Genomic DNA, 234001 nt, shown 5'->3' on the forward strand with positions numbered 1-234001 from the left:
TCTGCTGACAAGAGGACAGTGCAACCAGGATCACAAAAGATTCCTCCAAGAATAAGTGTGAATCCTGCAGGAAGTGTCTTGTTCTGAGCTGCCCATGCTTCCCCCATGTAGTTCAACACATTAGCTTTATTCAGTGGATTGTGAATGAAGCCTTTCCATTCAGGTATAGGGAGGGTATTATGTGGCTTGTACGCCTTCATTTTGCTGGGGCAGGTCTTCATCCTCTTCTTTCGTTCCTCACCTTTCAGACTTTCTGCAGGGGAGACATCATATCTATCACAAACAAAGTGGATGCAGTCACACTTGTCTGGGAGGATTCCAAGGAGCTGCCTCAGGTTCTTTTCTTGCAGTTCATGGAAGGTGCTGCTCCCAAGATGTTGGTAACGTTGAATGGCATCTACTACCATTTCAGCAGGCTTGTCAGATGGCGGTAGTTTGTCCACTCCCGCCCATGAGCTGCCAAGGGCAGTCTTGATTGCAGCCAGGTAGTCTGCCTTGTTTCCTTTATGCATTGCAGAACTTTGGTCAAGGGATGGATCTGGCTCAAACAGGGAGGCTGGGCTACTTGCCCATTCATGGCCAAACACTTCCACTTTCCTGTCTTCCTCTTAGTCTTAAACAAAGTACAGGTTCCGCACAACTGCACTCTACTCCTCATAGACCTTTTTGACTTTGAATGCCTTGGACATTGACTTCTTTGGCTTTGCTGCAAAGTTTGAAACTTTAATTTGGGCCACTTTCTCACTGTCTATTCTTCTTGCTGCAGCCAGTGCCTCCAGTCCTTTTCACAAGCACAGATCAAGTCAGCAGATGTGGGTTTGTGGCCTGTTGAAATGTTGATGTCCGCTCCTGTTCTTCACATTTGAAAGGATTGATCATCTGGTTGTTGATGACATCTGTTATTTTCCTTACACCTACTGCCTCCTTTGCACCTTGGCTGTCCTTGTCCTTGTGGTGTTTGGTGTCATCTACATCCAGGTGTGCCATAGACTTTGTCTGCTCTAACACAGCTGTCAGAACTGTAATAGCTTTCAAGTATTTCTCCATGGCAGCTGGCTGCTGACTGATGCCAGTGAAGAGTTTTGTCTTGGCATCACGGTTGTAGGTTTTCTCAAGTGCCATGTCTGTCCAGACACCTTTGAACTGTCCTTCTGTTTGATGTACAGTGAACTTCCCATCCTTGAATTCATTATAGATGTTTGTAGCCCTTGTAGGCAAGCTTCTCATAGCTTCTAGGTAGTGGGGCAGGCAGGATACATACTTGTAGTGGCCAGCAGCTACAAGGTATGGTAACATCTTTTCCACTTCAGGCAGGTGTTCCTCCCACAGACCTGCACGCTCGGCATGGATGAACTGTCTAAGAAGCATCACCATATCCATGTACATTAGCCATAACTTTGTGGTAGGTTAGGTACGTGCTTCATCAAACTCAGCCTTCAAACATGTCAGCTTTTTAAGTGGATCAGTTACATCAGCACACGCAGAAGTTGCCTTCACTACATCCTCTTCTCACAGGGCATCTAGGAGTACCTGGACATTGTTGCTAAGCACACACATGTACTCCAGGTCCTTCTTTTCATCGACCAACGATCTGGCAAATGCTTCGCAGTGTAGGGCAAACATGGCTGCATACACCATAGTGTGGGTTTGCAGCATTGCATAGTAGTCTTTCCCACTGATGATTTTGTTTGCTGTTCGATTCCAGTGGACTGCGTCAAATGCCCAATGGCTCCAAGGAAATTCTGAGCAATATGGAAGCCACCCATGTGCAAGATAAGTTTGGCAAACTTCTCTTTGTTCTTCTTTTGCATACTCAGAACCACCTCATAGATTGCTTGATCTCCTGTGATGATGGCATACTCTTGACCATGTTTTCTCGACACATCCATGCAGTACTGAACAGACTGTTCAACCACATCTGGGTTTGTTGGTGACTTGAGGAATAAGGGACCATAGCTGATCACAGTTGCAGGGATGGTATCTGGGATGAGAAATGCTTGGAATGAACTCCATGTTGGAGCAGCACAACTTGGTTTCAGGTCCTACAATAGGGCAGCTATGCACTAAATGCCAGAGGATGCTCAGGTGGTCAAGAGATTCTGCAAGACACACAGGAAGCTTAGGCTCTGTTTCAACTCCAACCAGGGTGTGACTGCCATTGCCGTTGTTGTAATATATCTCTGTGCTTCTTTGAAGCTGATGCTGTTCCCAAATCTATTTAAGAGTGACACAGTCAACTTGCTTCTGGTTTCCCTAAGGATGTGCAAAGCTGTCCCAAAGTGTTTCGGTGTTGGGATCTTGGCAACTGCTTGGCAGACATCCTGGGCAAGGTTGAGAACTTGTTCTTGCTGTTTAGGACTGATTTTCACTCGGCCGTCCTCACTTAACTCTGGAGATGCATTTTTTATCGTCCATGCCAGTTGGTTATACAGGTTAGAGCTCACTCTTCAGGATGCCTCCAGGTATGATATCTCTAGCTGCAGTGACAGGTCTTCAGGCATACTTCTAGGCATCTGGTGACTTCCACTGGCTTGAGCTGTTCTGGCTTCTCTTGCTTCCTTCTACAACATTCTTTTCCATATACTAGAACACTTTGTTGGCATTAATGGAAGTGCATTAGCATGGTTTAAATCATACTTATATGACCACCATCAATTCGTAGCAGTGAATGAAGAGGTATCATATCGATCACAAGTGCAGTATAGAGTACCTCAAAGCTCAGTAATAGGACCGTTACTCTTCACGCTTTACATGTTACCCTTGGGAGATATCATCAGGAAACATGGTGTTAGCTTTCACTGTTATGCTGATGATACTCAGCTCTATATATCTTCGCGGTTCGGTGAAACACACCAATTTGAAAAACTAATAGAATGCATAGTCGATCTAAAAAACTGGATGACGAGTAATTTCTTACTGCTAAATTCTGAAAAAAACAGAGGTGTTAATTATAGTGAATTTATAGTAAAGCATCTATAAAGACAGTCTTCATACTTTTAATGTGAAACTAGCCACAGCTAGACAGAATTTCTTCTCAGACCTTATAAACAGTAACTTCAACAACACTCGTACTCTTTTTGCCACTGTTGAGAGACTGACAAACCCCCCAAGTCAGATTCCCAGTGAAATGCTATCAGACTGCAAATGCAATGATTTTGCTTCCTTCTTTTCTGAGAAGATCATCAATATCAGGAAGGTGATTGGCACATCTTCAAGCAATGCAGAGGTCAGACGGATTTGGCCACAATATCAAAAAGATAATATGTCTACTTTTGAAGCAATTGATAGCAAAATTTTGGAATTTTGGAATCACCTAAAATCATCAACCTGCTATCTTGACAGACTTCCCACATCTTTTTTTCAAAACGGTGCTTAATTGCTTAGAAGCTGATATCTTAGAAGTGGTGAACGTCTCACTTTTTTCTGGGACATTTCCAAACTCCCTGAAAACTGCAGTTGTTAAGCCCCTCCTGAAAAAGAGCAATCTTGATAACACCATTTTGAGCAATTATAGACCAATATCTAATCTTCCTTTTATAGGCTAAATTATAGAAAAGGTAGTTTTTAGTCAGCTGAACAAATACTTAAACTCAAATGGATACCTGGACAATTTTCAATCTGGTTTCCGACAGCATCACAGCACAGAGACGGCACTCATTAAGATAATAAATTATATTCGCTTAAATTCTGACTCTGGCAAAATATCAGTGCTGGTAATGCTAGATCTCAGTGATGCGTTTGACACTGTCGATCATAACATACTACTAGAGAGACTGCAAAACTGGGTCAGGCTTTCTGGGATGGTACTCGGAAATGGTTCAGGCCATACTTAGAAGGGAGAGGATATTATGTGAGTCTAGGAGAGCATAAGTCTAAGTGGACGTCGATGACATGCAGAGTCCCACAAGGGTCAATTCTTGCACTGCTCTTGTTTAGCCTGTATATGCTCCCACTAAGTCAAATAATGAGAAAGAACCAAATTGCCTATCACAGCTATGCTGATGATACCCAGATTTACCTAGCCTTATCTCCAAATGACTACAGTCCCATTGACTCCCTCTGTCAATGTATTGGTGAAATTAATAGTTGGATGTGCCAGAACTTTCTTCAGTTAAGCAAGCAAAAAACTGAAGTTATTGCATTTGGAAACAAAGATGAAGTTTTCAAGGTGAATGCATACCTTGACTCTAGGGGTCAAACAACTAAAAATCAAGTCAGGAAACTTGATGTGATTCTGGAGACAGACCTTAGTTTCAGTAGTCATGTCAAAGCAGTAACTAAATCAGCATACTATCATCTAAAAAACATTGCAAGAATTAGATCTTTTGTTTCCAGTCAAGACTTGGAGAAACTTATTCATGCCTTTATCACCAGCAGGGTGGACTATTGTAATGGGCTCCCCACCGGCCTTCCCAAAAAGACAATTAGTTAGGCTGCAGCTCATCCAGAACACTGCTGCCAGGATTCTGACAAGAACCAGATAATCTGAGCATATCAAACCAGTCCTCAGGTCCTTAAACTGGCTTCCAGTTATATTTAGGATTGATTTTAAAGTACTTTTACTCGTCTATAAATCACTCAATGACCTAGGACCGAAATACATTGCAGATATGTTCACTGAATATAAACCTAACAGAGCAATCAGATCATTAGGATCAAAAAACAATACGTTTTTAGTCGACTAAATGTAAAATCGAATAGGTTTGGTTAAATTGTAATGCATTATTTTAGAATTTCTCAAAAATTTCCAAACCCATTATATACTCCCGGAGAAAACATCTATTCATTAACCTGTTAATATGAATCATTTTAAAGTGAACATGCAATACAGACACAGATTTAACTGCAGTGACATAAAAAAAAATTCACAGACAAAAACCAGACGATAACAAAATAAAAACCAGCTTTAAATGATGACAACTATGAGGGAAATGTATTGACACTTTCGTCAATGTCAATGACAAAAAAATGTTGTTGATGTAAATAATGACAAATTAAATTGAAATTAAAATTGTCAATGAAATTAACACTGTTCTGAGCATTTTTTTTAAAAAAAGTAAGTCTCTACCACATTCCTTTGAGGAGTTATGACCGTTTAAAGGAACCACAGAAAGGAGCTAAAACGGTTAAAGCTAACTTACCTAATTAAACTAGTAGAAAATGAATGCTGCTGCTACAGGGATACATTTGGGATGAGGAATCATCAGAAATATACTTGTTTGAAAACTGGTGTGGTCCTTTAACTAACAGTTAATTATCATTACAATTATCCATATTACCATTTTTTTCCCAAAACTCCAGAGCAGATTCACTAAAGTCACTAGGTGTTTCTCAATGTCAAGGATACTTCCTTGGAAGGACTGGTCCTTCCAAGTCACATCCTTCAGGGGCTAGGTGAGGCTCCTTTTTAGCATTCAGAGAACACGTAAATGGAACAGGCTAGCAAGTGCAGGTCATTGCGTCATTATGTCAGTGAAAAGGTCAGTTTGATTAATGCTGTGAATGGTATAATGGTATAATATTAACGTTAAATTACTTTGGACAACTTAACTAGTTATTTATAAAAGAAATGCTGGTGACGCAACCAAGCTAACAATTGTTAAATGACAGGTCCAGTTCAGTTAGCCATCAATAACGTAATTTGTATTTGTATAATTTACAATATCAATGTGGTAGTAATTTGTACTGGCATTAAAACGTTAAACTTTACTCATATTTACTACAGTTATAACAAATGTTTGGTAACGTAAATAAAAACCATTAATGCTCTGACTCCGCTAACATTCGACATTTTAGAATTTTTGAACAAGATAGCAAAGCTGCGCTTAGGATTGTGGGTGATTGGAGAGCACGAAGAGCGTGAAGGCTACACATATGCATCCTTTCCTGTGTATGGGATATTTTTCGAATGAAGGACTCAGTCCTTGATTGAAATTCTGAGGATCCTCGACATTGGAACAGTCCTTCGGCGGATGTCGATGACGTAGCATCCTCGAAATTCTGGTTTCCGAGGATCCTTCCTTGACATTGAGAAACGCCTACAGTCACTTGCCACAGACAATGATGAGCAGCTTCGAAGTCAGTTGGTAACCGTTGGTTACCGTTGGTTGGTTGTTCCAAACAAACTCATTCAAATTACTAAAATCATGTGTGTGTGTGCGTAAGTGTGCCATGGTGTTAAATATCAAGCATGTCTTTCGGAATTTTGAGAGTAGCCTTCAATTCTATTGAGGTCCTGAGCCTGCTGATCAACTATTAGTGAAATCATCACAGATCCATTGATTTTATGATTTGTTCTGTGGATTAAGTAGACTATACTGTTTGGTGAAAAGAATTACATATTGACTGATGTCATAACTTGGGGGAATAGTTGATTGCCAATGAAGTAAAAATTAAAATACTGGAAAAAAGTGAGAAAACGCCCAAATAAATTTGCATTAAATTAATGCAAAATCATGTAGAAATGTGTTTTAACAGTTATTTTTTCAGTGGATGTTGTCAGCACATGTGTTCTGTGTATCTGGAATGCATTTATTGACAGCCTACCAAACCCACTGAGGATTTTTCTGATAAAAAATAAAGGGTGCATACTGGCCACATTTTTTCATGATTTTTCAGAGCAGACCCTCCAATTATTGGTTCTTAGGGTCAAAGTTAACAGAAAAAAACACAAATAAAAAAGTATGGCTGACCATGTCAGGTTCATCCCATTTTATTGAGCTTTTGAGACTTTGGCTCCCCGATTATAAGGGGTCCCTGCATGTGTCACACTCTCAGCATGTCGTTTTGCAACAACATAGCCAGAAATTTGGTCTTTTAAGGACACCAGATGGCTGCAAGGATGGCTTTTTCTTCTGCTGCTGCAAGCTGATCTTTTTCTTTGGCTTCTTGCTTGCAGAGTTAGCAAGGAAATTATCTTCATCATTAAAGGGGAAAAATTCGTATTAAATGGCGCTTAGAGCCGACTTATATATTCGTCTGCTCCTTCTCTTTTGGCTGGTTGAAGCCATTGGTTTGTGCAGTTACATGAACATGAACAAATCAGGCTTCAGTATCAGAGTAAGCATGAGTTTAATAGGGAGATACCATTCGAAAGAGAATAGATCCATATCTGATGGAAACAAAATTATTATTGTAGGATGTCTGACCTGATTTCTGGTTATGTAAATGTGTAGGTTTAAGGTTTTTTATTTATTTTATTTTTTTAATTTATTTATTGATTTTTTTTTTTTACTTTACTTTACTTTAATAAACTTAAATTAGATGAGAGAGCAGAGGAAGAACAATGAGTGTTTATTGATTTCTGTTTCTCGGTGAAGCTGTGCAGACATAGGCTACTGCACGCTTTCTATGGCAAATGCTTCTGGCACTTTATAGGAATAACTACTTATCGCATCAATTAAGGCATCACTATTTATTAATAGTTGTAACAGTATATTATAAGTGGTGAAATAGTAAATATAAACAGCGAGCTGTTTGTGTTTGATTCTCTAAAAAAAACAAAAACGAGTCATTCGCTTGGGCCACATGAGTTGCGCTAGTGTTATTCATTAAAAAGAACCGGCTCATTATAAGAGTCATTCGTTCATTCGGGGACCAGACTACACTGGACAGAGTGCGGTGTGTGTGTGGTGCCTGCCGTTGAACAAGTATTGTGTACTGCTGGAGATTCGGTGTATTTTAGTAGCCTGTATTCCGTATCCTACGACTCGGGGAGAAATGTACATTAGATAACCTTTAACGGAGCCAAATGCCGGACCAAGAATAAGAATAGGTTCTCTTAAGCCTATTAAAAAAAAGTTCACGTCAGAGTGTGATGTGACTTCTTGTAGTTAGACGGGGGATTTGCAGTGTGTGCGATACTACATTGGATCAGGACTGAGAACCGATCCGTGCTACTCAGAAGAAGAGTTATTCACATGGAGCAACAGATTCATTACTGACAGATTCATTTCATTGCGTGATGGGGAATGGGCTCTGCAGCGAGAAAGAAGGTTCTCCCAGGTAAAACTATCTTTTTTTGTCATTTTATCGGCTTTATACTATTTCTGATAATCTAACGGTAAGAACAATTTAACTCCTCTATTCAGACATTAATAAAATATGAATATGAACTTCATTTCAACTATATGAAGTTTTGTCATACAGTCTGTCGTTGTGTGGATTAATGGTTCTGAGTGGGATTATTTTTTTCTGACGTAAACGTTCCTGTAATCCGGAGAGTGCATTTATTCATTGTTTTTAGAGAAAAGCTAAACAAATATATGAAACAGCTCACAGAGGAAGTAAAAATGTCCTGTCCGTTTTCATTGCAGTTTATTTGTTTTACATTATGGTAAAATAATGTAAATTATAATGTAAAATATTGCCCCCACATAATGTCACATATATTCTTTATATTATTTATTATTATTTTATTATTTATTATAATTTATCTAATTTATAATTATTATATAATGTCACTGCCACTGTTATTCACATGCTTTTGGTTTTTCATTTCCAAAGTAGAATCTCTTGGCACTGATTCGTCATCATCTTCATCATCACCAACTTCATCGTCTAATAATTCTGCTGTACCGCTGATCATCGTCACAGCCCCATCTCGAGAAAACCTCTTAGAGAAGTCCGTGGGTCTGAGAATAGTGGATGCTCTTAAAGAGCCGCGGCCCATGGGACGTCCAGTGTTTGTTGGGCGAGGTCGTTTTGTCACGGGCACAGCCTGATTTACACAGGTACGAAATAAAAATGTTAATGGTCAGTCATCTGAGAAACTTTTCACGGGAATTTATTTATTTATGTATTTATTGTTTAAAAAAACTGGTGACATAAAAAGTAACAACTAACCACGTGACAGCGTTGTTTGAGTGTTTGTTTGCAGTCTCTGAGACTAGGGTTGGTAATAAAAATAGATAAAAATAAAAATTAATATATCACTTTAAATCACAAATAAAGCCTGGTTTGCTTTATTAGCGTCAATTAGCGGTCTTACATTTGTAAAAACCATAGACAGTAAAAAAACATTCTAACTGTTGTTAATATGCAAGAACAGAAACTCATTGAACGCTGCCAGTTGTCCATTTGAATGTTCAAATGAGCGAGTGTAAGCTTTCACGGAGTTTCTCTTCCTCTTTTCTCTAGATGTGTTGCTATTTACATGAAACGTACAGTCATGCAATATTAAATTGCTATATGTGTTATATTAATCATCCATCCAGACGAATGTGGAGTGATTGGAGATGGAAAGCACATCAGAAACTGATCTAGAGCCGTTAAAGCTGAAATCTTTAAAAACCGACAGGACGTTTGTAATCCCGCACACAGAACGGGTGAGACACACTGTCTAATAAACTGTATTTTTGATTCTGAAAAACAAGATATCCATAAGCATTAATTGCGGTGTTTCTCCATGATGTGTGTAGTTAGGGAAATGCAGGAATGTGAAGGAGTTTGAGAAGATGAATCGGATTGGAGAGGGAACATATGGGATCGTGTGTGAGTCTTGTGCAATTATGGCACAAATTAAATAAAATGTCATGTATAATCATATCCGTAGTGTGTCATCCATAAATAGCGTTATTATCAAACAGTTGTGCTGTCTGACAAGATATAACTCTCTTGATTAATAAATGCTTGGTTTTACAGACCGAGCACGTGACACAAGGACAAATGAGATTGTTGCCCTGAAGAAAGTGCGAATGGATAAAGAGAAAGATGGTCAGTTGCATCTTCACATGAAAATCAGTCATGTTTGCTGCTTTTTTCCACAAGTGGGAGTTGCTATTCAATGAACAGTTTGCTTTTTGTTTGTTAAAGTTGTATTCATTTGAAAATATTTTTTTCCAAAATAGGGAAAAGAAGAAACTGAGGTTACCTGAGCATTTTTTCTAGCTGGCCTCCATTACACAAATGTACTCAAGTCATTCAGGTTTATTTTTATAGCATCTTTTGACAATACACAGCTTCATAGCAGCTTTACAGCGTGGATTACTACTTTATATCTCTCATTACTATAGTAGAAAATAACCAATTTCTTGGTATAAGATTAGAGGTTGAAGTATTTTTAACAGGGAGCTGCGGTAGTATTTCAGGCTTTTAATCCCTCATTGAGCAAACCAGAGGTGACTGAAAAACTCTGGCTGGACTCCATTGCTCAGACTATGAAAATTAAACTTACTTTGAGTTTTGAGATTTACAGATAAGGCATACGTAGGGACATTTTGGGTCCTTCATGAGGTTAAGAGGGGTACGTAAAATTCATCATTGAGTCACAGCAGTCATGTGGCTCAGGTTGTGATTGTAGACATAGACATTTAGTGTAGAAAGTGAAACTGACCAAGGCATAACCTAGCGTACTATCAACAAGCCAGAATTTTGCACCTGTAGTGATTACAATGGATTATATCATGCAAAGGATTATATCATGATAGAAGATTGTGTAAAGTACTGCGAAACTAGGCCATTGAAGGCTTTGTAAGTGATTTTCTTAAAGTTGATGCTCAATTTGAGAGGGAGATCCAGTGTAGAGAAAATAAAATGACAAATTATATTCTAGCATCTCATATTTACTGGTGATTCAACATTTCCTGATAATCTCCCTCAGGAGAAGCGCATACATTGAAAAAAGCAGAGGACCTAATACCAATCCTTGTGGTACTCTAAACTTTACCTATGCTTGGTCTGACATTTCTTTGTTTGCACAAACAAACTGGTATTGGTCAGATAGGTTGGATCTGTGCCAACATAATCCTCAAGACAAAATTTTGTGGTTTAAGGTGTTAAAAGCAGTGCTAAGATCTAACAGTACTAGAAGGGAGATGCAGCTTTGGTCAGATAATAAGTGCAGGTCATTTGCACAGTCACTGTGATAAGTACTATGATAAGGCCTGAATCCTGACTTAAATGCTTCAATGAAACAAATGAGTTTCTCTGCAAAAGTTAAAATTGAATTCTGTTTATTTTGTCTATATGTGTTCAGGGATTCCCATTAGCAGTTTGAGGGAAATTAACTTGCTGCTCAGATTGAGACACCCAAACATTGTGGAGCTGAAAGAAGTGGTGGTGGGAAGCCATTTGGAGAGGTGATTGAAGAAAATATTCTGTATGCTATACACTTACAGATATAACGACAGGCTTCTGTTTACTGCATTTGTGTATAAGTCTGGTTGTACCGTGTCTTATTTCATAATGACCTATTATTTTTCACGGCAGCCTCTTTCTGGTGATGAGTTACTGTGAGCAGGATCTGGCCAGTCTGCTGGAGAACATGCAGTCCCCCTTCTCTGAAGCTCAGGTGTGTTTGATCCGTGCCCTCATCTTCAGTCTGAAATGCTATGTCATAAATCAGAATAGATTTCAACTAGGTTTCAACCATAGGTTTAATATTCAACTTTTGATGTACCAGAATTTCTAGCATTTTGAAGTTTGCAAAAACACGCTGTTTGTTTTTTTTCACTCCTCAAATGGATGAATCTTCTTAACAAATTTGTCAAAGAAAACAAACGTGAAGCAAGGCTTTTTTAATGCTTTGATATATATGACATCACCACCGTGCCCTGAGCAGCTACAGCAGTTCAGGTCATTAAATCTGAAAATTTAATTGGGCCACATTGTGAATACTCTATGTACCTGATTCTATACTGATCTCCATATTACCTTTGGCCTGTTTTAGTTTTGTAGTCAAATCTGTATTTTTCCAAAACGTTGGTATGTGTCATCAGCACCATAAAAAGTTGGCTATTTGGAGGAAGTGTAAATTGTTTTTTTATTATTTTTATGTATTTATTTATTTTTAGAAAGGTTGATAGTAAGTATATGGTTACGAGATCTATAGGAACCTTAAAAATAATAGTAAGATAATGCAAAAGAGGTACTTAATAAAACAAAATCAATGTCTATTCATTCTGATCCTTAATTGTTATATGCATCCAGAACTCATTGAGCCTCCTCTCTTTAGATTCCTTGTGTAGTGTATTTAAAGTGATAGCAGTAGTACTGCGGCCCGCCTCATTTCCTGTCCGTCATTTCATTGAAAACCTACTTGAACTCCTCCTACAGCATTTTCGGACCATGCTTGTAAAATATGAATATTAATACTTTTTTTCCTTTGTTCTGCACAGGTGAAGTGTATAGTTCTTCAGCTGCTTAAAGGACTGGCATATTTACATCACAACTTCATTCTTCACAGGTCAGAGTGTGTTCATTCATGCTTGTTCTGTTCACTAAACATTTCTATGTTTTCAGCTGCCCAGTAAAGTTGCAATAATAATAATGCAACTAATGTTGAACTTCTAATAATGAGTCTTCTTAATTCTCATATTAATACTGGCGATTTTTATCAAAGGGATCTGAAGGTTTCCAATCTACTGATGACAGACAAGGGCTGTGTAAAGATAGGTGAGAGATAAAAAATAAACAATTATCATTTCTTAAATTAAAATGAATGTGATCATTATGAAATCATGAGTGAGGGAAACATTTTACACACAAAATAGCATTGTTTATGCATAGTACATTTGTATAATTAGTTGTTTCTTTCTGATTTTGTGGTAAAATAAGACATGTTCCTGACTGTTTTTCGAGGTTCACCCACATATAACTGATCTGCTGTATGTAGACGTCTGTGTCCTGTCAGTGAACGATGTCTGGTGGTTTTTCCACAGCTGACTTCGGTCTGGCGCGTGTTTACGGTATCCCCTTACAGCCCATGACTCCTCGAGTAGTCACACTGTGGTAAGCAGATGAACTTCATGCTGATTAGTCTCAGTCACCCTGCTAATCTTTCAAATCCCTCTTTCCATCACTGAGAATGTTTTCTTCACAGGTATCGAGCCCCAGAGCTCCTCCTAGGGACCAAGACGCAGACCACTGCCCTGGACATGTGGTGAGAGCTGGACGAACAGTGCTAGAGTAAACTGTTATTGAACCAGATTAACTCTTCGGATATTATTCAAGACAGACAGAGCATTTAAACCAAAATGGCCAAAATCAAGTGGCATAGAAACAATCTTAATCAAAATTAGACTTAAAACTACATTTTTTGCTCCATAGGCAAACTGATTTTTTAACAAAAACTTGTACACTTTTGCAGATGGACATCTTGTGAGCCCCGAGGTTGTTAATTGACGGTACATGCTCTTGTTGAAGCCATCTGTTGTCAACCTGTTTCTGAAACAATTGTGTTTAACAGCAGAAATTGTGCTGAAAAATTACCCTTGAGGATGTGCACTACAAAAATAGCTGATGCTTTGAAGTCTAAGTTGCAGAACCTCTGTCATGTCATCTGTGTGTTGTTACGCATTAGTGTAGTGTGTCACTGATATCACAGTAACATCTGTAGGAGCTCTTTTAGTCTTGCCCAGCGGTGTGTTGCTTGTTCTTCATGAGCAGGTGTCCATGTTCTCCTGCTGCAGGGCCGTTGGCTGTATCTTTGCTGAGCTTCTTGCCCACAAGCCTCTTCTGCCTGGAGCGTCAGAGATCCAGCAGCTGGATTTGATCGTGCAGCTGTTGGGAACCCCGAATGAGAGCATCTGGCCGGTACTGAGTTCAGCTTCAGTACGAGACGCTTAAGTGAAATGTGTTTTCTTGTATCCTGTGTTCAGATGTAAGGATGAATGGTGAAACACTCAAGGGGTTTGTTGTGAATTGTAGGGCTTCTTGCGCCTGCCGTTGGTTGGGCAGTACAGTCTGAGGAAGCAGCCCTACAACAACCTAAAGAACAAGTTCACCTGGTTATCAGAAGCTGGTTTGAGACTGCTCAACCTGCTGTTCATGTACAACCCACAGCGCCGGTAAAACAAAGTGCATGTAGAAAACTATTTTAGCTCTCCTTATGTTTTTTTTTTCATTTGAAATGTTTCATTAAATAGCTTGAATCTAATTAAAGCATAGTTTAAATACCCTTTTATGGCACGGATTCATAAATATAAATATCTTTGTAAAATATATCATGCACTGGTGCAGTGTAATAATGCTATTTAATGATTACATGCTTTGTGTCTTACAGAGCCTCAGCTAAAGATTGTTTAGAAAGTTCCTACTTCAAGGAAAAGCCCTTGCGTAAGCACAGGCTTATTTGGTTTCTTAGTTTCTCAGATTGAGATCGCAATATTTTAGGCAGATTTGCTGACTTTTTCTCGTGTTTCATTCTGCAGCATGTGAACCAGAGCTGATGCCCACGTTTCCTCATCACAGAAACAAACGAGGAGCTTCTGGGACGGAAAACCAGTCCAAAAGAAGCAAAGTCTGACGTTCTGCTGCCTGATGAGTGACGTTCGTCACCGATGACATCACAGATGTGTTTACTTTCCAAATGGATATTTTTGTGCTTTTTCTGGAAGATATTGCACAAATTACATTACAGTTCAGACTTACAGAGATGAGATACATTGTAAATAATGTTGTTATACTTGAATGATTCTGCTGTTTTTGTATAAAGATTAAAAAAAAAGCTTTCTGTTCTGAATACAATAGCACGTGATTCATGTATATTAAAAATGTCACCTTTGCTGCATGTCAATTGTGTCCTTGATCTGCTTATTATGTTTTGTTCCTTTGTAAGACTGTATCTGTCTCGACAGCTTTATTCTCAAATTAATTGGGTATTTTAAATGTAGTCATCTTTTTTTAATTAATGAGTTTTCCTCATTTTACTCAGCAGAAAGTGAGGGAACAACTGATTGCTTTCAAATCCCTCATTGATTTTTGAATCTCAAAACGATGCTTTCTATACAAAAATTTTTAAAAAGCCCTCCGCAAAGAAAAGATATAAGCAAGTTATGGAGCTGATTTTCGGATAGTTGAGTTGGTTGGCACATAAGCTTGTGTAATTGTCTTCACAACAGTCTCCATTGTAAAACACTGTATGTTCCCCTTTACAAAGAAAAAAAGACAGCTTTTTTTTCTGGAACCGTACACTGCATATTCAGAGAAAATGAGATGATGATTTGTTAATGTTACAGAACTACTGTCAGAAGGCAGGTTTATCCATTTTAAAACAGACTGGATAGGCTGAAAAAACAATGCACAAATTCTTTTAAAAGTTTTTTTTTTTTTTTTTTATCAGATTAGGTCAACATGTTATTCTTCAGAATGAATGACAGCGAATGGTCTGTAACACTTCATTATTACAACACATCTGCTTGATCAGTTTTTAAATGGGTGAAATGTTGATGGCTGAGCGTGTCAAACACATAACCAGGTCATATTTCAGCCCACAGGCAAAGGAAAATACACTGAAAACATTCTACCTCTACGAAAAAATCTGAACAGTCATAAAACAGACTTGATTTCTTTTACCAAAAATATGATTAAAGAACATCAAGCCTATTTTTTGCATTGTGACACTGTATCATGAAGCAAATCTCAAATACTACTATATGTAGCGATCAAAATCATCAGTATGAATAATTATGTCCAAACAGGCTTCAATTTCTTTCCAAATACAACTGATTTTTTTCCAGTTTAATTCTTGGGTGAAATGTGACCCAGACGTGTCAGACCACGTTTATACAGTAGAGTGCTGCAATACTAAGCTGGACACAAAAGATACTCTTGAAGCTTAAAGTGATCTGCGCTCAAAACAAACCAAACAACTCTTAAATTAAATAAATTAACATAAATCTTTGCTGAGAGCTTTAAGGGAACACAGACAAAAAAAACTTCATAAAATGAATACTTCAACAAATATGATTATGTAAACATAAAACAATTTACAGCAAGCTTCATGCTCTCTTGCGCTTTCCTCTTTTTTCAAAATGCTGAATGTGATGTAGTGTAGAATTGGGCGATTAGAAATGTTAGATTAGATCGCATGCTCCTTCGGGTCAGGCTGCGGGTTAGTTTAGAGTAGATCGTCCTGGTTGAGTTGGGACAGCTACATACGAATGGATGTTTGGATTGAATGGAGTGTCGTGGCTCAGCCCTCCTGTCCAAAATCCTCTGTGAACTTCCTCACCTTCAGCAGGTCTTCAGTGTTGACGGTGGGACGTGTGGTCGCCAGAGAGCGCAGCATGTCAGACTAACAAACACAAGTATAAATGTCATTTACTCCTGTGATGCAAAGCTAGATTTTCAGTATTATTAATCCAGATCCTTTAGAAATCATTCTAATAGATAATAATTATCATTGATGATCAGTTATTAATAATGGCTCTTAAAGGATTAGTTCACCCAATAATCATAATTATGTCATTAATAATTCATGTCGTTCCAAACCTGTAAGACCTCCATTTATCTTTGTAACACAGTTTAAGATATTTTAGATTTAGTCCGAGAGCTCTCAGTCCCTCAGTTGAAGCTGTGTGTACGGACTACAGGTCCTTCTCAAAAAATTAGTATATTGTGATAAAGTTCATTATTTTCCATAATGTAATGATAAAAATTAAATTTTCATATATTTTAGATTCATTGCACACCAACTGAAATATTTCAGGTCTTTTATTGTTTTAATACTGATGATTTTGGCATACAGCTCATGAAAACCCAAAATGCCTGTCTCAAAAAATTAGCATATTTCATCCGACCAATTAAAGAAAAGTGTTTTTAATACAAAAAAAAAAGTCAACCTTCAAATAATTATGTTCAGTTATGCACTCAATACTTGGTCGGGAATCCTTTTGCAGAAATGACTGCTTCAATGCGGCGTGGCATGGAGGCAATCAGCCTGTGGCACTGCTGAGGTGTTATGGAGGCCCAGGATGCTTCGATAGCGGCCTTAAGCTCATCCAGAGTGTTGGGTCTTGTGTCTCTCAACTTTCTCTTCACAATATCCCACAGATTCTCTATGGGGTTCAGGTCAGGAGAGTTGGCAGGCCAATTGAGCACAGTAATACCATGGTCAGTAAACCATTTACCAGTGGTTTTGGCACTGTGAGCAGGTGCCAGGTCGTGCTGAAGAACGAAATCTTCATCTCCATAAAGCTTTTCAGCATATGGAAGCATGAAGTGCTCCAAAATCTCCTGATAGCTAGCTGCATTGACCCTGCCCTTGATAAAACACAGTGGACCAACGCCAGCAGCTGACATGGCACCCCAGACCATCACTGACTGTGGGTACTTGACACTGGACTCCAGGCATTTCTTTCTCCCCAGTCTTCCTCCAGACTCTGGCACCTTGATTTCCGAATGACATGCAAAATTTGCTTTCATCCGAAAAAAGTACTTTGGACCACAGAGCAACAGTCCAGTGCTGCTTCTCTGTAGCCCAGGTCAGGTGCTTCTGCCGCTGTTTCTGGTTCAAAAGTGGCTTGACCTGGGGAATGCGGCACCTGTAGCCCATTTCCTGCACACGCCTGTGCACGGTGGCTCTGGATGTTTCTACTCCAGACTCAGTCCACTGCTTCCGCAGGTCCCCCAAGGTCTGGAATCGGTCCTTCTCCACAATCTTCCTCAGGGTCCGGTCACCTCTTCTCGTTGTGCAGCGTTTTTTGCCACACTTTTTCCTTCCCACAGACTTCCCACTGAGGTGCCTTGATACAGCACTCTGGGAACAGCCTGTTCGTTCAGAAATTTCTTTCTGTGTCTTACCCTCTCGCTTGAGGGTGTCAATGATGGCCTTCTGGTCAGCAGTCTTACCCATGATTGCGGTTTTGAGTAATGAACCAGGCTGGGAGTTTTTTAAAGCCTCAGGAATCTTTTGCAGGTGTTTAGAGTTAATTAGTTGATTCAGATGATTAGGTTAATGGCTTGTTTAGAGAACATTTTCATGATATGCTAATTTTTTGAGACAGGCATTTTGGGTTTTCATGAGCTGTATGCCAAAATCATCAGTATTAAAACAATAAAAGACCTGACATATTTCATTTGGTGTGCAATGAATCTAAAATATATGAAAGTTTAATTTTTATCATTACATTATGGAAAATAATGAACTATCACAATATGCTAATTTTTTTAGGACCTGTATATATGTATATTTTTTTTTTTATATAGATTTTATCTATTCTAAGTCGCTTTGAATGAAAGCATCCATCTGCCAAATGATTATGTAAATATTAGGGTGGAACAGTTAAACTTTTTCACAGTTTCGATTTGTTTCACGGTTTTAGAGTCAAGGTTTCGGTACCGTTGTATGTGCTATGTTTATGGAAAAACCCTACTTTCAAAAAATATATATATTATCACATTATTAACAATATTCTAACTACAAGCAACAGCACAAATAAATACAATAGAGTAAAGATACAAATAAAATAAACTGACTTTCAGGTTTTTTTTAGGTAGCTCTTGCATTAGTTTTTAGGTACAGAAATTAAGTAATCAAATGTAAAACAGCATTGCATTTTGGACTATAAATTAAAGATTATTCTTTATTACAGTTAAAAAAGCTTTTTAATCAAGAGCATTTCTTTGTTGTTGCTGTTCGATTAATATAAAGACTGTCACTTTAAGAGAATGCACGGATACAGTGTTCGTATTAATATTGAACAAGAGTGAATGATTTGTCCAGGTTTTGGTGTCATATTCACTCCGCGATCGCCTGAGTCATACATTCATAAAACCGTCATTTAATTCGCAGGCCATCGGGAGCACCGGGACATTTCCCGGTGGCCTGACGGTCATTCTGGCCTGCGGGCTGCCGCTGTGCAGTCGATCAGGCTGACGTGCAATAGGCTGGTAATGTATGCAACTGCGAATTAAATGACGGTTTTATGAATCTACGAATCAGGCGATCGCGGAGTGAAAATGACAGTCTGCCCCTGTGGACAGTATACCGTACACACAGTTTCAATGGATGGACTGAAAGCTCTTGGACTAAATCTAAAATATCTTAAACTGTGTTTCGAAGATAAATGGAGGTCTTACGGGTTTGGAACGACATGAGAGTGAGTTATTAATGACATAATTTAGATTATTGGGTGAACTAACCCTTTAATTATTATCAATGTTAAAAACTGTTTTGTTGCTTCAAATTGTTGTGGAAATCATGATACATTTTATTTCAGGATTCTTTGATCAATAGAATGTTCAAATGAACAACAGCATTTATTTGAAATAGAATCTTTTGCAACATTATAAATGTCTTTACTGTCACTCAATTTAATGCATGACAAGTATAAAAAATATTCAAAAAAAGTTTCTTTTTTTTATGTTGAATGGTAGTGTATTATGTGTTTGTGTGTCTCCAAGACACTGTGAAAATTTGAGGAACTTATGTAAAAATGCTGTAAATTGAGTATGTTTTCAAAAATAATGTCATAAATCGATTCTGTCCACCCTTTGCATTTAAAAGTTTTTCAGGTAGCTTTGCAGGAGGTTTCTTGAAGCACCTTGGAGACACACAAACACACAATACACTACCATTCAACATTCTTCAATATTTTTTTCATTGCCACAGTTCTTCTGGATTTAGTCTCAGTTTTTTCTGATTCTTCACGTCACTCCAGACGGACTGGATGATGGTGAGATCAGATCTCTGTGTGGAGCAATGGCAGCTGTCGGACAAAAATCTCGCTGGATTATTACAATTAATCAAGTATAGTTCTCTTCAGGACAGTAATGGGAGTTGCCAGATCAGGGCGTTTTCAACCATGTTACCTGATTGGCTCACATCACACTAGTTACTGTGGGTTTAGGGGTGGGGATAGTTAAAGGGGGATCATTTTCATTGCATCATTTAGAAACATCCATCAGTTTGAAAACACCCACAACATCAGAAACGCCCACTTTAGCTCCGAGAGACCTCAATCTCCAATTAATGGCAAAAGGAATATTTGGAAATGTGAACTGTAATGTAAATATTTCCTACTGACACACTACAACAAAAGATAAAAATAACTTTTTGTTTTTTTGTTTGTTTTTGTCCAAATGAATTCTTAGCAACACATATTAGTAATCAAATATCAGATAGTCAATGTGCTGCTTGTATAGCAGTATAGATTTACTGTCCTCTGAAATGAACTTAACATATAGCCATTATTGTCAACATAGCTGGCAACAAAAGTGTATGAGTACACCCTAAGTGACAACAAAGCCGCATGACCTATTCATCATGTTCATGTTTTTGACTGCTTGACAGGACCATACAAATGTGTGTATCTAGTATTAGAGCAGTTAAGATTTGGTGCTTTGAGGGCAATTCTCTCATACGGGCCACTGGAGGCTCAACATGGCTCCACCAGAAGTCCTCGTGCTGTGCATCAGGCACAGAAACTGGCTTCAAAAAACAGATGCATGAACAGAAAGCCTGCAATCAGTTTGCTGACGAGAACCTGTCCAGGAGCAAGAATTACTCTGGTGGTCTGATGAGACTAAGATAAACTTGTTTGGCTCAGATGGTGTCCAGCATGTGTGGCGACACCCTGGTGAGGAGTACTAAGACAATTGTGTCTTGCCTACACTCAAAGATGGTGGAGGTAGCATCATGAGCTGAAGGTGGAGAAGCACCATGTGTCTGACATCCAGCAGCTCCGTGATGTCACTATGGAGGAGTGGAAGAGGATCCCAGCAACATCCAGCTGCTCTGGTGATCTCCATGCCCAGGAGGATATTATATGTTCACTTAGGGTGTACTCACTTTTGTTGCCAGCTATACTGACAATAATGGCTATATGTTAAGTTATTTCCAGAGGACAGTAAATTTTCAGCTTTTTTCCTAGCAAGGTTTCTTGAAACGCCTCGGAGACACACAAACACACAATACACTACCATTCAAAATTATTTTTAAATACTTTTTTTGAATATTTTTTCTATACTGCTATACAAGCAGCACATTGACTACTCTAAAATATATCGAAGTTTCATTTCCATAGAATTGTTCCTTCAGAAGATATGTTAATATGGTTGCTGAAATGTAAGGGGTGTACTCACTTTTGTGACATACTGTATATATAAATTATGCAAAATTCAGCTGTGCCATCAAAGAAATAAACTACATTTTAAAATATATCAAAAGTAGAAAACAGTTATTTTATTATAATTTATATATGGATGATGCCTTCTTGGCATCTTGCAGTTCACAAGCAGTCCATTCACTGACTCTCTGATGCCTGTCGTCAGGCTGCTTTTATCAATAGGCCGAGAAACCTAAAAAAAAAACCTTACCTATTTTGATAGTTTTATATGTGAAATATAGAGTACTTACCGACTAGAAGACTAGACTTCAGTGTGATAATCAAACTGATACTGATACATGAAGTCAGAGACATGCTAAGTGTGAAAGGAAGTAACTGATCTCAGGATCTCACCATGCACACTATGGGCTCCAGCAGTTTGTCACCAGGGACATCCATCCAGGTCATCTCTATGGCATCAGGGTCACCGGGGGAGCACGGCATCAGGAGGTCATCCACCACCACTGAGCTGTTACTGCGAGACGGCCCTCGCACCTGACGAGCAGAGAAAGCAAAGTGCAAATCAAACATTCAGTGTCCAGAACTAGAAAGATTTTAAGAAAACTTACAACTTTGTTTCGGTCTATGCAATCGGACAGTTCACTGCTCCTGTCTAAATTTGCAAAAAAGTGTATTAAAACCACAGATAGCTGACATTACCTTTTTGAAGTGTGTGGCGGACTGCACTTTCCTGACAGGCTGCATGAGAGCGTCTCGCACGATGATGCTGATATCAGCTCCAGAGTATCCGTCTGTCTTGCGGGCCAGCTGACGCAGGTCTGCTTCAGTCAGATTGTGAGGTGTGTTCCCCAGATGTAAGCGGAACATGGTCGCTCTCGCCGGCTCCTCTGGGAGCGGGATGTAGATGCGCTTCTCAAACCTACACCGACCACCGGGAGTGTTTAACGATTCACAGATTAAAGACTTCAGTCAATAACATTAGCACGGTTCTACTTTTAAAGCATTTTTCACACTGACCTTCTGCGGATGGCAGCATCAAGGACCCAGGGAATGTTAGTAGCACCGAGCACTAATATCCCATCACTGTTATTACCAACACCTGGCAAAGAGAGATGCCCACAAACCATTAGACAATCCCAAGATTTAGAGGAGTTTGTGAGGAAATCCTGCATCATTCTGTATGTGGGTCCATTCATTTTTGCTTTAACTTTATTTTAATGTGTACTTGTTACAGTGTAATCATACAGTTTAGTACTGAGTAATATAAATAAGCAACATGCATTTATTATTAGGGCTAGGAACAGGGTTAAGTTTAGCGTTAGCTGCATAAAAGTATGCATAATCTACTGTTATTACAGACATTAATAAGGCTCATGTATGAAATGACAACAGCTAAGCCACACAGCGTCAACAGAGATGCTGACCACGTCGCCTAAACTAAATGAAGCATCATTTACTCTACAGGATTAATTTTTTCACAGCTCACAAGCTGCCCGAGAGTTTTTCTCACCCTGCATCTGCACCAGGAACTCTGTCTTGATCCTGCGAGCGGCTTCGCTCTCGTTCTCGTTTCTGGATCCACAGAGAGAATCCACCTCGTCTATGAAGATGATGGAGGGCTTGTGCTGGCGAGCCAGGTCGAACAGATTCTTCACCAGTCTGTAACATAAATCAACATAAATCATTCGGTGAGTCCTGCACCTCATGCAGGCAGTCAGCAAAGACTGAAACTCACTTCTCACTCTCGCCCAGCCACTTCGACACGAGGTCCGAGGAAGACACAGAGAAGAAGGTGGAGTTATTGGCCTCGGTGGCCACAGCTTTGGCCAGATAAGACTTTCCTGTGCCGGGGGGCCCGAAGAGAAGGATGCCCCTCCACGGAGTGCGCTTGCCTGCATCACAGTGCATTCAGACTCTAGTCTTCAGAAAATTACATATAGGATCTTGATTCATTAAATAAAGGAGCTTAAAAATGTGGCAATATTTTTACATATTCCGTTATAACTCATAGATTATTAAAAACCTTTCTGCCATCGTTGGATATAAGACACATACTTCCATTCAAAGGTTTGGGGGTGGTAACATTTTTTCATGTTTCTGAACTGAAAGAAATGTCTTGTGCACACCAAGGCTACATTTATTTAACAAAAAACACAGTAAAAAATGCCATTTCATGTAATTTAATATATATATATACACACACAGTACAGACCAAAAGTTTGGACACACCTTCTCATTCAAAGAGTTTTCTTTATTTTCATGACTATGAAAATTGTAGATTCACACTGAAGGCATCAAAACTATGAATTAACACATGTGGAATTATATATGGAATTATATACATAACAAAAAAGTGTGTAACAACTGAAAATATGTCATATTCTAGGTTCTTCAAAGTAGCCACCTTTTGCTTTGATTACTGCTTTGCACACTCTTGGCCTTCTCTTGATGAACTTCAAGAGGTAGTCACCTGAAATGGTCTTCCAACAGTCTTGAAGGAGTTCCCCGAGAGATACTTAGCACTTGTTGGCCCTTTTGCCTTCTGTCTGCGGTCCAGCTCACCCCTAAACCATCTCGATTGGGTTCAGGTCCGGTGACTGTGGAGGCCAGGTCATCTGGCGCAGCACCCCGTCACTCTCCTTCTTGGTCAAATAGCCCTTACACAGCCTGGAGGTGTGTTTGGGGTCATTGTCCTGTTGAAAAATAAATGATGGTCCAACTAAACGCAAACCGGATGGAATAGCATGCCGCTGCAAGATGCTGTGGTAGCCATGCTGGTTCAATATGCCTTCAATTTTGAATAAATCCCCAACAGTGTCACCAGCAAAGCACCCCCACACCATCACACCTCCTCCTCCATGCTTCACGGTGGGAACCAGGCATGTAGAGTCCATCCGTTCACCTTTTCTGTGTCGCACAAAGACACGGTGGTTGGAACCAAAGATCTCAAATTTGGACTCATCAGACCAAAGCACAGATTTCCACTGGTCTAATGTCCATTCCTTGTGTTCTTTAGCACAAACAAGTCTCTTCTGCTTGTTGCCTTTCACTAGGAAGTCGTGGCCTAGTGGTTAGATAATCGGATTCACAATCGAAAGGTTGTGAGTTCGAGTCCCGGGCTGGCAGGAATTGTGGGTGGGGGGAGTGCATGTACAGTTCTCTCTCCACCTTCAATACCACGACTGAGGTGCCCTTGAGCAAGGCATCGAACCCCCAACTGCTCCCCGGGCACTGCAGCATAAATGGCTGCCCACTGTACCAGGTGTGTGCTCACAGTGTGTGTGTGTGCACTTTGGATGGGTTAAATGCAGAGCACGAATTCTGAGTATGGGTCACCATACTTGGCTGAATGTCACTTTCACTTTCTCACTTTTAGCAGTGGTTTCCTAGTCAAAGTCACCTTTATTTATATAGCGCTCTAAACAAAATACATTGCGTCAAAGAAACTGAACAACATTCATTAGGAAAACAGTGTCAATAATGCAAAAATGATAGTTAAAGGCAGTTCATCATTGAATTCAGTGATGTCATCTCTGTTCAGTTAAATAGTGTCTGTGTGTCCTAGCAGATATTCTACCATGAAGGCCTGATTCACACGGTCTCCTCTTAACAGTTGTTCTAGAGATGTGTCTGCTGCTAGAACTCATTGACCTGGTCTCTAATCTGAGCTGCTGTTAACCAGTGATTTCTGAGGCTGGCGACTCGGATGAACTTATCCTCCGCAGCAGAGGTGACTCTTGGTCTTCCTTTCCTGGGGCGGTCCGCATGGGAGCCAGTTTCTTTGTAGCGCTTGATGGTTTTTGTGACTGCACTTGGGGACACTTTAAAAGTTTTGAAGGTTAAAAGACTGACTGACCTTCATTTCTTAAAGTAATGATGGCCACTCGTTTTCCTGTACTTAGCTGCTTTTTTCTTGCCATAATACAAATTCTAACAGTCTATTCAGTCGGACTATCAGCTGTGTATCCACCTGACTTCTGCACAACACAACTGATGGTCCCAACCCCATTTATAAGGCAAGAAACACACTTATTAAACCTGACAGGGCACACCTGTGAAGTGAAAACCATTTCAGGTGACTACCTCTTGAAGCTCATCAAGAGAATGCCAAGAGTGTGCAAAGCAGTAATCAAAGCAAAAGGTGGCTACTTTGAAGAACCTAGAATATGACATATTTTCAGTTGTTACACACTTTTTTGTTATGTAGATAATTCCACATATAATTCCACATGTGTTAATTCATAGTTTTGATGCCTTCAGTGTGAATCTACAATTTTCATAGTCATGAAAATAAAGAAAACTCTTTGAATGAGAAGGTGTGTCCAAACTTTTGGTCTGTATTGTGTGTATATATATATATATTGCATGTCAATTTAATTTAATATTCAATTTCTTTAAATGTAATTTCTTTCGGTGATGTGCAGCTGTATTTTCAGCATCATTCCTCCAGTCTTCAGTGTCACATGATCTTCAGAAATCATACTGATATGCTGATTTATAATCAAGAAACATATTTTCAATGTTGAAAAACAGTTGAGTTGCAGAATATTTGTGATATCCATTTTTTTCAAGATTTGTTGATGAATTGATGAAACAAAAACATTATTTATTTATTTAGTTAGTCAGTTATTAATTTTTATCTTTTGTCCATAATAAAGTATTTACTGTCACTTTGGATTCATTTCTATCAAGAGAGAAAATAAAACCTTATTGACCCCAAACTTTTGAACAGTAATGGATTCATTTAAAATATATATATATATATCTGTCAGACTCTGTTTGCTGGGTAACACATGAGCTCGAGGATAACACAATATTATACATTAATCTCTCAAATTACTGGCACACAGACTGACCTGTGAACAGGTGAGGGAATTTGATGGGCAGAATGACCGCCTCTTTCAGGGCTTCTTTTGCCCCCTCGAGTCCGGCCACATCGCTCCACCTCACATTGGGCTTCTCCATCACAATCGCACCTGAAAACATCAACCAACACCTCATCATCATGATAATACACAAGACTGCAGGTGTGTTTCCTTTGCATTAACACAAAGAGACATTTAAGACACAGACTCACCCATCAGATGATCCTGGAGTTTCTTTTTTTCAGGATTTTCTCCCTCACTGTCACTGTCACTTCTGCACACACACACACACACACACACACACAGTTTATCTCTGTGAGCAATGGACATGATTCTCCAACACCACACAGCAGAACAGATAACAAATGAAAGCGTACTTGTCATTGCTCTGTGCTTCCTTCACTGGTTTCTTGCCCTGTTTGTCCTTGTTCTTCAAGTAGTCCTTGAGTTTCTCGGCTCTGTCCAGATACTGCATACACTTCCCACGAATGCTTTCCTTCGCCTTGTCACTGTGCGCTTCATCTGAGAAACAAAAGGATCAATGGTGCGTCTTTAAATATTTCATAAGAATTGTTACATTTACACATTACATGTAAATTTTAAAAACATCTTGATCCAACTTTCAGTAACCCCCACATGAAAGACTGAAAGGGAAGTAGTTTATGATTTTCAACCTTTTGGACGTGAGTTTGCAGTGGACAGTGGATTTGCAGGACTCTCAGTACAAGGCTGTACAAATCCATTCCCAATGCTATCACTTCTTTTTTGTATCTCTTGTTATTAGCTTTTCAACATTAACCAATAGCCTGCCAGACTTTGGTGACATCAGCCAAACAAGAGAGTTGTTTCAGAGGCAGAACATCTACATTTTTATGAAAAACCAAGATTGACTTTATTTCCAATTGACTCTGTACAATAAGATTTTCAGAAAGTAAATGGGGTTCATTTGGATGTCAGTTCACTCACATTTGATGGCGTGCAGGAAGTACTCCACAGCATGCTGGTAGAGCCTCAGCGCCTCCTCATAGTTCTTGGCCTTGTCCTCCTCTGTGGCTTTAGTGACCAGCTCAATCGCTTTCTGAACATGACAGATGACAGAGCTACTGACGGCTCCACGAACTGACAGACTAATCTATGATTTACAAGCGCTCATTTCACATCAACTCAACCTGAGGTCAAAACACAGCAGGCTACAGTACTAATTCTGCTGGAATTAGAAACGTACATAAAACAAAAATGTGAAAATATTGAATTTTGAGAGTTGAAAAAGATGTTAAAGCCCATGTATTCATTTTAAAAATAAAACAGTGAGTTTGACTGAGGGAAACAAGATCAAGTAAATTTGTTTATCAGACATTTCTTTTGACACTTAACAAATTTAGTTTTGGACAATAAAATCATACAATTTAAAAGTTACAACAACAATTAAACAGTCCCATATGCCATTAGGGTACATGCATCCCGGAGGCAATAAATGAAATACTTATTTAAGTATTTCCTTCAGAATATGTCCCCTAACAGAATACAAGTATCCTGATAACAGTTTATCTGTTATATCTGACCTGAAAAATAAAGGATGTTCATTTGGAGTAATATCCACCCAACTTTTTGTGGTATGCTAATTTTTTTTATTAAATTCATTGGTATATAATGGGTGCTGAAGGTCTTTATTTTTTTTATTTTTATTTTTTTCTCCATAAAATAGGTAAAATGATTATTTTTAACCCCTGTAAAGAAAATAATGTATTGCTTAATGGCATCACCATTTAAGCAAATCTTTCTTCCAAATTTGATTAATTAAAATAATAATAAAATCAAAAAACGATCCCCTGGTAAAGCTTCAGAAATGTAGTTGATCTGATAAAGAAAAATTCATAAGTATAAATAGATTATAGCAGCTATTCCAAAATGCGCCAAGTATATACAGCCGAGCAAAAAGTGCTCGATTTCTATTTTCTAATATATTTTTCTTAAATACCAAGTAAATTATAAGTTCATCTTAAATTCAGCAATTCTGAGTACATCTAACTTAAATTCTATTACGTTTATAGTATACAGTTTCAATTTAGTATTATAACTGTGGGCAATAACTATTAGACTCCTGCCAGCAGTTTTTCTATATATTTTGCAGTTTATTGTTCTATTTCCAAGTATGGATTTAATTCCAAGTAAATATCATGTAACTACTTGTTTAATTTCAGAAGTGTGTGTATATTTGATTAACTGGCATTGAATCGTTGACCCACAGACTGCAGATAAACAAACAGGTTTATTATAGGTGACGTTAATAAATAAATCTACAGCAGCCGATCAAAAATGACTTCATGAAAGCAGGACAAGCTTAAACATATAATTCAAATGACATCTCTACAAAATTTTAGCTGTGTCCTATATCGAATAACATCTTATAAATTAATATGCACTGAAGTGAGTTTTGTTTACATGGATGCTAATGTTAAATACAGTTAGCCTAACGTACTCTCCGATGATTTCCGGTATGTTTCGACGTTTAACGCTCCTGACGTGTGTGAATTATGAACGACCAGTGATTACAGTTAATTTGTTCAGTTTATGATTTGATTAAATGTGGATGATGATGAACTACATCTAAAGCTAATGTAAACTAACCTGCAGTGTTGACGTTGTCATTTCATCTCACGGTTTATAGGTTTCACTGCTGTGTCCTATTATTGGTATTTATGGTATATTCAAATTGTTCGTTAAACAACAAAACGATTAATTTAATGAAGGTTAATATAACGTAATAAGTGAACATAGAAGCGGAAGATGCTTCCCTCCAGTGTTCACTCGTGTCCCGTCCTCCGGAAACAAAGCTCCACGCATTAGTTCCATATCAAAACAGTTCTTAACAACACCCATTTAATTTTCATGTTTTTATTTGTATATGACATGTACATAAAGACATAATGCATAGCTTCAGGTTACAGGCATTTGGAAGTTATAATAGATATACGAACAAATAAGCATTTTTGCATTTGTGTGTTGCAAGCTGCCACAAGTGAACTTTGGTTCAACCTTTTCTCCTCAAAATAAAGACAAATCAAGTTATTACCTAAAAATGCTGAACAAATAATGAAACCGAGGCATGTATCTGTGGGAAGTACATTCACAGTCTGAAGCATTGGTCATTGGTCAAAAATCGGCTTCAAACATCTCACTTACACATTTGTAAATCTGGCAAGTGTTTAACAGTTTCATAGTTAAGACAAAGCAAAGGGTCTTCAGTTAGTGGTCTGATGTCATAACATGAATGAATTATGTGACCGCACATAATGTCACACAAAACTGATCAGACTGATCAACAACCTCAGAGAGTCAAAGAAAAATCAGCCAAAAGCATCACACATTTCTTTTAATAGACACTTCAGAAGAAATAAGCAAGTTTCCCACATCAGTGAAAATTCTTCTGAGCCTCTGATTTCAAAATATTGATGATAGTAGTATGAAAAACAGACTATAAAAGTTTAAGGGCACTTAAAGCATAAAATAGGTTGCATATGTGGTCCTTGTGCAGCTACATTTGTGTTTTACACTTTTTTTAAATGAACCTAACCATCTCATTTGTGGTATGACCCTTATGCTAAAATAAGAAATATTAAAATATAGATATTGCTTCTGTTAAGCTTGCTTGAGCTATGGTTATAAATAAATGCTGTTCACACAATCTAACTTTCAAAATGTCATTTCCTCCATATATTGTCACATTGTTCTTAATTCTTTTCCTACAAGAGCTTACTGCCTCCATTGTGCACGTTGCCTAATGCAGTATACTTATGAGGGAATGTCCCTTAAAACTCTTAAACTACGGCGTCTGAGATTGAAGTGATGGGTTAATATAAATCAGGTGCAGTTTGCATTACATGCCTTACATAAAATATCAAATGTTAATAAAGAATATATACTGATGCTATAGTGATATTATACTGATAGACATACAACATACACGCCACGAAAAAACAGATCTCAGTGCTAATAACATGATGGTCCCCAAACATTTTGACCGATACATTTCCATGACTTTTACAGTCTTGCCTGATAACTGGATGAGTATTATTTTAAGACATTTTATAAAGACTGAACTCATAAAAAGCAAAGCTAAATTTATATATATATAACTAGAAAATGTATACTGACTATACAAATAGGGCTTTTTCCTCGTGATTTATTTAATAATAATACGTTTTCATTAATTTCCTTCACATTTCCAAGCCTGGACCCCAGAATGTTAAATTCCCTGATATTTCCCATTTTTTATGACAGTGGGAAGCCTGCAATAAGAACTAAACACTCATCAAATACTGATTAAGAAGCATTAATGTAATTAATGTATAGAGATTTTTTTATATTATTTAAACTGAACCAATCCTATTCAACACCTTGTAGTGTTAACTTTAAGGAGGTTATTTTTGGTCAGTCATGAGGGAATGTATTTAAAGCTTCATTTTCTCCATATTAGCATGGATGGCTGTCTTCCACATTCAGTGACACATATTCATTAAGATTATAGCACACAGATGTAACAGTCTTTGCCATGCAAAACATAAAAATATAAATACAGGTCAGATACATGAAAAACAACAGATAATACAAGAATAATGTTCATTTTGGTTATTCTGCAAAGCCTGAAAATTTTCTGTAAAAGCTTGTTGGCTCTAGATGAAAAGGCACGATTGGTGTTCCTGATCAGAGGAAAATGGGATTGTTTTCTGCCTTAGAACGCCGCACCCCCCCCCCACACACACACACAACCACTGAACTAATGTGTTAGCTAGAAGAGAAGTAGAGCTATGAAAACACTGCTTGAGTAAAATACTAGATGTCAATAAATCAATGAAATAAATGACCTCTATCATTTCCTGTTGATTCTATGTGAGCAGTCCTAAACGAGCCAGTTTGGCTGAGAGAAACGAGTGAAGCACAAAGACCACAGGCTTCGGGCCCGAGTGGAGCTCAAACACCTGCAAGACAGAAAGAGAGAAACTCAGATTATTATGAAAACTATACAGGCATCCTGCACCTTTTGACTAATCGTCTCCGGTTACTGTCGTAACCTCGGTTCCCTGAGAGACGGGAACGAGACATGGCGTTAACGCCTTGGGGACTCCCTTCCTTCCTAACCTACCTGAAATCCTATTGCACAACGCCAGTGAAGTTGCAACTCTCACTGGCCAATTCCAGCCAAGACGGCAAATGAGGACGGGGCCTTGCCACTATATAATGTGCCGTGTTGGTGGCATAACCTCAGACTTCCGACTGAGTTGACAGTACACTAGATCTGAGCAGTTAACACGGCGGGTCTACGCCATGTCTCGTTCCCGTCTCTCAGGGAACCGAGGTTACGACAGTAACCGGAGACGTTCCCTACCGAGAACGATCTCTCTCGACATGGCGTTAACGCCTTGGGGACTGTATAGAACAATGCCGTGGGAACAGCAAAATAAAAAGGCTCAGCCTCGGCGGAGCTACCATGAATAATTCTTGTATACACTAAAATTAATCCCCAGCCAATCAGATACGACCCTGCAACATCTCCGAAGTGATTGGATATAGATTCCCGTGTGGGGATCCAATCAGGTTATTTAAAATCCATGTCTGACAACAGATGTCTGAGAGAGATGCAGCCCCATCTCTATACAAATATGATACAGTCCTGTGAACACATACAAGCGTATAGCAAAACAATGCAACAAGCATTAGAAAGGGGTCGAACGCCAATAGGACATTCCATACCACGGCTAGAACATGCCAAGGCAATAGCGTCGACCACCCAATGTGACAGCCATTGTTTAGAGACAGGCTGTCCTCTGGCGCTGCCTCCGAAGCATACAAACAGCTGCCCGGATTGCCGAAACGCAGCTGTGCGGTTGATATAGAGTCGTAAAGCCCTCACCGGACACAACACCCGACTCGGGGCGACGTCCTTTGAAGTCTCCGATTCTGGAGAGAAGGCAGAAAGAGCCACCACTTGCGCTCTAAATGGTGTCGAGAGCGATTTAGGCAGGCATACTGACGCCGTCCATTCGTTGTTGCAGAAAATCCAGAATGTCAGACACGGGGCAGCTTTCCGGGTCCCAACCATTCGATTCACACCATCTCTCAAACACTGTCCATTTACAAGGAGGGGCTCGCACCTCCGTAATCGTATACATCACGCGGTGAGACAACGAACCCGGGTTTACCGGTTCCCGCACATCATCCACACCTGAAGTTTCCACCATTCTGGGTTGGGGTGCTATATCGAGCCGTCTGCCTGAGACAAATCATCTCGTCTCAGTGGGATCGGCCACGGGAGAGCCGTTAGTATTTCTAGAAGATCGGGAAACTAAGGCCTGTTCGGCCAGTACTGAGCGACTAATAACACTGACGCCTTCTCCTCTCTGATTTTGTGCAGCACTTGTGACAAAATCTTTAGCGGGGAGAGCGTGACAGCGAGAAGAACAGAGGAGTGCTGTTTTGCTCGCGCAGTGGATTTCTGCTCGCTCGAGTCTACATGACTTTTGACAATTTGGGGGCGGAAACCAAGGAGGGCACTGACCCTCTTATGATTGGTCACTTTCACACAGGGACATCCTTGTACCTTGATTGACAGCTCTCATTACAGGAAGCACGGAGTTGGGTTAAGTTACCACCGAAGAAGCTGAATCATAACATAATTGTTTTCACATATACTGTTACATGTGAAAACAATTATGTTATGATTCAGTTAGCCTAACGTTAGTTGTCTAAGATGCAGTTTTTAAAGATTAAAAGTTTTAAAATGAGTGTCGGGCGATCAGAATCACAAGTGTTGGCTAAGGCGTTAGCTACAGAACAAATAGGTTAGCTAGTTACGTTACTTGTTGCTCAAAAATATGTAACGTTAATGTTAACTTACTTAACAAAACGTAGGCCTCATCGTTCGCAAATATATACACATCGATGGTAATTGATTTAACTATGATCTGCGCAGAATTTTATACGTGCAGAGACATTTTATGTATATTAGAAAACTCATTCTAATTCATTCCCACCCTTCTTCGGTGGTAACTTAACCCAACTCCGTGCTTCCTGTAATGAGATGGTGCAGATGGTGATCGGCCCACAGCAAAAGGCATGCTGCTTGACTGTAAAGGGCTTTCGAGTGTACTCCGCCCTGGCGGTTTATGTACGATACCACCGTCATGTTGTCTGTGCGAATCAAGACGTGGTGCACCCTGATTTGCATCATAAAACTCTGAAGGGCCAAAAAAAACGTTCTCAGCTCGAGGCGATTTATGTGCCACATTCTCTCCGACTCTGTCCAGTGGCCCCAGTAAGCCATTGCAGTGAGCTCCCCAGCCCGGCGTCGACGCGTCCGTCGTGACCACTTTCTGCCGCTTGACCAGACCCATCTGGACGCCGCGCTGGTACAAGTCGGGGTTCTGCCATGGTTTCAGCGCACTTAAGCACCTGTGAGTGACCACAATGCCGGCACAGCCCAATTTCCACACCCTTCTCGGTAATTGAGTTTTCAGCCATAACTGGAGTGGGCGCATATAGAGTATACCGAGGTGACAGACTGTCGCGACCGCCGCCATCCGCCCCAAGAGCCTCTGATATTACTTCAGTGCTACGGGACGGCCCAGTCTGAATGCATTCAGAGCGGACATTAAATCTTGTATGCGCTCCTGGCTCAGACACGCCCTCATTGTTATCGAGTCCAACTGCACCCCTAGATACATGATTGTTTGGCTGGGGTCGTAACAAGCTTTTTTGTACATTCACACAGAGACGCAAACACTCCAGGTGACGTAACAGAGCGCGTTTGTGGCTGTTGAGCACATCCTCTGAATGTGCCAAGATCAGCCAATCGTCCATATAGTTCAGTATCATTCCGCTCGCTCTCAGAGGGGAAAGTGCTGCATCCACACATTTCGTAAACGTACGAGGCGCCTTCAAACGCAAATCTCAGAAAGCGCCTGTGAAGAGGGGCGATCTGGATATGAAAATATGCGTCTTACAGGTCCACCGAAACATTGATGGTTGATGGGTCTCAGGTCTAATATTGGATGGAGACCACCACCTTTCTAGGGAACGACAAAGTACCGGCTGTAAAACCCGCTCTTTTCTCTCGCTCAGCGGGACCACTTCTATCCCACGTTTCGCGAGGAGATAGAGAATTTCCTGCCTCAGAATTTCCTGCGCCGAAACTGAAACGTGTAGCCGTTCTCTATGACTTTCCGCAACCAAACCGAAATGCCCGGAATGGAACGCCATGCGCTCGCAAAAAGACACAGAGGGCGATGCGCCTCGCCCGACACACAGCACGACGCTGCTGTGTACCGGGGTCGTATTCAGAAAACTCACGCGACGAGTGAGAGCGCTGTGTGTTAGGGAGGGTCATGCTTTGCCGATCAGCGGGGTGTGCGAGCCTCCTGTTGAATGATTGAATAACACACACGTGCGTGTGTGCGAGATGTCGAGAGCAAGCCGCAGCTGTGGAGGTCCGACACTTGACACCGTGGCATGAGCCTTGCCAGATACACGGGGAAGCTGCGAGCTCGATTCTATTGACGGTTTCACGGCTGTTTGTAAGACCGTTATCACTGGAGGAGGATGAGGAGAAAAATGCTCTTTTTGTGAGGGTTGTCACAGACTTTATTGCATTTTGAACATACACAACACAGACATTCTCGCAGTCTCCTGCAACCGCTAAGGGGACTTTCGCTGCTCAGCGCTCTCCTCCATTGCGCCCTCTCGCCTGGAACGAGGTTTTTGATCCGACGGAGGAGCTCCCCCGGGACGATTCCCGCCTTTCTTGAAGCCGTGACGCCTTTCCTTCGTTGTCCTCTGCCACGCAGTTTTGGCGCGAACAGGCGACTCCAGATCTGGTGCTGATGCAGTGGAAGCAGCGGGGGGTCGCTTCGACGGCCGGTTGGAAGCAGATGAGGATCTACTGCGCACAGAAGAGAAGGCGCGGCAGGAAGTGACTCATGACCCTAGAGCGTTTCTGTGCCTCTGAGAAACGCTCTGCGATAGCCTCGACTGCATCTCCAAATAGGCCAGATGGAGATACAGGAGCGTTGAGCAGCACCCTCCTGTCCGCATCCTTCAGCTCTGTGAGAGTCAGCCACAGGTGCCGGTGGAGCAAGACCATGTAGCCCATGCTCTGCCCGATAGCCTTGGCCTTGGTCTTCTTCGTGGATTTGAGCGCGAAATCCGTTGCTGCGCGTAGATCTTTAAACGCTTTTCTCTGGATCTGCCCCGCCCTCGTCCAGGGATTTCAGAAGCTTTGCCTGAAAAACTTGGAGCACTGCCATCGTGTGCAGAGCGGAAATTGCTTCTCCCGAGGCCGCGTATGCTTTGTCCGTGACATGTGCGGTCAAACGGCAGGGCCTTGACGGCAGCATAGCACCTGTCTTCAGAGAGGTCAGAGGAGGGGCAGAGGTGGGCAGAGGTGTGCAGCGATGGATTCCTCCACGAGCGGAACGCGCGTATATCCACGGGCTTCCGCTCCGTCGACTTTCGTGAAAATTTCCAACCCACCAGCGCGAGCCGTTTGGGGTGCAGCCCACGCCTTAGCGACCTCGTTGTGCAGGTCTGGGAGGAATGGGGCTCATTTCCTCGGAGCAGCAGCTCGGCGGCTAAGGAATCAATAATCCAGCGAGTAAAGGAATCAATAATCCAGCTTGCTCTTAGCTGGTTCGTCGGGGGTTTCCCACTCTAAGCCTAGATCGCTCACGGCTTTAGTGAGAATCCGGACGAGTTCATCCTGGAACGCAGTGTGTCCTCCACTTCAGAGCGGAGAGTGTGCCCAGTCCTTCTCGGACGTCGTTAGGGACAGCTCCTCGTCAAAATTGTTGTCCCCAGCCGCACAGAACGATATAATCTCCGATGCTCCAGCGACAGGTTGAAGATTCTCATCTAAGCACATTGGAGAGCGGGGGGATGGGGGGGGGGGTGAATTGCGCCATTCCGCGTTGTCGCCCACACGCGGCTGTCGTCCCACCAGCAGCTCGCTGGCGGCGGTGGGACATTGCCGAGAGAAATCACCGAGGGCGATATTCCTCCGGGCCCTAAGCACCCGAACTGAGAATTCCTCGCAGTATGGACAGCCTGACCTGGTGAGTGCTGCCTCTGCATGGGCGAGACCCAGGTAACCAACAAGGCACATTATATAGTGGCGAGGCCCCGCCCTCATTTGCCGTCTTGGCTGGCATTGGCCAGTGAGAGTTGCAACTTCACTGGCGTTGTGCAATAGTATTTCAGGTAGGTTAGGAAGGAAGGGAGTCCCCAAGGCGTTAACGTCATGTCGAGAGACCGTTCTCGAGAGGGAACTCTTCTCACTCTTAATTACATATTAGAGACTACCCACACAAAATAAACAAACGAATGAATGAGGTCTTAAAGGGATGGTTCACTTTCAAATTAAATTTTGATAAGTTTTAGCTTACCTCAAGGGCATCCAAGATGTAGGTTTATTTGTTTCCGCAGTATTTCCCATTTTGATAGTTTTAGGTCAAACCGTTGTGTGTGACTCATATAATGGAGGTCTATGGTCACCACCTCAAAGAGCATGCACAGAGGAGTCCAAATTAAACAATTCCCCATGTAAGTACACAATGATGACCCAAGACACGAAACGAGCGGTTTGTGTAAGAAAACGAACAGTATTTATATAGATTTTACCTCTTGTACACAACCACGTTCAACTGATCTGAGGGCGCGAGTGCTTCCTGATGTGACGTGTGCGCGCTCTGGCTTAGTCTGCACAAGCGCAGAAAGTGCCGGAAGTGATCTCTCACGCGTGTACATCACTCATTGTTTACACTTACTGTCTGTGGTTTACACAGAGATTTTGGAAGTGATACCTTTCACTGTGAAGATCTAAACATATTTAGACGTACAGGAAATTGCAATGGAAGACGATTTCAATATATCAACAGACAACGTTTAATTTTTTTCACAACCATATTTATTTGAACCAGAATACACAGATCACGTACTCAGGAGCAATCCGATGCAGCAGCACGTCTTCAAGCCTCAGAGAGACAGAGATCTCTTCAAAATTGGTGGTGTTTTAGTAGCAAGTGTTGTGAGATGCCAACAGAAGTGGAGAGCATATGTTGTCACGAATGGAACATAGCAATGCCACATCTACAAGATGACGACGAGGACATTGACAGTATCGCATCACACACCTGCCTGACTGAAGATCCTGAGTTTTCTCCGCCGTTGAGACGCAGCGTTTTGCATGTTGTGTTTAGTTTGCCACGTATAAACTGGAGGCGACGTCCAATGCCAGAGGGACCCAATGGCACGGTGTCAATAGAGTGAGTAATGTGTTGTATTTTTATTATAATCGCAACGATTATAGGGTGAATTATAAACAAATTAATTAATTACAATAACTGCATTATATTTCAGACAGTGCAGATTGGTGGCATATCGTGTGGTAAACAGTAAACAATGAGTGATGTTCATGCACAAGAGATCACTTCCGGCACTTTCCGCGCTTGTGCAGACTAAGCCAGAGCGCGCGCGCACGTCACATCAGGAAGCACGCGCGATCAGTTGGACGTGGTTGTGTACAAGAGGTAAAAACTATATAAATACTGTTCGTTTTCTTACACAAACCGCTCGTTTTGTGTCTTAGGTCATCAATGTGTACTTACAATGTCCTCTGTGCATGCTCTTTGAGGTGGTGACCATAGACCTCCATTATATGAGTCACAGACAAGAACGGTTTGACCTAAAAATATCAAAATGGGAAATACTTGCGGAAACAAAGAAACCTACATCTTGGATGTCCTTGAGGTAAGCTAAAACATACCAAAATTTAATTTGAAAGTGAACTATCGCTTTAATGAGTGGAAGTCTGTTGATCTATTGTTTTGAAATGTCAGGACCAACAGACTTCCATTACTCAGGTAAATATCATACTCTATGTGTGATTGGTCATACCATCTCTCCCTCTGGAGCACCGAAGTCCAGGTAGAGATTCCTGACTCCATCGTCTGCAGACATCTTGAGGCGCTCGTAGGGGAAGTGGAAGAGCACGGATTCGCTAGATTCCCGCTTCACAGTGAACCCTCTGTCATAATGCAGGATCAGACGCACGTCCTGTCTGTTCAACACACAGCCTGAGGAGCGCAGACACACAGATGAACATAAGGATATGAACCACGAGAAAGTGAATTCATGGGATCAATCCAGCATTTTTCCACAAAGTTGTCCCTTTACTAAATAAGCCCCTTGGTTACTCAGACAATTCTTGCAGAACATCCAACAAGAATGAATTTGGACATTTCAGTGAATAACACAATTCCTGGTAAATTGTGCTTATAATGTTGCACAAATTAAATGGATATTAATCTTACAAGAACTGGAATAAGGTGTGACATTGCAAAGCATTCTAGCTGGTGTTTATCTTCAAAGAAACTGGTTAATTACACAGCAGCAAGATTAAAAATCATTTCATTGCAATTAGAATGATATGATACTTTTAAGTATTTAGTCAACATCACTAAACCATAAAGAAATATTATTGAACATTACATGACATTACTATGATTGACCCATGTAGGTGCACTACTGGTTTTATACAACGTTGAAAATGTTGATTACCACAAAAATTAACTATCACTTATGCCTCCTTTTAAAAATAAATAAATAAAATAAAACTTAAAACTGAGAATGCATAACCTATACGAATCTAGAATTTTCCTTTAAACTTATTTAAAGTTTATAAGGGAGATTAAAAGCCGCAAGCAGTCTAATAATAATTATAGGCATGATCACGTTTACTAAGGTAGGATTGATAAGTAATGTTTTAAAGATGGGAATGTGTTTCTTAGCGAAGGGAAGATTTTCTTCTTTGTATATTCACACACACACACATACACACACACACACCTATGGAAACCTCTTTGATGAGCTCAGCAGCCAAATGTCCGCCCTGAACCAGCGCACGTGTCCATTTGGACAGATCCCAGTGTGTCTCCACGCGAAACACATGAGACTCGATTCCTCGACCGGTGCCTGTACGTGTGGCGAACATCAGATCTCCACCCAGAGCCGGAGGACTGCGGACGCTGCCCGAGTGAACCAGCCTGCAGACAGAACCAAATACTCTCCATCAGACACCAAAGACAGAACTCTGTCAGTTTATTCAGAAAACAAACGTGTATGTCCATTTTTAAAATAGGCTGATTTTCCAGTAAATTCTGCCTGCTTAAAGCTTTACTGAAGTAAGAGTTTGACCGTGTAGCGAGCAGTGGATGGGTCAGGAGAGGTGAGGACCAGCTCTCATGTGTCCACGGCACTGACTGGAACAGCAGGAGGTCTTTCTCTGTGAGCGCCATGACCACTCGTCTGTACTGATGCCGCCCACCGTCCAGCTACACAAACACAAACACAAGATTCTACAGGAAACTATATTATCAAACCGCTCTCAACATAAAACTGGATATATCTGTAGTCTGCTAAATGCGACTTTAAGGTATGAAGATATTAAAATGTTTTATACATTCACTTCATGGTTCTCTGTAAAGCTGCTTTGAAATCATGTGTTCTATACAAATAAAACTGAACTGGTAGTATAAAAGGTTGACATTAACAACAGAGCCCAAACTATTTAATTCAGTAGCTATTTCGAGATACAATAACCAACACTCAAATAAAAATGGAGCTGTATAAAACATTTTAATTGCACATAAGGCGTCAAATGTAAAATTATAATTCAGTTTATAATTAAATTGTAATTAAGACAAAAAAATTAAAATACATCTTATTATAAAAATGACAAAATCTGAAAGCTAAGACTTTGTTTACATAAAATGCCAAGCTTACTGGGATTATGGTTGGTGGGTTCATGTTTCAAATAACGCTTGGTGACATTTTAGTCACCCATCTACAGAACACAGGCACAGACTCAAAGAGTTCATATGAGTTCATTAAAATTAAGATTAATTAAAAGTGGGAAACCAATATTTTCAACCTTTGAGTTAAGTGAGAATACTGCATTGTCCTAATTTATATTTTATTCCACAGCACCGATGTATATATTTATATACAGTATATGGTTTGTATACTTCTTTTCTCAATTTATGGATTATTTTAATAAAACTACATAAGAATATATAAAGAGATTGGAATGCTGGTATGATTTAAATTCAATAAGCATAAAATATACTTTTGATTTAACAGTTTAAGAGAGTTTGCATCAGATATTGAGCATATGTTAAGACACCCGTTTTGTAAAATGACCCTTTTACATCGAATGTTTTGAGAACTGCATGTACTGCATGTTTGAGCTCAGAGTGCAGGAGTCATTGTGTGTGTGTGTGTGTGTGTGTGTGTGTGTGTGTGTGTGTGTGTGTGTGTGTGTGTGTGTGTGTGTGTGTGTGTGTGTGTGTGTGTGTGTGTGTGTGAGAGATACCTGCTCTGCCAGCCAGCCGATGTGTTTGACTGTGCAGTGTGTGTTGGAGCTGGGGTTGCATAAGAAAGAGTTGATGTGGTCCATCATCTGTGGCAATAGGGCAGCAACATTTGTGTGAATGGCTGTGAACCAGGAGTGAGCGGAGGCCCCATCTTTACACCGCAGCACCACAGTGTGCTGTCCGTCCGGAGAGTGAAGCTCCAGCAGCCTGAAACAAACATCAGACATCCCTGAAAACATTCAACATCCCAGTAACACGCTACATAATCAATATATCTTGAAAGTAATGAGTGAAGTGTTTTTATGTTTACAAATAAGTCAAACATTTTAGATTGTAATCAGATTGTAAATCAGATAATGTCATTATTGTAATATCATGATCATCAACTTTATTCTTTATGGTTTGTCAACTTAACACTTTAAACCTGAGGTGTACGAATAAAAGGTAATTTTCACGTGGCGTTTTCATTCATAACTTTATTAATTATGCATAGTTTATGGATAATGGCGCAACATTCAATCTCTTGATTAAAAAGAGCTCAAACTTAGCATAATCTGTCATTTAGACCTCATCAAGCTATTACACACAAAACCCCAAAGGCGCATATGTTTTAACTTTCAAAGGGTTTTTAATGCTTGTTATTTCATTAAACATGCTCTGATTGTGGAAAATATCACATCATTACTTACAGAAGATTACCTTTAGTTAGGCAAAAATGCCTTCAGGGCTTAAAGGGTTAATTTGTCTCTGCTCAAAATCGTTAGTTAATATTTTGTTAATTTAATTAGTCACAGTAAGTACTGATTTTGGGGACCTGGACATGTTTTCATGAGATTCAAATCTAAATGTAGTTGCTGTCTTCACAGCAGAATGACAGTCAATGTCAGTAGCAAAATGCTGCTTCTGGTTTCTACTGAAATCACACACACACACGCACACACACCTGTTTTCCAGGTCAGGCATGGTGAGGTTTCGGCTGATGAAGGTCATTTTGAGCGGGATGACCTTTCTGTCACGGGTTACACTGCTCTTGGGCGACTCGTCGCTGCTGCTGAGGTTTGGAGACTGAAGACGCCCATCCCAAGGCAGATCTGTGCTCATAGAGGACTTCTTAAAGAGCGGAGACACCTCCCTGATGTACTTCACTGCACACAACACATACAGCCTGAACTGAGAATTCAATAGCAGAAACATAAAATAAAAATGCATTAACTGTGTGTGCGTGTGTGTGTGTGTGTGTGTGTGTTATTGAATGATGAGAGGATTTTTCATTTTGGAGTGGTCTTTGCCTTTAAGGTATTCACACAGACAGTGATTTGCAGCAATAGAAAACATATGTTTTCAGTAATACTTGTTAATAGTAGTGTTCGTGTAATAATATTATATTCCCATGAAAAGTTTTATTTTTTAAGCAGTGAGAAAACTACTCCACATATGTAAGCAAGTATGTAAATAAGTAAACAACTAAATAAGAAAAAACTTTTGAACGCTTCGGTCATATTAAAAGCCTTTCAATTAAATCAAATCAAGCAGCAGTAAGGTCTAGTGGCGATCAACCTCAAGCATCATAAAATCACTGTCAGCACAATTAGTGTCATACCCAGCAACACTTTATTATGAGTAAATCACTCGCATGTGCGGCTAAGTCTTCACTCTGGGCGACTAAATGAGGTCTAATATTAGCCAATGGCTAATAAATTCTCAGATTTTACTTTACGTTTGAGTTGGAGGCTAAGTATAAGTTTAGCACAGATATATTTTCACTCACAGTACACTCTGCCTGAGCGCTTGAGAGTTCATCTCAATGGCTGCGGGTGGGAGTGGGCATTCAAAAAATATAGCATGGGCTACATAACCCCTATTTGGCCCATAACAAAAATGATGCAGTTACATTAACACTAGGCTTACTGTGGTAGTCAGTGTTACACAGTGTTTGGTCATACACCAATTATATTACTTGACCACAGCGGCACCAGCCCAATCTGTTTTTTTTTTGCATTTTATAGAAATAAAAATAATTTAGTGCAGTTGGAAAACATACCCTACAATTCGTATAGGTATAAACTGAAAGCATCTGCTCTACACCAGGGTTGCCAGGTCTGCATGACAAAACTACGCCAATGGCCAATCAAAAAACAGCCCAAAGTAGCGCAATGACCATATCACACATATTGAAACTCGTATCTCATTTCCCTAAAATTTTACAGTTACTGTTATGCACAATGATCATAAACACAGCTCAAACGCTTCCTATCAGTTTTATCATAGGTAGAAAGCAAAATACTGTATTTAAATCAAAGCATTTCAATGAAATTGAATTTATCCAATATTTCAAAGCACAATTCCATTGGGGGGGGGGGACTTGACAACCCTGCATCGAACATGAACTACAGGAGTCAGATTTGACTGATCACGGGTCTAGAGTAAGGAGAGAGGATTTGCTGCTCAACAGATCCTGAGCTCAATGACAATTATCTTATCCTCGTAACATCTGCTCACTTTACAAGGAGTACACCACGTGATCACGAAATCGAAAGTGAACAGTAAACGCTCATTCAAAAGCGATTTCAATGATCTTACACATATTGATGGCGGCTCCCTGATGCACGAAAATTATATTTATATTATTAACACATGTGCGTGTGCACACACATTGTGGGAGTGGAAGGTAAGAGAGCAAAAAAGAATTTATGGAGCTCAATTTAATATCATCTGGATCTTTTCAGCTTTTTTAGGCAGAACTACTGCGCAAACAGCAATCTCATTGGCTGGCGCTCACCTATTATCAGCCCTGTTTTGATTTTAGCGAATCAGTTCCAGCGAACGCACACATGATTAAAGGGATATTTCACCCAAAAATGAAAATTTTATGTTTATTTGCTTACCCCCAGGGCATCCAAGATGTAGGTGACTTTGTTTCTTCAGCAGAACAAAAATTATGATTTTTAGCTCCAGTCGTTGCAGTCTCTCAGCTGTACAATGCATGGCAAATGATAACAAAAACTATGAGGGTAAAAAAACATGCACAGACAAATCCAAATTAAATCCTACGGCTCATGATGATACATTGACGTGTAAAGACACAAAACGATCGGCCTGTGCAAGAAACTGAACAGTATTCATATAATTAATATAATTTTTGATCATTTAATATGGATTTTGTCTGTGCATGTTTTCTTTTTGCTCTCATAGATTCCGTTACCATTTGCCATGCAAAAAAAATTCCCCCTTTTTACAGAAACACTGAATGACCAAAAAAAACACCACCACCAGTCCTAAATTCAGTTAAAATGTCTGTGCAATCATACATGTTACCAAGTTTTAATTCTAATTACTTAAGTCCTATCATTATATAATACTTGATTATCATTCATAATAACATATTATAATGCTTGACTGACTGATTTTAAAAGTGTACTTTCAGATAATTAAAATGATGGATGGATGGAATATCAGTCTGGCAAGTAAACAAAACAAAAAAAATACTAGCCAAATTAAATTACTAAAGTGTCCGCACAGGGTTACCTAATGCATTAAAGGTTGAGATCTATGCCAATAAGCCAAAGCTTATTTAAACTCTAAAAGGGGGATTCTCAAACAACCAATATTTCACCCCGAAAAGCAAACCATGGCACCGTACACCAGGTTACTCCACTGGGACTGAACATGTTATGTCCAGGCTAGCTGCTAATTATGGCTGGATGAATAGCTCTTCATTTCACTCTCAGAAGAATTGTGTTCTTTAGCATCCTGTTCTTATCAGCTGTACTGTTATTGTGCCAACATCATGGGATCATTTCTGAGCCATTTAAAGATCTCATTAGATCCACCAGGACCATCAAACAGCTTCAGTTCTCATTTTAATTAGGCCGGTGCCACAGAGGATAATGTCAGTGTCAGCAGAGCCCATCTCATGAGACGTTGCTCCACATATCTGAACGTCAGTCTCCAGGACCTCTGATTATGGTGCAAGGATTCAGCACACAACACACACGTTACACTGAGATGGTACATGCGAGACATGATACGTGTGCTGCATAATTTCCAGCACCTCTCTTCCAATAATTGCAATAGGTTTTGTGCTTTGTTACCTTTCAGCTTTCAAATTCTGGTAGTTTGCGTTGCGTTTTGCGCTCAAGAGTTTGACCAAACTGTGATGCCATGTCCTGGCGTGACGAGACAAAACAATAAAACCCATAACAAACGAGGCATTTGTTGCATCCGGTTGGTACATAATTACAGATTAAATGACATAGGCTATATTGTCTTTTTACGGCTTCCGTTGCATATTCCGCCTCGTAAAACAGAGTTTTAGGTTTTGGGTTTGAGACTTTAGTCTTTGCAACTTTAGGGATCTTATCTATGCACTTTTATCTATGTAACAGCTTGTAACACTCCAGAGGAAAGGAAAACTTTAAATCACATCATATGACGCCTTTAATGTGGCGTGACCGATAGGCGCCTCAGTTCAAGCAGCACATGAAACGATCATCTTCTTCTTTATTACTACAGCACAAAATAAACATGAATGAACAGCAGAAAAATTATAAAATAAACAGGTGCAATAAAACTTAGCGAAGTATATCATGTCATCGCTCAAACAGTGTTTCAATCTCGGGAAAAGCATAATGAAATGTTACAGCCAAGAAAGTAGTTAAGTATCATAGTTGCCAAGTCTGGTTTTTTTCTTTGTAAAGTTGTGTTGAAAAACTTCTGGGTCGTGGGTTGCGTATTTTTTTGATGGGCGGGGGGGCTTATTTAAGAAAAATATGGCTGCTTGTTAGGAAAACCAGGCAAGTAACTTTGTTTTTGTTTTTTATTTATGTTCACTGTATTAACTGATTGACACTCTGTCTGCTCACAGTTAATAGCAAATAAGTGCAAAGATATAAGCGCTGTAGCGTAATTTGCCAAATATTCGGCCCCCTCCTCAGGTGACTTATTTTTTAAGTGATTATTCTTCAATGAGAGATTGGAGAAAACAACATTCTAAAAGAAGGCTGTAATCCAAGCATTGATAGTACTAGATGTAGATGAGTGGGATGGCTTTTTTCCTTTATAATGTAGCCTATTTTTTTTATTTTTTTTACAATTTTTTTGTAATGTATTATTTATCACTGTAATAAAAAAAAACAAGTAGGCTTATAGTATATAGTAGGCATAGCCTACTAATAGCAAGAGTATATTTGGTTCGAATAGACAATATTTAAGTAGGCTATAAATATGTGGCTATGTTACAGCTCCCCTTTGAATATCTTGTATTTTTCTCATTTTCCATCTCTTCAATCCTATTCTGCTCACAGAGAATTGGAGAGAGGTTTTATTGCAGTTTGCTGATTTTTATAAAATAACTTTTTTTTTTTTTTTTGCTTTTCAGATAAAAATGTAGTTTCAGTTTAATATGTTGTAGGCTCAGTTATTGTTAATAAATAATTGATGATAGCAAATTATCAAAAAATACGGGGTTTGTTTTGGGCTTGTTTTCGAAGCTGCAGTTTCTTATTTTATCTTGCGAGAGTAGGCAACTATGTTAATTATCTGTCTCTCCATCATCTCCCTGTATCCCATCCCACACATTCACATCTGACGTCTGGAGATACATTACTGAACATCTGCTATTAAAGCAAAAAAAAAAATTAACCTTCTTATTATCAGAAAGTACCTTGATACATGCAGCAAACTGCTATCCAAACTTAAGTTAGTTGTATAACTTGTACAAGTGATTTTCATATGTTAATGTAACTCACACCCCATATCAACCCACATTACTTGTAAAAAGTGCAAATGTCAAATTAACTTCAATTTAACTACAGGAAAACTCTTATGTATTAACTAAACAAAAACAATAACTAAATACATTTTAAAACATATTCAGTCTCACTTTATAGTGTTGGACATGCAAGTTTAGAACTTTGTGTCATTATCAGTGAAATATACACTTGTTTATTTTAAGTGTTCAGAACTCCGTGCGGGCCTGTTAAATCCCCGCGGCTCGAGTGATCGGCTTACCCTCCAGCGTCACCTCCTTCCCGGCCTTCTTCAGCGCCTGCACCGCCGCGTCGTGCGTGGCATCGCGAAGGTCGCTGCCGTTGACGGACAGGATTGCGTCGCCGACCCGCAGGGTTCGACTCTGATCCGCAGCTAAACCGGGGAAGATCTTTGATATGAGGATTGGCATACGGTTCTCTCGTCCCCCTTTAATACTGATCCCCAGTCCGCCGGACTCCTGCTTGACTATCCGAACCCTTCGAACCCCCTCCGGCCCCGCCGGGTCACAATAACCGCTGGACTCCGAGTCGGACCCGTTGACCCGACCCGGACTGTCGTGTTGCCCGCAGCTCTGAAAAACATCTCGGTTCAGTTCGTTGTCATTAGAAACTCCATTTCTTAAATGATTGTTGTGCTCCGAGTAGCCCGCTGGCCCGCTCGGCTCGCCCTCCGCCGTCAGGGTGAGAGTGTCCCGCGTGAGCTCCGCGGTGACCCGGACCCAGCGGTCGCTCAGCAGCAGGTCCAGATGACCCTGTTTCTCCGCGCGGGTCCACACGGCCATGATCAAACTTTAACTCATCATAAAGTTTAAACTCTCTCGACACACCCACTTACACGCACATTTCCCCAGAGGAAGGAAGAGGAAAATATTTTATGTCTGTTAAATAAGTTAAAACATCGGTTTATTTCCGCGGCCTCTTGAATTTGTGATCACTGCACGAAGAAACTATATAATATAAAACATCCTGAAGATAGGACTGCTGAGATAACCATGAGATTTGTATGTACTTAATTATTCATGAGAGGGGCGGGGCTTTAAATATTTTTTCTTCCTGAAAGAAAAAGCTCACAGACACCACACAAGGTCGTGCTGTGCAGTGATTTCATCAAGGTTAACGAAGGCGAACAACATGCCTCTTAAACCTGGTAAAATGATAAATCATTGTAACGGACTTAGTGCTTTGTTTACAAATGCTTTTTACTTTTGCTGTTTAGAGGGATTTTTCCGCCTCGCCTCTCTCATTGATAATTAATTAGATGCAAATCTAATATATATTTTATAAAACGATAGAGACAGCTATTTGATAAAATAAACTAGCGTACAACTGAATGAATGAATTAATGGATGATATACCTAAATAAACAATGACTCTCCCAAGAAATATAATTAATTAGCCTAAAATATGTATTACAATTGCAAAACAACTTATTGCTTTTTAAGCATTAGTAGGTCTGTCACAGACTGACTAAATTATATTGACAAGTTTACAGCGTCTTTAATGGCAGCTCGTAAAGAATGACTCGTTAATCGACTTCTAGTGCCAGAACGGTCCCTTAAAAAAATAAAAAATAATAACTTAAATGAAATAAAAAAATATATATCTGGATGTACATAAACATTTGTATCTCATTCACTGATCAATATACTATAATGTTCTCTCTTATAGATTAGTGATCTAATTACATATTTAAGTAGCAGAAAATTTAAAAACTAAAAGTCAACTAAAGCCAAGCTCTTTACTGTGTTAAAGTCAAATGTTTGGTAAATCAGTTTAACACATTTGTGTCAGCTCTTAATAATATTGACTCACAGTAAACAATGTTGACTGTTCTCATTTGCTTTAAAGTGTTATTCATACTCTAAATGGGTCACCTCAGCTTTTAAATAAAGCACATTTTTAACATATAACCGTAACAGTTGACATAAGGCAAAAGCTTTATGACCTGTGTGTTCAGGGAAGCTGACAAATCTTAATATCTTAATAGTCTTTCTTTTTTTTTGTGCAAAATATTCCAATAAATTCCTCTAGTTTGGGGGTAAAATATGGTTTGAAGATGCCATGGCAGTTTTTGATCTATTCATCCATATAGTATTTTTAATAACATAATAATATATAATAATCACACTATACAGTATGGCACCCACACACTTGATATGTCTGTGGAAACATCACATGCTGGAGAGAGCAGTTGTTTTGTGGCATTGGTTTTATTGCAGACTTGCAGACCTTACAAAATAAGTGTTAAACATGTGGCTCAGAAGGCCACTTCATACTGAGAATAAGATACTATTATCAGCTTCATTCTGACCTTTACTATCACAAACCAACCTGACTCAGTCCCAAGGTATTTACATCACTTTCTGGTGCTAAATAGAGCAATGCATTTGCTATTTAATATGTGAAAGATGCATTTACAGATGTACTTTATAAGGATGTACAGTATCCTAAGCATGGACAGTCCTGGCTTAGTTGTATAGCATTATGTTCAAGCTAAAATCAAGAAAAGATGCAAAAGGATTGTCTTTCTTCATTAGCCTTCAAGCATTGCATCCCTTAATCTAACCACACATTGTGGTTATACGTAGTGCAGGAAAGGGTGATAAGGCAGGTATGATTCACGTGTGATTCACATCTCTATCATCTAACACTGGCAAATATTCTGCTGCCTGCCAGTTGGATGCTTGTAACGGTTGTGTAGAGGATGTGTGAGATGGAGTTGATACATTTATTTACTATTCCTACTGAAAGCGTGTGGTTGTGATGTGGCATGTGAATGTGTCGAAGTTGTCCTTTTATTCCGTTTTGGTGTGTTGTTGATGATGTCCAAACTTCTGCGACTGGAGTAAATTACATCAGCCACAAACTTTGTGCAGTCAGAGCACACATCTCTCAGGTTGCAGCCTGCGGCGTACAGGTGGGGAAACTCTTCCTCCACAGAGTGTCTGGAGAGAGAGCACAAAGACCTGCAGACAAACAGAGAGATTTTAGCTATTCCAACCACTTTTTTTTCTCCGATGTTATAAAACAAGATATCTTTATTATTTTCAAAATATGGTTCACTTTTGTATAATGACAGCAAATTCCCGTTTCAGTACAGGCCCTGCGTCAATTCTGGGTGAGGGGGGGGTTATGATGTTCTGAAGCCTCCCCACAATGATCTGAAGGGCCCACCCCTCCAACCCCAGAGATGATTTTAAACGTGGAAAGCAGAGGTGGATAGTAACGAGTTACATTTACTTCGTTACATTTACTTGAGTAATTTTTTGGGGTAACTAATACTTTTTGGAGTATATTTAAAGATGGGTACTCTTACTTGAGTAAATTTTGGGGGAAAAATCTGTACTTTTACTTCGTTACTGTGGGCGACGCTCCTCTCGTTACTTTATCTTAATGCGATAAATGTTATAAATGCTTCAGTTTATTCCAAACGCGCCGTCTACTTTTCTCTGGGCAATGAGCGATGCCCATTCGCGAATGATTCATTCTTTTGAGTCAACTCTGTTCAAAGGCTTGATAAAACCAATTGGCAAACGAGTGAATTGGTTCATGAATCAGTTTGAATGATTCGTTCAGCTCCCTGCCGCACGCGCTGAGCGTCTGAAGCGGTTCACTCAGAGTTGTAATGTTTAAGAACAGAAAGAGCGTTGAAAACGTGGCTATGGAACTGCACTGAATTGAAAGCAAATCTGCAAAGGCTATTATTTGCTAGCGATGGAGATCCTTATTAGATGAACACCGCGTGTGCTGTCTACTGTTTAACAGGTAATATAATAACTTGGGCTACATTTGATTACAGCACACGATACCACTGTGACATTAGTTTGTTGTACGTGTGTGGCTTATAACAGAGGGGAGTCAAGTTGAATGCAGCTTCCAAAAGACAAAAAATAGCCGATTAAGATTTCATTAATTTTAATACAATCACACTGGTGCGAGTACGTTCAGCAAGTCATATCATCAGCTGCTAAATTCAGATCTGTGATCGCTTGCTGGCGCTGAGCCAGAGATAGATGCGTTTTTACAGCACTGCGTATTATAACCAATCACACAAGATTCTGTTGAGCTTTTGAATGAAATGGCCAATCAGAGGCAGCTCGCTGACTGAATACCTCTTTCTGGCGAATTCTCTCATCAGAAACAACAAAGTGCAGATGTGTGTACGAATCTATAATTATTAATATATTGATTTCACAGTGTTAACAGTTTCAGTGATTTTAATGGGAGTTTCTGAGAGTGATTGAATCCTAGACTGTCACTGAAAATGAAAATGCTCTCTTTCTGAACAATGAAAGATTATTAGCAATTTTTATATCACATTAACTTTCAATGTAAAATTCATATTTAATATAAAGTCAGTCGTATTAAAAATATGTTATGGCATGACACCTATATCTGTTACTTAAGTAAACAGACAGGGTTTTATAATAAATTACATAAATTGGAGTAAAGTCTGATGAAATATATACATTTATACACACACACATACATTACATACATTTTATCTATATATCTAAATAAAAATAGGCTCAGTATATATGACCCAAAGTAATTAGTAACTAACTACTTGAGTAGATTTTTTATCCGATTACTCTTACTCAAGTAACTATTCAGACTAGTACTTTTACTTTTACTTGAGTAAATATTTCTAGAAGTACTTTTATTTTTACTTGAGTACAGTTTTTGGGTACTGTACCCACCTCTGGTGAAAAGCAATCAAATACTGAATGCAATCACTGATGTATTTAGAACATTCACTGCTAAATTCAAAGCCTTTGTCTGACACTATTCACTGTTTTCAAACACATAAAATGTATTTTAGGTTTCAGACATTTAAATTAGTTACTAGCAAAAAAGACGTTTGTTAGATACATACTGATGCTTGTGAGTTTGTTAAATACACTGATGTCTAAGGACAAGCTGCAATAATAATCCTTTCAATTAAAATCTCATGACATGTTTTATTCATATAGGTACACATTGTGTAGGTAACTACAAAGTTCACATTATTCTTCTCCTAGTTAAACGATGATTTAATTTTATGTATTTCATGAGAAATGGGAAATTTAAGTGATGTTTATCCAAAGATCTCCCCTTTGTATATCACACCTTATACAGTACAGATTGTTTTAAATGCGCCTTCACGTTATTAAACAGCAAAATAACTGTGCTGCAAAATTCCTCAACTATGAAATTAATTCAATTTCAGCTGTGCAGCTCTACAATCAACAGTGGCAATATTCAGCTCTATTTAGTTCAGTGTTGATTTAATTTAGATCAATAACAGTTTGAATGTTCATGAATTATGAAACAAACTCTGTTCAACTGTAAAGCATCTCTATAAAGACTATAGTGTTATTATAGAGCTCAGGTCAGTTGCTTCAGTTCAGCTTAATAACAGTTGAAAGTTTATCAAAACAATAAACAAGATCAATTTGACTACAATTTACATTATGCAATTATCTTTTAAATTCAAATATCACCTTTAAGCAACATTAAAGGTTGTGTAAATAACCTTTTTTTTTGACGTTGTTTAAAATGTTACTGGTGTAACTTAAATTTAGGTATTGGATATAAACAACAACACAGATACATTTAGTAAAGTAATTATAAAAAAACAACAACAGCAACTGGAAATCAGAATAATTTCAAAGTTAATTTCTAGCCAGCACCGACGGTATAGAATGTGACTAGTCATTTAACTTAGACACACAGCATATATTTACTCACTTATAGACTTCACTCTTGTGACTCTTCACACTGCTGTGAAATCCCACAGCGTACACTGGAATGTGTGCCATCTTTTTGTAAGGAATTTTCATCTGTTAAAGGGGCAAAATAAAGCAAAATCACTTATGAAGTTTGTTACATTGTTTCTACTGTTGAAACAGCAGTGTGTAATTAAATAAGCCTAAAGCATTGGTAGAACAGGAGGAACATAGGAAAACAGATGGATAATAATGGACAGAATGCAGTCAACCTTATAATCATGCATAGTTAGCAAAATAAATAAACGTATCAATTTTTGGAGGAGAAAGGGCTTTCCGTATCATTTGTAACTGATGTCTAAGGCTGTAAATCCAATCCAACTCTATTGTACCTTGGATTAAATATCATTGACTATTACTATCGACTACTAAATTGCTGCATGAGATTTAAATAAAATAAATATGTAATACCTTTGCACTACAAGAGCTACAAACAGACCTGAAAGAAAAAGAATCACATTAACTGTGATGATAAACATGAATCTTCAGAACAGTGAATCAGATATTGTTAATATTACATGTTGCAGAAATTATTAATGAAAATGAAGACCTTTTACACAGGAGGCACGTGGACGGCCATGAAAACAGTGGAAACTTCACCCGACAACAGCAGCATATCTAAAAACAAAGATGAACAAAACAGAAATGAACACTGTTTTCTTTGGCTTGTTGGACTGATGCTGATCATATGATCCATTCAGATATTCACACCTTGCCTTTCTTCAGATTATTATAAAGCTCTTTGTTCTGCATGTATTTCTCCATCTCAGCCTTTATAAGTATCCGGCGCACGTTGATGACTTCATCCACTGTTAAGGCCAGACTGTCCACTGGATGACTGAATTCCTCCTGTGTGTGAGGGAAATAAAGAAGATGACATATCCTGTACAAACAACAACAACAAAAAAACGGGTTAAAATCATTTAGGACACTTATGGGGAAAGTTTTGTTAAACACTTCCTGTTCATTTTAAGAAATAAAGGGAAATTATTGTCTATGGTAATCGACAGCATGTCACAGATGCTTCCCATTATATTCCCTTTATTTGGTATAAATACCAACACCACTGACCATCCACTGATTTCTGCAGAGTCCGTCATATGCTGCAGCCCCATCACTGCGTTTGTCATCGGAGCTCAGGCAATGACAGGTGGACGGGCACATCCTGTCAAACACAGGAAACGAGGCTGGACACAAAGAAAATAGTGGAGAAGAGAGAAACACCGTCAGGCATCTCTATTAAATATTTGTTAACTTCGAACAAATTGAGTTCCAATTAGTGTTGACACAGGAAAACTGAATTCTCTTCATTTTAATATAGTGCCAGATTTACTAAACAGGTCGAAAGGGGGACCACAGTTCAGTACCTTTAAATATCACAGGATGTTGTTGTGGAGCAGTAATTTTCCTTTGCTATTGTGTGGCATCTGTTATTAAGCAGTAATGAGACGAGTCAGTAATAAGGAACCTCTCTTCTTATTTTAATACCAGTTTCCTCCTCTAGCATTAACTTCAAAAGTACAACTTCCAGTTCGAATAGCAGTCCATAACACAACATTACTCCATAGGCGCAGGAAGTGGGGGTGCTGAGGCTGCTGAAATATTTGAAAAAAATCGGAGTGTCTATTTACACTAAGACACATCTAAACTAACTCTGACTTGTTGGCAGAGGCTATTTCCACTAACTCCACTGTCCAACGTGTGATTGGGATAGTCAACATTACAAAAGTCGTGCATAGAGACAACAGATAAAAGGCCCTTCGAGGCCACCATAATTATGGTGGAGTGGGCCCTGACCCCCACAGGTGACATGAGGCGAGGGAAATAGCCTCAAATATCCACCTGCATAACGCCTGTTTGGACGCGAGAAGACCTCTTTTGGGCAGACCAAAGCAAGTCAAGTCAAATCACCTTTATTTGTATAGCGCTATATACAAAACTGATTGTGTCAAAGCAGCTTTACAGTGTCAAACAGGAAAATAGTTTGTCAATAATGCAAGAAGACAATAAAAAATGAGTAATTTTTAGCTAAAGTCAGCTCATTGATGATTCAGTGATGTCATAATCCAGCTCTCATCAAACAGTGTCTGTGCAATTTGTCAGCATCCCCAATGAAACAAGCCAAAGGTGACAATGGCAAGCAATCAAAACTCCATCGGTGAAAGAAATGGAGAAAAAACCTAGGGAGAAACCGGGCTAAGTCAGCGCCAGTCCTCTGTCCAGACAAAACCACCATGGCAAGCTTGCAAACAAAGTTGCTTTCTCCAGCAGCCCTGTGGATGCACTAAATTACTCTTCTCCTGGTCTGGACAGACAGAATGCCTGAAGCACTACCAGCCCTGAAATCTGAGTATGCACATTTGGCACATATCCAGTCCTTAAGTTTTCATAACTCCAGATGGGGATAAATGATTTTGTCGCCCATTTGAGTTAAAAGACCCTCCTGATGGGAATCTATCAAGGGGGGCCATGGAAAAGCGATACAAGGTCCAAGAACCCATCCCGGTGAATTCTCTCCAGTACTCCTGGATGCAGAGCATTCACAGGAAATGCTTACAGGTGAAGCCTCGGCCACGTCTGTACTGTAGCATCCAGTCCTAATGGAGCTGTATGTGAGGGAGAACCACAGATGACACCGCAATGTTTCCCGAGATGCAGACGGGTCTACCTGAGCCTGACCCAAAATGTAATGAATTAGTCCACTGAAGGCGAGCGTAGTGAGAACCCAAGAAAAGTTTATTTACAAAGTGCTTCAAATATCCAAACATAATCAAAATAAGAATCAAAGAATTGACTTGACTTGACTTGACTGGGCATGAACAGACTTGACGAAGCAAGAACAAACTTGACTAGGCATGAACAGACTTGACATGAAAAGACTTGACGTGACATGAACAGACTAGACTCACCGACAGCAGCTTACAACATTCAAGATTCAAGATTTTTATTCATCACAATTACACTTACCTAAAGGATTATTAGGAACACCATACTAATATTGTTTTTGACCCCCTTTCGCCTTCAGAACTGCCTTAATTCTATGTGGCATTGATTCAACAAGGTGCTAAAGGCATTCTTTAGAAATGTTGGCCCATATTGATAGGATAGCATCTTGCAGTTGATGGAGATTTGTGGGATGCACATCCAGGGCACGAAGCTCCCGTTCCACCACATCCCAAAGATGCTCTATTGGGTTAAGATCTGGTGACTTTGGGGGCCATTTTAGTACAGTGAACTTATTGTCATGTTCAAGAAACCAATTTGAAATGATTCGAGCTTTGTGACATGGTGCATTATCCTGCTGGAATTAGCCATCAGAGGATGGGTACATGGTGGTCATAAAGGGATGGACATGGTCAGAAACAATGCTCAGGTAGGCTGTGGCATTTAAACGATGCCCAATTGGCACTAAGGGGCCTAAAGTGTGCCAAGAAAACATCCCCCACACCATTACACCACCACCACCAGCCTGCACAGTGGTAACAAGGCATGATGGATCCATGTTCTCATTCTGTTTACACCAAATTCTGACTCTACCATCTGAATGTCTCAACAGAAATCGAGACTTATCAGGCCAGGCAACATTTTTCCAGTCTTCAACTGTCCAATTTTGGTGAGCTTGTGCAAATTGTAGCCTCTTTTTCCTATTTGTAGTGGAGATGAGTGGTACCCGGTGGGGTCTTCTGCTGTTGTAGCCCATCCTCCTCAAGGTTGTGCGTGTTGTGGCTTCACAAATGCTTTGCTGCATACCTCGGTTGTAACGAGTGGTTATTTCAGTCAAAGTTGCTCTTCTATCAGCTTGAATTAGCTGCCATTCTCCTCTGACCTCTAGCATCAACAAGGCATTTTTCGCCCACAGGACTGCCGCATACTGGATGTTTTTCCCTTTTCACACCATTCTTTGTAAACCCTAGAAATGGTTGTGTGTGAAAATCCCAGTAACTGAGCAAATTGTGAAATACTCAGACCAGCCCGTCTGGCACCAACAATCATGCCACGCTCAAAATTACTTAAATCAGCTTTCTTTCCCATTCTGACATTCAGTTTGGAGTTCAGGAGATTGTCTTGACCAGGATCACACCCCTAAATCCATTGAAGAAACTGGCATGTGATTGGTTGATTAGATAATTACATTAATGAGAAATTGAACAGGTGTTCCTAATAATCCTTTAGGTGAGTGTTTATAGAGCATATATAACCAGCAGTGAAATGTGAGTCAGGTCCTGGACAGTGCAATTATTAAAGAATACATCAAAGATGAAAATATACATAAATGTATTTATGAAAGAATGAAATAAAAGTAAACAATAAATATAAGAATAAAATATAATGATGTATACTGTGGAATTAAATATAGAATAGAAAATAATGTGCATAAAAGTATACTGTTGTCTTAAATATTAAGATACACAGGAATGTACAAGGGGCAAATGTGCATATGTGCATTATAATGTAGTCTTAAATATTAAGATACACAGGAATGTACAAGAGGCGAATGTGCCAACAGGTTGACACTGCCAGTATGTCAATGTGAGGCAGAGAGGTATCTTACTGATTAAGTGAATATTAAATGGAGATATGTAGATGTTAAGAGGCTGATTTTGAGTTTAGGAGCCTGATGGCTGATGTCTGATGAAGACTCTCGATTTTTGCCATCAGGCTACGGAAGTGCTTACCAGATGGCAGCAAAGGGGAAAGATGGTTACTGGGGTGGATGGAGTCCTTGATGATTTTAACAGCTCTGCTTTTGCAGCGTTCGAGGTAGATGGCCTTGCAGAGAGGGGAGAGCAGACCCTGAGATGTGCTCTGAGCTCTCTGCAAGGCTTTGCAGTCTTGACTGGAGCTGTTCCCATACCACACTGAGATACACTGAGTCAATACACTTTCTATGGCCCCTGAATAGAAAGTTTTTAGGATTGCTGGTGAAACGCTGAATTTCCTCAGCTGTTGCAGATGGTACAGTCTTTGCCTGACTTTATTAACCTGTGTTTGAATGTGCTGCTCACCCTCTTCACAGTGATCCCCCTGATCATTACAGGAGTATAGGGGTACTGCTGTCTCTTCCTGAAGTCAACAATCAGTTCTTTAGTTTTGCTTACATTCACAGAGAGACAATTGTCCTGGCACCATGATGTTAGTTTCTCTACCTTATCCAAGTAAGCAGTCTCATTATTGTTGTGAATGAGGCCCAGAACCACAGTATCATCAGCAAATTTGATAATAGATGTGGAGCTGTGGGAAGACACGCAGTCATGTGTGTAGAGAGAGTAGAACAGGGGACTCAGGACAAAGCCCTGTGGAGCTCCCACGTTCAGGGTGATGGAGTTGGAGGTGAACTGGCCTACTTTCACCACTTGAGGTCTGCAGGTGAGGAAGTCCTGAATCCAGTTGTAGAGTGAATAATTCAGGCCGAGGTCTATGAGTTTAGAAGCTAGCTTTATGGGGACTATAGTATTGAAAGCTGAGCTATAGTCGATAAATAGCAGCCTTACATAGTTCCCGTTATTGCGTTATTGCAACCCACACTCTTGCAGTTTAAATCTAGATTAAAGACCCATCTCTTTAACCTGGCTTACACATAACATACTAAGATACTTTTAATATCCAAATCCGTTAAAGGATTTTTAGGCTGCATTAATTAGGTAAGCCAGAACCAGGAACACTTCCCATAACACCCGATGTACTTGCTTCATCATTAGAAGAATGGCATCTACGCTAATATTAGTCTGTTTCTCTCTTATTCCGAGGTCACCGTAGCCACCAGATCCAGTCTGTATCCAGATCAGAGGGTCACTGCAGTCACCCGGATCCAGTACGTATCCAGACCAGATGGTGGATCAGCACCTAGAAAGGACCTCCACATCCCTGAAAGACAGCGGAGACCAGGACAACTAGAGCCCCAGATACAGATCCCCTGTAAAGATCTTGTCTCAGATGACCATCAGGACAAGACCACAGGAAACAGATGATTCTTCTGCACAATCTGACTTTGCTGCAGCCTGGAATTGAACTACTGGTTTCGTCTGGTCAGAGGAGAACTGGCCCCCCAACTGAGCCTGGTTTCTCCCAAGGTTTTTTTCTCCATTCTGTCACCGATGGAGTTTCGGTTCCTTGCCGCTGTCGCTTCTGGCTTGCTTAGTTGGGGTCAATTCATCTACAGCGATATCGTTGACTTGATTGCAAATAAATGCACAGACACTATTTAAACTGAACAGAGATGACATCACTGAATTCAATGATGAACTGCCTTTAACTATCATTTGCATTATTGACACACTGTTTTCCTAATGAATGTTGTTCAGTTGCTTTGACGCAATGTATTTTGTTTAAAGCGCTATATAAATAAAGGTGACTTGACTTGACTTGCTGTCAATGTGCATGAGAGAAGAGTGCAGGATGTAAGAGATAGCACCATCAGTGGATCTGTTGGGGTGATAAGCAAACTAAAGAGGGTCCAAATTATCTGGGATGGAAGAGAAAATGTCGTTTTTAACCAGTCCCTCAAAGACCTTCATGTGAGGGCAACTGGATGAGTCATTCAGACTAAAGGGTTTTTTGTTCTTAGGCACAGGGATGATGACAGATTTTTTAAAGGAGGTGGGAACCACCGAGGTAGCAAGAGACTAATTAAAGATGGATGTAAACAAACCAGTGAGCTGATCAGCGCAGGACCTCAGAACATTGCCTGAAATCCAAAAAGGTCTGGCTGTTTTTCTGACGGTCACTCACTTTAGAGCCCTCCGAACCTCGTCCTCCGACACAGTGATCACATGATTATCGCTGTTCTGACTGCTGCTTCCTGACGCGCTAATCGGCAGACTCGTGCTGATTAGATTGTTTTCAAAGTGGCTGTAGAAAGAGTTTAGCTCGTCAGCCCGCGACGGATCTGCTTTCACCTCTGCAGAGGTGAAAGCAGTTGGGGGGTCAGTTGAGGGGCCAGTTCTCCTCTGACCAGACGAAACCAGTAGTTCAATTCCAGGCTGCAGCAAAGTCAGATTGTGCAGAAGAATCATCAGATCTTACTATCACTCTCTGTTTTTTAAAGTGGTAAAATATAACTTAATTCACACCATATTTCTGATATTATCGATCAATCTTATCAGATTAACTTTGATCGTTCACTTTTATTTTATTTCCGTGAGTGCAGTACACCTGCAAAGCGTTAGCACTCGTTAGCTTGTCATTAGCGTCTTCATTCGAACCTATCGCTGTTTTCTTTTCTCCTCTCCCTCGCTCCAGTTTTTCACAAGTTCATCAAACAACCGCAGTAAGAATTTTCATCAAGCACGGTGAGTAATGGCTTCTCCTATCATTGTTTCTTGCACCTCTTGCCACATGTACAGTTTATCTATCTCTGTCGCTGATGAAGGATTCACATGTGATAAATGCAGGGAAATAGTTAGGCTGACAGAGAAGATTTCAGAATTAGAGACACGCATCCAAACTTTAATTGAGGACAGTAAAAATGTTAGGGCTCTAGATACGGCTTTGGATGCGTCTAGCTCAGGGATTCCTGTACATTGTTCGGTTCCGGAAACAGAGCCCCAGCAGCAGGGCAACTGGGTGACGGTGAGGCAGCGTAGTCGTGGGTCAAAACACCGCTCTTCTGTTCCGATCAAAACATTAAACAGGTTCTCCCCACTCAGTGATGCACCCACTGAGAAACCTGATGAAAGTGCTCTAGTTATTGGTGATTCTATTGTACGGAACGTGAATATAGAGACACCTGCCACCATAGTCAAATGTTTACCGGGAGCCAGAGCGCCTGACATCTTGGCAAATTTAAAAGTGCTGGCTAATGCTAAACGTAAATACAGTAAGATTGTTATTCATGCCGGCGCTAATGATGTTCGACTTCGCCAGTCGGAGATCACTAAAAATAACATTAAAGAGGTGTGTGAACTTGCAAGCACGATGTCAGACACTGTAATATGCTCTGGTCCCCTCCCTGCTTACCGTGGTGATGAGATGCATAGCAGATTGTCATCTCTCAATGGCTGGATGTCTAAGTGGTGCCCACAGAATAACATAGGTTTCATAGACAATTGGACGAGCTTTTGGGGCAGACCTGACCTGTTTAAAAGAGATGGTCTTCATCCCTCCTGGGGTGGCGCCACTCTTCTCTCTAGAAATATGGCAAATAGTCTTAGTGTTTATACTTGACTAACTGGGGCCCAGGTCAGGAAGCAGACAGACTGGCTAAACCGACCGTCTGCTAGCTGCCTCCCGTCACAGAGGTCAGTTAATTCTCAGCACATAGAGACTTTTTCACCTAGATATCACACTATAGAGACTGTGTCTGTTCCCTGAACTAGAAAAAACAAAAAACGTCCAAACCAAGTTAAGATTAACAATTTAATTGAGGTTCAACAAATAAAAAACAGAAGCAATATGGATAAACAAATGATAAAGCTTGGCTTATTGAATATCAGATCCCTTTCTACGAAAACACTTTTTGTAAATAATATGATCACTGATCATAATATAGATGTACTCTGTTTGACAGAAACCTGGCTAAAACCTGATGATTACATTATTTTAAATGAGTCCACCCCCCAAGATTACTGTTATAAACATGAGCCACGTCTAAAAGGCAAAGGTGGAGGTGTTGCTTCAATTTATAACAACGTTTTCAGGATTTCTCAGAGGGCAGGCTACAAGTATAACTCATTTGAAGTAATGGTACTTCATATAACATTATCCAAAGAAACAAATGTTAATGATAAATCCCCTGTTATGTTTGTACTGGCTACTGTATACAGCCCACCAGGGCACCATACAGACTTTATTAAAGAGTTTGGTGATTTTACATCTGAGTTAGTTCTGGCTGCAGATAAAGTTTTAATAGTTGGTGATTTTAATATCCATGTTGATAATGAAAACGATGCATTGGGATCCGCATTTATAGACATTCTGAACTCTATTGGTGTTAGACAACACGTTTCAGGACCTACTCATTGTCGAAATCTTACTCTAGATTTAATACTGTCACATAGAATTGATGTTGATGGTGTTGAAATTATTCAGCCAAGTGATGATATCTCAGATCATTATTTAGTTCTTTGCAAAATTCATATAGCCAAAATTGTAAATTCTACTTCTTGTTACAAGTATGGAAGAACCATCACTTCTAACACAAAAGACTGCTTTTTAAGTTATCTTCCTGATGTATCCAAATTCCTTAGCATATCCAAAACCTCAGAACAACTTGATGATGTAACAGAAACTATGGACTCTCTCTTTTCTAGCACTTTAAATAAAGTTGCTCCTTTACGCTTAAGGAAGGTTAAGGAAAACAGTTTGACACCATGGTATAATGAGCATACTCGCACCCTAAAGAGAGCAGCCCGAAAAATGGAGCGCAGCTGGAGGAAAACAAAACTAGAGGTATTTCGTATTGCTTGGCGGGAAAGTAACATATCCTACAGAAAAGCATTAAAAACTGCTAGATCCGATTACTTTTCTTCTCTTTTAGAAGAAAACAAACATAACCCCAGGTATTTATTCAATACAGTGGCTAAATTAACGAAAAATAAAGCCTCAACAAGTGTTGACATTTCCCAACACCACAGCAGTAATGAGTTTATGAACTACTTTACTTCTAAAATCGATACTATTAGAGATAAAATTGCAACCATTCAGCCGTCAGCTACAGTATCACATCAGACAGTGCACTATAGACCCCCTGAGGAACAGTTCCACTCATTCTCTACCATAGGAGAGGAAGAATTGTATAAACTTGTTAAATCATCTAAACCAACAACATGTATGTTAGACCCTATACCATCTAAGCTCCTGAAAGAGGTGCTTCCAAAAGTCATAGATCCTCTTCTGACTATTATTAATTCCTCATTGTCATTAGGACATGTCCCCAAAACCTTCAAACTGGCTGTTATTAAGCCTCTCATCAAAAAACCACAACTTGACCCCAAAGAACTAGTTAATTATAGACCAATCTTGAATCTCCCTTTTCTGTCCAAGATACTAGAAAAGGTGGTATCCACACAATTATATTCCTTCTTAGAGAAAAATGGTATATGTGAGGATTTCCAGTCAGGATTTAGACCGTATCATAGTACTGAGACTGCTCTTCTTAGAGTTACAAATGATCTGCTCTTATCATCTGATCGTGGGTGTATCTCTCTATTAGTTTTATTGGATCTTAGTGCTGCGTTTGACACAATTGACCACAACATTCTTTTGCATAGACTTGAATACTTTGTTGGCATCAGTGGAAGTGCATTAGCATGGTTTAAATCGTACTTATATGACCGCCATCAGTTCGTAGCAGTGAATGAAGATGTATCCTATCGATCACAAGTAGTGATGCGCGGGTCGGGGTTTTTTCCAACCCGCGGGTCACGTTTATCTGAAATTATTTGGCCCGCCCCAGCCCGCCCCGCAAATAAAGTAAAATGTCTTGACCCGCCCCGACCCGCCCCGCGCATCGGGGACATCACGGAAGTTACGTTGCTACTTAGACCTTCGTATCATAAACTTATCAATATAGGCTATAGGTAATTGCACTATGATGGTTCGTTCGTGAACAAATCTTGTAGGTGAATGAATCATTCTCGTTTACTTAATCCACTGACCATAGACAGTAAAAGACTCATTTCTCGTTCAATGAAGTTCCTCCCACAGCAGCGCGCGAGCACGGCGCTATTAGCAGTGCGTGCGCAGCTTGTGAACAGCTCTGTGAACTGTTTCATCCTGTCAAAGAGTTACTCAAGATGTGACGGAGCATGTGACTTGTTGAATGTAGTGAACGAATACGATCTTCTCGTAGGTGAAAGAGTTGATTGAACTGATACATCTCGTTCGTGAATTAAATGAATGGGAGTATACAGGGTCAGTCGGCCAAGCATGTAAATCTCGATCAGCAATCAGCAGATACAAAGCGCAGTTATTGGTGCACATACGCTTGTTTTCATATTTGGAATACAGAACATAACTCCATGTTTGATCCCCGATAAAACCTTGTGCTTTGTTAATCTGAACAATTTACTATTTATTTAATACGATCATGCACACACTTTAATAAAGCCAAATTAGTTTTTGTCACAAGTAAATACGTTCGTTGATTTAAGACATAACACATAAGACACTCTTTTTCGCCAACTGCTGGCGTATTTGTGTAATATGAAGAAATGGTCACTGAACGAATCAGTGAATGAATCATTTTGGTGAACGAACTGAAAGTCAACGAATCTCTTGAAATAATCAAAATTTCAACCACTAAATTACATGCAACATAAATGTTTTTTTTTTTATTTAGTTTTTAGTGACCCGCCCCAACCCGCCCTGCAATAAAGTGCCAATTTCTTAACCCGCCCTAACCCGACCCGCGCGTTACTTTTGGGCCCGCGGGTTATGAGATGACCCGCGCATCACTAATCACAAGTGCAGTATGGAGTACCTCAAGGCTCAGTACTAGGGCCGCTACTCTTCACGCTTTATATGTTACCCTTGGGAGATATCATCAGGAAACATGGTGTTAGCTTTCACTGTTATGCTGATGATACTCAGCTCTATATTTCTTCGCAGCCCGGTGAAACACACCAATTTGAAAAACTAATGGATTGCATAGTCGATATAAAAAACTGGATGACGAGTAATTTCTTACTGCTAAATTCTGAAAAAACAGAGGTGTTAATTATAGGACCTAAAAACTCTTCTTGTAATAACCTAGAACACTCTCTAAGACTTGATGGTTGCTCTGTCAATTCTTCGTCATCAGTTAGGAACCTAGGTGTGCTACTTGATCGCAATCTTTCCTTAGAAAGCCACGTTTCAAGCATTTGTAAAACTGCATTTTTCCATCTCAAAAATATATCTAAATTACGGCCTATGCTCTCAATGTCAAATGCAGAAATGTTAATCCATGCATTTATGACCTCAAGGTTAGATTATTGTAATGCTTTATTGGGTGGTTGTTCTGCACGCTTAGTAAACAAACTACAGCTAGTCCAAAATGCAGCAGCAAGAGTTCTTACTAGAACCAGGAAGTATGACCATATTAGCCCGGTCCTGTCAACACTGCACTGGCTCCCTATCAAACATCGCATAGATTTTAAAATATTGCTTATTACTTATAAAGCCCTGAATGGTTTAGCACCTCAGTATTTGAATGAGCTCCTTTTACATTATAATCCTCTACGTCCGCTACGTTCTCAAAACTCAGGCAATTTGAAAATACCTAGAATATCAAAATCAACTGCAGGCGGCAGATCCTTTTCCTATTTGGCGCCCAAACTCTGGAATAACCTACCTAACATTGTTCGGGAGGCAGACACACTCTTGCAGTTTAAATCTAGATTAAAGACCCATCTCTTTAACCTGGCATACACATAACATACTAATATGCTTTTATTATCCAAATCCGTTAAAGGATTTTTAGGCTGCATTAATTAGGTAAACCGGAACCGGAAACACTTCCCATAACAACCTATGTACTTGCTACATCATTAGAAGAATGGCATCTACGCTAATATTTGTCTGTTTCTCTCTTGTTCCGAGGTCACCGTGGCCACCAGATCCAGTCTGTGTCCAGATCATAGGGTCACTGCAGTCACCCGGATCCAGTACGTATCCAGACCAGATGCTGGATCAGCACCTAGAAAGGACCTCTACATCCCTGAAAGACAGCGGAGACCAGGACAACTAGAGCCCCAGATACAGATCCCCTGTAAAGACCTTGTCTCAGAGGAGCACCAGGACAAGACCACAGGAAACAGATGATTCTTCTGCACAATCTGACTTTGCTGCAGCCTGGAATTGAACTACTGGTTTCGTCTGGTCAGAGGAGAACTGGCCCCCCAACTGAGCCTGGTTTCTCCCAAGGTTTTTTTCTCCATTCTGTCACCGATGGAGTTTCGGTTCCTTGCCGCTGTCGCCTCTGGCTTGCTTAGTTGGGGACACTTCATCTACAGCGATATCGTTGACTTGATTGCAAATAAATGCACAGACACTATTTAACTGAACAGAGATGACATAACTGAATCCAATGATGAACTGCCTTTAACTATCATTTTTGCATTATTGACACTGTTTTCCTAATGAATGTTGTTCAGTTGCTTTGACGCAATGTATTTTGTTTAAAGCGCTATATAAATAAAGGTGACATTGACAGAGGATTTGTTTCCAAAGGCACAGATGGTCCTTAGTTCCTAAACTGCAGTAACAATGATCGATGAAAACTCCCGGGGCAGATAAAATGAGTGGCAAATAATGGATAAATGTTCCAAATGAGGCGAGCAGGAGCGCGACAGAGTGGAGATATTCCTAAGGTCACACCATTTCTTGTTAATCAAGGAACACCTTCCTCCACCTTTGGATTTACCAGCATCGGCTGTTCTGTCCATCCGTAAAACGGAGAACTACTGGCTCTAAGATCGTCCATCTTATTCTCCAGAAACTGGACACTGGCGAGCAGAATGGAGGACTGTGAGCTCTTTTCCCCAGTCTGTTGCGAAATCACAGCGCGGTTCCCGCTGTGTTTCTTGATCCGTCTACTCAGGTGGTTATTCAGGTGGCCATTGTTCATCTCTGCATTCCGGAGAATCTCAGATGGCCATGATGGATTGGAGGATAAAGTGTCCTGAAACAGGTCAGTGAAGCAGTGTCCAATCTCCAAAAGTGTTTTGTAGCGGATCTGACCCGAATCAGACAAATTAAAGAGTCGATCAGGACTGTGGTTGAAACACGAGCCAAATTCCTCAAAAAGGCAACAGGAAGTCATAAACCATTCTGTGCCACAAGTCCCAAGCAAGATAACCAACCAACCAACTCTTTCACAGAACAGCTTTCAACATTAACACCACTAGAACAATTATTGACAATTTCAATTCGGAGAAGAGATTGTCAAATTTGGGGCAAGTAATTGAGATGCAATGCCGGACATGATGTGTAAACCTATGAGAGTACTACAAAAGATCCTTTGACTTCCCCCACCTACCAGAACCAGACTGAAATTCCTAAAGGGGGCCTTTTAACCTCTGGTCTTTTCTACATATATATGGACCAAAAGGAACTCAAAAAGACTTATAAATGAATATCAGTCCATCGCTTCACTCCATATTCATTTATATGTAACCCACACATTTGACTATCATGTTATAATCACTTATTGTGTATGTCTTTTAATAACTATTGGATAGCTTAAGGATTCATAATCATGTTTGGTATGTTTGTGATTGAATCTGCTTGCTTGAAACAGTCCTGACCATCAGTTATTTGTCAAATGTATCATATTCTTGTTGTAGGAATCATGTCCAAAATTATACCCTGCAAGAGCGGGAAAATTCTGACCACGTGCTTGATAAGATAACATATGATTTATGATACCATAAAATTTTGCTAAAAGCTATGCTTCTGCTATTAGTCATGCCTGCTTTTAGCTTTTAGCTTTGGTACTAGCCATACTTTTAGTCATCACTTTAAGTGTTCTTTGAGCGCGGTTCCAGCGTGCCTCGGCCTGCACGCCTGCTGCTACTTAGCCACGATGAGAAGAAACACCACCTAGTCTCATCAAACTTTACTTCTTTTCTTTTCCGTTTGAGAGTTTTGTGTTCTGAGTTAAGTTTTGTAATGCTGTGTCTCCGAGTCTGACCTCGACTGCCCGTTCAACTTCAACCAGCCCACACAACTCTGCCTCAGCCCAACCACGGGCTTCCCAAGACGTCACTTCAGCAACTTCTTAACTTCCAGCCAATCAGCGACATCGGGAAACCCCCTTTCAACGACAACAAAGGGGACTCCCTTTACACAGGAGACACAAGTAACTTTATCTCCAGACTCTGACCTTTACTGATGTATCTAATATAATTTTAACCTCATTGAGGAACTAAATGCGAGGGCGAATTAAGTGATTGATGGTTGTTCATGTCTATGCAATTTAACGTATTGCTGTAAACTTGGGATTTCACATCTTTCCCTAACTTTCGATCATCCTGCAACTTGTGTGAATGTGTGAGTGCGTGCGTTTATGTGTTCGATTAGTTTATATGTCTTAGATTTATCTAATAAAGCCTTATTCATATTGAAAAGAGAAGTATCTTGTGTTTTGTGCTTACAAGTTAATGTCTTAAATTGCCGATCTTGTTACTGTGCTAATTAATAGTGTTTTCACTATACTTTGGATATTAATATCCAGCGCAGATTTGATGTTAAACGGCTCGTCCAGTGAATCACAGGGCGTCTCAGTGATCAGCCGTGAAACAGTGATTCTGTTCAAATTCCCTTTAAAATCTTAAATGATTCCCTTTTAGCTAAATTGACCTGTTTCCCTTACAGTATATTAGCCATAAATGATCAGTGCAGACGTTATGTGTTTTAAAAGAGAAAGCAAAAGTAAGTAAAAAAAGTTAATAAAAACACAATCTCAGCTGAGCGACCTGGACGGCATCCACACTCGGCGGCGCCATCTTGGAACATGGGGCAATGGTTAAATAAAGGCAATATATACTGTACCAAACAAAACATTTTACATGACAAGAACAAACCAATGGGAAACAAGACACACGACTAAGACAACCAATCAGAACAAGACACAATAATTAAGAAAACCAATCAGAACATAACACACAGACAAGGGAATCACATGACAGAAAAAGGACCAAGACTAAACTCCAAAATAAGACATGAAAGCAATGAACAAGAAACACAAACAAAACCCACTGAAGTACTTGCATTAAGCCCAGTTTGGGAAATTTGGGTATTTTTTTCTGTTTGCTATTTTATATCAATATGATGTGTTTTAAAAAAGCTGGATAAAATGTCATCTAAAATGAATAACCTAGATTACTTCACTAACTATGGTTTAAATCATGTAAGCTATAATCAGTAATGATTTGAAAGCGTTAGCACTCGTTAGCTTGTCATTAGCGTTTTCATTCGAACCTATCGCTTTTATTTTCTCCTCTCCTCTCTCTCGCTCCAGTTTTTCACAAGTTCATCAAACAACCACAGTAAGAATATTTCATCAAGCACGGTGAGTAATGGCTTCTCCTGCTATTGTTATTTGCACCTCTTGCCACATGTACAGTTTATCTATCTCTGTCGCAGATGAGGGATTCACATGTGATAAATGCAGGGAAATAGTTAGGCTGACAGAGAAGATTTCAGAATTAGAGACTCGCATTCAAACTTTAATTGAGGACAGTAAGAATGTTAGGGCTCTAGATACGGCTTTGGATGCGTCTAGCTCAGGGATTCCTGTACATTGTTCGGTTCCGGCAACAGAGCCCCTGCAGCAGGGCCACCAGGGCACCATACAGACTTTATTAAAGAGTTTGTTGATTTTACATCCGAGTTAGTTCTGGATGCAGATAAAGTTTTAATAGTTGGTGATTTTAATATCCATGTTGATAATGAAATAAATGCATTGGGATCAGCATTTATAGACATTCTGAACTCTATTGGGGTTAGACAACAAGTTTCAGGACCTACTCATTGTCGAAATCATAATCTAGATTTAATACTGTCACAAAACCTCAGAACAACTTGATGATGTAACAGAAACTATGGACTCTCTCTTTTCTAGCACTTTAAATACAGTTGCTCCTCTACACTTGAGGAAGGTTAAACGTGCAGTATGGAATTTTTGGCCACCAGGGGTCACTCAATCAAAATAATAACATAAGACGTACTTTGATGACGTCGGGAAAGAGCGTAGGCTCATGGGAGTTGTTGTTCATTGGAACACGCGCTCTGTCGCTCCCCACATTCCTCACTCATTTTAACTGAGGCCGGCGACACACTGGATGCGTGGCGCAAGCGTCTCAGCTGCGTGGCGTGTCAGTTTAATTCGGCTCCCATGTTAATAGGTTAGAGCTTGCAGACTGCCTGCGTGAGACGCGTGTATCAGGCGCAGCCCGAGCCATGCGGTAAACGGGTGCATGCTAGAAATAGAACCGACGCCTATTTTTCACGCGACACGCAAGCATGTTGGAAGCGTTTCCAGGCAAGATATAATAGGAAAATATCTGAAGACAAGAACTCCAAGGCACTCGAATATCTCAGTGAAAAAATTAAAAAGCCTTTATTACATTCTTGGCTTGCTTTTTTAAAAAATGGTGAGAGGTACACCTACGCGCTGCGGCTACATGCCTTCATCAGGGTGTGTATTACAAACAATGTCTCAGTTCATTTAACAACAGCTAATTAATCAAATTAGAAACACCTGGTCACTCTGTGTAAAGCAACTCAAAGAGAGAGGTAAAAAAAAAAAAAAAACAAAAAAAAAAAAAAAAAAAAAGGGAAGGAAATTCAAATTGCAAAGTGTGAAACTATCATTATAAATATAATACATGAGAGAGAGAAAAAAAAAATAATAATAATATCAAAACATCTCACACAAAAGTAATAAATCATGAAATTATCAGCATAAATATAATGCACGAGACAAAAAAAATAATAATAATAAATAAATAAATAAATAAATAAATAAATTTAAAAAAAAAATAAATAAAAAAAAAAAATATATAAATAAATAAATAAATAAATAAAAAATATCAAACCATCTCACACAAAAATAATAAATCATGGAATTATCATCATAAATATAATGAATGAGAGACAAAAGAAAAAAAAAACCTTCATTTAAGAAATGGTACAAAGTCTAACTCTCCGTTTAAGCCTGGAAATGTAGTTGCTTTCAATGTATAAATCCAGAAAGACTCTCTCTGTAACAGCCTATTAGTCCTATCTCCTCCCCTGATTGATTTCGGGATATGTTCAATGCCAGTAATTTTTAATGTACTTGGATTACCATGATTCACATCTCTATAGTGTAGGGTCATAGGGTATAATGGGTTGCAAACTCTAATCGCATTTTTATGCTCTGCTAATCTGGTCTTTAATTTTCTTGTAGTCATCCCTATATAGAAACAACCACATGGACACTCCAACTTATAGTCCACGAATGAGGTATTACAATTAATAAATGATCTTATTTTAAATTCAGAACCAGAGGTTACATCTCTAAACACACCAGTCTTAACCATATTATCACAATGATTGCAATTACCACATCTGTAATTTCCTACACTTAAGCCTAACCAGGTATTTGATTTCATAGCTGGAAGATGACTTCTCACAAGTTTATCTTTGATTGTAGGTGCTTTTCGAAACGCAATGGAAGGAGATTCAGGCATGACTTCTCTTAGATAAGGATCACTCATAACTATTTCCCAATTACTTATTATAATTTTCTTAATTCTGTTAGCCTCTGTGCTATATTGTGTCACAAAATAAACTGAATTGTCTGACTCTTGTGATTCTTGTTTTTTTTTGTAATAGCTCATCTCTACTCATATTTTTTTACTTTGGTATATGCTTTATTAATCACCCTATCTTTATACCCTCGTTCCTTAAATCTTTGAGTCATATCTTGTGCCCTAATGTTAAAATCATCTTCCTTATCACATATTCTTTTTAACCTCTGGAACTGTCCCACTGGAATATTCTCAGTCATCCATAAGGGATGGAAACTGTCTGCTCTTAATATAGTATTTCTATCCGTTTCTTTTCTGAAAATAGTAGTATGTAACATCCCATCACTTTCTTTAAAAATGTTGATATCTAAAAAATGAATCTCAGTGTTAGAATACTCTAGACTCAACTTCAAATTAGCGTTGGTGTTATTTAGATATGTATGAAAAGACAGCAAATCAGCCTCTGAACCATTCCATATCAATATAATGTCATCTATATATCTTCCCCACCACTCAACATACTTTCAAATAAGGATTTAAGTCAGAGAATACAAATCTCTTTTCCCAAAGTCCCAAATACAAATTCGCATAATTTGGGGCAAAACAGACACCCATAGCTGTACCTTTAATTTGTTTATAGAATTCATTTTGAAACAAAAAGATGTTGTTATTCAATGTCCATTCTGCTAACTGTACAATAAAACAAGCAGGTGTCCTCTCAGTAGTTGATCTCGCATCCAGATAGTATGTTAGTGCTTCCAATCCATCTAAATGGTCTATGTTTGTATAAAGTGACTCTACATCCATAGTGACCAATATAGATGATTCTGTTGTTTTCAATTTTTTAATGTTATTCAATACCTGGGTAGTATCCTGAATGAATGAAGGAAGTTTGCAAACCATTGGTTTAATAAAGCTATCAACAAATTTTGAAGCTGGCTCTGTAATAGATTCATTACCGCTAATAATAGGCCTCCCTGGTGGATTTTCTAGATTTTTATGAATTTTTGGAAGCATATAAAAAGTAGGAATCCTAGGATTTTTACAAGAGAGAAATTCACACTCATTTTTTGAAATCCATCCCTCTTCTTCTGCATGTAATAAAATATCAGTCAGTTCTTTTTTTATTCCTTCTATTGGGTTGGATTTTAAGCGCTGGTAATACTCACAGTTCTGTAGTTGTCGCAAGGCTTCTTCAATATATTGTTGTCTACCCTATACTACAACAGCACCTCCCTTGTCCGCTCTTTTTATAACAAGTTCCTCGTTGTTAGAAATCCAGTTCAAAGCTTCTCCTTCTTCTTTTGAAAGGTTATGTTGTTTTCGTTTATTTGAAACAAAGATCTTGTCAATGTCATACGTTACTTTTTTGTAAAAGGAATTCAACGTTGGATTAGATACACATGGCATAAATGTTGACTTAGGTTTGAAGATTGTCTTCTTGTCTTGGGTACGAGTAGCTGCTTCAGATGTATAGTACCAAGCTTTAAGTTGAAGACTCCGATGAAACTTGAATAAGTCCACTTTAGTCTGGAAATCTTCTGCAGTATTAATTGGGGCATAAGTGAGACCTTTTGACAAAACAGACATGCAACTTGCTGGCAGCGTGACATTTGAAATGTTGATCACCTCATCTCCTTTGTTCGGCTCCTGGTGTATCTGCCTTGTACTGGAGCTCTTGGTCGATCTCTTTCTTCCTCGTCTCGTCTTCCGCTTTCTTGTCTTCTGAATCTCTGATGTGTTCTGGACTTGTTCTCTAAAAAATCTCTTCTGGGTGATGTCTCTGATACTGGACGGTCCTCATCACTGCTAGGTAAATTAAAGGACACTGACCTCTTTCTGGGAGTCTTCACATTCCATTGTGACCATGTGTAAACCTTCTGCTCTTTGTAATCATTTTCATCTTTTCCAAATTTGGCCAGCTTGTCTTGCTTGAGTTTTTTAGATAGTTGTTCTAATTCTTCTTTAAGTATCTCTTCAAATTGAGAAAGCGATTAATGCCCTTCTGATGTAATCTCTTGTTTGATTTTAACAATCTGCTTTTGCATTTCAGACTTCTGTTTCCTTGCTTCTTCAATTAATAGCAGCATCAGATCTTGGGAGCATTTATTTAATATTGCTTCCCATTTTTGTCTAAACTCTGTATCTCCATGACCAAACGAAGGAAATTTTTTGATTCTGAGTCCTCTGGGAATCATATTTTCTCTCCAATAATCTGATAATGTAACCATGTGAAGATGTAATCTTAATTCTTTTTCAGAATGTCTCTTTAATTCATAACACAGTTTTTTACAATCTACATGCTGCGGTCTATCTTCTTGACCCAACAGTGTATCTGTGACAATGATCTTCTCACCTTCTTCTTTAGAATAGGAAAAATAATTAGTCGTCATCTTGTGATGGAACAATTGTAGATCCCCAATATCGTCTACTTGACGGAGCAACTTCTGCACAAGACGATCCCTCAACGCCCTTAATTCTTCAAAGTAATGCAAAAACAAAAGTGCTGCATGGGGTATAAAGTCTCGGTGCTCTTTGGTTGTGGGATAATAAATCTCTGAAGACAAGGACTCCAAGGCACTCGAATATCTCAGTGAAAAAATTAAAAAGCCTTTATTACATACTTTATTACATAATAGGAAAATATGTTTATATGTAATTTTGTACACAAATACATATTAATTCATGACATTTTGATGTTTGAAAGTCTATAGGTTGACATAAATTCAGATACAAATGTAATTTAAAAAATAAATAAATAATTATCGATTTTCAAATATTGTCACAGTGTCTGGGTTGTGTTCCCTGGGTTTCCACTAGGTGTCCTCAGTTCCCACGGTGTTTATCATATTATCACTTCCTGTCTCCTTATTTGGTCACCTTCCTCCTTGTTTAGTTAATTGATTGTTCCCCACCTGTCTCCTGTTTCCCCATTATCCTTTTGTGTATTTATACCCGGTCTGTATGAGTCTGTGTTACAGAGTCCTTGTTTAATGTTTGAAACTCATGTCCGTCAGCTCTTGTCCTTGCCTTGTGTTCGTGTCTTGTTTATGTTTGGATTTGGATATTCTGGTTTTGACCCTGCCTGGACTGTTTACCCCTTTTGGATTACCCTTTAATAAACATCATACCCGCACTTGGATCTCTCCGTGTTTCTTGTATCACCAAACGTGACAGAAGGACTCTGTCCAAGCGAAGATCCAGCGGTATGTCTGCTCATGTCTCCTCCCCAGCCACAGAGCGGGAGAGGAACGGATTTGAGGGAACTCGCCTGGTGGTTTTCCGGGGGACCAGGGGAGGTCGCCGAGGAGGGAGTGGTCGAGAGGAGATTCAGCACCGCTCTCAACCATGGCCTCCCTTCGACCCGGGGCTCGTGTGGGATGGATCAGAGCCACCGTCTCACCATGGCAGACGGAGAGGGGAGAGGAAGCGCACGTCCGCCACGGTGGCGCCACTGCCCATGATTGCCGCGAGTCCAGCGCCACGGTGCAAAATGGCCGCCAGCTCAGCGCCAACGCCCAAGAAGGCCGCTGACTCATTCTTGGATTATTTCGCTACGCTGTCCAAGATCCTAGAGATTCCCAAGACAGTTAACGTCATGGCTGCTGAGCCAGCGCCTCAGCACAAGATGGCCGCCAGCCCAGCGCCACAGCACAAGATGGCCGCCAGCCCAGCGCCACAGCACAAGATGGCTGCCAGCCCAGAGCCACAGCACAAGATGGCCGCCAGCTTGGAGCCACAGCACAAGATGGCCGACTCAACGCCTGAGTCTCCAGACAAGGTGTCACCGACTCGCCATCATAGAGGGCGGAGGAGGAGGAGACAGGCGTCTACCGTTCCTCAAAGCCCAGAGGACGTTCCAGAGGCGGTGCCCGATGCTGTTCCGGAGGCCGATGCGGTGCCCGATGCTGTTCCGGAGGCCGAGGCGGTGCCCGATGCTGTTCCGGAGGCCGAGGCGGTGCCCGATGCTGTTCCGGAGGCCGAGGCGGTGCCCGATGCCGTTCCGGAGGCCGAGGCGGTGCCCGATGCCATTCCGGAGGCCGAGGCGGTGCCCGACGCCGTTCCCGAGGCCGTTCCGGAAGCCGAGGCGGTGCCCGAGGCCGTTCCCGAGGCCGTTCCGGAAGCCGAGGCGGTGCCCGATGCCGTTCCCGAGGCCGTTCCCGAGGCCGAGGCGGTGCCCGACGCCGTTCCCGAGGCCGAGGCGGTGCCCGACGCCGTTCCCGAGGCCGAGGACTCAGGACTCCCGAGGACTCTACCACAGGGGGGTGGTGGTCATCCGCTCCGCCCTGGGGGACCCTGGCGTCAACTACACGGTTGTGGTGGTCCTCCGCTCCGCCCTGGGGGACTCTGGCGTCGACCACGAGGACGTGGTGGTCCTCCGCTCCGCCCTGGGGGGCTTCCGCTCTGACCACGAGGACGTGGTGGTCCTCCGCTCCGCCCTGGGGGGCTTCCGCTCTGACCACGAGGACGTGGTGGTCCTCCGCTCCACCCTGGGGGGCTTCCGCTCTGACCACGAGGACGTGGTGGTCCTCCGCTCCGCCCTGGGGGGCTTCCGCTCTGACCACGAGGATGTGGTGGTCCTCCGCTCCGCACTGGGGGACTTCCGCTCTGACCACGCGGACTTGGTGGTCCTCCGCTCCGCCCTGGGGGGCTTCCGCTCTGACCACGCGGACGTGGTGGTCCTCCGCTCCGCCCTGGGGGGCTTCCGCTCTGACCACGCGGACGTGGTGGTCCTCTGCTTCGCCCTGGGGGGCTTCCGCTCTGACCACGCGGACGTGGTGGTCTTCCGCTCCGCCCTGGAGGACTCTGGCCTTGACCACAAGGGTGTGGTGGTCTTCTGCTCCGCCCTGGGGTGCTTCATGTTGTTTTTTCCTTTTGTTTTTGTGTTAATGTCTGTCCCTGTTCCTTTCTGTTAGACTGGCCCTCCGTCCCTCCCCCTGAACCTCCTCCGGTCCTCCTCCCTCCTGGTCTTTCTTTGTTGTGTTTACATTCTGGTGCCTGTTCCCCATGTTTTTCTTTTCTTGCCCTCCGTCCCTCCCCCTGAGCCTCCACCTGTCCGCCTCCCTCCTGGTCTCTGTTTTGTGTCTGTCTTGGAGCGTCTGGGAGCCGCTCCGTAGAATGGGGGTACTGTCACAGTGTCTGGGTTGTGTTCCCTGGGTTTCCACTAGGTGTCCTCAGTTCCCACGGTGTTTATCATATTATCACTTCCTGTCTCCTTATTTGGTCACCTTCCTCCTTGTTTAGTTAATTGATTGTTCCCCACCTGTCTCCTGTTTCCCCATTATCCTTTTGTGTATTTATACCCGGTCTGTCTCAGTCTGTGTTACAGAGTCCTTGTTTAATGTTTGAAACTCATGTCCGTCAGCTCTTGTCCTTGCCTTGTGTTCGTGTCTTGTTTATGTTTGGATTTGGATATTCTGGTTTTGACCCTGCCTGGACTGTTTACCCCTTTTGGATTACCCTTTAATAAACATCATACCCGCACTTGGATCTCTCCGTGTTTCTTGTATCACCACACGTGACAAATATTGCACCTGTCAAACATAGTCTATTTTGCCGTCAATACTGTTGACGGTGTCCTTTATCAGTAGGCTTTATCTTTATGTTCAACATGAAGTATAGATATTGTTGTCATGAAGACAAGAGCCTGGTCTGTCGGCGGTCTCCCTCTATGTCACCTACAGCAGCAGCAGCGCGCCGCGCCAGGCACGATTCTGGTGTTTGAAGACACAAAAAACGCGAGACAGCCACCACGCTTCTGGCACGCAGCAGAGACGCCACGCAGCCAGTGTGTCTCCGGCCTTAGTATTTTGACAATCACGTATTTTCGAACGGAGAGATATATGAATTATCAGACCCCTATCAAATCAATATTCCATCTAGCTAGTAGTAATATATGTTAAAAAAAAACACGGTTGCCTTTCGTTAATAATTATAATTAGGCTACGTTTATACTATGATATCGAACAAGATAGTGAACTGCATTTGAAGCTACTTTATCCAGCTAGATATAGAACACATGTAGATTTACATTATACTCTACATGAGAGCTAGTCCGTCTGCGTTTTACACAAGACATCATCGTTTCACAAAACATACGGATAGATACAGTTATCTGAATGGATGCATACCGGTTTATTAGAATGCAAGCATCTCTCTGTAGTTTCAGCTTGTCACGAAGCTCTCTCTATCTTGGAAATGCAACTCCAATATTTACCTGTGTCTCGTTTCTTCTTCGTCCCAAAACCTTCTCAGGTAATTTATTTCACCCGTACGTTTGCGCTTCACAAAACGTGCAGGCAAAGCATAATCATGATCCATAACTAAGTTATTGATTGAGGTATAAATACGAATATAAACAATATAAATATAAAATATAATAGTCTCGATCAAGGCTAGCTAATACTTTTTCTTCTTCGTCTCGTCTTTGCTTCTGTTCACCTTTGTATTTGGCGGTTCCGCAGGAAGTTAGATAAACTAGAGGGGTCAAAGTTTATATGACGCCATAGACGGGCGACAAAACGGAAATAAAGAAACGTGCCGTGTCTTCTAATTAAACTATAATTTTCTCCGGATTTGAAAGTTCGTGGAAACTGTCGGGATAATGTAAGTACACAACAAAAAAATATATATAACATAGATATAGTGATATCTGCTATTTTTAAAGCAGGAAAATTACATATTGCGCCTTAAAGGAAAACAGTTTGACACCATGGTATAATGAGCATACTCGCACCCTAAAGAGAGCAGCCCGAAAAATGGAGCGCAGCTGGAGGAAAACAAAACTAGAGGTATTTCGTAATTCTTGGCGGGAAAGTAACCTATCCTACAGAAAAGCATTAAAAACTGCTAGATCCGATTACTTTTCTTCTCTTTTAGAAGAAAACAAACATAACCCTAGGTATTTATTCAATACAGTAGCTAAATTAATGAAAAATAAAGCCTCAACAAGTGTTGACATTTCCCAACACCACAGCAATGACTTTAATATGAACTACTTTACTTCTAAAATGTACACTATTAGAGATAAAATTGCAACCATTCAGCCGTCAACTACAGTATCGCATCAGACAGTGCACTATAGATCCCCTGAGGAACAGTTCCACTCATTCTCTACTATAGGAGAGGAAGAATTGTATAAACTTGTTAAATCATCTAAACCAACAACATGTATGTTAGACCCTATACCATCTAAGCTCCTAAAAGAGGTGCTTCCTGAAGTCATAGATCCTCTTCTGACTATTATTAATTCCTCATTGTCATTAGGATATGTCCCCAAAACCTTCAAACTGGCTGTTATTAAGCCTCTCATCAAAAAACCACAACTTGACCCCAAAGAACTAGTTAATTATAGACCAATCTCGAATCTCCCTTTTCTGTCCAAGATACTAGAAAAGGTGGCATCCTCACAATTATATTCCTTCTTAGAGAAAATTAGTATATGTGAGGATTTCCAGTCAGGATTTAGACCGTATCATAGTACTAAGACTGCTCTCCTTAGAGTTACAAATGATTTACTCTTATCATCTGATCGTGGGTGTATTTCTCTATTAGTTTTATTGGATCTTAGTGCTGCGTTTGACACAACTGACCACAACATTCTTTTGCATAGACTTGAACACTTTGTTGGCATTAATGGAAGTGCATTAGCATGGTTTAAATCGTACTTATATGACCGCCATCAGTTCGTAGCAGTGAATGAAGATGTATCCTACCGATCACAAGTGCAGTATGGAGTACCTCAAAGCTCAGTACTAGGGCCGCTACTCTTCACGCTTTATATGTTACCCTTGGGAGATCTCATCAGGGAACATTGTGTTAGCTTTTACTGTTATGCTGATGATACTCAGCTCTATATTTCTTCATGACCCGGTGAAACACACCAATTTGAAAAACTAATGGAATGCATAGTCGATATAAAAAACTGGATGACGAGTAATTTCTTACTGCTAAATTCTGAAAAAACAGAGATGTTAATTATAGGACCTAAAAACTCTGCTTCTAATAACCTAGAACACTGTCTTAGACTTGATGGTTGCTTTGTCAATTCTTCGTCATCAGTTAGGAACCTAGGTGTGCTATTTGATCGCAATCTTTCCTTAGGAAGCCAAGTTTCTAGAATTTGTAAAACTGCATTTTTCCATCTCAAAAATATATCTAAATTACGGCCTATGCTCTCAATGTCAAATGCAGAAATGTTAATCCATGCATTTATGACCTCAAGGTTAGATTATTGTAATGCTTTATTGGGTGGTTGTTCTGCACGCTTAGTAAACAAACTAATAATAATAATAATTCATTACATTTATATAGCGCTTTACATAGACAGGGGGTATCTCCTCATCCACCACCAGTGTGCAGCATCCACCTGGATGATGCGACGGCAGCCATATTGCGCCAGAACGCCCACCACATACCAGCTTACTGGTGGAGAGGAGACAGAGTGATGAAGCCAATCAGCAGATATGGGGATTGTTAGGAGGCCATGATGGTCGGAGGCCAATGGGCGAATTTAGCCAGGATGCCGAGGTCACACCTCTACTCTTTTCGAAAGACATCCTGGGATTTTTACTGACCACAGAGAGTCAGGACCTCGGTTTAATGTCTCACCCGAAGGACGGTGCTTGTTGACAGTATAGTGTCCCCATCACTACACTGGGGCGCTAGGACCCACACAGACCACAGGGTGAGCACCCCCTGCTGGCCTCACTAGCACCTCTTCCAGCAGCAACCTAGTTTTCTCAGGAGGTCTCCCATCCAGGTACTGACCAGGCTCAGCCCTGCTTAGCCTCAGTGGGAAACCGGTCTTGGGCTCCGGGGTGATATGGCTGCCGGCTACAGCTAGTCCAAAATGCAGCAGCAAGAGTTCTTACTAGAACCAGGAAGTATGACCATATTAGCCCGGTCCTGTCAACACTGCACTGGCTCCCTATCAAACATTGTATAGATTTTAAAATATTGCTTATTACTTATAAAGCCCTGAATGGTTTAGCACCTCAGTATTTGAATGAGCTCCTTTTACATTATAATCCTTTACGTTCGCTACGTTCTCAAAACTCAGGCAATTTGATAATACCTAGAATATCAAAATCAAATGCGGGTGGCAGATCCTTTTCCTATTTGGCGCCTAAACTCTGGAATAACCTACCTAACATTGTTCGGGAGGCAGACACACTCTTGCAGTTTAAATCTAGATTAAAGACCCATCTCTTTAACCTGGCTTACACATAACATACTAATATGCTTTTAATATCCAAATCCGTTAAAGGATTTTTAGGCTGCATTAAGTAGGTAAACCGGAAACGGGAACACTTCCCATAATACACGATGTACTTGCTATATCATTAGAAGAATGGCATCTACGCTAATATTTGTCTGTTTCTCTCTTATTCCGAGGTCACCGTGGCCACCAGATCCAGTCTGTATACAGATCAGAGGGTTACTGCAGTCACCCGGATCCCGTATGTAACCAGACCAGATGGTGGATCAGCACCAGAAAGGACCTCTACTGCCCTGAAAGACAGCGGAGACCAGGACAACTACAGCCCCAGATACAGATCCCCTGTAAAGACCTTGTCTCAGAGGACCACCAGGACAAGACCACAGGAAACAGATGATTCTTCTGCACAATCTGACTTTGCTGCAGCCTGGAATTGAACTACTGGTTTCGTCTGGTCAGAGGAGAACTGACCCCCCAACTGAGCCTGGTTTCTCCCAAGGTTTTTTTCTTCATTCTGTCACCGATGGAGTTTCGGTTCCTTGCCGCTGTCTCCTCTGGCTTGCTTAGTTGGGGTCACTTCATCTACAGCGATATCGTTGACTTGCAAATAAATGCACAGACACTATTTAACTGAACAGAGATGACATCAGTGAATTCAATGATGAACTGCCTTTAACTATCATTTTGCATTATTGACACACTGTTTTCCTAATGAACGACGCCTTGTGGTGCCATCCCAAAGAAGTTCAAAATCACTCTCACGGACCATTTCCTGGACTGTGCCCAGCTGGTGGAATGACCTCCCACTCTCAATTCGTACAGCTTCTGTGTAGTGTAGTCTTTACTCATTTTCAAAAAAACATCTAAAGACTCATCTTTTTTGCCTGCACTTAACCAACTAACACTAGCACCTTTCCTTTTCTTGTCTTTTCATTTATATATATAAAAAAAAAAAAACCTGGCTATGTGTTCTATACTAGATTAATTGAGACTTGTCATGGCACTTGTAAACTGTAGTTGTTCTCTTGTTGGTCTGATTGCTTCTATTGTTCTCATTTGTAAGTCGCTTTGGATAAAAGCGTCTGCTAAATGATTAAATGTAAATGTAAATGAATGTTGTTCAGTTGCTTTGATGCAATGTATTTTGTTTAAAGCGCTATATAAATAAAGTTTCTTTCATCAGGCAACAGCATTTGTCATTTACTTGAAATAAATATTTAGTGACATATATCCTGTTTTTATCAATGAATTGTCAGTTCATTGTTTTTAAGAGTAATTAGTTGTATTCAGTATAATTTAATGTGTTCAAGCTGTTGACTGTTTTTTTTTTGCCAGAAAAATATAATTTGATATATAACAATATATAAGGCCTTTTTTTTCTTTTCTTTTTTTTCTTTTTTTTGTTAATTATTTGTAGTCTACAAACTATATTAGATAAAATAGTACCTTGAATGTACTTTAACCACAGTTAACTCTTCGTAAGGCTTACTTTGCTGATCAATGTTTAGGTCCATAATGTCTTACAGGTGTTTGTCCAGCTCTGACCTTTATAGATGTGTGGTGCTCCAATGCCTGTCAGCGTATGCGATCGAGGTCTCTCTCCTCTCAGAGGACCGACACCTGTGTATTGAGGTGATTCTGAGAGGGATGACATCACTTCCCCTCTAAGCTCATCCAGGTCGTGTTCAGAGAAGGATCGATCTCTCTTCAGAGGTGTAGGAGAGCTCTCCACTCGCCTGATATCCATGCCATCTGGAGAGTCCTCATCCTTCACCAACAAAATAGAGGCAATAAATACAACTGAAAAATTAAGTCAGGAAGGTCTACCGAGCTAGCTTTTTATAAAACTCTGAATCAGAAGACATAGTGTGAGCCTTAAAGTCAATTTAAAGTCTTTAAGTTTGGGAAATCATCTCCAAGACCGTTGTTGCAGTGGTAAGATCACGGAAGTAATGCTGACTGCACTGAAATCTCTCACCTCAAATATATTCATCTCCTCCATTTCTGCCAGTGTTGGAGCTTTTAGAAGAACACGCATGCGAGATGGTGGGCGGGACCCTGCTCCTGTGACTGAAAGGTCAAGGCAGGAAGTTGATTTGATGTCACATTGGCAGGTGTGTGCCAGACAGGGTAATGAGCCAAATGCTGAAGAGAGAAGAAACATTGCTGTGAGTAATTTAACACAAAACGAGAAAGCTAAAGAGCTTCAGAAGTTATGGAGGACCGGTAGTGTTTTTAACAGTGTTTCACTGTAGCATGTGGTTAACATACATCTCTTTGAACTGGATTGCTCCACAGGTTTGAGTTTGTGATCTTGCCTGATCTCAGCCAGGACTCGATCATGGAGCGACTGCTGCTGCTGGGGAGCAGGAGGCAGGCTGCGTTCGGACACCTGCAGACGTCAGGACAGTCTTAAAACCAAAACAGTATACACATTTTGGGAGAAACTGTATTCACTGATGGTTTACCTCTCTTTTTTTCTCTTCTTTTGAGAATCTAGGATCATTTTAATAAAGCAATGCAGCAGCTAGTGATACATAGTAGGTAAAAAAAATAATAGAATTTGATGCAGTGTACTTGTACATACATGTTGTTACATTGTACTTACATTTTAGATACATGCATTTAATCACATCTGTAATTAAATACTTTTTAAATATATAAACAGTAGTTAAGGACGCTTATAAAATGGTATATAAAATGGGACCAAATCTACATTTAAAGATTCCTATAATTATCGATAATCATGAAGATAGATCAGGCAATCAGTTCATCGTAATGCTATGGCAAGAAGTACAAAAATATGTCATGCTAGTGAAGCAGTTTGAATGTAATCAACCAATCAGATCACAGTTACCATGAAAACAGAATTCACAGCACAAGAATGTCTCCTATGGAGAATTGTGATTAACATAATCGAATCAGTGTCCTTATAATATCTCTTCACTACTTTTACATATTTGTATATATGTGGACACTTGTAATAATGACATTATAGTCATACTGTACCAAAGACTTGTTCAGCTAGAAAATAAAATTAGAGGGAACGTTGATTAGAAGTCCTGCTTGCTATAAAAAACATGGGCTTAGGACTGTGCATGCTTTTTAACGTTATTTGAGCAAAAGAAACAACATTTATGTCAGATTTCATTGGTGATTTCAAATACGAAATTTATTTGTAATCTTGGTGAACAGTTTTGGAGAATTTGAAGTTTCCCCATTCAAAGAGATAGGAGCTGCACTTGCATACCAGAGAGGCATTTCAAAGATGGCCATGATTTGACATGACTTGCTTTAAAGAGACTGTACTTACTTTTTTTTTATTTAATCACATTCATTCACAATGTTTTATTTATGGTATAAACCGTTCACTGCCTAATTAGACTCAAGATTTCACTATAAATTTTCAATATACTTTTTAAAAAAAAAATCAAATCATAGTTTAGAATGTTATGATCTCAAAGTTGGTTTGTTTATTACATGGAATAGAATCGTGAAAAGTGTTGTGTGGAGTGGAAAGATGTATGATTTTTCACAATGGACAGTGTTAGTGCAACGCCACAAATATAAAAACCCAGCAACAATCAAACTATCCTGCTGCTTGTTGTGGCTGTGACTGGTAAATTTATATGGAAGTGATTGCATTCATTTTTTGTATAGGGTTGTGTCTGGTTAGGACATGGTGTTACTGCAGATTAATTATAAGATATTGTGAGTAACCAACCGGTTTAAGAGGGGGTCTTGATCTGATGAAGTCCAAAATCAGCTCATGAGCATTTCGTTTCACACACGTGGAAATATTTCCATCTACCTGCAGAAGAAAAAGAGGCACAGAGGCATGATATTATAGTTATTGTCATATATAAAGACAATGGCTAATCACTGCCATGCTGCATCATCTGAAAAGTCTTTCCAAAGCCATAATCTCACACATATAGTCGATTTACAGGGATTATGAGATTAAGTGGGGGATAAACCTCTCAAAATGTACTTACTACAGCAACCTCGATGCCATTTCAGTGTCTTCAGCACGAGTGTAGTTAAAATGCACTCACCACAACTTTGCGTAGTTTATATTTGCGTGAGCGGATGTCCTGCATGAGCATCTCAAAGGGTGTGAGGCTGAACTCTGTGGGCAGAGGGTTAAAGGGCTGCTCCTCCACCTTCTTGAGCTTCACACCTTGCCTCAACTCCTTCATCAGCTGCACCCACAGCCGAGCCTACAAACACACATCTCCATCATTACATCAGCTTATACAGCTGGACATCACAAAGAGAAATATGAGTAATCAAGACTACTGTGTCAACAACAGCTCTAATAAGCACGTCTTTTACCCAGTCAGTGTTTTGAAGAGCATCAAGCTCAGTGGTGGAATTGTCTTCCTGGGGTTCCTCCGTCTTGATCTTCTTCAGCATCTACAGGAAAATATCAGATAGTTATCAGAGTCTTAAATTCTCACACAAACTGTGTAATATGGTGTTTTACACAACATAAAAGTGGGGGATGCGGATAATTCGGCTCAGCTCAGCAAAAAGAACCGGCTCTTTCGGCTCCCAAACAGCTCTTTATTTAGTACCACTTCTGGCTTTTATAATTCACCCAAATTTGAAAATGTTTTTTGACCTATGTCTGGTATGTGTGCACAAATATAATTAAATTATTCAAAGTAAGTAAACTTAATCATAAAAAAAAAACTATAAACTGCCATTTATAAAATTGCCATTTTGGGGAAGTCGTGGCCTAATGGTTAGAGAGTTGGACTCCCAATCGAAAGGTTGTGAGTTCGAGTCCCGGGCTGGCAGGAATTGTAGGTGGGGGGAGTGCATGTACAGTTCTCTCTCCACCTTCAATACCACGACTTAGGTGCCCTTGAGCAAGGCATCGAACCCCCAACTGCTCCCCGGGCGCCGCAGCATAAATGGCTGCCCACTGCTCCGGATGTGTGCTCACAGTGTGTGTGTGTGTGTGTGTGTGTTCACTGCTCTGTGTGTGTGCATTTCGGATGGGTTAAATGCAGAGCACAAATTCTGAGTATGGGTCACCATACTTGGCTGAATGTCACTTCACTTATTTAATATTCAGTTTTGTTCAATCACAGTATAATTCAGATTCAAATAATTTTGTCACATTTCTGGCTCCATAAACCTTTCTGAAATATTATACTTTTTAATTATTTTTTTGGTATAAAACATAATTTATGTTATCACTTTGTTACCCAGATTGCACAGGTATGTCTCTAAGATGTCTGCTAAAGAGCGTTTGATTGGGGAAACACCTGCTGTTTAGAAACATCTGATAAACGTTTTAGAAAAATCTGATTTACATACATTCTAAATCATAAACATCTTCACGTTGAGATACATTGCAGATGTGCAAACACTCTAACAAATACATCTTGCAGATGTAAATGCAGACATTAAATAGATGCAATGTATCAGGGTATGTGCTGTCGGGTAGTGAAACTATCCAAAACACAAACTATCATAACAATCAATCTCAAAAATTTAACATTGTGTATCATATAACAAATACAAACTAAATTACAGTGTGCAAAACAGAAGCATCTAATACAGTTGTATCATTATATCTATTAACCGTGTCACATTGTGCACATTAGTTTGTCTTGTAATATGAAAGTAAAAAAGAAAAGAAAATGGAAGCAGAATTTTAAAAAGCTGTCTTAAAAAAACGCTCCTCAGATGGTAGCTGATGCATATCATTCATAAGAACCGACTTGTTCGCAAACAACACATCACTAGGCTAAGAGCAAATCCTGCCCTGCTGTTGATTCTAAAAGGTTTTATTCTAAAGGTTTTACTCACCCATAAAAGCTATCCTTAATCTTATTATAGTCATGCAACATAAACAAAAAGATCCATGCTGTCTGGGCACAAATTACACCATCCATCTCTGTCTGTGGATCTCTACTGGCTGGTATTACTACACTAGACATCAACATAACACAATCAACAATATTGAATATACCCATGTTAAAACAGCTCTGAATTGTTTAGAAGCTCCTAAACTGCTCCTTTGGGTTTCATTATGAATATAAAGCTAAAAAATTAGTTATTTAAGGACCATTAGAATTGTCTCAGTTTTGGGGCACTCTTTTCTTTGGACAAGAGTAAAACTGTGTGGGATATAAATTGGTAATGTTCTGTTTAAAGCTTGTGTGGATAGAAGCACACAACTTTTCCTACTCGCATCATATGCTGCTGATGTAAATGTATAAATACATACTCAAATTGTAATTTAAAATAAAACATGGAAATTTGAATACATTTAAATACATCAATGTTTAGAATAAAACATATATGTATATAGTATACTTTTCCATAGTTGTGCTAATGAGATGCAGGCAAAAGTCGGCATGAAATAGCAAAATGACACATTTTACTTTATTTATATATGTTCCCAGTTTTATTGTGATTGCTCTTTGGTGCACGTTATTCCAGTTCATAATATTTAATTAAAATCTAATAAATTATTTTGCCTATAAAAAAAAAACCTTTCTCACTATTGGTAAATCCTGTTTATACCGCAGTTGAGGGACACTTATTTAATGTTAAAAAAAAAAATCCATATATTGTCACAGTCTGTCACGGAAAACTCTGGAAAGCATAGAAGATCCGAATGCAGTTTAATAGTCCCGAAACAAAAACAGAGCAAAAACACTGGCAAGAGGTATTTCACAAACACAGAATACCTCTTCATTACTCCACCTGTCATTTATAGAGTGAATGACTCTATAAATAGCTTAGAGTGAGCTAATGGGTAAATGACAGGTGGAGTAATGAAATAATAATCAGTGCAATGTGGGAACTGAAGTCCAGAATAAAACAAACAATGATCCAGAAGGGTTCTCTCTAGTGGCTGTCAAGGGCACACCAGCAACTGGCTGTGACATATTTATTCTTAAAATCAAACACTGAAATTTATATCAGATCATTGGTTTCTAAATGGCTCTTGAATTTTGATATTTACATGCCCAGACTACCCATCAATTCACTGCACATTGTGGTCTGCATAAATCAGGTTCCCCTCTTCTCTGCCAGGATCATCATTCAATTGCCTGTCACCTCACTAGTAAACTACGCTTCCCAGAACCCCTCTTGGCTAACACCTGTTTAACATTAGCCTCAACACCAAACACACATGTTGCTTGTTCTTATCTTTGCATAGAAAAGCTTCCTTCATTGAGAAGAACTGTACCAGTGAACTGTACCAGCACATCAGTAAGCAGCAGACAGCCTGATGCTTTTCTCATTATAGCTGGGGATTTCAACCATGCAGACTTAAAGAGTGTGTTTCCAAAAATACACCAACACATTAACTTTCCAACAAGAGATAAAAATATTTAAGACTTTGTTTACACCACACAGAGAGGAGCTTACAAAGCCCTTCCCCTCCCTCACCTCGGAGCCTCAGACCACATCATTGTCATGCTAATGCCTGCATACAGACCGCTAATTAAAGTCACCAAACCAGTTCGAAATCAGATTCAAGTGTGGCCGGAAGGGTCGTCAGAGGCTCTTCAAGTCTGCTTAGACACCACTGACTGGAATATGTTTAAGCAGGCTGCCACATACAATAACACCAAAGACCTCCAAGAGTACTCCGAGACTGTCACTGCCTACATCAACAAGTGTACTGATGATGTAAAAGTCACAAAGACCATCACTGTCTGGGCCAATCAGAAGTCGTGGATGACAGGGGAGGTCTACAGACATCTTAAGACGCAGAACGCTGCCTTCAGAGCTGGAGATGAGGTGGGCCTGAGGACGGTCGCCTTGATTTTGCCAAGTAAGAAATGTTCCTGGATCAACATCTTTTGATGATCCTGGATCAACGTTATTGTCCAAAAATATAGACTTAACCCAAATCTTATCCCTAAACCTAACCTTACCCATAATTTATTCCTAAAATCAGTGGGAAATTATAGCTGATTAACAAGAGTGTAGAAGCACCTAACCCTGTTTGAAAGCCTAAAACAGATATTTCCTGAAAAGTTTTATCTGAATTCTGATTGGTTGATTGGAATGCTGTTCCAGGATCAACAAGGATGTTGATCCAGGAACATGTTGTACTTGGCGAAATCACGCTCACCACCTGAGGACAGTTAGGGCCAACCTATCCCACAGAATTAGAGTGACTAAGAGGCAGTACTCTAGGAGGATAGCCCATCAATTCAGCAACAGCAGAGACACTGGGAGCCTGTGGCAGGGGATACAGACTATTATGGACTACAACCCCCCACCGCAGACCTGTGACAGCAACATCTCTCTGCTGAATGAGCTAAACACCTTCTTCGCTCGCTTTGAGAAACAAAACAGCACCACTGCACAGAAGACTCCACCTCCTCCCGGTGACCAGGTGATGACGCTGACCCCAGACAATGTGAAGAGATCCTTCAGCAGGATCAATGCATGCAAAGCTCCGGGTTCTGACAACATTCCTGGGCATGTACTTAGAGTGAGCGGAACTCACTCACTTAGTCAGGCTGTTGTTCCCACATGCTTCAAAGCTACCACCTCCACCATATCAAATCTGCGACCCCCCCCCCCCCTTGGACCCATTACAGTTTGCATATCAGTCAACAATCTCTCTCTGAATGTGGAGAAGATGAAGGAGATTGTTGTTGACTTCAGGAGAGTGCACACTCAGCATGCTCCTCTAACCATCAATGGTGTGACTGTGGACAGAGTGAGCAGCATCAAGTTCCTAGGTGTGCACATCACAGAGGACCTCTCCTGGACAGAAAACATAGCAGCACTGGCCAAGAAAGCACAGCAGTGTATCTACTTCCTCCGCAAACTGAGGAGAGCCAGAGCCCCACCCCCCATCATGTACACCTTCTACAGAGGCATCATCGAGAGCATCCTGTCGAGCTGCATCACTGTGTGGTATGGGGGCTGCAACGCATCCTAATGGAAGACTCTACAACGCATAGTGAGAGTAGCTGAGAAGATCATTGGTGTCTCTCTCCCCTCCCTCCAAGACATTTATGTAACCCATCTCACTCATAAAGCCCTCTGCATTGCAGGTGATCCCACACACCCATCAGACAGCTTCATTCATATGGCTGTCAGGAAGCTGAACTCACTCCTGAACTTGCCCCCTTTCCCTCTTCTGCTCCAGGCACCACTGAACTATGATTCGCCCCCCCCACCCCCCATCCCCAGGTCCTTCCACTCCCCCCTCCCACTAACATATGATAACATGCACCAGTCACTTTGTGCAGCATTGGTCTGCTCACTACCTCAATTAGCATGGAACTGACGTCATTCTACCACCTCATCAGTCAGTTAAATAAAAGAACTGCTCTCTGAGCCCTTTGTCACTTTAATCAGACTGAATAAGCTTTTTTTGCACTACAATCTTTATCTGCACTGTTTGTTCACCTCACTGGTTTGCACTCTATCTGCCACGTGCCTTGTGCTGTTTTATTTAACTTATTTTTATTATTATTATTATTTTATTTTTTTACATGCCCTTATTTGTACAGTTGTATTCTAGATTTTAGATTTGATCTATATCTATCTGTATTTTTAGGCTCATCTTTTAGTGTTATCTGTATGCACCATGGGTCTGAGAGTAAAGCAATTCCAATGATCTGTATGTATGTACTGTACATGTGGAAGAATTAACAATAAAGCAGACTTGACTTGACTTGATGATACTACTCACCTTTGTTGTCCACTACTGTGAATCAACTTAACTAGCTACCTACCTATGCTACTTACCTGCTATGAATCCCTCTCTTTCTCCATCATCATCTGCTTCCATTTTCTGTGATCCGGCACTGATCCCTCCTCACCTGTAATACATGGAAAATTAAAACTTATCAAGTTTATGTTGGACTTTTGCATTCTGAACAATCATTTCCCTGCTTCACAACTTGTCTTCTAGTTCTACTAACAAAGTCTAAGTAAAAGACATCTACCTGTATTGATCCTCCTGCTTGCTGACAGAAGACCAGATCTATTCCAATAACAGCCATAGGCATCCTATACTCTAGTCCTGTGAATTTCCTCCTATACATATTCCAAGATCGCCATCCAGTTGAAGCTTTCCTATAGGGTACCATGGAGTGAGGGTACCATGGAGAGTCCAGTGCAGGCTCCAGCCCTTGACCAGAGCACCTTGCCCACTCTCATCCCAAAGCACAGCCAAGTGTACGCTATCATCCTAGAGCTATTCCCACATTTTTGTCCATCCAGATTAGACCAAGAAGGTAATTCCCAAAGTTCCTGTTTGACATTATGTAGCCATGGAGGTTACTCCATGTTCCCTCGTGATCTCTCAGCTGACCCTCCTATTGGCCTTAAGTCAGCCAGCTCTCCTGTTGGCCAGCATTCCAAATGTCTGTCTGAGATCCTCAGTTCCACCATGGGAACCTCATACTCTGCCAGCTCCACCTGCTCCGTCCTGGTGGTCCTCGATCTTGACAACCCATCCTAATCCACCGGGTCTGCCTTGGTGGTTCTCAACTCTGCTTGTTTTTCTGAATGATTCTTCCTTCTCTGCTACCTGCTCTGCCATGGTTTACTAGGTTTCCGTTGCTGTCCTTGAGATTCTCTCACCTGCCTCTAGATTCCTATTCACATGCCTGACAACCGACACAGCCCCAGGACGCCAGCCCTTCTGTCCTAGCTGGCTATATTCTGTTATGCGCAAGGCTGTGCCATCTGGAAGGGGGGAGGGGTACTGTCAGGATCAACGGTCACATACCTGTCACTTCTGTGCATTACGTTTCCCAGAAGCCCTCCAGTCTCACACCTGCTTACATTCTAAAATCACCACACCTGTCTCCCATTAGCCTCAATAGTGGGTCTTTATAAGCCAACACCAAACACACACATATCATCTGGTCTTGTCTTTCACCAACGTGGTTTGGGATTAAGACTTCCTACATTGAGAAAAAACTACTCAACTTTGTTGTCCACTACTGTGCATCAACTTACAGTTTCTCACATTTGCTGAGACACTAAACCCCATTCTCTGAACCAAATTCTCGATAGCTTTTGATAGCCAATTTGTCAAATAAATCACCCTTTCTCCAAAACCTCTAACAAGTTCAGGCAGTTTAGACACTGTTTGAAGATCTTATGCACTCATTTTGTAAAACTCAAAACACATTCTCACTCAGTAAAATGCAATTTGAAATGTGATAAACTCGTGATGCAAAACCCTAAATACAAGAATGCAAAAGTTAAGTACAACGGCAGCACGGTTGTCATCGTTTACACACAATAGTTCAAAACTATTCACACTTGTTTCTAAATATGTGAATGCACAAAATATAAGCCAGTTCAAAGTGCACAGATGGCCATCAATTTGAGAGGTATGGAAGAGTATATGAGGTGGAGGACAAGGAAGAGCAAGACCAAGAACAGTCATATATATGTATATGTGTGTGTTGGTGTGTGTGTGTGTGTGTGCGTGTGTGTGTGTGTGTGTGTGTGTGTGTGTGTGTATGTGTGTGTGTGTGTGTGTGTGTGTGTGTGTGTGTGTGTGTGTGTGTGTGTGTGTGTATACTGTATGTGTATGCATGCTACCTACCTATGCTACTTACCTGCTACAAATCTCTCTCTCAGTCATCATCTGCTTCCATCTTCTGATCCAGTGCTGATCCCCTCCCCACCCACAATACAAGGAAAGTTAAGACTGTTATTAAGTTTATGTTGGACTATTGCATTCTAAAAAATCACTTACCTGCTTCACCACTTGTCTTCTGGTTCTACCAATAAAGTCTGTTTGAGTTAATGATGTTAACCTGTGTTGATCCTCCTTGAGTGTATTCCAGAAAGTGGGTTTTGTTGGAAACTCAGAGTTAGTTAACCCCAGAAAAGGGAAACTCTGTGTTTTCGGTTCCAATAAAAGACTAAACGAAACCTCTCTGTAATTCACTATAGTAACATGTGAACTTAATCTGGTTGGTAGCAGGTTTTCTTTGGTAAAACCAGAGTTTCTTTCAGTCTCCTCCCCCTTTTTAAAGCGTAAGCAATGTTTAAACACCTCATTCATTAATTCAGGCTGCCTAATTTTTTATTTTTTTTTGCCTTATTTCCAATACAAATATCTAAAAAAAATTATATCATGATGAATTTTTTATATAAGTGTTACGTTCAGTGACTTTCAGTTTCCTTATTTGGTCTTTTTCCTGTTCTTGTTTTGTTAATTGATTGATCCTCACCTGTCTCCAGTTCCCTGATTACCTCCTGTGTGCTTAAATACCCTGTCTGTTTAGTTCTTCCTCGTCCGTGATTAATGTAATAATGTTGTATATTGTCTATGTTAGCAGTATTACCTCTATTGATGTTCATTAAACCCCTCTTTTGATTTATACCCTCCTCATGCGCTTGATCCCTATGCTAGTATACCCACGACTGTAACAGAATCACGGATCAAAACAGTTTAGTTAGCGGCATTTTTCTTTCTTTTTGTGTTTTGTTTTCCTCCCTCTCCCGGAATGGCAATTCCAGCAGTCCGACTCCTATGCCTGGAGCAACTGGACCGTTCGCTGGAGGACCATACTAGGGACTTTCTAGATTTGGTGTGCCTTACCCACTTCCCCGACCGCTCGCTCTCTAATTTCTATTACTCTGGCCTGAGCGAGCGGTGTAAGGCACGCCTACCAGCGAACGGTCCCAGAGAGGATTTCGCTGCTTTCGTTAAGCTCACCCTCAGTCAGCGCCATCTGGGGGCGATGATTCGTCACAGGACTTCCAGTCTCCAGCTCCTCCTTGGCGTATGGATTCCCTGTCTCCGCCTCCAGCCTCCAAGCCCTGGACTCCTCCTCAATCCTTTGACCCAGTGGCTCTGCCTTGGTTCTTAGCTCATTCCTGGCATCCCACCTGCTCCACCGAGCTCCCTCGTCCCTCCGGCTCCACCTTGGTCAGTCGTCGACCATCCGCCACCTCTGGACACCATTCCTCTGGCTTCGCCTCGTCACTCCATCCCTCCGGCTCAGTCAGGCTCCTCCTTCCCTCTGGTTCTGCCTCCATCCTCAGTCACTCCAGCTCTGCAGTGGTCTTCCAGGGCCCCGCCTCCGACTTGGTCGCCTGAGCCTTCTGCTCCGCCTTGGCCCTCCGGATCCTCGGCTTCACCCTGGCTCTGCGGCTGCTCTGCTCCATCTTGGGCTCCTCACCCTCCGGCGCAGTCTCCGTCTGTTGGCCCCCTGGTGTCGTCGTCTCCTCCTCCACCTTGGCTCCTCCCGCCGTCGACTCCACCGTGGATCTCCATCCTGGCTGGTCTCTTGAGCACCATCTGGCTCCTCCTGCTCCGGGTTCCTCCCTGGCCCCTCCATCCACTCCGCCCTGTTTCTTAGCTCCTTGCTCCCTCTTGATGTTCATTAAACCCCTCTTTTGATTTATACCCTCCTCGTGTGCTTGATCCCTATGCTAGCATACCCACGACTGTAACAATAAGAAAAAATATATACAATATTTAGTCTTGTAACTGGGGTAAACAAGTAAAATTAATTGCCAGCGGGGTAAGAAAAAATAATCTTAATGAAAATGGAAACATAGTTATTTTTCTCACCAGACCACTTTCATTTTCAGCATTCAGACACGGTAAATGTGACAAATTGCATGTCTTTTATAAGGATACTGTAGACAAGGAGACTATTTTAATTTGCAGGGAGTTATATCAGCAGAGGATTTAATTAGGGCTCAAGCCTGGAGGGCGAAAGCCCTATTGTTTTCCTTAGGATTTTTTTTTTTTAATTATTATTCTTCTAATTTTTTTCCAAGGTTTCGGGTGCTTTTGGGGTCCTTAACATGCTTAAAAAGTCTTGAAAATTGGCACACACCTTGTAACCTGCGGCCATTTGGGCCGGGCAGAAACTGATACATGGGCATGGCACAGGGGCTCTACAGCGCCCCCTGTAGTACTGAGGGCCATATATCATACATACTTACACATATAGATCTCATCAAACCAAACAACTTTCGCACTGCATGTCATAAGCTCCGCACAACAGGAAGTTGGCTATTTAGGGCTTTGTAAAAAGCGCATGCTCTGGAATTTAATATACTCCTCTGAGGAACTCCACCTGTTCGCCACCAAACTTGGTGAACATGATTTTAAGACATTGGGGATGCTAAATTGCGAAGAGATTTTTTATATCTTGAACGGTTTGCCCGTGGCGAGGCGTTGAAATAATGGCGAGAAATGAGAAACAGGAAATGCCTAATAACATCCACATACATTGCCTGAGTTTCATCCAACTTCATCGGTTTGTTCATTGTATGATGCCGATCGTATATATGTGACTATTAGGAGTCAAAGTTATAGCGCCACCAACTGGCAGCAGGAAGTGTGTCATTTTAAAAATACTTTACTTCAAACTACATCAGAATAATGGCAAAACACGGCCGATGTAAATCTTTTGTGGGGATATTGATATCTAATATAGTGTTGCCATGGCAACGTGTCAAACTTGAATATGCTGTTCCGGTGATTTTGAGGCAGATAACAAGTTCAGAATTACATGAAACTTAAAACACATATCAGTATTAATGAGAGCTAGACACTGGCAAAAGTTCATAACAGGGCGTGAAGGAGGCACTCTATAGCGCCACCTTTTGTGAAAAGTGGTGGGGCTAGTTTTAGCTGCAGACACCAAACTCGGTACATAAATTGTTCTTATCAAGATGGACAACTTTCTAATTTACATTCATCAGATACGACCAACAGGAAGTCAGCTATTTTGATTTGAATATGGATTTTTGGATTTTTTAAGCTGTGAATTAATGCATACTTCTCAGAGGAGAAGTACACAATAAACACCAAACTTTGTCTACATGATGCCAAATCATTGAGGAACTTAAATTGCGAATGGATTTTGGATAGCTTGAACGGTTTTGTCGTAGTGATTTTTTAAAATAACAGTAAAAAGGAACCAGTAAATGTCTTATTTTTTCAAAGTGCAGCGTCCAAACACTTAAAAAAAATATACATATAGAAGATAAATCATTCAGAGGAAATATGGATAATTTCATGACTACACAACACTCTATGGATAACAGAAAATTAAAAAACTATCAGACATCCGATGATCACTCTGTCACTGCTCTGTGTCAGGAAGGGGGTTGGGTGAGAGTGCATGCAGCTGAGTGAGGGGAGGGGAGGGGCTTTGTGTCACAGAGGGAGAGAGAGAGAGACAGACACAGAGGAGACTTTTAAAAATCTAAGGGTGACAGAGAAACTTGAAAATCTATTTAATCACTAGAAAAAAATCTGTATTTCTTTTTTGTTTTGTTAATGGTGTTTTAGTTTTTTATTTATTTTTATTTTTTTCATTACAGTTTATGAAATCTCTTAGGCCTTATCCTTTTCTGACAGTTTTAGGGATTTCAAAAAATCCTAAAAATCCTTATTTGTGCTGCAAAATATAATTTCAAACTCATCTGATACTGACCCATTGCATCCTGTGACATGACATTTATCTGAATTTACATAATCTCATGGATGTAACAGTAAATCTGTTCAGCTCACAGATGAAGACTAAGCTGTAATGCAAGCAGAACTTTCACAAATGCTTATAAGGTCAATAAAATCATTACAAAACACTTATAAGTCATTAAAAGATTTTGTAACACTGTAAAATAATGTCTAATTTGTTAACATTAGTAAATGCATTGTTAACACTTTATAATAACTGCACCCATTAGTAAATATTCAGTTGATGCTTTATAAAGCCTTATCCCAACATTAATAGTCATTAGTAAGTAGTTTATAAACACAGCTATAAATAACTTGTTCTTGGTTTATAAGCACATTTATTACAAAGGAAAGTAAAGGGTCAGTTATCTTCCTAAGAAAGATAAAAATAAACAACACAGATTGATACAGAATTTAGAAATATGAATTTCTATATGCAATAAAAGGAAACCTTACACTTGAATATTATATATATATAATATTCATAATGGCTCCTATATTAGTAGGAGCCATTATGGGGATGGTAAAGTTTTGTCCACTGGGTGGTGCTGTGGCTATGTTTAATAAGAGCACCTGAGCAACAAGTGTGTGTGTTGGTATTTGGGAAGCTCAGTTTTTGAGTGCACTGCAAAGTAACTCGCAAGGAGGATTTTAGTTGTATGCGGTCCATAAGGTATGGCTTTGTGTGTACATGTGAACAAGGATAGGCCACAAGAAGTTTGATATCATGTTTAATGGAGCTCAAGTAATAAAGAAAGACATTTGTTATGCATCTACATCCGTCTGCATGGACTCTTGTTTGTACGTGTTCTACACTTGCTTAATCCTATTATCAACAGCATTGGACAGCTAGTACACAAACACACACACACACACACACACACACACACACACACACACACACACACACACACACACATATATATATATATATATATATATATATATATATATATATATATATATATATATATAAAATATTTTATCAAGTGTACAGCTGTACAGTTTCATTTTTTGCATCTTGAAAAAAATATTTCTGTGTTCTGTATCCCTCTGTGTTGTGTTTAACTTTTTAGTTTAGTAGATGAATGTTCCTTTAAATCTCCTTTGAGAATGCTTTAAATGTATAAATAGTCCACACATTAGATGAGTTCACAAAAAATAGATTTTTAAAAATAGGAAATTACTAAATGTTTTATAAAAACCTCACTTTATCATGAATTACAGCAGGAATATATGTTAATAAAGCAGTACTTGATGGATGGACATCTATGCCCGGCTAAAGGACATCAGCAATCCGGCACAGAGAAAAGACAACTAAAAAAAGTTAAAAAAAAAAGTCAAGCATAAAGTTGGCTTGACGTTGGATGTTCGAGAGACTCAAAATTAGGGACCGTCTCTAAAGTTACATGTGATATTGGTATACACTTTTCTAACGTCAGTGGCATTTGATGAAAATGACTTACAGTCATAAAAACAACTGTAATTGTTCATCTAGGTGACAGCTATAATGCACAATTGAATTGAATGTTTGATATTTATTCAAATAAAGTGTAAATCATATGTAAATTATGCTACTTTTTCACATGGGCTCAAACACAAATTTGAAGCTCAATAGCATTTGAGGAGAAAGACTTGCAGTCATAAAACAATTGTAATGTGTTCATTTAGGTGTCACCTACATTGCACACCTTATACATTTTTAATATATATTAAAATAAAGTGTTAATAAAGTTATATATATTGTTCTGTGTATGTGATTTCAAAGTCTAGATGGGTCGGATTAACCCTTTAACTGCCGTATCCCTTAAAACTTGATTGCCAGAGGGTTACTGTAAATGCTTATGCCTGCTGGGCACCGATTTCCCGATGTCACCGGGGTGGCGTTTGCACTGATGGCTTGAGCCCGCCATCGCTGCTTGCTGCTATATTTAAATTTTATTTTTATTTTTTTTCCATATCCACATGCATATTTATTTGGAACGGTACCCTTTAAATGGTGTTCACTTGATACATCTTGTTGGGACCTTAAGTAACCTAATAATTACAATTTCCTTTAGGATTTCCAATGTGGTTGGATGAATTGATAACACACACATTCTCAACATCGCACCTTCCGAAAATGGAGCTGATTACTGTATGGAATGGAAGGATGCCAGATGGAAGGGAAATACAAGATATATGCCATAAACACCACCGCAGCTGTTAAAAAAACACAAATCATTCACAATTTATTTGGCTATTTTTCTGTTCAACAAATACAAAAGCAACAAAAAATGTTTTCCCTGTTGGATATTAATATTGGTATTGTGGCCATCTCGTCTTCATCTCTCATTACTGTTTCCCATTTCACGAGTCTCTGCCTTCTTTTCATTACCCTAATTAAGAAATGTAGCCTGTTGGATTAATTAACACTTAATTATGTGAAAAAGACTATGTGGGAAAAGCTGCTGCACATTGAAATAGATATACACTGAATGATATTTATTGAATGTCAAATATTTGTAAAGTCATGTAATGTTAGCCTACACCCATTTTATGCTTAAAACTTTACCTCACTGAATTGTTTTATGTTACATTTTTCTGCTTATGTGATACCATTACAGTTTTTCTGATTTCTTGAACACTATAAGCAGGCTTTTGAGCTAAATTTTTTCAGAAAGCACACCCATTTCGCTTTACTATAAACAATATTCCCCTGCTTTAACACATGAGTCAGATTTGGTGAACTCTACACACAAATCCCTACATTTCTCAGTGCTTACACTTTAGAAAGCACTAGCATTCAATATTGTTCACTCAAGTCAGCATAGCTTGAGCTCAATTAGCACACAGATACCCACGTGGAAACACGTGACTATGAGGGAGTAACTTATTACTGGTTTTTGTAGTATTGTTTGGAATTTATCTCACCTAGTGTGTAAGACTATGTTGTAGTGTGTGTTTGTTTTTTTGAGGGCTTGTGTGTGATGTCTGAGGGCAAAGTTAGATTTTTCAGCAAGAGTGAATGGTTTTGAGTGTAGAGCTTCATTTTGACCTGAAAATAGGTTGTTTGGGGAATTGGGTGAGAAGTTATGGATTTGTGTTTACTGTTTTGAGAATATGAGGCATAGTTTCAAGAAATGTGTTTAAGCAATCGAGAAAAACTGTAAAAATGAATATTAGTTCAATAAATTACCTTTCTGCCAGTTTTCACCTGATAACATTGATTAATAATTAAAGTTACGTATTATGTAGTATGCAGAAGTCTTTTTGGTGAAAGCTGTTGCCATGGAGAATCGTAATTTCGGAACTCCATTGATCATGGCTTTTCATAGTCGTGGTGCACGCGCTAAACTCAGAGTCAACATACTTACAGTGGATTGAATTAACGCTGTTCAGCTGTTCTGAACCCAAAAACTCAAGAGTCAACTCAGAGTTCAAGATTTAACTCAGATTTGGTTAACCTCCTTTCTAGAATACACCCGTTTGCTGACAGAAGACCAGACCTATTCCAACAACAACCATGGACATCCTATCCTCTAGTCCTGTGTGTAACATTGTCTCTGTTACCCTCATTCCAAGTGAACTTGTGTTTAAGCCTTGGTTATATTTTTCTAATAATTCATATTGGTCATATGATGTTGCTAAAAAAAACATTATGTTGTGTATTTGTTGTAATGGAATGTGTTTATGCGGTTTAAGACTAAAAAAACACATTATTTGCCACATAGTGTACATTATTGCTCCTCTATGCCCCACCTTTCTGAAACACATTGATTTTTAAAAAGCTCATTGTTCTAAAAAGCCAGGTGTGACACGAATGACACGACCCTGGGCTTGCAGCATCCACGTTACGACCCCGGGCTGGACTCATTTCATGCATGTGAAAGCCAGTGCGGCGATCCACAGCACGAAGTTGATGTATTTTCTCAGCGACCAGCACAGATCAGATCTAGGCATGACGAAGCGGATTTCATCCCCTTTTGGGAGGCCAAGAAATTAGTTTCACTTTCACAATGAAACACACAGCATCTATACAACATGGCAGTGGTGGCAACAATACTACAGCGATAATCAAAGGTACATCTTCTTTCTTTGCATGAACATTTAGGCGGTGTTATGCAAATCTTCCCACACAGTGACGTAGACATGGGGGCGTGTTTAAACTAGCCATTTTAGTGGGTGTGGACAAGTCATTATTTTAGAGAATGAGGCCATCTCATGCTACATGTACCTGCTGCCATACATCTAATTTAACTAGACTTTGACAATAAAAACAAACATTGAGGTAAGCAGGTTTGTCTGTTTATTTTGCTATTCTTGCTATGCATTGTTGTATGTTTAGTTGCATTTTAATAATTGCATTTGGTTGTCTCGTTCTCTCTCTTTCTCTCTCTCTCTCTACTGTACACAATAAGAATAAATGACTTGTAATCCATTTTTGGGTTGTGACCCCCCAGTTGAGAACTACTGATCTGTGCCACTGATAATTGATAATCTTCCTCTAAACCAGGGATAGGCAACTCCGGTCCTGGAGGGCCACTATCCTGCAGAGTTTAGCTTCAGCCCTCATAAAAACTCACCTGCCTGTATTTATCTAGTAATCCCGAAAACACTGATTGCCTTGTTCAGGTGTGTTTAATTAGGGTTGCAGCTAAACTCTGTAGGACAGTGGCCCTCCAGGACCGAAGTTGCCTATCCCTGCTCTAAACCCATGCCGTTTGCACATATGATATTTGTATGTCATTTTGAGTATTTCTTTTTAATTTCAGTATTTCATGTTTTATTAAAGATGCATTCATCAACAAGGAAGTTAGTTCCTCACCTCTTTGGCATCTCTTATCCTGCTGAGGAAGGTCCGCAGCTCAAGGGTCTCCAGAAAAAGCGCTCGACACACAGCCTGGTAGTGCTCGGGTGCCAGCACTGGATTTGCCAGTCTGCGGGCACAAAGCGCCATCACCTGAGGAATAGTATGAATGCTATGCACTGTGCCATCTTCCTCCTCCTCTTCATCCTCATCTTGGCCACTGTAGCCTTCGTCTTTGGCTGCATTACTGCCGCAGTGTTTGCTTTCGCTGCTGTCTTGACCACCGACCATAAACTCAATGAGCTGCTCGAGCTGAGGGCTCAGTTCCCGCTCCTCGCTGTCATCCAGGCCCCAGTCCAGAGCACGGTAGATCGCAACACCCATGGACTGAACCAGCTGCACACACTTATGATGAAGAAACAGGGGATGGAGAATGCACAAATGTACCATCATTCAACAATAGTCTCAATAAAGTCTCACCTTTCCATCAGCAGCAGAAGTATGGTTTGTAGTACAGTCATCTAGAAAAATAAAAATAACAATTAAGCAGCAGAAATGTCCCTGTGAAGAAACTAAACCTTAAGAAAAACTAGCAAAGATCACCATGAGGGTACTATAACTCTGTGGTGGTTGTAAATCATTTTATTGTCTGAGTGTTGTAGACAAGCCACAAAAACATGAACACTTAAAGGGATAGTCCACCTCAAACTAAAAATTATCTCATCATTTGGACTCAAAGAGACAGATTATTTGTTGTGTCCATCTGAAGAAAGTAAGTCATACATTTGGGAAAGCATGAAGGTGTGTAAAGGAGAGTATTTTTAATGTTTAAATGCTGTATGACAGCCTGGGTCACTGTGAACCAGCATTATCTGTTCCTGACCAGAAGTAAAGTACTAAACTAAATACTGCATCTCCAAACATGGACCACTGTGGAAAAAGCAGTCAGTATAGAATGGATTACTATAGTGCAGTCAATCACGAAGTATACTTAACACTGTTATAGCAAAGTAAGCATTTTAAGCCCTATGTAGACAGGATTCATTTCCTCAACATACAATGGGAGGAAAAAGTGACTGAACCCTTTGAAAATATCTATAATAATATTAATCTATAATATAATCCTTTGCAGGACTGAGAAAGTAAGTGAGACTTTACCAAATTTATAAGACTTTTGACCAATTTTGAACCACTTCTCCCCACAAATCTGTTTCCGTTCATCAATATTTCCTTGTGGTCTCTCTTGATAGGACAGCCCTCTTTAGGTTATGCTACAACATCTCAATTGACTTCAAGTCAGGACACAGGAAAAATGACATTTTTATTATTTATGGAAAAATATTTATAACACACCTCTGCATGATGAAAGCGTGTTTAGATTATTATCATTCAGGGGGAAAAAGGAATGATACCAATTTTGTACTTATTCTTTCTGCCAGCCAAATCTGATGCACCAGGACTCTATACTATAGAAGTGAAATCAGCTTTAACAAGCATTTTAATGACAGATCTCTTACTTCAGTGCAATGTTTCAGCAAACACTGTGCTCCATACATTCAGTTCAACAGTATTAAAGATGGCACATTTTATGTATGTTTTGCATATTTGGTCCAAGTGTCTCTACAGAACTCTATCTTTGTGTAGGAAAGATATTTCATTGAGGATGAGGCCTGTTAGTCAGTACTTGGGTTCTCACTCCATCTGTGAGGCAACTGACAGTACACTTTCTCCAATTACAACTCAGCAATTCAGTGTTGTTGTGCTGGCATAATGGATATCTGCTGAGGATCACGTATGCTCTCTTCAGTCCGCAATCTCCTCCTCTAGCAAATGTGACTCAAACACAGCGATAAAGAACCCAAGCATAGTTTGTTTTAAACAAGATTCAAGAAACATGCAAGACAAAAAAAATGTTTAAAAAGGATCAACAGGAGAACACGGAACAGTCATAAAATAATGTAGGACAAACACAGGGAGGGCACAAGGAGCCAAAGTAGGCATAAATAGTCTTTTCTCTCCTACTGTGATGTATATCTGAGTGAAACGTCCACTCAAATTATTATTTATTTTTTTTTTTAAATGTGCACAGAATTTATTTCGAATAAAAAAATCTGCAGTATTCTTTTCTATTCTTTTTTGTTATTGTGCAAACTGTAAACAATTGTACTTAATCTTTTCCAGACAAACTGTTCAGAGATCTGAAATGCAAATGTAGTTGTGCTCGTGTGAAATAATTTATCATATCTATCTCGTCATTAAAAATCCTACTAAAATACAATGTAAAAGACAAAGAGCATCCTTTGTCTATCCTCCGCTGCTTCACTTCCAAAACAGTGAATCCACGCACGTGTCAGCATGTTGTGTAAAGAGTATAGCGTGAGGGTTTAACCTACAAACACACACTGCAGCACCCTCTGCTGCTACATTTCGTCATGCCAATGCAGAAGTATTCTAGAGTAAAACGACAACACATTGTATCGCAAATCCAGTTCAAAAACAGTGTTTACAAAGAACACAAAAGCATCGGCAAAACAACACGAGACACCCATGTAGCCTAGGCTAATCAATAAACACAGAGAGCAAATCTTAATGCATTAACGCTGAAGAAATTGCTTCAGGAAATCAAAGAATATAAACTTAACAACGCCATTGATCACTGAACTTGGATGGGAATAAAAAAATACGATCATCACGCAAGCATTTAAGTGCTGTCTCGGTGTTGGATAAATATCAAATGCGTGACTTGTTTATTTTTAAAATGCGGCATTTTTTTATTAGCCACATCTCATTGGAGGACGTGCATCTATTATATATTTAGTGATAGATTACAAATTAAATAGCCGGGACGAGAGAAACTCTTAAGCCCGATTTCCTCTTGAGCCTGTTAAAGAAGTTTCGTTAGATGAATGTCAAGGCCTTACCGCTGCTGTCCAGATGTGCCGTGACTCTCCCGTCCCTGTGCAGGATTATTGATGACGGATCTCGGATCAGAAACGCCTCGCCAGGCTGCGTGCGCGGGCGCGGCGCTCTCAGCTCTCTGCAGCACTGAAAACACACTGCCCAAGCCTGCTCCTCATTGATGGGCTGCTCGTAAGACTTCAGCACCTCCTCCAGGGACAGTTCCCGGAGCTCACCTCTCTCCGCAGGAGCAGATACCCTCGAGTCTCCGTCCTTACCGCTTCTGTTCGCTGATCTGGCCATGACGAAGCCGAGCTCTAGCCTATAGTTTCCTGGAAATCCACTTGAATCTGTCTGGGAACGGAATGATGATCCTGCTCTTCATTCCGGGAAGCGTCTGTAATAACGTCAGTCAGTGATGGGCAGAGGAGCGGAGGCGGGTGGGCATCTCTGATGGCGCAATTGTAGCAAAAGACAAAACGTGAGCGAGAGAGAAAGAGAAACTTATTTCATAACCATATATTGCCTAGTGTATGTTGTAGGATGAATCTTTCGCATCGGTCAAGTCTCCTTTATCATGTCTGGATGGGTGTCATATCCTGCATCCTCTGCAAAGTGCTCTCTGAGCTCCTCCCACATACTGGACCAATGAAACATGAGCTGAACTTGCAGCGGAACTAGTTGGGATACATAAATAACCGAAGGTGGCGAAACATGCAAAATCATTCAAGCACATTCTGGTTGAAATCAGGGTGGGGATGCATCTTGAATGTTGGACATTGTTGAGGCTGTATCGGTTTGAAAATGGCAATCGATCAATCAGTCAATCAATCAATTAAAAGAATGTATTTTGAAATCTATATAATATGAGACTATGAAGAAATATAACGTTATATAAAATATACAGTTATAATAACAATCCATTTTTAAAAAAATGGGGAGGAGTAACACCTGTTTATTTCAAAACAAAAGTTGTGTTTGGAAACAAATACAAAAACATTTAACAATTACTAAAAACAAAGTAAAATTCTGCCTTTTACCTTTACCTGTAAAGCCTTATTTTTAAACAGGCAAGTTACAACTACTGCTGTCACCTCAGGAGGGTGGTGTTGGCTCATGTATGATAATGATAGAACTTCAAATCTGGTAGTTGAGTGTAAACTGGTGGTGCTACAGATCTCCCTTATGACTACATAACTATTTTGTACCTTGTAGGCCTACATTCTGGAAAATAAAGGTTCCAAATAAAAAGGGGGTTTTCACATTGATGCCAAAGAAGCAGCTTTTAGTGTACAGTTCTTTGAAGAACATTTTTTCTTAGTTTGAAGAAGGCAAGGCAAGGCAAGTTTATTTATATAGCACACTTATAACACAAAAGTAAATCAAAGTGCTTTACATTAAAGGAATGAAACAATCACAACAACAGTACCAAATAATAAGACTTTTAAATGATTTTGCATATTTGGTCCAAGTGTCTCTACAGAGCCTTTTTGTGTGGTAAAGATATTTCATAGATGATAAGGCCTGTTAGTCTGTACTAGGGTTCTCAGCCCATCTGTGAAGCAACTGTTTGTACATTTTCAAAGAAGTAAAATTGGAAAGTTTGTTTAAAATGAATGAACAGTCAAGAATAAAAGAGGAGGATACATAAAATACAGTGCAATCTTTCAGATGTAACAGTGCTCACAGCTAAAAAGTTTTAGCACATCTGATCTCTTCTGGAAGCTGGTTCCAGTTGCGAGTGGCATAATAGCTAAACACAGACTCCCCTTGTTCAGATTGTATTTTTGGTATTTCTAACTGACTTGATCCTAATGATGTAAGTGGTATGTTAAGTTTATTGTTCAGAAAGAATATCATATAGTGTCCCAGCTCCTGCAGATTTGAAGCTTGGTCCAGGACCCATCTTTGATGTCGGTACTACTGGCTGGCATCCCAGTGGTCTCTACACTTCCAAGCCTCATAGCCTTCCCACAATCAGGCCTAGCTAACCTCCTCTACAAACTGACTTGATGGCAGTCACCATTTCGTGTATCTCGACAACAAAATGCTCTCAGACCCCAGAGGCCTCTCCTGACCACAAGTCTGCCCCAGAGGCATCCGCTACAGAACCTACAGAGTTTATTGTTACTATTAATTAATAATATTGATAGTTCATCATCTAGCTGACTACGTCTTGTATTATTATTATTTTTATTTTTCTAAAATCCTGTCAAACGTGCACAAACTACTAGCTACTACTAAATATTGTAGAAACATAATTTTCTGTAAAGTTGCTTTGTAACGATTTGTATTGTAAAAAGCGCTATACAAATAAACTTGAATTGAATTGAATTGAATTGAATACAGAGGTGGCGGCTTCAGCTGCAGAAACTCCAGAGGTGGCAGCACCCTTTGAACTCACCTTTGCACCCTGTTAAGTCAAAGTAGGCTGTTCCTGAACTCTCTGTCTGCTCCATTATGGCTGAGGGGGCCATTTACGAACTCTCTGTCTGCCCCATTACGGCAAAGGAGGCAGTCCATGAACTCACTGCCTGTCCGGTTATGGCCGATGAGACCATTGTTAACCTCTCTGTGCTTTTTATTTTATTACAGCCTGATCTGCCATGGTGGTTTTCTGCACCATCTGCTCCACTGAAGTGGTCTTTAGTCCCATCTGCTCCGCTGTGGTGGTCATCTGCTCTGCAGTGGGTTCTTCGATCCCATCTGCTCCGCTGTGGTGGTCATCTGCTCTGCTGTGGGGGTCTTCGATCCCATCTGCTCTGCTGTGGTGGTTGTCTGCTTCACTATGGGGTTCTTTAGTCCTGTCTGCTCTGCCCTGGTGGACTTCTGCTCCACCCGGTCCACCTGCTCCACTTTGGTGGTTTTCAGCTCTGCCCTGATGGGCTTTGGCTTTGCCAGTTCCACCCTGACTTCTGGCTCCATCTTGGCACTCTGCATCACCTGCTCCCCCTTTGCTCTCTGCCTTGGCTTCCTGCTCCACTGGCTCTGACCTGGTCTTCTGCTCCACCTTGGCTTTCTTCTCCACCGGCTCTGCATCATTGTACTTCCACTGATTCACAGTCTACCACTGCTCCATGGTCCTGGTCCTCCACTTCTCCATGGTCTGTCATATGGACCTAGCCCTCCATCCCTCCCCCTGTTCCAATTTCGCTCCACCTCCCTCTTGGACTTTAGTTTTTTCTTTTTTAGGAGTGTCTGAAAGCCTTTCCTAAATACCAACTGGAGTGCCCATAAGCTCCTCTAGAGGGCACACCATCCCGGAACTTTGCCACTCTCACAGACTCTATTTCCTATAACACCCCACTGATACTGATTACATACACACCTGAATTAAACTTAGAATTGAGTTTAAAATGGTATTATTGGTATTTAAATCATTAAATGATTTAGCACCTTCTTATTTGTCCGATATACTTCATTAAATATACTTCAGTCCGATATACTTGGCCTTAAATCCAAAGATAAACTTCCTTCAGATACCCCAAATCTGGCTAAAATCGAGGGGTAACCGAGCCTTTGAAGTGGCCGGCCCAACACTGTGAAACAAGCTACCACTCTATATTAAATCGGCTTCCACTTTATCTGAGTTCCAGTCATGTCTTAAAACTTATTCTTTGTTGCTTTTAGCCTATAAAATGTGTTAAATTTAGGACCTAAAAACTCTGCATGTAATAACCTAATATGCTGTCTAAGACTTGATGGCTGCTCTTGTCAATTCTTCGTCATCAGTTAGGAACCTAGGTGTGCTATTTGATAGCAATCTTTATTTAGAAAACCACGTTTCTCGCATTTGTAAAACTGCATTTTTCCATCTCAAAAAATATATCTAAATTATGACCTATGCCCTCAATGTCAAATACAGAAATGTTAATCCATGCATTTATGACCTCAAGGTTAGATTATTGTAATGCTTTATTGGGCGGTTGTTCTGCACGCTTAGTAAACAAACTACAGCTAGTCCAAAAGCCCGGTCCTGTCAACACTGCACTGGCTCCCAATCAAACATCGTTAAGATTTTAAAATCTTGCTTATTACTTATAAAGCCCTAAATGGTTTAGCACCTCACTATTTGAACAAGCTCTTGCTACATTATAGTCCTCCACATCCACATCCTCAAAACTCAGGCAATTTGATAATACCTAGAATATCAAAATCAACTGCGGGCGGCAGATTGTCACGGTAGGTAAACCGTGATCTCTGGGTTTTTGCACTTTGTGGTGAAGTCTGTGTGTTTCGCGAAGGCACTGATTAGTTTGTGGGCGTCTCCGTTAATTGTCATCAGCAGCAGCTGTCACTCATTACACTCCCTATATATTGGCTTGTCTCATGTCTTGTGTTTGTGAGAACGTTGTTTAATGTCGCTTCCTCTGTCTATTGGCTTCAGTGTTGTATGCGTTTGGATATCCGTGTTTTCTCCGGAACCTCATCCACTCTCCGCACTTTCACTTAGCAACAAAGACTTACCTTCAGCTCTATTTCCCTCAGTTCCTGTGCCATCCTCTCCTGCTGCCTTCTCACCGCCATCACCCGGATTCCTCACCACCTCACCACCATCTTGGATTGTCGTCTTCTCAGCATCGTCTTTGTACTCCTGTTTGTTTATTTACTTTTATTAAATTGTTATACTCGCTATTGTTTCCAGTCCTTCATTCACCCAGTTGTCACAGAACGTTCTCACCCACCATAGAAGCAGCGAGCACCAACACCCTCACGGACTTTATACAACACAGTGTGAAACGCATGGATCAGTAGCAGGAGAGTATCTCGAACACCGGATGCGCTGTCCAAGCGCTGGTGGCACAGGTGTCCGAGCTCACCCAGCAGAACCATCAGCTCACCTCTCCCACTGCGCCCATCGCACCGCCTGCGCCGCTCGTCCCCCGGGAGACCTCCCAGGATCACTTCCGGCCAGAGCCACGACTTCCGGCACCAGAAAACTATTCCGGTGAGCCAGCTTTTTGCAGAACTTTTTTGAATAAATGTTCTATGCACTTCGCCTTGCAGCCCCGCACCTTCGCCACCGAGGAATCCAAAGTGGCAGGTGAGTAGAGCTCGGCTGTCCCGGAGGGAGAGGGAACGGCGGAGGTCCCAAGGACTATGTTTATACTGTGGAGGCTTGGAACACAGCATCTCCTCGTGCCTGGTAAAAGAGTCAGCCCGGTAGTAAACTTGAGGCTACTATCAGGTGGGATCTCCGCTGGGAAGTCCTCATCAACATCATCGACCCTCCTTCCGGTGAAACTGCGGTGGAAGAATCACTCTCACGACTGTCACGCATTGTCAACACAGTCACATTGTGGAGTGAAAGTTGTCATGAGTCTTGTCTGGTTTCTGCTTGTCCTGTTGTCCCTGTTTCTGTCTTTCAGAAGGAGAACATGGTATTGCCAAACGTGCCCGCAGAGTATCTGGACCTGAAGGAAGTGTTCAGTAAGTCCGGTGCTGCTTCTCTTCCTCTGCATCGTCTGTGCCATAGATTTAGTGCCAGGTAAGTCTCCGCCTAAGGGCAAGTTATACTCTCTTTCTATTCCTGAGAGGGAGGCCAAGGAGAAATACATTTCTGATTCCTTAGCATCTGGGTTCATCCATCCTTCCTCTTCTCCAGCGGGGGCGGGATTCTTTTTTGTGGGTAAGAAGGATGGTTCTCTGCGACCTTGCATTGATTACCGAGAGCTGAATAACATCACGATAAAGAACACCTATCCATTACCACTCATGTCTTCAGCTTTCGAGGGGTTGCAGGGAGCATCTGTATTCACAAAATTGGATTTACGTAATGCTTATCATTTGGTCCGCATCAGGAAGGGGGATGAATGGAAAACCGGCTTTAATACCCCCAGGGGGCACTTTGAATATTTGGTGATGCCGTTCGGGCTCTCCAACTCGCCCGGGGTTTTCCAAGCACTCGTTAATGACGTGTTGAGAGATATGGTAGATCAGTTTATATACGTTTACCTGGATGACATACAGTTTTTTTCTTCATCTCTCCAGGAACACGTTCAACACATCAGACGAGTGCTCCAGAGGTTACTTGAGAATGGGCTTTTTGTCAAGGTGGAGAAATGCATATTCCATGCACAGTCTGTCCCCTTCCTAGGGTATATCGTCTCGTCCGAGGGAATACGTATGGACCCTGACAAGATTAAGGCTGTGATAGAATGGCCATCTCCAGATTCCCGTAAGGCCCTACAGCGGTTTCTGGGGTTCGCCAATTTCTATCGCCGTTTCATTCACAATTTCAGCCAACTAGCCTCACCTCTGACAGCCTTGACCTCTCCCAGTACTCCGTTCAGGTGGTCGGACGCAGCTGAGGCTGCGTTCACTAACCTCAAGAGTTGCTTCGTTTTCGGCTCCCATCCTTGTGGCCCCTGATCCCACACGGCAGTTCGTGGTGGAGGTCGACGCGTTAGAGGTGGGGGTAGGAGCAGTGTTGTTCCAACGTGCGGTTTCGGACGATAAGGTACATCCTTGTGCGTTTTTTTCTCATCGATTATCTCCTGCTGAACGTAATTATGACATTGGTAACAGAGAGTTGTTGGCCGTCAAATAAGCGTTAGAGGAGTGGCGTCACTGCCAAAAGACTTAATTCCAGGCAGGCATGGTGGGCACTTTTTTTCGGTCGTTTTGGGTTTACTTTATCGTACCGCCCGGGTTCCAAAAATGTCAAACCCAATTTTTGATCAAGTCTTTTTGATCCCTCCACCCACCCGGGGACTCCCGAGTGTATTTTACCTGAGTAATTAGTGGTATCAGCACTCGTATGGGAGGTCGAGTCGAAGGTCAAGATGGCCTTACAAGGGGTAATGCCTCCGTCCGGTTGTCCACTGAACCGTTTATTTGTGCCGGAGGAGTTAAGGTCCGAGGTCGTCCAGTGGGGTCATTGTTCTAATGTGGCTTGTCACCCAGGGATAAGTCGAACTAATGGGTTTGTTAAACAACGATTCTGGTGGCCACGTATGGCTCGTGACGTCCGCGATTTTGTTTTGGCTTGCTCACTTTGCGCCAGTGGTAAGTCATCTAACCGGCCTCCTGATGGGCTTCTTCAACCGCTGTCTGTCCCTTCGAAACCCTGGTCCCACATCGCTCTAGATTTTGTTACCGCCCTCCTGCCCTCTAATGGCATGACAGTCGTTTTGACTGTAGTGGACCGATTCTCGAAGGCAGCACATTTCATTCCCTTGCCCAAATTACCGACAGCCAAGGAGACAGCGGTCACTGTCCTAGATCACGTCTTTTGGCTTCATGGCCTCCCGGTAGACGTGGTTTCTGTCAGGGGATCTCAATTTATATCCAAATTTTGGAAAGAGTTTTGTAAATTGCTTGGAGCGTCAGTTAGCTTGTCTTCGGGCTTATCATCCCCAAAGTAACGGACAATCTGAGCGAGCCAACCAAGATTTAGAGAGGACATTGCGATGTTTGGTCTCCAAGAATCCTTCTTCCTGGAGTCAACAACTCTCTATGGTGGAGTACGCCCACAATTCGTTGCCAGTGTCAGCTACGGGCCTTTCTCTGTTTCAGTGTAGTTTAGGTTACCAGCCACCAGTCTTTCCCAGTCTGGAATCTGCAGTCGCGGTCCCCTCCGCTCACGCATTTGTCCAGAGGTGCCACCGCACCTGGACCAGAGCCCGCGAGACTCTGCTCCGGATGAGGAAGCGCACTAAGGCTAAGGCCAATCGCCACCGGTCAAAGCCTCCCGTTTACGTCGTGGGTCAAAAGGTGTGGCTTTCTACTAGTAACATTCCTCTGCATTCCGTTTCTAATAAATTAGCTCCCAAATTTATTGGCCCGTTTACTATCACCAAGATCATTAGTCCGCCTCAAACTACCTCCAGCGTACAGGAGAATACACCCCGCCTTTCATGTATCCAAAATTAAACCCTTGTTTTTTGCACGTATTAGTCCGCCTACTCCGGTTCCCCCGCCGCCGCGTCTTGTAGATGGGGTACCGACTTATTCGGTAAATCGTATTCTGGACTCGAGACGGAGGGGACGAGGATTTCAGTACCTGGTGGACTGGGAAGGTTACGGTCCGGAGGAGAGGAGTTGGGTACCTGCTAGGGACATATTGGATCACTCCCTTATTGATGACTGCAATCAGCAGGTAGGCCCTTCTGGGAACTCCAAGAGGAGTTCTTAGAGGGGGGGGGGGGGGGGGGTACTGTCACGGTTGGTAAACCATGATCTCTGGGTTTTTGCACTTTGTGGTGAAGTCTGTGTGTCGGCACTGATTAGTTTGTGGGCGTCTCCGTTAATTGTCATCAGCAGCAGCTGTCACTCATTACACTCCCTATATATTGGCTTGTCTCACGTCTTGTGTTTGTGAGAACGTTGTTTAATGTCGCTTCCTCTGTCTGTTGGCTTCAGTGTTGTATGTGTTTGGATGTCCGTGTTTTTCCCAGAACCTCATCCACTCTCCGCACTTTCACTTAGCAACAAAGACTTACCTTCGGCTCTATTCCCCACAGTTCCTGTGCCATCCTCTCCTGCTGCCTTCTCACCGTCATCACCTGGATTCCTCACCACCATCTTGGATTGTCGTCTTCTCAACATCGTCTTTGTACTCCTGTTTGTTTATTTACATTTATTAAATTGTTATACTCGCTATTGTTTCCAGTCCTTCATTCACCCAGTCGTCACACAGATCCTTTTCCTATTTGGTGCCTAAACTCTGGAATAACCTACCTAACATTGTTCGGGAGGCAGACACACCCTTTCAGTTTAAATCTAGATTAAAGACCTATCTTTTTAACCTGGCTTACACATACCACACTAATATGCTTTTAATATCCAAATCCGTTAAAGGATTTTTAGGCTGCATTAGTTAGGTAAACCGGAACCAGCAACAACTTCATGGAAGATGAACCACAGATGCCAAATAATAACCTAAATTTATGAGAGTGGACAATTCCTGGACAAAGCAAACTCAAAATACTTTGTGACAAACCGCAAAGGGGATGGCATTAAAAACGTGTAGTGAAGAAATGAGAATTCTGTAGGTAATAGGTCCAATTCATTCGAGATGTATTACTTCATCTAATATTTGCATATTCTGACACATCATTCCTGTTCAAAAACAGTCCATACCCTACAACTACACCTAAAACTAACCCGAACCATAACATATCCCTAAAAGGAAATAAATGTGAATAAAAATGGTTATAGAAGCCTGTAACCCAATCTAAGCCTGAACTTGACATTAACTGTAAACTGATTGGTTGATTGGAAGGTTGTTTCAGGATCAAGGATGTTGATTCAGGAATATGTTCTGTTTGATGAAATCACATTCAAAATGCTTTTATGGGCTACATCTATATACGTGCTTGAGTTGGTTCAAAGAATGTCCCAAATCACTCATTTATGAGGTTCATTTCAACAGCCCATCCAGGTAGTGGACATCAAGTCAAGAGGCCATTTTTAAGTTGCTGTAATCAGATTTCTAGTTTTTACATTCCAAAATAACAGACAGAAACAATGTCAAATTAACAATGAACTTTTCCTCCAGTACATAAGGGATCAATGAAATAACCAGTTTTTGAAGTTGCACCATAAAGTTTAGGTATACCTTATTAAACAAATTAATTTAATAAATTCGCTGGTAAACATTGCGGTGTGATATATGTGCTAGGTGTTTCTCAGAAATGTTTAGGAACTTGCAAGTGTCTTGGTGGAAAGTGGAGTAACATCTCACACCAAGAACTGGCCAGTCTGGTGCTGGTGCTGTTCATGAGGATGAGATGCACTGTAGCACTTAAAGCAGCAGGCGGAAACCCCACATACTCACTGCTACTCAGTTAATAAACAGTAGAAGTCTACCTGTACAGAAATAATAGCTTTTATGTACATTATTACAGCAGGGTTTAATGATCAATTGTCAAAAAAAGTTTATAAGGTACATAAAGTTGGGGGGAAAAAATATTACTCTTGATCAGACAGAAAGTTTTTAGAAAAAACAGTGGACAAGACATCATGTTTTTACACTGAACATGCAAACAACCAGAAGACCAACATTAATTATAAACCTAGAGAAATCAAGCATAAATACTGACATTCTAAACGTGTACCATGATTTTCCTTTTCCTCTCTATTCCTATATAGTTTAATAACAGAATAGATTGTGATGGATATATAATCAAATGTTCCTCCTGATCACAACTGATCACAAACATTACCTCTTAAAATGACAATACCTCAATTAACATAATAATAATAATAATGTAAAATTAATTTAAATTATAAATAAAAATAAAAAGTTTACATTTGATCACATTAGGTTCCAAATGACAAATATTTTATAGAACAAGTACAAGAATAATAAAAGCCATTTATGTATATGACAAACAAAGCAGTACCACAGTACTACAAAATGTAAAAGTGATTCTGACATCCAGGTTCAAAGTCCTTTTAGCTATAATTTATAACATGCTGTTTTACCACAATCAAACAAGTCATAAAATAATTTTTTTTTATTATTATTCATAAAACAGTGTCTGTATGACACTTTACCAATACTTCTTTCACAATGGTTAACAATGGAACATATGGGAAAAAAAGATGAAAAAAAAGGCCACAGCGATAAAATTTCACTCTAATTAGTATATACATTTTCACTTTGTAGAGCATGTTATTCTTTACAAAGCTATTTTAGATCAATATAAAAGAATATGAAGAGCCCAAAACATCAAATGTAATTCCTTCAATCATCTAATTTCAAAATTACTCAAGTATTTAAATATCTACACATTTAAGGGCAGATAAACATATGGATGAGAAAGATTAGTTATTTTTTCATATGTATATAATAAGTTTATATTCTTAAAATTACCTTGGCTAACATTGAACTTGCAAGAGCACACTCTTGCTCAAGCAGTTTGGTAGAAACTGGTGATTTTCAAATATCTTTGCTTTGTTTTCAAGTGCAATACCTAAATATCCTCAAAACAAGATAAATTGACATTCTAAGTGATATTCTATAATATAGTCTCATGAATAGGCGTGTATTTTGTCTTGTGGAACTGGCTTATTATCTCACTTGTTTTACATGGAAGCATAATTAAGTAACTCAAACTTCTTATGTTCCCCTGAAATGCAAAAAATCTCTTGGTCTATAAAATGATAGCAACAACATTTTTGGCCCTTTTGTGCAATAAATATGAAAAGAATAAACAATATTTTAACCAAGTAATATTGCTAACCCGACTGTAGGCTGATCACCTAAATGTCTTCATAAAAAAGTCAGTATTAGAACATTCCCATAATTTACATATTCATTATACACAATGTAAGATTTTTTTCCAAAAAACACTAGAACAGCGTTAAAAATTTTGTTGACTTGTGTACTTACATGATCCCAAATTTTTTGAAGAATGTTTAAATCCAGAGAAATAAGCAATTTGAACTAGTGACACGGACCGTGTGCAAAGTGAAATTGTGTCGCCTGCCAATGATGTCATAACCCCTCGATTTCTGTTTTTGTTTTGTAGAATACATGAAACACCAAAGACACTTTAATATGTTGTGTTTTAATAGACCGGTGATGACCGCACAGAGTAGCATTATAACAGAACTTTCAAGTGTATAATAAAACAGTCCTACTTTACATCACATACGTACGACTGGAAGGAGTGGAAGTGGTCGACAGTGGCATAATAAAAGCTCTGCTGCTTTTGAGCAGTTCGTCACGCTCGTTCAGCGGCCTCGTTTCGCTTCGACAGATTTCAGCCTCACCATGCTTCATTCTACTACATTAAAAAATCATTAGCTCATGCATGAACATGGCATCATCAAATTTGTTTGTTTGTTTTGAATACGTCCTCTAAAATACATGTTGTGCCTTTAAATTGTCATTTATGAAACCGATTTAGTCCAGATTGATTTGTTAGGTTATTTCAATTCATGTTTTGGACTTTAATCCCTGCTTTCCTTTTCCAGTCCCCGAGTTTATAGCTAATAAAACTCTTAAAATAGCACAAGACTCAATCAAATATGAACTACTTCCTAGTTGGGACCCCACTGTTCAACCTGCTTCAGCACATCCGGTCTTCGATTAGTCAATTGATCCTGAAAGGTGTGATGAGCTGGTTAAGGTGTGTTTGTGTAGGGTTTATCTAAACTCTGCGAGACAGTGGGTCTCAAGGAGCAGGAACTCCTTTATTCACAATGATGTGGATATTCAGCTTTATGCGGTCAAAGTCTGTGTAAATCTGTAGATCGCTGAATGGTATTTCATGTGACACTTATACAAGAAACACACAGCCCTGTTATAGTTCGGATTCAATCTGCATCTACAACGTCAAAATGAAAAGCAAATTCTTTCTGTAAACAAAAACAAAAAACACCATAGTTTCTTTGTCGATAAATAAAACTTAAAGTTAATTATTGGACCCCGATTTCTTCAAAAACAGCATCCAGTGTTAAAATTTTGTGTTAAGAAGAGAACAGCGCTTCATTGCTGTAGTGTCCTGTTTAACAGAGGAATGTCCAAATTCTCTGCTGTTCCCTAGGACACATTTGTATGAAGCGAAGAAGAACAAAACTGATGCACAAATGACACACTTTTATGCCTATGCCACTGGAGCGTCTCTATACTTTAGCGATAGTGCTTTTAGAAGGTAGCCAGCTGAACTGATTCTGTTCATTTGGTTTCAGCAAGTCTACATCCAGCAGCATTTGCTCTTTCTCACTATCCACTGTTTTATATCCAAGCAGATTCATGGCATCTTTGCAAACATCCTGGATGTGCTGGACTTTTTCAAATGATAAGGTGGTTCTCCAAGCCAAGGAGACGTCCTCTGCATTTCGCGAGGTGATCTTGAAGGCATCACTTTTCTTTCCCTTGCCCCTCCCATGGGTGATGCGGTAGATCCACTCCTGCAAAGTTTCGGTCATGTCCAACCCTACAAACTCGTACATGGCTTCGATCTCGGGCAGCGTGTTACGCACTAAATCCTCATAGCGTATCATTTTGTAGCGTCCCCGTAGGAAATCGGGTGGCTTTAACATGGCTGTCTTATAAATGTGCACATGACTACGACAAATCTCCTGCAAGACCTGGTACGGCTGTTCATTTTCCGGAAGGTTAGCCTGTTCAAGTACTATGGCGCTATCTTGCACCAGGGCTTTGGAAGACTTCTCTCGGGAACGAAGCACACCTCGTGGGTCACGAACTAGATGAATGATGCGCAGATCCAGAGTAGGGTCCCGCAGTAGTGGGAACAGCGACTCCAGCTCAAAGAAGCGCACCTCTTTTAACACCACGTGGCTATAAGACCGACAAGCTGCCTCCGCTAGCTTCAAACCCTGCGTGTCACAGTTCTTCTTGCATTCTTGCTCATTGCTGATTTTGTCACGAGCTGTGAGAAAACATGCGGGTGGAGAGCAGAGTGCACGACTGTGGCTCCACATGAAGAGTTTGGAGACGTTGCATGGCTGGGGGATGTAAGCGTCCATCACTGACATATCGCACTGAAAGACACTACGAATCATATCACGCACTGCCATTCGTAAGCTACGTGCACCTGTTTGCTTTACAGACATCCACACGTGCCAGCCTGGCTCCATCAAATAAAAGACATCCGGATGCTGGTTAAACACCTGTCCCAGGAATGATGAGCCAGACCTCCAAGACGACAGCAGCAGCACATGCACCTTGCCCTCAGATAGAGATGTGTTTTGAGACGGTGGACGGTTGTACCATCTGTACAGAAGCACCACTGCAACAACCTGAATTAGCAAAAGGCTCAGCACAGTGGGCTTCGACACTCTCCACCGCAGCATCCTGTCAACTTTTTTCACCTGTAAAAGCAAGCACATTCATGCTTTATAGGCTGGTTCATGTACTGGCATTTCTATATGGCAAAGTAATATTCTAAATTATATTAAAATTAAATTTATGCATTAAGCAGACGCTTTTATCCAAAGCGACTTACATTGTATTCTACCATGTGTTCCCCAGGATTCAAACCCCCAACCTTGCGCATGTTTACGCAATGCTCTAGCACTTGAGCTACAGTTACAGATACAGTTCTAGTTTTAAAGGATTACTTATAATAGCTTTAACCCTGTAAAGCAGGTTTTTTGAACATTTAGATGAAAAGTCTGCATATGTGATTTATTCATTATCAAATTTATTTATTTTTGTTAAGAAACGTAAACAGAATTTACTTTCTAAAAAGTAAAGATTTCACAGCAAAAAGGCAAATGTACTACTACAACCTTAACGTGGACAGTTTACAATTATACTAAAAGGCCTTTCACTTGGTAAAAATTATAAACATTAGATTAAACCAGTGGTGCTCAATTCCAGTCCTCGCGCCTCCCAGCTCTGCATATTTTGCATGTCTCTCTTTAACACACCTATTTCAGATTATAATTTTGTTAGAAGTGAGCTCCGTGCATGAACTGTGTTCCCATTGACATGGTCCCTACACAGTGTTCATTGCTTCCTACTCCCTGAGCAGGGGAAATCTGTTAAAGTTTGTGCTGCACAAACGATTTGTGTTGCACAACGTCTTCACACTCGGAAAAGTGTGACATTATATAGCTCTGTAAATAAATACAATTTAAATTCATGTCTTGCACACTTCAATGCACTCTGAATGGAACAAATACGTTCGCTTCGAACTGAACTCATGGCGGAACAAGAACAAACATCTGAATCCATAAGAGAGACATACAAAATGTGCAGAGCAGGGGGCGCGAGGACTGGAATTGAAAACCGCTGGGTTAACCTATCTTCCTTATAAGTTATTTTTTAAAGTGATACAACTCTACTTCGCAATTTTACTATTCTACTTTAATGTTTGCATGTTGCCAAATCACAACCTGCTGTTGTTTTTCAATCCATCCAGGAGTCAATCTTATTCATGCAGAGCTCGTAACAGTCAACTCACAGCCAACACAATTTATCTTTTTCTGATTCACCAGCTGTTTCTATATCCAAAACTGATGACTGGTCGAAACATTGGTGCATTGCTTATAAATGCAAAGGAACAAAAATAATACTCTAAAGTGAGTCTGAATATCAAGGTAAATCCCATTAACTACTTCTGGAAATACTTAAAAAGTAAGAGGTGAAACCAGGAACAAAAAAAACAACCAAAAAATAGAGCCAAATGGGAGTACAATTTAATTTGGGGGAGTTTAATTACAACCAGATGTATATTTAAATAAAAGCTATATTCAACAACTTGACCCTTCTGAATCAAATCTAAGAGATAAAAAGTCCACTAAAGCAAACCTCAGTCACGCTTCGGTAACACACCTAACAACTACCACAGTGAAAAGATTTGCCATCAGATATTCAGCCAGGAAAATGTAAGTTAACCACGGTGTCCTCAGCGGTCTATGGAGACTCCTATGTTCATAGGAACATGTCACTGTAGTGAGTCTAACATAACACCCACACTTAACGGCAGAACGATACATTTGGGTTTCTGTCAAGCGTATTGTCTACATCACGGAGTTCATTTGTATAACAACTTGGGCTGCTTCATGTGTTTAATATCTGTCTTGTGTCCCTTTGTTTGCTTTAATATTTTATCAAATAATTAAAAATAATTGTTATAAAATGGTTTAATTTCTTGTTGCATAATTGTAAAAAAAAAAAAAAAAAAAAGATATTAAAGCCATGGATTAGATAGATTGCGTTGCATTTCAGACTGTAAATGCAGTAGTGACACTGACCCACTAACACATGCCACTCTCCACTAACACATGTCAGTGAAAACTGGAAGTGTCACTGAGCATAGTGGCATGTGCCAAGCGCATCCGTACATCAGATGCCATGTCACTTAAAGGGGTCATATGATGTGATTTATAAAAGTTAAGAGTCAACCATGCCCTCCTAAAACAGCTTGTTTGCATCACTGAATTCCCGAAACTTTGCAACGTGTGTGTGGCCGAAAAACATTATAACGCAATTAGCTGATGATACCACCCTTTTTCTCCGAAATGAAAACCAAATCCCAGTCGCAATTAATGTAATAGAGGAGTTCTCTTACGAGAGCTCTCTCGTACTGCGTCTTAGCTAAGACGCTACGGGAAAATTCTCTTTTCACGAAATACTGAAGCAAAAAATTATCCTTAATTTTGTATTTTTGTAAAGCGCATTTGCAGCAGTACACAGCCATAGGCGAGACGGCTCGTTCGCTCATTGGCTTGTTCTGCGGCAACTGCACAGCCTATCGAGCGCGGGCTGATGCAACATCAGACCAATAAGGGCGCTTCGCGCCCTTCTTGCCACTTCCCGCCGAAACGGGTGTGGCCCAACCTATAAAAGGAGCTCGAAAAGGCTGACTCACCTGATTTTTCATCTCTTCAGCGAAGCTCACGCATCGCTGGATCACGGAGGAAGCAAGCGCCGTCTGAGAAAGCACATCAGCAGGACGAGCCATTCTGAAGCTGCTGGCATCGCCGCCTTCCACTGCCGTTCCTGCTGCGCTATCCGGCGCCTATATCCTTTCAATTCTGTTATATCCAAGCTGTTCTTTATGTGTGTGTGTGTGTTCGCCCTGCGACACACACTCGTAAAAGAGCTTGCGTCTTTTTTAAGATGCCTTCCTGCGGCTCGTCAGAGCCCCACTCAGCGAGGGAGACCGGTACGTCATCTGTGTCTCCTACCTGGGTGAAGATCATGCAGCGATCGCGCTCGCTGACGGCGGATGCCCCCACTGCGAGCTGTTGCCATGGTGACTCTGAGGACTCGCCTGGCCTTTTTTATAAGTTTACGGATTACGTAATTACGGTGAGGCCGGGAGCCCCGAAGCCATCCTAGGAAAGCCATCTAAGCATGCTGCATGGCGCTGCGTCGGCACTACACACGATGGCTGCTTCATCGAAGCGCCGGTGTACGAGTTCCACTGTGGCCGGGCTCTCACCTAAGCGCGCCGCTGTTTCAGTTCCAGAGATTGTGACTGTTTCAGCGTTTTTTGCAATGCGCAAGCCTGTACGGTTGCCCGCTTGCCTGCACACGAAAACCGTTATCACGGCTACCCAGATATTTCCCGAAAAAGGTGTAATTTCTGGTGTCCCGGCCACGGCCCATGGTGCTATAAATGTAGTGACGATGCCCACTGCTCAGTGCCCATCTCCACATATAAGCACAGCCCTTCACACAGGGCTCGCGCCCATAAAAGCGACTCAAGTCGATCACGCGCACTACATAGTAGACGTGCCCACTCCTCAGTGCCCACAATCACTATGTCACACGCGTCATGTGGTTTCTGTAAAAACAAAACCCGTGCACGTTCGTCCGGCCACAGCTGATGGTGCTATAAATGTAGTGACGATGCCCACTCCTCAGTGCCCATCTCCACATGTAAGCACAGCCCTGCACACAGGGCCTGCGCCCATAAAAGCGACTCAAGTCGATCGGGCACACTGCATAGTAAGCGTGCCCACCCCTCAGTGCCCACAATTACTATGTCACACGCGTCATGTGGTTTCTGTAAAAAACAAAACCCGTTCACGCTCGTCCGGCCACGGCCGATGGTGCTATAAATGCAGTGACGATGCCCACTCCTCAGTGCCCATCTCCACATGTAAGCACAGCCCTGCACACAGGGCTCGCGCACATAAGATCAACACAGATCGGTCGAGCGCGCCGCATAGTAAACGTGCCCACTCCCCAGTGCCCACATACACTATGTCACATACGGCGCGTGGCTTCTGTAAAAACGAGGCCCGTGCACGTACGCTCTGCACAGGCAGACAGCGAGTTGAAAGTGGTAAATGTGCACATATACAGCCCACAGTCACTCGCAGACATATCGAGTCCCACGGGACCTGCTCAGCCTTCCCCCAGTCGGTTAAGCGCCGGGACGGGGTCGATGAGGAGCGATCTGCCCGCTGTGATCATCGCGCTCCCCGCCTCAAATGCGCAGCACACCCGAGCGCCGCCGTTGCCCGGTCAACAGAGCACGCTTCGCATCCAGCCCTTAGCCATTCATGCAGATGCATGGTCAGCGCTTCCAGGGGTTTCGGATTGGGTGCTAGGCATTATAAAGAGAGGCTACTCGCTACAGTTTTTTTCGACGCCCTTCGCGCTTTTCAGCGCACGACGAAACTACGGTCAAAACAGAAGTAGCACACATACTTCGGGCCGAAATATCAAAACTGTTGAGCAAAGGGGCTGTAGAGCCTGTGTCTCAAGCTCAAAGCGAGGGGGGGGCTGTACAGCAGATACTTTCTGGTGCCCAAGAGAGACGGGGGTCTCAGGCCCATACTGGATCTAAGACAGCTGAACAAGGCATTGATGAAACGCAGTTTCAAAATGCTTACGACCAGGAAACTCCTTCCGCAGATTCGCAGAGGGGACTGGTTCATGTCAATAGATCTGAGTATTTTCAAATACAGATAGCGTCAAAACACAGGCGATATTTGAGATTCGCCTTCGAGGGCCAGGCATACCAGTTTACAGTCCTCCGTGGCTCCTCGTACGTTTACGAGGTGCATGGATGCATCGCTCGCTCCTCTCAGACTCAGAGGCATACGAGTGCTGAATTATTTGGGCGACTGGCTGGTTCTGGCCCGATCACGAGTGGAGCTCGTGGACCACAGGGCCGTTTTACTCGATCACCTCGAGAAGCTCGGCCTCAGTGTCAATTGGGCGAAGAGTTCGCTGAACCCCAGTCAGACGATCCTGTTTCTGGGTATAGTTCTGAACTCGTGTTCCATGACGGCGCGGCTGTCACCACAGCGCGCGATGGGCATTCAGCGCGCAGCGAGTTCTTTCCGCTGCGGCGCGACCATGTCGCTCAAACACTGTCAAAAGATGCTGGGTCTCATGGCCTCAGCATCTCCGGTTCTGCGGCTGGGCCTGCTCCGCATGCGCCCCCTGCAGTTCTGGCTGAAGGCTCGGGTGCCGCGCAGAGCGTGGGCGTCTGGCCGGCTGCATTTCAAGGTCGATCAGAGCTGTTTTGCGGCTCTAGCACCTTGGACAGCGAACGGCTGGTACCGATCAGGTGTAAGCCTGGGGACTTCCCCGAGTGTGAAAATGGTGTCGACGGACGCCTCCACTTCGGGATGGGGAGCGCTGCTCGAAGGCAGACCGTCCTTTGGCCTATGGTCAGAACGGGAAAAGCTCCATCATATCAACTGCCTGGAAATGCTGGCAGTGGAGAACGCGCTGACGCGCTTTTGTCCCCATATCAAGGATCACCACGTCGTAGTCCGTGCGGACAACATATCCGTGGTGTCCTACTAAATCGCCAGGGCGGTCTCGGGTCCCGAAACCTGTGCAGGCTGACGGAACGCCTCCTGGTTTGGGCTCAGCGCAACGTGCGCTCGCTGAGAGCAGTGCATGTGCCTGGACTGCAGAATCTGGGTCCAGACAGGCTGTCCAGAGGCAATGTTCCTACGGGCGAATGGTCTCTACACCCGCAAACAGTCCGGCTGTTGTGGGAGAGATTTGGCATGGCGGAGGTGGACCTCTTTGCTTCCCACGAAAACGCTCACTGCCCCGCGTTCTTTTCCAAGAACAAAAGCGCGCTGTCACGGAGATGGCCGTGCTGCCCGCTTTATGCTTTCCCTCCCGTCTCCCTCCTTCCGCAGGTGATAGAACGGGTGAGAGAAACGAGATGTTCAATACTGCTTGTAGCACCTCTTTGGAAGAACCAACCATGGTTCCCAGATTTGATGCAGTTAGAAGATGTCGCCCCGTGGCCGGTACCGTTGAGGAGGGACCTCCTCTCGCTGGCCAGGGGCTCGATTTGGCACCCTCAACCGGAGTTGTGGTCCCTCCATGTGTGGGCGCTCAACGGTTACCCGCTGATCTCGCAGTGGGACTGCTAAATACCATCACTCAGGCTAGAGCTTCGTCGACACGACGTCTGTATGCCTCGAAGTGGTCGGTGTTCTCCAGCTGGTGCACAGCTCGAGGTTATTCACCCCTTAGTTGTGAGGTGACGGAGGTCCTCTCCTTCCTACAGGAGCTGTTGGATAAGGGCAGAGCCCCATCCACGCTCAAAGTTTATGTGGCGGCCATCGCGGCGTTTTCTGAAACGGCGTCCGGTCAGTCAATAGGAAGGAACGATTTAGTCATCCGGTTCCTCAGAGGAGCTAGGAGGCTGAATCCTCCCAGACCTCTGTCAGTCCCTATGTAGGACCTCGCGGCGGTTTTGGAGGCCTTGAAGGGTCCCCCTTTTGAGCCTATCCAATCGGTTAGCCTTCAGCATCTGTCGTTTAAGACAGTATTCTTGTTGGCTCTTGCTTCTGTGAAGCGTGTGGGTGATTTGCACGCGCTCTCGGTGAGCCAGTCGTGCTTGGAGTTTGGGCCCAATGACTCAAGGGTCATACTCAAACCTAGGCACGGTTATGTGCCGAAATCCCTCAACACACCGTTTCGGGCTCAGGTTATTGCCCTGTCTGCCCTGCCGGTGTCAGGGGAGGATGGAGACTCGAGTCTTCTTTGCCCTGTCAGGGTTTTAAGAGCTTATGTGTCTCGCTCTGCTGCCTTTCGGCAGACGGAGCAGCTGTTTGTCTCGTTCGGTGGATGTTCCAAGGGAATGGCTGTTTCGAGACAGACTCTATCCAGATGGATAGTTGACGCCATAGCGTTAGCTTACGCTTCCAGGGGCCTTCAGTGCCCGTTGGGCGTCAGAGCACACTCCACAAGAGGCGTCGCCTCGTCGTGGGTGTGGTCTACTGGGATCTCCTTGCAGGATATATGTATGGCGGCAGGTTGGGCCTCGCCGTCTACATTTATCAGGTTCTATAACCTGGAGGTCCCCGCCTTGCAAGCAAGGCTGTTGTCGGTATAGTCGAATCAGGGCCCTGAGGGGAATTCTGAGTTCACGAGCACTATGCGCTGCCGACTGTTATATGGGCAGTATTGCGTAAGACCCGCATTGCCACATTGGTCAGGCCTTGCCTCGGCTGTGTGATGTCATTTTACCGCATCTACGGATGCTGCTAGATATAGGACGGAGGGCTTTTTCCCTTTTCTGTCCTGGACTCTCTGTGAGTCCCTCAGGTGACTGTGCACTGTAAATCCTGGGCGTTGCTTCAGGTTTATTGGTGTGGTCCCTGCGCGCACGGCGTTTTACATTGGGTTCCCGTAGCGTCTTAGCTAAGACGCAGTACAAGAGAGCTCTCGTAAGAGAACGTACTCGGTTACTAAACGTAACCTCGGCTCTCTCTAGAAGAGCGAACGAGTACTGCGTTTTCTGCCGTGCGCACGATTCACTCTTATTCGCTTCGGCGATGAAATAAATCAGGTGAGTCAGCCTTTTCGAGCTCCTTTTATAGGTTGGGCCACACCCGTTTCGGCGGGAAGTGGCAAGAAGGGCGCGAAGCGCCCTTATTGGTCTGATGTTGCATCAGCCCTCGCTCGATAGGCTGTGCAGTTGCCGCAGAACAAGCCAATGAGCGAACGAGCCGTCTCGCCTATGGCTGTGTACTGCTGCAAATGCGCTTTACAAAAATACAAAATTAAGGATAATTTTTTGCTTCAGTATTTCGTGAAAAGAGACTTTTCCCGTAGCGTCTTAGCTAAGACGCAGTACTCGTTCGCTCTTCTAGAGAGAACCGAGGTTACGTTTAGTAACCGAGTACGTTTTCTAAAGCATCTGGGGTCTCATTTATAAAACTATGCGTAGGATCTTTACTAAAAGTTTACGTGCGCCCAAAAGCCAAAAATGGCGTACGCCAAAAAATATTCCGATTTATAAAACCGTGCGTACGCACACCTGTAAGCAATGTTCCCTTTATAAATCACAGATCACCCGCAGATGTGCGTACGTGAACCAGCCTCATATCCCGCCCTGTACACGCCCATTTTTAACCATAAATAGTCAATGCAAATCACCTCATGATTGCTGATCAGCATGTAAATGAGAGTGGAATCCCATATATACCTGGAAAACTGGCATGCGACCCGCCAATTAATTAATCCAAGAAAGTGAAAACGTGCATTTCTGTTAGCCTAATTTTAATAATGGCGACAGGTGAGAAAAGAGGAAAAAAACGTAATTTCTCAGATACTGAGATTGAAACACTTGTAGGGGAGGTGGAGGCTCGGAAAACTGTGTTATTTGGTGGCCACAGCAGTGGGGTCACTAATAAAAAGAAGCAGTGCGAGTGGCAAAGTATTGCTTCTGCCGTCAATTGTGTCAGTGGGACAGAACGGACAGTTGCAGAATTAAAGAAAAAATGGTCCGACCTGAAGGTATACAAATTTTTTTTTTTACCAACATATTACATTTGTGTTTTATTAGGCTATATGCCTATATAAATAGCAATATTGATTTTCAAAAAGTTTTATTTACATGTGCTTACAGTATGCAAAATATGTGAAATAAAGATTCTCAGTCATTCAAGGTGAAGGCAAAGAGAAAACTGTCCTCCCACCGCCAGAGCGTGGCTGCAACTGGTGGGGGCCCATGTACAGCTGATCTCACATCAGTGGACAGCAAAATCGCGGCTATAATTGGGGAGGTCAGCGTGTGTGGTATTGTGTCGGAAAAGGAGGGAGACACTGACGTGACTGAAACCACAGAGGAGCAAGGTTAAACCGATTTTTAATCATTAACGCTGTACATTTGAGTGTGTGGGGTGATAAATGGATAAATGTTGCCAATTGTTTGTCCTCCAGTCCTTCCGGAGTCTGAAGCTGTAAATGAACAGGAGGTTCAGGGTGAGGGGTTCTCAGATGCAGATGCACAGCGTCCGGCTCAAAGCAGTGCCCCTTCTGCGTCTGGCACGTCCAAAAGTGGTCGGGTACTCACTGACGCAGTCCTGCAGTTACAGCGAGAGACAATAAACGCTGTCAACAGGGTTGCAGATGAGCTACGGCAGATGAGAGAAGTGATGCAAGAAATTGCACAATCATTAAAAGATGCAGTTAAAACATGAACCTTGAGTTTTGTCTTTCTTTACAAACGCCGCATGACATCCTCACGGATTCTTGCACCTCGTTTATATCCCTCTTGTCGGCCAGGGGGCTGTGGCTCGGGGTCGTAATGCTGGGGTAGAGGGAGATCAGGAGGGAGAGGAATACCGTTTCTCAGTGCTATATTGTGCAAAACACCACACGCCCTGACAATCTTGCACACTTTTGCTGGATGGTATAAAAGTCTGCCACCCGAGGCATCCAGAGCACGCCATCTGCATTTCAGGATGCCGATGGCACGCTCCACAACTGCGCGGGCACGAGAGTGGACCTCGTTATAATGAGTTTCCTCTGCGCTCTGCGGGTTTAAAAATGGGGTGAGGAGCCAGCGTCTCAGGGGGTAGCCACTGTCGCCTGCAGGTTATAATTATATTAAAAACAAAATTGTTACAGTTTCTACTTTTTAATATTGTTAAACTCACCAAGAAGCCAGCCATCACGTACTGCGCCTGCATTTAGTCTGTTCCCTACACTGCTATGTGTCAAGATAAAGGAATCATGTGTTGAACCAGGCCAGCGTGCCACAATGTTTGTGAGGGTCATGTTGGAGTCACATATGATTTGCACATTAATAGAATGCACATGCTTTCTATTAACATAAGCAAATTCATTTTCAGATGGTGCCCTTATAGCAACATGAGTGCAGTCAATTGCGCCGATTACATTTGGGAAACCAGACATTGCTGCAAATTGCGTTTTAATTTCGGCCTGTTCTCGCACAGTGTAGGGGAACCTGATGTATCGACTAACCATATTAAGTATACCATTTAAAACGACAGATATTATGGCACTCAGGGACGGCTGTGATATACCAGACCTATAGGGTGAGATGATAGATTCCAATAGAATTATTTCATATACAAAAAGGTCTTAGAGACAAATTTGAGGATTACTTATAGTTTTTTTATATTATTAATTTACCTGTCTGCCAATTCCCGCTGGAAACAGCCGGTTGCCAAGAACCCCAGAGTGGTGAGGACTTGTATTTGGACTGGGATGGCATGGTTCCGGCGTGTTGCCCTCTCTAATACTGGACCCAATTCAGCACATAGATCCAAGAGCACAGCTCTAGGGAATCTAAATCGGCTTATTAGCCAGTCATCATCATGGGCCAGGAAATCATCATGGTCCCTGAAAACTCGTTCTCTCCTTATTCTGCCATTAGCGTAATCCTCCAACAGTGCCAGGAGTGCCATCATGAAGCATTACATACCCGGGTCACCGGAGAATTTATATGTTTCTAGCAAATAGACTGATCGTTAACACCTTGACAAAATCACTTAATTAATTTGTGGGCGAAAATTTAAGACGAAAATGTTATAGTGAACACATGCTTCTTGACGGTTTTGTAATGAACACCGTAATAGTTAGGACCGATGATGAGTAGCGATTGTGCTTCATGACTGTATTTGCAGACTTTGACATTTTATGATATAGGCTATGTACATTAAGGAAAATATTTCCTTTTTACACTGTGTTCTGCAGTTCTCTAATAAAAGGGTATTTCATGCTATTCTGTAGGCTATCACATGTATCGCGCCATGTCCTCCTGTGCTCCCGTTGTGGACAATGTGACTGTAAGGCAGCGCTGATTATTATTTTATTTTACTTTTAATACATTTTGAATTACGTTTGGATTTTACTAGATGTATATAGCCTAAAACAATCGGCACAAATAACACTGTTGGATTTAATCTTCATGATAATGTGGATATAACGTATGAAATGGAGTGAAAATTAAATGTCATTAATTCTTATAATCGTTCTTCTCACATTTATTTTCTACAATCTAACTTCAGTTCACGACCTCACCATCGGTGTCGCCAATTCCCTTTGTCTCCAGAATGTGCGTACGCACGGCTCAAAGTTTGCTTAAAGGTGCGCACATTCTCCCGTCAAGTTTGTTTTTTATAGATCACAACCTTTGCGTGGGAACTGGCGTACGTACGTTTCCAGCCCCGTTTTGTGCGTACGCACGCTTTATAAATGAGGCCCCTGGTGTCTATTTAAATGTAAAGAAGTGTGAGCTTATGGCGGTTAAAGATTGTTCAGTGGCATCTTATTGTAACATTCCAGTCAAAACAGAAGTCAAATACCTAGGAATTATAGTAAATAAGAATCAACAGAACAGAAGTTTATTAAATTTTAATCCTGTTATTCAAAATACTCAAAGGAAATTAAATCAGTGGCTTTCAAGAGATTTATCATTAAAAGGAAGAGTTTTGATTTCCAAAAACGAAGTTATATCCCGACTAACTTATAAAATTTCAAAGGAGATTGATAAGATGCTCTTTAATTTTGTTTGGAAAAATAGGATACATTATATAAGGAAAACTATTTTAATGAATTCATATGATAATGGTGGCATCAACTTCCTGGACTTTACTACACTAAACAATACATTTAAAGTCAACTGGATTAGACAATTTGTTAAATATCCAACCTCTATTTGGAATATTATTCCCTTTCATCTTTTATCCAATCTAGGTGGCATCATTTTTTTTCTTGTTTGTAACTTTGACATCAACAAAATACCAGTGATGCTTTCTGCATTTCATCGACAAGCTTTTCTGTTGTGGAATTTGATTTTCAAACACAACTTTTCACCACACCATTACATTATTTGTAATAATAAGGACATATTATTTAAACAAAAATCTATTTTCTTAGAAAATTGGTTTCAAAATAATATTGTTTTGGTAGATGAACTATTTAATTCGGAAAGCCTTCTTTTTACATACGAGGAATTCTTTAAAGAATTTTATATACCCATAACACCAAAGAAATTTGCAACTGTTTTTGGTGCTATTTCTTCTGCATATTGGAGTAAATTTGTGAATGATGTTGACTGGAAAAAAGTCTGGCTTCTGCCCAATCGATATCTTTTAACAAATAAGGTGAAGGAAGTATCCTTTAAACTTCTTCACAGAATATACCCTGCTAAACATTATTTAATTAAATTTAAAAAGGATATTGATGTTAGCTGTAGCTTTTGCAAGCAGAAGCCAGAGACAGATGTTCATTTATTTTGGCACTGCCCTTTTGTGTCTTTTTTCTGGAAGAATGTGCTTGATTTTATTGTTAGATATGTTGATAGAGATTTCATTTTAGAGTGGAAAGATGTTCTTTTAGGTATTACTGTAAACTCCAAAGATAAACAGACCTGCAGTTATTTTATAAAAAAAATTATTTTAATGGCAAAATTACATATACATAAATGTAAATTTTCAGGTAAAAACCCATGTTTTATAGCATTTAAAAATGAGGTGAAATACTGTATTGATTCTATATTACCCTCAAGGAAACAAAAAGCTATTCGAATTTTTCAAGCACGTCTTAATGTATTCCTATAATTTTGTTTACATCTCCCCCTAGCATTCTTTTCTTGTATTGTTACTGTATGTTTTATATGATTGTGTAATTCTGTGCAAAAAAAAAAAAGTGTGGCCGAAAAACAGAGTACTACATTTTAAATGGATCATACTACAAAGCTTGCAAAGAGTGCTCATAATAACCACTGAATGCTATCACTATTAAGTTTGTTTAGAGTGTAAACACTATGTATTATAATATATATCGTGTGAGCATTTAAGTATGTTATGTATAATTATTGTACAACTATAGTCTTTTTTCCACTTAAAAGCTTAAATTATAGTCTTTTTTTCCACTTAAAAGCTTATTTTATGCACCAAATTACTTGCCAAGTAAAAATGCACTTTGCAGTCGATATTTGTTTTATGTGAGGGTCGATCCTTTTGATTAACATCAATGCATATGCATAACGCCCATGCAAACATCGTGGCATGAACCAATAGCTTCCGTGCGTCCGAAATTAACACCGCTATTGTCTCCATTTGGCTTGTGCGCATTAGAAGACAAAACCTCTTCTGCCACAACCAATTGTTTTTTTTTTTTTTCGTTTTTCGCACATAAACCATGGTTACCGAAAACTTTAAATATATTGCACGAGACACAAAATACAATTTTGTGAGTGTATGTTTAACACAAAAAGGAGTATATCATACCGGTTTGGAGAACCAACATGAGGGACTTGACAGGATTTTTTATAACTTGGTGAACTATCGCGTTAAGAGCGTTGTATACCTGACAAAGAGAAACAGGTGGGAAACGTAGTGTGATAAATGAGTAATACGATCAGATGTCGTTTGTTTCCCATGTGTGCTCCTTTACACTTTCCCATTTCGTACCAGGCTATCTAAAACATTTTATTAAAATAAAATTTAAAAGTGTCTTTTCTGTCACAATTTGTGTGTGTGCGCGTGTGATTCAAAACCTAAAACCTGACAAGACATCATTACAGGACACCATCATGGACTGGACCATACTGGACTCCTGAAACACTCGGAGGCGCTATGTGAAGCCCAAAAATGCAAAAACAAAAATGCAAAAACAAACCTATTCCCCGTAATGTTTGGAGAGGGAACGCTTTGAGACATTTATTTTGAGACATTAGAACCAATCAAACCAACAAATCCTTTGTAGCGATTCATCATTTGAGCTATAAAGTGTTTCTACAATATAACGTAATTATTAAAATAATATTTTTGTTAAATCTAAATGCGGTTAACGTCGCCAGAGGATATAAACGTGTTATATTAGACACATGTGACTTCTGTTGAGAAGTGACACTCCTATCACAAACAGATCATTTTAAGAGTCACTTGAAGAAATGTCAAAAACACATATTTTTTTATGTAATGGCCTACCTTATGTCTATAGTAGAGGCTGCATATTATTAAAGCGTGCCTTATCTCCCGTTCAACAGTGCGATCGCATTCAGGGACAAAACCTTTATGCTATAAACTCTAGAGGGGGGAGAAACTTTGAGACGTTGCCTTTGAGTGTGATTGGCAAGAGGTGGGTGGAGCTATCAGGCTCCAAAGTGAGTAGTAGAGGTCTGCACTTGGACAGTCCAACGCTCTCCATTGACCTTCTATTGCAGGAAGCTGCCTCCTTCACATTTCTGACTTCTAACAAAAATAACAGAGTAATGCCTAAAAGCTGCTATGTGACAGGGTGTACACTAAACAAGCTGAAAAACCCAGAACTACGTTTTTATAAGCTCTCGACCCCAAAAAAACGAGCGTTTAGTCAAGTGACCTTTATTTTATATAGTGCTTTTAACAATACAGATTGTGTCAAAGCAACTGTACATCATAAATTAATAAAAAATAGTGTGTCAATAATGCAAAATGACAATAGTAAACACAAATTTTTCATTTAAAGGCAGTTCATCATTGAATTCAGGGATGTACTCATCCATCTTAGATCAAGTCAACGATATCAAGGTGTCCCCAACTAAACACTGGACCATTCAGCTGGATCATTTCTCAAACAAAATTTCTCAAACTAAATTAAGTTTAGGAAAAGGGGCACAGACATATTTATTTTCTCTCTGGAGTCTGCAAGTCCACTCAAGTCGAGGCTGGGGTGTTCGATACAGCATCACCTGCAATAATATGTCAGGAGAAAGCAGGCTGGATTCAGATGCGGGTAAACTCAAGGCTTTATTTAAGCAGAGGAGGCAGAGGAGATGAGTCATGTTTCACAGGTTTCACTCGTAGTGAGAGGATGAGAATCAGATGAGTAATGTTCGACAGTAGTAAGTCACGTTTCACAGGTTTCACTCGTAGTGAGAGGATGAGAATCAGATGAGTCAAAGCAGATGAGTAATGTTCCACAGTAGTACGTCTAACCGCCGAGACCGGAGGGATGACAGCTGGAAGCTACTAGGAACTCTGGGTTAGTAAGAACAAGGGCAGAGAAATCAGCTAAACACACTGGAGCCTGAGGACAAGGCAACGACAAGGTGAGTACAAAGAGCAGCTAGAAGATCGGAGCTATTGGTACGAGTAACAACAGTCTGACAATAGACAGAGAAACACAGGGAATGATAAAGGGGAAAAAATTAGAAGGACATAGAGAACAGGTGGCGAGCAATTAAGGTTAACAATGGGGAAACAAGGGAGGCGGGGAAAACACAAACAGGCAGACTCGGTGAGCTGTCAAACCATCCAAACACACACAAATACATACACACACCAAAAAGGCAGGTGATTAGCCCCGAGACCTGACAGTACCCCCCCTCCCAGGAGCGTCACCTGGCGCTCTAGGAAGGGGCCTACCTCGATGGCACCTCAATCAACGAGCGGTCCAGAATTTCCCGGGACGGCACCCAACACCTCTCCTCTGGACCATACCCCTCCCAGTCCACAAGATACTGAAACTCCCTGCCACGGCGCCGCTCATCGAGTAATCTCTTAACCGTATAGGTAGGAGATCCATCCACAAGACGAGGGGGTGGGGGGGTGGGGCGACTACAAGCAGGATTAAGGGGGGAAGAGAACACAGGCTTGACCCTGGAAACATGAAACACCGGGTGAACCCGACCAAGAGTAGGAGGGAGCTTGAGCCTGATCGCCACCGGACTAACCACCTTGGTGATGCAGAATGGCCCAATGAATCTGGGTGCCAGCTTACGAGAAGGCGCCCAGAGAGGCAGATCCTTAGTAGAAAGCCAAACCCGTTGACCACACACATAGGCAGGAGGAGAGGACCGGTGACGATCAGCTGCAGTCTTGGTTCCTCAGGAAGAATGGCCTCGGCCGCACCTTCCCGGAGCACCGAACAGGCGAGAGAGGGCATCGGGCTGTGAGCGGTGCAGCGATCTGACCAAAATTCCGGATGTACTGTATCGCCGGTAGAAGTTGGCAAAACCCAGGAAACGCTGCAGAGCCTTCCGGGAGTCAGGGACCAGCCACTGGGCGACAGCTTCAATCTTAGCGGGATCAGGCTTGATCCCCTCCGTAGAAATAATGTGGCCAAGGAACGTAACTGACTCAGCGTGGAATTCGCACTTCTCCGCCTTGACAAACAACTGGTTTTCTAGCAACCGCTGGAGAACCCGTCTGACATGCTGGGTGTGTAATTGGAGAGAAGAGAAAATCAAGATATCATCCAAATACACAAAGACAAATTGATTAATCATGTCACCCAACATGCTGTTGACGAGTCCCTGGAAAACGGCTGGAGCATTGGTAAGACCAAACGGAAGAACCAAGTACTCGTAGTGTCCCGAAGGGGTGTTAAATGCCATCTTCCACTCATCCCCCTCCCGAATGCGCACCGAGTGGTAGGCGTTGCGCAGGTCTAACTTGGTGAAGACCCGAGCTCCCTGCAATAATTCAAAAGCAGAAGACATTAAAGGTAGGGGGTACCTGTTCTTGATAGTAATGTATAATGATTACATATACATCATCTTGTGTATTAACTTTAACAAATCATTTATTAACCTTGAACTCACCATATACTCCATACCGCTAGGGTCTTCATTTGGATACTTCAATTTCGTTAGTCTGAAGATGAAAACAACAAAATTTAGCCTTTGTTTTTTTTTTCCTAAAATTACATGAAAAAAAAGTCAGTCATTCATCTCCTTATGGGAAATACAGGCAAGCAGAAAATGGTACACACATCTGGACCCTGCACGGTAAGCAACAGAACTGGAATGTTCCCAGACCCAGAAACATAGTAAAGACATTAGTAAAACAGTCCATGTGACATCAGTGGTTCAACCATAATTTTACAAAGCTACAAGAATACTTTTTTGTGCAAACAAAACCAAAACAGCGACTTTATTCAATAATTCTTCTCCAAATCGCATCTTCCACCATTATTAACAGCACGTAAAAAATTAATGCGCATGGTGCTGCTGACCTAGAACACGCATGCACTGAGCCTTGATTACACGCAGAAGAAAGCAATGTTCATGCCTCTTGTTACTCTCCATAATGGCGGCATATGTGATTTGGAGAAGAATTGTTGAATAAAATCACTATTTTTGTTTTCTTTGCACAAAAACGTATTCTTGTAGCTTTGTAAAAGTGTGGTTGAAGCATTGATGTCACATGAACTGTTTTACTGAGGTCCTTACTATGACTCTGGGAACATTTCAGTTGCATTGCAGCCTTTATGGAGGTTCAGAAATCTCTCGCATTTTCATAAAAATATTAGGGATGCACCGATTGACCCGCCATCAATCGGAAACCGAACGGTTTTTGCTTAAAATACGCGATTGGTAATCGGCCAGTCTTTGGCCTTTTTTTTCGGCCGATTTTTCCGGAAGTGCGTCCGTGTGCTCAGACTACATCTACATGAGGGTGAGTAATTAATAGGGCTGTCACTTTTGTGAAAAAAATCATTTTCGATTTTTAAGACATAAGTGTTCATTGAATCGATTGTAAAATCGATTTTCCATGTGAAAAAAAAAAAAAAAGACGTTTCCTTTTTCAACGCCAAATAACAGACGAACGTAAAGAGAGTGCTGGAAATGCACAAGGCAGCAATATTTCTTATTTATTTGCATGAAGTTTCGTGCAGAATAACAAACAGCAAAAATTATATGTGCAGAGGGGACGGCTGACATGACAAAAGAAAAACAGTGCAGGCTTCAACCCGGCTGCATTTATGATTTAGGCAATTCAAAAATCTCCAAGATTATTTTAAATAATGATTCAATCCATTTCAAACGACTGTTCAAAAAAATATAACTTTAAATGGACTTGAGAACAGGCCATGTGTCCAGAGCAGAGCGTTTTCTATTCACTATATGTCCAGCTGTTGAGAAGAGGCGCTCCGACCGCACTGATGTCCCAGGGACACTCAGGTACAGCTGCGCAATTCTCCACCACAGAAGCCGGTCACTGTCAGCTTGCTATATCAGAACTCAGAAGCGCGAATGAGGCGAATTCGCGTCTACCGCGCCGCGAGACCTCCAGACGCTCTATTCGCGTTTGGTGTGAACGCAGCATAAGAGGTCGCTTTCGACGTCACTGGGTCTTATAGGCGCGTAAAATTGCTGGTATTTTTTGTCTAGCTTTCGCAACGCATACTGCACTTTCGGAATTCTTTATTTTCTTTTTCTGCTTGTTTGTGAGTTTTGTTACATCTATATTTTTAATTGTTTAATTATTTTAAAATGAATAGTGTACATATTTGGTTAAAATCGATTCCCTATTTTCATTTTCGAAACTTTTTTTGGTTGGTCCGATCGATTGTGCAATCGGTTTTCGAACTAAAAGTGACAGCCCTAGTAATTAATGACAGGTTTATTTTTGGGTGACCTAGCCAGTTAAACACACCTGAACCAGCTAATCAAGGTTCTTGGGAATTTTAAAACAATAAAGTAGATAACTAGAAGTTCCAGGCAGGTGAGTTAGAGCTATAAACTCCAAAGAACACTGGCTTTCCTAGAGCAGGTCTGGACACCCCTGCCTTGCATCAAAATGAATTGTTTTTGGGAGGCAAATTCATTCATAATCTGTCAGATTATAGTAATACCACATATTTTGTATTTATTGTATTAATAAACCTAATCTTAATCTATCTGTCTTTTTTTGTCAATTTCCAGTGGCCAGTGAGAGAATAATGTTTTAATACAAGGTTGTGTTGAGTGCAGTTGTTCTTACCTGTGTAGTGGGCACCAAGAGGGTTTCAGTATTTGTGCAAGCACTCTTCTTCAGTATGCAGTATCTTAATAAGTCCTGTAGTGCGGATCCAGTTTGGCAAAGACTGTTGATTCTAATGGGCCTATGGTAATTCTGTATGTCTCAAATTCTGCACAAATCTGTAAACACATGAAGTGCAATGTGTTACAAAAAAAAAAAAGTTTAACAGCAAAAACCAATTCAATTATCAAAATATTAAGGGATTTATTTGTGTGAGTGATGAATAGTGTCATGTTTACCATTCCAAAAGGGTGAACCTGATTACATATCTGGAGCATTTGTATAATGTGAACAGCTCAGAGTAGTGTCCGGTTTAAAGTCATTGCATGACCACACCTCCATGTTCATAAACAAAGCTTCAAATACTTCCACTGTGCTGAGCCAGGGCTCTCCAAACTCGGTCACATTACATGGTTAGACATTAATTTATTATTTAGCTTTTTGCAATTAGTTAAAATATACATATTCTAACAAATAAAGTGAAATACTTCCGCTTTTGAAAGTCATTATGTATTACTAGTATACAATTAATTTATACAAATAAATATATTTTGCACACAAAATGAGAAAAGAGTGAAACTCCTATTCGCCATTTGATTAGCTATAGGAGGAAGTAGCTAAATGGCAAATCATTCTGCCTCTTAACATCTCTTATTGTAAGCCATATGTATAATAAAAGTAAAGGTAAGTGATAGGACGTTTTAATATGGAAAGTGTTATTGTAATGATGTGCGAGAGATTATCAAGTAGATTATCAAGTAGATTGTATGATCACACACAGAGTGCACGCACATTGATTTATTAGTCTGATAAAACTCACAATTCCAGGCATTCTAAATTGTATATTTACATCAGTATTTGATGTTTAATGTTAAAAATAAAACATTATGCCTATTTTTGCATTTGTAACTGCAGTTTTAATGCATCCTGTCCCCTCTGAGAAATACATCTAAATTCTATTTTAGATGCAGTTTGCAGAAATGTTTCTTATGTTGGAATAAAATACACTAAGTATTGGATGATGTGCTTCTTATTCTTACCAAAAAATACAAAATGGAAGAAAGGATTAAATCTGAACACAATCTTGCTACTCAAGCTGTGTATGTAAATTTTTTTATATATCTACTTAAGTACAATAAATATCACATACTTTAAGACTTTTATTCAAGTATTCGAAACAGTGACTTCAACTTCTACCAAAGTTATTTTCTGGTTTGAGAATTATACTTATTTTATTTTGAGTATGGCTGTCTTGAGTACTTTATACACCACTGCCACGATTCCATTGTGTAAGGAATAATACAAAGCTCATTTAAACGTGCATAGGTGTGATGCATGTATATTTACTTAGAAAAACTACAATTCTGTATCTTACACAAGACACACATTGTTTTCTAACTAACATAGCTATATCTGAGTTTCCTAAAGAGTGAATATACACCAACTAAATCTATGATAGATATAACTATAAATTCACAGATTCATAAAGAGCTACATGTGGTACATTATGGACATTCCTTGATCTCATTGGTGAGAACCAACCAAGACAAGATAGGTATGTGTGTTCCCTGGGAAACATATGATGTGCTTCTGTTTGGTTTGAGTCAACATTAGTTTAACACCATTTTATTGACAGTTATTCCATGTCTTTTCTTTTTACTGAAAATAATCTTCCAGATGATGTTTATCACATTTGGTGAAACATGAAGGACTTTAAAACCAGTAAAACCAGCGATTCTACACGCATCCTGGTGGGAATTTCTTATGAATGCACTTGAACTGAACAAAGAGAGCTACAGTATGTATATAGAAAAACTTTAGCAAACACAAGTCCTCAAAAACAAATGAAGGTCCTCATAATTGTATAATTAATATAAATAAAAGCACACAAAAAATGTCAGGAGCTGTGCTGTTTAAATGGCGCTACTGCGGTGGCTGGTAAAACCTGGTTTTGAAAGACAAATGTTTGAATGTGCTGGAAAACGTACTCGGTTACTAAACGTAACCTCTGTTCTCTCTAGAAGAGCGAACGAGTACTGCGTCTTAGCTAAGACGCTATGGGAAAAGACCTCCAGACGCTCTATTCGCGTTTGGTGTGAACGCAGCATAAGAGGTCGCTTTCGACGTCACTGGGTCTTATAGGCGCGTAAAATTGCTGGTATTTTTTGTCTAGCTTTCGCAACGCATACTGCACTTTCGGAATTCTTTATTTTCTTTTTCTGCTTGTTTGTGAGTTTTGTTACATCTATATTTTTAATTGTTTAATTATTTTAAAATGAATAGTGTACATATTTGGTTAAAATCGATTCCCTATTTTCATTTTCGAAACTTTTTTTGGTTGGTCCGATCGATTGTGCAATCGGTTTTCGAACTAAAAGTGACAGCCCTAGTAATTAATGACAGGTTTATTTTTGGGTGACCTAGCCAGTTAAACACACCTGAACCAGCTAATCAAGGTTCTTGGGAATTTTAAAACAATAAAGTAGATAACTAGAAGTTCCAGGCAGGTGAGTTAGAGCTATAAACTCCAAAGAACACTGGCTTTCCTAGAGCAGGTCTGGACACCCCTGCCTTGCATCAAAATGAATTGTTTTTGGGAGGCAAATTCATTCATAATCTGTCAGTTTATAGTAATACCACATATTTTGTATTTATTGTATTAATAAACCTAATCTTAATCTATCTGTCTTTTTTTGTCAATTTCCAGTGGCCAGTGAGAGAATAATGTTTTAATACAAGGTTGTGTTGAGTGCAGTTGTTCTTACCTGTGTAGTGGGCACCAAGAGGGTTTCAGTATTTGTGCAAGCACTCTTCTTCAGTATGCAGTATCTTAATAAGTCCTGTAGTGCGGATCCAGTTTGGCAAAGACTGTTGATTCTAATGGGCCTATGGTAATTCTGTATGTCTCAAATTCTGCACAAATCTGTAAACACATGAAGTGCAATGTGTTACAAAAAAAAAAAAGTTTAACAGCAAAAACCAATTCAATTATCAAAATATTAAGGGATTTATTTGTGTGAGTGATGAATAGTGTCATGTTTACCATTCCAAAAGGGTGAACCTGATTACATATCTGGAGCATTTGTATAATGTGAACAGCTCAGAGTAGTGTCCGGTTTAAAGTCATTGTATGACCACACCTCCATGTTCATAAACAAAGCTTCAAATACTTCCACTGTGCTGAGCCAGGGCTCTCCAAACTCGGTCACATTACATGGTTAGACATTAATTTATTATTTAGCTTTTTGCAATTAGTTAAAATATACATATTCTAACAAATAAAGTGAAATACTTCCGCTTTTGAAAGTCATTATGTATTACTAGTATACAATTAATTTATACAAATAAATATATTTTGCACACAAAATGAGAAAAGAGTGAAACTCCTATTCGCCATTTGATTAGCTATAGGAGGAAGTAGCTAAATGGCAAATCATTCTGCCTCTTAACATCTCTTATTGTAAGCCATATGTATAATAAAAGTAAAGGTAAGTGATAGGACGTTTTAATATGGAAAGTGTTATTGTAATGATGTGCGAGAGATTATCAAGTAGATTATCAAGTAGATTGTATGATCACACACAGAGTGCACGCACATTGATTTATTAGTCTGATAAAACTCACAATTCCAGGCATTCTAAATTGTATATTTACATCAGTATTTGATGTTTAATGTTAAAAATAAAACATTATGCCTATTTTTGCATTTGTAACTGCAGTTTAAATGCATCCTGTCCCCTCTGAGAAATACATCTAAATTCTATTTTAGATGCAGTTTGCAGAAATGTTTCTTATGTTGGAATAAAATACACTAAGTATTGGATGATGTGCTTCTTATTCTTACCAAAAAATACAAAATGGAAGAAAGGATTAAATCTGAACACAATCTTGCTACTCAAGCTGTGTATGTAAATTTTTTTATATATCTACTTAAGTACAATAAATATCACATACTTTAAGACTTTTATTCAAGTATTCGAAACAGTGACTTCAACTTCTACCAAAGTTATTTTCTGGTTTGAGAATTATACTTATTTTATTTTGAGTATGGCTGTCTTGAGTACTTTATACACCACTGCCACGATTCCATTGTGTAAGGAATAATACAAAGCTCATTTAAACGTGCATAGGTGTGATGCATGTATATTTACTTAGAAAAACTACAATTCTGTATCTTACACAAGACACACATTGTTTTCTAACTAACATAGCTATATCTGAGTTTCCTAAAGAGTGAATATACACCAACTAAATCTATGATAGATATAACTATAAATTCACAGATTCATAAAGAGCTACATGTGGTACATTATGGACATTCCTTGATCTCATTGGTGAGAACCAACCAAGACAAGATAGGTATGTGTGTTCCCTGGGAAACATATGATGTGCTTCTGTTTGGTTTGAGTCAACATTAGTTTAACACCATTTTATTGACAGTTATTCCATGTCTTTTCTTTTTACTGAAAATAATCTTCCAGATGATGTTTATCACATTTGGTGAAACATGAAGGACTTTAAAACCAGTAAAACCAGCGATTCTACACGCATCCTGGTGGGAATTTCTTATGAATGCACTTGAACTGAACAAAGAGAGCTACAGTATGTATATAGAAAAACTTTAGCAAACACAAGTCCTCAAAAACAAATGAAGGTCCTCATAATTGTATAATTAATATAAATAAAAGCACACAAAAAATGTCAGGAGCTGTGCTGTTTAAATGGCGCTACTGCGGTGGCTGGTAAAACCTGGTTTTGAAAGACAAATGTTTGAATGTGCTGGAAAACGTACTCGGTTACTAAACGTAACCTCTGTTCTCTCTAGAAGAGCGAACGAGTACTGCGTCTTAGCTAAGACGCTATGGGAAAAGTCTCTTTTCACGAAATACTGAAGCAAAAAATTATCCTTAATTTTGTATTTTTGTAAAGCGCATTTGCAGCAGTACACAGCCATAGGCGAGACGGCTCGTTCACTCATTGGCTTGTTCTGCGGCAACTGCACAGCCTATCGAGCGCAGGCTGATGCAACATCAGACCAATAAGGGCGCTTCGCGCCCTTCTTGCCACTTCCCGCCGAAACGGGTGTGGCCCAACCTATAAAAGGAGCTCAAAAAGGCTGACTCACCTGATTTATTTAATCGCCGAAGCGAACCAGAGTGAATCGTACGCACGGCAGAGAACGCAGTACTCGTTCGCTCTTCTAGAGAGAACCGAGGTTACGTTTAGTAACCGAGTACATTCTCTTACGAGAGCTCTCTCGTACTGCGTCTAAGCTAAGACGCTACGGGAACCCAATGTAAAACGCCGTGCGCGCAGGGATCACACCAATAAACCTGAAGCAACGCCCAGGATTTACAGTGCACAGTCACCTGAGGGACTCACAGAGAGTCCAGGACAGCAAGGGGGAAAGCCCTCCGTCCCATATCTAGCAGCATCCGTAGATGCGGCAATATGACATCGCACAGCCGAGGCAAGGCCTGACCAATGTGGCAATGCGGGTCTTACGCAATACTGCCCATATAACAGTCGGCAGCGCATAACGCTCGTAAACTCAGAATTCCCCTCAGGGCCCTGATTCGACTATACCGACAGCAGCCTTGCTTGCAAGGTGGGAACCTCCAGGTTATAGAACCTGATAAATGTAGACGGCGAGGCCCAACCTGCCGCCATACATATATCCTGCAAGGAGATCCCAGTAGACCACGCCCACGATGAGGCGACGCCTCTTGTGGAGTGTGCTCTGACGCCCAACGGGCACTGAAGGCCCCTGGAAGCGTAAGCTAACGCTATGGCGTCAACTATCCATCTGGATAGAATCTGTCTCGAAACAGCCATTCCCTTGGAACGTCCACCGAACGAGACAAACAGCTGCTCCGTCTGCCGAAAGGCAGCAGAGCGAGACACATAAGCTCTTAAAACCCTGACAGGGCAAAGAAGACTCGAGTCTCTATCCTCTCCTGACACCGGCAGGGCAGACAGGGCAATAACCTGAGCCCGAAACGGTGTGTTGAAGGATTTCGGCACATAACCGTGCCTAGGTTTGAGTATGACCCTTGAGTCATTGGGCCGAAACTCCAAGCACGACTGGCTCACCGAGAGTGCGTGCAAATCACCCACACGCTCCACCGAAGCGAGAGCCAACAAGAATACTGTCTTGAACGACAGATGCTGAAGGCTAACCGATTGGATAGGCTCAAAAGGGGGACCCTTCAAGGCTTTCAAAACCGCCGCGAGGTCCCACATAGGGACTGACGGAGGTCTGGGAGGATTCAGCCTCCTAGCTATTCTGAGGAACCGGATGACTAAATCATTCCTTCCTATTGACTGACCGAGCGCCATTTCAGAAAACGCCACGATGGCCGCCACATAAACTTTGAGCGTGGATGGGGCTCTGCCCTTATCCAACAGCTCCTGTAGGAAGGAGAGGACCTCCGTCACCTCACAACTAAGGGGTGAATAACCTCGAGCTGTGCACCAGCTGGAGAACACCGACCACTTCGAGGCATACAGACGTCGTGTCGACGGAGCTCTAGCCTGAGTGATGGTATTAAGCACTCCCACTGCGAGATCAGCGGGTAACTGTTGAGCGCCCACACATGGAGGGACCACAACTCCGGTTGAGGGTGCCAAATCGAGCCCCTGGCCAGTGAGAGGAGGTCCCTCCTCAACGGTACCGGCCACGGGGCGACATCTTCTAACTGCATCAAATCTGGGAACCATGGTTGGTTCTTCCAAAGAGGTGCTACAAGCAGTATTGAACATCTCGTTTCTCTCACCCGTTCTATCACCTGCGGAAGAAGGGAGACGGGAGGGAAAGCATAAAGCGGGCAGCACGGCCATTCCTGTGACAGCGCGCTTTCGTTCTTGGAAAAGAACGCAAGGCAGTGAGCGTTTTCGTGGGACGCGAAGAGGTCCACCTCTGCCCTGCCAAATCTCTCCCACAACAGCCGGACTGTTTGCGGGTGTAGAGACCATTCGCCCGTAGGAACATTGCCTCTGGACAGCCTGTCTGGACCCAGATTCTGTAGCCCAGGCACATGCACTGCCCCCAGCAAACGCACGTTGCGCTGAGCCCAAACCAGGAGGCGTTCCGCTAGCCTGTACAGGTTTCAGGACCCGAGACCGCCCTGGCGATTTATGTAGGACACCACAGACATGTTGCACGAACGGACTAAGACGTGGTGATCCTTAGCGCATCAACGCGTTCTCCACTGCCAGCATTTCCAGACAGTTGATATGATGGAGCTTTTCCCGTTCTGACCATAGGCCAAAGGACGGTCTGCCCTCAAACAGCGCTCCCCATCCCGAAGTGGAGGCGTCCGTCGAAAACCAACTGGGGGAAGGCTGAGCAGGTCCCGTGGGACTCGATATGTCTGCGAGTAACTGTGGGCTGCATATGTGCACATTTACCACTTTCAACTCGCTGTCTGCCTGTGTAGAGCGTACGTGCACATGCCTCGTTTTTACAGAAGCCATGCGCCGTATGTGACATAGTGTATGTGGGCACTGGGGAGTGGGCACGTTTACTATGTGGCGCGCTCGACCGATCTGTGTCGATCTTATGTGCGCGAGCCCTGTGTGCAGGGCTGTGCTTACATGTGGAGATGGGCACTGAGGAGTGGGCATCATCACTACATTTATATCACCATCGGCCGTGGCCGGACGAACGTGCACGGGTTTCGTTTTTACAGAAACCACATGACGCGTGTGACATAGTGATTGTGGGCACTGAGGAGTGGGCACGTCTACTATGTAGTGCGCGTGATCAACTTGAGTCGCTTTTATGGGCGCGAGCCCTGTGTGAAGGGCTGTGCTTACATGTGGAGATGGGCACTGTGCAGTGGGCATCGTCACTACATTTATAGCACCATCGGCCGTGGCGGGACACCAGAAATTACACCTTTTTCGGGAAATATCTGGGTAGCCGTGATAACGGTTTTTGTGTGCAGGCAAGCGGGCAACCGTACAGGCTTGCGCGTTGCAAAAGAAGCTGAAACAGTCACAATCTCTGGAACTGAAACAGCAGCGCGCTTAGGTGAGAGCCCGGCCACAGCGGAACTCGTACACCGGCGCTTCGATGAAGCAGCCATCGTGTGTAGTACAGACGCAGCGTCATGCAGCATGGATAGATGGCTTTCCTAGGATGGCTTCGGGGCTCCCGGCCTCACCGTAATCCTCTGCCGCGGTCCCCGCAGCGACGGCCGGTAGAGCGAGAACGGGGGTCTCGAGCTGCGTTGCTGAAGCTGTTGTGATAACGGCTTTTGTGTGCAGGCAAGCGGGCAACTGTGCAGGCTTGCGCGTTGCAGAAAACGCTGAGACAGTCACAATTCCTGGAACTGAAACAGCGGCGCGCTTGGGTGAGAGCTCGGCCACAACGGAACTCGTACACCTGTGCTTCGATGAAGCAGCCATCGCGAGTAGTGCAGCCGCAGCGTCAAACAGTAGGCTTTAGATGGCAACACCGCTTTTGCCGCCGTCCAGCAGAGGGCGGACAAAGGTGCGTCGCTATCGCCTGTTCCACCGGCGGAAGTGACTGGTAGTTCCTGTTTTTTTAGCATCATCAGTGTGGAGAATGCTAGTGAGACAGACGAACGAGTTCGCGCTGAATATGGAGCGTTCCAAGCCTTCGCCACCTCTTCGTGAAGCTCAGGAAGAAATGAGGCGGGCTTTGAGAAGTTCGCCCCGGCTCCTTCTCGATGTCAGCTCATCTGCTGGGCTTCTGAGCAGAAGGTGCGAGATCCTCGGAGCTCGCCCAGCCCTCACTGCCCGAAGCTAGCAGAGAGCGCGTGTCCTCTTCCCCCGACGCGGCCCTGAGATCGACTTCCTCGGACGACGCGCCGGCAAACAGCGGGCGCTGCCCACCGGGAAGCGATGCAGGGGGGGCTGGTCAAGCAGAGCGAACCGGCGAACCGGCGAGCTCGGTTGAGCTGAAGACGGTTCCGGAATCCGCTGAAAGCGATGCTTTCACGGCGCCTCAGCGCAGCGGAGAATGCAGGCTTAGAGAAAAAGGCCAGGCGAGTCCTCAGAGTCACCATGGCAACAGCTCGCAGTGGGGGCATCCGCCGTCAGCGAGCGCTGCATGATCTTCACCCAGGCAGGAGACACAGATGACGTACCGGTCTCCCTCGCTGAGTGGGGCTCTGACGAGCCGCAGGAAGGCATCTTAAAAAAGACGCGAGCTCTTTTACGAGTGTGTGTCACAGGGCGAACACACACACACATAAAGAACAGCTGGATATAACAGAATTGAAAGGATATAGGCGCCGGATAGCGCAGCAGGAACGGTAGTGGAAGGCGGCGATGCCAGCAGCTTCAGAATGGCTCGTCCTGCTGATATGCTTTCTCAGACGGCGCTTGCTTCCTCCGTGATCCAGCGATGCGTGAGCTTCGCTGAAGAGATGAAAAATCAGGTGAGTCAGCCTTTTCGAGCTCCTTTTATAGGTTGGGCCACACCCGTTTCGGCGGGAATTGGTCTGATGTTGCATCAGCCTGCGCTCGATAGGCTGTGCAGTTGCCGCAGAACAAGCCAATGAGCGAACGAGCCGTCTCGCCTATGGCTGTGTACTGCTGCAAATGTGCTTTACAAAAATACAAAATTAAGGATAATTTTTTGCTTCAGTATTTCGTGAAAAGAGACTTTTCTCGTACTGCGTCTTAGCTAAGACGCTACGGGAAAAGTCTCTTTTCACGAAATACTGAAGCAAAAAATTATCCTTAATTTTGTATTTTTGTAAAAGCACATTTGCAGCAGATGACGTACCAAAAGAAAGATAAGCAGGATGCTGACAAACTGAATCCAGGCAAACTTGATGGTTTCCCAAAAGCCCGGCCGATAGGTAGAAAAAACCAGTTGAGGAAATTAAACTTGAATTGATCAAATAAAACATAAGTGGACAATCTAGAAATTAGGAGTGTTTAGGAAGTGACATTTGCAAGTCAAAGTCACTTCATGTGTCATGAGTTTAGGCTCTAGCCACAAATTAAAAAGTATAAAGCAGCAATTTCCAGTCAATGTGTTTTTTTTATTTATTAAAATCATGATATCTGAATGAAACGTTCCCTTTTTTTTGGTATCAGGATTTAGTTGTAGACCAGATGGTTGATGTTCGTAACCATGCATTAAGCAATAAGAATTTGCACTATATGCCCTCAAATAGAGAATCTTTTACAACAAAGGGAAAGTTTCCCCAAAAAATTAAATTCTGTCATCATTTACTCACCCTTACGTTGCTCCAAAACAGGAAGTCTATTCTGCTCACGAAGGCTGCATTTATTTGATCAATAATAAAGAAAAAAAACACTAATATTGTGAAATATTATTAAAATTTACAATTTTTATTTTAATATACTTTAAAGGGGTCATATGATGTTGCTAAAAAGAACATTATTTTGTGTATTTGGTGTAATGAAATGTGTTTTATGCGGATTAAGGTTAAAAAAACATTATTTTCCACATACTGTACATTATTGTTGAAACAAGTGTTAATGATAAATCCCCTGTTATGTTTGTACTGGCTACTGTATACAGGCCACCAGGGCACCATACAGACTTTATTAAAGAGTTTGGTGATTTTACATCCGAGTTAGTTCTGGCTGCAGATAAAGTTTTAATAGTTCGTGATTTGGTGAATCCATGTTGATAATGAAAAAGATGCATTGGGATCAGCATTTATAGCCATTCTGAACTCTATTGGTGTTAGACAACACGTTTCAGGACCTACTCATTGTCGAAATCATACTCTAGATTTAATACGGTCACATGGAATTGATGTTGATAATGTTGAAATTATGCAGCCAAGTGATGATATCTCAGATCATTATTTAGTTTTGTGCAAACTTCATATAGCCAAAATTGTAAATTCTATTCTTGTTACAAGTATGTTAGAACCATCACTTTTACCACAAAAGACTGCTTTTTAAGTTATCTTCCTGATGTATCCAAATTCCTTAGCATATCCAAAACCTAAGAACAACTTGATGTAACAAAAACTATGGACTCCCTCTTTTTTAGCACTTTAAATAAAGTTGCTCCTTTACGCTTAAGAAAGGTTAAGGAAAACAGTTTGACACCATGGTATAATGAGCATACTTGCACCCTAAAGAGAGCAGCTCGAAAAATGGAGCGCAGCTGGAGGAAAACCAAACTAGAGGTATTTCGTATTGCTTGGCGGGAAAGTAACCTTTCCTACAGAAAAGCATTAAAAACTGCTAGATCCGATTACTTTTCTTCTCTTTTAGAAGAAAACAAACATAACCCCAAGTATTTATTCAATACAGTGGCTAAATTAACGAAAAATAAAGCCTCTACAAGTGTTGAAATTTCCCAACACCACAGCAGTAATGACTTTATGAACTACTTTCCTTCTTAAATCGATACTATTAGAGATAAAATTGCAACCATTCAGCCGTCAGCTACAGTATCGCATCAGACAGTGAACTATAGACCCCCTGAGGAACAGTTCCACTCATTCTCTACTATAGGAGAGGAAGAATTGTATAAACTTGTTAAATCATCTAAACCAACAACATGTATGTTAGAGCCTATACCATCTAAGCTCCTAAATGTGGTGCTTCCAGAAGTCATAGATCCTCTTCTGACTATTATTAATTCCTCATTGTCATTAGGATATGTCCCCAAAACCTTCAAACTGGCTGTTATTAAGCCTCTAATCAAAAAACCACAACTTGACCCCAAAGAACTAGTTAATTATAGACCAATCTCGAATCTCCCTTTTCTGTCCAAGATACTAGAAAAGGTGGAATCCTCACAATTATATTCCTTCTTAGAGAAAAATGGTATATGTGAGGATTTCCAGTCAGGATTTAGACCGTATCATAGTACTGAGACTGCTCTCCTTAGAGTTACAAATGATCTGCTCTTATCATCTGATCATGGATGTATCTCTCTATTAGTTTTATTGGATCTTAGTGCTGCGTTTGACACAATTGACCACAACATTCTTTTGCATAGACTTGAACACTTTGTTGGCATCAGTGGAAGTGCATTAGCATGGTTTAAATCGTACTTATATGACCGCCATCAGTTCGTAGCAGTGAATGAAGAGGTATCATATCGATCACAAGTGCATTATGGAGTACCTCAAGGCTCAGTACTAGGGCCGCTACTCTTCACGCTTTATATGTTACCCTTGGGAGATATCATCAGGAAACATGGTGTTAGCTTTCACTGTTATGCTGATGATACTCAGCTCTATATTTCTTCGCGGCCCGGTGAAACACACCAATTTGAAAAACTAATGGAATGCATAGTCGATATAAAAAAACTGGATGACGAGTAATTTCTTACTGCTAAATTCTGAAAAAACAGAGGTGTTAATTATAGGACCTAAAAATTCCGGTTGTAATAACCTAGAACACTGTCTAAGACTTGATGGTTGCTCTGTCAATTCTTCGTCATCAGTTAGGAACCTAGGTGTGCTATTTGATCGCAATCTTTCCTTAGAAAGCCAAGTTTCTAGCATTTGAAAACTGCATTTTTCCATCTCAAAAATATATCTAAATTACGGCCTATGCTCTCAATGTCAAATGCAGAAATGTTAATCCATGCATTTATGACCTCAAGGTTAGATTATTGTAATGCTTTATTGGGTGGTTGTTCTGCACGCTTAGTAAACAAACTACAGCTAGTCCAAAATGCAGCAGCAAGAGTTCTTACTACAACCAGGAAGTATGACCATATTAGCCTGGTCCTGTCAACACTGCACTGGCTCCCTATCAAACATTGTATAGATTTTAAAATTATGCTTATTACTTATAAAGCCCTGAATGGTTTAGCACCTCAGTATTTGAATGAGCTCCTTTTACATTATAATCCTCTACGTCCGCTACGTTCTCAAAACTCAGGCAATTTGATAATACCTAGAATATCAAAATCAACTGCGGGCGGCAGATCCTTTTCCTATTTGGCGCCTAAACTCTGGAATAACCTACCTAACATTGTTCGGGAGGCAGACACACTCTTGCAGTTTAAATCTAGATTAAAGACCCATCTCTTTAACCTGGCTTACACATAACATACTAATATGCTTCTAATATCCAAATCCGTTAAAGGATATTTAGGCTGCATTAATTAGGTAAACCGGAACCGGAAACACTTCCCATAACACCCGATGTACTTGCTACATCATTAGAAGAATGGCATCTACGCTAATATTTGTCTGTTTCTCTCTTATTCCGAGGTCACCGTAGCCACCAGATCCAGTCTGTATCCAGATCAGAGGGTCACTGCAGTCACCCGGATCCAGTATGTATCCAGACCAGATGGTGGATCAGCACCTAGAAAGGACCTCTTTGCCCTGAAAGACAGCGGAGACCAGGACAACTAGAGCCCCAGATACAGATCCCCTGTAAAGACCTTGTCTCAGAGGACCACCAGGACAAGTCTGCATTTGTGATCGGAGGAAAAACAAACAACAAGTGCTACTCTACACTGCTCAAAACTCACGTTTAAACAGTCAGTGGCACATCCTAAATATGAAGACATACTTACAGACTGTGAGTCAGAACAGCAGGCATTGTAGTCTACTCCCAGAATCAGGAAACAGTCCTCTGTAAAATGTACTGTACACATCTGTATATTTGGGTTGAACTGTTCTGGAACAGTGTTGTAAATACAACTTGACCACTGAGTTCTAGTTGTGTCCTCTTTTGGAAGGCCAAAGAAAGTAGTTTCATTTTTACAACGAAACAGCTTCTCCACAACATAACGCCGGCACCAACAGTGAGAATAAAAGTTAAACCTTCTTTCTTTGCGTGAACATTTGGGCGGTGTTATGCAAATATTCCAACATCATGATGTAGACATGTGGGGCGTGTTTAAACGACGTGGTTTAGGAGGGTGTGGACGAGTCTGAAATCTCTTTGGGTTTTAGACTTTAGTCTTTGCAACTTTACAAATCTTATCTATTCATTAACAGCTTGTAACACTACAAAGATAAAGTAAAACTTGAAATTGCATAATATGACCCCATTTTATATGTATTTAGCACATTTCTGTGATCAAAGCATCATTACTCCAGTCTTCAGTGTCACATGATTCTTCAGTAATCATTCTTATATACTGATTTATTAGCAAATTGAAAGCAGTTGAGCTGCTTTAATATATATTTTTTTACTTTTTTCAGAATTCTTTTGATGACTAAAAAGTTAAAAAGTAAAATAGCATATATTTAAAATATTAATATTTTGTAACAATATACACTACCGTTCAAAAGTTTGGGGTCAGTACATTTACTTTTTTTTAAAGAAATTAATAATTATATTCAGCAACAACATGTTAAATTGATAAAAAGTGACAGTAAAGACTTACGTATATTGTTAGAAAAGATTTATATTTTGAATAAACTTGTTATTCATCAAAGAATCCTGAAAAAAGTACCACAGGATCATGTGACATTGAAGACTCTGAAAATTCTATTTTAAAGTATATTCAAATGGAAAAGGTTTATTTTAAAATGTAACATTATTTCACAATATTGGTGTTTTTTTTCTGTATTTTTGATCAAATAAAGGCAGTCTTGATGATCAAAAGAGTCTCTCTCTCACTGTATATTTAATATATATGTAAAAAAAAACACACGTAAATGTAAAGGATATGTAATAGTTTCTTCTGGATAGTTGATCTGGGCGCTGATCTGGAATGGAGAATTTACAGCTCTGCCCAGCGTCCACACGGGAATGACTCCGGAGAGATCAGTAGTCACTGTGTGTGTGAGACAGAGAGACTGCTGGGAATGAAGGTGTACTTGAAGTACTTGAAGCCTACATTCCCGAGAACCACATAATACATGCTTATCATTGGTGGACTGACATTTGACAGAACTGACAAATAAGGTTTCAATATTCAATACCTGAAAGAAACAAAAATATAGCAGTAGATGATGAACTCAGAAAAAAGCTCAGGACGTTCAAGAGTAAATATCAGAGGATGCTACCAAAAAATAAAGCCTAGAGTGAATACAAATCTCTGCTTTTTCTGAAAGCAACAAGGTGCAAATAAAAAAGACAAGAGAGCCACTAGACATATTCATAACAGTAATGATACAACACATTTGTTGGCTTTGTCTTACGGTTTCTCTGCTGGTAGAGTCTAATGATGTTGGTCAGGTCATATGTACTCGCAAACAGACTGGATCCATTGATCACTGATACCTAGCAATGGAATAAAAAAAGGCAATCAGAATGGATGTGATTTTTTATATTATCTTCCTCTCAACATGCTTTTGACAAAGCTTCAGCACTGCAAGTCAAACTGGCTTCCAGCAATGAACGAATCATCACATTAATCTTTATGTAGGTCATAAATTGATAAACATGGTTTTCCTGGGGCTTGTTTAGATCTACTCACATTGTAGGTACTATGTAAGCCTCGGTGTGGAAGAGGAGTTCGCTGGTTTAACTTCAGGTCTCCACAGATGAAGAGCTGAGATCCTGGGACAGGCGAGGAACGCTGCACAAAGGCAAGCGTCTGCATCACAACCGTAGACATTCGCTAGACACATGGACAGTTAGACACACAATCAGAGAGCTATTTAAGTCATACACAGAGGTATAGACAGAGAGAGAGCAAGAAAGATATATATTAATACTGAACGAGTAGGAGTGGGGCATCTGATTTGTGGCATATATGAATGCACTGAATACACACAAACAGCTGGTATGAGAAGGTAAGGAGGAGCTGAACACCAAACATCTGTTCTTCTGGCTTGAGTGGGATGTTGATCTGGAGCACGAGGAAGTCAGATTTCCCATCCTGGTTTCTGTCCTCCTCCTGGACCTGAATAGTGAACAAACCAGTGCAGCTTTCAATATGCTAACAGAGTTCACTATTGCAATATTGCAAAAAGTTTTTTTATTTCCACAGTCCCGTACTCACGGAGACAGATGGGATGCGTAAACTATCTCCGATCAATTGATTAAAGTTGGGAAATGTGCTCCATGCTATATAACTCCAGACATGGGGACTTGTGACTTGGTGACTTGGACTCGAGTCGCTATTTTTATGACTTGTGACTTGACTTGACAAAAAATAAAATACTTGAGACTTGACTCGGACTTGGAAGTTAAAGACTCGGGACTTGACTTGACTTGAGACAGGATGACTTGAATGACTTGAGTGTTAATCACATTATGTTTTCAGTTTGAATATAAAATATATAAATTATTTTTAAAAAATAAAATTGATTACTCAGCTGGAGCGCAGGCTGAGAATCGCGTTGCCATGTCATGACATCATCAGCCATGCCCTCTCTACCTTACGCAGACCACGCCCACTTAGATCAGATATCACATCACATCAACATCTCAGCTTGAGGGGTACTGAGGGTCATCGCTTTTGTCGTCAATAATTCGCGCCTAAAAACGCGTGGAAATCGCTAGTCGCGCCGCTTTCTCATTGTTTCCAAAGCGCTCGGGCAGTTGCGCCCCTGAGGCGTCGAGCGTGTCGCACCGCGTGCGAGTCGCGACCGCGTTGCTTCCATTATGAGCGCGCATACCGGTGGCGCATACATGGTGGGATAGGCCACATCGTGCTCGGCTTGCAGACAAGACTCTCGAATCTTATATTTTGCAAGTGCAATACCTTGTAATAGAGGTAATGACTTTAATGACTCTGAGAGAGAGAGATTGTGTGTGTGTGTGTGTGTGTGTGTGTGTGTGTGTGTGTGAGAGAGAGAGAGAGAGAGAGAGAGAGAGAGAGAGAGAGAGAGAGAGAGAGAGTGAGTGAGTGAGTGAGTGAGTGAGTGAGTGAGTGAGAGAGAAACACACTCGTGCTTCACCTGATGAAGGAAACCCAAACTGAGTCTGACTCCAATCACAACCCCAACATTCAGAAACTAATTGACAAAAATCTGAAGTATAATTATGATGAAAAATTTAAAAAATGAATTTGAGCTCCAAACCAAACTCCAGTGTTATTCGGCCCTAAACAGAACCACAAAACTGGCAAATTACTTATCACTCAAGCAATTAAAAGAAAGACAAATCCTTTCAAAATATCGACTCAGTGATCATGATTTGGAAATAGAGATTGGTAGACATAAAAGATCCTGGCTACCGAGAGAAGAGAGGCAAACACTGAGCTGAATCAAACAGAGGATGAGAAACACTTCCTTCTTGTCTGTCCCAAATACAGCACTACAAGAGAAACATTCTTCCCACAGTTTGAAGCTTTGAATCCTTCATTCTTGTCTCTAAATGACTCGGAGAAACTACTCTATATACTTGGAGAGAATGAGACGGCAGTCACAATAGCTGCTAAATATTTATACACCATACACACCATACGAAAGGGATAATTTATTGTATTCAACTGTTTTATTTTATATTCTTAATTCTATATAATTACTATTATTAATATTAGAAATATTATCTGCTGCTGCTATTTTTATTGTATTTTATTGTAATCATATTTTATTCTGTATCTAAATGCTAAATTTGGCAATACTGTAACTCAAATGTCATGCCAATAAAGCAACTTGAACTTGAGAGAGAGAGAGAGAGAGAGAGGAGAAATGTAAGAAAGTTTAATGTTGTATGTAAACTGTGTTTGAGGGGACGTTGTGGCCTAATGGTTAGAGAGTCAGACTTGCAATCGAAGGGTTGTGAGTTCGAGTCCCGGGCTGGCAGGAATTGTGGGTGGGGGGAGTGCATGTACAGTTCTGAGGTGCATGTACAGTTCATTCACGACTGAGGTGCCCTTGAGCAAGGCATCGAACCCCCAACTGCTCCCTGGGCGCCGCAGCATAAATGGCTGCCCACTGCTCCGGGTGTGTGCTCACAGTGTGTGTGTGTGTTCACTGCTCTGTGTGTGTGCATTTCGGATGGGTTAAATGCAGAGCACAAATTCTGAGTATGGGTCACCATACTTGGCTGAATGTCATGTCACGTCACGTCCTTTGTGTGAGAGAGAGAGGGGAGGGGGAGGGTGTTCAGAGAGGAGTCTGTTGGATGTTTAGCTGTTATTTGTTTTATGGACTCAATGTTGAAAATGTAAAACATTTCTGTTGGCAGAAGTGAAAAATAAATAATTTTATGAAGTTACAATTTTGTTTGATTCCATGATGTATTTTACTGAACATGAGTATTTACAATGCAAATCCAAATTATTTTAATTTACTGTTACTTATATCTTGTCTTTTAACTTTATTAAGATCAGATTCTGCAGGTAAAATTACAATAATAAGGTGACTTGACTTGGACTTGACTTGACTTACTACAGGACTTGACTTGACTTGACTTGACATAACTTGTGACTTGACTTGACTTGACTTGCCCAAGAAAAAAATACTTGGGACTTACTTGAGACTTGAAGGTTAAGACTTGAGACTTACTTGAGACTTGCACATGTGTGACTTGGTCCCATCTCTGTATAACTCCCTGCTGTGTCTGTGGCTCCGATCACAATCATGTCATACTGGAACTAAATGACCGCTTGCTCTTCATATGTGCTCCTCTTCAGCCAGAAGCCTGTTCACAGCAACAAGCAGAGTCACGTTATGTGTCACATGTTTGGAATTTGGAAATAATTTGCTCGGAATAAAATGCAGCTTACCTTGACTTCTGTAAGCCACCAGAAGAGGTGAAATATGATTCAGATGCTAAAATATAATGCTGATTCAGATAAATAATGTTAAACTTTGGGGGGTCAAAACTTGTGGTCATCAGACTAATTACTTAGTCCAGCAAACCAACAACACGCGCACTGAGTGTTTCCGGTTTCGTAGCGTCATCTGTTTACCATAGCAACAACGCCAATCTGGGCCTTGTGCGAAGTATGTACATAGGAATTATTATATATGAATTGATCTCAATTATGTCAAAACAATGAGTCTGATCACTTGGTTTCAACAATCGAATTAGTGTAGTTGCTGCTAAATATAAGAACTCGCGTATGAAACCCCGGAATCTACCGAATGGCACGGCCCTACTGTGACGTAACCTCGTTCTGACGGAGAGGACGTGCTTGGTGACGTCATCACGGCTAGTCTGAAGACGAATGTCTGCTGCTTTTAACGTTACCTTGTTGACGTTTTTTAGTTTTAACATTTAATTGACTTCAGATCATCTGATCTTTTCATTAGTAGATCGCTCCTCGAGCTATATCTCTGCAAAAATGAAATGGATGTTTAAAGAGGACCATTCTCTGGGTAACTCGTCGAAAATGTCATGTTTTTATCAACAACGGCCTGTCAGATGCGTGTATTTATTGATCTGTTTGTCAAACTGATGATTTGATGACGTCAGCCTATTAATTTGATCTAACAGCTGACTCTACGATTTAAGATTTATTTTTTTAAGTCGTGTCAGTTGTTTGCACATTATAACTGCATTAATGACGATAACAACCCGAGATCACACAGTAGGAGAGTCTGTCTCTGGTGTTATCACTGTTTGATGAGAAATCATGTGTAACGTTATTGTTTTTCTTTCATTTTAGCATGTCCCGTTTAGCGTGTTTATTACCCTTCAAATGTATTCATATTTTATGTAATTTTGAGATATTTAAATGTCAAACGTGTGTAAAAAAATATATTCCTTGGCGTGTTTTGGGATTAGTCACCCTATCAAACAATGTGTGTGCTTTAATAGTGTAATATCTATTTATAATCATTAAAAGAATGCGGATGAGTGTGACGAATGAGAATTAATTAGTGCTGATTACAAGACTCTCTAATACAGGAATCAACAACTCGGTCCTGCAGAGTTTAACTCCAGCTTGGCTCACTGGAAGTGTTTTAGTATGCCTAGTAAGAGCTTGATTAGCTGGTTCAGGTTTGTTTGATTAGGGTTGGAGCTGAACTCTGTGTGACACCGGCCCTCCAGGACTGAGTTGTGACCCCTGCTCTAATGAATATTAATGATGTAAAGAGTTTGTTGAGGTTGACTGTAGACCAGGGTTGTCAAACTCATTTCCTGGAGGACGGGACATCTGCAGAGTGTTGTTCCAACCCTGCTCCACAAATACCATGCAGTTTTTAAATAAACCTGAAGGACTTGATTAGTTGGATCAGTGTGTTTAATTAGGGTTGAATCTAAACTCTGCAGGGCTCTTGCCCTCCAGGAATTGAGTTTGACACCCCTGATGTAGACTGATCAATGTCTTGTCTTTTTGTATCCATCATTTAGAGCACAGGTGTGTGGAGTCGGCCAAAATCCGCAACAAGTACCCAGACAGAGTTCCTGTGAGTATGGATATGGAAACTTCAACAGTTTTAAGATGGAGATAGCTTTGTCTGTTTATAATTAATAATGAGAGGTCATAGTAACATAGTAGCTAGCCAATCGGAGCACACCTCCTTTTCAGAACGATGAGCTTCGTAAAAAAACATGTTACAAAAAAATGGGGCATAGAGGAGAAACAATAATGTACAGTATGTGGAAAATAATGTGTTTTTTAACCTTAAACTGCATAACCACATTTCATTACACCAAATACACACAAAAAAAATTAAGCAACATCATATGATCCCTTTAATATCTCCATAAAACCAATATGCTGTTGAACACATGCCAGTTATCAGATAAAATAAACAAACAACCAAGGACAATAAAGGAAAACCATTAAACAAAATTATATCACACGAAAGACTGCTATATGGAATCCAAATTATTAGACATCTTTATTTGTCATTGACCCTTTGTTATTTGACTAATAATAACCATAATAATAACCATATCAGACAAAGACAACAGCGGGTCTAAATGCCTTTTCACACCAAAAGTAAATGTTTGGCACAAGTTTGTTTGTTTTTTCTTGAACCTGCAGTGAAAACTTCTAAATCGATTAGATATCAGAGCATTTCATGGGGATGATACACTGAAAGCTATTTGCCCACCAGCACTAAACAACAAAGGATCTTGAATCAGCTGTTGTATTTTTTCTTTTCCACACATTTTGAGCTCAAGCCTAGAACATCAATGTTTCAAGTCAATTCAAGTTGAGGTTTATTGTCATCCCGCTACATGTGTTGGACATACATGGATTTTGACTATAAATATACTATATATAAATGTTTACATCTACATAAGCTAAAAACAATACAGACTACACAAATGCTTCACATAATTCTATACTTATACAGAACTAACCTAATGTCAGATTTGACTTTAAATACTATATATAACCTATGCATAAACTAAAAACAAACTATACAAAAGCTACACATAAATACTGTACCTATACACAAACTAACCTACAGATTTGAATATGAATATACTATATATAAATGTTTACTTGGACTGAAAATTACAAATATATAGACTATACGAGTGCTTCCCATGTTTGCAGTTTATGAGCCTTTGAACTTCAAACATAACCTGCAATCAATGAGTTATTTGCATAACATAAGAAACAATTTGTAAACATTGGGTTCATTTAGTAATGACTGTAGAAAATTATATGTTATTAAGACACTGGGCAGATGTGAATATTTGCAATGACACTGACAAATAAAATAGTTAAGTAAATCAAAATTCATCGAAAAAAATTAAATTTTTAGTGTTTTTTAACACTGAATGTTTTTGCTGTCAGCTTTGATAAAATTCCCCTACACATGCATGACTTTAGTTTAATGTCTTGTCTGTATTCCCTTTTTTCATATTTAAAAAAAGCTAAAATGAGTGTTGATCTAGACAGGCTCTCTGAAAGTGCATTGTCTCTTGTGCTGGAGTGAATTTGCTTTTGATTTAGGCCGACAGATATCTGTTTTAATCTAAGTCTATAAAACAATGAACATGGTGTCCATGAATCAGCCATAGGTTTCGGAAGAGCATTTTTGAAGCCCCAAAGAGGGCTGTCGCCATCTTGGCATCATGTCACTCCCAGATAATCAAATATGGGCAAAGAGGAGGGATGTGGGTGGAGCTGAGGTGCCTGGTTGCTAAAACCATGCCCGCCTAGCTCCACATGATGAAGTTAGCTCAGGCTAAGGAGCTAATGCTGTTTTATACTGTCTATGGTGTGTAGTAAAGTTTTAAATAAAACTATAAATAATACATTATTTCACACAAGTTAAATAAAATTATATTAGAATTTCACTCACCTGGGAAAAATGGAGCCCATTTCTTGGATGGTCTGTTAGCACAATTAACCGCACAGCCAGCCATATTATCTGATAATTTTTTTAAATAATCCAGAAAAAAAAGCACAAACACAGTAGGGATGCCAAGTTCAGCGGCTGGAATTAGCTGATGAGGTGACGTGACTGTTAACAGACAGCACACAGAAGGCTAGTAGTGACAGCTTCGGCAATCCACCTGTCACTCAAGTGGCCACGCCCCTTAATTATGCAGAACTTTAAGGCTTAATATAATTTAAATGGATGAGTTATAAAAAAAATTCCCTGACATCCATTTGAACCCTGTCGTTAGTGGCCAGTCGATGAATTGCAGTTTAAGTCAGTTTTTTGTTGGATTCATGAGAGGCCCTGTCCCAAATCACACCCTAGGCCACGGTCTTCCTCCGAGTCCACACTTTAATTGCACTTTGACTGTCGGGTAGTAGTCTACTGTGGAGCTGGCCTCAGTGCAGGCTTGGCGAAGTGTGCATCGAGGGTGTATGGGGCTGTAAAGGGGGCACTCGCGAGCAGCCTTCTGAAAGCTAAAATGACGAATGGGACACCCTACTGTCTCATAGACTTAATGGACACACACACGCACACGGCAGCCACTGTAAATCCACAAGTCCACATGAAGTACCATTTTGGACAGCGCCAGAGAGACCGGAAGGTTCCCGCTTGGTGTGAACAAGGGCCGGTTCTAGACCCTTTTTAGGTGGGCTACAGCGCCCCTATCCGTCGTCTCAGCCCTCCTAAAACTATAATCAGCTCTCCAAATGATTGGGCCAGTGCTGCTTTATCAAGAAAGTCTATCATTCTCACATGTTTTAAGTCTTGTAAGTTTAAAAATTACATTGATTTAAGTCATTCAAGCACAAGAAAGTGATCTCAATCGTGTGCTTGGATCGTTTCTGTGCTCGCACACACGTGAAGCATGCACACAAAAAACTGCAGGCAAATAAGTTCTATTTCATGTTTTTTTGAGCAAATACACACAAAATAATTTTAATCAAACAAAAAAAATATAGAGAATTACTCACTGCTCTTGTCTTGACGAAGTAACTTCTGTAGCTTTACTAGTTATTGTGTGTATTCACTTCTTAGAGTAATAGTTTTCACAAGCACTGTTAAGATCATTTGTGTCTTTGTATCTAACGGTCTCTCTGAGGATGAAATACTAGATCCGCCTCTGATGTAAACAGACCATTGCTTATTCTGTGTGTGTAACATAATTTGTAACACATGATTGCCTTTGTTTTGCTCTCTCTTGTGTTTATCAGGTTATTGTAGAGAAAGTATCTGGTTCACAGATTGTGGACATTGACAAGCGAAAGTATCTGGTCCCATCTGACATTACAGTGGCTCAGTTCATGTGGATCATCAGAAAGCGGATCCAGCTTCCTTCTGAAAAAGCCATATTCCTTTTTGTGGACAAAACTGTCCCTCAGTCCAGGTAAAATGCTGCTTTGTATATTACAAATAATTTACTAAATACATTGCCTACAAAGAGTATTTAACACAATTTGTGGTGACAGTAATGCTTTTACAATGGGGATACACAGAATCAGCTGATAAACTTCCAAAAAACACAGTTTTAAAAAATGTGACTGAAATGAGACTAATGTGATAGAATAGAGTACTACTACTGATGACATATTTTATAGGTCAACCCGGAAATTAGCACCACCCTGACTGTCTCAACATAATCCCAATACGATTTGAATAGCCAAAAAAACATTGTATGGGTCAAAATGATCGATTTTTCTTTTATGCCAAGATTATTTTCCATGAATATATTTAGCAAATTTCCTACCGTAAATATATCAAAATGTAATTTTTGATTAGTAATATTGCTAAGAATTCATTTGGGCAACTTCAAAAGTGATTTTCTCAGAATTTAGATTTTTTTTGCTCCCTCAGATTCCAGATTTTCAAATAGTTGTATCTCAGCCAAATATTGTCAGATCCTAACAAACCATATAACAATGGAAAGCTTCTTTTATTCAGCTGTCAGATGATGTAAAAATTGACACTTGGTCCAGGGTCACATATACTATTATTGCTCTGTGACCAGCAAAGGGATTATGATTCTTACACATTATATTCATCATGATAATCTTTTCAAATGAACATCACCTAATTGCTAGAAGTAAAAAGCGTAGGTTATAAACTACACCACAGTCTCGAGATTTCAATATCACTGTTAATGAACTTCATGCAACTCTTATCAGTCTAAAAACATTCCCTGATGGCTTGAGTTCATCCTTTGTTCAAATGAAACAAACAAGGCTGTGAAGGCTGGCTTGTGAGTAGATGAGTTTTCCTGTTTTGTGTAACAATATTTAATGTCACCAACAACCTCTGTTAGTCTTTTAGTCACTTTTTAGCAACAAACCTTTTCAATGCAATTTAAAGCTTAAAAAAAAGGCTATTACTGATGTATTTTATGTTGAAGAAAAAACGTAGGAATATCTTGAGCTTGTGTTCACAACCGATCTTATTTGAGGCATTTAACCAAAAACCCATTGACTTCATGATAGAATCTATTTTGGACTACAAAAATGTATGACTTTCTTCTTTCAGACGAATCCAGTCAGAGTTATATTAAAAATAGTCTTTGAGCTTTCAAGCTGTTTCATGGCACTCAGCAGGTGTTGCATGCATCAGTCCAAAGCAAAGCTCCGGGGGGTGAACAAAGGCCTTCTGTAGTGAATCTACAGTATGTGTGTTTGAAAGAAAATTGTCCATATTGAAAATGTAATAATCATTTTACTTTTGTAAACAAAGCAGTTCTGGATGCATGACGTATGAGGCTGGCGCTGCGCATGCACCGATCAGAAGTGACAAACGCAGAAGGGCAGGGGAGAGTTCACAACACAAAAACAACGGTCATTAATTAGAGGTACAAACCAAGGATTTGTAAAGAAGAATGTCGGAGGATTTCAATATAAGCCAAAAGGAGACTGGTTTTCCTTTGCTAAAGTAAGGAAACTTTGCTTCCTTTGCTCCTGTTAACAAACGTTGGTTTTCACGTCATTCCTCCGGTGCTGCTCCAGTATACAACTGTTGGCGCAAGCTAAATTAAAGATATTATTACGTTTGGAATATGGATAATTTATTACAAAAATGCATAGATTCGCTACAGAAAGCCTTTGCTCACCACCCCGAGTCGTCTGAAAGAAGAAAGTCATATACACCTAGGATGACTTCATTTATGAGCTAATTTTCATTTTTGGGTGAACTAACCCTTTAAGAACAGCTGTGTTTCTTATTAGTTACTATGTACTTACATGTCAGATAAGTACCTTGTTATGATGCATTTGCCTGTAGGTACAAGATCTTTACCATGTATATATGCCAGGGAAGTACACATACTATAAAATAAAGTGCTAGCGAAAACATTTTGTATGCACAAGAAGAGCAGTACCTTTTAACACAACAAACCACCCACATGCAAATATTCCAGGAAATAAAGAGGACAATGACATGCCAGCTAAAGGAATTCATTTTACTGAAATATCTGCGGGGGTCTATCATACAGCAAACATGTTTACAATGAACATTTACTTGAATTTCATCCTGAACATGCAGCATTCAAGTTGAAGAAACTGTATAGGGCTTTGATTGTGTTCAGTAACTTAAGATCTGGCATCAGATTTAGTTTGAAAGGGAAGGACGCCGGCTGAAATGTTTTCCTGTGTTGCAGCAGGTCACACCCAACATCCTTCTTGTACATCCATTTATAAATAATCTCTGTTTACCTCCTCCACCTGCCATCTCAAATAGAGTCACCTGATATCCTCTAGTTTAGGATTTATTTTAGATTAATCTGTTCAGAGGTATTCAGTGATGACTCCTTTTGCCATTTTCTCACAAATGGTGACTTTCCTTGCCTATTACTTAATGTTATTTAGTTAGAGCTGGGGTGTCAAATTCACTTGCTGGAGGGTTAGAGCCAAACTGAGGTTTGAGATTCAACTCTCATTAAACACCTGATCCAACTTATCAAGTCCTTCTGGCTTATTTGAAAACCACATGTTGTGTGTCGGAGCAGGGTTGGAACAAAACTGCAGAAATCCCGCCCCCCAGGAATTAAGTTTGATACCCATGAGTTAGTGTGTGTGTGTGTGTATATGTATATATATATATATATATATGTATGTGTATGTGCAGTTTTCACAAAATAATTGTGCATTGGTTCATTTTTAATCACTTTAATACATTAATCTATATAATTTTGTTCAGCAAAAAATTCTGTATATATTTCTTTGCATGTCAAAACAGTAACCTCCTCCGTACTTGTTTCAGTCTGACTATGGGGCAGCTCTATGAAAAAGAAAAAGACGAGGACGGCTTTTTGTACGTGGCCTACAGTGGAGAAAACACGTTTGGATAATAGGATCCCTGCATCATCCCAGGCTGTGCAACACATCACTCCCGTTTCTTTTGGACTGCGCGATTGTTCTGTGGTTGGGAACAGGATCGACTCATCTGTCAATTAACCACATAGCAGATGTCTTTGTACCTCTATTGTCACCCGTCATATTGTGCTCTGAAACATTAGATCGACTCCATTAGTGATTTTACTTCTTTTAGTGAATGGTGTTGCAGTATTATTACAAATGTCTAATAATGTTGACACTGAAAATATATAGTAACTTTTAATGTTTTAATTTATCTGTATTTTTCCCCTGTAAATTATATATATATATAATATAACTGAAAGGTAAGGTAGCTGGATGACCTAACCAATAAAAATAAAACACCCAAAAATAAATCGTCAATATGATTTATTACGATATACCCACTATGTCAAGGATTTTATTACAGAAACAAACAAACAGACATTAAAAAAATGTCTGCTTGATATAAGTCATACAGGTTTGGAAAAACATTTATTTTAATAATATAAACAGAAACCTCATGCACCAGAACATATACACTCAAGATTGGCAAGCTTTAAGGCAAAGTTCACCTGATACTGAAAACTCACCTGTTGTTCGTTTTTATATAACAAATGTAAATAATGACCAGGGGCTTTCAGTATAAAAACACATCATGAGTGTTATTCAAAAGCTTTTCACTGAAAATCTTCCCCTCTGTCGGAGCACATTCACACTTGGTTGGTGATGAGATGTTTGGCATCAGTGATGTCAGTGAGATTTGAGAGCTACAGCGGTGGAAAATCTTCAGTCAACAACAACTTAAATTTCAGCTCAGATGTTTCTCACACAAACCTTCTGTATGCCTTGGAATGTAGCACAATAGTCATATGGCCATTTGTGGTTTATAGCCCCTGGTCAATATATGATTTTGTTTCATGGAAAAGAACCAAGTGTGCATGCTAACATGGCACATTTATTTACATTTATTTATGTGAACTCTGTTGGAGCCTTTAGTGCAAGATACAGCTTCAGATCATGCAATCCGTTCAGGACACTGATATGATAAAAGTCCAGTCCACTAGGAGAACAGCAGCAGTTCTGGTGGGCTGCGGGGCCACAGCGGGAAGGCCTGCAGACGCAGCTGTGTCCAGGCCTGCTGATACGCCCCTGCGGCCTGCTTGTAGTCCCAGTACGTCTTCAAATCTTTTCCACTTCAGCAAGCACAGAGAAAACCAAACACATCGATTAGACACAACAGATACACAAACAACACCTGCACACTGCAGGGAGCGTTCAAGAGCGTTCAGTGGTCAGCGTGACTTTAAGGACAGGGATGTTTCCGCCTCAAACACAATCTAATGCTAGAAACATACTGCACTCTACACAAGTTTGCAACCATCCGGTCCCGTTGTTTGCACTCTACATGCAGAGTTAAGGAAACTACGCAATAATTAGTAACAAAGTAACAAAAAGGATTTTATCAGCAATTTCTCATTTAAAAACACTCTGGTTTGTTAGATTATTTACCTTAGAAAAAGATGTTAATATTAGCTACTGCACATTTCACAGCACAACAACACAAAAGTAGAAGTGTTTGCTTTTTGGGCCTATTGATGTCCTCTAGAAATCCAGTCATCAGTCACACAGTAAAGTCTTATTATCTAAATAATGCTGAATTTTTTTTATTATTTTTTTTGCATTGGAGTGTATATAGACGCCTGTGTCATGGGATCTCAGTAGATGGATCATTGCTATTTGCTCTTGTGTAAGTCTGGTGTAGAGCTGGACGCAGGGCAGGATCATTTCAATGAGACAAGAACAGAAGAACATTGTTCCCTGAGGACAGGTTTCCAGCTAACAAAGATCTACTGTTAAATAATCATGCCGCTTTACCAGAATAAAGCACATCTTATTTGACATAACACAAATTTACAAAAACCTGTGTTATTTTACACACTCATTAGGTAGTCCAAAACAAAACGGAGCATTGAATCTGATTACCAAGATAGGGATTTATCTCTCTCAAGATAGGGATACTCTCTCTCACAACCTCACAGTGTGACAACATGCTTTTCTTTGGCTCATTTGTGTTCATTTGTATTTTCTTGTTTAGAAGCTTTTTTTATCAGGTTATGAAGTAAATCAACACTAAACTGTCTTGAGCTGAATAATGACAATGTTGCAAATTACTGTCATTATCAAGTTCTCATCTTAGAGCGTCAGTGCAAGGTAATGCAAGGAAACAGGATGAAATTACAAAAATGAGAAATGTTTACTAGAGTAAAACTATTGCAGGTCTCCTCTATTTTAAAGCACTCACCGGAGGGACTCTGGAAGCTGGGAGTCTTCAGTTGCAGCCACCAGTTTCAGGAATGAATGAAAGAGCTCCACTTTACTGATTAAAGATCTACACATGGAGAAATATGAAACATGATAAGCATGTGCTCATTGCTGCTTATTGTGTTTTGGGATGACACTATCAACTCACAAAGTAACATTTGTCAACAGCATACAGCGTGCATGTGTCGTAAATATATATCCTCAGAATGCCAGTTATTTGTTGTCAGATGATCACCTTGCTTGCGATGTGCCCAGTGCTTTTTTAGTCACTCCTTGTTTATAGCCATTTGCAGTGACATCTAGAGGCTGCTGGGAAACGGCACACCAGCTGATGGCTGTAGGGACATTCACATATTACTGTTAGTTCAGCATGAGAAAACATCTAATCATTACCAGAGCAAATAAACTGGAAATTACTATATAATACGAAGACGATGTATAAAATTTCCTGTCAATCTGAATCAGCTCTGTATGCAGGTCGATTCTTCAGTTAACCTTGAAAAATGACCTTCTTCTCAACCTCTTCGGAGGGGATATTCATCGCAATGGTAATGATGCTTGATAAATGATTTTTTTCACTTTCTTACAGAGCCATTGACAAGTTATCTACAGAATCAAAAGAGTGCTGCAGGCATGACTTATTTTGTTGGCTAAAACCCAGAAACAAGTATTTTAGCTCTCCAGTTCCAGGCCTGTGGTGAACATAAGTTCACCTTTGTTTTATTCTACAACATAAAATACATAACTAATAATCCCTTGTCCTTTTTTTAATCTATATTTCTCTTGAAAAAAGGCGTCTGAAAACAAGTGTCTAAATGGGACTACAGAGGTAGTCGTGGCATTGAGCTCAACTACTCAGTAGTCGATTTCAAAGCCTGGTTGTGTTTATAATCGTGTTCCTGCAAACAATCCTAACTCAAACACTCAGGAAAAAGTCTAAGTGGGAAAATCCCACTGGATTTCTGTTGAGGGAACCACTGTGATAATTAACTTCTGGGTTAGTCTGTAAAAACAGTTCCTCGCTGCAGCAATTTTAAACTCCTAAAATAAAAAGGTTTTATTTATGAATTACTAAATCCACATTTCTGATTTTCAAACTGTCACCTCATCTTTTTTTCATCATAGGGGATAGAAACCTACCACAAATTGTTAAAAATCATCCTTATACACATTTATTAATGGACTGTTGGGCTTATCACAAACACAGCCCTATATGACACATCAGAAGGAAACCGCATCAAACACCAGCGGACGTCACCTTACGCCAAAAGCAAAGAACACACAGAACACACAGGGGGAAACGCATTACCTGTTCAATGTAGACAGGGTGTTACTGTAGGTGTGTGGTCTACTGTGGGATTGTGTCTTTACTTTAGATTTAAGATTAATGTTTGTTAATCACACACTGATAGGAATCTTCAGCGGGTGTGTCCGCTGACGCATTCAGTGTTTCTGTTAGCTTTTGACGCAACGTGCCACCTGTATGGAGCCAAAAGAGTCTCAATAAAGATAAATGCACACACTACATTCACATATGCACACATAGGATTCATACATGCACACACATAATTTATAAATACACACACAGGATACACAAATGCGCACAAAATTCACAAATGCACACACAAAATTAAAAAAGCACAGAAGATTCACAAATGCATACAATATTCAGAAATGCACACAAAATTCAGAAATGCAAACAACATTTACAAATGCACTCAAGATTCACAAATGCACAGGACAAGATTCAGAAATGTATTTCTGATGCACACACACATTATATCTTGATTTACAAACTGCTTGCGGTCTGTGAACTACACACAAATGCCTTTTTTTTTAACAGTGAATGATCTGCAACCAATCAGATATCTCCCTTGTTTTAGCCAATCACAAGAATGCACGACTCACTTTCCTCAGCGAACGATTCACTTTCCTCACGTAGCGAACGACTCACTTTCCTCAGCGAACGATTCACTTGCGAACGACTCACTTTCCTCAGCGAACAACTCACTTTCCTCATGCAGCGAACGACTCACTTTCCTCAGCGATTGACTCACTTACCTCACGCAGCCGGCGACCCACTTTGCGCAGCAGGAGACTCACTTTCCGCAGCCGGAGAGTCACTTTCCTCTCGCAGCGAACGACTCACTTTCCTCACGCAGCGAACGATTCACTATCCTCACGAGTCATGCAGCAAACGACTCATTTTCCTCTCGCAGCGAACGACTCACTTTCCTCAGCGAACGACTCACTTACCTCACGCAGCCGGCGACCCACTTTGCGCAGCAGCAGACTCACTTTCAACAGCCGGAGAGTCACTTTCCTCTCGCAGCGAACAACTCACTTTCCTCATGCAGCGAACGATTCACTATCCTCACGAGTCATGCAGCAAACGACTCACTTTCCTCTCGCAGCGAACGACTCATTTTCCTCACGCAGCGAACGATTCACTTTCCTCACGAGTCACGCAGCAAACGACTCATTTTCCTCACGCAGCGAACGATTCACTTTCCTCACGAGTCACGCAGCAAACGACTCATTTTCCTCACGCAGCGAACGATTCACTTTCCTCACGAGTCACGCAGCAAACGACTCACTTTCCTCACACAGAGAGCAACTCACTTTCCTCAGCGAACGATTCACTTTCCTCACGCAGCGATCAACTCACTTTCCTAAGCGAACGACTCACTTTCCTCATGCAGCCGGAGACCCACTTTTCGCAGTCGGAGAGTCACTTTCCTCTCGCAGCGGACCACTGACTCTCTCTTCATGTAGGGACCGAATATTATAATTAAAGTGACTTCTATATTGCATCCAAAATAGTATTTAGATATATTTAAACATTCAAAAAGGTGTAATTTTTTTTTACTTTCATTAAAATATTTCAATAAAATGAAATAATTGCCTATTGCAAATTTATGAATCCATGGTTAACTTTTTTTCTGCAGTCACTAGGCTATATGTATTGAGAAATTTTTAAATGTATATTTTGTAAAAAATTATAAAAAATAAACCTGAATTGTAATCTAAACATCTGCATTTTCATACAATTTCATAAATAAGTAGGCTATAATATGCTGCACCACAGTCATATCGCACTGTGTGAATGCGTTCATGTGATTGGCTTATAAGTAAACAATCCCCCACGTGGAGTGCGTTTTTGTGATTGGCTAAAAGAAGGGAGATATCTGATTGGTTGCAGATCATTCCCTGTTTAAAAAAAGGCATTTGTGTGTTGAGCCAAGTCAGGGGAGTCTCAAAATTCACACACAAATGCAGTGAAGTTCACAGACCGCAAGCAGTTTGTAAATCAAGATATATGTGTGTGATCATCAGAAATACATTTCTGAATCTTGTCCTGTGCATTTGTGAATCTTGAGTGCATTTGTAAATGTTGTTTGCATTTCTGAATTGTGTATTTCTGAATTTTGTGTGCATTTCTGAATTTTGTATGCATTTGTGAATCTTCTGTGCTTTTTAAATTTTGTGTGTGCATTTGTAAATTTTGTGCGCATTTGTGTATCCTGTGTTTGTATTTATGGATCTTGTGTGTGCATATGTGAATGTAGTGTGTGCATTTATCTTTATTGAGACTCTTTTGGCTCCATACACCTGTGTCTGGTACAGACAGGATGCAAGCCTGAAACGGACTCAAACTCATTTTGAGGAGTTACATGGGCCAAAGATAAATCCCTATATGAATAAATATGTCTGTGTGCTCACCTGCTCCGCAGGGAGATATTCTGCCCTGTGTGTGTGTGTGTTTGGACTCGGTGTGTGTGTGGTTGTGAGGAAATTCCAGCCCAGACTGCAGAAGCTCTGGATCGTGTGCAGAGAAACCTGGCGGCAGATCCCTCACGTCAGAGCATCTGTGAGAGATGAGAAGTGAGGTTTATTTTAATGGAACAATTTAACATAGAATTTGTCAATTTTATGGCTGTTTTTCATGCGCCAGCCTTCCTCTTTGCCTGTTATCTGTTTTGAGAAGTCATGACAAATAAAAATCACCCTCTAAAATTATTTAAATCAAATAAAAAGCATTTTCATATTATGACTTTACAAATACTTGAATGTATTTAAATATTTAAATGCATACACTAATATCTAAATGTATTATTCATTTTTTTGTGCATCTCAGCTTAATAAAAAGAGACATCTGTAATTAAATAATTAATGAGTCCATTCCTTTAAAAATGTAATAATTACAGTTGCTGGTCATATAATTGAATATCATCAAAAAGTATATTTCACTAATTCCATTCAAAAAGTGAAACTTGTATATTATATTAGTTCATTACACACAGACTGATATATTTCAAATGATTATTTCTTTTAATTTTGATGATTATAACTGACAACTAAGGAAAATCCCAAATTCAGTATCTCAGAAAATTTGAATATTGCTTAAGACCAATACAAAGAAATCTTGGCCAACTGAAAAGTATGAACATGAAACGTATGAGCATGTACAGCACTCAATACTTAGTTGTGGCTCCCTTCGCCTGAATTACTGCAGCAATGCGGCGTGGCATGGAGTCAATCAGTCTGTGACACTGCTCAGGTGTTATGAGAGCCCAGGTTGCTCTGATATTGGCCTTCAGCTCTTCTGCATTGTCCGGTCTGGCATATCACATCTTCCTCTTCACAACAGATTTTCTATGGGGTTAAGGTCAGGCGAGTTTGCTGGCCAATTAAGAACCAAAGACTTATGTGCATTGAATTTATTTAATACACGAGTTTCACAATTTGAGTTGAATTACTGAAATGAACCTTTCCTCGAACTTCTAATTTATTGAGAAGCACCTGTACTATAGCTAAATAAACACTACAAAGAAAAAAATGGAATACAAAATTTAGCAACATATAACAAAAAGCTATTTTATTCTAAAAATTACAAAATTAACCCAATTACAATTCAAACCCCTCTGGAGCTCATGCCTATGGAAATTATATTGCGCTATGAAATGGAGACTGATAAGGTCATTTCTGACTTTTGGGCAGGGATGAAAGTGGTCATTTGTGAGATCAGCATTAAAAAGAAAAAACAAAATCTGGAAAAAGATCAAGCTGACATCAATCTGTAAAACCACAACACCTGAACTGAGACAAAAATCCAGTTTAAGCATGACAGCCGTCCAAAAAACACAGAGAAATCTCTGGTTAAGCATTTACAGACAATCCTGTATCCTGTATGTAGACTGAAACTTGACTGAACATACAGCACAAGTGTTATATGAGCAGTGTGCAGGAAACTCTCGTTTAAATATGTGTCCAAACCCAATACATACATCTGTTTACTATACACACACACATAAATATTAAATTAGTATCCCCTTAAAGTTGTGGCCAAAGTAAACATTGTCTTGTAATATAACCATAAAAATGACCAGTATTTTACAGCTCTTTAACCTGCAGTATCTCACACTCAAAATGCTACTACAGAGAACTATATTATATAAAATAAAAATTAAGTTGGTACTGAGACTCAAACTCTTACCATTATAAATGTACCTATAACTGGAACTTTGAGCAACTTTGGAACTTGTTGTGTGCCATTACATAAAAACAGCCTTTTAGGACTAACCAAGAAAAATGAAAATAAGAAACTGCGGATTTTGCAATGTCAAAAAATACTGCAGACATACAGAGGTTTGTTAGTGTGGTATATCCACTTACCGTGTTTTCAGTGCTCTCTGCATTGCCTGATGGCTGTATGGACACTTTCCAACCACCACAGCTCTGAAATAGAGCGGTGCTTGCAGGAAATGAGATAGCAGGGCACCCTGGAAGCCCAGAACGCCCCATCGGGCCAGTTTATCACTGCAGGACAGAGAAAGTGTGCGCTCCCCACGTCCCGGCTTCAGCCGCAGAACCCCGACGCTGTGATAGAGTAACCCGAGCTGGAGCGGGTCGGCTGGGCTGTCAGGGACACACTTTGCCCCTGTCCGATGGAGGTCAGGTGGGTGACAGTGCAAGACTTCATTTAATGGATTACTTTCTTTGTTTTCTGTTAGTACTTCATGCTCACTGGTATTCCCCGATTTTCTGTGAGATGAATGGTTGTCACTTGTCTTCATTCTTGGACCCTGCCTGGTCTCTTCCAAATCACACTCAGCGTGTCGTTTCAGGCCTCGTCTCTCTGATTCTTCACTCTGGATTGCATTCACTGGTTCGCAGGGCTGCGCTTGACTCCCAGCCATAGGAAATATGGAGGCATCACCACCTAAAGATTCATTAGCAAAGTATTACTTAAAACAAATTCACATGATTTCTTATTTACAGGTAATAATTCCCAAACGTTTTTGTCAGCAGAACTTCTTTCACCTAATATATTTACTTGAAGTGCTCATAAGATTTGAAAGAAATAAATTAATAATTAAGTATCACATTTGCATGTTCACGGTTCTCACACATCGATTAATTGTCACATGACATGCAGGTAAACAAATAAAATAAAATTTTAGTAAGTGTTTTATTTTGATTGTTATTATTTTAAAATGATTTTAAATTTTTACAATTTCATTAATAATTAGCTTTCATTAAACTCACAAATCCCCAGCAGTTCTCTCAGGAACCCCAGTTTTGGGAAACTTTGACGTTTTCTTGCAATGCATTTCATGTTTTTGATAACATATGTTTTCATAAGATTTCATATGCCTGACAGAAACGTTAAGATGTTTATCATTTAAATGAATTTTTGTACAGATAGATTATATTTGACATTACAGATTTACATATGAATTTACAACCCTTGGTTGTTAATGTTATGTTGTGTTCCTTATGAATCCTTGATGTTCAATAGATGTTTGTATGTCTGAAAGGCAGTACTAAATGTTTTTTTAATCCCTTATATCTGTATACTGAACAAAATTATAAGTGAAACATTTTATTTTTTGCCCCAATTTTTCATGAGCTAAACTCAAAGATTTAAGACTTCTATGTACACAAAAGGCCTATTTCTCTCAAATATTGTTCACAAATCTGTCTAAATCTGTGTTCGTGAGCACTTCTCCTTTGCCCAGATAATCCATCCTCCTCACAGGTGTGGCATATCAAGATGCTGATTAGACAGCATGATTATTGCACAGGTTTGAGTTAGGCTGGCCACAATAAAAGGACACTCTAAAATGTGCACTTTTATCACACAGCACAATGACACAGATGTCGCAAGTTTTGAGGGAGTGTGCAATTGGCATGCTGACTGCAGGAATGTCCACCAGAGCTGTTGCCCGTGAATTGAATGTTAATTGCTCTACCATAAGCCATCTCTAAAGGCGTATCAGAGAATTTGGCAGCACATCCAACCAGCCTCTCAACCGCAGACCACGTACAACCACACCGGCCCAGGACCTCCACATCCAGCGTCTTCATCTCCAAGATCGTCTGAGACCAGCCACCTGGACAGCTGCTGCAACAATCGGTTTGTATAACCAAAGAATTTCTGCACAAACTGTCAGAAACCGTCTCAGGGAAGCTCATCTGCATGCTCGTCATCCTCATCGGGGTCACTGTGTGAGCGGTTTGCTGATGTCAACGTTGTGGATCGAGTGGCCCATGGTGGTGGTGGGGTTATGGTATGGGCAGGCATTATGTTATGGTCAACGAACACAGGTGCAATTTACTGATGCCATTTTGAAAGCACAGATACTGTGATCCTGATCCTGAGGCCCATTGTTGTACCATTCATCCACGACGATCACCTCATGCTGCAGCATGATAATGCACGGCCCCATGTTGCAAGGATCTGTAAACAATTCCTGGAAGCTGAAAACATCCCAGTTGTTGCATGGCCAGCATACTCACCAGACGTGTCACCCATTGAGCATGTTTGGGATGCTCTGGATCGGCGTATATGACAGTGTGCTCCAGTTCCTGCCAATATCCAGCAACATTGCACAGCCATTGAAGAGGAATGGACCAACTCCCCACAGGCCACAATCAACAACCTGATCAACTCTATGCGAAGGAGATGTGTTGCACTGTGTGAGGCAAATATACTGACTGGTTCTCAGTGTACATAAGCTCAGAGTTAAGCTCATGAAAAATGGGGGCAAAAACAAAAGTGTTGCGTATATCATTTTGTTCAGAGAATTAACTCTTCAACTATAATTAAATGTACTGACTGATCCTTTTTATTTGTTTTATATTTTTATTCAAATACTTAATGACTATTTTTTTCTAAAATGGGAAGTAAAAAAACAAGATTGTGTAACCAAACATTTGACTGGTAACATATAGCACAGAACCTTTTTAACAGAACATAGCTATTCAGCATTAAGCTGTAGCTGGACTCACAGGGAGTTTGACTGGTGAAGAAAAGGAAAGAAACTCCCGGTTTAACTGTCCATTTTCCCTCTTCAGATCCTGGACAGAAAACATCCGAGCTCTGGCCGCTCACGGCTCTGTACAACTGCTCTGTCAGATACCTGAGGATGAAAAACATGACAATATTCAACTCTGTTATTCCTCTTAAATCCTTTTTTGACTTAACAAATGATGTTTGTTTACAACTCACATTAGAATATTGTTATTCATTTCAAAGTACTGATGTATGAAATATAATATGCATTCATGCTTTGTTTATAAATAAAATCTAAAACTTGAGACATATTCAAAACTGTATAATAAGCCAAACTGTATAATGAATTGCAACAACATATCTTAAATTAACTATCGGATTTAAAATGCGACTGGACTAAGAATAATGAAATGCTCTAAAAACAAGTCTTAACATTTTGTTGAAAGCGAGAATGTTAGTAATGCTTTGTTAAATGTTCAGAGCAAGCCAGATATTACACACTTCAGCCATCTAGAAGAACAGAGGTAACAGTTACAGGACATAACATCCGCTTGATGAATATGAAATCCATGGACAAATATAGATTGGTAAACACACAGATCCATCAGTTATGCTCACACGATGTGTTTACAGTGTGCATGTGTGAAATATACAGGGCTATAAATCAGAAACTCGGGCACAGTTGGGGGTTTGTTTGTACATGCATCACTCATGCAATACAAATCCAATGTCAAACATGAAATAAATTACCTGACACATCCCCTCCGAGCAATAACCTCAGCATGACTGTCATTCAGAATGTCACCTGCAAATCATCACAATAAGACATATATATGGGGTAGCACATTCAGATTTGAATTTGAGCAATTGTTTAGCAATTGTTACATTTACCCTTCCTACTCATGGCAGACTGGCCGATGCATTTGGTGCCGGTCCCCAAAGACACAACCTGCTTGTGAACTGTGATCAAATAGGTCATTTTGACGTGTTTATATCATGTTAATGAGAAGATCTTAGATTCTGTCGGTGTTTCTGACCTGTCTTATGCTCTGAACTGTCAGTCAGCAGAATCACAGCCGCTAGTAGAGTCCACTCTCTGCCCGCCTCTGGCTTTCCTCTTTTAGGCAGTTTATTGAAGCGATTATAACACAAGCTGGATATTTCATCAGGACTCCACATGATCTGCTGCTATGCATGGACAGTTGACATTTACTACGAGTCCATTTGTTTTTACAACATTACTATTAACGCATTATCAATATACTCACACTTAGATAACTTGGTTAAACGCTCTTGCGAATTACGGATTTAAATATAAATGCAGTAGCTAATAAATGCTTTTTTTGTGGTTTCTCGTGTCTTTGGCAGAAGTCTTGCGCCCAAAGCAGGAGTAAAATATTAAGGATTTCAAAATAAAAGTCCTCACACACACACACCCGATAGAGGGCGCATCATTACAGCACAGCGTTTCTAATATCTTGAAAGTAAAACGCTTTTTAATAGTTTATGGTTTCCTGAAAGAAAAAAGAAATCTTATGTTAGAATATCAGTAAAATTTATTTGCACAAACACAATTGTGAAGTTCATAAACAAATGTCTCTCACAGATTCAATCCTGTGTTATCTAGATTACGTAATCAAAAGTACTTGTAATTAAAGTATATTATATTGTAAAATGTTCATAATCAGTTACTTTTTTATGAATGACATGATTACATATTCAAAAAAAAGGCAGTGCATTTATATATATATATTTTTTTTTTTTGTCCTTTCTAAAAAATCCAGCTGTTTAATAATATTTAGCTTTGACTGTATGCACAAATGTCATGTAAAATAATTAGCAAACAATGCTTTGAATTAGAGTGGAGGGGAGCACTTATCAAGGAATGTAAAAAAAATATGCCAGTTACCAAACACTGGTGATTTATAGCAAACCCCTTGAAATAAAATACTTGAAATATCTCAGAGAAAGTTGATATTTTAAATAATTTAACAAGACATTAACATGCTCATTTCTCATGTTGGTTGGGCACATGCATGACATGCAGGTAAACAATTAAAACATTTATGTTTAGTGTTCAAGTGTTTAAATTATATTTATTTTACATTTGTATGATTTAACTATTAGCTTTCTATCAACTCACAAACCTAATTCAGTTCTTACATTAAGCCCAGTTTGTGAAACTCTGGTGTAATGTAATGTTTAATGTACTTGATGCATGATCAAAAATAGAATACACTTTCTTTTTCTTTTTTTATAGCATTATGTCACCTTTTATATTAAGTTTAAAACAAGGTTGATGTTAAGTGTGAAGTCATCTAAAAAATATTTAGACATTACCTAAAATGAATAACCCAGATTATGTTACCAGCTAGTTTTCTAGATGTAATTAGTAATCAGTAACAGACTACAATTTGTAAGTAATCTACCCATCTCTGGTTCCATAAGGCTATTTTCTATTTTTGAACTTGGTTCTACTTGGTTTGAACTTGTTGACTTTAGCTTTTAATCAAGTGAGCATGGAAATGAAAAGTTTTCTTTGCACTTTACAAATGGCATATAAATATACAAATATCCACAATATCCACTCATTTTTGTAAAATAACTATATATTGAGGTTTAAGAGCTGCCAGGACATAGTTTTGTCAGTTAACATCAAATTTATAAATTGGACTGAAATTATTAGTATTTTTTATTTTTATTTTACACTGTTCTTTACACTTAAGATTTGATGCATTTGTCCCCCTGAGGGAGGTGGTGAAGGTCAGAGCCCCCTTCTTTAATACAGAGACCCTGTCATCTTACTTTAAACAGGTTGGGTCCTTCTTCTATACACCCTTCTTTATTTCTGAGTGCACTTGTGAGTCAGCGCCCGAGCACACAAAATGAGACTGCATGTTTCATTGGGGTCCCAGGGCCTGAAATGTCTTCATGTCTAACACTGAATGAACAGTCAGCTCAGTTATATATATATGTATATATATATATAAAAAGAAAAGAAAAGTGGCTTCCCGTATTTTTTGACCTATGAATTTCCATGATGGCTTCTAGCTGTTTGTGATTACTAAATAAAAATTTTTGTGAACATTCAAATTCATATTGATTCACAAATGCATTTTTCAATCTAAAAGAAGTGGGCCACATCTGGACTGGACAGTTGGGCTGCTCTGAGTAGAAAGTAGAAATCCTAAAAGTAATTAAAGGTGCATTCATGCATTGTTGGAATTATTTGATTCTAACTTGTAAAAAGTGTTCACAAAAAAAAAAAAAAAAAAAAAAAATATATATATATATATATATATATATATATATATATATATATATATATATATATATAATAAAAAATATATATTTATTGCTAATATTTAAAGTCATATAATTACCCAAATTACACTGATTCACTTCCGTGTTTTAGTAATTCTGGAAATCACAACTAATGGTAAATTCAGCAAATTTCATGTCTTCAAACTGTCTCTCTGCTGCAAAGGCAGAAATGTGCTCCATCTTCCAATTTCCAGTATAACTAAATATAAACTTGAAAATAATCCTGCAAAAATGTGATTGCTTGTTAAGATGGTAGTAATGACAGCAGTATTAGGGACAGTAATGGTTTGTTGAAAAAAAAGTACATATAAATACCAAATAAACTGAAGGTGATTTTTAAACTTTTAAACAATTAATTAAAGACCCGCCCTGTTACGCCTGTGAACATAAACATCATCACTTGTCAACATCATTATTCAGCCACAGATTGTGTTAACAGTCCATGACTGGATTTTATTTCAACTATATACAGTGTAGCATGGCATGTCACAAAATAATCAAATCATGTCTGATCAATCTTTTTTAAAAATTATTTTCTATCTCAGTGGTCTTCCAGTCCTTATACACACACTGATATGACACATAAAACCTGCTGTCCATGACATCTGCAACTGAAGATTTGCCGCTGTTTATTTTATCAATACTAGTAATAATTCTGTACTTGATGCTGCATTATAAGCAGGGAGAATTTCACCTCACACTAGAAAATCAGGATTGATTACACTTTGATTTAGGCAGTTCAGGGAATTTATTTTAATTTGATTTAGAAATCTGGTTAATGACATTATGCTGTGAAGTGTTTCATAATTTCAGCATTGTTTTCTCTGCATGTAAGGTGAAATCATTCTCTGAAGTGACCAAATGAAATAAAACATCCAGACAAATCATTTATCTGCTGCTGCTGCCATCAGCATCTTCGCTCTGCAGTTTAAAGTATAGTTTATCCCAAAAATGAAGCTGTTGTTTGCTCATCCTCATGTCATTATGTACAAGCATGCTGTTATTTATTCTGTGGAACACAAACGTTGAAGTTTGAAGAATCGTCACGAAGCTCTTTTCTGTATAACAACTAATCATAGCTGCACAGAAAAATAACAGCATATCGGTTTGGAATGACGTGAGGGTGAATAAATAAAAGAGTGACCAGTGACTGAACTGTAAATCTGCTGCTATTCTCTTCAACAGCCTGTTCATTCAGTCCACATTAATGGCCTACCCAAAAGAAACTGTTTTATTATTGAGCCGAGATATAATTAGTCTCGTCACTCTTGTCCGAATCCCTCAGTTTCCTCGATAGCAAACAGAAGTTTTTCTCGGAGCTGCTCCAGATTCTTATAGGGTGGCAGATCCAGACGATTGAAGCTGAAATCGTAAGGCAGGAGGGACAAATAAGCACAATAACACTTCTCTGAAAACAGTTATTTCGTATTGTCTTTCAGATTTAGAGTCTCACCAGGTGTGACTTCTAGGCAGCCAGGTTTCCTTCCCCACTCTGTCTATGCAAAATTTTTGTGGCCCGTTACTTCCTAAACAACAAGATCATTAAAAGATGAATCATTAAAACTATTTACACTTTTCAACATTGAATATGTACAGTAAGGAGAGATCTCAGGTCATATGTCAAGAGCTCAAAGCTGCAAGGTGTAAAGACACCATGCATTTTCTCACTTTGAACTTAAAAAAATATATATATTTATTGTTCCCCAATCTTGATAGCATGCAGTGATTTCATTTTGTGCAGTACGTCATGAGTCTGTTGTGTCTGTGGTTCATGATAACAGATACTCTACCTATCAGTTCTGCAAAGCCTCCAACCGGCAGTCGACAAGTTCCTGTGACAAACTGCAGCAGGCGAATTCTCTTTTCATTGTCCATTTCCTTTACCACCTGTGTGACACAATGAAATATACATGGTAAAAACAGAAAGAAAGGGGGAAGAGCGTAGCTGTGAGTGCATGAAAACACCTGAGACTGAATGTATTACCTGCCAGAACCAGTGGATCTGCTTGCTGTTTTTGGTATAATGCCGATAGATGGTGCTCTTCTGCCAGTCATTCAGATCAATTTCCTGCATCCCACACAACATGAGCTGGAGCAGGAAACAATCACACACCATTAACCATCTGATAAAGATAACATCAATACGCCTAAAACAAGCCCAAAATTACCCACAGAGCCCTAAACCGAGTTATTTAAATCTGTTCCCTCAGTAATGCCGCTAGTGTTTGTGTCTCTGTATAGACGAGGGTTTTTTTCCTTGCTAAAAATACCAAAACACCCACCTCTAGCTCTTTCTCATCAAAATAACGCAACCACTCCAGAGGTACAACTTCATTGAAGCCATCCAGGAAGGCTTTCGTTTGTTCCTCCACCCCACGTGTGAAGCGCCAATCAGTGAGCAAACTGCAGGAAAAACATGGAGAAAATGGGTTTAAAATCAATGTGTTAAAAGAACAGTCCTTTTTAAAATGACACAAAAAAGATTTAGATTGGAAAAAGTTGAACTGATCAGGTTGATTGTGGCAGATTTGCAAAATTACTGTTTTCAAACAGGTTTCTCGAACAGACTTGTAAACAGGAGTATACAAGAATAAGAGAATATTAAGAATACAAGTATTCTAACGTAACAAATACACACTTCATCTTTAAGGGAGAGTTTGTGTTATTACACGTCTTTGGATAAAGGAGTCTGATTAACTGGCCAGTAAAATGGTTATCATCTAAACATGGGGCAGATGTACCTAATATACTCCTCCTTGTTGTCCTGTGTGACGAGTTCATTTTCTCCATCGTTCTTCAGCTGGTGTGTCGTCACCTTGCCCAAAATCTCCATGTCCTGAGCAAAGTACAGCTCCACGCCGCACTCTTCCAAATCATTCTCTCTGTGAACGCACATCAGCATGAATGTCACGGGTTTGTCACAGAACGGTTCTGACATCCTCATGAACGCAGCTGCAGTCTTGATACTCACTTGACCCACATGATGGAGTTGTAAAACTCAGGGTCGATGGACTCCAGGTCTTTGAGGGTGGGTTTCTTGTTAAGCATGCGCTTGTAGAAGGGTAGAGTGAAGCCTGTGTCAATGAACTTCCCATGATACAGTGCCTGCAGACAGCCAATCACAGGTCAAAGGTCATAATACAAATAATGGTAGTTATAAGCTTGGTCCTAAATGATGCACTACACACTTCTAGTATGTACTCAACCATGTAGAGTATGAACTGTGTAAGGTTATTTTGTTATTCATGAACGGAGTCAGTTGAGTGAATGAAGTGTCTGACCTCCCACACTTCATCCTTTGGTTATTTAAGTGCATCATCCGTGTATTTAAAGTGCACGTTTTCTTTTGGGAATTTCCTGTGTGAACGCACTACTCACACTTTTTACACTACAGCATAGAATAGTGCATTAGTATGTGACTTGGGACGCACCTCCAGTCTTTTCTTCCCTGGTATGATAAATGACAGGATACTGAAGGGAAGGGATTAAAACTAATTTGGTTATTAAATAACCTTATTGCCCTGTCTTTGTGCAGATAAACACATCATCAAGAGATTTCACTCAGAGGGACACATTCATGTTTGTTTAAGATTATGAGGGCACATATACATTTTGTTTTTTATTATAATAATGGAAAAAAAATTTCATGAATGAATAATTTGTAATAACCACTGCAACATTCCATAAAAACAGGTCAGTTAACATACCTCTGGGAATGTCACATGGTCTCTAAAACTTTTAGAATTATTATTCTAAAATTATTAGTCTTATTATTATTATCCTTATTATGAATGCAGATTTTATGAGCGATATCACATTAAAGTCCACATTGCATACTTCTACTTTTTAAAATACATTTCGAGAACACAATTTCACAGATGCGCTGATATCAGTGCTCCAGTTACAGAATGACATCATGGCTGGAGGGCGAGTTGCTGGCTGTTATAAGCATTATTATTATTAGAGGTTTTAAACTCTATCAAGCTCATTTTCAAGAGTAAATAGGGCAATTTTGCTGTATTGTTATAACCCATTTTAATGGTCACCATAAATAAATGTTTTAATAACAGAAATGGCTGTAATTACAGTTTAAGGAAACCATAACATTGTCTTACAAGTTATTTGTGTAACAACATAACACTAAAGAGACTGAACAAATCAAAAACAATAAATTCTTACCGGAACAGTTTTGAAACTAATACTGGACATTTGTATCCAGCTTATGAATGTATCCGAATGAAAAATAAATGTTGCCGATCAAATCATCTGATCATAATCTTAAAATCATGAAACATGAAAAATTTACTGTCTAAATTCACAGTAATTTGCACATGAAATGGACCTTCCCAAAATCATGAATTTTGTCCTGATTTTTATGTGCTTTCCTAAAGTGTCATTAGACTAGCTTCGCGATACCTATCACATAATTATCCATTTAGCACTTGATTTATCTGGACTGAAGATGCACAAATAAAAACACTGCATGCTGTCTCAAGTGGCACAACCGTTTAGTGAATTAGAGTTACATCATCTAACACTGTGTTGCTTATTTTTCTCTCTCTATATACAGACTTCGAAAACACATAGAAATGTGATTTTGTTGTTATGGGCCAGCAAACTGTTTAATGTAACAGCACAGAGCTCTGGGAATGATCTCCAAAAAAAACACAGTCACCCCGAGTCACACAGTCTACTCAGAACAAGCACAAATCAGAAGAAACACAAGGGCTGGGGGAAATAACACACACACAGCATAGGGAATCTCCATAATATCTTTGAGAGGGTTAACTGTTTTTGACCAGGTCTTAATATAAGACCAGTCACTATATCAAAACACTTTCATTCTCATGCCATGAGGTTCACACACACACACACACACACACTCCCAGAAATACAGTCTAAAAGAGAGCAGAGTTTCATTTAATTTAAGGGTGAAACTACTAGTCCACATGACTACATGGCATTCTCACCATGGCAATGAAGCGGCCGATGAAGCGGAAGTAGGTCAGGTGGTCGGGGTTGATGGAAGAAGCAGGGTTAATCTGTAGACAGTAGTTGTTTTTACCGGCATACTCAAACAGACAGTACATGGGGTTCAACACCTCATGAGAAAGCAGGAAAAACCACTCCCTACAGACAGAGATACAAAACATAACATCAGTAATATAACAACACTAGCTAAAGAGCACCGTACATACACTGAGTCACAAATTACGCAAGACTAAAGAGTTTATTAGTATAAATTAGGGATGATTTATGAAAGTATTCGGTAAAGGGAACATTCGAATGGCCTGACAGAAGCCTTATACAGAGTGTTGCTTTCTTTCTAAAAGAGAAGAAGAATAGAAGAAAAGAATAGAAACCTCACGTTAACAATGTGAACAGTGGCAAAGGAAACACCCATGTGGAATTATTTAATTTACACTGTCAGAACTTTCTCACTATGTATTTTTATTTATATTATTATTATATTATCTCCCACATTTTAGAACAGCTGTAAAGTGATTTTAAAAAATTTATCAAATGACCCACATTCAGCTCTACACACTCTGTACATTTGTCTTCACGAGGTGCATCCTGGGAATATTTTAAAACACACTATTGTTTACAAAAAGCACAACATTTCTGTGTATGCTGCTATGCTCATTTTGGCTGCTTTTCCGTCAATATCCACTTCAAACCATTCATTAAAAAAGTGTGGTGCTTTTACAAATTTGAGTTTTGTAAAGAAAGTGAGCCACTTGTGAGGGAAGCTAACAAAAGAAAACACATTTACAGAAAATTTAACTTTTGTAGAATAAAACAAGTGAATAAAACTAAAATTGAATGGAAAATTATGACAAATAATGCAATCAAAACATTTAACAATTATTAAAAATGAAAGACAATTTGATGGACAGTGCTCACTTCTATTGAAGTAAGGATTATAGCTATAAACTGAAATGAAGTGAAATTATTATGTAAAGAACTGTGCCACATAAAGTGATGAAGATGAAGACAGGTTCAACAGCACAAACACACACACACACACACACACACACACACACACATTAAATCATAAACAGTACAACAGAACCCAAACCCTGATCTTTGACCCCAGGGCTGTTTGGACAGAAGGTCAGGGGCAAAATGGGGACCATAATTGGGGGGTGGGGGTGGTTTTGTCACACCACAGGACGACGCAGACACCTCCAGACATCCGGTCCGTGGTTCTACCCTGTGGTAGAACAGCATGACGTAACCTACCATAGGGTAAAACCACTGACAGGACACAGGAGACAGACACAGACACAGGAAGACAACTATGAGGTCCAGACACCAACAAGCAGAGATACACCGAAGCCTCCCCCAAACAAGAAACACTCAGCACATGAGCAGGGACATGAGGATGACCAACAGTGAGACGCCACAGGTGCTCAAACTGAACTTGCCTGGCTATTCCTCCGTAATCCAGTCCCTCCTCTCCTCTCATGATGATGTAGAGCCTCCGCCGGAGGTCATACGGCTTCATGTTCATGATCTGAGCGGAAACACGATGGCACTTTCATTATCAAGTTTTATTAGAAGTGTTGTTCAGAAATATTGCTTGTCCACCTCAGGAGGTCAAGGCCCTAAAGGCCTGTTCACACCAGGAATGACAGCTATAAAGAGACAGCTTTAACTACAACTATATTACCATCCACACTAGAGGACAATATCATTGTTTATTCTCAGTTTTGTCATTTGCCGCGTTGACTGCTCAATCTCTTTAAAGGCATGTGGATTCTGATTGGCTGTCAATGTTTTCCTAATTGATTGTCCTGATTGTCGGTATAGTTATCATCTTTGCTGTGAACTGGCTTTGAATTAAGACATCCATGATTTGGAGATCAATTTGGTTTGCTGATAATATATTATCAGTTTACATTAAAGATAAATATTGTTTGATCATTTTCCATAAAATAACATTGGTAAAACAGCTTTGGTGATTATAATGCAAACGTCAATGGACAGAAGTTGAGCAGCTCTACACCGCATCCGTATTTAACTGGTATAGTATACTCACCTGCTGAAATGAGTCCTCAAATAGAGTCTGTCGGGATACAGAGATCTTCACATGACTGGGCAGCGCGTTGGACTGCATTAAAAGACAAAAATGAGGAGAGCATACTTTAATTTACTGATGCTAAATCACAAAAATGGTGCGCTAGCTCAAGACATGAACAACTCACGTGACACAAGAAGCGGAACTGGTGATATTTCCACCTGAAGCTGCGGTCGTACGCACCCGGAGATCCACCCTGTCTTGAGCTAAACAGGGAGACAGAGAAAATAAAGCCAAAGCACTATGAGGACACTCTGAAGTCATTTATTCCATCAGTGTGACGCTTCAGACGCTGACACAGACGTCAGATCAACATAAGCTCTTCCCCGGACATGAGCAATGAAAACAGGACAAACTCAACTTTACAAACGGCAGAATAAAGTCAGCCATGACACAACTTCCATAAACAGGTCAAAGTGACACATCACTGAAGACAGAGTGGGATTCAGATCAGAGGAAGCATTGTAATTTACAGGCTGTCTTGTGTTGAGCTGCACAGCTGTTATCAAGCACAAGACAGTTCACTTTAGAGAGAGGAAAACTCAGAAGAATGAAGCATTTAAGACAAAACGATGTATGAAGGAAACAAAGGAGATCTTGAGAGAAACAAAGAAAAAAGAGCACTAATATTCTCTATGAGGATATACAGTATAAACAAATTATACATTACCGGTTTGGAATAATTAAGATTATTTAATGTTTTTGAAAAAGTCTCTTCTGCTCAAGAAGGCTGCATTAATTTGATCAAAAATACAGTACAATCAGTAATACAGTCTTCAGTGTCACATGATCTTCAGAAATCATTCTAATGATCTGATTTGCTGCTCAAGAAACATTTCTGGTTATTATCAATGTGGAAAACAGTTTTCGCTGAGTAATATTTTGTGGGAACCGTTTGAGGTAAGACAAAAAGAAAATAATATTTTGTTTTCAGCGAGGGCGTATGAAATGGTTTAAAAGTGACAGTAAAGACATTTATTATGTTACAAAAGATTTATTAAAAAATGTTGTTCTTTTTACATTTATATTCATCTGAACAATAAAAAATATCATGGTTTCCACAAAAACATTAAGCAAAACATTTTTTTACATTGATACTAACAACAATTATTAATAACAGAGCACCAATAATAATTAATAATGATAAATTTTGCGCCAAATCAGCATATTAGAATTATTTATAATGATTTTTTATATATATATATATATATATATATATATAAATGTAACATGTAACATCCAGTCTATCACATGATCATTTAGAAATCATTCTAATATTCTGATTTATTATGAGTGTTGGAAACCGTTCTGCTGTCTAATATATTTGATCAATAAAAGGTTAAAAAGAACTGCATTTATTCAAAATAAAAAAAGAATTATAATAATATATATTCTAATAATATATTTTCTTTACTATCACTTTTTATCAATTTAACACATCCTTGCTGAATAAAAGTATTGATTTTATTTAAAAAAAAAAAAAAAAAAAAAGAAAAAAAAAATTACTGACCCCAAATTACTGACCAGTAGTGTATATTGTTATTACAACATATTTATATTTTAAAAACATAGCTTCTTTTTTTTTTACTTTTTATTCATCAAAGTATCCTAAAAAAGTATCACATGTTCTGAAAAAATATTAAGCAGCAGAACTGTTTCCAACTTTGATAATGAATCATCATATTAGAATGATTTCTAAAGGATCATGTGATAATGATCCTAAAAATTCAGCTTTGCATCACAGAAATAAATGATAATTTAAAGTATAATACATTTAAAAACAATTATTTTAAATTGTAATAATATATCACAATATTACATTTTTTTTCTGTATTTTTGATCAAATAAATGCAGGCTTGATGAGCAGAAGAAACTTCTTTCAAAAACATTAAAAATAGTAATGTTTCCAAACTTTTGGTCTGTACTGTATATATATATTAGTGGTGGGCATAGATTAATTTTTTTAATCTAGATTAATCTCACTGTGATCTTGAAATTAAAATGGCTCATTCAAATTCTGCTGAAGGCATTCAGAATATGTGTGTTACCCAAATAAAATTGACAAACAGTACGTCTTTGAGAAGGGGTTTATCAACCTAGGTGGTGCATTAGAAAAGCGGCTCATCTCCTGTTTCCAAAATGCATCACAAAGTGCTTGAGAAAGCTGTAAACTAATTCCACATTGCACAAGGTGCAAACAACCTTACGCCCGTTTCACACATACTCCGTCTGCAGTGCGTATTTTTTTACGCACCCATGTTAACGGACTCCAGTTGCGTTCCAGGAGCGGTGTGTCTGCAGCAGTGCAGCGATCGTTTACGTACCGAGGAGCAGACTGCAAACGCGTCCTGTGTGGAAGCACATCGAGTCCGTGCTGCACCACATCCGTAACATACACAGACTGCAGACGCACTGCAGACGGAGTATGTGTGAAACAGGCATGAGCAGGGGTCAGCGGGGGTCAGCGGGGGTCAGCAGGGTCAGCTGGGGTCAGCTGGGGTCAGCGGGGACCCGGTGAAGGTTGTACCAGTGGGCCCTGTTTGAAATTGTTTAATTTGTATGTTCGTTTATTTTTATTTATTTGTGCTATTTACACAATGTTTAAGTTTTTTTCAAGTTTGTAGGTGTCAAAGTACAGAAACCAAATAATTAAATGTAAAATAGCACTGGATAGTCTTCAATGTAAAAATGAAATATACAATCAAACCTACATTTATTCAGACACCTTCAACATTTCTCACATTATTACACTTTTGCTATATATCAAAAATTATATCTGGTGTCTGAATAATTAGGTTTGACTGTTAAAACTACAAAGTAATTCAGTCAAGAGCAGTGAGTGATTTTCATTTTCATTTTCTTGGATTAACATTACAGCAGCCAGTAGCTAAATTAGGCGCGGTCACTTTAAGAGACGATGAACGCATCCAATATAATTCACATCCCATTTTTTTCCTGAACTGTTTACTTTCACTTAAGAAATAACTGACAGTGTTTTCGAGCATAATTTCCAAGGTGGATATTTTGACATATTTTGTATGTATTTGTCGGCACAAGAGCAAACATAAGCAAATTCGATGTTCAAGTGTTTTGAGACGCCTTTCTCTGCGTGAGCCCTGAACACCTGAACACCGCAAGTACTGAATTGGGCTCTTTCACATCTTTTTGTTTGTTCAAACTGCGATTTGTATTTGTTCGTTCAGGTGCTGGAGGGACTTTGAGGAGAACTTCACAGAAGATAGCTCGGTCCAGTGTCGCTGTCCGTGATACGCGGCTCTCTCTCTCTCTCTCTCTCTCTCTCTCTCTCGTGCGCACCGAACACAGCGCGAGTAACCAGCTCTGTTCAGCTTTTCCGAGTCTTGTGTTTGGATGCTTTAATGTTTAAATCGACAAGCGGTAAGGCTTAAAAACACGTGAAAAAGATAAGCTTTCGTGACGATGCGCAGCAGTGGCCCGTCAACTGTCCTGAGCATCTTTTTAGGCTGGCCTCAGCCAGTCGGTTATATAAAATATCAAGGTGAAAGTCATCACAGCTTGCTTAGTATAGACCCAGCTCCCAACCCAACTTTGAGAATTGATTAACGGCGATATTTTTTTTTATCGCCCGATAAGAGTCTCACGTTAACCCAGCACGTTAACGCCGATAGCGGCCCACCACTAAAATATATATATATATATGAATTTTAAGCTTTAGCATGTGTCATAGTGCACCTGCACTGCATCAGACATCTGTGGTGTAGATACTGACAAACTCTAGTGGGTTTGAACCTTCCACAAACTGGAGAGTTCAGGTTCTTGATCTACTGTATCTGTCTGTTTCTCTGTTTGCAGTGAATGAACAGCTTCTGTCTTCACATACAATCAGAGCATGCAGTCCGAGCTATAGCGTGTGATGGTATTTACCCTGACTCAAAGCCTGGCCGAGGGTCTTTAAAGGTGGTAGTGCGAGAATTGTGGTCCACAAAGTATCGCACCCCCTCTGCGGTGTACTTCATCTCCCAGCCGGGCAGCAGGGGCGGCTCCTGGATCATCCTGCAAACGGAGGAGGGCAGTGAGAGCAGCGCACCCTGCTGGACGCTTAACATTTCATTACATGAGTTTAAATTTCAGTAAAGTCTAAAGCGCAAAAGAACAAATAAAAATGTTGAAATTAAAATGAGCAAACAAAGAATGTTTTGCAGCTTAAGTGGATGAGTTTGATAATGTGTGGTATTCATTTTGGTTGAGCAGGCAACTACACAAAGCAACTAAAGCATCTTAAAAATGAATCAGATTTCAAAGTAGTTTTACAGAGCTGGGCATAAAAAGGGCAGTTCATTTGTTAGGCGATATTTAGGAGTGGGCAAACCTGACATCAGAAAGTGTACTTGAAGACAAACTTAGACTTCCTCAGAAGAGCTTATTTTGACAGCAAACAGGACTTTGTTTCCATGTGGGCAGGGAAACATGCATTCTGGGGTAGCAGGCCAATCAGCCAATCAGATTATAACTGCCAATTTTAGCCAACTCTTGCCCCCTTTTCCAACAAGCTGCACTAAAGCGGTTTTTGGCTCATTACATGGCATGACATTTTTCAGCTCCAGATGAAAATAATGTGTTATATTTGAGACAGGTCATGTGTGCCAGATGAAAAACACTGCTTGACTTGAGTCACATACTGCATGTAGCTATAATGCTGTTAGCAAGTAACTTGTAATGTTGCCAGCTATATTCTGAAAAGGGTAGCTCAACTCTAGCTCAAGTATGAGCAGCTCATAGCTTTGCAGTTTCAAAGTAACTTCCCACACATTGGTAAACTGACGCTTAAACAAGAAACACACACACAGAGAGCGCTCTAACAAACTCCACTTGAATCTGCAGCTCATTTGCTGTGGGCGGCACGGGTCACATGACAGGAGGACATGATTACCCTTGGGTTCGAGGGTCCTCCCACTGCGTCGTTCGAGTGTTGTGATTGACATAGTACACTCTTCCGTTGTCCTGACGTTTCTCTGAGAGAAAGAAAAAAAATAGTAACATTCTCAGCATACATATTATTTGGAGAATGGTCAGAAATGCATTACAACACATACACAGCTACATTATTCTTTTTATTTTTAAACAAATTTACTGTAGTGCTCTTTTTTCAATTGATGTTAATCACGGATATTGAAAAACATCAAATTTAAAGTGATCCTCTGTTGTTAGGTTTTTTTTTCTCTCTACAGGCTGATGGGTAAAAGAGTGTCAAATCTGACAGAGCTGACTGAAATCTGACTGAAATCTCACTAGTGCCTGCTCCAACATACAGTACCTTCCCGAATTTCACTTTTCAACTGGGTTTAACAGACAGAAAGAACCCTTAACGATTTAAAGATCGAAAAAGAGAAGAGAAAATCTGCTGGCCAATTGCCTTTCCACACAGAAAGAGCAGCCCTCTGTAAGAACCCCCTCATTCACTCCACATCTAACATCTTGTTTTCATTAAAAGTCGTTTGTGGAGCACACAGTAGCCCTCACATTACTGCTCACACAACACTCTCTTTTTTCAGATTGTTTTTTTCCCTTTTTAACCCTCTAATCACAGAGATTTCCCCCCTTCATTTTGCAATGTTATACTACTCGATGTACTGAACTTCTAGTTTTTAACAGAAAGAAACATTTAAATATGACTTCTCTTCAACCAATATTTCTTGATCTTATATGAATACATACACACATTTTAGATTTTAAGTGTCCAATAAATGATATTAATATGTGGGTTTTAATTAGTTGACAATAAAAGCATATGCCGTAATAAATGTAATAATTAAAGTTATTTATTTCATGCCTTCCTATACTGAAACACAAAATGTTCTGTCCCTATGAACCATATTCCTGCACCCCGTCTCTTGTATCACTCCACAGTCACAAGCATCAATTTCACCTCCAAACTATATTTCATGGCTAGTTACGTATTGATTAATAATTGGGATAATGATCGAACAGACTCACTTTGGGGTCCTGATCACCCTGTTGAGGTTAATTTTATTAACCCTTTCTACTACATGGATGTGCATAGCTGCTTTGTAGGCAAAATTTACTTTCATCTCTGTTTCATCTTTGTTCAACGCCTTGCGATCACACAGCTTATATGCTGCTGGGTGCTAGGTTTATTTTATTGTAGCGAGCCACCAAATTCTACTATTTATCAGTAGATGTAGTTTTAAATATAAAGATTATAGGCCTCTTCTACCCCTAAAGTTAACATCAAACTCACAGTGACCTCATAAAAGACACCTGAGCTGAAGGTTAAGCATGAATGAGGACTTACCCCAGCCTGGAGGAAGAGCCCCGAGCGGGTCATTCTCCACCGCACCTCCAGACGACTGTGACAGACAAACAGAGAGAGACTGCAGTTAGGACACACTTTCTAAACCTTTTGTGTGTAACAACCCCGTCACAGCAGAACCCACAGAAGCCTGTTGAAATGAACTACCAACCCAAAAAACACCAGGACCATACAAATTACAGCTGCTGGTACTGTAAGAAACCCTGTGACACAATGTGCTGGATGTTTCTTGAAGGTGCTGAAGGCAGCAGATGACAGAGTTTGCCTCGCGCTCTCAGAACAGAGACTGACGGAGGTGTTTGAGTGCCTAGCCAGGGCCGTCCAAATACTACATGCCTGCTTCAGACAGAAAAAGACACACACACTGACACACATATGCATGCAGTGTTCCAATGATCTCACTGGCTGCGAGAAAGCCCCACCCTGTCTCCATCCGCCCAATCCCGACCCCACCCATGCCTCCGTCCTCTTTTAGAGGAGCTGTGAAAGTACACAGGGAGGCGCGATGTCTGAGCGGACTGAAGTGAACATTCATGAGCGCTCCAGATGGCCCAGCCCCCCACCGGACAAAAGCACCTTTATTCACCCACCATTGCTGTGTTTACTCTGTGAGCATGTGTGTGTGTGTTTGGTGCATGGAAATTTCATTTATTTGTACACCAAAAACATCCACCCAGTGTGTGTGCTTTAGATGGACATAATTATATATGAAAAATAGGCAAACGCAAACTCTGTGGGCATGTTTGTGCATTTATACCCTGAACATTGAAAAAAAAAAAGTATGGAGTAGATTTCAAAACTGCTCTTTAACTTAAAGATGGCATAATAAAGCAAAATGAACAGCAGACTTTAAAACTCAGAGGCTAAATTAAACTATTTGAATCCATGCTAGGATACTTCCAGACAGATAACAGGGTTGACATTTAACCTTGAGTCAGACATCATAAATGCTTTAAAAAAAAATAAAAAAATAAAAAAATGTAATTAGGTTGCCACAAACATATCACATTAATATATTTTACATTTTCAACTTTATCTACACATAATTAAGTTTTTCACTTTAAAATGGTCCGCTATGAAACATTTAAGATTGCCTCCATGGTGTTCTTGTATGGAACTGTCTGTTTTAAAACAGGCTACATCATTAAACTTTTTTTTAAATAAATAACATACAATAAAACAAAAATGCACATAAAAAACAACACGTATATTTTTAACAATTCATATAATGTAATTCCAATTTTCTATATTATATTATATAAAGGTGATGTGTGTAATTTCTGTGACACAAGCGTCACTAAATGAAGCAGCTAAGAGAATACCTAGTTTCCCCAAGCACACCCCTCATCTGCCATCTTCCACCCCCAAAGCAGATGTGGGAATATTTGCATAACACCGCCCAAATATTCACGCAAAGAAAGAAGGAATAAGTTTTATTCTTGCTGTTGCCACTGGCACCATGTTGTGGAGACGCTGTTTCGTTGTTTGTTTGGCCTTCCAAGTGAGGACACAACTAGAAATCAGAGGTTAAGTTGTATTTACAACACTGTTCCAGAACAGTTCAAACCAAATATTCAGATGTGTGCAGCGCATTTTTCGGAGGACAAGGACTGTTTCCTGTGAGAGTAGCCAACAATGCCGGTAGTGTTGCTTTCGTCAAAGAAAATTGAAAAATGAAAATTTAAAAGAAAACGAGACAAGACCCAATGTAAATGCTGGTCATGTGACGATGACTATAATTAATTGTATAATGCAATACGCGACTAAATGTGGTTTACAAAAAAATATATATATATATGCTAAAATGTCTCTTAATTTTCGTTGACCAAAACGAGACAAACAAAATGTTAGTCACGTTATTATTCTGCAGTACTTCTGTTTCCGGTGTCTTACTTCGGGGGCTGCATCAGGTCGCACTGCACAGATGCAGGCAACATCACTTCCTCAAGCCCCACTCACGGCATTATTTAGAAGACGACAACAAACAAAGAGTTAAGTGGGATTTATACTTTCACCTGGCTCCGCTGACAGCCAGCGCACTTTCCCAAATGGACGAGGCTTTTAAATTTGCTGCATTCACCATTGTACTATTCTTTGCAACGACAGGGGAGTGACGAGGAATAATTGTCCTCCAAAACCATCGGGAATCACCGGTGAGAAGTCATTTGCCAGTACAAGTCTTGTGATGAATGAGTTGAGGAATTAATTATTTCTTTATGTACAAACTTAAAACAATCTTAAACTTTTTCCTGTATTTCGCATCAAACACAAGACTACTGTAAGCAAATAGTGTATAACTAGGGCTGCACGATGAATTGCATGCAGTATTTAATGCGCATCTTGTCAGTAAAGCCGGTTTTGTAATCAGTGGTAAATCTCCATCACCTGCGCGCTTTCACATGGAGCAGAATTAACTACACAGAGCCGTTGTTCACTAACAAGCTGCGCAAAACCACAATCATGTTCTGCGCAGCTTGTCAGGCTTTACTGACAAGATGCGCATTAAATAATCACATGCGATTTATCATGCAGCCCTATGTATAATTAATATCTAAATTAATTCTTATTCTATTTTATACAATAAAAATAAAACGTACTTCAAATGAGAAGCCTTGGACAAACTATTCAAACATAAAAAATTAAAAAATAAACAAAAAAAGCAGTTTTCCATGAAAAAGCACCTGACAGAGTTTGAACTTCACATTAAACTGCTTCTGTTTCACACAAGCGCCAGCACAGAGGTGTTTGGCTAGAATCGCCCTGAACTCATGCATGTTCGGATGCGGAGCTGTGCGGAAAATGACAAAAAATGCCGTGCACGCCCCCACGCGAAATGAGTTTGCACGCACTCAAAGCGAGCTTCCAGGAACACCGCAATGACGTCATATTTTCTGCGCTCACCAAAGCGAACTTGCGGACACGTTGAGTATAAATCCATGAGTACAAATGAGCTGATTTTTTTATTTTTTTATTTATTGGTGTGTACTTCTAACATGTTTGGTTGGTAAAATAAATGTTGTAAATTTAAATCAGAGCATCTTCCGTGTCTGGGATGGATGTATTCTTGAGTCTATAAGGGAACAATAATATAATAAGATTACCTTTGAAAAATTTGGTTCGTCTATACTTCTAGGTACTTGTACTATATCGACTGGGTTAAATAAAATTGCATTACTAAAAACAGACTAAAAGAAAATTTTCGCAGACTAAAACTAGACTAAATAGTCATGGATAATTAAATAATACTAAAATGCTCAGACTTTTAGTTGACACACTTGACTAGACTAAAAAGAGTATGAACATGACTAAAAATTTTAATAAAATCTAAAATGACAGCTTCACACAAAGACTAGACAAACTAAAATTAAAACAGGGCACCAAAAACAACACTAAGTGCGCCAGTGTCTGTTTCTATAAAGTGGGGCAATTCCAACTTTGCAAGGACAGTCTGCCGCTTCTGACTCACAGCCTGTAAGTACGTTTTCATATGTAAAGTATTTGCCACTGATGATTCAAACATGAGTTTTGAGCAGTGTAGAGTAGCACTTGTTGTTTGTTGTTTCTCTCAGACATGGTTTTGTTTACACAGTGGGCATATGCATACGCAACTCAACGTGTAAAACACAGTACAAGTCATTATAATCAGTAATTATGTCCCCACTGTATAATGTATAATGGGTTTTATTGGATTTGTCTGGTAATGCAGGGACAGCATCACAGTATGTTAAGGGACGTAACATTTCCATCACACGCTTGAGGTATTCAGCCATTCACAACACACTGGATAGCTGGCCAATCAGAGCACACCTCGCTTTTCAGAACGATGAGCTTTGTAAAAAAAATTAACGCATTTCAGAAAGGTGGGGCATAGAGGAGAAACAATAAATGTACAGTATGTTGAAAATAAGGTTTTTTTTTTTTTTTTACCTTAAACCTAAAACACATTTCATTACACCAAATATACAAAATAATGTTCTTTTTAGCAACATTAGATGACCCCTTTAACATCTAATCACTTCATTTTTAAAGGAAATTTTAATGTAATAGCTAGAAAAATAAAGAATCTCTCAGAAAATAAAATGCATTAATCTTTTCCTGAGTGCTTGCCGTTTTACTATGGGCCTTAACTGTGTCATTGCATTCGTCTTAAACTCAAGAGGCGTTCCTACATTTGGAGCCAAGAGCTCTGACTAAGCAAACTTTAAACTGGCCATTTTACCACAGTTTTGTCCTTTTTCCAGCAACCCATTATATCAGTGGTGCTTGTGGATGAGGCATATCTGATATCTTACATCTTAATTTATGAAGCATTACCAGCTGTATGCCTTAGTTTGGCTAAAGTTGGTCAAAAATGAGGGGGATGTTAACAACTAGTGCGTGTTGTCAGTATGCCCCACCCTCAGCAGTTTCTATGACTAAAAAAGGTAAGAAAAAAAATGAAAGAAAACCATGACATCATCCTCACTCCCTCCACACAGCCATTAGACCCATACCAAGCCTCAAAGAAACCGAGAGAGAAGAGAAAAATAAAGGCATAGTGAGAGAGGGTGAGTGAATACATAAAAAGAAGAGAGATACAAAGGAAAACAGAATCACTCACTTAGACATAGAAGACTTGATTGGCCATATAACTGGCAACAGAATAAAACTTTCCTTGCTCTTAAAGGAACAGTTTATCCTAAAATTATCTCTGCCGTGAGTCAGTGAACGCCATTTTTTAATGTTTGACAGGAATGAGGGACAGAAGTACAGTGTGTTCAATGGATTGTACTGTTATTGGACTAAATTGAATCAACATTCAACTAAACTGAGTTGAATAATTACACTAGTGACTTTTTAGAGCCATTTTACACCTGTAATTGTATTTTTTTTATAACTGAAGAACGTGTCAATGTTAATGCTGTTATTTCCTTGTTTATGGTGTAAAGCTGCTTTGAAACAATCTGTATTGTATAAAGTGCTATATAAATAAATGTGACTCGACTTACAAACAAAAAACATCTTTCTAAAAAAAAAAAAATGTTGTAGATAAAAAAATGGTAACACTTTAGAATAGGCCAGGGAACACATATTCATTATTAACTGATAGTTTTCCCTGAACAAACTCCTAATTTGCAGCTCATTAATGGTTAGTAAGGTAGTTGTTATATTTAGGAATGGGGTAAAGAGATTAAAAGATCTAAAATATAGTCATGCAGAATAGGGCATTGATATGTGCTTTATTAGTAATAATTATCAGTCAATATGCTAGTAATTCAGTATACATGCTAATAAGCAACTAGTTACTTGGTCCTTAAAATAAAGTGTTACACTCTAAAAAATGCTGGGCTGTTTCAAACCAACTGTTGAAGCAACCCAGCCTTTTTTAGAGTGTACCAAAAACACATAAAATTTATGAAAATTGTGAGTTTTGAAGTTTACATTACTAATACATACCAATGTAAAAAGGCCATAGTCTATCAGTTTAACAGACTCGTGTCCATCCATCTATATGGTGTCTAGCCTCACTAAGTTCTATTGCAGTAAAATTGTGAAAAAATTACCTTTTCTGTTAAGTGTTTCCCATAAAATTAAAGTGCATATTGAAAGCTTTCAAGCTCCCAAAAGCAAAACAATAGTCTTTACGACTTGTACTCCATAGTCCAAATCTTACAGTAGCTTTTAACAGACCCAAAATTAAATAAATTATTAATTTTTCCATCTACCAAAGCTCATTTTTGGAGCTTAAAAGGCATGATTATAGTGAACTACTGTTGTAAGAAAAATCTGTGAGAAGATTCTGATAGGGATATTTTGTGTATATATATATATAAATCAGAAAGTATAAGAGGAGAACTGTGAGAGATTTTTATTTTTGCTTGGGGCCGGAAGCAGCTGTTAATGATACACAAATCTCTCAGGAGATTCTAATGAGCTGCAATTAGGACACAAAAAGCCCAGTGTGTTGTGTGTGCTGTGTGACGTGAGCCATGGCCAACAGAGTGAGCTGTGTTGTGTCAATGGCAGCGTCCTGTGCTCTCAAACCCCTATGTAGCAGGCAGGTAATGTTGAAATCAGCTGCCACATTTGACACTCATGTGAGAATTAAACCAAAGGTCTCTTGAACCAACGCAGTAAACTACCATCTAAACTCCGTAACATGATAATTTACTGCCAAATGTACACAATGGCACAGAAGCGCTTCTTAAATAGTATTTAAGTGTCTTTATACATACAGTCTTCACACAAAATGCTGCTTAGAAGTAGCATAAATGTATTTACAAAGCAAATACAACTTTATACTTTATATAAAGTGGGTCTGTGGTGGATCAAGCTTAATTTAGTCTGGGTTCGGGCATTATGCGTTAACAGATTTCTGAGCAGTCACAAAGCAGACTACATTAATAATTTTAGCTGTTCAACATCATATTTAAAAGCCATAATTAAAACCCATTTAGAATGCCTTAACTGCAAATTATCAGTATATTATGAAGCTACAATGGTGACACACACACACACACACTAAACTATTCAAAATTAGGTAACTGCAATACACACAAGTATTGCAAAAGAGTCTTTCCTCATCGAAAATGTTCTTTTGAAACTTTTCTTCTGTGGGACGAGGTATGCAAGGGCTTTATTGTTTCAGATGAAGTCTAAAGTAGGGAAAAGTGATTCATGGTGATTCATCCCCATCTTACATTGGGCTTCTCTGGGTGTTATTGTAGCAAAAACCAAGGCGGCACAACATTTTACTCAGATTACCACCAGCATGTCAATTCATTGGATTCGAGTCTTCGCATGGAGCTGTGGTATTCAAGCACTCTGAACTTAAAGGGAGGGTCCTGGCTGGTTAGTATGGATCCGGAGAGCACAGCGAGTTCCTTCATCTATTCTGTGGGTCTTTAAAGTGCTGTTGCAAAGGCTTATTGAGTGTGTTTTAAAGAACATACAGAGAAGTGCTGTTTTGTGTACATAAATGACACTGTTGTGTATTTCTAAAGTTAACAAAGTTCTAAAACATCATGGTCCAATTTTACCTTTGCTTATAAAATAAAACAGCTCACAGAATGCACCCTAAAACATGAAAGAGGTGGTTCCACACAAGAATGAAGCCAAACCTGAATTGTGATGTTTTTCCAAAGGATTACTCTACTCTACTCCCAGCAAAGAGAGACCAGAGGAGAGAGAGAGAGATTATGTGTATGTGCATCATATCTCTGCTAATATTTAAGATGTGAGCTCGATGATTTGAAAAAAAAAATTGTTGCCATCTCACTGCTGATATAAATGGAAAGGACTTTTCAGTAGCAAAGCTGAAAAGCTCAATAACACATTAATAATAACATGTATTATAATATTATACTGAAAGACAGGAGCTCGTACAATTTTCTGGTAAAATACAGTTTAGAGATCATGTACGAACAGGTCCTCTAGAGAAATACAGGGAAATCAGTTCTTGCAAATTTCCAAGATGAGAAGTTGCAACATTGCCAATACATTTCTGTTTTGATGCTATGAGGGAAAGAAGTATAAGAGAATCAGTGCGAGAATGTACGAGGTCAAGACATGTTAGAGAAGTCTGCTTTGAGCCAATCATAAAGCTGGCGATTACTCCACACCATTAGGCATATCAACGATTAATTGATGATCGATTATTTGTCGATAAGAGATGCAATCGATCAAAAGTTATCAATGGTTGATTAACCTTTTTCATTTTGGGCTGCATGCGGCTCATACACACTCAACACTTGCAAGAGGCTGTAAGTGACACTGACGGTATATAAATGCATCATCATTCATTCATAATGTACAAATTAATCTTTTCATGTGATTTAACCTTTAAAAGTAAACTAAAATAGAAACAACACAAAGTTCTTCGAAATTGAAAGCAATAGAAATGTAGTAGCTAACGAAGTAATTTCCCGGATAATTGTTTCATATCGTGCACGTTGCAGGGCTGCAGTACACAGGACAGATAGGTTATAGGCTATTCAATCCTTGTTAATTCGTTTCTAGGATTTATTAATTTGCGGAAACTGTCCATGTTTCATTAATTCTGTTCCATAAAATGACCCATGATTCAACTGAAATGAGGGAACAAATTAATAAATCGAACGAATCGAATTCTTAATTCATTCCACAAAGTCTTTCATTTGCCTTGAGTTTATGAGTGAAAGACAATAAAATAAACCTGCGAAATTAGAGAGTTAAACGTTAAGGATGTAGGAAAAGAGACAATGGCTAAATAGCATTGAATTTGTGGAAATTCGTGTCCAACTGGCATAATCAGAGTTTATAATTTGTAAATAAATAATTGCTGGATTCAAAACAGCAATTAAAAGGCGGAGTGACCGACACTGACGTTACGTTTTCCCGGAGCATTCAATGATGTCACTAAACGTGACGCCGAGTATAGTTCACAAGTTTCTGCACGGACCTAATAGGGCACAGGCTTTCAAGAACTGGGACAAAATGGGATGCTTTAAGGAAAATGTGAAGCCTATGTAAGTAATAGGCCTAAAATAAAAATAACTATTTGTTTTCATAAAAAAGAAAAGCAAAATATATCGGATGTAAATAATTAAGATAATGGATTTAAAACAGAAGTGTGGCAGCGTTCCATAAACAAGTTCACAGAAAGAAAAGGATGATAGCCCGCATTCTATTTGTTTGCTTTATTTTACAAGAGCACAAATCTCCTGTTTTTATTTTAAGTGTGCACAAATAAAAGTAAACACTTTTGCGTATTATATTTTACTCCAAAAAAGTATTTATTTTATTGTCATCTCAGCTCAGCTGGTCAATCGCACTGGCGCCTCACCCGCACACATCCCACATATTCTAACAATTCAAACTTCCTTCGCAGTCTGTTCATCATCAAAATAAAATAGTCAACCAAACATAAAAGTTTACACTGGTCAGTTTAAATAGACCGTAGTATACTGGTCCACTCTGCTGTTATGCCAAGGATGTTTTTGCTCATGTGAAGACGATGACCTTTTCCATCTATATGCGAATGTGTGTAAAGTACAAGCCTAGTTTACATGATAAATAATAGTTGGACATTCAAATACATTGTGAATATGGAAACATTTGTGCCGAATAAGACATGAGCAATAACCTCCAAATAAATCCAGCCACACCTGCACTCACTCCGTCCTCATATGCACACACACACTGTCACGATCTAATGCAATGTAAATGCTGGATTTTAAAAAACATGTACAGAATGCAAAAATTCAAATCTGACATTTTCCGGAACAATAATCCAGCAGGATTAAACTAAGTACTGGTCAAAATACTCAGATAAAAATGTTTAATGGAGCAACAGTGTGTTTTGCAGCAGCACTGATGGAAGTGTTTCTCTGGCAGCGCAGCACAGCCACACGCACCACAGTTACGTTTGAGCATAACATTTTTTTAAATGCCATAATGACGGTTGAAATCATTGCAATTGTGTTTTGAAATACAACAAGCACCACGAAACCATTTAAAGAGGCGCATTTAGCAGCCCAAATAGGAAACAGTCATCAAAGTAAAATGATCTCAAATGGCGCGCTCTCTTCGTTTGATCAGTTTATCATTTTATCATAATCGCATCTATTAATTTTATAATCCTGCTACTAGCATTTTATTCAGACTAAAACCCCTTTAATTCAGGTGTGACATTTTTTTGTTTGTTTTTTTTGAATGGCATCTGCACATCCTGTAATACCAGTGACTGCGCCGCTGCAATAGATGCATTTTGCAGCATTAATGTTAACAATTAATCGATTAATTGATTGTTAATTTAAACAATGATCGATCAAGGAAATGATCACATTGCTACACGCCATATATAGTACTAATATTTCATATATAGTACATCTATTTCCAGTGACTGACATCAATTCATCGAAATTTTGATCCTGATGAATGAATTGTAACTTAAAAGTAAAAAAGATAGAGAGCTGTCATTTGTGTGAACAGCAGATATGATGTACTTGAAAAAGTTTAATTTCAGAATATTTTTTTTTTAAATATATTTTTGAGGAAACTGTGATACACTGATACAAGAGTAAGGCCCCTTACATAGTCAACGCGAGAAACGCGAGCAAGCAATGCGAGGACGCGCTCCCTTTCATAGTCTAAACAGTGGACGCAAGCGTCACGGGCGATGCGTGTATGCAATACACCGCTCACGCAACAGGGGGTAGTAGAGTCAGGGTGATATTAGTAGAGTCGGGTCGCGTGATATTCATATCACAATGGCAACTGAAAAGGAGTGTATTCTGTTGCTGATTTTACATCGGCGGCAACAAAGGCAACGCAGAGATAGGGCCGTTAAGTTCGCATAATTTTTCCTCATCGCCCGCCATTGTATTCAAACCTTCTTCTTCTGTAAACACAATATACTTGAATTAATGTACAATACTTGCAATGTCGCCCCCACCGACAACGCATAGTATTGCGTGTATCGGCGCGTTGTGTATCAAAAACTAGGACGACACATTTGGCTACGCACCGACGCATAATGGCGGCCGAAGCGTAACGATGCGTAGCCTTGGGGACGCGTATGCGTACAGATGCATTGACTATGAAACGGCCCTAAAGACATTTATCATTATGTTAAAAAAGATTTCTATTTCATGCAATAGCTGTTCTTTTGAACTTTCTATTCATCAAAGAATCCTGAAATAAGTCATCACAATTTTCAGAAACATATTAAGCAACACAACTGTTTTCAACATCGATTATACTGTCTCTTCAGCAACAAATCAGCATGATCAGAATGATTTCTGAAGGATCATGTGACACTGAGGACTGAAATGATAATGAAAATTCAGCTTTGCCAAAGTTATTTTAGATTTTAATAATATTTTACAAAATTAAATGTAGTCTTGGTGAGCACAAAAGACTTCTTTCAAATGAGAAAGTGAAAAGAACAGATTGGCATGAAATGGAGCATGAACATTTACATCCCAGTCAGAGATGGATGATGATCATCTGTAGTGGCTAAATCAACCCTTGATTGTCAAAGACAAGTATAAGACCTCCGTAACTCAAAAGCTCATGAGGATGACGAAACATGACTTGGTTGTTTACCTGGTAGAGGTATCTCTGGTTGAACTGCTGCATGGCTCCCTGTAGCTGGCTGCGCTGAGACTGCCACTGCTCATAGTTGCGCACAGACTCGGCTGTGGGCCGCTGCCATGTGGTGGTTCTGGTGTTGTGATCCACATAGTAGAACCTGCCACGCTGATCCACACGCTTCTCCCAACTACAACAGACACCAATCATGGATTAACACCAGCCCAGTTAGATTTCATAATTTAGAAGATGCTTTTCTCCAAAGCAACTTACAAATGATGACAAAATTAAAGCAATCGAACCAAAAAATATGCAAGCATTGTGACAAGCTAGTCTAGCTCAGTACACGTAGCAAGTATTTTTTTTAAATAAATAAAAAGAAAATATGTAAATAGAACAGAAAAAGAATAGAGAACGCTAGTGTTAGAGGGTCAAGTTTTTATAATAAATAAAAAGAAAAGTAGATAGAATAGAAATAGAATAGAGTGCTAGAGTTAGAGGGTCAAGTTTTTATAATAAATAAAAAGAAAAGTAGATAGAATAGAAATAGAATAGAGAACGCTAGAGTTAGAGGGTCAAGTTTTTATAATAAATAAAAAGAAAAGTAGATAGAATAGAAATAGAATAGAGAACGCTAGAGTTAGAGGGTCAAGTTTTTATAATAAACAAAAAAAAAAGCAGGTGGTTAGAATAGAGAGTGCTAGAGGGTCAAGAGATGATTGGTAATATTAGTGAAGGTTTCGTTTACTGATAAACTTTAGAATTTATGACATCATGAATTCAATGATGAACTGCCTTTAACTGTCATTTTTCCTAATTAATGTTGTTCAGTTGCTTTGACAATCTTTTTTGTTTAAAGCGCTATGTAAATAAAGGTGACTTGACAGTTTCTGATATCAGAAGGCCATTTTGTGCAACCAGGATGAAGTGTACTTGCTTGGAAGCAAGGATTAGTCTTTAACAGGTTGCAAGCTTCCGTCCATTGGCGATGTTAAGTAAATCTGCACCGCATGGGGAAAAAAGAGTAGGGTGAAGCATAAAGCAGCAGTGCACACCAGGAAGGAGGTCCAATACTTTTGGGAAAAGGCTCACATTCCCATAAGACCTTTAAGGAAAATGGGAAGCCTTGAAAAAGAACAAGGGGCAAAGGAGCAAAACAAAACAGAAGAACGCAGAAGAATTCAAAAGACCTTGATCGATCACCTCTGGTATCTCAGTGATCCAGATGTCATGGTGGAGGAAAAAAAGGCAATGATTGCTGCAAAGGAGACTGAAGTGGATGAGGAGCCAGATAAAAGATATTTTTTTAGCATTGGAATGAAGGATTTGAGCAACTTCATCACAAAGAACACTTAGAGCAACTTCTCTGTTATTCTTAATTTCTACCAGCACTTCCTATAAATGAAGATCCTGGTACCTGGGCAAACAATGCAACCTACATCGCAACTAAGGAGATTGCTAAGAGCCTGACGGTGACCAATGACATGGCAAAAAGAGGTGCTAGGCGCTTACCCAAGAGTACAACGGACTCCTCTCAAAGATGCAGATCATTGTGCAGAATGGTAGAGCACGGAAATGTGTTTCCAGAAGCCCACAAGAGTACTGTGGTTGAAGGGCTTGTCAGATTATCATAAATATCTAAATCAGACCCCAATGATTTGTTTTAAGTTCACTTTCTTCACCAGTGCAGTAACTTTCACTTTTTAACCTTTTGCTTTCACATCTGCAAGAACTTTGCTGCTGAACGACATTTGAAAATGAAAGTGAAGTTACATGTGGCCAAGTATGGTGTCCCATATTCGGAATTTGTGCCCTACATTTCACCCATCCAAGTGAACAGACACAGCAGTGAGTAGTGAACAAACACACAAACACACACACACCAGAGCAGAGCAGAGCACAGCCATTTTTGCTGCAGTGCCCGTGAAGCAGTTGGGGGTTTAGTGCCTTGGTCAAGAGTACCTCAGTTGTGGGAACTGAAGGTGGAAAAGAGCCCTGTACATTCACTTCCCCCACCTACATTTCCTGCTGGTAATGAGAGGGCAACCCATGACCTTTGCGTAACAAATCAGCCTCTCTAACAAATGGGCCACAAGCCCCATGTCAGACTGTCACTACGATCTAGATCAGATTGCAGTTTTTCAAAAGATCAGTTCTCATCAGCAGCATTGAAATTTAACATGTTAAGACTAACAACACTGTTCTTTGTTCTCGTTTTTAATGTAATTCACCGTTTACTAATGTTTTTGCATAATTATTAATTAAACGCTGTTGTGGTCATTAAGACAGAATTTCAATGTTGTTGAGCACACCCCAAACATAGTCCAATATCAGCTAAATTTAGTTTGCTTCCTTTTCTCATGAAGGGGAGTTGATTGGGTGGGTGAGAGCAGAAGATTCCAAAAATCCAAAAAGAAATCCAAAAATAGGAGCCACCCTTAATCTTTAGCCGTTTCTTGAAGAGGTCTAAGGACTCGGAGTTGGTCAGATCATACCACCAGTAGGGAACAATTAAGGTGGAAGTCTGAGAAAGTGATTAAGAGCCTCTTTGGGATGGCACTACATTGCGCCATTCACTTGCAGAATGCAAGCTTCTGGAGGGCACATAAGTCTGAAGCAGTTTATTTAGATAAAGCGGTGCAGAGCCAGTGGTTGTTCCGATACAAAATACAAAACTCAAATACAAAACTCCCACCTGATAACCTTAAAGGGTTGGTTCACCCAAAAATGAAAATTATGTAATTAATAACTTACCCTCATGTCATTCCAAACCCGTAAGACCTCCGTTTATCTTTGGAACACAGTTTAAGATATTTTAGGTTTAGTCCGAGAGCTCTCAGTCCCTCCATTGAAGCTGTGTGTACGGTCTACTGTCCATGTCCAGAAAGGTAAGAAAAACATCATCAAAGTAGTCCATGTGACATCAGAGGGTCAGTTAGAATATTTTGAAGCATCGAAAATACATTTTGGTCCAAAAATAGCAAAACGACGACTTTATTCAGCATTGTCTTCTCTTCCGTGTCTGTTGTGAGAGAGTTCAAAATAAAAGCAGTTTGTGATATCCGGTTCGCCAACGAATCACTCGATGTAACCGGATCTTTTTGAACCAAATCACCAAATCGAACTGAATCATTTGAAACGGTTCGCATCTCCAATACGCATTAATCTACAAATAACTTAAGCTGTTAACTTGTTTAATGTGGCTGACACTCCCTCTGAGTTCAAACAAACCAATATCCCGGAGTAATTCATTTACTCAAACAGTACACTGACTGAACTGCTGTGAAGAGAGAACTGAAGATGAACACCGTTTAAAACGATTCAGTTCGATTTGGTGAACTTTTTCAGAAAGATCCGGTTACATCGAATGATTCTTTGACGAACCGGATATCACAAACTGCAGTGTTTTGAACTCGCTCACAACACACATGGAAGAGAAGACAATGCTGAATAAAGTCGTAGTTTTTGATATTCACAGACAAAAATGTATTTTCGATGCTTCAAAATATTCTAACTGACCCTCTGATGTCACATGGACTACTTTGATGATGTTTTTCACTCCTTTCTGGACATGGACAGTATACCGTACACACAGCTTCAATGGAGGGACTGAGAGCTCTCGGACTAAACCTAAAATATCTTAAACTGTGGTCCGAAGATGAACGGAGGTCTTACTGGTTTGGAACGACATGAGGGTGAGTTATTAATGACATAATTTTCTTTTTTGGGTGAACTAACACTTTAAATGTAATCTCTGAGAGTGATTTAAAACTGTGCACCTTCACAAAATATTCATTCATCTTAGCAAAATGGTGAACTGAACAATCACTGTTAACATGTAAAAATTAACATTTAAAATTAACATGTTAACACTGTTAACATGACAAATTGTATTAAGCATTTTCTGGCAAGTTTCTACATTGAATCAGAAATAGAATTCAATTATAAATATAACTGCAAGCAGTAATCATCAGGTCCAAGCACCAATGGCCCATCTGGATGATTAGCGATCCAACTGAAATGTATCTTATTATATGGTTTTTACAGCAAAGTTCATCTTGAACCTCCACTGACTGTTAGATTAAAATTGTTTTGTTTTTTAAGTTTGTAAGATATGAGATCATAATATATGTGGTCTATATGTTGCCTCATATTAAACATTTATATTTAGATAAATCAATTTCATATCGATCTGAAGATTTTAAGTGCAGCTCAAGGTCCTTCTTATATTTATCATTTATTTCTATATGTGTGGCCATTTAAAAAGATTAACAGTGTCAACTATCGTGTTTAAACATTAATGTTTTGCAGTGTTTTGTAGAAAAAAAAACTAAATGCAAGAATGTAATAATTTAAGTGAAGTGACGTGACATTCAGCCAAGTATGGTGACCTATACTCAGAATTTGTGCTCTGCATTTAACCCATCCAAAGTGCACACACAGCAGTGAACACACACACACACTGTGAACACACACTCGGACCAGTGGGCATCATTTATGCTGCGGCGCCCGGGGAGCAGTTGGGGGTTTGGTGTTTTGCTCAAAGGCACCTCAGTCGTGGTATTGCCAGCCCAAGTCTCGAACCCACAATTTAACTTAATATTAATTTAATATTTTTGCAAAAAATACAGTATAATACTAAAATGCAGAAGTATCATACAGAACAATAAGTCATACTAATTAAGACAACATGTATGATTATTTATATACTTGCAGTTTAGAGTTTAATTTAACCACAACACTAAATATTTGTGTCTAAAATAATATTATATTTATTTATCTTAAAAGATACAAAATAAATTGTCTCTCCATTTTAACTGACAGTACTATATGTAATCTTGTCTGGCAACTTGACAAATATGTTTTATTGGGGAATATACTGTAAAAGTTAAATAAACATTTAATGATCTATAAGCATTTCTATGTGCACTATTAATATGAAACTGTTAATATGAAATAGTTATCTACACATTTATTTGTAAAAAAAAAAAAAAAAAAAAAAAAAAGTGATTGAAATTGATAGAAAAATACTAGACCTAAAAGATTTATCCTGCATATCCCTGTAGTGTGGTGGACAACATTAGGATCACAACTTTCATCTTTCAGCTAAAATACCTAATTTGCTGTTAGCCTCCCAAACATCATCAATTCATGAAACTAAGCATGTTTGCTCAAAATGACATTATAAGCCAATTAAATTTTATTGGCTGCTTGTGGTCATGTTTTTTTAGTCATAATAGAGATTTTTTTAGGACGATGACTAAAGCAGCAGCAATCTAATTTTCAACTTGAACGATCAGACAGTTGTGGAGTTATAGGAGTTTTAGTTGTTGTGAACCACTAAATTTCTATAGGCAGTTTTTGTTAGCTATATGGTTCAGTTTCATAGATATGGGGATCTCATTACGTCTCCATGTCCAAATTGTTTAATCTGACCCAATTTAACTTGTCAATATCACGCAAAGTGACATACTCGATAACCTTTTAGGGGGTATAATTGAGATTTGATGTTAATGTGCGAATTGTTAGGGATGGACAATGATCTAGCAACTCCTTCCATAAACATTACCTGTCAGCATGTATAAATATGTGACAGATACACACCCTGGTGGGAGGGGTCTCTCCCATGTGGTGGTCTTTGTGTTATGATCCACATAGTAGACTCGTCCATGAGGCAGAATTCGCTGTTCCCAACTACAAGAAATCAAAAACACTGAGGAAACCGATATGCCATGTTTTCAAGTTTAAATTCAGCCCTAGCTCTCTGGCGTACCCAGCAGGCAATGCATCAGTGGGGTTTGCCTCTGTGGCTAAACTGGTCTGGTCGGTTGAGGATGGGGTCTCTGTGGCTGCTGGCAGGGCTGAACTGTCCATCCCAGCAGTGGGGGTTGAGCTCAGTGAGGGGGAAGACAGAGCTGGACATGATAGATGACTGCCCTCAATCCCATTAGCAGCTGTCTCACCTTTACCTGAGAAAAGACCAACAAAAAGTGTAAAATTAACACCATCATACCAAATTAGATAAATATATACTGAGTCATCATTTACTTACCCTCTTGTTGTTCCAAACCCATAAAACTTCAAAACACAAATTAAGATAATTTAAACAAAACCTGAGAGGTTCTGTCCCTACATTAAAAGTTCAGGTAACCAAAAAAGTTAGAATTATGGGTTATTAAAGGCATTATTTGAACTTCCGTGGTTGCCAAATGTGATGCATTCTATGCGTGTCGATCATTTTTTAAAACCTTCCAATAATTAAAATTTGTTGTCGAAAAAATTCTCTCAGAAATTGCTAATAAACTTCACTAATAATTACAAAGAAATGGTAAATAACATTAAATTGAATGTGAAATTTTGAAGTAAAAACTTTTTTTGACGTAGAAAAACTATTTGAACTTATTCTAAACTTTGACAAATTACTATTATTATTTTTGCAGTAGCAACAGTAGTCTTATGGGTTTGAAACCACATACAAGTGGGTCATGACAATTTTCATTTTTGGGTGAACTATCCATTTAGGTGTCAATGAGCTGAGGTTTTGCTATATCATTTATAATGCAGTATGTAGACATATCCAACTATCAGTGGGCAGGAATTAGTTACTGAAAAGTCAGAGGAATTAAAAACTATGGATGAATGAGAAAATAAAGGGCATGATATGATTATTAAAAGCATAAAAAATGTTTACTGTGCTTACACATTTTGTCAAAATAAAATCATCATATATAAATGATTTGCTCCTCAAAGTAAGCTGATGAAACTAAAGTAAACTAAGTAAATACGCTTGCTGCTTTTGGTGGTTGATGCTGCTGTATGGGAACACAGTCGTGTAAGACAGTTCTGGGAGGCAATTACCGTATTTTCCGGACTACAAGTCGAACTTTTTTTTATAGCTTGGCTGGTCCTGCGACTTATAGTCAGGTGCGACTTATTGATCAAAATTAATTTGACATGAACCAAGAGAAATGAACTAACAGAAATGAACCAAGAGAAAACATTACTGTCTACAGCCGCCAGAGGGCGCTCTATGCTATCCAGTGCGACTTATATGTTTTTTTTTCCTCATCATGAAGTATTTTTGGACTGATGCGACTTATACTCAGGTGCGACTTATAGTCCGAAAAATACAGTATACAGAAACACTTTTGCAGACAGACTTCGCTTGGGCATTTAAGAAAGACAATAACAACATTTCAGATGCTGTGCATCGAGAACGGTCCGCTGGTTAGTCAGGTCTTGCCGTCCCACAGCACAGTCACATGATGCGCATGGAGGAATTTATTCAGCAAATGCGTTTCAATCTCTCATTATCCACATTAAAGGGATACTTCACACCAAAAATGAAAATGTTATGTTTATCTGTTTACCCCTAGGGCATCCAAGATGTACTGTAGATGACTTTGTTTCTTCAGCAGCAGAAGCTGAGATTTTTACATCTTTTAATGTAAGTGGATGGGAATCACGGTTAAAACATACAAAAAAAACATACACAAACATGTGTAAAGACACAAAACGATTGGTCTGTGCAAGAAACTGAACAGTAACTGAAATTTTTGTTTTTTACCTCTGATTCACGCAAAGTCTGAACTGTTAGACCTCTCCTGAGCACGTCCTCCTGAGCGCAATCTCAAGCAGGAATGTGAGTCTTCTTCTTCTTCTTGCATTATGGTGGATCGCAGACTCATGAGCAAATTACCGCCACCTATCTCTCAAATGGATCATTGACACTATCTACAATCTCAATTAAGAGTGTCAATGGTCCACTTGAGAGATAGGTGGCGGTAACGCACTTATAAGTCTGCATCTGGACGCGTTTAGGAGAGCTCGGACAGTTTGCACATTGCGTGAATCAGAGGTAAAAAATGGTATAAATACTGTTCAGTTTCTTGCACAGACCGAACGTTTTGTTTTTTATTGTATGTTTTATGCCTGTTTCATACTGCAAGTGTGAGTGACACCTGAGCATTACTACATCGTCATTGTAGCTGCGCCAAATATGCGCCAAAGTATTCACACAGCAGCGGCTCCAAAGCTACATATTTATTTACAAAGACAGCCATAAATTAGTTTATGCTGTTATACTGTAGCGGTTTATACTGTTATTATGATTATTATTAATACATACTTTTACCATAGGCACTTACCCAGATATGTGTTATTAACCAAGTTACAGCTCAGTGTGTGTCCATAATATTTATGTCCATTTCTTATAGAAGCTGTCAATATGCTTTATGTAAATTACTTGTGATTTCAGATCCGTTTTTTGTAACCGATTCGATTGATGTATTTCTCTTATCTGTACGATCAAAACTGAAAGTGTAATTTAAGTTCTTTTCGGGGTTATCAGGAGAAAATGACTCATAACACGCATACGTGTTTATGAACTTCAGAGGGTTAACATGCATGCTGAAAAAAATAGCAGTGTGAAACTGGCGTTAGCCATGATTCCCATCCAGTTACATTATAAGACTGACAGACTGCAACAGTTTTAGTTAAAAATCTCTGCTTGTTTTCTACTGAAGAAACAAAGTCACTAACATCTTGGATGCCCTGGGGGTAAGCAGATAAAAATTAAATTTTCAATTTCGGGTTAACCCTCTAACTCTTTTTTGCACAAGTCAAAAACCACCTCAAGCGAGTGTAAAAACTTTTGCAGATTAGGATTTATTTTTCTAAATTTGGCATTTCCATCACTCGTTTCTGATATGATACTTTAAAATGTGCATAAAACAGGGTGATGGAAACTCAGCTATTGATTATAGTATTAGATTGAGATAAGCACTCATCACCTTATACAGTATCTCAGTAAGACATGATCATATTTCACAGCAGCTTGAGTGGGTTTGTATGTTTGTAATGTGTCTGTGTGTGTGTGTGTGTATCTGACCAGCGTCGCTCAGGCTGCTGATGGCTGTCTTTGAGTTGAGGCGGCATGTGTTGTCTGCAGTTTCTCCGTTCAGTTCACCATTAGTGAGAACAGCTCCTCTGACGTCAGCTGGAGAATCTCCACAAGATCCCTCAGATGAATGAGCTAAACTTCTGAAAATATATGACAAGATTTATTTCAGATACAGTGTTGTTATTGTATGTATGCGTGCTGGTTATATCTGTATTTTTCCTGTTATTACTTTATAAACCCACAAACAGTGAATATGTTTAATTATGGAATGTGTTTAATTATGGGCGTGTCCAACCTATCTGTACATGCATGAGGGCAAGCATTTTTAGTAAATATCTTATAATACTCACACAAAGTGTACACACAATTTGCACAAGCAAATGCTATTATTTGGGATCTTATTAAATCAGACCTAAGACTGACTAGATAATGTTTATCACCAACATGATTATTTGAAACATCCTGGTGGGTTTGGCCACTCAGCTTCTGTTATGACAGAACTTTCAATTTTGTCTTTTCAATTGCACAAATAAAAAACAGAGATTTTTTAAAGGTACATTTTTTTTATATAAATTGTGCCCACCCACCCAAGCATGTTCTCTCAGCACAATTCCATCATAATAAACCATTGTGTGTGCAACGTACAACATACAATAATTTTATGCAACAAAGCAGTTGATATGCCCGACTTTTGTCTTTATTTATTAATTTAATTATTTAACACTGTTTTACAACAGCTACAAATGTGGTTCTGGAGTTGGTTCCAAATCAGAGAAAATAACCAAAAATAGTTTGAAGCACCTTTCACTGTATTCAGTTCACTGGATTACTCAAATACAGCGTTCATACCACTAACCCCTAACACCAACTTGTGATTTTTTTAGCCCATTTAGGATATTATGCATTGAAAACAAGGATGTGCTTACTATGACATGAGAGAGAAAGCACAACGGAAGATATGAAACAGGAGAAGCAGAAAATACATATTCAGTGATAAACAATGGAAATATTTGTGCTGACCGTCCTCGGGGGCTGCTGGTACTCGGGGTGTCTTCACTATGAGCTCTGTGCAGGTTAGACCTGTTTGAGTGGACGATCTCTGCACAGAAAAAAATTACATAAAATCATCAAGTAAGTGCATTAGGAGTGATTCACATACATTATGTAGAAAAGTTTGTCATTCCTACATCACAGGGTTAAAACCAGAGCCATTTGATGTTCTTAAAGCGACTTACTTTTTATGATCTATTACTGTATGTTTGATAATTCCACATATATAAAGCACAAAAAACATGGGATATCTAATGCTGTAATGCTCCAAAGGGTAGAGAAACACCAAAGCACAACCTGGAAAGTGGCATTCATAGTATTACTTAGAAAAACGTCCTTGTGCTGAGCTTAAAATGCTCTAATATTAGAGTCACTAATATTAGTGATCTGTATTAAAAAGTGTTGTTTGTTGAGTGGCACATACATACAATAGAAAATATTGAGAGAGCTGTCAAACATAATATTAAGCCCAAACATTTATGCTGCTCAGTTCTGGTTTAATTCTGGTTACATCCAGTTTTCTGCATATACGTCAACAGATGTTGTGAAGACATTGTGTTAGTTTATGTTTTCAATGATTTGAGTAAGACAGACACCCTCAAGTTGTTCCAAACATGTAAGACTTATTTTCTTCCTTCCGCAAAAACGAGATGCTGAGCAAAATGTTCACACTAAATGTGACAGTCCATATGACTTGTATGCTATATTTCAAGCCTGCCCAAGTCTATATAACAATTATAAGTTATTATTCACAGAAAATCATTTCCTCCTAGTTAGCGCTCAGACTTTTTGGATATGAGCACAAAAAACAATGACATCTGACAATACTTTTGTCTAACACATCTGGAAGAGGCACATTTATAAATATTAAATATGATTTGAGAGCTGTGGTGGAGGAGATAATTTATATTTTTCTCTGTTCCTCTGAACAATACTCTAAAGTTTTGAAAATCATAGTTTGGAATCCCATAAGGGAACAAACTCTTATTTGTGAATAACCATTCATTTAATACTGAAATACATAAAGCAAATACATTTTGACACAGCTTACGTTGTTGCTCTTACTTAAAGAAAACAAGAAAAAATGCAAACACGATTAAGTAGTTTAACATGAAAGTGTCTGTTAATTATAAGGCTTGCAGTTGCAAAACTCAATTGGAGTGGCATTAAAACTTTTATTATAAATGTCACAAGTTACGTTAAGAAAGTTTGAAGCTTAGTAAGTTTGAGCACAAGTTTCTGTTTACTGAATGTGTGTGCCATTCTGTATTACCCAGGCCTTTACACAAAGACCTGTTTATGTACTGCGTGTTTGAGAAAAAAAACGCCAGGGGAAATGAGGGAAAACATTAAACCAACAAGAGCGACTTCAGAGCGAACAGAGGACCCTAACAGTCCCGCACACACTCCAACCTTTATCCACTGCCGAAGGTCAAACACAAACTTGCACACTGAGAGAAAACACACTCCAGATCTTTAAACTGTATGTGGCTAAAACCTGAATTTGAGAGCGCATCACAAAGCCAGTTGTTGTTCTGATATGTTGAGAAGGACATTTATGTCAAACTGCCAATCAAAAGAGTGTCAACTGCCAAGAGGGTGTGTGTGTGTGTGTGTGTGTGTGTGTGTGTACAATAAGTAACTGAAAGACAAAGTCTGACAAATCACTGAAAAATAAACAAGCAAAATCAAAAGGAACAGATTATTCATCTCCTCCACAACAACAGTAAAGTCCTTCCCAGGCACGTGCATAAGAAGCATTTACACTCAGAGCTTCTGTTGGCGTTTATTAAAACCTAATTTAATAGGTTAAGCAGCTCCAACCCAATCTACCTAAATGGAAACTTTTTGTGTTTACAAAATAAGATTTTCACAAATATATGCAATGCATGCATTCAACCAAAGCCACATAAATTCCAGAATGACTAAAACTGTATGAATAACATATTAAATGTAGGACTGACCAATATTTGCTCATTGATTAATCTGAGGGTATCTCCAGTTATGCAATATTGGTTAAATAAATTTACAGCTTTTAAAATTTAAAATTTTTTGTTTTTTTCCTACCATAAATAACCGTCCTTGTACATTAGACCCATTAAATAGCAGTAAAATCTTATCCAGTAAATGTACTACATAGACTAATGCTTTCCATCTTTTACCCAGACAGCTATTATTCACAGCGGTTTTCAAATCAGCATCCATCCAAATTGACAACATTTTTATTTGAGACAGAAAGTGGCTGGAGCAGTTCTGCAAATGTGTCAGAAATAGCATTCATCCACTAAAGACACAACTCAATGGACACGCCAATGGGCTTCACTGATGATTCTCTAAGAGACAATTGATGCAAAAGTGCTATGTTCCAAACTGAGTTGGTGAAAAAATTTCTTATGTCTTTTTTTCAAAATATTCACAAAATCTAACATTTACAGAAGTAAAATTTAATTTGTTCTTCTTCTCCAAAATGTGTACCACAATTTCTGGCAAAACAAAAAAAAAATTATCAGTTAAAATCTAAAACTGAAAATCAATTCCCATTAATTTTCTACAGTATGGTTTACTTTTACAGTATGGTTTACACCAGTTAGAGACCAAATGGTCTCTAAATGATGGTAAGACGTGACTTCCTATTTCACTTGGGTATAAATATTAGGTAACATACAAGCCAAATTCCTCTTTTTGTGTTGAAGAGCTACATAAATTAGGAAATGGCTAGAAGAAAATATCTAAACTGTTGAAAATTCCTATTTCCACTATCAGAGCAATAATTAATTGGAGATGTTAAGAATCAGCCTGGAAGAGGACATGTCATCTTTACACCACACACAGTGAGGAGGATGACATGAATGACCAAACAAAGGGTTTCATGTATAAATAATTGCATGGATTATTCATACTTATATGCAAAGGAGATTCCACCAGATTCACAAAAGAGACTGCACAAAGTATTAAATGCAGGGGTGCTGATATTTATTTAGATATGAGATAAAATATTATAATTTCTGCACATACCCAATTGTCTGCATGTGTGTGCATGGGAAAGAGAGCAGGAGAAAGAGAGCTTTGATAGATAATCATCCTAATGCTAACAGTATTTATTGTCTTTTTTTTTCCTGAGGTAATTCTTTACCTGAAGTAATCTGACAAAGTGATATGGAACTGTAATGGTTAGAACTACTTTAGCTGTGCAATTATTGAAAATTAACTGTAAGCCAATCAGAATGGAGCATTGTAAAATCCTGTGGTATAATTAAGGAAAATGGCATGGAAGGCTACGCTATACTGGAGTGATCATGAGTGAGAGGGCAGTCAGAACAAACACAGCTGGCACTGTCTTCATTTCAAGTGCATTAGTCTACTCAATTGTGTGTGCTCTGTGTCCTTTGCAAGGATTCCAGTGTAATCTGAGACATCCTGCAACACACTGGGTATTATTATGGTCATCATAATCAATTATTAAACTCTATATCGAACTGACACACTGTATTTTCAGATGCATTTTACACCATTTGTATACAATTGTATAGAAATGCATTATTTATACGCATCTTCCTTAAACTCTGGGTGTGAGTTAAAAATTAACATTTTTTAGACAGTTTTAGAAGGTAGACAGTATTTTTATGAGTATCATTAATTATTAATGCACAAACATCATTTAGGAATTAACATTTTTGCAGTCACACCACATAAGAGTTTACACCCTGAATTAATCTTGCCTTTGTAAAAAGTCAAAAAATATATTTTTTAGAGACTTGTTTACCTTGCCAGTCATGATGTTTTTAAAAGATGAACGGCTTTTAACTTGACATGTTAAAAATATGCTAAGAATATCCTTCATAATAAGACATATATTAACAAAATAAACTGGGCCAATTTCATGTCAACTTAAATACTCCTGTAATAACGTTGTAGTTTTCCCTTTGTAGTCTACAATAAGTCAGAACCCACTATCTACTCTAATAGAGTTAGTTATATAAAATTAGAATATATAATATCATAATGGCTTTTTGGAAGGTGAAGGGATTAGCCATGAGAACATTTTGAAAGCAAAATCTTAGCCATACCCTCCTGAAAAATATAAAACACTTTTGAAAATGTGTTTTAAATTTCAGCAGTTAAGAGACAACTCCAGACACATGTATACCCCACATTCTGTTTCTCTACTTGTGGTTCTATATTAAACATTAAACTGAAATAGGTTGACTGATCGTGTTATATATCCTGGTTTGATGTCTCAACACACCATGTGGAGCATCACAGAGTAGTTAACAGACTATGTCATATCAATCATTTCACCAGTTAGAGACAATCTTTAGTACCCCTTCACTGTCTAACTGACACATGGCTGCTTCCCAAAGCAATCAGAAATGACTGCATGAGTCTGAACAGATTAGGATTGTGAGTGGTTCAAAAAACCCAGTGACCTCCTGGGCTGTGTTTGTCAGTTGTGTGTACACAGAGGAGAAAAGCTCTCTTGTGAGCATTCGCTGGGCCTCCTCTGGTCAGATTTGACTTTTTCCATCCCAACCCCTCTCACCACAACCTCCTCGATTCCTGCATTTAGTTTAGGTGGAGTCACAGCCAAGGCTTTGCAAACTCATGAATGTGCATTTGTTCATGTGTTCTGTGTGTTCTATGAGTGTTTTCTATGAAATGTGCATGTGTGTCTGTGAACAGGACTTACTGTCTGTGTCAGCGCTGCCATTGGGCAGAGATCCTAGATCAACAACCAGGCCGTCCAGACAGACGTTGAGCTCACCTCCTGCTACAACCGAGCCTTTGTTCTCTGTCTGTAGAACCAGACTGAGCTGAACATTCTCCACTGCCAGTCAAAGAGAGAGAGAGAGAGAAAAAGCACTCTAGTGCTAGCAAATACATACGTTTTTCAGTTTGTTAAAACCTAAACTTCATTTACATTCATGACATTTTATTTGACTGATTCTTTGTTTTGGCAACACACTCACTGGTTCATATTTAGTGTTTTAAAATAGCAGGACAGAAGTGAAACTGGTTTAAAAGGGTTTGGGGGAGAGCTGAACAAACGCTCACATAACAGCTGTCAGAAACGTATACAAGAACAGCAACATGAAAACACTATGTCTTTAGCTTATTAAGAAAACGTTAAAGAACAGTTCAATCAAAATTAAAATTCTATCATAATTTACTCTCACGTCATCCCAAACCAGATTTCCTCAATGGTACAAAAAAGGGCATTTTTGGAAAGTATCCTTTCTTGTAAAACAAAAAAAAATAAAAAAAATTGTTTTTATTGTGTTAGTCTTGCAAATTGCACCAGAGGCTGCTTCTCTGAACATTTGAAAGGAACTTCTACATATAATCATTTTCTGATGACAAACTTTTAACAACTTCTCTAAACAATGTGAAAGAGACAGCTGACTCAGAAACAAAAAAACAAAAAAAAAAACTTGTGGGGTGACGCTGCTGAAAGTCAAACCTCAAAACCTTTCAGGAAAAACAGCACTGAGCTGAAATGAACATGTGGCAAGCCTGTACAGTACATACTTATTCCAAATCTTTCAGACTGGTGGTGTCAAAAGACCCAGCAATGCAAAAAAAAAGTGTTAATTACAGGAGGTCACATGTTTTTAATCAGAGACTTTTCACCTCTCTAGCATAAAATGCAAGAAAAAGAGGTTACTAGGTGTCATGAATGTCTGAGGTGATCAGCACTGATTTTAATCTTAATATTAGGGATGGGAAAAACTACTTGTGATTAATATTTGTTGTTTAATAATTAAGGCAATTCCTGAAGTAGCTACAGAGTTTAGTCAGGGTAGTGCCATATTCAGTGTTTGACAGGAATGAAAACGAGGCTGTGAGGGACAGAAGGACAGTGTTTTCAACGGACTGTACTGCTGTTTAACAACATGCCAACTGATCAGCCCTTTTTCTTTCTCAAAGTATTTGGTAAACATTTAGTAGACAAACTCCACAAAACAGTTTTGAAAGTTGTTAGTTGTAAAAATGACACGTAATCTAAGACTTTTATATGGTGCTTGTCATTGTAAACACTAAGTTCATCCCTCGCAGCCTTGTTTTCAAACAGGACTAATATACACACATGGTGTGCTATAATACTACCCAAAAATCATGATCCTAACCTTTATCTCAATACTTGAATCTCTGATGGCCAGGCAGGGATTTGTCTGCTATGAATTGTTCAAATATTTGGTGCCTGGAGATTGTAGCATTCACCCAGTTCTTTAAAGCTTAGCTTACGTTTGATATGAATAAACAGTGCTTATAAACGGCTGTTCAGACTGTGCTCTCAATTGAAACTAACAGAGGCTTGGATCCAGAAACAGTATTGCTAATGTCAAATTATGAGTGGATATCTTTTCACCACACACTTTGGTTACCATGACAGTATATGATCATTTGTGCACCGCTCACTGGCTCCATTAAGTGAGAAAAAGTGGAAAACTGAGGAAGGTTTAAGTGTACATAGCAGCCCTTACAAACCATTATTCATCTTTAAGTATCAATAAGGCTTTAAATGTTTATTTAAGCATGAAAATTAATGTGCAAACTAAACTCTAAAGTGGAGAAAAAAATAACTGAGTTTTCATTTAACACAAATAGCTGAGAGAGACAGAAAAATCACCAAACCTATATATTATCATATAATGGGTTTATGTGAATATCGTTTACCTGGTTATAATATCTGATCATTTGCAGTTTAGACCTAACTTCTTCATGTTGTTTCCACATTAACTTGGGAGAATTAGTGTGAAAATATATTTATAAAAATATTTGTCTCAACATCCATACATGAATTGCCGTTTTAATGGTGTTTGGAGTTTTGTCTGTTTGTGATGAACTTACTCTTGCCATCATGTGTTCGCAGAGTGTCCAGTAAGTCAATGGTGGCACTGCCCAGAAGTTCCTTCCTCAATGTGTGACAACTCCACAACTTCAGATCCAAATGACTCTGAGGAGTCACGTTCCTGTATAATAAAATAACACAAATGTGAAAAAAATATACATAGAATAAGCTACCTCCATACAGTATGCAGTCATTTAATTAAGTCCCCTAGGGCCCCTGACATGGCTATTTTGTTCTTTTTTATTACTGTTTTTACTTGGTTACTGATTACTGATTGCAGATTCAGTAGTTTTAGGTCATTTGAAATGAAATAAGTAACTGATATATAATCTCAGTCACATAATGCCTTACAGTGTGAGGTCTTCATTCCACTGCAGCTCTAGATGTCCAGTGCGTTTGCCTGTTTTCTTCGTTTCACTGGTCAGGCCATCAGCGGTCACTTCCACGAATGTACTCAAACGAGAGTGTCGATTGGGGAGTTTAGGAGACTGAGGCTTAGCAGACAACACTGTCAGATGAGCAGAACAGAACACAAAAACAACAAACACTTTCAATTCTTAATCTTTCTTAAAGAGAGAATTTCAATGAGAATTAGTACATTTCTAAGTTCTAAATTAAAGTGAAGCAAACCATTACAGAGTTTTTTTTTTTATCCCATATCATATTTACAATCAAGATGAATAAGAAGTAACAGTAAAAACATCCAGCAGTGGCCCTAGCATTTTGGGGGCGTTAAGCAAATTTTCTAAATGGGTTCTGTTTCATCTTACTGTGTGTTACTCGTACTCAGTATATTTATCTTTAAAGAAAGATATATTCATTTCTGAAGCAAACTAACATACGTTTTAACCATTGCTTCTAGAGAAACTGTACGTGGAGAAATTTGGGACTGCAGTTTTAAATACAATAAAATAATACACAATAAAATAATGTATAAAGCAAGCAAATGTTACAGAAATGATTAAAATGCAACTGAACACAAAGAATAATAAAGAATAATAGAATAGAATAATAAAGAATCAGAAATTTTTTTTAAACACTATCAAGTTATTTTTTATTTTTTTTGGACTGGCATGTTTTAGTCCAGATTAAAATGTAAAAATATGTTTTATATTAAAATATATGACAAGTGTTTGGTTTTGTTATAGCAAATATAAAAAAAAAAAGTTTACAGCAAACTCGCAGTGTTGTAAATTTTAACCGGATGATGGAAAACAAGCTAATATGCGTTCTACAATCTAAACAGATGACAAGGCCTTTTAGAATTATTTCATGGTATTTTGAAGTGCCCTACAATAACAAAACTATGCATGTAATATACCGAAAGGTGACAGTGACATGGCCGCTACATTGGCACAGCATCGTCAAATCACAGCGCTCATGAAATGCTGTATTAAACTGATAATATATGATGCAGCAGCTGTCATTTCAATAAATGTGTATCATAAAAATTCATGTGATATACTAGGCTACATCACACCATAAACGTGTGCACTCCCAAGGCAGGTTTTAGTTCGTTATTTTCAAAGTGAGTGACATACTCACAATGTCAGCATCCACGTCGTTAAAACAATACTATCACAAATGATACACACAACTCTACTGCCTCTTCATTTTTAAACACCACTGACAAAGCAAACTTTATCATAGTTACCATTACCCAGAGTTACGATCTGAACTCCTGGTGAACATGTAGGCCTATGTGAGACGGGTGTTCCTGCACAACCGGAGGCTGCAGTTTCAGGACTGCATTTCCAGGACCCTAGTTTTTTGTAATGGCGCCACCTACCAAATTGGATCCCCAAGAACACCAATATAAGATGGACAGCAATCAAAGTGTGAGTACCAATTTTTAATTAAGTTGTATTTTATAACGTTGAAACGATGCAATATAGCCAAAGTGAGAGCTGCTAACTATGAATTAATAATAAATCCCATGAATAATGAATTTGTTTTGAGTTTTATTAATAACGACGTTCTTAATTAGTGGCCATGATTTAATTCATCCTTGTTGACTTGTGTGCTTGACCTTGTTGACACAGTTATGTCACAGCACCGAATTGGCCCTCTTTAAGGGTCATGAATGATGTAATGCTTACCACTGATACCGGGCAGTCTGCAGCTTTGGTCTTTCTAGCTCTGTATTTGACCTGGTTGACACAACATTCTCTTATCATGCCTAGAAGCATGTGTGTGCCTTCGGGGTACGGTGCTCTGATGGTTTCGCTCATATTTAATAAATAGGACTTACTCTGTCTGCTTCGGGGACCATTCTTCCTCTGATAAACAGAGGTTCTGGTGTCCCTCAGGGCTCTATTCTTGGCCCGGTACTGTTTAATCTCTACATGCTACTTTTGGGTTCTATTTTATCTATATATGGTGTATCTTTTCATCTGTATGCTGACGACACACAAATTTATCTGCCTTTAAAGCGTGATGATAAGCTTCCCTTTGAGCCTACAGTATATTAGACTGCTTAGACGAACTGAAACTCTGGCTTGCTAGTAATGTCTTAATGAGAGCAAGACTGAAATTATCTTGTTTGGTTCAAATGATCACAGCACTAATGATGTTGCTCTCGATACTCTGTTACCTTACAGTACCACCTGTGTTCAGAATCTGGGGGTTTTGCTCGATAACAGTCTTAAATTTGATAAGCAGATATGTGCTGTGGTTAGGTCTTGTTTCTATCATCTTTGTCTTTTAGCAAAGGTTAAGCCCTTTTTGTCTGGTAAGAATCTTGAAATCTTGAAGTCATGCATGCATTTGTAACATCTCGACTAGACTATTGTAACTCTTTGTTCATTCTTGCCTCTCAGATGTGTGTCACATGCATACATTTAGTTCAAAATGCCACAGCCCGGCTCCTGAAGGGGAAGCGTAAAAGAGATCACATTAAAAGCGGTTCTTCTGATTTTACTTCATTGGTTACCGGTCAAATACAGAATTGATTTCAAAGTTTTGTTATTTGTTTTTAAGTCTTTGCAGAACCAGGCATCACAGTAGCTATCTGAACTACTGCATCCTGCTTCTCAGTCTAGATCACTTAGATCTAGGGACTCTGATTTACTATATGTCCCTAGAACCAGACTTAAAAACAGGGGTGATCGTTCATTTATGGTCATCGGTCCTGAGTTATGGAATAGCCTTCCAGCCTCCATCAGATCCGCCCGAACCTTGTCAACTTTTAAATCTGCCCTGAAAACATACTTTTTTTCCATGGCTTTTAATATCCATTGATTCATATTGGCAATAATATTTTTTGATACTAGCTTTTCTCCTCTATTTTAATTTTTAGGATTTTATTTATTTGTATCTTACTTTTATTGTTTCTCTAGTACTTAAATGTTTTGTGTCATTATTTCTGTTTCTTTTAGCAATGTAAAGCACTTTGGTCAACACCAGTTGTTTTTAAATGTGCTATACAAATAAACTTCTATTGTATTTTAATGTATTGTATTAATGACTGTAATAAGTTAATCTAGCCAGCACATTAATTAAACTCAAAAAGATGATAAAAGCACGTTGATGATGTTAGATGTGTCAGATTTACCTGTAGCTTACTGTATTAGTGTGAAAACTTGTTTAATACTAATTTTTTTACCATTAGTTATATATAAATCATACTGTGGCGAGTGGGGCGGGGCCGAGGGACGTGGGAACAAGGAGGGAGGCCGGCAATGATTGGAAAATCAGTGACACCTGCGACCCACTGCCGGTCTCGAGTCCCACGTAGGAGATGGAAGGATATAAAACTGGAGCGACGACAGTGAAGGACGAGAGACCGGCAGTGGGTCGCAGGTGTCACTGATTTCCCAATCATTGCCGGCCTCCCTCCTTGTTCCCACGTCCCTCGGCCCCGCCCCACTCGCCACAATCATCTTTTATGATTAAACTGAACTGGACTGCCTGGTTGCACCACAGTACGTGTTATTAGCCTGTCGTTTTGGCATTGTTTTGCAGTGACGAATGAGACATTTGGCCATTTTAATAGTTAATCTTGAGGTCTACACCACATACAGTCCATGTGTTAGTCTCTGACAGGGATCTGAGGAGCATTTGGTGGTACTTTAACAATGTTTAAGTTTATTCATCTTTACTATCTTTTAACCATGCTGCAAATTATTGTATCTTTATCTTAAATGTATACATTTTCTCAAAATAATTGTTTTTGCACCATGGTTTGCCCATAGGGTGTACTTAACGGGAAGCCCTCTAAGAAGTGGTTACATACCGTAAGCTATCCTCTTCCCAGATGCATGTCCACCTTTACAGTAAGGAACAACTGTCCTGTTTGCATGTCTGAGAGGAGTACTGCATAGGACACCAACACAACTGAGCTTCACAGATGAAGCGCAGTTCACCTGTGGTGTTCTTTTTCCAGAGGTATGCTGGATCATGTAATGTGTTTGTGTGTGTTCCTGCTTCTGCACTTACAAATTCTACTGTACATAAACTGCATGCTGGTGCTACCCATGTATGGACCCATGTATAATGGCTTGCTGTTCAGTAGTGGTATAATATAGTATATTTAAATTAACCATTTTTTGAAAGCCCATCCTATATGCCCTGGCTGTCCTATGGAATTCATCCTTGCCGGAGGATGAGCAGATCTTCCTTTCTGGTACAAATTATCATTAAAATTTCAATAATAAAATTTAAATTTCATAAAATTTCAGAGTTTAAAGTTAGATGTCAGTAACATGATTATCCTGTTTGGTTATTTCTCTCTACAATCCCAACATTGCATAAGTGTTAATCAGAAATATATATTACAGTTGAACATGTTAAAGCAAATGTTTCTTATTTAATTCTCTCTCTCTCTCTCTCTCTCTCTCTCTCTTTATCTCTCTCAGGAGTTGAAGCCTACTGCAATTCTGTCCATGAAGCAACTAATGGAAAATGTTTTTTGTACCAGTCTTTTTTGTCTCACTGCAAAAATGACTATATATACACACACACACATTCTTGAATCATTCTTGAGTCTTGTGTCTAGCCTCTCTACAGCCTTTAAAATATCTGGCTGTAATTTTGTTACTGAAAATCCTGGTTTCATTTGATTCCATCTTTATTTTATCTGATAATGAGCTTATTGCTTAACTTAAAGGGGTTAATCACTATACAGTATATTTCAAGAAACTTTCAAGACTTTTAAGGTAACCCACTTTTTCTGTTGTATAAAAATGGAAATACATTTTTCATTCATATTTTAAGTGTAAAATCATGTATGTTTAAATTTAAAATTGTGATTCAAAGCAGGTATATCACACACTTTCAATTTAACCTCTAATGCATTCTGAATCCAAAATCACAATTGGAAAAAAAAATGTTCCTAAGATTCAATATCTTTGATAACGTGCAAACATTACTACAAACTAAACCACCAGGGTCCTAGAAATTCGGTCCTGAAACTGCAGCCTCTACTATAATCATCCAATTCGGTAGGTGGTGCTGTTACAAAAAACTAGGGTCCTGGGAACGCGGGTCCTGAAACTGCAGCCTCTGGTTGTGCAGGAACATTCTATTGTGCCATATGCACCCATTTATGTGGTTTATCGTGTGGGACCAGCCCTGATAACATGGAATTAATGTTATGATAACACAGCACAAACTGCTTAGTTCATTAAATTAATTTTTTCGAAAGCAGAAAACATATTAAGACATCTTACTGTTATCAAGACAGTTATGTAGAGTGGATAGGGTATTTATATTACAAGCATTAAATAAGTCGCAAAGACTGTGATTCCAAGATCAAAGGTGCCAGGAAAAATGTATGATTTTGACAAACAGGAAATGTAAGTAAATATGCCCTGACATGAACATCAGCTGATCTAGCAGCTCACAGTTATAAAGTTATTATTCAGCACACATCCCCCTCTAGAGGACACACGGCACAGTGCAAAAACACATGCAAAACTGACTGATGCTGCAAGCTGATGCGTCATATGAGGTTTTCTTACCTTTCAAGGTCAGCTGTGATTTCTCTGGGGCCTGAACGTTGGCAGACTGAGACACACTGGCAGCTGCCATCATCACATCACATCACAGCCCTGAAACACACACACAAATACATTATCAACTTCAGTAACATTCATATTTGCTCAGCAACTGCAAATTATAATCAGAGGATAATAAACCATAGACGTGTGTGTTTACTGAGATCTTCTAGCATTAAAACCCAGTGATCATCTGAAGCACAGACACACATTACAGTTCAATGCAGGAAGATTTTACACAAACTGTTAAAGAATCAAAAGAAAAATGATGAGTAATCCCATAATGTATGCTTTCTAAAAATGTGTCATAATGAAATATGTGAATATCCCAGTCTGACAGCTTCACAGGCCATTAACTGATTTTGATGAGTAGACACAAACAATAATAAGTCATTAAAGCAACTGTACGTTACACAGCAGTGTCAGCTGATAACAACATCAGAATTAGACATCAGAAAGACTCAACGGGAGATAATTTCTGCAGTTATTAGAGATTTATAATCATTGATCATTTTAAGTTTAATTTCGCATTATGGGTGAGATAGTGACGCTGTTTTGACTAGCAGTAACGGACATCATTCTAGATCAAGTCACAATATAGTTGAAATCGTCAAGAAGAACGCTTAATAAAAGAGGACAGGCTTATGTGTGATTTAACCGGTTTTCTGTTTATAATAACACACACAAAAAATGTTGTGATCTCTACCTTTTATCTGCCGTGAGACTGTGAGGCGCTAACTGTCATTTCCGCTTTAATGTCAGAGTCACGTGACTCACAGACCAGCACCGCGGTGGATTATGGGTGCGGATGCTCCATGGTGCATTTTTTTTTGCTTTTACTGTCTATGATTTTTTCTGTTGTACTGTAGAATCTTAAAAAATGTCGGTAACATTTGAAACATTCTATCAGCAAGTTAAAAAATGCCCATAAGTTTTTGACAAAATGTTCATAATTTGCATTGTGACATAGAGATCGATCTATAGAGGTTTTATAATTTTTAGACCTAAATATTTTTATTAAATGTTCACAGATTTAATGTACTTTGGAATTAGTCATTGAATAAATACACAAATGGAATTAAATTGGTATCTTGTCATACAAATTATTTGTTTTACTTATTATTGTTGTTGTTATTTTTATTATTATTACCATTGCAGTTGTAACAGTCGAACACACTCATATTGTTCAAACCAAGTGGCACAAATTATCCAAGGCCAGGACTTTTACCAGACCCTCTGAAATACAGATGTAGACCTTTGGTCTTTCCCCAGACCAAACTGTCTGTTGGTCCAAGAGCCTAGCAGTACATTTTATTTTTGTTGCAGCATTCATTTAATAATCAGCACTACTCAAAATTTTTCATTGTTTTCTTGTTTTTAACAAGAAAATATCTTAAATTGAATCATATAAATCAAATTAAAAATGGTAAACTTTGACTTATATTTTTATTCCTCTACTGTAATAAAATTAAGACAGAAAATATGTTTATTTCAGACTTTGATATTTCAAAAATCTATAATTAATCTGTAATTAATTATTTGGAACCAATTGTAAAGAAAAGAGTTTCAGTAAAAAGGACAACTTGCACAATTGTTTCCATGCTCTACTGTGCTCTGTGCTCTACTGCATATGACTCATTTGCAGTAAAAACATTAAGGATGATCACTGTAGTAAGTTTCTGTGGGCAAGGAAGAGGACAAAGGGGTCGGCTGGACTGCTGACGTATTTATTTAACAGAAAAATAACTCAAACTTTGCAAACACCAAATGGTGACTTCTATTCTGACATGTTGTCACAGCACTTTCGATTTACTCCTTCCGGTTTCCGTTTCCGGTTCGTGGACCACCTTGAACTTAAAAGGCTGAAGAGCTAGATACCAACGAGTGATCCGCGCGTTGGTATCCTTCATGAGGTGGAGCCACTGCAGCGGAGCGTGGTCCGAACAGAGGGTGAACTCCCGTCCCAGGAGATAATAGCGGAGGGTGAGGACGGCCCATCTGATGGCAAGGCACTCTTTCTCTATGGTGCTGTACTTAGCCTCTCTCTTTGAGAGCTTCCGGCTAATGTACAGCACCGGCCGTTCCTCCCCCTCTATCTCCTGGGACAGGACTGCCCCCAGCCCCCTGTCCGACGCGTCTGTCTGCAACAGAAAAGAGAGAGAAAAATCAGGAGAGTGCAACAACGGCCCGCCACATAGAGCAGCCTTGACCTGGGTACAGGCCTGCTGACACGGCTCAGTCCACTGGACCGTATCTGGCACCTCCTTTTTAGTAAGGTCAGTCAAAGGGCTGGTGAGGTCAGAATAATTAAGAATAAACCATCTATAATATCCCGCCAGCCTCAAGAACTGCCTTACCTCCTTTTTGGTCTTGGGACGTGGGCAGGTCGCAATAGCGGCTGTCTTATCAATTTGGGGACGCACCTGTCCATGCCCCAAGTGGATCGCACACTTCTTTGGGTTGGCCGTGAGCCCCGCTCCCCTCAGCGACCTCAGGACAGCCCTCAGATGCTGCATATGCCGCTGCCAATCATTACTAAATATAATGATATCATCCAGGTAGGCAGCCGCATATACAGCATGGGGCCGCAGAATCTTATCCATGAGGCGCTGAAAGGTAGCAGGTTCCCCGAACAAGCCAAGCGGAAGGGTAACAAATTGGTGTAAACCAAACGGCGTTGTGAAAGCTGTTTTTTCTCTGGATAATGGAGACAAGGGGATCTGCCAATAGCCCTTTGTTAAGTCCAATGTCGAATAAAAACGAGCCGTGCCTAGCCGATCAAGCAACTCGTCAACCCGCGGCATTGGATACGCGTCGAATTTCGACACAGCATTCACCTTGTGATGATCCACACAGAACCGGACTGAGCCGTCCGTTTTCGGAACTAAAACTATCGGGCTCGCCCAGTTACTGTTGGACTCTTCTATTACCCCCATGTCAAGCATAGCGCCTAATTCAGCCTGAACTACTTTTTTCTTGTGCTCAGGTAAGCGATACGGCCGGCTGCGAACTACCACGCCCGGCTCGGTCTCGATATGGTGCTGAATCAGGTTAGTACGGCCCGGTAGGGGCGAGAAAACGTCGGCAAACTCTGCCTGTAATTTCGTTAAATCAGTGAGTTGGGACGGCGAGAGGTGATCTCCACCTGGAGCCAGGGCGAGGAATTGTGGTTTGACATTCGCCTCTGGGCCGAGATCATCCTCCCCCCCAATCACCGTTGCCAACATCACTGATTCTGCCTCATTCCATTTTTTAAGGAGGTTGAGGTGGTAGATCTGACGGGACCCGTACCTATCAGACCGTATTACCTCATAATCGAGATCTCCGACTTGTCGTGCGACCTCAAACGGTCCTTGCCACTTAGCCATTAATTTAGAGCTCGACGTTGGGAGTAATACAAGTACTTTCTCTCCCGGTGCAAATTTGCGTAACCTAGTTCCCCTGTAATACAGCTGGCTCTGGCGGTCCTGGGCTTGTAACAAATTCTCCATTGATAGCCGCCCCAATGTGTGGAGTTTTGTTCTCAAGTCCAGCACATATTGAATTTCGTTTTTGGCCTGAGATGGTCCCTCCTCCCAAGTTTCTCTCAGTACGTCGAGCACCCCCCGGGGCTGGCGCCCTTAGAGAAGCTCGAAGGGGGAAAACCCCGTGGAGGCTTGTGGGACCTCTCGCACAGCGAATAACAAGGGCTCTAGCCACCTATCCCAATTTTTGGCGTCTTCGTGAACGAACTTACGGATCATGGATTTAAGAGTGCGATTAAATTGTTCGACCAGGCCGTCGGTTTGTGGGTGATAGACGCTAGTTCGAATCGATTTAATGCCCAATAATCCATACAGTTCGCGTAGCGTACGTGACATAAACACCGTGCCCTGATCGGTGAGGATTTCTTTTGGAACCCCCACCCAGGAGATAAGACAAAACAGGGCATCCGCAACACTTTTAGCGGAAATGTTGCGGAGAGCCACCGCTTCAGGATATCGTGTTGCATAATCAACTATGACTAATGCAAAGCGATGTCCTCGTGCCGATCGCTCTAATGGCCCGAAGAGGTCCATTCCCATTCTTTCGAAGGGGATCTGCATTAAGGGAAGAGGGCGCAAAGGCACTTTTGGGGCGGCCGGTGGGTTCACCAACTGACATTCCAGACAAGACGCGCACCACCCGCGCACGTTGTCATGAATGCCCGGCCAAAAGAAACGGGTCATGAGGCGATTTAGTGTTGCGGCCTGTCCCAAATGGCCCACCATAGGATTAGAATGAGCCGCATGGAAAAGCATTTCCCTGCGGCCCTTTGGAATTAACAACTGGGTTGTATTCACTTTTGTCCGAGCGTCTTGGGTCACTCGATACAACCGGTCTTTTAAAATGGCAAAATACGGATAGGAGAGCGGGAGGGCAGGTTGGAGAGACTTGGCCATCGATGGCGCGGACCTGTTGAAACGCATGTTTTAGTGTCTCATCCTGAGACTGCTCCAGAGGAAAGTCATCACGTTCCGAGAGAATCAGTCTCCCGATTTCGTTCGGTTCCCCTGAAGCAGAACCCAGCGGTCCTGGCTCAGTTTCCCCCACCTGTACCCACGCGGTCTCCTTCCGCGCCTTATTTCCTCAAGAGGCATCCGCACATAACGACCCCAATAAAACCGTAAACGCGGGCCAATTCGTTCCCAAAATTATCGGATGCCGGAGGTGGGGGCTAACCGCCACCTCCAGACTATGCTTTTGTCCCCGGAATTGAATCATAATTGGGACGACCGGATACTCCACCACATCCCCGTGTACGCACCGCACCTTAACCACGCGGCTTGTATCCAATGCCCCCGGTTGAATCAGGCTTTGATGGATTGAGGTTTGGTTGCATCCTGAATCCACCAAGGCCGGATATGTACCCCCCTTTGACACTCACAGGTATTTGGTACTCGCCAGCCTGACCGGGGGTGATCTGTGGGACGTCCGGGACCCGGATCATCGTCCCCACCTCCATCACTGGACACCTGTCTATGAAATGCTCCGGGTCCCCGCAACGCCAACAGGCCAGCCCAGACCTACCCGCCGCCCCGGTGGCAGGGAGTGGATTGGGGAATTGGCGCGGAGAGAGCGGAGAAATGGAAGCACTGTCCCCTCCGGCAGGCACAAGCCCTGGGACTCAAGAAGTGCCCTTGGTCAAACCCGCCCCGCCCCCGGGGGTGCGCTGACCCCTGGGCATGCCACCATGTGGTCCTCTGCCAGATGGATGGCCGAGTCCAGCGACGTGGGGCGGTGGCACTGGACCCACTCGGCTGGCGGCCTCGGCGCGAACCTCCCGATCAATCCAACTCCGGAACCTCTCGCGGTCCTCCTGCTGGGCCTGAACGATGGCCTGGAATCGTCTTTCCTGATCGGTCCTCAGGTCCAGCAGGGCCTGGTGTTGTTCGCGGTGCAGGACCGCGAGGGAAGCGATGACGTCCGCAAGCGGCGTGGAGGACGGGCTTTGCATGGCGGCGGCAGCGGTCCTTCTTCCTTCCCAGGTTTCGGCACCAGTGTAGTAAGTTCGTGTGGGCAAGGAAGAGGACAAAGGGGTCGGCTGGACTGCTGACGTATTTATTTAACAGAAAAATAACTCAAACTTTGCAAACACCAAATGGTGACTTCTATTCAGACACGTTGTCACAGCACACAACATTCTTTTGACTAGACTACAAAATTATGTTTGCATTAGTGGAAATGCATTGTCATGGTTCCAATCTTACTTACCTGACCATCATCAATCCATAGCAGTGAATGAAGAGATATCATATCATTCACAAGTGCAGTATGGAGTACCACAACACTCAGTACTTTGCTTTTCACATTTTACATGTTACCCTTGGGAGATATCCTCAAGAAACATGGTGTTAGCGTTCACTGTTATGTTGATGATACTCAGCTCTATACTTTTTCACAGCCCTATGAAATACACAAATTTGATAAACTAATGGAATGCATAGTTGATATAAAAAATGGATGACTAGTAATTTCCAATTGCAAAATTCTGAAACAAAACAAAACAAAAACAGAGGTTTTAATTATTAGACCAATAACCTCTGCGTGTAATAACCTATAAAACTGTCTAACACTTGATGGCTGCTCTGTTAATTGAACATACATTTACAGTACATTCAGGCTATACATTTTTATTTATCAGTATGTGTGTCCCTGGGAATCAAACCCACAAATTTTTGCAATGCTCTACCACTGAACCACAGGAACACTTAACTTAAAGGAACACAGGAATACTGAGCCACACTAATTCTTCGTCATTAATTAGGAACCTAGGTGTGCTTTTTGATAGCAATCTTTCCTTAGAAAGCCACATTTCTAGCATTTGTAAAACTGCATTTTTCCATCTCAAAACTATATCTAAATTACGGCCTATGCTCTCAATGTCAAATGCAGAAATGTTAATCCATGCATTTATGACCTCAAGGTTAGATTATTGTAATGCTTTATTGGGTGGTTGTTCTGCACGCTTAGTAAACAAACTACAGCTAGTCCAAAATGCAGCAGCAAGAGTTCTTACTAGAACCAGGAAGTATGACCATATTAGCCCGGTCCTGTCAACACTGCACTGGCTCCCTATCAAACATCGTATGGATTTTAAAATATTGCTTATTACTTATAAAGCCCTGAATGGTTTAGCACCTCAGTATTTGAATGAGCTCCTTTTACATTATAATCCTCTACGTCCGCTACGTTCTCAAAACTCAGGCAATTTGATAATACCTAGAATATCAAAATCAACTGCGGGTGGCAGATCCTTTTCCTATTTGGCGCCTAAACTCTGGAATAACCTACCTAACATTGTTCGGGAGGCAGACACACTCTTGCAGTTTAAATCTAGATTAAAGACCTTTTAATGTCCAAATCCGTTTGGACATTATTTTTAGCCTGAATTAATTAGGTGAACCGGGAAAACTTCACATAACACCCAATGTACTTGCTACATCATTAGAAGAATGGCATCTACGCTAATATTTGTCTGTTTCTCTCTTATTCCGAGGTCACCGTAGCCACCAGATCCAGTCTGTATCCAGATCAGAGGGTCACTGCAGTCACCCGGATCCAGTACGTATCCAGACCAGATGGTGGATCAGCACCTAGAAAGGACCTCTACTGCCCTGAAAGACAGCGGAGACCAGGACAACTAGAGCCCCAGATACAGATCCCCTGTAAAGACCTTGTCTCAGAGGACCACCAGGACAAGACCACAGGAAACAGATGATTCTTCTACACAATCTGACTTTGCTGCAGCCTGGAATTGAACTACTGGTTTCATCTGGTCAGAGGAGAACTGGCCCCCCAACTGAGCCTGGTTTCTCCCAAGGTTTTTTTCTCCATTCTGTTCTGTTCTGTTTCTCCATTCACTTCATCTACAGCGATATCGTTGACTTGATTGCAAATAAATGCACAGACACTATTTAACTGAACAGAGATGACATCACTGAATTCAATGATGAACTGCCTTTAACTATCATTTTGCATTATTGACACACTGTTTTCCTAATGAATGTTGTTCAGTTGCTTTGACGCAATGTATTTTAAAGCGCTATATAAATAAAGGTGACTTGACTTGACTTGACTGTACACCGAAGGTAGTTCGAGGTGGACTGTCACCGGACTAATGATCTTGGTGACAGGAAATGGGCCAATAAATTTGGGAGCTAATTTATTAGAAACGGAGCAGAACATTGTTAGTAGAAAGCCACACTTTTTGACCCAAAACGTATACGGGAGGCTTCGACCGGTGGCGATCGGCCTTGGCCTTAGTGCGCTCCCTCATCTGGAGTAGAGTCTCGCAGGCTCTGGTCCAGGTGCGGTGGCACCACTGGACAAACGCATGAGCGGAGGGGACCACTACTTCAGATTCCAGACTAGGAAAAACAGAAACGGAGAGAGGCCCGTGGCTGACACTGGTAACGAGTTGTGAGCGTACTCAACCATAGAGAGTTGTTGGCTCCAGGAAGAAGGATTCTTGGAGACTAAACATCGCAATGTTCTCTCTAAATCCTGGTTGGCTCGCTCAGATTGCCCGTTACTCTGAGGGTGATAACCCGAAGACAGACTAACCATCGCTCCTAACAATTTGCAAAATTCTTTCCAAAATTTGGATATAAATTGGGATCCCCTGTCAGAAACCACGTCTACCGGGAGGCCATGTAACCGAAAGGGGTGATCAATGACAGTGACCGCTGTCTCCTTGGCTGTAGGTAATTTAGGCAAGGGAATGAAATGTGCCACCTTCTAGAACCGGTCCACTATGGTCAAAACGACCGTCATGCCATTAGAGGGCGGGAGGGCAGTAACAAAATCTAGAGCGATATGTGACCAGGGTCTCGAAGGGACAGACAGCGGTTGAAGAAGCCCATCTGGAGGTCGGTTAGATGACTTACCAATGGTGCAAACTGAGCAAGCCAAAACAAAATCGTGAATGTCGCGAGCCATAAGTGGCCACCAGAATCGTTGCTTAACTAAACCCTTGGTTTCGGCTTATCCCTGGATGACAAGCAACATTAGAGCAGTGACCCCACTGAATAACCTCGGACCGTAACTCTTCCGGCACAAATAAACGATTCGGTGGGCATCCGGGCGGAGGCGTTACCCCTTCTAAGGCCGTTTTGACCTTCGATGCGACCTCCCATACGAGTGCTGAGACGACTATATTCTCAGGTAAAATACACTCGGGAGTCACCGGGCGTTCGGAAGGATCAAAAAGACGAAAAAAACTGCCCACCGAGCCTGCCTGGCGGTTTTCCACTCATCCCCCCTTCCTGATGCGGACCAAATGATAAGCATAACGTAAATCCAGTTTTGTGAATATGGATGCTCCCTGTAACCTTTCGAAAGCTGAAGACATCAACGGCAAAGGATAGGTATTCTTTATCGTGATGATGTTCAGCTTTCGGTAGTCAATACTAGGTCGCAGAGAACCACCCTGTAACCCCCCTGTAACCCACCCTGTTAAAATCCACTTTGTGGTCATTTATTGTCCCCCAGGTCAATTGGGAAACTCTGGGTTAAGTCCTACCTCTCTGACAGATCCTTCAGTGTGTCTTGGAGGGGCGATGTTTCAAAGTCTCAACACCTTGCTACTGGGGTTCCTCAAGGCTCAGTACTTGGACCACTTCTCTTCTCCATCTACATGACGTCATTAGGATCTGTCATTCAGAAGCATGGCTTTTCTTATCACTGCTACGCTGATGACACCCAACTCTACTTCTCATTCCAGCCAGATGACCCGATGGTAGCTGCTTGCATTTCAGCCTGTCTGAGTGACATTTCTAGCTGGATGAATGACCATCACCTTCAGCTTAACCTTATGAAGACAGAACTCCTGGTGATTCCAGCTAACCCATTGCTTCATCACAACTTCTCTATACAGCTGGGTTCATCAACCATTACTCCTTCGAGGACAGCCAGAAACCTAGGAGTTGTGATGGATCATCAGTTAAGCTTCACAGACCACATTGCTACAACGACCCGGTCCTGCAGGTTTGCCTTATACAACATTAGGAAGATTAGACCCTTCCTGTCAGAGCAAGCCACCCAACTTCTTGTCCAAGCTCTTGTTCTCTCCAGACTGGACTATTTTAATGCTCTCCTGGCGGGCCTTCCTGCATGTACTGTCAAGCCTCTGCAATTGATCCAGAATGCAGCAGCGAGGGTTGTCTTCAATGAGCCAAAAAAAGCTCAAGTTACTCCTCTCCTCATCAGGTTACACTGGCTACCAGTAGCCGCTCGCCAGTTAAAATCTAGATTAAAGACCCATCTCTTTAACATGGCATACACATCACACACTATCACATTTCAAGGATTTTTAAGCTGCATTATAGGTCAACCAGAAGCAGGAACACTTCCCATAACGCCGATTTATTTGCTTCATCTTAAGAAGAATGGCATCTACGCTAATATTGGTCTCCATTACCATGTAGATCCAGTCTATATCGAGATCAGATGTCACTGTAGCCACCCAGATACAGTCCATATATAGATCAGATGGTGGATCAGCACCTAGAGAAGACCTCTACAGCTCCGAATGTCAGCGGAGACCATGTCAACTAGATGAGCCCCAGAGACAGATCCCCTGCGAATACTTCATCACCTCGACAACCATCGGGACAAGACCATGGGAACTCCTCTGCACAGTCTGACCAGTGTTGGAATTCAAGTCAAGTCAAGTCACCTTTATTTATATAGCGCTTTAAACAAAAAAGATGGGGTCAAGTAGTGTTTTTTTTTTTTTTAAGGTTTTGGGGACATATCCTAATGACAATGAGGGATTAATTATAGTCAGAAGAGGATCTATGACTTCTGGAAGCACCTCTTTTAGGAGCTTAGATGGAATAGGGTCTAACATACATGTTGTTGGTTTGGATGATTTAACAAGTTTATATAATTCTTCCTCTCCCATAGTAGAGAATGAGTGGAACTGTTCCTCAGGGGATCTATAGTCTGATGCGATACTGTAGCTGATGGCTGCATGGTTACAATTTTATCTCTAATAGTATCGATCTTAGAAGTGCAGTAGTTCGTAAAGTCATTACACATTACAATGTCATTGTGAAATAGAAAAGAAAAAGGCGAAAAAAAAGTCCTCATTGTGAAATAGAAAAGACAAAGGTGAAAAAAAAGTCCTCTGTCAGAATTTGTAACTCTTGTGTTGTCCTCTGTCTATATATGCTTTCCAATTGAAGGTTCATGAGATAGACCTTTGAGCTATTCTATTTATTCTGTTGCAATGGCAGATAAATAGGTGTCATCTGTATAACAATAAAAAAGGAGCATATACAGGGAAAAAAAAGTAGTGAGGGACTGAGATTTGTAAAAATTCACCAATAATAACTGCAAAACATCCATTTGACAAATAAGTCTTAAACCACTGAAGCCTACTCCTCAAATTCTGACATAGTGCTTAAGATGAGAAACAAAGATACTGTGATCTATCAAATGCTGCATTAAGATCTAATAATACCGACTGTAGAATCTCCAGAATCAACAGTTAATAAAATATCATTATTAACTTTTAAAAGTGCTTATTCTGTACTGTGTTGTTTCTTTAAAAACTGGTTGGAAAGTATCTCTTATTGAGTGGAAACTACTTTCTCCAGAGCTTTTGAAAAAAATGGCAGTTTTGAAATCTTCCTAAAATTAGACAAAACTGAAGCATCCAAATTAGGGATTTCTAATTAGATGCTGCCCTATAGTATGTTTAAACAGACAGGCACAGAATCTTAGATCATTCAGCAATTCAATATAGTCAGAACACTCTCAAAAAAATGTTTCATCTGTGTCCTGTTCTTTTAACGATAACCTGAACAGTGCAGTCATGTTGCACCTTTCATTATTAGGGCATGGATTCACATTTCCTCTAGCCAGATGCATATTTGTTCATATAAAATATTGTAACAATATTGTAAATATTTTACTAAAATATTTAGAAATAGTTGATTCCAGTCTCAGTTGGAGGAATAGTCAGGTGTTGATGCTCTTTCCATTACATCAACATAGAGTAAAAAAAGACCTCTTTGAATTGGTTTTGTGGATGCAGAACAAGACAAAAATATGCCTGGACGAGGGAGAGGAATAGTTAGATCAGAAAAAAAGAAAACAAAGAAATATCAAGGTATGTATCACTTATTTTTGTATTGTGTATAAATAACAATAGAGCTATAATACAAAAGCTATAATACAATATATGTGTATTTAGTATATTTAAATTT

General features: G+C 40.0%; 9 protein-coding genes across 14 annotated transcripts; 2 read left to right on the forward strand and 7 right to left on the reverse strand.

Annotated features, from left to right (window-relative positions):
* Positions 1–7616: 7616 nt before the first annotated feature.
* Positions 7617–14515, forward strand: cdk10 (cyclin dependent kinase 10). 2 transcript variants are annotated; one of them, XM_059546000.1, is made up of 15 exons: positions 7617–8004; positions 8506–8732; positions 9216–9326; positions 9420–9492; positions 9643–9714; positions 10976–11078; positions 11209–11290; positions 12117–12184; positions 12341–12393; positions 12660–12729; positions 12821–12880; positions 13410–13533; positions 13648–13787; positions 14003–14055; positions 14151–14515. In XM_059546000.1, exons 3-15 carry the CDS (start codon positions 9237–9239, stop codon positions 14243–14245), a joined length of 1083 nt encoding a protein of 360 aa, XP_059401983.1. In that variant the 5' UTR covers positions 7617–8004; positions 8506–8732; positions 9216–9236; the 3' UTR covers positions 14246–14515. The 2 variants fall into 2 exon arrangements, with proteins under 2 accessions (XP_059401983.1, XP_059401984.1); XM_059546001.1 differs by lacking the exons at positions 7617–8004; positions 8506–8732 and having other exon boundaries at positions 9110–9326.
* Positions 14516–15806: 1291 nt separating this feature from the next.
* Positions 15807–28483, reverse strand: vps4a (vacuolar protein sorting 4 homolog A). The gene is made up of 11 exons (XM_059546610.1): positions 28283–28483; positions 26621–26732; positions 26032–26176; positions 25867–25928; positions 25646–25765; positions 22525–22681; positions 22300–22448; positions 21807–21888; positions 21489–21708; positions 21183–21323; positions 15807–16015 (listed from the first exon to the last, which is right to left on the reverse strand). Exons 1-11 carry the CDS (start codon positions 28301–28303, stop codon positions 15914–15916), a joined length of 1311 nt encoding a protein of 436 aa, XP_059402593.1. The 5' UTR covers positions 28304–28483; the 3' UTR covers positions 15807–15913.
* A 50-nt stretch (positions 28484–28533) lies between these two features.
* On the reverse strand, positions 28534–46845 carry sntb2 (syntrophin, beta 2). Its single transcript, XM_059546609.1, has 7 exons — positions 46084–46845; positions 41018–41219; positions 40074–40281; positions 38897–39033; positions 38549–38745; positions 37598–37776; positions 28534–30633 (listed from the first exon to the last, which is right to left on the reverse strand). Exons 1-7 carry the CDS (start codon positions 46622–46624, stop codon positions 30541–30543), a joined length of 1557 nt encoding a protein of 518 aa, XP_059402592.1. The 5' UTR covers positions 46625–46845; the 3' UTR covers positions 28534–30540.
* A 1168-nt stretch (positions 46846–48013) lies between these two features.
* On the reverse strand, positions 48014–102915 carry spire2 (spire-type actin nucleation factor 2). The gene is made up of 15 exons (XM_059546570.1): positions 102210–102915; positions 99769–99809; positions 99307–99684; positions 83381–83461; positions 83101–83265; positions 82770–82856; positions 81317–81437; positions 81024–81190; positions 80591–80813; positions 52682–52797; positions 52322–52459; positions 52161–52228; positions 52022–52049; positions 51573–51664; positions 48014–48808 (listed from the first exon to the last, which is right to left on the reverse strand). Exons 1-15 carry the CDS (start codon positions 102487–102489, stop codon positions 48571–48573), a joined length of 2223 nt encoding a protein of 740 aa, XP_059402553.1. The 5' UTR covers positions 102490–102915; the 3' UTR covers positions 48014–48570.
* An 11615-nt stretch (positions 102916–114530) lies between these two features.
* chst6 (carbohydrate sulfotransferase 6) lies at positions 114531–129870 on the reverse strand. Its single transcript, XM_059546036.1, has 2 exons — positions 129799–129870; positions 114531–115977 (listed from the first exon to the last, which is right to left on the reverse strand). Exon 2 carries the CDS (start codon positions 115957–115959, stop codon positions 114766–114768), a length of 1194 nt encoding a protein of 397 aa, XP_059402019.1. The 5' UTR covers positions 115960–115977; positions 129799–129870; the 3' UTR covers positions 114531–114765.
* tmem231 (transmembrane protein 231) lies at positions 129151–153593 on the reverse strand. Its single transcript, XM_059546159.1, has 11 exons — positions 153528–153593; positions 153170–153215; positions 153047–153084; positions 152986–153001; positions 150494–150561; positions 150266–150394; positions 149966–150109; positions 149688–149769; positions 149215–149320; positions 144339–144434; positions 129151–129175 (listed from the first exon to the last, which is right to left on the reverse strand). Exons 1-11 carry the CDS (start codon positions 153591–153593, stop codon positions 129151–129153), a joined length of 816 nt encoding a protein of 271 aa, XP_059402142.1.
* gabarapl2 (GABA(A) receptor-associated protein like 2) lies at positions 153577–161223 on the forward strand. The gene is made up of 4 exons (XM_059546476.1): positions 153577–153764; positions 154744–154799; positions 157955–158127; positions 160983–161223. The coding sequence occupies exons 1-4, from the start codon at positions 153731–153733 to the stop codon at positions 161068–161070; spliced, it is 351 nt and encodes a 116-aa protein (XP_059402459.1). The 5' UTR covers positions 153577–153730; the 3' UTR covers positions 161071–161223.
* A 702-nt stretch (positions 161224–161925) lies between these two features.
* On the reverse strand, positions 161926–173116 carry adat1 (adenosine deaminase tRNA specific 1). 2 transcript variants are annotated; one of them, XM_059546468.1, is made up of 10 exons: positions 172967–173116; positions 172736–172886; positions 172590–172658; positions 172449–172503; positions 171695–171825; positions 169076–169622; positions 167123–167268; positions 163635–163734; positions 163380–163466; positions 161926–162270 (listed from the first exon to the last, which is right to left on the reverse strand). In XM_059546468.1, exons 2-10 carry the CDS (start codon positions 172875–172877, stop codon positions 162138–162140), a joined length of 1410 nt encoding a protein of 469 aa, XP_059402451.1. In that variant the 5' UTR covers positions 172878–172886; positions 172967–173116; the 3' UTR covers positions 161926–162137. The 2 variants fall into 2 exon arrangements, with proteins under 2 accessions (XP_059402451.1, XP_059402450.1); XM_059546467.1 differs by having other exon boundaries at positions 172736–172883; positions 172967–173110.
* A 2313-nt stretch (positions 173117–175429) lies between these two features.
* On the reverse strand, positions 175430–223042 carry wwp2 (WW domain containing E3 ubiquitin protein ligase 2). Of its 4 annotated transcripts, none has more exons than XM_059546733.1 (24): positions 222973–223042; positions 222231–222320; positions 216622–216778; positions 216270–216391; positions 214108–214245; positions 209391–209469; positions 208359–208510; positions 205242–205437; positions 205073–205162; positions 199484–199658; positions 188399–188453; positions 187016–187097; positions 186010–186138; positions 182234–182312; positions 182068–182139; positions 181454–181542; positions 179993–180152; positions 177994–178127; positions 177764–177904; positions 177305–177425; positions 177007–177111; positions 176813–176909; positions 176476–176548; positions 175430–176384 (listed from the first exon to the last, which is right to left on the reverse strand). In XM_059546733.1, the coding sequence occupies exons 2-24, from the start codon at positions 222301–222303 to the stop codon at positions 176285–176287; spliced, it is 2619 nt and encodes an 872-aa protein (XP_059402716.1). In that variant the 5' UTR covers positions 222304–222320; positions 222973–223042; the 3' UTR covers positions 175430–176284. The 4 variants fall into 4 exon arrangements, with proteins under 4 accessions (XP_059402716.1, XP_059402715.1, XP_059402717.1 ...); XM_059546732.1 differs by having other exon boundaries at positions 179993–180148; positions 181450–181542; XM_059546734.1 differs by lacking the exon at positions 186010–186138 and having other exon boundaries at positions 179993–180148; positions 181450–181542.
* Between the last annotated feature and the right edge of the window lie 10959 nt (positions 223043–234001).

This window comes from Carassius carassius, chromosome 50 (assembly GCF_963082965.1).
Source record: "Carassius carassius chromosome 50, fCarCar2.1, whole genome shotgun sequence".
Lineage (NCBI taxonomy): Eukaryota > Metazoa > Chordata > Actinopteri > Cypriniformes > Cyprinidae > Carassius > Carassius carassius.

What these genes read in the sequence shown, in the direction of transcription:
- cdk10 (XM_059546000.1), top strand. Translation starts at nt 9,237, where the DNA reads ATGGAAAGCACATCAGAAACTGATCTAGAGCCGTTAAAGCTGAAATCT. An exon ending in TAATCCCGCACACAGAACGG is followed by an intron (nt 9,327 to 9,419) that starts GTGAGACACACT and finishes TGATGTGTGTAG; the next exon opens with TTAGGGAAATGCAGGAATGT. An exon ending in GTGGGAAGCCATTTGGAGAG is followed by an intron (nt 11,079 to 11,208) that starts GTGATTGAAGAA and finishes TTTTCACGGCAG; the next exon opens with CCTCTTTCTGGTGATGAGTT.
- vps4a (XM_059546610.1), bottom strand. Translation starts at nt 28,303, where the DNA reads ATGACAACGTCAACACTGCAG. An exon ending in CTTCCTGCACGCCATCAAAT is followed by an intron (nt 26,177 to 26,620) that starts GTGAGTGAACTG and finishes TTTGTTTCTCAG; the next exon opens with ATGAAGCGCACAGTGACAAG. An exon ending in TGGAGCCCATAGTGTGCATG is followed by an intron (nt 16,016 to 21,182) that starts GTGAGATCCTGA and finishes TGTGTTTGTTAG; the next exon opens with TCTGACATGCTGCGCTCTCT.
- sntb2 (XM_059546609.1), bottom strand. Translation starts at nt 46,624, where the DNA reads ATGGCCGTGTGGACCCGCGCGGAGAAACAGGGTCATCTGGACCTGCTG. An exon ending in TCGGCTGGCTGGCAGAGCAG is followed by an intron (nt 39,034 to 40,073) that starts GTATCTCTCACA and finishes GTGTTTGTGTAG; the next exon opens with CTGGACGGTGGGCGGCATCA. An exon ending in CATCAAAGAGGTTTCCATAG is followed by an intron (nt 37,777 to 38,548) that starts GTGTGTGTGTGT and finishes TGCGCTCCTCAG; the next exon opens with GCTGTGTGTTGAACAGACAG.
- spire2 (XM_059546570.1), bottom strand. Translation starts at nt 102,489, where the DNA reads ATGGCCAGATCAGCGAACAGAAGCGGTAAGGACGGAGACTCGAGGGTA. An exon ending in GCAATCCAGTTCAAAGAGAT is followed by an intron (nt 81,191 to 81,316) that starts GTATGTTAACCA and finishes TTCTCTCTTCAG; the next exon opens with CATTTGGCTCATTACCCTGT. An exon ending in AGGAGATGAATATATTTGAG is followed by an intron (nt 80,814 to 81,023) that starts GTGAGAGATTTC and finishes TTGTTGGTGAAG; the next exon opens with GATGAGGACTCTCCAGATGG.
- chst6 (XM_059546036.1), bottom strand. Translation starts at nt 115,959, where the DNA reads ATGCTGCGGTGGAGAGTGTCGAAGCCCACTGTGCTGAGCCTTTTGCTA.
- tmem231 (XM_059546159.1), bottom strand. Translation starts at nt 153,593, where the DNA reads ATGACGTCACCAAGCACGTCCTCTCCGTCAGAACGAGGTTACGTCACA. An exon ending in CAGTAGGGCCGTGCCATTCG is followed by an intron (nt 153,216 to 153,527) that starts GTAGATTCCGGG and finishes ATTATATTTTAG; the next exon opens with CATCTGAATCATATTTCACC. An exon ending in TACGCATCCCATCTGTCTCC is followed by an intron (nt 150,395 to 150,493) that starts GTGAGTACGGGA and finishes TTCACTATTCAG; the next exon opens with GTCCAGGAGGAGGACAGAAA.
- gabarapl2 (XM_059546476.1), top strand. Translation starts at nt 153,731, where the DNA reads ATGAAATGGATGTTTAAAGAGGACCATTCTCTGG. An exon ending in TAAAGAGGACCATTCTCTGG is followed by an intron (nt 153,765 to 154,743) that starts GTAACTCGTCGA and finishes TCCATCATTTAG; the next exon opens with AGCACAGGTGTGTGGAGTCG. An exon ending in AGTACCCAGACAGAGTTCCT is followed by an intron (nt 154,800 to 157,954) that starts GTGAGTATGGAT and finishes TGTGTTTATCAG; the next exon opens with GTTATTGTAGAGAAAGTATC.
- adat1 (XM_059546468.1), bottom strand. Translation starts at nt 172,877, where the DNA reads ATGTGGAGTCCTGATGAAATATCCAGCTTGTGTTATAATCGCTTCAAT. An exon ending in GTCTGCCATGAGTAGGAAGG is followed by an intron (nt 172,504 to 172,589) that starts GTAAATGTAACA and finishes GATGATTTGCAG; the next exon opens with GTGACATTCTGAATGACAGT. An exon ending in CAGCTTCCAGAGTCCCTCCG is followed by an intron (nt 162,271 to 163,379) that starts GTGAGTGCTTTA and finishes TGCTTGCTGAAG; the next exon opens with TGGAAAAGATTTGAAGACGT.
- wwp2 (XM_059546733.1), bottom strand. Translation starts at nt 222,303, where the DNA reads ATGATGGCAGCTGCCAGTGTGTCTCAGTCTGCCAACGTTCAGGCCCCA. An exon ending in TGGCAGCGCTGACACAGACA is followed by an intron (nt 209,470 to 214,107) that starts GTAAGTCCTGTT and finishes TTTTCTGTGCAG; the next exon opens with AGATCGTCCACTCAAACAGG. An exon ending in TCGGCCGCTTCATTGCCATG is followed by an intron (nt 178,128 to 179,992) that starts GTGAGAATGCCA and finishes GGCTGTCTGCAG; the next exon opens with GCACTGTATCATGGGAAGTT.